Source organism: Ranitomeya imitator, chromosome 8 (assembly GCF_032444005.1).
Source record: "Ranitomeya imitator isolate aRanImi1 chromosome 8, aRanImi1.pri, whole genome shotgun sequence".
NCBI classification, from domain to species: domain Eukaryota; kingdom Metazoa; phylum Chordata; class Amphibia; order Anura; family Dendrobatidae; genus Ranitomeya; species Ranitomeya imitator.
The window spans coordinates 182,701,704-182,990,061 of record NC_091289.1 but is presented as its reverse complement, the minus strand read 5'-3'; the positions used below and the strand labels follow the sequence as shown (position 1 = coordinate 182,990,061).

Here is a 288,358-nt window from a genome sequence, read left to right as displayed (position 1 = left end):
CAAGTCAATGGGACACAAATATCGGAAGGTATCCTCTATGGTTCCCAGGGTCTGAAGGAGAGGAAACTCTCATTCAGGCCCTGGGATCCATATTCATGTGTAAAATAAAGAATAAAAATAAAAAATATTGATATACTTACCCTCGGACGCGCCCTGGTTGTCACCGCTGCAACCGACATGCTTCCCTTTCTAAGAATGAGCGCGTTAAGGACCTTCGATGACGTCGCGGCTTGTGATTGGTCGCGTGAGCGGTCACATGACCGCTCAGCGACCAATCACAAGCCGCGACGTCATCGAAAGTGCTTAACGCGCTCATTCTTAGGAACGGAAGCATGGCAGTTGCAGCGGTGACAACCAGGGCGCGTCCGAGGGTAAGTATATCAATATTTTTTATTTTTATTCTTTATTTTACACATGAATATGGATCCCAGGGCCTGAATGAGAGTTTCCTCTCCTTCAGACCCTGGGAACCATAGAGGATACCTTCCGATATTTGTGTCCCATTGACTTGTATTGGTATCGGATATTGGTATCGGTGATATCCGATATTTTTCGGATATCGGCCGATACCATCCGATACCGATACTTTCAAATATCGGACGGTATCGCTCAACACTAGTTATTAGTAAAGCATTTTGGTATAAATTTCAGTTTGTGTTTGATGATGACAAACAAATCACTTCAAAGTTACGTTTGATTTCATAACTGTTTCCTGAAATGATGACAGAACAAAACTTGATTATTCTGAACAGCCAGCATGTTCATTTTAATGAAATATGATGATTTTGAGCCTGGGGTCATATAGACCCCATGGTACCAAAGCAGTGATTTTTTTCATGGTTCCACAGCTGGGTTAAACTACCATAGTCTGGCGATCACCTTGTTCCTCCGCGGCAGCTGGACCACGACGGAGCTCACTTCTGCCCTTGTAATTCTCTCTCAGAAGGCAACACTCCCTTGGTAGGCTACCACAGAAGCTCATACTTGTTCCTTCACTGGGGTATTTTGGATTGTCTTTTACATCTTTAGTGATAATACAGGCAGATTTACCTTAGAGGTCCAGCCAGGAAAGAAGAGGCATGGAGTTTTTCACTAGGTTTTCAACCAGGGGAGCTGAGGCATGAAGTTTTGACTCAAATGAAAAGACTAATGCATCAACCCACTCCATATATAAACCAGGGTCTGAAGGTTTACGAGTCAACTGTGGCTACAATGTGGGCTTGGGGCAAAGAGGGTTAGCAAGGGAATCAATATAGATCCATAAAAGTCAATGGAGCCTAAAACAGAAGCTTCCTATTTCCCCTGCTATTATCTCTATATTTGCTCCCTATAAGAATTTACCATGTATTATACAATGTTATACTCTGTATGCCAGCTCATTATGCTCATGTTCACTCCTAATACACAAATAAACTTCTCATTGTTGACCTGTTAATTAAATCTGTGTCAATTGGAGTTGACAATTGCTGTATAAACAGATAACATTAATAAGTTACCGCTTGTACAATGTCATGCATTAAGTTGCAAGGTATGTGACGTTCCCACTCTATTATGCTGCTCCTCCCTAACTTCTAAGCACTCCGGAATATTAAGGACATTCTCCTGAGTCATAATCATCATCATGCTGCATAGATGGATGCTTACATGCCGCAGTCGACTTTCACTCCAATCTTTCTATAAATGGGGGGTCTGCAACCAATGACTCTGAAGCTGTAGTGAAGCTACAACTCTTAGACTACTTTCACACTAGCGTCGGAATCTCCCCGTCGCAATGCGTCGGGGAGAGATTCCGACGCTAGCGTTTAACGTACTGCACAACGGAGGCAGCGGATGCATTTCTCCGGCGCATCCGCTGCCCCATTGTAAGGTGCGGGGAGGTGGGGGCGGAGTTCCGGCCGCGCATGCGCGGTCGGAAAAAGCGGTCCGTCAAGAGCAAAAAACGTTACATGTAGCGTTTTTTGCTCCCGACGGTCCGCAAAAGCACGACGCATCCGTCACTCGACGGATGTGACGTGTGGCAATCCGTCGCAAATGCGTCGTCAATACAAGTCTATGGGGGAAAAACGCATCCTGCAAGCACTTTTGCAGGATGCGTTTTTTCTGCAAAACGACGCATTGTGACGGATTGCAGAAAACGCTAGTGTGAAAGTAGCCTTAGAATGCCTGCTGAGGGCTGACGTTTCCCTACAGCTGGAGGACCACTAGATCCAGACCGCTGCCATAAATCTTCATGAATCTTATAGGCTTTATGGAACGTATGGACCGCTCCAACAATGTTATATACAGTAAATACATTTCAAACATGCGCCTTAAACTGTGTAAAGTAACAGTCTTACCTTGGCCCACCCACCTTCTCCATACAGTCGAAAACTCAAAATCCTGATGGCGAGGTCATGCTCAATATTAGGCTAATTATGCCACAATGCAGTTTAAATTAGTTTCAGGATGAGGCGTATTTTTCTGTTCTTCCTCCTTAAATTCCAGGACCCATCACTCTTTTTTTTGCTGATGGTTTAGGGTGTATTATTTTAGTAGCATTTTTCAGTATGTATAAATTTGAATTAAATATAAACTATTTTATTCTAAGTACAATTCCCCCCCAAAAAACAAAAAAATACATTTTCATTTGATAATTTTTTTTTGCAGTTTTCCAGGCATCATATGTGTATGTACTATACTGGTGTTAACAATTAAAAAAAGCGCGGCAGCTTCGCTCACAGAAAATCATATGTTAAATTGTTGGTTACGCTTGCTAAGGTTACATTGTCGGTTTCACCCTGAAGTTGACATCTTCAGCGTTTAAAATTAGTTTTTTTAACTCTTTTTTGTTAGTTTGGCATTAACAGTTGTTTACTTTTACAAAGCTGTCCTAACACTGATGCGAACAACATCTTCTTTTGGAACAATTTTTTATTAACTATTTAACCCCTTACCGGCATCGGACATACTATACCGTCCGATGCCGGCTCCCCTGCTTTGATGCAGGGCTCCGCGGTGAGCCCGCACCAAAGCCGGGACATGTCAGCTGTTTTGAACAGCTGAGATGTGCCCGTAATAGGCGCGGGCAGAATCGCGATCTGCCCGCACCTATTTACTAGTTAAATGCCGCTGTCAAACGCAGACAGCGGCATTTAACTACCGCTTCCGGCCGGGCGGCTGGAAATGACGTCATCGCCGACCCCCGTCACATGATCGGGGGTCGGCGATGCTTGTGAATGGTAACCATAGAGGTCCTTGAGACCTCTATGGTTACTGATTGCCCGTCGCTGTGAGCGCCACCCTGTGGTCGGCGCTCACAGCACACGTGCAATTCTGCTACATAGCAGCGATCAGCAGATCGCTGCTATGTAGCAGAGCCGATGGGGTTGTGCCTGCTTCTAGCCTCTCATGGAGGCTATTGAAGCATGGCAAAAGTTAAAAAAAAAAGTTTAAAAAAATGTGAAAAAAATAAAAAAAACATAAAAGTTTAAATCACCCCCCTTTCGCCCCAATCAAAATAAATCAATAAAAAAAATATCAAATCTACGCATATTTGGTATCGCCGCGCTCAGAATCGCCCGATCTATCAATTAAAAAAAAGTATTAACCTGATCGCTAAACAGCGTAGCGGGAAAAAAACTCGAAACGCCAGAATTACGTTTTTTTGGTCGCCGCGACATTGCATTAAAATGCAATAACGGGCGATCAAAAGAACGTATCTGCACCGAAATGCTATCATTAAAAACGTCATCTCGGCACGCAAAAAATAAGCCCTCAACCGACCCCAGATGATGAAAAATGGAGACGCTACGAGTATCGGAAAATGGCGCAATTTTTTTTTTTTTTTTTTTTAGCAAAGTTTGGAATTTTTTTTCACCACTTAGATAAAAAATAACCTAGTCATGTTTGGTGTCTATGAACTCGTAATGACCTGGAGAATCATAATGGCAGGTCAGTTTTAGCATTTAGTGAACCTAGCAAAAAAGCCAAACAAAAAACCAATGTGGGATTGCACTTTTTTTGCAATTTCACCGCACTTGGAATTTTTTTCCCGTTTTCTAGTACAAGACATGCTAAAACCAATGATGTCGTTCAAAAGTACAACTCGTCCCGCAAAAAATAAGCCCTCACATGGCCAAATTGACGGAAAAATAAAAAAGTTATGGCTCTGGGAAGGAGGGGAGTGAAAAACGAACACGGAAAAACGAAAAATCCCCCGGTCATGAAGGGGTTAAATTTACTCACCTTTCCAAAACACATAAAACATTAAGAGGGGGCACCATAGTGCAACAATTCATCCCTCTCCCCTTTGTGTAACCTATCAGTGGTTAATGGGCAAAGGGGTAAGATTGATTTACAGATACACGGGTGTATATTGTAGTGCTTTTTGGTAAACAACGCTTTTAGTTTTACCTTAGGTGTATATATTTAAAGATTTTGAGGGTTGCCCACCATAGAGCTAGCAACATAGAGTTGTTCATGTGAAAAACACGGACTCTCCAAATGAATGCGGACTCTCCAAATTAATGCGGACTACTTTAAGTGATTGACCTTGTGCTTTGTTTATAGTCATAGGAAATGCAAGCCGCATTGGAAACTGCAGACGCATAATGCAGACTGTATCATCCGTTACCCCTGAAGATGTCATTCCCGATGTTCAGATGTTTCAGCTTCCTTTGATTCAGCCTGTCTCATCCGTTTTTGCTGAAGACAATGTTCCCGATGTTCAGCTGTTTCAGCTTCCTTTGATTCAGCCTGTCTCATCCGTTTCTCCTGAAGATGCCATTCCCAGTGTTCAGACGTTTCAGCTTCCTTTGATTCAGCCTGTCTCCTCTGTTTTTCCTGAAGACTACGTTCCCGGTGTTCAGATGTTTCAGCTTCCCTTGAATCAGCCTGTCTCATCCATTTCTCCTGAAGATGACATTCCCGGTGTTCAGATGTTTCAGCTGCCTTTGATTCAGCCTGTCTCATCCATTTCTCCTGAAGATGACATTCCCGGTGTTCAGATGTTTCAGCTGCCTTTGATTCAGCCTGTCTCATCCATTTCTCCTGAAGATGACATTCCCAGTGTTCAGACGTTTCAGCTGCCTTTGATTCAGCCTGTCTCCTCTGTTTTTCCTGAAGACTACGTTCCCGGTGTTCAGATGTTTCAACTTCCCTTGAATCAGCCTGTCTCATCCATATCTCCTGAAGATGACATTCCCAGTGTTCAGACGTTTCAGCTTCCTTTGATTCAGCCTGTCTCATCAGTTTTTCCTGAAGACAACGTTCCCGGTGTTCAGATGTTTCAGCTTCCCTTAAATCCTCCTTTCTCCTCTGTTTTCCCTGAAGACAACATTCCCGGTGTTCAGATGTTACAGCTTCCCTTGAATCAGCCTGTCTCATCCATTTCTCCTGAAGATGACATTCCCAGTGTTCAGACGTTTCAGCTTCCTTTGATTCATCCTGTCTCCTCTGTTTTTCCTGAAGACAACGTTCCCGGTGTTCAGATATGTCAGCTTCCCTTGAATCAGCCTGTCTCATCCATTTCTCCTGAAGATGGCATTCCCGGTGTTCAGACGTTTCAGCTTCCTTTGATTCAGCCTGTCTCCTCTGTTTTTCCTGAAGACAACGTTCCCGGTGTTCAGATATGTCAGCTTCCTTTGAATCAGCCTGTCTCATCCATTTCTCCTGAAGATGACATTCCCGGTGTTCAGACGTTTCAGCTGCCTTTGATTCAGCCTGTCTCATCCGCTTTTCCTGAAGATGTTTTAATTATTTATTAAAGACACGTTTTACTAAAGCTGGATTCATTTTTTATCTGTAAAAATTGAAAAGGGGAGCAATCTGCAGGGAAAATGCATTTCAGAAATTTACAAAGCAGGGATGATTTATTTATATTTCATCCACAATATTGCCACTGTATTGATCTGTAGATTTCCTGCCAAAAATATTGGACAGAAAATTCTCCGAAATGCTGAAACTTGTGCATTTCCCTATAGATGTTGGTTGCCCTTGTATGGTATTAATGCTGAAGTACATTGCACCTATTAAAATCAAAAGGAGTCGGTTCTTTAGAGCAACGTTCTATATTCTGCTTGATAGAGAAACTGAAATATATTAAGTGTCCTCCCTGAGACTGGTAAGCAAACTAATCAATATTCTCATACAGAAATGTATGCAAATGTCGCTAATGAATTACCCATGACCCAATGTGGAGACAATGTACCCAGCCTCTAATTACAAGCTTACAGCAGGGAGCATAATTGGAAGCTGTAGATGTGGATACAGTCATAGAAAATAAGCTTCATGCAACTTATCAGAGTACTAACTACAAGCTAATATTATTGGGAGAATTTATAGGCGTAGAAAACACGAGTTCTTACATGTGTGACATGGCTTGAGTTCATAGAAGCTCGAGGCTCAATATCATCTACAAATCAATAGGATACATAACACTGGAAGCTCCTGGGTCTCAGTGCAATATCAGGGTCCCTGATTTACCATTTGACATCTATAATATAACGCTGGGAGCGTCACTCTGTCCGAAGCCTTTATAGACTGCGCAAGCGCAAGCGCCGGCGCAGTCTGGACCCCACAGAGTGATGCTCCCAGGAGATCGCGGTATGCGTAAGCACTGAATGCACACCGCGATCTCCAATGGAGAAGCAGGGACGCGCCAGGAGGGCGAGTATCCTATATTCACCTTTCCCGTTCCAGCGCTGCGCGTCGCTCCGTCTTCTGGGTCCTCTGCCTGTGACGTTCAGTTCAGAGGGCGCGATGACGCCCTTAATGCGCGCCGCCCTCTGACTGACCAGTCACAGCCAGAGGAGCCGGAACACGGAGCGGCACGCAGCGCTGGATCATGGCCAGGTGAATATAGCAAGTGCTGGGGGGCCTGAGCTAGCGGCGATACCGGCACCTGACCCCCACAGCGCGCCGGTGTCCCCGCCTGCTCAGGCCCCCAGCACTTGGCGCCCAGCGACGATAGGTGAGTATGTTATTTTTTTTTTTATATATATCGCAGCACCATACGGGGCATATAATACTATGGAGCATCTTATGGGGGCCATCAACATTTATGGAGCAGTGTACGGGGGCACATACTATGGAGCATCTTATGGGGGCCATCAACCATAATGAAGCAGCATATGAGGCATATACTATGGAGCATCTTATGGGGCCCATCAACCATAATGGAGCAGCATACGGGGCATATACTATGGAGCATCTTATGGGGGCCATCAACCATAATGGAGCAGCATACGGGGCATATACTATGGAGCATCTTATGGGGGCCATCAACCATAATGGAGAAGCATACGGGGCATATACTATGGAGCATCTTATGGGGGTCATCAACATTTATGGAGCAGCATATGAGGCATATACTATGGAGCATCTTATGGGGGCCATCAACCATAAAGGTGCAGCATACGGGGCATATACTATGGAGCATCTTATGGGGGCCATCAACCATAATGCAGCAGCATACGGGGCATATACTATGGAGCATCTTATGGGGGCCATAAACATTTATGGAACAGTATACGGGGCATATACTATGGAGCATCTTATGGGGGCCATCAACCATAATGCAGCAGCATACGGGGCATATAATATGGAGCATCTTATGGGGGCCATCAACCATAATGGTGCAGCATACGAGGCATATACTATGGAGCATCTTATGGGGGCCATCAACCATAATGCAGCAGCATACGGGGCATATACTATGGAGCATCTTATGGGGGCCATCAACCATAATGCAGCAGCATATGAGGTATATACTATGGAGCATCTTATGGGGGCCATCAACCTTTATGGAGTAGCGTATGGGGCATATGGATGGGAGCAGCAAATTACAGAACGGTGGCGCAGGATGGGAGCAGCACATGACAAGATTAGGGCGCAGGATGGAAGCAACATATACCAATATAAATGCTCGCCACCCAGGCATAGAACGGGTTCAATAGCTAGTTTATAATATTCTGGTCTTCCTATCTCGACTTTTGAGCCCCAGAGGCTTGGGAGTGGCTGCTAAATGTGCATTTGCTATAGCCATATCTGGGATTATAAGTTTAAAAGAGTTTATCTATGTATCTCATATCTATTAGCCATCTAACTATTATCTATCTATGTATCTCATATCTACAGTGCTGTGCAAATTAATTGGGACAAAGCAAAAAAATAAAATGTTATAATGCACTGTTCCATACTAATTCTGAAAATTACCTTTTTCCACTGGCTAGTTGATCAAGATTTATTTATTATATATTAAAACTGGTTTGAATCACTGACTGGTAACCAACTTACTTAAAAAATGCTTTGTCTCAATTAATTTGCACAGCACTGTATCTATCTATCTGTCTACTGTATCTCATATAGTATCTAGCCAAACCATTTAGCATCCAACCATCCATCTATATATGTCATGTCTATTTATGTATCTGTCAAACAATCCATCATTGAGGAGTAGAGTGGCTAGAGACACCCTTGGATCCACAGATCACTGTGCCAATGCATGGATTTCCATACATAAGTGGCGGACAATAAGGGATTAACTGTAGTTTTCATGTCCACTATATGATGACTGAATTTAATAAAGCTCCTAATATACCTATTTAGATACTTCTATATTTAGCGATTAGTCAGACTACAGTTATCAAATGTAACAAACAAGTTCATCCGTTGTGTTCAGCAAAGTTTACCGGGAACTTTATTTCACAACTGACCATGAACATCTTTGTTCTTATCTGAGAATATTTAAATCAACTCTGACACCTCTGTTCAACCCAATTGGCCAATGGAGATTTTGCGAAAATAAACTCAGTTTTCACAGCTGCTTAAACCAAATATAAAGTGACATTGACAAATAGGTTCTTGCGAAACCTGTGGTTTAGCAAGTCAGTCTCCAGTGAGGTGTCAGTTGGATTAATCATGTGGCTTTCCAATGTCTTCCTGACATTGAGACTTCAAAAATTGTAGTACGCATGTAAGGGGGTTGACTATGATGTGCTGTGTACCTTTAAAGCGTAATCCCCACAGAAAAACAAGTTATCCCCTATACCAGTGGTTGGATCTCAGCGATCCCGAGAATGGTGCTCTGAAGGCCTCTCCTGAACAGAGCAGAGGTGTACATGCACTGCCTCCATTCATTGTTTAGGATACTGCCATATGGAGCCCTAGGCCTTTATCTGCAGATAGCTACAATTTTGACAGGCAAGCTACATACTAACAGTATTTTCATCCCAGACCAGTAAGTAGAGGTTAGTAGACATTTTTAAAATTACTTTATATGAAATGACAAGTGCCGAAAAGTGCGTTGGGGAGGACGGTATCCAGGTGCCAGGGATCTACATTGCTACTGTGAGTTATCCTCCACTTGGGATTTATTTTTTACACTCTATCCTCTTTTTCTACACAAGACACATGTTGTATTTTGTTACTTGATGCCCTGATATCCAAATGGCACACACTTGTTTATTAACCATGAATCCATGGTAATACTTACTCAGGTTATATTGCATAAGCACTTTATTCATTTGTTAATAATTTGCACAATTGTTTATTATACTCTCGATCCATTTTTTTGTGCAGTGCAAATCATTCTGCCACTTCTTCCACCCAGTCTTACTGCTTTTACTCTCCCTGGGTGTGTGTCCTTGTTTTTATGTAATTTTAACTTACTCTAATCATTGATGTATCTTCTGTTATTTTACATGTTTAACTTAATAAATAGTATTTTCTCACCATAATACTTTGGACTTTAGGGTCAACTTCTTTTTGCTCTTTTACTTTAGTGATTTGAACAGAAATAAGTGTCTAAATGACAGTGCAAATAATTTAGACCTCTGTAAGTAAAATTTAGGTAAGAGAGAGGAAAATGAATTCTCCACCTACTGCAATACTTAATAATAACCATATTATTTGAGTTTTAGAATGGCTAAGTTAAAGGTCTGACCTTAACCCCCCCCTTCACGACCTATGACGTATAGGTACATCATTGGTCATGTATTCCCCTTTGATGCGGGCTCTGCCGATCACTGGAGATGAAGCAGAATAAGTGTGCTGAAGTCAAGGGGGATTACACTGTAAAGTAGTAAGTCAAATTTTCTCAGAAAATTTCATTTTCGGATTTAGATAGATACATTATTGAACACTCCTTATATTCAGAATAATGTTTGCTATGGGACCCATTGGACACTAGTTCATCATCGCTTCTGTTCCTACATATTAGCGATCAATAGGAGTCTCAACATGTGAAAAGTTTTCTGAAATTGCAGTTATGTCTAAAGCAATTAGAGCAAACAACATTTGTTAGGGCTCACACACGCGTATAACATGGCTGATCGCTATCTGATGTTTTATCAGGTAGCACTTGGACAAATGTTATATTATGGGTCAATGCCGATTTGCATTTTTTTAATGTAGATTCAGCAGTAGAATAAAAATCAAAGCATGCTGAGAGGCTCTGTGCAAGTTGGACCATGGGCACTCATTCAAGTCTATGGGTGCAAACAAAATATCGGACTGCATTTGGATGTCATCCTAGTGCAGTCCGATTTATGCGGACATGGACAATGGAGAAATTAATTTCTCCTTCTTCTCTGCGCCATTGATAAGATTTTCTTATGTGAGAGAATCTGATCACAGTAAACTGACACAAATCTGATGAGATTTTGAGCCAAGTGTCAGAATCGATCAGATTCTCTTGGAAGAGAGAATCATTGCTTGTGTGAGCAAAAACTTACCCAAATTTTTTCGTGACACAGGTAACATCTAGTCTAGATTAATTTCGATCTATATATAGCTATAGACATTATGGATCAGGGTGAAGATTTAAGATTTCTAGATAAACCATTAGTCACAAATTAATACAGCCAAATCAATTAACAAAGGGAGGAAATTATCACATACCGCATTGCATTCTTATGAAGAACAGTGTAGCATTCATCATTACATTACATTAATATATTCTGCAATCTACTTATAATCTATATTCCCAGTTCAAATTAAAATCAGCTTTTCGGCAGGATCAATGCACTTTAACATTGCCAAATATGTGGAGAATTTACAAATGATGGACAGGTACAACCCCAGTATGACCAGGGCACAGCATCATCCTCTCAGTCTATCAGAACTACAAATGTATTGTGCTGCTGTTCCCATCGTGTTTTGTTCTTACCTTGCCGGATGTTTAGATTCTTTTCCTCCTCCAAGGAGGAAAAGGTCAGAAATTATTATATAATGATTCTCCCTCACTAGCTATTATTTGGAACTTTGTATCAGGAAAATGGTCTTCAAGGCTCAGTCTGTGGTGCTGTAGGTTTTGTTGTCCTCTAGCTTCAGAGCTTTTCTACATATGAGGCTAAAGGCCCCTTCACATTAAGCGACGCTGCAGCGATACCGACAACGATCTGGATCGCTGCAGCGTCGCTGTTTGGTCGCTGGAGAGCTGTCACACAGACCGCTCTCCAGCGACCAACGATGCCGGTAACAAGGGTAAATATCGGGTAACTAAGCGCAGGGCCGCGCTTAGTAACCCGATGTTTACCCTGGTTACCATGCTAAAAGTAAAAAAAAACAAACACTAGATACTTACCTATCGCTGTCTGTCCTCCAGCGCTGCGCTCTGCTTCTCTGCTCTCCTCCTGTACTGGCTGTGAGCCGGAAAGCAGAGCGGTGACGTCACCGCTCTGCTTTCCGGCTCACAGCCAGTACAGGAGGAGTGCAGAGCACAGCGCTGGAGGACAGACAGCGTTAGGTAAGTATCTAGTGTTTGTTTTTTTTTACTTTTAGCATGGTAACCAGGGTAAACATCGGGTTACTAAGTGCGGCCCTGCGCTTAGTTACCCGATTTTTACCCTGGTTACCAGTGAAGACATCGCTGGATCGGTGTCACACACGCCGATCCAGCGATGTCAGCAGGAGTCCAGCGACGAAATAAAGTTCTGGACTTTATTCAGCGACCAACGATCTCCCAGCAGGGGCCTGATCGTTGGTCGCTGTCACACATAACGATTTCATTAACGATATCGTTGCTACGTCACAAATAGCAACGATATCGTTAACAATATCGTTATGTGTGAAGGTACCTTAAGCTAAAATTACAGTGAAAGATAATCGGGAACGAATGTGCTTAAAAACACTTATTTCACAATTATCTTGCAGTGTAAACAGGCTGCCTATCACAGCGCTGTGCAAAAGATCATTATTCTGTAGCAGCTTAAGTGATCTGTAATAGATCCCTCAGTGCGCATCGTTTACTTTGGTCTACTTGTGTAAATAAGCTATTAAACGACCATTAATCGGTAGAGGTTTACCAATCAGTGGTCGTATCATGCGTCTGGTTGGTCCATATAAAGAGATCCTTAGTATGTACTTTGCTGTGGTCTTTAGTATATTGTTAGCTTCTATGATATTCTCATTCTGGGCCATTTTTATAAACTTTACAACTTTATCCCTGACCTGTCTGGTGTGTTCCTTGGTTTTCATGAATCGTTTTGATCCCTAATGTTCTTAAACAAACCTCTGAGGCCTTCACAGAACAGCTATAGTTATACTAAGAATAAATTATACCGGTGGTTTCCATTTACTATTTAATTATGTGACTTAAGGAGGCAATTGGTCACTCGGGATTTTATTTAGTGGTATCAGACTACAGGGGACTGAATACAAACGCACATCACAATTTTCAGATTTATATTTAAAAAATATTTAGAAGACTAGGTATCATTACAGTTGCAATTCATAAATACTTGCCACTTTGTGTTCCTATATTGCATAAAATCATAATAATCTACATTCGAGATTGGGGGTATAACGTGAAAAAAAGGGCATGATATATTTTGTGAGGAGGCAGTTAGAACTTTTGCTATGATTTCTATGTATGCCCCTGCTTTTGATTATCTTAAGTTTATCCCATTTTAGAACCAAAAACTGGTGTATGCATTAATAAATGGAGTACATGGCAAGGCATCAGAAATATGGAACCTTTTACTTCTATTGCGATATTCATATCTTCTTCAGCAGGTGCAAATATTTCACCTGTTTGTTGTGCAGATTAATTTTCCCTAGATAGTGGCATAGCTGCCATCAAAAGTTTACTATGTATAGAAAACTTAGCATATGGGGGGGTGGAGTGGCAGATGAAGTTATAACAGACTTTTGTGTTTCCTCAAGTCTAGATGATATTCAGGAAACATCTTGATGTTCCCGATGCTTTTCCCATTTATTTAACAATAGTAATTGTCCTTGCTAATCTTTACCTGAACACGTAGCCTCTATAACGGTGTGTAAATGGTTTAACCCCTTTCTGTCCTCGGACGGGTCACATCCCCTGCTTTGATGCGGGCTCCGGCGGTGAGCCCGCATAAAAGCCTGGACATGTCAGATGTTTTGTACAGCTGACATGTGCCCGCAATAGCGGCGGGTGGAATTGTGATTTACCCGCCGCTATTAACTAGTTAAATGCCGCTGTTAAACGCTGACAGCGGCATTTAAATAGCGCTTCCGGCCATCGTCACATGATCGGGGGTCAACGATGCGTCGTCATAACAACCAGAGGTCTCCTGGAGACCTCTATGGTTGTTGATGCCGGATTGCTATGAGGTCGGCGCTCATAGCAATGCAACAATTCTACTACATAGGAGCGATCTGAGCTTGACTCCTATGTAGCAGAGCCGATCCAGTTGTGCCTGCTTCTAGCCTCCCATGGAGGCTATTGAAGCATGGCAAAAGTAAAAAAAAAAGGTTTTAAAAAATATGAAAAAAATAAAAAAAATATAAAAGTTTAAATCACCCCCCTTTCGCCCCATTCAAAATAAAACAATTAAAAAAAAAAATCAAATATACACATGTTAGGTATCGTCGCGTTCAGAATCGCCCAATCTATCAACAAAAAAAGGATTAACCTGATTGCTAAAAGGCATAGCAACAAAAAAATTTGAAACGTCAGAATTATGTTTTTTTGGTCGCTGCGACATTGCATTAAAATGTAATAACGGGCGATCAAAAGAACGTATCTGCACCAAAATGGTATCATTAAAAATGCCAGCTCGGCACACAAAAAATAAGCCCTCACCTGACCCCAGATCACGAAAAATGGAGACGCTACAGGTATTGGAAATTTGCGCAATGTTTTTTTTTTTTTTTTTGTAAAGTTTGCAATTTTTTTTCACCACCTAGATAAAAAAAATAACCTAGACATGTTTGGTGTCTATGAACTCATAATGACCTGGAGAATCATAATGGTAGGTCAGTTTTAGCATTTAGTAAATCTAGCAAAAAAGGCAAACAAAAAACAAGTGTGGTATTGCACATTTTTTGCAATTTCACTGCACTTGGATTTTTTTTCCCATTTTCTAGTACACGACATGCTAAAACCAAAGATGTCGTTCAAAAGTACAACTCGTCTCGCAAAAAATAAGCCCTCACATGGCCACATTGACGGAAAAATAAAAAAGTTATGGCTCTGGGAAGGAGAGGAGTGAAAAACTTAAATGCAAAACCGAAAAAAGCTGGGGTCATGAAGGGATTAAGTGAACTTTAGAAAAACTCCCTATTTCTCTCATTATTTATCATCAGGATATTTCTAACTAATAAATATTAATGGTGTTACCATAATGTTACATTATTGCAATGCTTAATCACACAAGTTTGTAAGTTATCTTTCTAATGGAGCTAAAACTACACACAGCAGAGTGAGGTGTAATGCTCTGTAAGGCACCAATTCTAGTTTTTGGCACAAATTAGTGTTAGGATTAGTATTTGTCACTCCATTTGTCATTCTAAGGGTGAAGAAAGAGCGATGGCTGTTTCACACTCCCAAGCGATTCATTCAGGGTCCATCTTATCTGTTGTCTCTGTGCACGTATATCGGACTGCACACAGATGACATCCGAGTGCAATCCGATGTTTTACACGCACCCATAGACTTGTATGGGTGCAAGTGATACGAATATCAGCATGCGGTGATTGCTTCCTTATCCCGAATTGGTATGAGAAATTAATTGCAGATCTGCACTGCCCCATAGTATAACATTGGTCCGAGTGTTATCCGATAAAACATCGGATAGAACTCGGTCATGTTATACAGCAGTGTGAGTGAAACCTTTTATTGACATACTGCCCAAAAATGTACCCAGCCAGCAGTGGCACTAATCTAAATTGAGTTCCCTTCCTAATTTGATCCAAAACCAAATTTGGTCCACAACCAATAGGGTATCACAAATACACAGACTTTTGTAGAAATGCTACCGGAGGGACACTTACCAACTCATGTGTTTGCCTCCTCAGGTGTTTGCAACATTTTACCTTTGAGACTCTAACCACAAACCTGTTAGTGCAATTTCTGACCCACTAAACCAAGTAACAATTAAAGAAATTGTCCACTACTTGGACAATTTCTCCTCATACCCCTCGCTTTCCCCCACAAAATAATAAAGCTTAAACCCACCTCCCGTGCTGGTGACATTCCTGTGGAGTCGGCACTCACTCTTCCTGGGGTTTTGTGCGGTGTTGTGACATGTGACGCTGATGCCCAATCAGTGCTGGCATCACTGTCCCCGCTGCAGCCTGGAATTCCTCTTCATGTGCCATTTGTCCGAAGGCGGGTATCACTCGAGTATCTGGATGCTCGGATGTGCTTTGCACTTGGTGAGCATTGGCTGCTGCACAGATTTAAAGCTTGAATCCCTGCCCCGCATGTTTGGCGCCTGCCTGTTATACAGCCAATAAACATGCAGGGATTGCCTACTAGTCACTGTAATGCCATAGCCATCTTGGTAGTGGCATTACTGTGATTGGCTGGCCGCGTTCCCTCATTAGAGGTTATAAAAGGACAGGCAATGCCACTCTCTGCACATTGACACCCTTGCACAACTCAGGGGCATTTGTGATTGGAGGGAGAGAGTGGTTGTCCAGGCCTGTGAGTGCACTGTTTAACTAATCATAGTCCTCTAGTGGTGAATCTGATGCTGAACCATCATACTAACAAGTCCCCCTAAGGGCTAATCCTGTGCTTTGCTGTTTGTATCAGATACATTGTGCATTTAGCCTAGGGACAGTTGCAGGAACATGGAGAGTGGCAGAATACAGCCTCTAGGCAGGGCTTAGTGTAGTGCTTTGCAGTCCGTTGCTATATATATGTACCATATATACAGGTCCTTCTCAAAAAATTAGCATATAGTGTTAAATTTCATTATTTACATTATTATGTAATGATTACAATTAAACTTTCATATATTATAGATTCATTATCCACCAACTGAAATTTGTCAGGTCTTTTATTGTTTTAATACTGATGATTTTGGCATACAACTCCTGATAACCCAAAAAACCTGTCTCAATAAATTAGCATATCAAGAAAAGGTTCTCTAAACGACCTATTACCCTAATCTTCTGAATCAACTAATTAACTCTAAACACATGCAAAAGAAACCTGAGGCTTTTATAAACTCCCTGCCTGGTTCATTACTCAAAACCCCCATCATGGGTAAGACTAGCGACCTGACAGATGTCAAGAAGGCCATCATTGACACCCTCAAGCAAGAGGGTAAGACCCAGAAAGAAATTTCTCAACAAATAGGCTGTTCCCAGAGTGCTGTATCAAGGCACCTCAATGGTAAGTCTGTTGGAAGGAAACAATGTGGCAGAAAACGCTGTACAACGAAAAGAGGAGACCGGACCCTGAGGAAGATTGTGGAGAAGGACCGATTCCAGACCTTGGGGAACCTGAGGAAGCAGTGGACTGAGTCTGGTGTGGAAACATCCAGAGCCACCGTGCACAGGCGTGTGCAGGAAATGGGCTACAGGTGCCGCATTCCCCAGGTAAAGCCACTTTTGAACCATAAACAGCAGCAGAGGCGCCTGACCTGGGCTACAGAGAAGCAGCACTGGACTGTTGCTAAGTGGTCCCAAGTACTTTTTTCTGATGAAAGCAAATTTTGCATGTCGTTCGGAAATCAAGGTGCCAGAGTCTGGAGGAAGACTGGGGAGAAGGAAATGCCAAAATGCCTGAAGTACAGTGTCAAGTACCCACAGTCAGTGATGGTGTTTCATCAAGGGCAGGGTCAATGCAGCTAGCTATCAGGAGATTTTGGAGCACTTCATGCTTCCATCGGCTGAAATGCTTTATGGAGATGAAGATTTCATTTTTCAGCACGACCTGGCACCTGCTCACAGTGCCAAAACCACTGGTAAATGGTTTACTGACCATGGTATTACTGTGCTCAATTGGCCTGCCAACTCTCCTGACCTGAACCCCATAGAGAATCTGTGGGATATTGTGAAGAGAAAGTTGAGAGACGCAAGACCCAACACTCTGGATGAGCTTAAGGCCGCTATTGAAGCATCCTGGGCCTCCATAACATCTCAGCAGTGTCACAGGCTGATTGCCTCCATGCCACGCCGCATTGAAGCAGTCATTTCTGCAAAAGGATTCCCGACCAAGTATTGAGTGCATAACTGAACATTATTATTTGATGGTTTTTTTGTTTGTTATTAAAAAACACTTTTATTTGATTGGATGGGTGAAATATGCTAATTTATTGAGACAGGTTTTTTGGGTTATCAGGAGTTGTATGCCAAAATCATCAGTATTAAAACAATAAAAGACCTGACAAATTTCAGTTGGTGGATAATGAATCTATAATATATGAAAGTTTAATTGTAATCATTACATTATGGTAAATAATGAAATTTAACACTATATGCTAATTTTTTGAGAAAGACCTGTATCTGCTGCACGTTACCAAATTCTTTTTATTGTCATCCCTAGTTTAAAGTGCTTACTGTTACATTACGGTAGTATATAAAACTCAGAAAAATCTTCAAAATTTTTTTGTATTAAATTAGTCATCCATACAGTTTATCGTGGTCAGTATTTTATTACAGTAATATATGAAAGTCCAAAAAAATTATTTTTTTTCTGGATTGAATTAGTTATCCATACAGTTTAACATGGTTAGTATTACATTACAGTGATATACAAAACTTCAAAGAAAAAGTTTTAAAAAAATTTCTGGATTGAATTAGTCATCCATACAGTTTAACATGGTTAGTATTACATTACAGAAATATTCAAAACTTCAAAATAGTTTCAAAATTTTTTCTGGATTGAATTAGTCATCCATACAGTTTAACATGGTTAGTATTACATTACAGTGATATACAAAACTCCATTAAAAGTTCAAAATTGTTTCTTGGACTCAGTCATCCATAGAGTTTAACGTGGTTAGTGTTAAATTACGGTGATATATAAAACTAAAAAAAGGATGACTTTTTTTTCTGAATTTAATTAGTCATCTTTACAGTTTAACATGCTTTGTGTAAAATTCCGGTGATTTAAAATTTGTAAAAACCACTTGAGCTGCTACACTTGACCACATTTTTGGTTCATTAAAAAAATAGTTTCAATTAATAAAGCAAGTTTTGTTCCCAGAGACCTAGCAATTAGAAAATGCGTAAGGCGGCAGTAAGGCATAGGGAAGTGGAAGTGTTCATGATGGTGCACGCAGACGTTGAGGATGCCGGGCAGGTGCGACTATGCCTGTTGCCGGAGCACAAGAAACATGCCCATGCATGACACATAGCTTCCTGTCCCACTTTGCGGGGAGGCACAAGAAACCACCTCTGAAGTCACACCAGTGCGAATAGGTAGTCGATTGGATAGCAGATGTTTCCAGCATGCTTTCCAGCACCACCCAGTCTTCCACACGGTCCAGTCTCACTAGCTAACAGTGTGGATTACTTAATTCTCACGGGTCATTCCATGTCAAGTGAACCAATGATTTTAACCTCTATATTTTTAATTCTTTTGAGATTTTGTTATTTGGTAATAGTGTGTCAGAGAATGCAAAATGTGAAGAAAAAAAAATTCTAGATTTTTTTTTATAATTGATTATCGAAGTTCGGAAAAAGTGCGAATTTGAGTGTTGCCTGCCTTTACATTTCTCCTCATAACTCAGGCTAGAAAAAAGATAGAGTAACAAAATAAACACCATTCTACTCAGAACTATACTGGCTTTCACCAGATATGTCACAAGAGTATCTTTACTAATATTTTACCCATGCGAACGGAAACGCAAACTTTTAAAATGCAATTCCGAAAAAAATGTTTAATTTCAAAATGTCAAAAACTGCACATGTGCCTGCTATGCTCCTAGCCACATCTGTCCCAAAATACAAGTTGGGATCGTGATGGGATCATATTTTAAAAAATAAAACTATTACAGTGTCAATTCGAAAATCTGGAATTCAGATCTGTTCAGCCTGTGGTCTAAAATTGTGGAGTCTATATTTATCAAACAATCCATGATTTTTAGATATTACTGTATTATGTTACAGCTTAGAAACAGGAGAGGACAGAGGAGAAAGCTTTGTTAGGGCTCAACCTGAGAATGAGCAGGGGTAGACAGTGACAGCAGAGCAGATGACAGGCCAGCAGCACGGGCCGCCAGAGGCCGTATTCACACCAAATCTTAACACCCAGGCAACTCCTTAAATGGAGGGAGAAAAATATTCTTAACATCCAGTTCATGTATTGTACAAACCAGGACTACGAAGAAGAGGAGAGTTTGTTAAAACATTGGTTACAGGAAGCAGAACCCATCACAGGGACCCGGCAATACCACTGTCATTCCATGTAGTGACACAGAAATAAAAACAAGGATTTTTTCATTCAACAAAGACAGCTAAGTCCATGAAGTGGTAGAAGGCGGCACAAGATTGGCAATGGATGACAAAACTGGTGATGTGACCTGTGAATATGATTGGCGCTGGTGGCAGCTACTGTACTCTCCAAAGATTGTGAAAATGAAGAAGTAGAATTGACTTTTTTGCACCTTCTGGTTCAGTGCCGTCCTTTTCGTATCCAAGAAAACCAGACATTGTAAAAGTTACAAAAATCAGCTATTAACTAAGGTGGAGCCGAACACCATGACAGGCCGTACATACTCTGACACAAGGAAACCACCATTGCTAGTAAGCACTTATGGACTGATTACATTTCACCCCCTAGAAAGGGACACATTGACGATAAAAGGCCCGTTTAAAAACGTAATATTAATTGTTTGATTAGTTCATATTTTATAGAACAAGGATTTAACTACTGTACTATTCTTCTTAAACACTTCATAAATGACATGTTTAGTGATATAATAGAAAAAAATTGTTCCATGTATAAATAGGTTGTAAAAATATTGGTTCTTTTAATCTGGTTTTTAACATATAATTAGGATGAGATGGGATCTGAATCAGAGCATGCGCCGCCCCCAGCGGCCATTTTCCCGGAGGCCACCACATCGCAGGAATGGAGCTGCTGGTGCCTCTGGGCTTTGAGGAAATGCCGGCGGAGCCCCGATGCTGCACAGAGATACGCCGACACCGCCCCCAGCACAGAGCACCCACACTGCACAAAAGGAGCCGCCGCCGCCCCCAGCACAGAGTCCCCACGCTGCACACAGAGGAGCAGCCAACGCCGCCCCCCCAGCACAGAGATCATCGCTGCTACAATGAGGTAATGGGGCATACTCCACTTACACCTTCCCTGTGAGATGCCCCTCTCTTCGTCATCGGGACCACTCCACCCCACCATATGCACATTGGTCACCCGCCCTATAAGACGACACACGGCGTATAAGAAGACCCCTGACTTTTAAGAAGATTTTATATTTTAACTAGAAAAGTTGGGGGGTCATCTTATATGCCCAGTCATCTTATACGCCGGAAAATATGGTATTTATTCTGGCACTTCGGTATTTGTTTTTTTGTGTTTCTTTATTGTTGCATATACAGTAAATGTTGAATTCAATGAGTTGTAATTTGAAAAGAAAAAAGGAAGAAACTCACACAAACATAAAATCAGATGATTCAAGGCTTAAAAAAAAAATAAAAATTTGATAGGTCCCAAGTTGAATCCCTGTACACAAGAGCACAAGTAACGCACATGCATGTTTTCACAATTTTAAAACATAAGTTTTTTTCACAATTGCGCATCAAAAATTTAGAATTTGATTTCTCCAAAACAAAATATAAAGAAACATAGTCTTGTGATATATCAAACGAAAGCCGGTACCGTTCTGAGAAAAATGTTGCCTCTCCCACTTCTTTATCTTAATTCTAGCCTGAGATATGCTAAAAAATGTAAAGCCATACCAAGCTAAAATCTGCGCTCTTTCAAAACTTTAGAAATCAGTAAAAAATTAACTATTGAAGAAAAAAAATCCAAACTTTTAATTTGTACTTAACTAAAGTTGTACTTCATAAAAACAAAAAATAAAAAAAATCTTAAGACGTCAGGGAAAAAAAATATTCAAATTTGGATCACTTGATATGGAATGACCCTCACCCTGATCCTCCTTCCTCCCGCCATGTTGAGTCCCAGGAGACTAGTGATCCCACACTAGGACACTACGAGGAGATCTTCACAACATCATTTCTTGATTGTGGCCTCTCAACCTGCATGTCCCAAGAGAGACAGGAGTAGATGCTGTTTAGTGATGCACAAAACTTAAAGTAGCCACGGTCACAAGAAGATGACGGTGAGGAACGGCAAATTTTATCTAAAGAGGTAAGTGACGATGAGACACAGTTGCCAATAAGTCATGTTGTTGTTAAGTCACCAAGTCAGGAGGAACAGGGTGCAGGGGAGGAAGATGAGGTGGTGGATTACAAAGTCACCAACCTGGGAAGCTGGCATGCAGAGCAAGGCCAGAAGTGCTAAAGAGGAGGGATCGGCAGTACTGAGACTGGCAGGAAGAGGCAGTGGGGCGACCAGAGAGAGAAGACAGGCAACTGTTCAGCAGAGCACCAATATTTGTGAATTTCGCCGTGAAAGAGTTAGGAATTCCCCAGTCTGGGCCTTTTTATAGAAAAAAAAAAAAGGTAATTTAAAACCTGTGCCATGCCTCCTGCCCTGCACCTGTTCTTCCACATTTTGATACACCATCATCAGGCACTTCCAAAAACGAATCCAAGCACAGCATTTAGCTGGACCTACCCCATACCTTGGAATTTGTCATGATTCACACCGTGAACGTCACCCCTATGTCACGGATCGGGGTGATTTTAGGTCAACAGACGGCTGTCACATGTGCAGGGGGCTTATCTTAGTTATCCCTCCACTGCTACAAGGTGATGAAAAAACACACACAAGGGTATGTTTTAGAACAGGAGAATGAATCTAGTATTTTAAATATTTTACTCAATTAAAGATTAAGGCAGTGTTTATAAAAAGGTATAAAAGATGTTACAATATGAGACAATTGAAAATATGTACAAGGTAATTATAAAAACAACAGGGGTTAAATGAGAAATTAACACTTACATGTGTTCAGGTCATTTCAGGCAACCAGGCTAGTGGGCAAGCTCCAAATATCCCAGTTCATCAGGGCTAGCAGTAAGAGCTCCTCAAGTCACTCAGACAGACTCTCTCAAGGCTGGGTGTTATGAAAGGCAATTCAGTACTACAATGGACATAGCGGTCAGAGCACATACAGTGATCTGACAATAACCCAAAATCATAGAACGAGCTCTGAGACGTGGGAACTCTGCAGACCGCAATCCCTAATCCTCTCCAAACAACACTAGAGGCAGCCGTGGATTGCGCCTAACTCTGCCTATGCAACTCGGCACAGCCTGAGAAACTAACTAGCCTGAAGATAGAAAATAAGCCTACCTTGCCTCAGAGAAATACCCCAAAGGAAAAGGCAGCCCCCCACATATAATGACTGTGAGTTAAGATGAAAAGACAAACGTAGAGATGAAATAGATTCAGCAAAGTGAGGCCTGACTTTCTTAACAGATCGAGGATAGAAAAGGTAACTTTGCGGTCTACACAAAACCCTAAAGAAAACCATGCAAAGGGGGCAAAAAGACCCTCCGTACCGAACTAACGGCACGGAGGTACACCCTTTGCGTCCCAGAGCTTCCAGCAACAAATTAGACAAGCTGGACAGAAAAAATAGCAAACAAATAGCAAAGAAGAACTTAGCTATGCAAAGCAGCAGGCCACAGGAATAATCCAGGGAAAAGCAAGTCCAACACTGGAACATTGACAGGAAGCCAGGATCAAAGCATTAGGTGGAGTTAAGTAGAGAAGCACCTAACGACCTCACCAGATCACCTGAGGAAGGAAACTCAGAAGCCGCAGTACCACTTCCCTCCACCAACAGAAGCTCACAGAGAGAACCAGCCGAAGTACCACTTGTGACCACAGGAGGGAGCTCTGCCACAGAATTCACAACAGCTGGGTAAAGTGGAGTCACTTAAAGAACCACAGCCTCGTGACATCACTAACCGGGCTGGTTTCCTCAGACCCTCCTATCTCTTCAGTCTTACTAAATTTCACACAAGTTTGTCTAATGCCTGTATCTCCGCTACAGAACATGTCAGAATCATAACACACCCAGCATTCATCTTGTATTGCCATTGGCGTTCCAATGAGACCAAATTTGGGCTTGATGGGATGCATAGTTCCAGAGAAATCCATACTCTGTCCCTGTTGGAACTAGAAGCCCGCGCTTACCGAGGCTGATAGATCCGTCGATGGAGATTCACAAACTGGACTTATTATTTTCCTAGCCTAAACCGTTGGCCCAATATCTCACTATAATAGAACAAAGGACTTCTTGTCAATAAAGAAGGAGATCAGACCAGTTTCTGATGGAGGAAGGTTTGAGCCGACACAAGCAATCGTAAAAATTCTTTTGGGAGGGGCATGATGGGTTTGGGAGCTGCACATACACATCTCAGAACAGGAACACAGAGAAGGGGGGTTTTAGCCCACAGCATGGGCTAGCAAGAGAAACTAAATCTTATATTACATTTCATACAATATCGTGACAGAATTAGAAAGAAATTTCACAGCCAACCACCTAAAACCAGGGATTCAAGCTTGAGGAGGATAATTTGCATATTCTAGGTGCCTTCTGGGAAAAGCGAAGAGTCTCCCTCAGCAAGAAGATCGTTGGGTACAGCCGGGACCAGCTGCTTGGAAAGCATCACCAAACCAGGGATTCAAGCTTGAGGAGGATAATTTGCATATTCCAGGTGCCTTCTGGGAAAAGCGAAGAGTCTCCCTCAGCAAGAAGATCGTTGGGTACAGCCGGGACCAACTGCTTGGAAAGCATCACCAAACCAGGGATTCAAGCTTGAGGAGGATAATTTGCATATTCCAGGTGCCTTCTGGGAAAAGCGAAGAGTCTCCCTCAGCAATAAGATCGTTGGGTACAGCCGGGACCAGCTGCTTGGAAAGCATCACCAAACCGCGCGCCTTACGACGCGTGAATTTTTGCCTGTAGGACATTATTGCAAGAAAACTTGGCTGAGTAGATTATACAAGAAGGAAAACACACAGCAAGTCAGCAGGATCTAGGAGCAACATGGCAGACGTAACAACCTACATGGTGAGCTGCAGCATGTGCTACATGTTCACAGATCGACCAGAAGAAGAATCCAATTTCACCTGTCAGAAGTGTAGACTAGTGGCCCTTTTAGAAGAAAAGGTGCGGGGTCTGGAAGAAAGAATAGCAACTTTGAAACTCATCAAAGAGAATGAAGACTTCCTAGACAGAACAGAAGCATCTCTACTGGTCACAGAAGGTGAAAAAAGTGTCAGAGAACCTCCAAAAGCAGATGAGTGGAAGCATGTGACCAAAAGAAGCAAGAAGACCATGGAGAAATCACCAACCACACAACTGAAGAACCGATATCAAATCTTTGCAGAGGATGAAGATGGCACACCTAAGGATGAAGCAATACCAGCAAGCAAAAAAGAAAAGGGCACACAGCAACAAGTGACAGCAAAAAGTACAGCCAAGAAGCAACGAAGAGTAATGGTGGTGGGAGACTCACTACTGAGAGGCACAGAAGCAGCCATCTGCAGACCGGACATAACCGCAAGAGAAGCATGCTGCCTTCCAGGTGCGATGATCATGGATGTGACCGATAGGATACCAAAGCTTTTCAGCTCCAAGGACGTCCACCCATTTCTTCTGATACATGTTGGCACCAATGACACGGCAAGGAAGGACCTACCGACAATCTGCAAGGTCTTTGAAAAGTTGGGGAAGAAAGTAAAGGAACTGGATGCACAGGTAGTTTTTTCTTCTATCCTTCCAGTAGACGGGCATGGCACCAGGAGATAGAACAGGATCCTTGATGCGAACAACTGGCTAAGACGATGGTGCAGACAACAAGGATTTGGATTCCCGGACCACGGTGTGAATTACTTGTACCATGGACTCCTCGCCAGAGACGGACTACACCTCAACAAACCTGGGAAACACACATTCGCCAGAAGACTCGCTACACTCATCAGGAGGGCGTTAAACTAGAAGAAGAGGGGACGGGAAGAAAAACATTAGACTCGAACAAAGAAGACCCAAGAAAACATACTCAGAAGGGAGGTAAGAACATTTCTAAAACAATCCACAGCGAGGAGATTGGAACAAAACAAAATCCTCTACACTGCATGCTCGCAAATGCCAGAAGCCTGATAAACAAGATGGAAGAACTAGAAGCAGGTAACTTTGACATAGTGGGAATAACCGAGACATGGTTAGATGAAAGCTATGACTGGGCAGTTAACTTACAGGGTTACAGTCTGTTTAGAAAGGATCGTAAAAATCGGAGAGGAGGAGGGGTTTGTCTCTATGTAAAGTCTTGTCTAAAGTCCACTTTAAGGGAGGATATTAGCGAAGGGAATGAGGATGTCGAGTCCATATGGGTCGAAATTCATGGAGGGAAAAATGGTAACAAAATTCTCAGTGGGGTCTGTTACAAACCCCCAAATATAACAGAAACCATGGAAAGTCTACTTCTAAAGCAGATAGATGAAGCTGCAACCCATAATGAGGTCCTGGTTATGGGGGACTTTAACTACCCGGATATTAACTGGGAAACAGAAACCTGTGAAACCCATAAAGGCAACAGGTTTCTGCTAATAACCAAGAAAAATTATCTTTCACAATTGGTGCAGAATCCAACCAGAGGAGCAGCACTTTTAGACCTAATACTATCTAATAGACCTGACAGAATAACAAATCTGCAGGTGGTCGGACATCTAGGAAATAGCGACCACAATATTGTACAGTTTCACCTGTCTTTCACTAGGGGGACTTGTCAGGGAGTCACAAAAACACTGAACTTTAGGAAGGCAAAGTTTGACCAGCTTAGAGATGCCCTTAATCTGGTAAACTGGGACAATATCCTCAGAAATAAGAATACAGATAATAAATGGAAAATGTTTAAGAACATCCTAAATAGGCACTGTAAGCGGTTTATACCTTGTGGGAATAAAAGGACTAGAAATAGGAAAAACCCAATGTGGCTAAACAAAGAAGTAAGACAGGCAATTAACAGTAAAAAGAAAGCACTTGCACTACTAAAGCAGGATGGCACCATTGAAGCTCTAAAAAACTATAGGGAGAAAAATACTTTATCTAAAAAACTAATTAAAGCTGCCAAAAAGGAAACAGAGAAGCACATTGCTAAGGAGAGTAAAACTAATCCCAAACTGTTCTTCAACTATATCAATAGTAAAAGAATAAAAACTGAAAATGTAGGCCCCTTAAAAAATAGTGAGGAAAGAATGGTTGTAGATGACGAGGAAAAAGCTAACATATTAAACACCTTCTTCTCCACGGTATTCACGGTGGAAAATGAAATGTTAGGTGAAATCCCAAGAAACAAAGAAAACCCTATATCAAGGGTCACCAATCTAACCCAAGAAGAGGTGTGAAACCGGCTAAATAAGATTAAAATAGATAAATCTCCAGGTCTGGATGGCATACACCCACGAGTAGTAAGAGAACTAAGTAATGTAATAGATAAACCATTATTTCTTATTTTTAGGGACTCTATAGCGACGGGGTCTGTTCCGCAGGACTGGCGCATAACAAATGTGGTGCCAATATTCAAAAAGGGCTCTAAAAGTGAACCTGGAAATTATAGGCCAGTAAGTCTAACCTCTATTGTTGGTAAAATGTTTGAAGGGTTTCTGAGGGATGTTATTCTGGATTATCTCAATGAGAATAACTGTTTAACTCCATATCAGCATGGGTTTATGAGAAATCGCTCCTGTCAAACCAATCTAATCAGTTTTTATGAAGAGGTAAGCTATAGGCTGGACCACGGTGAGTCATTGGACGTGGTATATCTCGATTTTTCCAAAGCGTTTGATACCGTGCCGCACAAGAGGTTGGTACACAAAATGAGAATGCTTGGTCTGGGGGAAAATGTGTGTAAATGGGTTAGTAACTGGCATAGTGATAGAAAGCAGAGGGTGGTTATAAATGGTATAGTCTCTAACTGGGTCGCTGTGACCAGTGGGGTACCGCAGGGGTCGGTATTGGGACCTGTTCTCTTCAGCATATTCATTAATGATCTGGTAGAAGGTTTACACAGTAAAATATCGATATTTGCAGATGATACAAAACTATGTAAAGCAGTTAATACAAGAGAAGATAGTATTCTGCTACAGATGGATCTGGGTAAGTTGGAAACTTGGGCTGAAAGGTGGCAGATGAGGTGTAACAATGATAAATGTAAGGTTATACACATGGGAAGAAGGAATCAATATCACCATTACACACTGAATGGGAAACCATTGGGTAAATCTGACAGGGAGAAGGACTTGGGGATCCTAGTTAATGATAAACTTACCTGGAGCAGCCAGTGCCAGGCAGCAGCTGCCAAGGCAAACAGGATCATGGGGTGCATTAAAAGAGGTCTGGATACACATGATGAGAGCATTATACTGCCTCTGTACAAATCCCTAGTTAGACCGCACATGGAGTACTGTGTCCAGTTTTGGGCACCGGTGCTCAGGAAGGATATACTGGAACTAGAGAGAGTACAAAGGAGGGCAACAAAATTAATAAATGGGATGGGAGAACTACAATACCCAGATAAATTAGCGAAATTAGGATTATTTAGTCTAGAAAAAAGACGACTGAGGGGCGATCTAATAACCATGTATAAGTATATAAGGGGACAATACAAATATCTCGCTGAGGATCTGTTTATACCAAGGAAGGTGACGGGCACAAGGGGGCATTCTTTGCGTCTGGAGGAGAGAAGGTTTTTCCACCAACATAGAAGAGGATTCTTTACTGTTAGGGCAGTGAAAATCTGGAATTGCTTGCCTGAGGAGGTGGTGATGGCGAACTCAGTCGAGGGGTTCAAGAGAGGCCTGGATGTCTTCCTGGAGCAGAACAATATTGTATCATACAATTATTAGGTTCTGTAGAAGGACGTAGATCTGGGGATTTATTATGATGGAATATAGGCTGAACTGGATGGGCAAATGTCTTTTTTCGGCCTTACTAACTATGTTACTATGTTACTATGTTACCTACAGGCCCAAACACTAAACAGGCATAATTCCAGACTGCTTGTCTTGGAAATGTTGCCATTTCGGCTGGTAGACACTCATGGCAGCAGCCATCCCTCGGTACTCAGTCTCCAGCTGCCACTATTTTTCCCATTGTGGCATCCCTGCCTTGTACCAACACGTGTCTGGGAACATTACCTGTGCCCTTACCAACTCACTTACTAGGACTGTACACTTAACGACCAACATGTGGACAGCATTTGAGGCCAGGGACGCTATAGTTCCCTGGCGGCACACTGCGTGAACATTGTGGAGGCTTGGACCAAAACCCACCCTGCATGGAACATGTGCTATCGACACTGAGGATTGCTGGCCCTACTTCTATCAGGGTTCCCTCTAACTCCTACACCAGTTCCTGCACTCCCTCCTGCTCTTCCTCATTCTCCAGCTCTGATTTGGTATCTCTGAGCACGTCGTCCACATCAGCCGGAAGCTGGAGGCACCGTAGCACTGCCTCAGCAAAGTGACAGCAATATCTGTTGAAGCTAATTTGTCTAGGAGAAAAAGCGCACACCGCGGTTATTGAAAAGAATAACCGAGAGAAATCATAGTGGAGACCCTCGGGTTACATTCATCTTGGCCCAAAAAGAGTACTAGTTGTTCACCCTAATAGACCCACTGTCGAAGACCTGGACCAATTTCATGACAACCTCCAGCATTCAAGCCCTGATGACCGGGTAGTTTTGACAAGGAGTGAAAAGTTTTTAAAGATGGTCTAGCAATACCTGACCTACCAAAGCAGCATATTCTCTAATTCCTTTGCAACCTTCAACTATTGGGTCTCAAAGCTGGACACATGTCCTTCTATGCCTTGGAGGTGTTGTGCTGCCCTGCCGTTAGCATTAGGAAATGCTTGGTTTGCGTAGCGAGCATCCGAGAATTTTACTGCTCGCTCATCCCTATTTGTAAGCAAAACCAATAGTGGCTAAAAAAATGCATAAGAAAAAAATGCATAAGTCGTGCACGTGTTTCTATAAAAATATCATCGTTTCACTCCCAGTTTTGACTTACAAATACTGATGTAAAATAGTGATCAAACACTGAATGTGTGAATGTGGCCTTATTCATATATCAGTCATCTTCCCAATTAGATACTTTAAACATAAACATTTATAGTATAGGATATATAATATATGTGCACAGCTCATAAATATTCAAGTTCAACACATTGGTTTCATTATGGTCATTACACAGTTCATTTGTCCTATCTATGTGAGTACATAGATAAAAGCACCCCTCACTAGAGGGGGTTTCCACTTTAAGAACAGTGGACAGCAAATGCTGAATAATAACATCATGTACTTGCCCTCAGCAGGCCCAGTGCCAGCACCCAGCTGCTGCTCAGGTCTCATGAGGGGTCACTTCTGTAGCCAATGACTGAGCTCTGTGACTGTGCCGAAAGAATTTACAGAAAAAGGCAGCCTTTGAGTTAACAAAAGGTGAATATTTTGATTATTAGCAGACCGTGTATGCAACATATTTATGTACCCAAAAATTTCCAAGTGCACTGAGCTGGAACACTGCATACACCAGCTAAAAAATTAATTTCTATAAAAAAATCTATTTCTCTTTTTTTTATATCCTGATAGTCTCAATTAGATGTATAGCAAGAATCCAAAGTCAGGAATAACCCAACATCTTCATAATTGAGTTGCACTAATGCAAATATTATAACTCTTATGACTGATTGATGGCCCCTCTTTTGCACCAGGGCAGTCAACATCTCTCATAAGTCCTAATTATAATGTAACATGGAACTTTCTCTGTTACATACGTTGTCCCATTGATCTCCAGCCCTGGTCTCCCAATAACCTTAGTGATCTAGCTCCAATCACAGGGCTGCTTTCTCACTTCTTGCAGGTTGCAACCAGATAACTGTAACATTTGCAGGTTCTAGGGTTGTGACACGAGCTGTGGCCCCGCCTGGGGTTGTCTCCGTTTCTTCTCTCATTCCTCACATACTTGTATTCCATTTCATAATGGTGATGATGACTGTGTTAATTGAGATGTTCTGCTATTCCTGCATCCCAGTGTCAGGTGTGAGCAGGGAAAGGGATGCTATTTTGTACAGGTACCTGACTCATGTAACTAGTTGGCACTGCCCCCTTTATTTAAGCCATTGTCACCTTCCAGGCCTCACAGTTCCCTATATCAGCCAGGAGGATTATACAGAGGGTACAAGCACTCAGGTGAGGATGGAAAATCTTATTTTTTTGTCATTTATTCCTGGAAAATGATTTGTTTATTCCAAGTTATTTTATGTAAAGCTCCCGCAACAGTAGCTGAGAAAAGATAGCAGATATTATTTACAAGTCCAAAGTCAATGGTCCACTGTGCTTTGTAAATAGGATTTGGGGTAAATACTTTGGACTATTTGGAGGCTATGTGATATTAATATATGTGAGAGACAATGAAGATATACTATCCAGATAAAGTAGTAGTTAAGTATGTTACCAACTTCAATCAGCAAGTGTATGGATAGATATCCTAAGTGCTTGGCAGATCTGACGTAATGCAAGGGGAGCGATCTTTACTATATGTGACACTGAACTAGCAGCAAATGCCGAAAGATTTGATCTTTGAAACTTGAATTGTGAGGAATAAAATGCTGGATATAACTCAGGATCAGTAATGTAATGTATGTACACAATAACTCCATCAGCAGAATAGTGAGTGCAGCTCTGGAGTATGATACAGGATGTAACTCAGGATCAGTAATGTAATGTATGTACATAGTGACTGCACCAGCAGAATAGTGAGTGCAGCTCTGGGGTATAATACAGGATGTAACTCAGGATCAGTAATGTAATGTCTGTACACAGTGACTGCACCAGCAGAATAATGAGTGCAGCTCTGGGGTATAATACAGGATGTAACTCAGGATCAGTAATGTAATGTCTGTACACAGTGACTGCACCAGCAGAATAATGAGTGCAGCTCTGGAGTATAATACAGGATGTAACTCAGGATCAGTACAGGATCAGTAATGTAATGTATGTACACAGTGACTGCACCAGCAGAATAGTGAGTGCAGCTCTGGGGTATAATACAGAATGTAACTCAGGATCAGTAATGTATGTACACAGTGACTCCACCAGCAGAATAGTGAGTGCAGCTCTGGGGTATAATACAGGATGTATCTCAGGATCAGTAATGTAATGTATGTACACAGTGACTGCACCAGCAGAATAGTGAGTGCAGCTCTGGAGTATAATACAGGATGTAACTCAGGATCAGTACAGGATCAGTAATGTAATGTATGTGCACAGTGTCTCCACCAGCAGAATAGTGAGTGCAGCTCTGGAGTATAATACAAGATGTAACTCAGTACACAATAAGCAATGCTTTGTAGTCACCAAGTTACTAAATTTTCCTAATCCCCTTTTTCTGTAAATCTGTTTATGTAATAGATATCCATTCTTCGATTTCTAAATGTAGGAGTGGGTCAAGTTTCCACCTTTAGATAAACAGGTTCATCCACTATAATGAGTGGAGCTACTTGGAAAACTATTTCACAATAGTGAATCAACAACTTTGTCATTGTACATGAATATCTATTATCAATCTAGCCATATATTTACCTGCCCATAATTGTATCTAACTATCTATCTATCTATCTATCTATCTATCTATCTATCTATCTATCTATCTATCTATCTATCTATCGATCTATCAACAAATTTGTTAGAAGATGTCATAACTGCTATTTTTAGGAGAAAATAAAAAGAATAAGAAACAGAAAAAGTTAATTTTATGAGATAGATTGTAATTCTACACTACAGATACCTCAATGTGCATACATTTAGCATCATATTAATGAATGATCAGTCACTTAAAGTCAATGATGTCAGAACTGTTTTCTGAACATTTTTAAAGATTAGAAAAAAAAAACGTTCTATTTATTTAGGTGATCTTTGGCAGGAAAAAGTGCAATAAAATGTGAAAACCATGGGTCACAAGGAACTTTTTTTCATAAGGATACATTTAAGTTGTGACCATGTGAGTGTTGATACTAAACTTACCTTACTTCTCAATGATGCATCCACAGATACTGGGGACACAGAAGGAAACGGTCTGAGACTCTGATCTCAGAATGAACTGGAAGGCCCTCACCAAGCTCGGGCTGCTCCTAGCAGGTAAGTGGATAAATCTTTGCACTGGACATAGACCCTGAAAGAGAAATTTTCATGAATTTCAACCACCTGCATCCTTTAAAAATTTTGAGAAGTTATGCAACCTGCAACCATTGCTAGGTCACGCCTTCATCATTTTAAAATATTAAGCCCTCTACCATTCAAGGAAAGTATAATTAGAAACAGCCTATTGTTTTTTTATGATTCCTCACTAACACTTCTATTATAAAATTAGGTCCAGACCGAGGAATCACACTATTTTCACTAGCTGGTAATGGACACCTGTCCTATATACATATCATTGCATGTCTTCTACACTATAAATATATTTTACTGAATAAAATTCCTATTTTGCTGCGGTAAAGCAAATTTCTGGAACTGTTCCTTCAAATGGAACCAGTCACCTCCAGAAACATTATATACCTGCACATATGGGCTAATATACAGGTAAATACCATTTATATATTGTTTAGCCAACTTACTGGAGCAAGGAGAAAATGAAGTTTTATACTTCCTGCATGCGCATGCTTTCTGTTATTGGGACTGTGCCGGAAGCCATTATAGTCACCGTACACTATAAAGTGAGTGTGGCTGTAATCAGTCCCCTGCATATTGATTGACAACCAATTCTGCAGCGTCTGTGTGGAGAGCAGGTTGTCAATCAAAGCAGCAGATGGGAACGTATTGGTACAAGGACAATACATTAGATGGTCATTTTAATGGTTGATCTATCAGCTTAATATGCTGCCATTAAAAAATACACAGGACATATAATTCAAGAGTGGTGGTATTTATGAGAATTGCGTCCCTCCTGCCTCCCCCAGCCCCTTTTTGCAATGGCTTACAGGCTGCTGTACATATTTGCATACACAGCAGTACAACAGTCCCTTTTCTGAACAGTGGGGGATGCTGTAGAGGGGCAGTGCTTTTCTCATAAATAACATCGGACTCAAATTATGTTTTCAATGTTATTTTTCAGCATTGCTAGTAGCCAAATGGCAGATGCAATATAATGTTTTAAATAAGGCAGCATATTAGGCTGATTAATTTAAAATGTGATATTTTCTTTGGTGCAAAATATTGGCATAAGAAAGCCAACAAATAGGTGGAGCAAAGTTGGCACCAAAGTACAAAAATGCATCATCCAGAGTGAGCCATGTGATAAATTTGGTCATCTTCCTCCTGACTAGCTGACTCCTACCTGTTGTAGCACAGGGGCTAAACTTCTCACTATCCGGCCCTTAGAATGGTGACATAAAAAGGCTGATATAAATGTACATGACATGTAGGTAACATTTCACATCATACAGCTAATAGATAATTCTGTATTTTTCTGTATACAGCTTTGAGCCTGGGAGCTGAAACACAATCGACTACTGGTAAGTTGAGAAATTTTAAGTAAAAAAAAAAAATCAAAATTTCTGAACCATGCTTCAAATACCACACAACCCCCACCAGTCCTGAGACTACAACTACCACACAGCCTCTCACCAGCACTGAGCCTACAACAAGCACACAGCCCCCCACCAGCACTGAGACTACAACTGCCACACAGCCTCTCACCAGCACTGAGCCTACAACAACCACACAGCCCCCCACCAGCACTGAGACTACAACTAAAACACAGCCCCCCACCAGCACTGAGACTACAACTACCACACAGCCCCCCACCAGCACTGAGACTACAACTACCACACAGCCTCTCACCAGCACTGAGCCTACAACTACCACACAGCCCCCCAACAGCACTGAAACTACAACTACCACACAGCCTCCCACCAGCACTGAGACTACATCTACCACACAACCTCCACCAGCACTGAGCCTACAACTACCACACAGCCCCCTACCAGCACTGATCCTACAACTACCACACAGCTCCCCACCAACACAGACTACAACTACTACACAGCCCCCCACCAGCACTGAGCCTACAACTACCACACAACCTCCACCAGCACTGAGCCTACAACTACCACACAGCCCCCCACCAGCACTGAGCCTACAACTACCACACAGCCTCCCACCAGCACTGAGACTACAACTACCACACAACCTCCCTCCAACACTGAAACTACAACTACCACACAGCCTCCCACCAGCACTGAGACTACAACTACCACACAACCTCCCACCAGCACTGAGCCTACAACTACCACACAGCCTCCCACCAGCACTGAGACTACAACTACCACACAGCCTCCCACCAGCACTGAGACTACAACTACCACACAGCCTCCCACCAGCACTGAGCCTACAACTACCACACAGCCTCCCACCAGCACTGAGCCTACAACTACCACACAACCCCCACCAGCACTGAGCCTACAACTACCACACAGCCTCCCACCAGCACTGAGACTACAACTACCACACAACCTCCACCAGCACTGAGACTACAACTACCACACAGCCCCTCACCAGCACTGAGACTACAACTACCACACAACCTCCACCAGCACTGAGACTACAACTACCACACAGCCTCCCACCAGCACTGAGACTACAACTACCACACAACCTCCACCAGCACTGAGACTACAACTACCACACAGCCTCCCACCAGCACTGAGACTACAACTACCACACAACCTCCACCAGCACTGAGACTACAACTACCACACACCCTCTCACCAGCACTGAGACTACAACTACCACACAACCTCCACCAGCACTGAGACTACAACTACCACACAACCCCCACCAGCACTGAGCCTACAACTACCACACAACCTCCACCAGCACTGAGCCTACAACTACCACAAAGCCCCCCACCAGCACTGAGACTACAACTACCACACAACCTCCACCAGCACTGAGCCTACAACTACCACACAGCCTCCCACCAGCACTGAGACTACTACTACCACACAACCTCCACCAGCACTGAGCCTACCACTAACACACAGCCCCCCACCAGCACTGAGCCTACCGCTACCACACAACCTCTACCAGCACTGAGCCTACAACTACCACACAGCCTCCCACCAGCACTGAGACTACAACTACCACCCAACCCCCACCAGTACTGAGACTACAACTACCACACCACCCCCACCAGCACTGAGACTACAACTACCACACAGCCTCCCACCAGCACTGAGACTACAACTACCACACAGCCTCCCACCAGTACTGAGACTACAACTACCACACAGCCTCCCACCAGCACTGAGCCTACAACTACCACATAGCCCCTCACCAGCACTGAGCCTACAACTACCACACAACCTCCACCAACACTGAGCCTACAACTATCACACAGCCTCCCACCAGCACTGAGACTACAACTACCACACAACCTCCACCAGTACTGAGACTACAACTACCACACAACCTCCCACTAGCACTGAGACTACAACTATCACACAACCCCCACCAGCACTGAGACTACAACTACCACACAGCCTCCCACCAGCACTGAGCCCATAACTACCACACAGCCTCCTACCAGTACTGAGACTACAACTACCACACAGCCTCCTACTAGCACTGAGACTACAACTACCACACAGCCTCCCACCAGTACTGAGACTACAACTACCACAAAACCCCCACCAGCAATGAGCCTCCAACTACCACACAACCCCCACCAGAACTGAGGCTACAACTACCACACAGCCTCAGACCAGCACTGATCCTTCAACTACCACACAGCCCCCCCCCACCAGTACTGAGCCTCCAACTACCACACAGCCACCCAACATCACTGAGACTACAACTACCACACAGCCTCCCACCAGTACTGAGACTACAACTACCACACAGCCTCCCACCAGCACTGAGCCCATAACTACCACACAACCTCCCACCAGCCCTGAGACTACAACTACCACACAGCCTCCCACCAGCACTGAGACTACAACTACCACACAGCCTCCCACCAGTACTGAGACTACAACTACCACACAACCGCCACCAGCAATGAGCTTCCAACTACCACACAGCCTTCCACCAGCACTGAGCCTACAACTACCACACAGCCTCCCACCAGCACTGAGACTACAACTACCACATAGCCTCCCACCAGCACTGAGCCTCCAACTACCACACAACCCCCACCAGCACTGAGGCTACAACTACCACACAGCCTCCCACCAGCACTGATCCTTCAACTACCACACAGCCCCCCACCAGTACTGACCCTCCAACTACCACACAGCCTCCCAACAGCACTGAGACTACAACTACCACACAACCTTTCACCAAATTTTCTAGAGGATTTTCTAGAAGTTACAATATTTTACTTGCTATTGGTGCCGTTGCTCTAGAGGAGTGAGTCCTGCACAAGTTATCACCGCCCAACAGTAAAGTAAATAGGACCTACCAGGATGGGGCCCAACCTATTTCAGCAGGGTCCCATATAGCAGCAACATGGTCTGCTTTTATCTCTTGGTGATCTATTCAGTTCTTTCATTTTTGTTGAGGTTTACTGTTATATTTTTTCCAAGATGAGGATCAATAACAGAATCGAAAACGAATTGAATTCAGAACTGCAAAAATTACAGCAGAACCGCCCATTGTAGATACCACCGCACAGAGCTAAAATAATACTATAATCGTGCTATACAATATCTATATTAATGACACCCCTTCAGCAGAATTGCTAATGTCAACAATTTAACTGCTCAGAATGTAACGCGGTGTTGGGGCGGTATCTGTGGGTTATGCACTCGTCCTCAGCGCTTCTGCGCGTTACATGAAAGTGTGGCTCCTAGCTGGGTGTGTGGACTTGTTCAGGCTGCATGTAACCAATGCTGAAAGAAAAAAGAGAGTGGAGCGCTGACTTCATAAAATAAACAAGATTTTATTAATACAATAATACATAGTGTAATAAATCATGTTTCATGAACAGTGATGCATGTGCAATGCGAGGATGCGATTTCTTCACATCAAAGTATCCATGTGACATCCGTGTGCCATCCGTATGGCATCCGTATGGCGAGATTTTCTCGCTGGCTTGCAAAATGGACATATAATGGATTTATGGGCTCAAATATTCGTGAAAACATATATATATATGTATATAGTCTATATATATATATATATATATATATATAGTCTATATATATATATATATATATATATATATATATATATATACTGCTCAAAAAAATAGAGGGAACACTCGAATAACACATCCTGGATTTGAATGAATGAAATATTCTCATTGAATACTTTGCTCTGTACAAAGTTGAATGTGCTGACAACAAAATCACACAAAAATCATCAATGTTAATCAAATTTATTAACCAATGGAGGTATGGATTTGGAACGATACTCAAAATCAAAGTGGAAAATCAAATTACAGGCTGATCCAACTTCAGTGGAAATGCCTCAAAACAAGGAAATTATGCTCAGTAGTGTGTGTGTGTGGCCTCCACGTGCCTGTATGACCTCCCTACAACGCCTGGGCATGCTCCTGATGAGGTGGCGGATGGTCTCCTGAGGGATCTTCTCCCAGACCTGGACTATAGCATCCGCCAACTCCTGGACAGTCTGTGGTGCAACGTGACGTTGGTGGATGGAGCGAGACATGATGTCCCAGATGTGTTCAATCGGATTCAGGTCTGGGGAACGGGCGGGACAGTCCATAGCTTCAATGCCTTCATCTTGCAGGAACTGCAGACACACTCCAGCCACATGAGGTCTGGCATTGTCCTGCATTAGGAGGAACCCAGGGCTAACCGCACCAGCATATGGTCTCATAAGAGGTCTGAGGATCTCATCTCGGTAACTAATGGCAGTCAGGCTACCTCTGCCGAGCACATGGAGGGCTGTGCGGCCCTTCAAAGAAATGCCACCCCACACCATTACTGATCCATTGCCAAACCGGTTTCCTGCACGGTGTTGGGCTGTGAGCACAACCCCCATCTGTGGACGTATGGCATTCAGACCATTCTCATGGAGTCGGTTTCTAATCGTTTGTGCAGACACATGCACATTTGTTGCCTGCTGGAGGTCATTTTGCAGGGCTCTGGCAGTGCTCCTCCTGTTCCTCCTTTCACAAAGGCAGAGGTAGCGGTCCTGCTGCTGGGTTGTTGCCCTCCTACAGCCCCTCCACATCTCCTGGGGTACTGGCCTGTCTCCTGATAGCGCCTCCTGTCTCTGGACACTACGCTGACAGACACAGCAAACCTTCTTGCCACAGCTCGCATTGATGTGCCATCCTGGAAAAGCTGCACTACCTGAGCCACTTGTGTGGGTTGTAGAGTACGTCTCATGCTACCACTCATGCTAGTACTTGTGTGAAAGCACAACCAACATTCAAAAGTGACCAAAACATCAGCCAGAAAGCATTGGTACTGAGATGTGGTCTGTGGTCCCCACCTGCAGAACCTCTCCTTTATTGAGGGTGTCTTGATAATTGCCAGTAATTTCCATCTATTGTCTATTCCATTTGCACAACAGCGTGTGAAATTGATTGTCAACCAGTGTTGCTTCCTAAGTGGACAGTTTGATTTACTTGGAGTTAGATTCTGTTGTTTAAGCGTTTTCTTAATTTTTTTGAGCAGTGTATATATATTTATATTTCATACAGAGCTAGAAAGCAGAAAAGCCTGTAATTCATTAGTCGCCTTTTGCTAAATCATTACCGAACCCGACAGGATATGAGACAAGGTTTACACACAGTAAACCATTACATATCCGTTATATTTTTATATGTTCCTCCCTAATAATGTTGGTAGTGTGTGTTAAATTTTGGCGCTGTAGGTGTTAAAGGATTAATTCACAGAAAAAAAAAAACTGGCATGGGCTCCCGTGCAATTTTCTCCACTAGAGAGGGAAAGCCAGTGACTGAGGGCAGATATTGATAGCCTAGAGAGGGATCATGGTTATTGCCCCCAACCCCCCCCCTCCCCACTGGCTAAAAAAATCTGTCCCCAGCCACCCCAGAAAAGGCGCATCTGTAAGATGCGCCTATAATGGCACTTAGCCTCTCTCTTCCCACTGCCCTGTGGCATTGGCACATGGGGTAATAAGGGGTTAATGTCACCTTGCTATTGTAAGGGGACATTAAGCCTGGTTAACAATGGAGAGGTGTCAATAAGACACCTATCCATTATTAATCCAATAGTCCAAAAGGGTTAAAAATACACACACATAGTGAGAATAAAGTATTTTAATGAAATAATTATACACACAGGTTTTACATCTTAATTGCACGCTCAATCCAAGCGAATCCATAGTTCTCCTCTAAAAAATTCCAAAATAAAAAAGCAACAATATCCCATACCTGTCCGCCATACAGTCAAGTCCCACGCTGTAAATCCATCTCAAGATGGGGTTAATTGGTTACAACCCGAAGCGGTGCTAAGGTGACTAGCCGGGCTGTAAACCAAGGAGGAATGAATGAAAAGCTGCCTGTACAGCCTCTCCGCCTGACCGAACATGAACTCTGTAGCGTGGGAATGTTTCTGAACATTTTCCAACACTGAAGTTCACCGCACCAGGCGGGTAGTCAGCGTAGCCTAAGTGACTTCAGTGGTAGTCACTGAGAATGTGCTGACCCCCCCGCCTGACGCGGTGAACTGACAGCGTGGGAAAATGTTCAGAAACTTTCCCATGCTAATCAGTTCATGTCCGGTCAGGCAGGGAGGCTGTGCAGGCTGTGGCTGGCTGCTGGACTGGTAGGCTGTAGCTTGCTGTGGCTGGCTGCTGGCCTAGTAGGCTGTAGCGGCCTGCTGGCCTGGCTGGCCTGGTAGGCTGTGGCAGGCTGCTTGCCTGGTAGGCTGTGGCGTGCTGCAGCTGGCTGCTGGCGGGATGTGGCAGGTTTCAGCTCTCGTTGCAGGTCTGTGTCTTCATTGCTTACTTGCTGGCTGGTAAATGGATGAGCCCTATTAGCAGACTTTATATACACCTTGGGGGCTGGCTTATTGTATCTGAGCATGGCAAGTTAAAAAAAAACCAGAATCCCAAGCCGGATTCCGTCATGTGACGGATCCGGCACCATAGGCTTCCATTGTAGCAAAAGCCGGACGGCGCCGGATCTGGCGCTGTCCGTTTTTTTGCCGCAGACAAAGAACGTTACTGTGTTCGATTTTTCCAGACACCAGATAAATTTGGCGGATGAAACGTGATGCCATCTGGTGCAATTTGGAGCTAATACAAGTCTATGAGAAAAAAAACGATCCGGCGGCATCATGCGTCAGATCTGTTTTTTTCAAAAAATCACCGGATTAAGCCTGACGGCAAAAACCTGATGTGTGAAAGCAGTCTTACTCTGCTGCTTTTTTTCCATTTTGAGCTAGTCCCTGTTCCCAAGTTACTGCCACTACTCTTCTGTGTGTTGCTGTTCACTTGCAGTTAATCTGTCTCACAATCGTTTTTCTATTCATATGGTTGGGGATTGCATGGAATGGCATTGTGGGTTGCATGTTGTGCACCCCTGCCCTAAACCAAATATTTACATACACACAAATAAGACAGAATCATAAAACATATTCTGTACTGATACTGTGCTATATCCTAAATTATAGCCCAGAGCAGCACTCACTGTTCAGCTACATTCAAATTACTATTTCTGGTAGGGCCGGACTGGCCATTTGGCAATTCTGGCAAATGCCAGAAGGGCCTGTCTGGCTGTGGGCTGCCTTGTCTGCTACATTGTTAACAGATTCGATGTTCTCAGCACACCCATACTGTTAAAAGTTGTGATGGAGCACAAAGTTGCTGACTCCGTCACTTACTCCAGCAGCCACGGGTATCATTAGAAATATTGGTCTTGTAGTAAATCTTTCTTTCCTCCATCCAGGGTAATATTAGTAATATATCCCATCTGGTTCTAGGGGACGGGGACAACATGGACCTGTATGATTTCAAATGCCAGGGAATTCAGCCCCAGTCCGTACCTGATTTCCGGTCCGAGTGCTGTCTGTGGAAAAGATTTACATCACACAGGCAGCACTAGGAGTAGGACTAATGTTACCCAATTGGGCAGATCAGATGATCATTTTTTTGCACATGGACCAAATGCCGGCATGAAAAACAATTGCAGCATGCACCAAGTCTCTTACATATTTCGGACGAGACTCCCCTATTCAATGTGGCTGTAGTACAGTGTTTCGGTATCTCTTAACCTAGAATGCTCCATCAGGGCCTGGAATAGATCTCTGGCAGATTTGCACCAATAAAGAGGCATAAATTGTAACAAACTAGCAGAGCCCCATTACGCTCATTGTCCGACCATTTTAGTGAATCTGGAAGGGACTGACGTGCAAATGTTAAATGTTATAACATTTTTACGCAATTTCCAAGATGTGCAAACAGTTTTCAAGAAGCTGTTTTATGCCATAAAATGACACAAACACTTCATGAATCGGGGCCACAGTGTCCATTATATCTCACAGACATCACATAGGGAATACTGAGCCGGAGATTTATACTACCACCAATAATGTGTGTTTTCTACAGGTGTCTCCAAATGAGGAATTTGTACTGAAATAATCTAACACCTAAAAATTTTTCTACAACAGGTGAAACGACCTCAGCACTGACAACTGAGACTACACAAACTAGTAGTACCAAACCTCCAACTACCACACGGCCTCCCACTACCACAGAGCCTCCAACTACCACACAGCCTCCCACTACCACACAGCCTCCCACTACCACACAGCCTCCCACTACCACAGAGGCTCCAACTACCACACAGCCTCCAACTACCACAGAGGCTCCAACTACCACACAGCCTCCAACTACCACACAGCCTCCAACTACCACAGAGGCTCCAACTACCACAGAGCCTCCCACTACCACACAGCCTCCCACTACCACACAGCCTCCCACTACCACAGAGGCTCCAACTACCACACAGCCTCCCACTACCACAGAGCCTCCAAATACCACACAGCCTCCAACTACCACACAGCCTCCCACAACCACAGAGCCTCCAACTACCACACAGCCTCCTACTACCACAGAGGCTCCAACTACCACAGAGCCTCCCACTACCACACAGTATCCTACTACCATAGAGCCTCCAACTACCACAGAGGCTCCCACTACCACACAGCCTCCTAGTACCACACAGCCTCCCACTACCACAGAGCCTCCAACTACCACAGAGCCTCCAACTACCACACAGCCTCCAACTACCACAGAGGCTCCAACTACCACAGAGCCTCCCACTACCACACAGTCTCCTACTACCACAGAGCCTCCAACTACCACAGAGGCTCCCACTACCACAGAGGCTCCAACTACCACACAGCCTCCCACTACTACAGAGGCTCCAACTACCACACAGCCTCCCACTACCACAGAGGCTCCAACTACCACAGAGCCTCCAACTACCACAGAGGCTCCCACTACCACACAGCCTCCCACTACCACAGAGCCTCCAACTACCACACAGCCTCCCACTACCACAGAGGCTCCAACTACCACACAGCCTCCCACTACCACACAGCCTCCCACTACCACAGAGGCTCCAACTACCACACAGCCTCCCACTACCACAGAGCCTCCCACTACCACAGAGCCTCCCACTACCACAGAGCCTCCCACTACCACACAGTCTCCTACTACCACAGAGCCTCCCACTACCACAGAGGCTCCCACTACCACACAGCCACTCACTACCACTCAGCCTCCAACTACCACAGAGGCTCCCACTACCACACAGCCACTCACTACCACTCAGCCTCCCACTACCACACAGCCTCCCACTACCACACAGCCTCCCACTACCACAGAGGCTCCAACTACCACACAGCCTCCCACTACCACAGAGCCTCCCACTACCACAGAGCCTCCCACTACCACAGAGCCTCCCACTACCACACAGTCTCCTACTACCACAGAGCCTCCCACTACCACAGAGGCTCCCACTACCACACAGCCACTCACTACCACTCAGCCTCCCACTACCACTCAGCCTCCAACTACCACAGAGGCACCCACTACCACACAGCCTCCCACTACCACAGAGCCTCCCACTACCACAGAGGCTCCCACTACCACACAGCCTCCCACTACCACAGAGGCTCCCACTACCACACAGCCTCCCACTACCACAGAGGCTCCCACTACCACACAGCCTCCAACTACCACACAGCCTCCCAGTACCACAGAGGCTCCCACTACCACACAGCGTCCTACTACCACAGAGCCTCCCACTACCACAGAGGCTCCCACTACCACAGAGGCTCCCACTACCACACAGCCTCCAACTACCACAGAGGCTCCCACTACCACAGAGCCTCCAACTACCACACAGCCTCCCAGTACCACAGAGGCTCCCACTACCACACAGCCTCCCACTACCACACAGCCTCCTACTACCACAGAGCCTCCCACTACCACAGAGGCTCCCACTACCACAGAGCCTCCAACTACCACACAGCCTCCCAGTACCACAGAGGCTCCCACTACCACACAGCCTCCCACTACCACACAGCCTCCTACTACCACAGAGCCTCCCACTACCACACAGCCTCCCACTACCACAGAGCCTCCAACTACCACAGAGCCTCCCACTGCCACACAGCCTCCAACTACCTCACAGCCTCCAACTACCACAGAGCCTCCAACTACCTCACAACCTCCCACTACCACAAAGCCTCCAACTACCACACAGCCTCCCACTACCACAGAGGCTCCCACAACCACACAGCCTCCCAATTCCACAGAGGCTCCAACTACCACAGAGGCTCCCACTACCACAGAGGCTCCAACTACCACAGAGCCTCCCACTACCACACAGTCTCCTACTACCACAGAGCCTCCCACTACCACAGAGGCTCCCACTACCACAGAGCCTCCCACTACCACACAGCCTCCAACTACCACACAGCCTCCCACTACCACACAGCCTCCCACTACCACACAGCCTCCCACTACCTCACAACCTCCCACTACCACAAAGCCTCCAACTACCACACAGCATCCCACTACCACACAGCCTCCCACTACCACAGAGGCTCCAACTACCTCACAACCTCCCACTACCACAGAGCCTCCAACTACCACACAGCCTCCCACTACCACAGAGCCTCCCACTACCACAGAGGCTCCCACTACCACACAGCCTTCATCTACCACAGAGCCTCCTACTACCACAGAGCCTCCCACTACCACACAGCCTCCCACTACCACACTGCCTCCTACTACCACAGAGCCTCCAACTACCACACAGCCTCCCACTACCACAGAGCCTCCCACTACCACAGAGCCTCCCACTACCACACAGCCTCCTACTACCACAGAGCCTCCCACTACCACAGAGCCTCCCACTACCACAGAGCCTCCCACTACCACAGAGGCTCCCACTACCACAGAGCCTCCCACTACCACACAGCCTCCAACTACCACACAGCCTCCCACTACCACAGAGGCTCCCACTACCACAGAGCCTCCCACTACCACACAGCCTCCAACTACCACACAGCCTCCCACTACCACAGAGCCTCCAACTACCACACAGCCTCCCACTACCACAGAGCCTCCCACTACCACAGAGCCTCCCACTACCACACAGCCTCCTACTACCACAGAGCCTCCTACTACCACAGAGCCTCCCACTACCACAGAGGCTCCCACTACCACAGAGCCTCCCACTACCACACAGCCTCCAACTACCACACAGCCTCCCACTACCACAGAGGCTCCCACTACCACAGAGCCTCCAACTACCACACAGCCTCCCACTACCACAGAGCCTCCCACTACCACAGAGCCTCCCACTACCATACAGCCTCCTACCACAGAGCCTCCTACTACCACAGAGCCTCCCACTACCACACAGCCTCCTACTACCACAGAGCCTCCCACTACCACAGAGCCTCCCACTACCACACAGCCTCCTACTACCACAGAGCCTCCTACTACCACAGAGCCTCCCACTACCACACAGCCTCCCACTACCACACAGCCTCCAACTACCACACAGCCTCCAACTACCACACAGCCTCCAACTACCACAGAGCCTTCAACTACCTCACAACCTTCCACTACCACAAAGCCTCCAACTACCACACAGCCTCCCACTACCACAGAGGCTCCCACAACCACACAGCCTCCCACTACCACAGAGGCTCCAACTACCTCACAACCTCCCACTACCACAGAGCCTCCAATTACCACACAGCCTCCCACTACCACAGAGGCTCCCACTACCACACAGCCTCCCACTACCACAGATGCTCCCATTACCACAGAGCCTCCAACTACCACACAGCCTCCCACTACCACAGAGGCTCCCACTACCACACAGCCTCCCACTACCACAGAGCCTACAACTACCTCACAGCCTCCCACTACCACAGAGGCTCCAACTACTTCACAACATCCCACTACCACAGAGCCTCCAATTACCACACAGCCTCCCACTACCACAGAGGCTCCCACTACCACACAGCCTCCCACTACCACAGAGGCTCCCACTACCACAGAGCCTACAACTACCACACAGCCTCCAACTACCTCACAACCTCCCACTACCACAGAGCCTCCAACTACCACACAGCCTCCCACTACCACAGAGCCTTCAACTACCACACAGCCTCCAACTACCTCACAACCTCCCACTACCACAGAGCCTCCAACTACCACACAGCCTCCCACTACCACAGAGGCTCCCACTACCACAGAGCCTCCCACTACCACACAGCCTCCAACTACCACACAGCCTCCCACTACCACAGAGGCTCCAACTACCTCACAACCTCCCACTACCACAGAGCCTCCAACTACCACACAGCCTCCCACTACCACAGAGGCTCCAACTACCTCACAACCTCCCACTACCACAGAGCCTCCAACTACCACACAGCCTCCCACTACCACAGAGCCTCCAACTACCACACAGCCTCCAACTACCACACAGCCTCCCACTACCACAGAGCCTCCTACTACCACACAGCCTCCAACTACCACACAGCCTCCAACTACCACAGAACCTCCAACTACCACACAGCCTTCAACTACCACACGGCCTCCAAGTACCACACGGCCTCCAAGTACCACACGGCCTCCAACTACCACACGGCCTCCAACTACCACACCGCCTTCAACTACCACATGGCCTTCAACTACCACACGGCCTCCATCTACCACACGGCCTCCTACTACCACACGGCCTCCTACTACCACACAGCCTCCAACTACCACACGGCCTCCAACTACCACACGGCCTCCTACTACCACAGAGCCTCCAACTACCACAGAGCCTCCCAGTACCACAGAGCCTCCAACTACCACACAGCCTCCCACTACCACACAGCCTCCAACTACCACAGAGCCTCCCACTACCACAGGGCCTCCAACTACCACAATTCTTGCAACTACTACACAGCCTCCAACTACCACAGAGCCTCCAACTACCACACAGCCTCCAACTACCACACAGCCTCCAACTACCACACAGCCTCCAACTACCACAGAGCCTCCTACTACCACAGAGCCTCCTACTACCACACAGCCTCCAACAATAACACGGCTTCCCATTACTACAGATTCGTCGACAGCAACACAGCCTTCCGTTACCACTGAACCTCCCACTACAACTCAGCATCTTACTACTATGAGCCATCCAACAACTACTCAAACCACAACTCCACCTGCTAATTTGGTTTGTCCATTAAAAGTCAGAATCATCAATATAGAATTCACAGTCACTCTCCTGGACACGTCGTCTGCAGATTATAAAGCACGGTCCAAAGAAATAGGAGACAAAGTAAGTAACAATTAATGCATCTCCACATCTATATTTATGCAAGTCAAAGAGAGAAAGAAACATGCCAATAGTCATGGACTACCGTAGAAATAACAGTTATTTTTACTGAAGTGTATAAAAAACAAATAGTGAAAACATTTCAAAAGGATCTAGAAAAATGCACCCATTACAGGGAATTAGCACAAAAGACAAATATGCACCACAAAATATATATGCAAAAAATACATCTTAGGCAAGAATTATATAACTGATCCTGAAGACACTGGCCTTTCTAGATTAATTAAAACTTTGGCATCCAGTATGTAGCCTCATGCTGTATAACAGTGATCCCCAACCTGTAGTTCGGAAGCCACATGTGGCTCTCAGGCCCATGATGCGTGGCTCGCGGCTGTCTGCCAGCTTGGTGCATTAGCACCAGTTGTAGCAAACAGCTATTAAGTGTACATCTCTATGTGGTGACTTTTGTGTGTAGCCCCCCTGCACAGAAGAGCAGATCTGTATGAGGTAAGATAGGAAACCCTGGAGCTTGGCATACTGCCTTGGTGTGATTTCAGTGGAAAAGCTTTGGCTGTCATTATACCGGTAATAGGGGGATCTGGGTGTCACTCTTGTGAGTGGGGCAGGTGCTTTAGCACCAAGTCTAGCAAACAGCTGGGAAGGACAGGTCTTCAGATGGTGACTTTTATGAGTAGAAGAGCAGATCTGGATGGGCATATACTGGCCTTGTGGTCGCAGAGGTACATTAAGTACTAAACTGGACATAGGATGATACTTCCAGATAGAAGGGCTGTTTGAAACTGGATGGGTTAGCATGGTGGGAGTGCTTGATGTAAGAATATCGAATGACGATAAGGTGGGAGTCCATGGATGTATGTATTCTGTCTTGGTGTGACGTATTATACCGGTAATATGGGCCCTGGGTGTAATTACTGTGGGAGGAGGGGGATCTTCGGATGTGGCTCGCGACCCTCTTTCAGAACTGAATGTGGCTCTCAAGATGAGTGTGGTTGGGAACACTGCTCTATGAGTATGCATGTATTTGCAGTTGCCACTATTATTATTATTATTATTATAGCGCCATTTATTTCATGGCGCTTTACATGTGAGGAGGGGTGTACATAATAAAAACAAGTACAATAATCTTAAACAATACAGGTCACAACTGGTACAGGAGGAGAGAGGACCCTGCCCGCGAGGGCTCACAATCTACAAGGGATGGGTGAGGATACAGTAGGTGAGGGTGGAGCTGGTCGTGCAGCGGTTTGGTGGATCAGTGGTTACTGCAGGTTGTAGGCTTGTTGGAAGAGGTGGGTCTTCAGGTTCTTTTTGAAGGTTTCGATGGTAGGCGAAAGTCTGATATGTTGTGGTAGAGGGTTCCAGAGTAGGGGTGATGCGCGAGAGAAATCTTGTGTGCGATTGTGGGAAGAGGAGATAAGAGGGGAGTAGACTATAGACTATAAGGTCATGTACTTAGTAACACTGGCTGGAAATGGCATGTAAAAATAACTTCTATCTATAAATGTCAATATACGGCAACCCAACCTGTGAATACATGAGTCACAAGTGTGATAAAGAAAAGGCAAGATGACGTAAGATATGACCGCACATACAGGCAGTCAAAGAGTATGGGCAGAGGCAAATATACATCTAAGAAGAAAAAGAAGATAGCTTTCAAAATAACCTCAAAAACATATAGAGCCTAAAGAGGACCCCAGAGCTGGTTTGCCAAAGTCAAACAACGGGAGCAATAACTTACCCGCGGATCTGCGGTTGCAGTGCCACAAGATAAGTCCACAAGAGAATGCTCATAGACAGGACCAGATTGTCCGTGCATATGTCAGAAGGAACGCGGGTTTCTTTCTCTCTTTGTCTTGCATTGTACTATTTGACATGCTTTAGGTTGACCCTGTTTAATCCTTTGATGGTGCCCTCCTGTTTGTTTGTATACACATCTATATTTATATTATTAGGGAGCAGTACGTACATGTTCACAGTATGATTATTTTTTGTCATGTACTACCAAGCAGAAATATGACAGATTATATTCTCACATCAGATCCTCCCTATAAGGACATTGTCACACATTCAGTATTTGGTCAGTATTTTACATAAGTATTTGTGAGCCAAAATCAGGAGTGGGTGAAAAATGCTGAAGTGGTGACTTGTTTCTCTCATACTTTTCATCTGATTGTCCCACTCCTAATTTTGCCTGGCAAATATTGATGTAAAAAATTGACCGACTACTGAACGTGTGAACTTGGCCTTATGGGGATGATATTCCTATATACAAGATGTAATAACAATAGTGTATTCTTACACTGTTCTTAGTGAAACAAATGTATCCTCTACTGATATGAGCAGATGTAATATTTGTGCCGTTTCTTCCATCACCTGTCCCCTCATTAATATCTATAGAGTATAACCTGCATCAGATTACTCTGGATGCTATAACACAGGATGATGGGGGTGATGCTACAATCACATTACTGGAGATCTCACTCTTTTTTCCTCTGATTTTATTCTACAGATGCTGGCATTTTTACGGATCCCTTTCCCTCACATTGTGTATATAATCAACATAAGATTTTCGTAAGTACTTATTGTATATGAGTGTGATAACAGTGACACAGTGATATGAGTGTGACACAGTGATAATTAATATTGAGCTGCGGATGAGCGTCTGAGCTTTATGCAACGGTCACAGTCACACATTCAGTATTTCGTCAGTATATTACATCAGTATTTGTGAGCCAAAACCAGGAGTGGGTGAAAAATGCAGAAGTGGTGACGTGGTTCTATTATGCTTTTCCTCTGATTGTTCGACTCCTAGTTTTGGCTTACAAATACTGATGTAAAATACTGACCACATACTGATAGTGTGAATGTGGTCTAAAAGGTCAGAAGACTTGATTCAAAAGAGGGATTTCATTCCTATATGGTGAAAATTCAAAATATACATAAAGAATGTAAAAATGTTCACTCCCCATAGTTACCAATACATATCACCTCTAACAGCTTGATGCGTTTCCCGTTTTAGATAGCCGTTCATCAGGAGTGAAGTAAAATGTCACAAAATATTAATGACGCCACTATATCTTTTTTCTATTAGCCAATCAGCACGTATTATCTGGCTAAGGCCGGGGTAACACTAGAGAGGAATACGGACGTATGAGAGGCGCAAAAACAACGCATTGCACAAGGACCAATGTTTCTCTATGGGACAGCTTCCATCAGCCGTATATTTCTCGGCCGTATTTTATGGGCTGAGAAAATCGCAGCATGCTGCATTTGTCAGCGTATTCCGAGAAATATACGCCAATGAAAATCTATGGGTGCGAGAAAAATATGGATTACACACAGACCACGCGTGTGACTTGCGAGAAATATGCACTGGTGTTCTATAGAAAAGCCGGCAATTCAGTGCGGTGTACAGTAAAATCACACTGACAGGTTAGGATAGAATAGATAAAATAAATGTCTACACATAGAATATATATATATATATACACACAGTAAACCATTTAATATTTGTTATATTTTTACATATCCCTCACTAATAATGTTAGCAGTGCGTGTGTGCAAAATTTTGGAGCTCTAGGTGTTAAAATAAAGGGTTAAATCCCAGAAAAAATTGGCGTGGGCTCCCACGCAATTTTCTCCGCCAGAGTGGAAAAGCCAGTGACTGCGGGCAGATATTAATAGCCTAGAGAGGGACCATGGTTATTGCCCCCACCCGGCTAAGAACATCTGCCCCCAGCCACCCCAGAAAAGGCGCACTGACACTTAGCCACTCTCTTCCCTCTCCCCTGTAGCGGTGGGATATGGGGTAATAAGGGGTTAATGTCACCTTGCTATTGTAAGGTGACATTAAGCCTGGCTAATAATTGAAAGATGTCAATGAAACACCTATCCATTATTAATCCAATATTACTACAGGGTTAAAAATACACACACACATTAAGAATAAAGTATTTTAATGAAATAAATAAACACATGGGGTTTTATTATCTTTATACGCTCAATCCAACTGACGACCCTTGATCTCCTGTAAAAAAAGGAAAATAAAAAAGCAACAATATCCCATACCTGTCCACCGTACAGTCATGTCCCACGATGTAAATCCATCTGAAGGGGTTAAATTCATTTACAACCAGGATCGCTGCTGATGCGACCACTCCTGGCTGTTAAAGAATGGGGACTGAATGGCATGCAGGGAACCTAGCTTCGTAGACTTGCGGAACCGTCATCGAAGCTGTGCCTCCTGGTGGCAGAAACTCATTTGAACTGTAGCATGGGAATTTTTCTGCATATTTTCTCACGCTACAGTTCATATAAGTTTATGCCACCAGGGGGCGCAGCTTTGGTGACGGTACCGCAAGTCGCCGAAGCTCCGCCCCCTGCATTTCATTCATTGCCCAGTGTTTTACAGCTGGGAGCGGCAGCATCAGCACCGCTCCAGGTTGTAAATGAATTTAACCCCTTGCGATGGATTACTGCGCGGGACATGACTGTATGGAAGACAGGTATGGGATATTGTTGGGGTTTTTTGTTTGATTTTTTTTCAGGTGAAAGAGGGTCTTCAAGTGGATTGAGCGTACAATAAAGATAATAAAACCCTGTGTGTTTCTTTCTTTTATTAAAATACTTTACTCTTAATGTATGTGTATTTTTATCCCTTTCCTATTATTGGATTAATAATGAATAGGTGTCTTATTGACTCCTCTCTATTATTAACTTGGCTTAATGTCACCTTACAATAGCAAGGTGACATTAACCCCTTATTACCCCATATCCCACCACTACACGGGAGTGGGAAGACAGTGGCTAAGTGCCAGAATAGGTGCATCTTCCAGATGTGCCTTTTCTGGGGTGGCTGGGGGCAGATGTTTTTAGCCAGGGGGGCAATAACCATGGTCCCTCTCTAGGCTATTAATATCTGCCCTCAGTCACTGGCTTTCCCACTCTGGCGGAAAAAATTGCGCGGGAGCCCACGCCAGTTTATTCCGTGATTTAACCTTTTATTTTAACACCTACAGCTCCCAAATTTTGCACACACACACTACTAACATTATTAGTGAGGAATATGTAAAAATATAATGGATATGAAATGGTTTACTGTAAGTAAATCATGTCTCATATCCTGTCGGGTTCGGTAAGGACTTCGCAAAAGCCAGCAATTGAATTTCCCACTTTTCTGCTATCTCTGTATTAAATATAAAAATATATATATATATGTGTCTCACTGATATATGTATGTATATATATAATTCCACATGTGTTAATTCATAGTTTTGATGCCTTCAGTGTGAATGTACAGTTTTCATAGTCATGAAAATACAGAAAAATCTTTAAATGAGAAGGTGTGTCCAAACTTTTGGTCTGCACTGTATGTATGTAAGTATGTATGTATGTTTATATATATATATATATATATATATATATATATATATATATATATATATATACACATTGTATATATATATATATATATATATATATATAGACTGTATATATGTTTTGAAGAATATTTGAGCCCATAGATCCATTATACAGTATGTCCAATTTGCAAGCCGGCGAGAAAATCTCGCTGTACGGATGCCATATGGAGGTTTACAAAATAGGCAGCCACACCTTGCCAACGGATGACATACAGATCAGTGTTCAGGTAACATTTCTGCGTATTTGGTCCGTAAAAAACGGACCGTATTTTTATACGTTGCCTTACTCTGTGGCAAAAACTTGTCTCAAGATTGTGAGCATATTTTTGAAGCACAGAGCTGCACTAAGAACACATCCCCTTTCCAGCCAGACCAGGCTTCCTTATCGATCAAGGAGATCAACGTATTTACAACTCAATAAATCTGATTCAAATAAAAAAATAAGGTTTTCTTAGTGCAAAAAGCGCCAGAATTCAGCTGCATTTTAATAATAAATCTTTCCTACAGATTTCAGTACAGAAGAGACTTCCCCATGAAATTATTCTCACCATCAACATCCCAAATTCTGCTGTCAGACACAATATACTGAATATTGCAGAAGTTTTAACCTGATTTTTTGGCTCCTTCCTGCAGGAGAGGTTCTTTAATCACCTCCATGGATACAGTTTCTGAGAGTGCTGACGATACTCCTACCTCCGAGCAGATGGTTGCGGCAGTGAGTAAAGGACTGAACGACTCGTCAACGCCGAATAATTTTGAAGGTTTAGAGTTTGATCCTCAGAGCATTCAATCTAGAGGTAAATGTACAGTGAGATTATTCTGGACTATATAATAGTCACACAACCCTCCATAAGTAACAATATTATTCACAAACAGACCAATATTATTTAAAAGTAAATTATTGATGGCAGGAAAAAAAACATTCTCCAGCACTTTTACTATAGTAAAAGAACATAAATTTTTATTGTTTATAACTATTATTTGTTTTGGAGACTACTCCTAGATTCCCCCTCCTGTCTATCACTGACTCTCTGGCGTTTGGACAGGGAATTTGTTTGGTGAGCGTCTACACTTAGATCAGGACGTGATCTTCATAAGATTTAGGAGATGTAGAGGTGCAGGGCTCACGGACCTCTCCCTCTATCACAAAACGTCTTTATGTATTTACATGTTGGGTTTAATTCATAATAAACAATGAGCCCCGTTCCCTAAAAAAAAAAAACATTTAGGTGACCTCTATCCAAAAATGAACCTTGTTGAAATACTGTGAAAAACTAAGGAATAAGTTCCGTCTTTCAATTTATCTTGAACCCCTCACACCAGGCTCCATCTGGATTAGATAGGAGCTTCATCCCATGTATTACCAATATATTAAACGAGTTCCGTTTTGGAGAAACCTTTTCCTCCCGGGCACGATACCTATACAATAGCTCTAAGTATTCACCATTATCTTCAAGGTGATTCCTTAACCCGCTTCCAACACATTGACGTAACTGTACATCTAGATTGAAAGTAGTTTACCGCAATGATGTAAAGAGTTATGTCTCTGGGATGGCGCAGGCACTGGAGTTGTGCTTGTGCTATCTGCAGCAGAGACCGCCTGTATACAGAGCTGAGCTCCTGCTGCATGTGCCGAGACCGGACTTAGCTCTGATCCCAGCACTTTAACAATTCAGATGCCGCTCTCAATAGTGCTACTGTGCAGTGACTCGCCGGCGCCAGCGCAGAAAAGGGATAAAGACAGGGCGGTTAATGTACCGATAACCGTGCGAGTGCATGACGCATGCATGGGATTACGGCAACGTCACAAGGCAGTGTGACATGTATGGGAGTGATGTGGTTTTGTAATGAAGAGAGGAGGTAGGGATTTCTTCTAGGCACCGCACGCCCTGGAGCCTGGAAAAAATCATTAGCATAAAAGTGCATTTCTTAATATCTACACCACGGCTATGAGGCATACAGGTAAGACTAGTTTAACCATTGTTTTACATGTATGATGGTAGTAATAGCTTAAAAGCGTCCAGGGGGTGACAGAGTCCCTTTAACCACTTAACATCCAATCAGGGACACAGTCCATCGTTGGATGCCTCCCCCTGTTTAGTGCGGGCTCCGACGATGAGCCAGCACCTTTTCTGGCACATGACAGCGGATCTGATCAGTTGACGTGTGCCCGGAACAGCTGTGGGTGGAATCGCGATTCACCCGCAGCTGTTGACAAGTTAAATGCCGCTGTCAAACTCTGACACCACCATTTAACATGCGCGCTCAGGAAGCGCCTCATTACCTCCTGCCATCGGCGCCCGTGTCACATGATCGCGGATCGCCGATTGGTTGGCATGACGATCCGGCATCAGCAGGAGACCCCTGTGGTTGTCATTGCTTTATCGCTATATATATTTATATATATACTAGATGGAGGTCCGATGCCATCGCATCGGGAAGGCGGTAATGTCACGATGGGGGCAGGCTTTGCAGCGTTGAGAGTCTCTCCCCCCATGTGGTCACCCACCTATCAAATCTCTTTCCCTTTTGTGGGGTAAAATATTGTTTAAAAACAGTCAGTGAAATATTTTACCTCACAAAATAAATCCACTGTGATCCCCTGCTGTAATGTCAGTACTGTCTTTTGCTTTCTCCCCTGCCCAGGAAATGTGGTATGCTCCGTACACGGTCAGACACAGACAATTTTTAAAATGAACTATCATTCGTGGGAAAACCCCTGTAATGTGACCGGCTACCTGTGCCTGTAGATACGTTGCACATCTGCCGCCGGGATCAGCCGAATGATTCACTGCGCCTGCGTGGAATTCGCGCAGGCGCAGTAAATCAGACCATCGCCATCTTTGTGCAGACAGATAGCGGCGGTCACATTAAAACTGTGCATGCACTCCTCCTGTACAAAGATGGCGGCTGTCAGTGAATAATTCGGCTGATCCCAAAGGTGGCGTGTTCCCGATGGTGTTCTGCTGATGGCACCGCGCAAACGGTATACAGTGGTACAGCGTATACAGTGTGTGTGTGGTGCGTACGGCGTATACAGTGTGTGTGTGTGTTGCGTACAGCGTATACAGTGTGTGTGTGTGGTGCATGCGGCGTATACAGTGTGTGTGTTTGTGTGTGTGGTGCGTACGGCGTATACAGTGTGTGTGTGTGTGGTGCGTGCATCGTATACAGTGTGTGTGTGTGTGGTTGGTGCATACGGCATATACAGTGTGTGTGTGTGTGTGTGTGTGGTGCATACGGCGTATACAGTGTGTGTGTGTGGTGCGTACGGCGTATACAGTGAGTGTGTGTGTGTGGGGGTGTGTGTGTGTGGCGCGTATGGCGTATACAGTGTGTGTGTGTGTGGCGTGTACGGCGTATACAGTGTGTGTGTGGTTGATGCGTACGGCATATACAGTGTGTGTGTGTGTGTGGTGTGTACGGCGTATACAGTGTGTGTGTTTGTGTGTGGTGCGACGGTGTTGCGTTGGTGGTACCACACAAGAGGCTGGTACCATCAGCAGTTTCCATATTGAGACACCCATCACTTGGGTGTCCCAATATGGAGGTCGCTGAACTTCTGCCGCTTGGAATTCTGGGATTCGGACACATCTGGATGGAACAGGATGTGAAGACATTAAAAGATAAGTATATATTAAGATATATATTACATATACACTTTTACAAACAGATAATAGTAAGTCTGTACACATTTTATTACTTACACGTCATCCGTCTGGCAGGTGCATTCTTCCATCTCCAGCAGCTCCATCCTGGGGGTCTTCAGTCCATCCACCAGCACTTACTGGCCAGATCTCCAGCTGTAGCCAGTCCTTCTGCCTCTTCACTACCTCTGATAGCTGCAGTGAACAGCTTCCATGCAGTCAGTGAATCTGACACTCCTCCTTCCTTCTGAGAAGTTTTGGCAGGTGCCTAACCCATTTGAACAGCAGCCATCATATCCCCTCCCCTCCTCCATACCTCCCACTGTTTGAAGAAGGGAAAGAGGGAGAAATGTTGTGGCCTCTGACAACACCCATTTCACAACTAGTCACACCCATATCCACACCACAACCACACCCATTTAACACTGCTGATCACACTGTTTCATAAACAATAATTATAAACACCAAAAAATATGGCACACAGTGCTCCATACTGTATAATGGCCCCACATGATGCTGCATTCAGTATAATGACCACACATGATGCTCCATACTATATAATGGCCCCACATGATGCTGCATTCAGAATAATGGCCACACATGATGCTCCATACTGTATAATGGCCCCACATGATGCTGCATTCAGAATAATGGCCACACATGATGCTCCATACTGTATAATGGCCCCACATGATGCTGCATTCAGTATAATGGCCACACATGATGCTCCATACTGTATAATGGCCCCACATGATGCTGCATTCAGTATAATGGCCACACATGATGCTTCATACTGTTACACCGATGCCTCTACCTTGTGCCAGTCATTACACTGGCTACCCATCCACTCCAGAATCCAGTACAAAACTACTACCCTCATCCACAAAGCACTCCATGGCTCTGCACCATCCTACATCTCCTCTCTGGTCTCAGTCTACCACCCTACCCGTGCCCTCCGCTCCGCTAATGACCTCAGGTTAGCATCCTCAATAATCAGAACCTCCCACTCCTGTCTCCAAGACTTTACATGTGCTGCGCCGATTCTTTGGAATGCACTACCTAGGTTAATACGATTAATCCCCAATCCCCACAGTTTTAAGCGTACCCTAAAAACTCACTTGTTCAGACTGGCCTACCGCCTCAATGCATTAACCTAACGATCCCTGTGTGGCCTATTTATACAAAAAAAAAAAAACAGGTTCCTCGCATCATGTTCTCATTCACTTTATGCAGTTAATAGCCCTCTGTGTCTGTACTGCTACATACTTAGGCAGTTAATTGGTTCATGCAGCTTTACATGAACACCCGAGCCTTACACTATGGCCGGTCCGAATAACTAAAGAAATTGTTACCATCCACCTCTCATGTCTCCCCTTTTCCTCATAGTCTGTAAGCTTGCGAGCAGGGCCCTTATTCCTCCTGGTATCTGTTTTGAACTGTATTTCTGTTATGCTGTAATGTCTATTGTCTGTACAAGTCCCCTCTATAATTTGTAAAGCGCTGCGGAATATGTTGGCGCTATATAAATAAAAATTATTATTATTATTATTATGATGGCCACACAGTGCTCCATACTGTATAATGCCCCCACATGATGCTGCATACAGTATAATGGCCTCACATAATGCTCCATACAGTATAATGGGCCCACATGATGCTGCATACAGTATAATGGCCACACATGATGCTCCATAGTGTATAATGGCCACACAGTGCTCCATACTGTATAATGGCTCCACATGATGCTCCATACAGTATAATGGCCTCACATAATGCTCCATACAGTATAATGGGCCCACATGATGCTGCATACTGTATCATGGCCTCTCATGATGGTTTGTACAGTATAATGGCCCCACATGATGCTGTGTACAGTATAATGGCCCTACATGATGCTGTGCACAGTATAATGGCCCAAAATGATGCTGCATACAGTATAATGGCCCGAAATGATGCTGAGTACAGTATAATGGCCACACATGATGCTGCGTACAGTATAATGGCCACATATAGTTACCCCATCCCCATCATTGTTCTCACACCCCCATCCTTGCCTTCTCCTCCACCCCCATCATTGTCTTCTCCATCACCACACACACACACCTTCAGACACACACATGCACCTCTCACCGCGCTCCCTCGCAACAGCCGGCAGCTTCCTCTCCCGCAGCGCTGAATGATGTCTTCCAGCCCCGCCGAGCCGCTGACTGCTCACGTTGCTGCAGCTCCGATATGCCACTGATAAAGACCGCTCCGTGTCTCCTGTGCCAGTCAGTGTCAGAGCGAGGAGCAATATCTGCTCTGATCCGACAAAGCTAGCGATCGCGCTAGCAGTTTAAAGTGGTGGTACATTTGGTCTGAGGCGATGCTGGAAAAGTAAGATCCCGAGCGGGACAGAGTCTCAAAATCGAGACTCTCCCGCTGGATCTGGGACATTTGGGAGTTATGCCTCCCCTCTCCTGCTCCCCCTCACCTCTGTAGTCACTTACCACCCCCTGTAGTAAGGGGGCTTTATATACACACCCAAGCAAGTACAGACAATGTGAATGTCAGCTGTATACTACAGCCTACACCGTACTGCAGCAGGCACGATTGGAGCCCCACTGATCAGCTGAACACAGGTCCGGACAGTCCGGTGGTCGCTGGATGTAAACTCATTAAACGTAGATGCTGAGCCCAGCGCCATTCAGTGTGTAGCAGCTGCTGCCAGGTGTTGTAGAACAGCTCCTAACCTTTTGATCAGGAGTTGTGCTGCAGAGGCCACTACACATTGGAGATGCACATTTTCTTGTATAACACAGTAATGTAGCAGCTACACAGAGCAAACTTTAGACAAACGACCGCTGTAACATACCTAACAAGATTTAACAATGCCCAGTGCCATAATGGAATTTTTATAAGTAGACCCAGACCTCACTTTAGTTTTAGACCCCTGATATAAGTAATACCTTTATTAGCTAATCAGAAATATATATATTTCAACCATTCAGAGCACAGAGGCCCCAATATAATGGCCCTACATGATGCTGCGTACAGTATAATGGCCCCACATGATGCTGCATACAGTATAATGGCCCGAAATGATGCTGGGTACAGTATAATGGCCCCACATGATGCCGTGTACAGTATAATGGCCCCACATGATGCTGTGTACAGTATAATGGCCCTACATGATGCTGCGTACAGTATAATGGCCCCACATGATGCTGCATACAGTATAATGGCCCGAAATGATGCTGGGTACAGTATAATGACCCCACATGATGCTGGGTACAGTATAATGGCCACATATAGTTACCCCATCCCCATCATTGTTCTCACACCCCCATCCTTGCCTTCTCCTCCACCCCATCATTGTCTTCTCCATCACCACACACACACCTACAGACACACACATGCACCTCTCACCGCGCTCCCTCGCAACAGCCGGCAGCTTCCTCTCCTGCAGCGCTGAATGATGTCATCCAGCCCCGCCGAGCCGCTGACTGCTCACGTTGCTGCAGCTCCGGTGCACCACTGATAAAGACCGCTCCGTGTCTCCTGTGCCAGTCAGTGTCAGAGCGAGGAGCAATATCTGCTCCAATCCGACACAGCTAGAGATCGCACTAGCAGTTTAAAGTGGTGGTACATTTGGTCTGAGGCGATGCTGGAAAAGTAAGATCCCGAGCGGGACAGAGTCTCAAAATCGAGACTCTCCCGCTGGATCTGGGACATTTGGGAGTTATGCCTCCCCTCTCCTGCTCCCCCTCACCCCTGTAGTCACTTTCCACCCCCTGTAGTAAGGGGGCTTTATTGGGGGCTTTCTATACACCCCCAAGCAAGTACAGACAATGTGAATGTCAGCTGTATACTACAGCCTACTGTACTGCTACTGTTCTGTACTGCTGTTCTGCAGCAGACACGATTGGAGCCCCACTGATCAGCTGAAAACAGGTCCGATGGTCGCTGGATGTTAACTCATTAAATGTAGATGCTGAGCCCAGCGCCATTTAATGTGTAGCAGCTGCTGCCAGGTATTGCAGAACAGCTCCTAACCTTTTGATCAGGAGTTGTGCTGCAGAGGCCACTACACATTGGAGATGCACATTTTCTTGTATAACACAGTAATGTAGCAGCTACACAGAGCAAACTTTAGACAAACGACCGCTGTAACATACCTAACAAGATTTAACAATGCCCAGTGCCATAATGGAATTTTTATAAGTAGACCCAGACCTCACTTTAGTTTTAGACCCCTGATATAAGTAATACCTTTATTAGCTAATCAGAAATATATATATATATATATTTCAACCGTTCAGAGCACAAAGGCCCCTATGTCAGGTAAGTATGGAATAAGCACGAGGAATCTATGAAACAAAATGAAATGCAAGAACAATCTGATATTCACCTTGATGCTAATGAAAAATATGTAGATGACATAATTCAGACAAGACTTATTATTATTCGAAGTTATAGGCCTGAGGCTGCGGAATTAGACTGATCATATTACAATCATTCATGATTTACATTATAACTGCATTGTCGGCTGCATACAGCTGAAAATGACTACTACAAGGCCAATTGCCATTTCTACTTTTTGCGCCAACAGCTCCAGCAATCAGAATAGTGATCATGTCAGTAACTGGTAACTCTAGGAATCATCTGTATAATTCTCTCTATAATCCAGGATGAGATTCATGGAGATATTACAGTGAGATCCACAAATAACAAAAGGAGTAAAACAGTTTGTAAATGTCAATATTTCTATTTTTGCAGATTCAACAATACCCACGATGGAACCGAGCACAGAACAAACTACCACAGGACCAGCAACCTTTACTACTCAGCCTCCCACTACCACACAGCCGCCCACTACCACACAGCCGCCCACTAGCACACAGCCTCCCACTACCACACAGCCTCCCACTACCACACAGCCTCCAACTACCACACAGCCTCCCACTACCACACAGCCTCCCACTACCACACAGCCTCCAACTACCACTCAGCCTCCCACTACCACAGAGGCTCCAACTACCACACAGCCACCCACTACCACACAGCCTCCAACTACCACACAGCCACCCACTACCACACAGCCTCCCACTACCACAGAGGCTCCCACTACCACACAGCCACCCACTACCACACAGCCTCCCACTACCACAGAGCCTCCAACTACCACTCAGCCTCCCACTACCACGCAGCCACCCACTACCACACAGCCTCCCACTACCACAGAGCCTCCAACTACCACTCAGCCTCCCACTACCACTCAGCCTCCCACTACCACTGAGCCTCCCACTTCCACTGAGCCTCCAACTACCACACAGCCTCCCACTACCACAGAGCCTCCAACTACCACTCAGCCTCCCACTACCACTCAGCCTCCCACTACCACTCAGCCTCCCACTACCACTGAGCCTCCCACTACCACTCAGCCTCCCACTACCACTGAGCCTCCCACTACCACTGAGCCTCCATCTACCACACAGCCTCCCACTACCACTGAGCCTCCCACTACCACACAACCTCCAACTACCACACAACCTCCAACTACCACACAGCCTCCCACTACCACGCAGCCTCCCACTACCACAGAGCCTCCCACTACCACACAGCCTCCCACTACCACACAGCCTCCAACTACCACTCAGCCTCCCACTACCACAGAGGCTCCAACTACCACACAGCCACCCACTACCACACAGCCTCCAAGTACCACACAGCCACCCACTACCACACAGCCTCCAACTACCACACAGCCACCCACTACCACACAGCCTCCCACTACCACAGAGGCTCCCACTACCACACAGCCACCCACTACCACACAGCCTCCCACTACCACAGAGCCTCCAACTATCACTCAGCCTCCCACTACCACGCAGCCACCCACTACCACACAGCCTCCCACTACCACAGAGCCTCCAACTACCACTCAGCCTCCCACTACCACTCAGCCTCCCACTACCACTGAGCCTCCCACTACCACAGAGCCTCCAACTACCACTCAGCCTCCCACTACCACACAGCCTCCCACTACCACAGAGCCTCCCACTACCACACAGCCTCCAACTACCACCCAGCCTCCAACTACCACACAGGCTCTAACTACCACACAGCCTCCAACTACCACACAGGCTCCAACTACTACACAGCCTCCCACTACCACAGAGCCTCCCACTACTACACAGCCTCCAACGACCACGCAGCGTCCAACTACCACACAGCCTCCCACTACCACAGAGCCTCCCACTACCACACAGCCTCCAACTACCACACAGGCTCCAACTACTACACAGCCTACCACTACCACAGAGCCTCCCACTACCACACAGCCTCCCACTACCACACAGGCTCCAACTACTACACAGCCTCCCAATACCACAGAGCCTCCCACTACCACGCAGCCTCCAACGACCACGCAGCGTCCAACTACCACACAGCCTCTGACTACAACACAGCCTCCCACTACCACACAGCCTCCAACTACCACACAGGCTCCAACTACTACACAGCCTCCCACTACCACAGAGCCTCCAACTACCACACAGCCTCCCACTACCACACAGCCTCCCACTACCACACAGGCTCCAACGACTACACAGCCTCCCACTACCACAGAGCCTCCCACTACCACACAGCTTCCCACTACCACACAGCCTCCCACTACCACACAGCCTGCAACTACCACACAGCCTCCAACTATCACACAGCCTCCCACTACCATGCAGCCTTCCACTACCACGCAGCCTCCAACTACCACACAGCCTCCCACTACCACACAGCCTCCCACTACCTCAGAGCCTCCCACTACCACACAGCCTCCAACTACCACCCAGCCTCCAACTACCACACAGCCTCCCACTACCACAGAGCCTCCCACTACCACACAGCCTCTAACTACCACCCAGCCTCCAACTACCACACAGGCTCTAACTACCACACAGCCTCCCACTACCACAGAGCCTTCCACTACCACACAGCCTCTAACTACCACCCAGCCTCCAACTACCACACAGCCTCCAACTACCACACAGCCTCCCACTACCACAGAGCCTCCCACTACCACACAGCCTCCAACTACCACCCAGCCTCCAAGTACCACACAGGCTCTAACTACCACACAGCCTCCATCTACCACACAGGCTCCAACTACCACAGAGCCTCCCACTACCACAGAGCCTCCCACTAGCACACAGGCTCCAACTACCACAGAGCCTCCCACTACCACGCAGCCTCCCACTACCACGCAGCCTCCAACTACCACACAGGCTCTAACTACCACACAGCCTCCAACTACCACACAGCCTCCAACTTCCACACAGGGTCCAACTACCACACAGGCTCTAACTACCACACAGCCTCCAACTACCACACAGGCTCCAACTACTACACAGCCTCCCACTACCACAGAGCCTCCCACTACCACACAGCCTCCAACTACCACCCAGCCTCCAACTACCACACAGGCTCCCACTACCACACAGCCTCCCACTACCACACAGGCTCTAACTACCACACAGCCTCCAACTACCACGCAGCCTCCCACTACCATGCAGCCTCCCACTACCACACAGCCTCCAACTACCCCACAGCCTCCAACTACCACACAGGCTCCAACTACTACACAGCCTCCTACTACCACAGAGCCTCCAACTACTACACAGCCTCCCACTACCACAGGGCCTTCCACTACCACACAGCCTCCAACTACCACCCAGCCTCCAACTACCACACAGGCTCTAACTACCACACAGCCTCCAACTACCACACAGGCTCCAACTACCACACAGGCTCCAACTACCACAGAGCCTCCCACTACCACAGAGCCTCCCACTACCACGCAACCTCCCACTACCACGCAGCCTCCCACTACCACGCAGCGTCCAACTACCACACAGGCTCCAACTACCACACAGGCTCCAACAATAACACGGCCTCCCACTACCACAGAGTCGTCGACAGCAACACAGCCTTCCGTTACCACTGAACCTCCCACTACAACTCAGCATCTTACTACTATGAACCATCCAACAACTACTCAAACCACAACTCCACCTGCTAATTTGGTTTGTCCATTAAAATTCAGAATCATCAATATAGAATTCACGGACACTCTCCTGGACACGTCGTCTGCAGATTATAAAGCACGGTCCAAAGAAATAGGAGACAAAGTAAGTAACAATTAATGCATCTCCACATCTATATTTATGCAAGTCAAAGAGAGAAAGAAACATGCCAATAGTCAGGGACTACCGTAGAAATAACAATTATTTTTATTGCAGTGTATAAAAAACAAATAGTGAAAACATTTCAAAAGGATCTAGAAAAATGCACCCATTACAGGGAATTAGCACAAAAGACAAATATGCACCACAAAATATATATGCAAAAAATACATCTTAGGCAAGAATTATATAACTGATCCTGAAGACACTGGCCTTTCTAGATTAATTAAAACTTTGACATCCAGTATGTAGCCTCATGCTGTATAACAGTGATCCCCAACCTGTAGTTGTGGAGCCACATGTGGCTCTCAGGCCCATGATGCGTGGCTCGCGGCTGTCTGCCAGCTTGGTGCATTAGCACCAGTTGTAGCAAACAGCTATTAAGTATACATCTCTATGTGGTGACTTTTGTGTGTAGCCCCCCTGCACAGAAGAGCAGATCTGTATGAGGTAAGATAGGAAACCCTGGAGCTTGGCATACTGCCTTGGTGTGATTTCAGTGGAAAAGCTTTGGCTGTCATTATACCGGTAATAGGGGGATCTGGGTGTCACTCTTGTGAGTGGGGCAGGTGCTTTAGCACCAAGTCTAGCAAACAGCTGGGAAGGACAGGTCTTCAGATGGTGACTTTTATGAGTAGAAGAGCAGATCTGGATGGGCATATACTGGCCTTGTGGTCGCAGAGGTACATTAAGTACTAAACTGGACATAGGATGATACTTCCAGATAGAAGGGCTGTTTGAAACTGGATGGGTTAGCATGGTGGGAGTGCTTGATGTAAGAATATCGAATGAAGATAAGGTGGGAGTCCATGGATGTATGTATTCTGTCTTGGTGTGACGTATTATACCGGTAATAGGGGCCCTGGGTGTAACTACTGTGGGAGGAGGGGGATCTTCGGATGTGGCTCGCGACCCTCTTTCAGAACTGAATGTGGCTCTCAAGATGAGTGTGGTTGGGAACACTGCTCTATGAGTATGCATGTATTTGCAGTTGCCATTATTATTATTATTATTATTATTATAACACCATTTATTCCATAGCGCTTTACATGTGAGGAGGGGTGTACATAATAGAAACAGGTACAATAATCTTAAACAATACAGGTCATAACTGGTACAGGAGGAGAGAGGACCCTGCCCGCGAGGGCTCACAATCTACAAGGGATGGGTGTGGATACAGTAGGTGAGGGTGGAGCTGGTCGTGCAGCAGTTTGGTGGATCAGTGGTTACTGCAGGTTGTAGGCTTGTCGGAAGAGGTAGGTCTTCAGGTTCTTTTTGAAGGTTTCGATGGTAGGCGAAAGTCTGATATGTTGTGGTAGAGGGTTCCAGAGTAGGGGTGATACGCGAGAGAAATCGTGTGCGATTGTGGGAAAAGGAGATAAGAGGGGAGTAGACTATAGACTATAAGGTCATGTACTTAGTAACACTGGCTGGAAATGGCATGTAAAAATAACTTCTATCTATAAATGTCAATATACGGCAACCCAACCTGTGAATACATGAGTCACAAGTGTGATAAAGAAAAGGCAAGATGATGTAAGATATGACCGCACATACAGGCAGTCAAAGAGTATGGGCAGAGGCAAATATACTTATATACATCTAAGAAGAAAAAGAAGATAGCTTTCAAAATAACCTGAAAAACATATAGAGCCTAAAGAGGACCCCAGAGCTGGTTTGCCAAAGTCAAACAACGGGAGCAATAACTTACCCGCGGATCTGCGGTTGAAGTGCCACAAGATAAGTCCACAAGAGAATGCTCATAGACAGGACCAGATTGTCGGTTCATATGTCAGAAGGAACGCGGGTTTATTTCTCTCTTTGTCTTGCATTGTACTATTTGACATGCTTTAGGTTGACCATGTTTAATCCTTTGATGGTGCCCTCCTGTTTGTTTGTATACACATCTATATTTATATTATTAGGGAGCAGTACGTACATGTTCACAGTATGATTATTTTTTGTCATGTACTACCAAGCAGAAATATGGCAGATTATATTCTCACATCAGATCCTCCCTATAAGGACATTGTCACACATTCAGTATTTGGTCAGTATTTTACATCAGTATTTGTGAGCCAAAACCAATAGTGGGTGATAAATGCTGAAGTGGTGACTTGTTTCTATCATACTTTTCATCTGATTGTCCCACTCCTAATTTTGCTGGCAAAAATTGATGTAAAAAATTGACCGAATACTGAACGTGTGAACTTGGCCTTAGGAAGATGATATTCCTATATACAAGATGTAATAACAATAGTGTTCTCTTAAAGTACTTTCACACTAGCGTCGCACTCGGCCCGTCGCAGTGCATCGGGCCGACGTACCGACGATAGTAGTGAATGCGCCGCACAACGGGGGCAGCGGATGCTGTTTTTCAATGCATCCGCTGCCCCATTGTGAGGTGCGGGGAGGTGGGCGTGGAGTTCCGGCCGCGCACGCGCGGTCGGAAATGGCGGACACAACACTGCAAAAAAAGTTACATGTAACGTTTTTTGCAGCCGACGGTCCGCTGCAACACAACGCAACCGTCGCACGACGGTTGCGACGTGTGGCAATGCGTCGCTAATGCAAGTCAATGGAGAAAAAACGCATCCTGCATCAGATTACTCTGGATGCTATAACACAGGATGATGGGGGTGATGCAACAATCACATTACTGGAGATCTCACTCTTTTTTCCTCTGATCTTATTCTACAGATGCTGGTATTTTTACAGATCCCTTTCCCTCACATTGTGTATATAATCAACATAAGATTTTCGTAAGTACTTATTGTATATGAGTGTGATAACAGTGACACAGTGATATGAGTGTGACACAGTGATAATTAATATTGAGCTGCGGATGAGCGTCTGAGCTTTATACAACGGTCACAGTCACACATTCAGTATTTGGTCAGTATTTTACATCAGTATTTGTAAGCCAAAACCAGGAGTGGGTGAAAAATGCAGAAGTGGTGACGTGGTTCTATTATGCTTTTCCTTTGATTGTTCGACTCCTAGTTTTGGCTTACAAATACTGATGTAAAATACTGACCACATACTGATAGTGTGAATGTGGTCTAAAAGGTCAGAAGACTTGCTTCAAAAGAGGGATGTCATTCCTATATGGTGAAAATTCAAAATATACATAAAGAATGTAAAAATGTCCACTCCCCATAGTTACCAATACATATCACCTCTAACAGCTTTGCACAAAGACCAATGTTTCTCTATGGGGCAGCTTCCATCAGCCGTATATTTCTCGGCCGTATTTTATGGGCTGAGAAAATCGCAGCATGCTGCGCTTGTCAGCGTATTCCGAGAAATATAGGCCAATGAAAATCTATGGGTGCGAGAAAAATACGGATTACACACGGACCACGCGTGTGACTTGCGAGAAATACGCAGCGGTGTTCTATAGAAAAGCCGGTAATTCAGAGCGGTGTACAGTAAAATCACACTGACAGGTTAGGATAGAATAGATAAAATAAATATCTACACATAGAATAGATATATATATATATATATACACACAGTAAACCATTTAATATTTGTTATATTTTTACATATCCCTCACTAATAATGTTAGTAGTGCGTGTGTGCAAAATTTTGGAGCTCTAGGTGTTAAAATAAAGGGTTAAATCCCAGAAAATATTGGAAAAGCCAGTGACTGCGGGCAGATATTAATAGCCTAGAGAGGGACCATGGTTATTGCCCCCCCCCCCTTGGCTAAAAACATTTGCCCCCAGCCACCCCAGAAAAGGCGCACTGACACTTAGCCACTCTCTTCCCTCTCCCCTGTAGCGGTGGGATATGGGGTAATAAGGGATTAATGTCACCTTGCTATTGTAAGGTGACATTAAGCCTGGCTAATAATTGAAAGATTTCAATGAAACACCTATCCATTATTAATCCAATATTAGTAAAGGGTTAAAAATACACACACACATTAAGAATAAAGTATTTTAATGAAATAAATAAACACATGGGGTTTTATTATCTTTATACGCTCAATCCAACTGACGACCCTTGATCTCCTGTAAAAAAAGGAAAATAAAAAAGCAACAATATCCCATACCTGTCCGCCGTACAGTCATGTCCCACGATGAAAATCCATCTGAAGGGGTTAAATTCATTTACAACCAGGATCGCTGCTGATGCGACCACTCCTGGCTGTAAAAGACTGGGGAATTAATGGAATGCAGGGAACCTAGCTTCATAGACTTGCGGTACCGCCATCGAAGCTGTGCCCCCTGGTGGCAGAAACTCATTTGAACTGTAGCATGGGAATTTTTCTGAATATTTTCTCACGCTACAGTTCATATAAGTTTATGCCACCAGGGGGCGCAGCTTCGGTGACGGTACCGCAAGTCGCCGAAGCTCCGCCCCCTGCATTTAATTAATTCCCCAGTGTTTTACAGCTGGGAGCGACAGCATCAGCACCGCTCCAGGTTGTAAATGAATTTAACCCCTTGCGATGGATTACTGCGCGGGACATGACTGTACGGAAGACAGGTATGGGATATTGTTGGGGGGTTTTTTGGATTTTTTTTCAGGTGAACGAGGGTCTTCAGGTGGATTGAGCGTACAATAAAGATAATAAAACCCTGTGTGTTTCTTTCTTTCATTAAAATACTTTACTCTTAATGTGTGTATTTTTATCCCTTTCCTATTATTGGATTAGTAATGAATAGGTGTCTTATTGACTCCTCTCTATTAACTTGGCTTAATGTCACCTTACAATAGCAAGGTGACATTAACCCCTTATTACCCCATATCCCACCACTACAGGGGAGTGGGAAGACAGTGGCTAAGTGCCAGAATAGGCGCATCTTACAGATGTGCCTTTTCTGGGGTGGCTGGGGGCAGATGTTTTTAGCCAGGGGGGCAATAACCATGGTCCCTCTCTAGGCTATTAATATCTGCCCTCAGTCACTGGCTTTCCCACTCTGGCGGAAAAAATTGCGCGGGAGCCCACGCCAGTTTATTCCGTGATTTAACCTTTTATTTTAACACCTACAGCTCCCAAATTTTGCACACACACACTACTAACATTATTAGTGAGGAATATGTAAAAATATAATGGATATGAAATGGTTTACTGTAAGTCAATTCCAGCAATTGAATTTCCCGCTTTTCTGCTATCTTTGTATTAAATATAAATATATATATATATATATATATATATATATATATATACACAGTACAGACCAAAAGTTTGGACACACCTTCTCATTTAAAGATTTTTTTGTATTTTCATGACTATGAAAATTGTACATTCACAAACAAAAAAGTGTGATTTATATTCTAGGTTCTTCAAAGTAGCCACCTTTTGCTTTGATGACTGCTTTGCACACTCTTGGCATTCTCTTATTGAGCTTCAAGAGGTAGTCACCGGGAATGGTTTTCACTTCTCAGGTGTGCCCTGTCAGGTTTAATAAGTGGGATTTCTTGCCTCATAAATAGGGTTGGGACCATCAGTTGTGTTGTGCAGAAGTCTGCTGGATACACAGCTGATAGTCCTACTGAATAGACTGTTAGAATTTGTATTATGGCAAGAAAAAAGCAGCTAAGTAAAGAAAAACGAGTGGCCATCATTACTTTAAGAAATGAAGGTCAGTCAGTCCGAAAAATTGGGCAACCTTTGAAAGTATCCCAAAGTGCAGTGGCAAAAACCATCAAGCGCTACAAGAAACTGGCTCACATGAGGACCGCCCCAGGAAAGGAAGACCAAGAGTCACCTCTGCTTCTGAGGATAAGTTTATCCGAGTCACCAGCCTCAGAAATCGCAGGTGCACAGCAGCTCAGATTAGAGACCAGGTCAAAGCCACACAGAGTTCTAGAAGCAGACACATCTCTACAACAACTGTTAAGAGGAGACTTTGTGCAGCAGGCCTTCATGGTAAAATAGCTGCTAGGAAACCACTGCTAAGGACAGGCAACAAGCAGAAGAGACTTGCTTAAGCTAAAGAACACAAGGAATGGACATTAGACCAGTGGAAATCTGTGCTTTGGTCTGATGAGTCCAAATTTGAGATCTTTGGTTCCAACCACCGTGTCTTTGTGCGACACAGAAAAGGTGAACGGATGGACTCTACATGCCTGGTTCCCACCGTGAAGCATGGAGGAGAAGGTGTGATGGTGTGGGGGTGCTTTGCTGCTAACACTGTTGGGGATTTATTCAAAATTGAAGGCATACTGAACCAGCATGGCTACCACAGCATCTTGCAGCGGCATGCTATTCCATCCGGTTTGCGTTTAGTTGGACCGTCATTTATTTTTCAACAGGACAATGACCCGAAACACACCTCCAGGCTGTGTAAGGGCTATTTGACCAAGAAGGAAAGTGATGGGGTGCTACGCCAGATGACCTGGCCTCCACAGTCACCAGACCTGGACCCAATCGAGATGGTTTGGTGTGAGCTGGACAGCAGAGTGAAGGCAAAAGGGCCAACAAGTGCTAAGCATCTCTGGGAACTCCTTCAAGATTGTTGGAAGACCATTCCCAGTGACTACCTCTTGAAGCTTATCAAGAGAATGCCAAGAGTGTGCAAAGCAGTCATCAAAGCAAAAGGTGGCTACATTGAAGAACCTAGAATATAAGACATAATATCAGTTGTTTCACACTTTTTTTGTTAAGTATATAATTCCACATGAGTTAATTCATAGTTTTGATGCCTTCAGTGTGAATGTACAATCTTCATAGTCATGAAAATACAGAAAAATCTTTAAATGAGGTGTGTCCAAACTTTAGGTCTGCACTGTATGTATATATATATATATATATATATATATACATATATATATATATATATATATATATATATATATATATATATATATATATATATACACTGTATATACAGTGGGGCAAAAAAGTATTTAGTCAGTCAGCAATAGTGCAAGTTCCACCACTTAAAAAGATGAGAGGCGTCTGTAATTTACATCATAGGTAGACCTCAACTATGGGAGACAAACTGAGAAAAAAAAATCCAGAAAATCTCATTGTCTGTTTTTTTTATCATTTTTTTGCATTTTATGGTGGAAAATAAGTATTTGGTCAGAAACAAACAATCAAGATATCTGGCTCTCACAGACCTGTAACTTCTTCTTTAAGAGTCTCCTCTTTCCTCCACTCATTACCTGTAGTAATGGCACCTGTTTAAACTTGTTATCAGTATAAACAGACACCTGTGCACACCCTCAAACAGTCTGACTCCAAACTCCACTATGGTGAAGACCAAAGAGCTGTCAAAGGACACCAGAAACAAAATTGTAGCCCTGCACCAGGCTGGGAAGACTCAATCTGCAATAGCCAACCAGCTTGGAGTGAAGAAATCAACAGTGGGAGCAATAATTAGAAAATGGAAGACATACAAGACCACTGATAATCTCCCTCGATCTGGGGCTCCACGCAAAATCCCACCCCGTGGGGTCAGAATGATCACAAGAACGGTGAGCAAAAATCCCAGAACCACGCGGGGGGACCTAGTGAATGAACTGCAGAGAGCTGGGACCAATGTAACAAGGCCTACCATAAGTAACACACTACGCCACCATGGACTCAGATCCTGCAGTGCCAGACGTGTCCCACTGCTTAAGCCAGTACATGTCCGGGCCCGTCTGAAGTTTGCTAGAGAGCATTTGGATGATCCAGAGGAGTTTTGGGAGAATGTCCTATGGTCTGATGAAACCAAACTGGAACTGTTTGGTAGAAACACAACTTGTTGTGTTTGGAGGAAAAAGAATACTGAGTTGCATCCATCAAACACCATACCTACTGTAAAGCATGGTGGTGGAAACATCATGCTTTGGGTCTGTTTCTCTGCAAAGGGGCCAGGACGACTGATCCGGGTACATGAAAGAATGAATGGGGCCATGTATCGTCAGATTTTGAGTGCAAACCTCCTTCCATCAGCAAGGGCATTGAAGATGAAACGTGGCTGGGTCTTTCAACATGACAATGATCCAAAGCACACCGCCAGGGCAACGAAGGAGTGGCTTCGTAAGAAGCATTTCAAGGTCCTGGAGTGGCCTAGCTAGTCTCCAGATCTCAACCCTATAGAAAACCTTTGGAGGGAGTTGAAAGTCCGTGTTGCCAAGCGAAAAGCCAAAAACATCACTGCTCTAGAGGAGATCTGCATGGAGGAATGGGCCAACATACCAACAACAGTGTGTGGCAACCTTGTGAAGACTTACAGAAAACGTTTGACCTCTGTCATTGCCAACAAAGGATATATTACAAAGTATTGAGATGAAATTTTGTTTCTGACCAAATACTTATTTTCCACCATAATATGCAAATAAAATGTTAAAAAAACAGACAATGTGATTTTCTGGATTTTTTTTTCTCAGTTTGTCTCCCATAGTTGAGGTCTACCTATGATGTAAATTACAGACGCCTCTCATCTTTTTAAGTGGTGGAACTTGCACTATTGCTGACTGACTAAATACTTTTTTGCCCCACTGTATGTTTTGAAGAATATTTGAGCCTATGGATCCATTATACAGTATGTCCATTTTGCAAGCCGGCGAGAAAATCTCGCCGTACAGATGCCATACGGAGGTTTACATGCACAAAATAAGCAGCCACATCTTGCCAACAGATGACATACGGATCACTGTTCAGGGAACATTTCTGCGTATTTGGTCCGTAAAAAACGCATCGTATTTTTATACGTTGTGTGTGACTCCAGCCTTAGTCTATGGCAAAAACTTGTCTCATGATTGTGTGTATATTTTTTGAAGCACAGAGCTGCACTAAAAACACATCCCCTTTCCAGCCAGGCCATGCTTCCTTATCGATCAAGGAGATAAACGTATTTACAACTGAATAAATCTGATTCAAATAAAAAAAATAAGGTTTTCTTAAGCCCCCGTCACACATAGCGAGATCGCTAGCGAGATCGCTGCTGAGTCACAAGTTTTGTGACGCAACAGCGACCTCAGTAGCGATCTCGCTATGTGTGACACGTAGCAGCGACCAGGCCCCTGCTGTGAGATCGCTGGTCGTGTCGGAATGGACTGGACCTTTTTTTGATCGTTGAGGTCCCGCTGGGTAGCACACATCGCTGTGTTTGACACCTTAACAACGACCTCGTTGACAGGACGTCCCATTGAATCGTCATGAAATAGCATCGTTGTACAGGTCGCTACAGGTCGCCGCATAGCTGCTGCGTCGTTGGGGAGATCTCACTGTTTGACATCTCACCAGTGACCACATAGCGACGCAGCAACAATCCCTGACAGGTCGTATCGTTGTCGGGATCGCTTAAGCGTCGCTATGTGTGACGGGGCCTTTAGTGCAAAAAGCGCCAGAATTCAGCTGTATTTTAATAATAAATCTTTCCTACAGATTTCAGTACAGAAGAGACTTTCCCATGAAATTATTCTCACCATCAACATCCCCAATTCTGCTGTCAGACACAATATACTGAATATTGCAGAAGTTTTAACCTGATTTTTTGGCTCCTTCCTGCAGGAGAGGTTCTGTAATAACCTCCATGGATACAGTTTCTGAAAGTGCTGCAGATACTCCTACCTCCGAACAGATGGTTGCGGCAGTGAGTAAAGGATTGAAAGACTCGTCAACACCGAATAATGTTCAAGGTTTACAGTTTGATCCTCAGAGCATTCAATCTAGAGGTAAATGTACAGTGAGATTATTCTGGACTATATAATAGTCACACAACCCTCCATAAGTAACAATATTATTCACAAACAGAGCAATATTATTTAAAAGTAAATTATTGATAGCAGGAAAAAAACATTCTCCAGCACTTTTACTATAGTAAAAGAACATAAATTTTATCTATATATATAATTGTCTAAGGGTTTTTCCGTCTGTCTGTCTTTCTGTCTGTCTGTCCTGGAAATCCCCCGTCTCTGATTGGTCGAGGCCGCCAGGCCTTGATCAATCAGCGACGGGCACAGAGACGATGGTGTCATGAAGGACGTAGATCAGCGACGGGCACAGTATCGACGTAGATGTCATAATGGCTGCCATGACGATAGTAAAAGAACATAAATTTTATTGTTTATAACTATTATGTGTTTCGGAGACTACTCCTAGATTCCTCCTCCTGTCTATCACTGACTCTCTGGCGTTTGGCCAGGGAATTTGTTTGGTGAGCGTCTACACTTAGATCAGGACGTGATCTTCATAAGATTTAGGAGATGTATAGGTGCAGGGCTCACGCCCCTCTCCCTCTCACAAAACGCCCGAAATGATGGTGTGTACAGTATAATGGCCCCACATGATGCTGCGTACAGTATAATGGCCCTACATGATGCTACGTACAGTATAATGGCCCCACATGATGCTGCATACAGTATAATGGCCCGAAATGATGTTGGGTACAGTATAATGGCCTCACATGATGCTGGGTACAGTATAATGGCCACATATAGTTACCCCATCCCCATCATTGTTCTCACACCCCCATCCTTGCCTTCTCCTCCACCCCATCATTGTCTTCTCCATCACCACACACACACCTACAGACACACACATGCACCTCTCACCGCGCTCCCTCGCAACAGCCGGCAGCTTCCTCTCCTGCAGCGCTGAATGATGTCATCCAGCCCCGCCGAGCCGCTGACTGCTCATGTTGCTGCAGCTCCGGTGCAACACTGATAAAGACCGCTCCGTGTCTCCTGTGCCAGTCAGTGTCAGAGCGAGGAGCAATATCTGCTCCGATCCGACACAGCTAGCGATCGCGCAAGCAGTTTAAAGTGGTGGTACATTTGGTCTGAGGCGATGCTGGAAAAGTAAGATCCCGAGCGGGACAGAGTCTCAAAATCGAGACTCTCCCGCTGGATCTGGGACATTTGGGAGTTATGCCTCCCCTCTCCTGCTCCCCCTCACCCCTGTAGTCACTTTCCACCCCCTGTAGTAAGGGGGCTTTATTGGGGGCTTTCTATACACCCCCAAGCAAGTACAGACAATGTGAATGTCAGCTGTATACTACAGCCTACTGTACTGCTACTGTACTGTACTGCTGTTCTGCAGCAGACACGATTGGAGCCCCACTGATCAGCTGAAAACAGGTCCGATGGTCGCTGGATGTTAACTCATTAAACGTAGATGCTGAGCCTAGCGCCATTTAATGTGTAGCAGCTGCTGCCAGGTATTGCAGAACAGCTCCTAACCTTTTGATCAGGAGTTGTGCTGCAGAGGCCACTACACATTGGAGATGCACATTTTCTTGTATAACACAGTAATGTAGCAGCTACACAGAGCAAACTTTAGACAAACGACCGCTGTAACATACCTAACAAGATTTAACAATGCCCAGTGCCATAATGGAATTTTTATAAGTAGACCCAGACCTCACTTTAGTTTTAGACCCCTGATATAAGTAATACCTTTATTAGCTAATCAGAAATATATATATATATTTCAACCATTCAGAGCACAGAGGCCCCTCAGGTAAGTATGGAATAAGCACGAGGAATCTATGAAACAAAATGAAATGCAAGAACAATCTGATATTCACCTTGATGCTAATGAAAAATATGTAGATGACACAATTCAGACAAGACTTATTATTATTCGAAGTTATAGGCCTGAGGCTGCGGAATTAGACTGATCATATTACAATCATTCATGATTTACATTATAACTGCATTGTCGGCTGCATACAGCTGAAAATGACTACTACAAGGCCAATTGCCATTTCTACATATTGCGCCAACAACTCCAGCAATCACAATAGTGATCATGTCAGTAACTGGTAACTCTAGGAATAATCTGTATAATTCTCTCTATAATCCAGGATGAGATTCATGGAGATTTTATAGTGAGATCCACAAATAAATAAAAGGAGCAAAACAGTTTGTAAATGTCAATTTTTTTCTAATTCTGCAGATGTAACAATACCCACGATGGAACCGAGCACAGAACAAACTACTACACTATCAACCACCACAGGACCAACAACTACCACACAGCCTCCGACCACCACTCAGCCTCCAACTACCACACAACCTCCCACTACCACACAGCCTCCCACTACCACTCAGCCTCCCACTACCACTCAGCCTCCCACTACCACCCAGCCTCCCACTTCCACTCAGCCTCCCACTACGACCCAGCCTCCCACTACCACTCAGCCTCCAACTACCACACAACCTCCCACTACCACACAGCCTCCCACTACCACTCAGCCTCCCACTACCACCCAGCCTCCCACTACCACCCAGCCTCCCACTACCACACAGCCTCCCACTACCACACAGGCTCCAACTACCACACAGGCTCCAACTACCACGCAGCCTCCAACTACCACACAGCCTCCCACTACCACACAGCCTCCCACTACCACACAACCTCCCAGTACCACTCAGCCTCTGACTACCACACAACCTCCCACTACCACACAGCCTCCCACTACCACTCAGCCTCCCACTACCACACAGCCTCCCACAACCACAACGCCTCCCACTACCACGCAGGCTCCAACTACCACGCAGGCTCCAACTACCACGCAGCCTCCCACTACCACACAGCCTCCAACTACCACACAACCTTCAACTACCACGCAGCCTCCAACTACCACGCAGCCTCCGACTACCACGCAGGCTCCAACTACCACACAGCCTCCAACTACCACACAGCCTCCAACTACCACACAGCCTCCAACTACCACACAGCCTCCAACTACCACACAGCCTCCAACTACCACACTGCCTCCAACTACCACACTGCCTCCTACTACCACACAGCCTCCAACTACCACGCAGCCTCCCACTACCACACAACCTCCCACTACCACACAACCTCCCACTACCACTCAGCCTCCGACTACCACACAACCTCCCACTACCACAGAGCCTCCCACTACCACTCAGCCTCCCACTACCACTCAGCCTCCCACTACCACGCAGGCTCCAACTACCACGCAGCCTCCAACTACCACGCAGCCTCCCACTACCACGCAGCCTCCCACTACCACACAGCCTCCCACTACCACACAGCCTCCCACTACCACACAGCCTCCCACTACCACACAGCCTCCAACTACCACACAACCTTCAACTACCACGCAGCCTCCAACTACCACGCAGCCTCCGACTACCACGCGGCCTCCCACTACCACACAGCCTCCAACTACCACACAGGCTCCAACTACCACACAACCTCCCACTACCACGCAGCCTCCCACTACCACGCAGCCTCCAAATACCACGCAGCCTCCCACTACCACACCACTTCCCACTACCACGCAGCCTCCAACTTCCACGCAGCCTCCCACTACCACACAACCTCCCACTACCACGCAGCCTCCAACTACCACACAGCCTCCCACTACCACACAGCCCCCCACTACCACACAGGCTCTAACTACCACACAGCCTCCCACTACCACACAGCCTCCCACTACCACACAGCCACCAAGTACCACACAGCCTCCCACTACAACACAGGCTCCAACTACCACACAACCTCAAACTACCACGCAGCCTCCAACTACCACACAAACTCCCACAACCACACAGCCTCCCACTACCACACAGCCTCCCACTACCACACAGCCTCCCATTACCACAGAGCCTCCAACTACCACGCAGCCTCCAACTACCACGCAGCCTCCAACTACCACACAGCCTCCCACTACCACGCAGCCTCCCACTACCACGCAACCTCCAACTACCACGCAGCCTCCAACTACCACACAGCCTCCCACTACCACACAGCCTCCCACTACCACACAGCCTCCCACTACCACACAGCCTCCCACTACCACACAGCCTCCAACTACCACACAGCCTCCAACTACCACACAGCCTCCAACTACCACGCAGCCTCCAACTACCACGCAGCCTCCGACTACCACGCGGCCTCCCACTACCACACAGCCTCCAACTACCACACAGGCTCCAACTACCACACAACCTCCCACTACCACACAGCCTCCAACTACCACACAGCCTCCAACTACCACACAGCCTCCAACTACCACACAGCCTCCAACTACCACACAACCTCCCACTACCACACAGCCTCCAAATACCACGCAGCCTCCCACTACCACACCACTTCCCACTACCACGCAGCCTCCAACTACCACACAGCCTCCCACTACCACACAGACCCCCACTACCACAAAGGCTCTAACTACCACACAGCCTCCCACTACCACACAGCCACCAACTACCACACAGCCTCCCACTACAACACAGGCTCCAACTACCACACAACCTCAAACTACCACGCAGCCTCCAACTACCACACAGACTCCCACTACCACACAGGCTCCAACTACCACACAGCCTCCAACTACCACACAGGCTCCTACTACCATACAGCCTCCCATTACCACAGAGCCTCCCACTACCACACAGTCTTCCACTACCACACAGGCTCCAACTACCACAAAGCCTCCCACTACCACACAGCCTCCAACTACCACAGAGCCTCCAACTACCACAGAGCCTCCAACTACCACAGAGCCTCCAACTACCACAGAGCCTCCCACTACCACACAGCTTCCCACTACCACAGAGCCTCCAACTACCACAGAGCCTCTGACTAGCACAGAGCCTCCAATTACCACAGAGCCTCCAACTACCACACAGCTTCCCACTACCACAGAGAATCCAACTACCACACAGTCTCCCACTACCACAGAGCCTCCAACTACCACAGAGCCTCCCACTACCACACAGCCTCCAACTACCACAAAGCCTCCCACTACCACAGAGCCTCCCACTACCACACAGCTTTCCACTACCACAGAGCCTCCAACTACCACAGAGCCTCCAACTACCAGACAATCTCCCACCAGTACTAAGCCTACAACAACTATTCTGCCAAAGACAACTACAACTGCTATAAACGTATGTCCGTTACAATTCAGGATTATAAACAGAACATATACAGACAGTCTCGGGGACAGATCGTCTGCAGACTATAACAGAGAATCCACTGAAATAAGAGACAAAGTAAGTAACAATGAATTCATTTCCATACTCTTTGCTATAATCACATTGTTAGGATGTTGTCCATATATATTTCATAGGGCGTTGTTATACCGTGTACTACCAGGCAGATGTATGGCAGATTATAATCTTACATCTTACCCTGTCCTCTGTTGGGATTTTCATCTAATTTAATGGATTCCTATAAATCACATGCATTAAGCCCTCATAAAGACGTACACGAATCTCGTACATGCTCCATCAGTGATTTTCAAAGATACCGTAAAACACTCAGTTATTAAAGTCTATGGAGCTTTACACACGTCTGTGTTTTTTTGTGCTCTTTGTGTCCTCACAATAATCCCTGGGACATGTCTATTGTTGATTGAGTTATAGATCAAAATTACCCAATCAATCTTTGATCAGTGAAAATTACGGACAGCACTTAGATGTCCTCAGTGTGAGCTGTCCATGTACTGCCCACGATTAACATAGTTATAGATAGGAGAAGCTTTGTAATCTATGTTTTTTCATATGTGACCATAACTGATGAACCTTGATGGTAAAAACTCTGACACACTGAGCAAACACTGATAAAATCAGATGCAAAACACTGATGATGCTGGGACTGTTTATACAGACGTCTGAATCAGGCCTAATAGTGATATTTTTTAAACCAGTCTAAGAAGTGAGGCGAAATAAATTCAATAAAAGGTGCTACGATATTACTAATGTTTTGTATTTTTACCTTCTTGATAGTTATAATAATGAAATCTATGACTGATATGAGCAGATGTAGTAGACTTGCAACAAATTTTGTGCCCTCTCCTCTTCCTGTAGTTACATGTTCATTATCTGCTGCATCAGTCATATATAGGAGTATAGACTAGAGGCTGCAATACAGGATGATGAGAGTATTCCCACTGTCATTACTGGAGCTCTCACCCTTCTCTCCTTTCATCTCTCTACAGGTGCTGGTATTTTTAAAGGAAATTTTCCTTGCCATAAGGATATTTAACATAGTATTCACGTAAGTGTTTATTATATTTATTATATACAGTATAAGTCAAGAATTTGTTACAATTTTGCCGCAAATTTAACAAAATGAACTCACAAAATTTGATAAATTAATGGAAATTCAAAGATGCTTCTTTTTTTGTGCTTTTTTTTTTTTAGAGTAAAATGTTACACAAGCTCCAATGAGTTTTAAAATGTCACACGTTAGTCTCCAGCTATGCAAAATTATTTGATAGATTTTGTAGGTTACTGGGGTACAATTGCGCAAAAAATGTGACATTTTGAAAAGTAAAAAATGATGACTAAGGCTAAAACATCTAGACCAAAACCACCTCCATAATGCTGAAACAAAAAAAAAAATCAAGGACACAACCAAGTAAACAAAAAAAGGTGCAAATTACAGAATGAATACAGTGCAAATAAAGAGTCACTCTTAGAACAATTTTTAATATTATCACAAAGGTGTAAAAGCCACGTGTATCGGCCCATAAGACATTTTTTTTTTTAGATAAGTCAGATTACTGGTGATCAGGGTCGGCGTCAGCACCCGGCGTACTTGGGCAAGTGTCGGGGCCCTGGCAAGACAGGGGGGCCCATTTAGGGCCAGCGTTAGGGGCAGGCAGCTGCCTAGGGCCCCCGCTCCCCCAGGGGCCCTCAGCTAGCGGCACATCACACAGCCGCTATGGGACCTCTGTGAGGCAGGGGGGCCCGCCTGTCGCCAGCTCCAACTCCCCCGCCTGGCGTCTGCCGGTAAAGTTCAAAGCAAATGATGGAGGAGAGAGCGTCACCTGACACTCCCTCTCCTATCATTCCCCACTCTGCCTCTGACACTGCCGCTGCGGGTGCGCGATGAAGTCATCGCGCACTCGCTGTGTGTCAGGCAGTGCAGCGGCAGCCGTCTAGACCGGAGCAGTGAGCAGTGCGGGCACGTTGAGAGGTGAGGTGTGTTTTTTTTTGTAACTATAACAGTGAGTACTGGACTATGGGGCCATTCTTGGGGCGGGAGGGGGGTTGTGCTGTATACTACATGTCTGTGCTATATACTACATGGCTGTGTTATATACTACGTGGGCTGTGCTATATACTGTATGGGCTATTATATGCTACGTGGGCTGGGCTATATACTACATGGCTGTTCTATATACTACGTGGGCCTTGTTATATACTATGTGGCTGTGCTATATACTATATGGGCTGTAATATGCTACGTGGGCTGTGCTATATACTACATGGCTGTTCCATGTACTACGTGGGCCTTGTTATATACTACGTGGCTGTGCTATATACTACATGGCTGTTCTACATACTATGTGGGCTTTGTTATATACTATGTGGCTGTGCTATATACTACATAGCTGTTCTATATACTATGTGGGCCGTGTTATAAACTATGTGGCTGTGGTATATACTATATGGGCTGTTATATGCGACGTGGGCTGTGTATATACTACATGGCTGTTCTATATACTTTGTGGGCCGTGTTATATACTATGTGGGCTGTGTTATATAATATGTGGCTGTGCTATATACTATATGGGCTGTGTATATACTACGTGGCTGTGTTATATGCTACGTGGGCTGTGTTATATACTATGTGGCTATGCAATATACTATATGAGCTGTTATATGCTACGTGGGCTGTGCTATATACTACATGGCTGTTCTATATACTACGCGGGACTTGTTATATACTATGTGGCTGTGCTATATACTATTTGAGCTGTTATACGCTACATGGGCTGTGCTATATACTACGTGGCTGTGTTACATACTACGTGGGCTGTTATATACTACATGGCTGTGTTATATGCGATCATGAATCGTATGTGTTAAAGGGGGGGCCCACGGAGACTCTTTCGCCCGGGGCACTCAAAAACCTGGAAGCGGCCATGCTGGTGATTAATATTAAAATGTAGTGACCCCCATAATGAATAATGTAGGGTCCTTTGTCCCCTCTTCTTAATCAACAGCACAACGTGCAGATTTTATAATGAGCTGTGGGTTAATCATGTGCTGCGGCTTCATATATCTGCAGACTATAAAAGCACTACTCCAGCATTTTTATTATTTCATCACTGGAGTGGCACTTTAAATGTAAGCCCCCTGCCCCTGATATTATACATACCTTTTTTTGGCTTCACCTTTTATCAATGACACTCCCGTTTCGCGGTGCCATCTTGCCCATAGAATATAATGTAGCCCCTCATATAGTATAATGCAGCCACCTCATAGAACATAATGTAGCCCCTTTCATAGAATATAATGTAGTCCCCTCATATATATAGTATAATCCAGCCCCCTAATATAGTATAATGCAGCCCCCAGAATATAATGTAGCCCCCTCAGAGTATAATGCAACCCCTCATAAGGTATAATGCAGCCCCTCCATTGAATATAATGTAGCCCCCCCATAGGGTATAATGCAGCCCCCTCATATAGTGTAATGTAGCCCCCCACAGAATATAATGCAGCCCCCTCATAGAGTGTAATGCAGACCCGCCTCGTAGGGTATAATGCAGCCTCCCTCGTAGGACATAATGCAGCCCCCTCATAGGGTATAATGCAGCCCCATCATTGCGTATTACGCAGCCAGCGTCAGACTTGAGCACCTTGGTCCCACCAGAGAAAATCATTCTTGAGGCCCACTATGTAGCTACATAGAAATAGATACAAGACCACCAATTGTGCGGTAAAAAGCGCTAATATCAGGGTATAATTTAAGGTAGTTGACGTCTTAATTATGTAGCAAGGGTTGGGGTAGTCCCCTCACAGAATATAATGTAGCCCCCTCAAAAAATATAATGCAGTCCCCTTTCATAGAATATAATATAGCACCCCACAAAATCTATTGCTACCCCCTCAGGTATAACGCAGTCCCCACCATAGAATATAATGTTGCCCCTTCATATAGTATAATGCAGCCCACCACAGAATATAATGTAGTCCCCTGAGAGAATGCAGCCCCACCACAGAATATAATGCAACCCCCCAAAGATTATACTGTAGCCCCCTCATATAGTATGATGTAGCCCCCATAATATAATGTAGTACCCTGAGAATAATGCAGTCCCCCCATAGAATATAATGTAGCCCCCTCATAAAGTATAATGCAGCCCCTCTCCACCCCCATCATTGTCCTCATCACCACCTCCATCACCACCTCCATCCCTGTCATTCTCCCCCACCACCTCCATCACTGCCCATTCCATGCATCATTGCCTCCTCCCCCACCATCATTGTCCATTTCATCACCTCCTTCATCACCTCCACCATCACCTCCATCATTGCCTCCCCCCACCACCATTACCCATCACCTCCATCATTGCCTCCCCCACCAGCATCATTGCCCATCACCTCCATCATTGCCTCCCGACCATAATTGCCTATTCACCTCCATCATTGCCCAGCACCTCCATCATTGCCCGTCACCTCCATCATTGTCTCCCCCCACCACCATCATTGCCCATCACCTCCATCATTGTCTCCCCCACCAATATCATTGTCCTTCACCACCACACACCTCACCACAGCAGCAGCTCATCACACCCATAGGGGCATGGGGAAGCGTGAATATTAATTTTGCATTAGCAGCGGGGACAGGATCCTGTCTACAGCTGCTGCTACTGGCACAGGGCGGGCCCCCTTGACTCAGGGGCCCCATAGCCACTGGCTGAGGGCCCCTGGAGCAGTGGGGGCCCTAGGCAGCTGCTGGCCAGTATGCCAGCAGGTGTCAGTGCCTGGGCCCACCGGAGAATCCTCCGGTTCTCCAGTGGGCCAGTCCGAGCCTGAACACAGCCCCCCACAGAATATAATGCAGCTCTCCCTCCACAGAGATATATACATATATATATATATATATATATATATATATATATATATATATATATATATATATATATATATAAAACACAATACTCACACCTCTCCTCCTCATTCTCACGCTGATTCCGGATCTGCTCTGGTATCAGGAACTGCACTGTCGTCTGCCTGAGACACAGAGAGTACGCAATGAAGTGACGTCATCGCGCATTTTTTGTGTCAGAGGCAGAGGGGAATGAAGGGAGAGGGAGCATCATCTGACGCTCTCTCCTCCATTATTGCTTTCAACTGTATTGGCCGTGTGGGCTGCGGGCCCCTGGGTAGTGTTGGCTCTGATAGCTGTCAGTGTTAGCCTGTGGCTGCAGCTAACACTACCCACTATTAAAGTGAAATGAATACTCACCCCTCTCCACGCCCATGTGGGCGTGGGGAAGAGTGAATATTAATTTCTCTTTAGCAGCAGGGACAGGCTTTAGTCTCAAGCAGCTGGCTTCTACCTCCTGTCACCCGCTGCTGCTCCGCTGGCACCGGATGGGCTCCCCTGACTCAACCCCTGGAGCAGCGGGGGTTCTATGCAGCTGCCAGCTCTCTATGACAGCAGGTGTCAGAGCCTGGGCCTACCAGACAATCTTCCGGCTCTCCGGTGGGTCAGTCCGACCCTAAATTTTATCATACAGCAATTCCAAGTAGAAGAAAGGGGGATTTTCCCCATAGACTTGCATTAGACTAGTAAAATCTGAAGGTAAAAAAACACATGTAATCCGCACCTTTATATCAATAAAGTTTTGTCAAAACCAAATACCAGAAAGCATCAAAAAAGCTTTACTTAAAGCATCACACTTCAAAAAGAGACAACAAAAAGCAGCGTAAAAAAAACGTGATAAAAATGCAATGAAAAGCCACAAGTAACCTAATTTAAATAATAGATGCAGAAATGGTTCAGAAATTCTGCAGCGTCAAAAACTCACCAAAAGCCCATCGTGGGGGGGGCGTGGCTATGTAGCAGAGGAGAGAGACCGCACCCTGAGAGAGCTCCAGAAATCCTGATTTTATCCTGCCATTAAGACCCCCTTTTTAGTAAATATACTTATCAGTACTGGAACCCTTGGACCTTGGGATTCTTGCAGTCTCTGCGGAGGGGCGCTGCGAGGATCCGGGACGCCAAGAGCTGAGGAGGCCTAGACGGACGGCGGAATCCACGTGTGGTGGCGGCCATTCTCTAAAGCGTCCCGTCAGAGCGCGGCGCCAACTCTTACCAATAGCGGGACTCCCCCCCTTGGACTCCAGGAGTCTCCCTGAACTTGCGGGTGAGTGTTGTGGGCTCCGGTGCGGCGGGAGCTGAAAGACCTGGGCGAGCGGTGGTGCCTGTGTGAGGTGGCGGCCATTTCCAAAGCGTGCGCTCCAACAGAAGGACAAGCGACGCTGCTCACAATCCTTGCGGTGCTGCTCAGGAGGTGAACATTTATCCTGAGATACTAAATGGACGTGCAGTGTGCTCTGGAAGATTGGGCCCTGCGCTTCCCTATAAGACAGGCTCTTAACCTGCCAGTGCCATCACTTTGGTGGGCTAATCCCCCCTCCTTGCTGCTACCTTGCGCAGGCTGTGGGCCGGCTCTGGTGCACGGAGCCCGGGTGAAGATTTTAAGCTGCGGCACGTATAATTCTAAGCGCCCCATCTGTTCAGAACCATTTTAGGATACAGACTCTGCATTTAACTTTACCATATCTGTGACTTGAAACATGGATCTTTTATGAACTACAATTGCAATTATCTTGCTATGCCTTGTTGCTGGTAGCCATGCATCACTCCAAAGGAATAGGAGCTGCTGACAAGTTAAAAAAGTTCGCCAGGAACGATCCCTCTGATAGTGTACAAAATCTTAGTAATAACTCCTCACAGGCTCAAAGGAAAAAACGCCTTTCTGATAGTATTGAGGAGGGTGAACAGGAAGAATTGACTCTTAAACAGGTATCTGAGTAATTAATGCAGGCTATATCCTTGACCAGATCATCCCTTACTGAAAAAATAGAGGATGTACACACTGAGGTGGGGCGCAGGATATGCAAGCCATGGGAGGGCGCATTGGAGGTGGAATCAAGAGTGTCCCATACAGAGGACACGGTCACCCCCATGGAGGCTAAACTGACAAAAGTGGCTGGCTCTATAAACGCCTGGAAACAAAAGGCAGACGATCTGGAGAACAGACTACGCCGAAATAATATCCGACTTATTGGTCTGCCGGAACGCTCGGAGGGTCAGCAACCTAAGCACTTCTTGGAAGGCTGGCTTATGGCCTCTCTGGGGGATGAATTCTCCTCCACATTCTCTGTGGAGAGGGCCCATAGGGTCCCCACATGACCTCTTCCCCCCGGAACTCCACCTCGACCTTTCCTGGCACGTCTCCTCAACTGCAGGGATAGAGATGCTATTCTACGTTTGGCACGGCAAAAGGGCCCCATCAAATTTAATAATGCCACAATTTCGATTTTTCCAGACTTTTCAATGGAGCTACAAAAACAGCGGGCGCGTTTCATGGAAATCAAGAATCAACTCAGAGACAAAAATATCATCTACTCTATGATTTATCCAGCTCCACTCCGTATTGTCCATGAAGGTTCTTCCATATTCTTTACAGATCCAACGGAAGTAGCTGAATGGTTACGATCCCATAAGGGGTCGAATGCAAAGGAATCCTAATGTACTCATAATCCAGCTCTCTCTATGGGCGCTCAGTTTATCAACAATTCCGGACGCTGAATTCAGTGAGGGTATCCCCTTTTCTATTTGACTATAGGAGCATAGGATTTTACTCCTACACTGTTTGGTTCTTACTTTGTTTTTTTCTTTACACTAGTTTTTTTGGTTATTTATGTAAAAGTCGCCGCCAACAACATCTTTGTTTTTTGTGTGATGTCTGTGGACTTTGCCCGAGCAATAATGCACATTATATTTTGAAGTATAAGTATGGGGTCGGATATCATATGTATGACCTGGAATGTGTGGGGCATTAAATCTCCCCGGAACAAAATTAAGGTATTTTCACAGATTAAACGCCATCATCCTCATGTTGTAGCTTTGGTAGAGACACACTTGACCAGAGTTACGGCCCGGTATTTGCAAAAGCCATGGGTACAATGGTACGTCCACTCATTCCACACTAGTTACTCGAGAGGGATTTCATTGCTAAAACATAGGGATGTTAGGTGGGAAGCCAGGAAGGTTCAGAGGGACCCTGAAGGTCGCTTTGTTTTTGTGCACACACTAATTAACTCCCGTGAGTATGTGATATTGTGTATTTATAATCCTCCACCGGCTAATGCATCGGTTCTCCGGATGGCAATGAGTTTCACCCTGGACTATCCAGATGCAAACGTTATCTGTATGGGAGATTTTAATTTAGTAATGGATAACCATCTGGATAGACTGAGATTGGATGATGAGATATCTGGGGAACCCCCATCTCAGACTCCGTCACAATTGGCATTATTCATGGGAGGTACCGGATGGTTGGACCTATGGAAAATATGTCACCCTGCGATTAAGGGATATACTTGCCACTCATCCACCAGGTGTTCTCTGTCCCGTATAGATTATATATTGGGATCCAGCAGATTAGCAATGTGGGTGGATAGTGTTGAACATGGTAATAGGGGGATCTCAGATCATAGCCCAGTTATACTTAAACTTAGATATGGGCAGTCAAATAATGGTATGGCATGGAAGCTAAATCTTTTCTGGTTGAAACTAATAGATTCCAATGATAGAATGGTTGACCAGTTGAACTGTTTCATTTCTACCCACCCGGAGCCTCAGAACACTAATCTGTTTTGGGACACTCTCAAGGCATACTTAAGGGGATGTTTGTCCTCCACAATCTCTTATATCAAAAAAGTGACCTCAAGGGAGTATTGTGAGGTAGAGCAACGGCTGAAAGACTCGGAGGCTGCATATATATCTAACCAGACTAATGGCAATAGAATTGAGTGGCTAGCTTCTCAGAGGTTATATACTCAGCATGCAGATACTAAATCTAAACGCAAATTATTCTTTACTCGTCAATCCTATTTTGAACTGGGAAACCAAGCAAGTAAATTTTTGGCTTACTTGGTGTTTTCATGATTACTATAAGTCGCTATATAAATCCAGGAACGGCCTTGATATTTTTGAATGTTCAGATTATTTATCAGATGTAACATTTCCCACATTGAGTTCAGCCCAGCGGGCCTTTATGGATGCTGAGTTTACCTTGGAGGAGATAGAATATGCTATTGCCGACATGGCCTCTGGGAAGGCCCAGGGACAGGATGGGTTATATAGAAATATCGAGATATACTAGAACCATTCCTATTAAGGGTATATCGGGTGATTTAGGAGGGAGGCTCTATGCCTGAAACATTTTATGAGGCACATATTATTATGCTCAGGAAGGAGGGGAAGGACCCTTTGGAATGTGGATATTACCACCCTATATCGTTGGTAAATGTAGACTATAAAATTTTCACTAAAATCTTGGCCACCAGACTGAACTTGATTATATTAGATCTCATACACCCAGACCAAACTGGTTTTATGCCTGGCAATAGTACTTAGATCAACATTAGGCGAGTTCAGTTGGTGATTCAATATAGTTCTTTAGTACCAGATAACAACTGGGCACTAGCATAGTTAGACGCGGCCAAAGCTTTTGACTCCCTTGAGTGGCCCTTTCTGTCTGCATGTTTGCAAAAATATGGTTTTGGAGACAAAATTCTTAAAATGGGTTGACACACTGTATATGAAACCTAAGGCCCGCATAATTGTAAATAATTCCATTTTTGAGCCCTTTTCACTGCACAGGGGAACCCGTCAGGGATGTCCCCTCTCCCCGGCCCTTTTTGCTCTAGCGATAGACTACGAATAGAATACGCATAAGGTCTTCCCCTGATATTAGGGGTATAGATATAGCAGGTCGCGTAGATACTATTGGTTTGTACGCTGATGACATGGTGATATTTATGGATAAGGCGGAGGAAACATTACCACAAGTCATAGTCACTATAGATAAATTTAGTAAATTCTTGGGCCTATATATCAATTGGGATAAATCAGTTTTATTGCCTCTCTCATACCCCAATGTCCCATCTTGAAACCCTCTCCTCGCTACCTATTGTCTCCGATTTCAAATATATAGACATTCACATGTCTCAACATAGTAAATTTGATTTACAACTCAATATCTGTCCACTGTTAGATCTGGTTAAATCTAAATTTGCAATATGGAACAAACTCGCACTATCTGTAGCCGGCCGTATTATACCGTCACACTATCAGTATTTGGTCAGTATTTTACATCAGTATTTGTAAGCCAAAACCAGGAGTGGAATAATTAGAGGAAAAGTATAACAGAAACATATGCACCACTTCTGCATTTATCACCCACTCCTGGTTTTGGCTTACAAATACTGATGTAAAATACTGACCAAATACTGCTAATGTAACGACAGCCTTAATCTAATTAAAATGATACTGCTTCCTAAACCCAACTACTGTCTTCAACACAATGCTGTGCCAATACCTAAATCCTTTTTTGCGAATCTTAACTCCCAAATCACATCCGTTATATGGGGGAAAGCTAGGCCCAAACTTAAGCTATCTGCTCTACAGAGACCAAAGCAGGTGGGTGGGGCGGCACTATCAGATTTTTACCTATATTATCTGGCTGGACAGACTAAGGCAATAAATAAATGGATGCCTAATAATTCTCTTCCTAATTCTGAGAGCCACCTACTTCACTCTGTCCGAATTGATTGTCCGCTCAGTTTCCTGGAACTGGAAAAAATTAGTGCCCCTCGTTTGCTGCCTCTACTTCGACTGGCACGATTAATTTGGAGGCAAATTAAAAAGGTTATCAGATTCGTAAATATCGTAGCTGCAATGCCCCTGTGGAAAAATAATTATTTCCCAGCTCTGTTGAATCACCCATCCACCGACTTTTGGATCTCACAGGGGGTCTTTTCGATAGGCGATCTACACGACCAGAGGACCTTCATGTCCTTTGAACAATTACAAGTTAAATACGATATCCCGAGATCTCAATTCTTTCGTAACTTACAATTAAGATCCGCCCTTCAATCACATATGAGAAGTAAAGATGCAGGTTGAGCTATTTCGTCTTTACCTTTGATAGGGATTCTTAATTCGCAAGGTACTCAGGGCCTTATCTTCTCTTTATATACCTATCTACTGTCAGTGGGAGTCGAATCTACTATAAGATCTATTAAAGGAAAATGGGAGGGACTTCTCTCTGATGCGCAAGGAGAAGAATGGGAAGATATTTTGGAATCTCCAACTAGGGTATCCCCATCAATCAATAATAGGAAGACCCAGCTATATAAAATATATCAATCTTATCTGACACCGACATGACTTTTCAAAATGGGTCGATTCCAATCATCGGAATGTCTGAGATGTCACTCATTAGATGCAGATTTTATTCATATGATATGGAAGTGCCCAATCATTCTTCATTATTGGAGATAGGTGACGTCCCTATTAACATCCCTGCTGTCAATTTTTGTCCCCCTTGAACCACTGACGTGCTTGTTTGGAGTATGGGATGATGAGATTTGGGATCATTACACTGGGAATTTTCTATGTGAGACTCTCTTTCTGGCACGCAAGGTATTGGCATTATGGTGAATGGGTGGCTCATGCCCAACTCTCAGGGCTTGGATCGAATTGGTAAATTCGGTCATTCCATATGAACGCACATTGTACCAAAATAGAGGGTGTCCGGGCAAGTTTGAAAAAATCTGGGGCAGATGGAACTCTTCCCACCTCACTTTATAGAACCATACTGATTGGATATCGGTGCAGGGTGTTGGGTTTCTTGTCTTGGGACATCGCATGAAGGAAGGTATACTGCAAAATTTTCTTTTAAGCGGCGAACTAATAGTTGTTGTAATCGTTGTTGTTATAATTTAAGATTTATGGTTCCATGTTTCTATCTATATAATTTAATCATATTGATAATTCGATATACACAATTTGCTATCCTTTTAACGTTTAAATAATATTTTGGTTAAGAATAAAGTACGCATTTTATTAGAAATTTAATAATGCATATCATTATCTGTACTTTATGTTGTACTTGACCATGACGAAGGCAAATGTGTATGTTGTATGGTTTATCCTACGGTTAACAAACAAATTTAAAAAAAAAAAAGCTCATCGTGGGAATGTAGTCTAAGACCACAATCACACATTCAGTATTTGGTCAGTATATTACATCAGTATTTGTAAGCCAAAATCAGGAGTGGATGAAAAATGCAGACATGGTGACGAGTTTCTATTATACTTTTCCTCTGATTGTTCCACTCCTGGTTTTGGCGCAGTCAGACGGCCGTATAACACGGAGATGATCGCAGTGCAATGCCCGGCCAGGAAGGCGCTCTCCTGATTCTAGTGTGAGACCGGCATAGAAATACAAGCTGTCACGTTTGGGTCAGGATAGCGGCTGGATTATAATGTGCGGTGGCTGAGCGTGTGCAGCGGCTTCATATAACTGCAGACCATTAAATAAACCACTGGACACTTTTCCTTGGCTTTTCCTGTAACTTCCTCTGTATCATACAGTCATACCATAAAGAGGACAGTAAGACTGAATATACACTTGTATATCAGTGAGCAGGTGTCAGAATTACCATCAATAGCCACCAAAAAAGGACAAATATGGCTGCAACTTCTTGTCCTCAGGTAAAACAGACTGCAGCTCTGCAATAGGAATAGTTACAGGAAAATGTCTAGTTCATGGAAGGTTGATGGGTGTGAGAACGACTGGTGGAGGAGGGATACAAAGAAACTATTTTAGTCCTAAATAAGTGACATAAATGAGCAGGTGCAAATCTGCAATGTAGAATATGTAGGTTTTGGTGTAGGAGAGACTTTCTCATGGAATAATCGTCACCTACATCCCCCATTCTGCTGTCATGTACAATACACTGGATGCTCCACATTTCTAACCTGACTCTTCCGGATCCTTTCTGCAGGAGTGGTTCCTTAGTTCCCTCCATGGATGTAGAATTTGAAAATGCCACAGTAACCCCGACCCACAGAGAAATGGTGGATAAAGTCGCTGCAGAACTGGCACAGACGACCCCACCGAACACCATTGATGATTTACTGATTGATCCTCAGAGCATTCGGTCTAGAGGTAAGTCTACACTGGGATTATTCAGAACCATGTCACAGTCACAGCTGAACTCCAAAAGCAAAAACAGACCCCACACCAGACCCTCAATAAATATAGACCTAGTTCTGTGAGTGGGAGCTGAGTGTCAGTGCTTTGTGCTCCGATCCTCTCGCAAGAGAGAATACTATCACAGCTACGGAGTAGATGGAGAAATCAATTTCTCCATCTCCTATGCTGCCATGCCATTTCCTCCGTCTCTACCGCAGCCATGCTCTGATCCTGTCATGCCAGAGGATTGGAGCACACAGCACTGACACTCGGCTCACGCTCGCAGCAGAGTTGGAGCTGAGTGTTATTAGTATATTGTATCCGATGCTCTCACATCGGATGTGATACGATCGTGTGTCTCCCGCCTCAATCTTCAATCATAACGCTAGGTTTTTTAATTCCTTGTAGCTTTTGGAGAGTTACTGCTGCAAAAACTCAGCCAAAAAGCTACGTTCCCACGATGAGCGTATGGTGCGTTTTCAAGCTGATGTTTTTGCTAAGTAAAAAATGCTGCATTTTACAGTTCTAGCAAAGTGGATATGATTTATAGAAATCTCTTGCCCACTGTTGTTCTTTTTAATGCTGCGTAAACTTCCCTGTGGTGTATTTTTCAAATCTGCAGAATATCAATTTCCCATGCGGGTACGCTGAGCTTTCTGTGCGGATTTTTCCCATAGACTTACATTAGATGCAGAAAATCTGCAGCAGAAAAATGCTCATGCGTTTTTAGTGAGTTTCTGCGACGGAAACTCATCAACAACTCATGTTATCTGCATCTAAGTATAGCAATAAAGTTTTCCCAAAGCAAAAAAACAAGTAGCATCAAAAACAAAGCAGCTTCATTTAACCCATTCACCCTGAAGCCTATTTTCACCTTCCTGACCAGGCCAATTTTTACAATTCTGACCACTGTCACTTTATGAGGTCATAAATCTTCAATGGATCCCGGTGATTCTGAGATTGACATATTGTACTTCATGTTAGTTGTAAAATTTCTTTGATATGACTTACGTTTATTTGTGAAAAAAACAAAACGGAAATTTGACAAAAGTTTTGAAAATTTCACAATTTTCATTTTTATGCCCTTAAATCAAAGAGTCATATCTCACAAAATAGTTATTAAATAACATTCCCCACATGTCTACATTACATCAGCACAATGTTTTTGTTAGGAAGTTATAAGGGCTAAAAGTTGACCAGCGACTTCTCATTTTTACAACAAAATTTGCAAAACTATTTTTTTTAGGGCCCACTTAACATTTTAAGTGACTCTGAGGGGCCTATATGCGGGATAAGATGTTTTCAGTGGTACTATTTTTATTTACATCCGTCTTTTTTATCGCATTTTATTGCACTTTTTGTTCGGCGGTATGATGATAAAGCATTGTTTTTTGTCTCGTTTTTATTTATTTTTTTACAATTTTCACTGAAGGGGTTACCTTGTGGGACAGGTTTATAGAGCGAGTCGTTACGAACGCTGCGATACCACTTGAGAGGAAAAAAACGGTCCGATTTACGGACCGATAAAACGGAGATAAAACATGCGATTTCCATGCGTTTTTTTATCGCAGCATCCGTATTACATCCGTATTGCTGTCCGATTTTTACGCACCGGTGTCCTTTGAAAAGCCGGCAAATCAGTGCTGTGTACAGTAAAATCACACTGACAGATTAGAATAGAAAAGATAGAATAGATATATACACATAGAATAGGTATATATATACATATATATGTCAGTGAGACACCTATATATATATATATATATTTATATTTAATACAGCGCTAGATAGCAGAAAATCCGGTAAATCAATTGCCGGCTTTTGCTATCTCCTTCACAAACCCAACAGGATATGAGACATGCACAATGGAAGTAATGCCATAGCAGAAGATTAAAATGTCATTTTATTACACATATACGTACAGTACACAGATAAAAGTGGAAACAATACAAAATAGCTGCCAAACACAGTGTATTGCACTCCAAAATACTATAAAATACCCATACAGGAATTATATGCAATCAAAGCTTATTCAGCCCTCTCAAAAAATCAAAATACAGAATATTAATACATCACCGTGTATAGCTCCAGGGCTGGGTAGAACAATAATAAATACTGCACGTTAGTAAAAATAGTGCATCCAGACCAAAAAAGCAAAGCACAAGGCTGCCCCACAACCATACAGGGCAAGGATACTGCACATTAATCTAATTAAGTAAAAAATATGTAGTCATATAAAAAATCCATAATTCTTAAATTAATAGCAAAATGCCCTACAATTTAGTAATTGAGCTCAGTAATATAAGAGTGCACAGTTCATAAATAGAAAATAAAGTGCCAAGTGACAATTTTGTCCGATTTCAGCTGAGAAAAAAATCGCAGATGAGATGTCACCCATTGAATAACATTGGTCCGAGTGCAATCCGATTTTTTATCGGATTGCACTCGTCCGTTTTTCTCACAAGTGGAAAAGAGCCCTAAATCCCATTTTAGGAAGATTCAGATGCAACCCCCAAATGCAGTGCAGAAAACTCAGTGTGAACAGGGCCTGAGGCTGCTGCACATCACTGATCTTATGACAGCAATTCCTGGTCTAATCTTTAAAGCAAAACAAACTGAATCCAAATCAACTCAATGTTCACATGAATAAAGAAAATTACAATGTGATTATTAATGTGGTTGGTGATGTGGATCACTCCAAGATCTATAAGGCCGGGTTCACATTACGTTTGGGCCACACATTAAAGCCCTGAAATATGAGGTTTGGGCAGAATCCCCGACAAAGCCATTCACAATAATATGACAGATGGAATTTCTCTGGCATCTGACATCAGTGTCCAGCAAAGACAGAGAACAACGTGACTCCATCTTATTAGTCAATGGCTTCATCATGATTCTGCCCAAATTCCGAATTTCAAGCTTTAGGTCAGAAGCCACAACAAAGCCAGGAACGTGTTGTCCAAACAATGTGAAAATAACCTAAGACAATACAAAGTCTTCTCATAGCTCCAGCAATCCGATAAATAGTGTCCATGTCAGTAACTGGTGAGTAACTCTAGGAATCATCTGTATAATTCTCTCTATAATCCAGGATGAGATTCATGGAGATTTTATAGTGAGATCCACAAATAACAAAAAGAGGAAAACAGTTTGTAAATGTCAATATTTCTATTTTTGCAGAAGCAACAATACCCACGATGGAACCGAGCACAGAACAAACTACCACAGGACCAGTAACCTCTACGACTCAGCCTCCCACTACCACACAGCCTCCTACTACCACAGAGCCTCCCACTACCACACAGCCTCCAACTACCACAGAGGCTCCAACTACCACAGAGCCTCCCACTACCACAGAGCCTCCCACTACCACAGAGCCTCCAACTACCACAGAGCCTCCAACTACCACAGAGCCTCCAACTACCACAGAGCCTCCTACTACCACAGAGCCTCCCACTACCACACAGCCTCCAACTACCACAGAGGCTCCAACTACCACAGAGCCTCCCACTACCACACAGCCTCCAACTACCACAGAGGCTCCAACTACCACAGAGCCTCCCACTACCACACAGCCTCCAACTACCACAGAGGCTCCAACTACCACAGAGCCTCCCACTACCACAGAGCCTCCCACTACCACAGAGCCTCCAACTACCACAGAGCCTCCAACTACCACAGAGCCTCCAACTACCACAGAGCCTCCTACTACCACAGAGCCTCCCACTACCACACAGCCTCCAACTACCACAGAGCCTCCAACTACCACAGAGCCTCCAACTACCACAGAGCCTCCAACTACCACAGAGCCTCCAACTACCACAGAGCCTCCTACTACCACAGAGCCTCCAACTACCACAGAGCCTCCAACTACCACACGGCCTCCCACTACCACACAGCCTCCCACTACCACTGAGCCTCTAACTATCACTGAGCCTCCTACTACCACTGAGCCTCTAACTACCACTGAGCCTCCTACTACCACTGAGCCTCCAACTACCACTGAGCCTTCTACTACCACTGAGCCTCCTACTACCACACAGCCTCCTACTACCACTGAGCCTCCAACTACCACTGAGCCTCCAACTACCACTGAGCCTCCTACTACCACTGAGCCTCTAACTACCACTGAGCCTCCTACTACCACTGAGCCTCCTACTACCACACAGCCTCCTACTACCACTGAGCCTCCAACTACCACTGAGCCTCCAACTACCACTGAGCCTCCTACTACCACTGAGCCTCTAACTACCACTGAGCCTCCTACTACCACTGAGCCTCCTACTACCACAGAGCCTCCTACTACCACAGAGCCTCCTACTACCACAGAGCCTCCTACTACCACACGGCCTCCCACTACCACAGAGCCTCCCACTACCACAGAGCCTCCAACTACCACAGAGCCTCCAACTACCACAGAGCCTCCAACTACCACACGGCCTCCCACTACCACACGGCCTCCCACTACCACACAGCCTCCCACTACCACTGAGCCTCCTACTACCACTGAGCCTCTAACTACCACTGAGCCTCCTACTACCACTGAGCCTCTAACTACCACTAAGCCTCCTACTACCACTGAGCCTCCAACTACCACACAGCCTCCTACTACCACTGAGCCTCCAACTACCACACAGCCTCCTACTACCACTGAGCCTCCAACTACCACTAAGCCTCCAACTACCACACAGCCTCCAACTACCACACAGCCTCCAACTACCACAAAGCTTCCCACTACCACAAACCCTCTGACTACCACAGAGCCTCCAACTACCACTGAACCTCCAACTACCACAAAGCCTCCCATTACCACAGAGCTTCCCACTACCACAGAGCCTCCGACTACCACAGAGCCTCCGACTACCACAGAGCCTCCGACTACCACAGAGCCTCCGACTACCACAGAGCCTCCAACTACCACAGAGCCTCTCACTACCATACAGCCTTCAACTACCACACAGCCTCCCACCAGAACAGTGCCTCCAACTACCACACCAAGTGCAACAACAACCCCAGGTCCTGCAACAACAACCCGAGGACCCGCATCAACCACCCCACGACTCGCATCAACAACCCCAGGATCTGCAACAACAACCCCAGGGCCCGCATCATCAACCCCAGGGCCTGCATCAACAACCCCAGTGCCTGCATCAACAACCCCAGGGCCCTCAACAACCTCAGGGCCCGCAACAACTCCAGGGCCCACATCAACAACCCCAGGGCCCGCATCAACAACCCCAGGGTCCGCATCAACAACCCCAGTGCCCGCATCAACAACCTCAGGGCCCTCAACAACTCCAGGGCCCACATCAACAACCACAGTACCCGCATCAACAACCCCAGGGCCTGCAACAACAACCCCAGGACCCACATCAACAACCCCAGGGCCCGCATCAACAACCCCAGGGCCCGCATCAACAACCCCAGGGCCCTCAACAACCCCAGGGCCCAGATCAACAACCCCAGGGCCCGCATCAACAACCCCAGGGCCCGCATCAACAACCCCAGGGTCAGTATCAACAACCCCAGGACCCGCATCAACAACCCCAGGGCCTGCATCAACAACCCCAGGACCCAAATCAACAACCCCAGAGCTCACATCAACAACCCCAGGGCCCGCATCAACAACCCCAGGGCCCGCATCAACAACCCCAGGACCCACATCAACAACCCCAGGATCCAAATCAACAACCCCAGGGCCTGCATCAACAACCCCAGAGCTCGCATCAACAACCCCAGGGCCCGCATCAACAACCCCAGGGCCCGCATCAACAACCCCAGGGCCCGCATCAACAACCCCAGGGCCCGCATCAACAACCCCAGGGCCCGCATCAACAACCCCAGGACCCGCATCAACAACCCCAGGGCCGGCATCAACAACCCCAGGACCCACATCAACAACCCCAGGATCCAAATCAACAACCCCAGGGCCCGCATCAACAACCCCAGTGTTCGCATCAACAACCCCAGGGCCCGCATCAACAACCCCAGGGCCCGCAACAACAACCCCAGGACCCACATCAACAACCCCAGGATCCAAATCAACAACCCCAGGGCCCGCATCAACAACCCCAGTGCTCGCATCAACAACCCCAGGGCCAGCAACAACAACCCCAGGATCCAAATCAACAACCCCAGGGCCCGCATCAACAACCCCAGAGCTCGCATCAACAACCCCAGGGCCCGCATCAACAACCCAAGGGCCCGCATCAACAACCCCAGGACCCGCATCAACAACCCCAGGGCCTGCATCAACAACCCCAGGACCCACATCAACAACCCCAGGATCCAAATCAACAACCCCAGGGCCCACATCAACAACCCCAAGACCCAAATCAACAACCCCAGGAGAGGCATCAACTACTCCAGGGCCCGCATCAACAACCCCGGTGCCTGCAACAACAACAACCTCAGGCCTTGCAACACAAACTACAACAATGCAAAGTTTAGCTCAAGGTAAAGAGACCAGTAACACAGATACATAGCACTGCTAATTTTGAATTGATCTTTGGTATTTTGGCTTAACAAAATTTTATTAAATTCCCAAATGCTAACAGCTAGGTTATGTTAGCCGTCAACAAAAAAAAAGAGATTCTAGCTTAGGTAAAAGATACAATTAAACATGGAAATGGTAAAGTAATTAACTATAGGCAGTATGAATAATGAAAGGAAGCACGAATGCTAAATATTTGTAAACCTGCCAATGGTTAAATTACATATAGCATAAGTACTAGTAGCAGGCAAACATTTAAAGATAACTGCTAAAGGTAGGAACATCACCTGAGTAAAAGGACAATGGAATCCAAGAATAGACTTAGTACAGTCGCACCTTCCCAACCCCTACACCGTTTCGCATTAAAGCTTCAGGGAGTGTATATTATGTACGGTATATAATTTTGCTCCATTTTGTTTTTCTACAGGAATTACTGCCTCTATCCCTGCCTTTGGAATTGCCCTCATTGTTCTGGTCATTGTCGTTATCGTTATTGTACCTGTATGCTTTATTGTGGTATGTAGACAAATATTACTGGGACTCCTATCAATATAATGACAATTATCCCCTGCTTACCGTAGTTTGGAGAACATTTTATACCGTACTCATTCCCTTGTCCATATTTCCTAAACTGGAGAGCCTCTCAAAGACCTCTCCATTTTAGGAAAGCTCAGATCTGCTGAATTTAAAAAAAAATTGTTATTATGGCAAGATTGTTCCTTAAAATGTATTTCATGTCTAGGGAAAGTATTTCTAGTATTTCATACGCCTGATAAAACTGATACAATGTATCCAGTCTAAACAATTCTCTAAGCTACTGTAAGTGAAGCAGCAGTATAAATCCTTTCCCTGTCCTAGACCAGGCGGTTAGCTTTTACCTAGACTGATACATTGTAGAAGCTCGACACTCAAAGGGCTTGTTTCCATTTGCGAGAAACACGTCCGTGTCTCGCATGTGGAAACTAAGCTCTGGTGCCGGCACTCCAGAGCGGAGCGTGCGGCTGCATGTGTTGCTACACGGCCGCACGCCCCGCTCCGGAGTGCCGGCACCAGAGCTTCGTTTCCACATGCGAGACATGGACGTGTTTCTCGCAAATGGAAACAAGCCCAAAAAGTCAGGAAAAATATTCACATAGCACCACGCGATTTTTTCGCAACACATAGCATGAATACTATATGGAACTTGCGCTTTTCTCTGCAACCTGAGTTTGATAAAGGCCTTTGTTGTAGGGTCGAAACATTACTACTATTTTGGGGATTGCCTTATAAATAAAATCATATTTTCCTGATTTTTTGAGTGCCGAGTATTTATATAATAATTATTGGTTCAGAGTTGACGCCTTACTTGAGCACCAAATCCTGAGTGCCGTACATTCATCCACATTGTAGAAGCCCATCAGCTGTGTGAGCAGGACTAGATCAGGAAAGAAGCTACTGAATGTTGACAATGAGCAATGGTCCTAAAGACATAGAAGTTATGATTAATGATGAGCGAGTGTACTCGTTGCTCGGGTGACCTCCGAGTATTTGTTAGTGCTCGGAGATTTAGTTTTTATGGCAGCTGAATGATTTACAGCTACTAGCCAGCTTGATTACATGTGCGGATTCCCAAGCAACCAGGCAGCCCCCACATGTACTCAGCCTGGCTAGTAGCTGTAAATCATTCAGCTGCCAGGATGAAAACTAAATCTCCGAGCAGTCACAAATACTCGGAGATCACCCGTGCGTGCAAGGAGTACACTCGCTCATCACTAGTTATGATTAGTACTGCCCTCTTCATTTAATACTGGTATTACCTGCCACGACTCATTTTGTGGAAGTCGTGACAGCTTTGGTTCTGCTTTAATTTAAACAAGGTTTTTCCTTTTGGGCCAGCAAGGGTTAATGTCAGTTTCCTTGCTGGCAGCTGCTGTGTTTGTTGGTCAGTTGATATGGGTGGTGACCACTCCCACAATCCCTTAAATAGTCACCTAACGCATCATCAGACTGTTGGTGATAGAGTTTTTCTATGGAGATCAGCCAAGGAGTTGGGAGCTCTCTGGTGCCAGCGGGTATCAGCTTATTGAGGTCCTGGTTCCATATCCTGTGTTGTGTGGAGCTTACAGAAGATGCTTGAAAGCTAAGTTTTCTTGTTCCCAGTCTTGTGCTTGTCACTACAACCCCCGTATTTATCAAAATACTAACTAGCCGTAAGGTTTAAAGAGTGCGGGACTCGGGGTCATGCACAAAAGTGAGGTATGATCACATAATGAAAAAGGTGCAAATATAGAAAATAGCAGAAAAAAAAAAAATAAAAAAAAAAATATATATATATATATATATATATATATATTGAATTAAATATTAATACAAGATAAAAAAAAAAAACTGAACCGAATTGGGAATGATAATAGTAATAATAACTTCAAAAAGGATGTTAAGGGTAATAAACTCAATTTGCATAACAGAACATCATAATTATATAAAGAATGTTAAAGGTCAAGCACCTGATAGCATAAAAAGCTAATATATAGTATAGATGTGGTAGAAACACCAAAGCAGATATACATATATTGTAAAGGTGCAAGACACCGAGTATATAGAGTTACTAGACCACAATTGAAAGAATAAAGTGCAAATGCTATGAGGTAGATAAATGACACTAATCAGTCAAGTAGACACGAGATGCATGCATATTGACCAGAAACATGATATTAAGTAAAGTGCTTATGCAAAGAGGAGTTAGTAAAGGTATAAAGTTTGTTTACCTAAAGTGAGAGCGTGCTGCCGGGTCCCCTATGTATATTTATATCTGTTTTGGTGTTCCTACCACATCTATACCATATATTAGCTTTTTAAGCTATCAGGTGTTTGTTCTTCAACATTCTTTGTATAATTGTGTACTGTTATGCAGATTGACTTTATTACCCTTAACATCTTTTTTGGAGTTATTATTACTATTACCATTCCCAATTTGTGACGTGCTCCATCATTTTGGTTCAGCTGTTTGCAGCTTGTTTTAATATTTAATTCAATTAAATTTGTAATTTTATAGTTATATAAATATATATATGTGTGTCTATATATATATATATATATATATATATATATATATATATATACACCGTATATAATCTTTCTGCTATGGTCTATAGTTGCACTTTTTCCATTATATGACCATACTACCCCTTGTGTCTACATCATCTGCGGTGACGAGGCAAGTGTCCTTGCTGACCAGTGCACAAGCCAGTGTATAGGGACTTGAGGTGACAGCTAGGGACCAGGCACGTGACGGCGGTGGGAGGAATGACCCACATAGGGTGTTAGGGGAGCTTAGGGATAGGCACAGGCTGTGTTAGGAGGTGCCCCATCCGTCGTTTCCTATTGTTACAGCCTTCCTTTCCTTTTTTCATCCCCATTGTTATTGCCTGTTGTGCCGTACGCTGGACTGACCCTTGTGGCATTACCTCATTAATGTGAAATACAGAGCGCACAAGGTCCAAAATAGTTGCACATATCATTCTTGCCTGTTCTTCAGGTTTTCTTTTCCATACCAGTGTGATACATCTCATTTTTTTATTTTCAGGCTGCCAGATTCACTACGGTGTCCTTTACCTTGCCTACTGTTGGGATCCGGACCTAAAGTTTTGACATTTGCAAAGGTAAAATAATTTCTGTTGGTTTCTTCCCACATGTCCTAAGTGACTGTGTTAGAATCCAGTTGGATTATTGTCACTTTGCACTAACCTCATCCACATTGACAAATGTTATGTTGCTATATCTCAAAAATACAGAACAGATGTGAGTTATACTTATGCACAAATCTACAGACAATGGCGAGTATATCAGTCCTGTATCCATCATATTTAATGATGTAATTTTTTTTTCGTGCAGAGATGTTGATGCCCGATTCAGTGATCAACCAATAAACCACAAAAAAAAGACAAACTGCAAAGAGAGATGTCCAATATTTCTCAAAGAACATTGCAACAGTAGTTAAAGAACGACTTCTGATTCAGAAATCCTGATAAATCTAAAAACCTGGAAACTAGCAATACAACAGAAAAGAGAAACCATCTCCATACAGTCTACGACTATTGGGCCATTCTAAGAGTTACTGTTTCCACAGCTGGAAAGATGCCGAATGAAGACCATTATTATATGTCCTCTGCTCTGTAATCTCCTAGCATGACCCTGCGTCACGATTCTGCCATTTCCCAGATTCACTTCCAGTATTGGTGACCACATTTTGAAAACATGTAATATGCATATAGCTGCGGTCACTGGTAGATGTCTGGGATGAAAGGAGGGTCAGACAAATGTGGATTTGAATTAATGTCTACAATGATTTTGGCCTTATCAATGGATGGTCAGATATAACACATATGGCATCATATGACAAACAGGACAATGGTTCACTTCTACATACAGTATCATGCCTGTCTGCTGCACATGATGAATAACACCAAGCACACACATGAGCGCTTAATTTATTTACTTTATATGTCTATTTATTGAATGATTTCTCTTTTTTAAAGGTATTATTGAGAGCAACTTGATATTTGTATATATAAATATATGTAATAACTTTCATCATTTTGATATATCATCTGTGGCCTTATAAATAAAAAATATGACAATCAAAGTCAGAAGCGTCATAAATTTTGATAATCTGGCATCAAATTTTGGATTACCATCTGAACTACCGGATGTATATACACATACACGCATGCAGAAATCATAACATTTAACTAACCTGTTATTTATTAGAAATTGAATTTGTTACACCTTGTCAGAGCATCAGGTGAGCTCACAATAATTCCCCTATTAATGGTGACATTAATGCTCAATGAGGACTTTTGTTATGTTGACCTAGACATAGAATGCAGTAGTGGTAGCACAAAGGAAAAAGCATCAAAGCCTTTTGAAACCATCAACTGTTCCAACTGTGACCAGCTCCTGAAGTTGCCTGTTTAAGGCTGGTTTCACATTTGCATTTAAAAACGCAGCGTTTTAAACGCAAACGCATGTGGTGAAAAACGCGTTTAAACGCTGCGTTTTTGCATGTTTTAACACAAACGCGGCGTTTTGACGCGTTTTCATGCCTTTTTTCCTGCGTTTGCGTTTTTGAATCGGATGATGAGAAGTGTGTGACAGCTGCCAATCATAAAAATCAACTAGAAAACCCACTATATACAGAATTACCTAGGGTTAGGATCCCTAGTAACCATAGGGATCCTAACCCTAACCTAACCCTAACCCTAACCCTAGGGATCCTAACCCTAACCCTAGGGATCCTAACCCTAACTCTAACCCTAACCCAAACTCTAACCCTAACCCCAAACCCTAACCCTAGGGATCCTAACCCTAACCCCAAACCCTAACCCTAACCCCAAACCCTAACCCTAACCCCAAACCCTAAACCCTAACCCCAAACCCTAACCCTAGGGATCCTAACCCTAACCCTTAGGATTAGAATCCCTTAGGATTAGGGTTTGAGGGTGGCTTATCAGTGTGTATTGTGTTTTTCTATAAAAACGCATGCAAACGCATGCGTTTACATAGACATCAATACGTTTTTTTGCGGCAAAAAAACGCCGCTAGAAATTACTACATGTTGCATTTCTGCAACACAACGCATGCAGAGAAAAAACGCATGCGTCGTCAAAACGCATGCAAAAAAAACGCATGCACTTTTAATGTTAAGTATAGGGGGAAAAAACGCATGCTTTTTTTGCGCAAAAACGCAAAAAAAAAACGCAAATGTGAAACCAGCCTTAGAGACTAAGGCCACGCTCAAACGTTCAGCATTTGGTCAGTATTTTATATCAGTATTTTTAAGCCAAAACCAGGAGTGAATGAAAAATATTGAAGTAGTGACGTGTTTCTATTATACTTTTCCTGTGATTGTTCCAATCCCAATCCTGATTTTATCTTACAAATACTGAACAAATACTGAAGGTGTGAATCTGACCTCATACCTGTAGTTCTCATGGTAAATAATCCTTTTCTCATCTGGAGATTGAACCTTTCATTCTCCAGGGGAAGGAAGTACCCTTTCATCTTTTAAAGGGATTTTACATGAAACAGCTTTTGACCATACTTTTTGTATGGGCCATTTTTGTGCTTGTTCAAGATAATCATAGCCCCGCTTATTCTTCTCTTCTGAAGATTAAAAAAAATTGTAATTCTTGTAATCCTTCCTCGTAATTAAGATCCTCCATGTCTCTTGTCAGTTTTGTGGCTCCTCTATTTATGCATCCTTTATATGAGCTGGTGCCCAGAACTGAATTTCATATTCCAGATAAGGCTGCACTAAGGTTTTATAAATTGGTAGTATTATACCCATGTTTCATGAGTTCATGCCTCTCTTCATATATGATAATATCCTGCTGGCATTAGAAGCTGGTGTAGTGCAGCGGTATCCACACTGTGCAGTGATGACCCAGCAAAGTTCAAAGCAAAAGGTGTTTTAATATCCCACTCACAGAAAATACACAGCACATGATATCCTCCAGATCACAGTCGGAAAACAAGACAGTCCACATCCGAGAACTGGTTGCCGTGGGCGACTGCAACACCGTGTACGCTGTGGGTGCCAGACCTTTTGGCTTTGCTTGGCTGTGATACCTCACACAGGTGGAGCTCTGCAGAGCCTTCTGCTCTGTATACTTGCAAAACCAAACTGACACCTCCAACCCTCTGCTTCAGGGGCTTTTACAAGGAACCTGTGGCCGTAGGCCACATGGAACACCTGGCCGGGAAGGAAATGGACTGCCCCCCTACCATCCTGTAGTCCATTTCAAAAATAAAATCCCAGAGCAGCTTTTCTTAAATCTGTCTTGGACAAATAGTTTGCCCAAGACCAACGCTTACTTTTATTTTGCATTGCAATCACAGCTATGCCTATGACTGCAATGACCTCCCACGGCCTCTATACGCCTACGTGCGCATCCTGGGAGGGACACATAGCAATTATCGAATGTGACACCGGTCACTGCCTCACATACCTCCCCTCTGCTCAATCCTATAGGGTTGAACACTTGTTACCACACAGGGGGCACGTGACAGGGCATCTGCATGTCCCTGTGACTTCCCCGCTTGATGCTCTACTGAGAAACCAAAGTTTTGTAGAGACTGGAACCATCGGTTGACGCAAGCATTCCTCCCCTTTGCTTTTCTCATCCACACTTTGATACGTGATCAACCACTTCCCTGTTCTCCGTTGCAGAAGACACGCCCACTTTCCTGACTGACAGTAGATTTGGGTCAGTTTTGGGTGGCCTCAACCTTATTTTTTGGGGGTTTGATAACCCCACAGCTCATCCCATAACCTAAGTACCTGGCTTCTGGAACTTGGTACTGTTTTCTCCGTACCCTTACCCTTGCCTGCGTGACTGTCACGCTGGATCACCGAGGTCCGCCTCGGCACCTCCATGCATACATCCATGTTATGTCGCACCCAAACCCGAGCCTCCCGTCACTGCTGATTAGCGAGAGCTCTATTCATTTTAACCTGACCACTGGCTGTGTCCTTGGCCGGTGCCAGAGGGTTCCCCGTTAGTATGACTGGAGTCGCCTCCATGACCAAACATTCCTTGTTCCTCCAGGCTTTTTTTTATATGTGCGTCTCTGCGTGGGACCCTGGAGCTGAGCTGTCCTGAACTTACCAGGGGACATTTCCATCTCGGGGATCATTAGGGTCTCCTCGACCTCTCCTGCCAATACCTCTAGGGGAAACACTCTGTCCCTAGGTTGGCGACCCCAACGGCAGGTATCCCTGACTTGGGATCTTCAAATTCTGCACCCGAAACAACATTTACCTTGGGAGGCTTAACTCTGATCACCCACAGGGACCAGAACAGGGGCAAGTCTCTTCCCAACACACTCCCATATGGAAGGGTCTTCACTACTCCCACCACATGTTTGATGTGTCCACATGGTGTGGAAAAAGTAACCTCCACGGTCAGGCACTCCCGGAGTTCCCCATGTATACCCATCACCTCCACTTTCCATCCTTTGTGGTTATCTCCGGCAACAAGGGACCCATGGTCCAAAGTCATTAAGTTCCCCGAGTCCAGGAGAACCTCTGTTTGGTACCACTTCACAAGTACCTGGCACAGCTGGGGCTCGCTGTCAGTAGTGCCTGTAGTTGCAGTACAGACTGGCTGGACATACATAGACACACGGCGAGTATACTCGCAGTTCATGGGTTCAGATATCAGGGGGCAGTTGGCATACACATGTCCAGACCCTTGGCACCGCCAACACTTAATCGTTGTGGCACGACTATACCTTGGGGCTGCTTTAGGGGAAACGGGGCCGGTGTCACCATCACTTTGGGTTACCCCCTCATCACGGGCTTGGTCCAGGTTAGCCCCAACAGAGGTTTGTGGACTTTTCCCATGCTCCTGGGCTGGCGAGGCCGACGTGACAGCCGAAGTGGAGCAGTGTCCCGTACAAAGTCCTGAGTGGCTGTATACCGCTCAACCAATCCTACCAGCTGGACCAGAGTGCCTGGGTCCCCTTGCCCCACCCATCGAGCGCCCTGCAGCAGTATGTCATATGCCTGAGACCTGGCAGGACTAGACTCTGCAAAGGACCACTGGTACACCCGCTGAGCCCACACATAGGTATTAACCCCCAGTCGAGCAAGGATCTCACCTCTCAGCTTCTCATAGTCCAGGGCATCCTCCCGACTGAGGTCCAGGTAGGCCTTCTGGGCATCTCCCGTCAGGAAGGGGGCCACCACTTCAGCTAACATCGAGAAACTAAAAAAAAAACACATCATAAAAAGCAGACTCACCAAAACCTTGCCATATGACAAATGCACTAGCAGGGTGCAGCAGGCCCCCCACTGATAAAGGCTGGAGCAGCTCAGGTGCAAGCTACTGATGAGAACAACCAACCACTCACCTAAATAATGGAGGGGTGGCTGCCTAGTAGCAAAAATGAACACAAATAAGGCTTGCATAAGGTCCTGTTCACACAGGCAGGTGTGATGCACAGTCAGGGCCGGCGTCAGCACCCAGGGCCGGCTCCAGGTTTTTGAGGGCCCCGGGTGAAAGAGTCTAAGTGGGCCCCTCCTTTAACACATACCACGATTCATGATCGCATATAAACACAGCCATGTAGTATATAACACAGCCCACGTAGTATATAGCACAGCCACATAGCATATAACACAGCCATGTAGTATATAACAGCCCACGTAGCATAACACAGCCACGTAGTATATAGCACAGCACACGTAGTATATAACAGCCCATATAGTATATAGCACAGACACATAGTATATAACACGGCCCACGTAGTTTATAGAACAGCCATGTAGTATATAGCACAGCCCATGTAGCATATAACAGCCCATATAGTGTATAGCACAGCCACATAGTATATAACACGGCCCACGTAGTATATAGAACAGCCATGTAGTATATAGCACAGCCCAGGTAGCATATAACAGCCCATATAGTATATAGCACAGACACATTATATAACACAGCCCACGTAGTATATAGAACAGCCATGTAGTATACAGCACAGCCCACGTAGCATATAACAGCCCATATAGTATATAGCACAGACACATAGTATATAACACGGCCCACGTAGTTTATAGAACAGCCATGTAGTATATAGCACAGCCCACGTAGCATATAACAGCCCACGTAGTATATAACACGGCCCACGTAGTATATAGAACAGCCATGTAGTATATAGCACAGCCCATATAGCATATAACAGTCCATATAGTATATAGCACAGCCACATATATAACACACAACAAAAGAAAAAAATGAAGTGCACTTACCCGTATATGCTGGTCACAATACTTTATTCGGACATGATACAAAAAGTGCAGGGAGGGATGTGAAAAAAGCGGACAACGGCCGTTTCGTGCCTCGGCACTTCAACGGGTCCAAAACCTTTTGGACCCGTTGAGGTGCTGAGGCACAAAACGGCCGTTGTCCGCTTTTTTCACATCCCTCCCTGCACTTTTTGTATCATGTCCGAATAAAGTATTGTGACCAGCATATACGGGTAAGTGCACTTCATTTTTTTCTTTTGTTGGACTATTATGTTGCACTTTGGAAGCTACACCCCGTAAGGTATTTGGCTCTCTGATCAGTTTGGGTTGTTGCATTTTTAGAATCCAACTAGATAGCAGCGGTGCGGGGGTTTCTTTTCTTTGTATTGCACATATATAACACAGCCCATATAGTATATAGAACAGCCATATAGTATAAAGCACAGCCCACATAGCATATAACAGCCCATATAGTATATATCACAGCCACATATATAACACAGCCCACGTAGTATATAGAACAGCCATGTAGTATAAAGCACAGCCCACGTAGCATATAACAGCCCACGTAGTATATAACACGGCCCACGTAGTATATAGAACAGCCATGTAGTATATAGCACAGCCCACGTAGCATATAACAGCCCATATAGTATATATCACAGCCACATATATAACACAGCCCACGTAGTATATAGAACAGCCATGTAGTATAAAGCACAGCCCACGTAGCATATAACAGCCCACGTAGTATATAACACGGCCCACGTAGTCTATAGAACAGCCATGTAGTATATAGAACAGCCATGTAGTATACAGCACAGCCCCCCTCCCCCCAAGAATGGCCCCATAGTCCAGTACGCACTGTTAGTTACAAAAAAAAAAAACACTCCTCACCTCTCAACGTTCACGCGGCTCGCTGCTCCCTCCCTGCTCCGGTCTCGGCAACTGCCGCTGCACTGCCTGACACACAGCGAGTGCGCGATGACGTCATCGCGCACCCGCAGTGGCAGTGTCAGAGGCAGAGTGGGGAATGATGGGAGAGGGAGCGTCAGGTGACGTTCTCTCCTCCATAATTCGCTTTGAACTTTACCGGCAGACACCGGAAAAGTTCAAAGCGGCGGCGGGGGAGTTGGCGCTTGCGACAGGCGGACCCCTGCCTCACAGGGGCCCCATAGCAGCTGCGTGATGTGCCGCTAGCTGAGGGCCCCTGGGGGAGGGGGGGCCCTAGGCATTGGCAGCTGCCTGCCCCTTACGCTGGCCCTGAATGGGCCCCCGTCTCGCCAGGGCCCCGGCACTTGCCGGGGTATGCCAGGTGCTGACGCCGGCCCTGCCCAGCGCACCCTGGCAAGTGCCGGGGCCCTGAGCAGACAGGGGGCGCACTCACCGTCAGGGACACTGGCACGCTATAGTGCCGGCCCCCGCAAGTGGACCCCCGCCTGCTTCGGGCCTCGGCACTTGCGGTACTTACCTCCAGGGCCGGCTCCAGGTTTTCATGGGCCCAGTGGGCCCCTTTAACACATACCACAATTCATAATGCACGGATACAGCAGAGAAATATAGGTATAGTACAATGCCAAAGATTTCACTTACTTCTTACATTACATGAGTGATATCTGTTGTACATTCTACATTAGCTCAGAAACCAGACAGTATAGTCCTCTGTACAGAATAATGAGCCCCATATATTGCTCCGAACATAATAATGAGCCCCATATTTTGCCCCATACAGTATAATGGCCCCATATAGTGCTCCATACAGTATAATTGGCACCATATAGTCCTCTATACAGAATAATGAGCCCTATATATTGCTCCAAACAGAATAATGAGCCTTATATAATGCTCCATACATTACAATGGGCACCACAGAGTGCTCCATACAGAATGAGCTGCATATATTGCTCAATACGGAATTGACCCCATATAATGCTCCATACAGTATAGTGAGCCACATATAATTCTCCATACAGTATATGATGGGCCCCATCTATTGCTCCATATATTATGGGCCTCATATAATTAGTATTAGTATGCTTTCTTACCTATCAGCTTGTTTCCATGTATCTCATTGTGTGATCCTGGCATCTCTTTGAGTGGTCAGTCTTACCCCTCCCTCACTTTATGACCTTTGCTTAACTCTCTACATCTGGTCTCCCATACCCAGCCACCCCCTCATTCACACCTGATTGCCCTTAACTGGGGATATATTCACATGCAGGAGTCTGCTATAGACTCAGTCTGCTGCAAATCATCTTTTAACTTCCATCTTTTAAATTACATCTTTTTAATTATGATTCTGAATTAGACTGAATTACATCTTTTTAATTATGATTCTGAATTAGACTGAATTACATCTTTTTAATTATGATTCTGAATTAGACTGAATTGGACTGGAATTGACTGGAAGGTAACAGAATACCAACCACTACAATGTTTCGGTTTCTTTTCTCTTTCACCCCCATACTACTTTCCTTCTTACAATCTCCTGCAATCCCTCCTCCTGGTAAGGAACTAGTCATTTCTTCCTCCATACTCCCCAGCCATCTCACCTTCTCCTCAGAACTGTTCCTCCACATACAATCCTTTTTCTCCAGGTTTCTTTTCTCTTTCACCCCCATACTACTTTCCTTCTTACAATCTCCTGCAATCCCTCCTCCTGGTAAGGAACTAGTCATTTCTTCCTCCATACTCCCCAGCCATCTCACCTTCTCCTCAGAACTGTTCCTCCACATACAATCCTTTTTCTCCAGGTTTCTTTTCTCTTTCACCCCCATACTACTTTCCTTCTTACAATCTCCTGCAATCCCTCCTCCTGGTAAGGAACTAGTCATTTCTTCCTCCATACTCCCCAGCCATCTCACCTTCTCCTCAGAACTGTTCCTCCACATACAATCCTTTTTCTCCAGACACACACGGCCGCATCATGTCCTATCCTGCTCCCACCTTCTAATGATCTGTCTGTTACTCCTCATTGCTGGTGACATATCCCCAAATCCCGGCCCTCCCCAATTCATCCCCACACTCGTTTCTAACCCCCTGCCACGATCCTCCGCACGTTTTACCAACCACGACAACCTCATACCCATTCATCCAGCCCCCACTCCCCAGCTCCCCCCACTTGGAGCACTATGGAACGCACGCTTCATCTGCAACAAATTGCAATTTATCCATGACCTCTTCATCACCAACAAACTCTCCTTCCTCGGCCTCACCGAAACCAGGCTCACCCCCTCTGACTCGGCCTCTCCAGCTGCGCTCTCCTATGGCGGATTCCACCTCTCTCACACCCCTCGCCCCAGCAACAAACGCGGTGGAGGAGTTGGCTTGCTCCTGTCCGACACCTGCTCCTTCACTCCAATGCCGCTACCACCCTCCACTACTCTTCCCTCGTTTGAGGTGCACTCTGTCCGCATCTATTCCCCCTCCAACCTCCAGCTGGCTGTCATCTACCGCCCCCCAGAACTAGCCATCTCCACCTTTCTCGACCACTTCACCACCTGGCTACTTCATTTCCTCTCTGTTGACATCCCCACTATCATCATGGGTGATTTCAATGTCCCCATTGACACTTTCACCTCAGCTACCTCTAAACTTTTATCACTGACTGCCTCCTTTGGCCTCACTCAATGGTCCTCTGAGGCCACTCACAAAGATGGCCACACGCTGGACCTCATCTTCACCCGCCTCTGCTCCCTTACTAACCTCACTAACACACCCCTCCCCCTGTCTGACCACAACCTACTGACATTCTCGTCCCTCTCCTCTCCTAGTGTGCAACCCCCACTCCACAAACTCACTCACCCTCGCAGAAATCTCAAACATCTCAACTTACAATCACTCTCGGAGTCCCTTCTCCCTCTCACAGACATAGCTTCCCTTCATGACACAGATGCTGCTGCCACTTTTTATAACACCACAATAACAGCAACACTCGATTCGGCCGCCCCACTCATGCATAGTAAAACTCGTACAATTAACAGGCAGCCCTGGCTGACCAGCCTGACCAAAGAATTGAGGCGGGCTTCCAGGATCGCTGAGCGGAGATGGAAGCGATCCCACTCTGCCGACCACTTCAGTGCATACAAGCAGTCCCTCGCCAGCTTCAAGTCTGCGCTCTCTGCCGCAAAACAAACTTACTTCTCATCCCTCATATCCTCCCTGTCCCACAACCCTAAACAGCTTTTCAACACTTTCAATTCTCTACTCCGTCCCCCCGCACCTCCTCCTTCCCCCCTCATTTCTGCTGATGACTTCGCCTCTTTCTTTAAACAGAAGATCGATACAATCAGAGAAAGCTTTGGCCCACAGCGCCCACTGCCCCTCTTAGCTGCTCAACCCTGCTCCTCCAAAACCAGCTTCTCCACCATGACAGAAGATCAGCTCTCCACCCTCCTGTCAAGATCACACCTCACCACCTGCACGCTTGACCCGCTCCCATCCCATCTCATCCCTAACCTTTCCACGGTCTTCATCCCAACCCTAACGCACCTTTTCAACCTCTCACTCACAACAGGTGTCTTTCCCTCATCCTTCAAGCATGCCAAGATCACACCCATCCTCAAAAAGCCCTCCCTCGACCCATCCTCTGTGTCTAGCTATCGCCCAATATCTCTTCTCCCTTATGCCTCCAAATTGCTGGAGCAACACGTCCATCTTGAACTGTCCTCCCACTTCTCCTCCTGCTCCCTCTTTGATCGGTTACAATCAGGCTTCCGTTCCCATCACTCAACTGAAACTGCCCTAACTAAAGTCACCAATGACCTACTAACTGCCAGGAGCAAGCGACACTACTCTGTCCTCCTTCTCCTGGACTTGTCTTCTGCCTTTGACACTGTAGACCACTCCCTTTTGCTACAAATCCTCTCATCCCTTGGCATCACAGACTTGGCCCTTTCCTGGATCTCGTCATATCTGACAGACCGTACATTCAGTGTCTCCCTCCCCCACACCACCTCCTCACTTCGCCCCTTGTCAGTCGGTGTTCCTCAAGGCTCTGTTCTAGGACCCCTACTCTTCTCCATCTACACTTTTGGCCTGGGACAGCTCATAGAATCCCACGGTATGCAGTACCATCTCTACGCTGACGACACGCAGATCTACCTCTCCGGACCTGACCTCTCCTCCTTGCTTACCAAAATCCCGCACTGTCTGTCTGCCATTTCAGCCTTCTTTTCTGCTCGCTTTCTACAACTGAACATGGACAAAACAGAATTCATCATCTTTCCCCCATCTCACTCTACCCCTCCACCAGACCTATCCATCAATGTCAATGGCTGCTCACTATCCCCAGTCCCACACGCCCGGTGCCTCGGGGTGATCCTCGACTCTGCCCTCTCTTTCAAGCCACATATCCAAGCCCTTGCCTCCTCCTGTCGTCTCAAACTCAAAAATATTTCCCGGATCCGTGCTTTCCTTGACCGCAACACTGCAAAAACGCTAGTGCATGCCCTTATCATCTCCCGCCTCGACTACTGCAACCTCCTACTCTCTGGACTCACCTCTAGCACTCTGGCACCACTCCAATCCATCCTACACTCTGCTGCCCGACTAATCCACCTGTCCCCCCGCTATTCCCCAGCCTCTCCCCTGTGTCAAGCCCTTCACTGGCTTCCTATCGCCCAGAGACTCCAGTTCAAAACCCTCACACTGACATACAAAGCCATCCACAACCTGTCTCCTCCATACATCTGTGACATGGTCTCCCGGTACCTACCTACACGCGACCTCCGATCCTCCCAAGACCTCCTTCTCTACTCCCCTCTCATCTCTTCTTCCCATAACCGCATCCAAGACTTCTCCCGTGCTTCCCCCATACTCTGGAACTCTCTACCCCAACACATCAGACTCGCGCCTACCATAGAAACCTTCAAAAAGAACCTGAAGACTCATCTCTTCCGACAAGCCTACAGCCTGCAGTGATCCTCAACCTACTGAACAGCCGCACAGCCAGCTCTTCCCTCTCCTAGTGTATCCTCACCCACCCCCTGCAGACTGTGAGCCCTCGCGGGCAGGGTCCTCCCTCCTTATGTACTCGTGTGCCTTGTTATCTGCTCATGTTTAATGTATTTGTCTATATTTGCCCCGTATTCACATGTAAAGCGCCATGGAATAAATGGCGCTATAAAAATGTATAATAATAATAATAATATAATGCTCCATACAGTATATGATCGGCCCCATACAGTATACTGAGTCCCATATATTGCTCCATACAGAATGGGCCCCATATGATGCTCCATACAGTATGGGCCCATATAATGCTCCAAAAATAATTGGCCCCATAAGATGTTCCATGTATAATGGGCCCCATATAATGCTCCATATATAATTTGCCATATAAAATGCTCCATATATAATTAGTCCCATAAGATGCTTCATATATTATTGGCCCCATATACTGCTCCATATGTAATTGGCCCCATATACTGCTCCATATGGAACTGGCCCCATAAGATGCTCCATATTAAATTGACTCCATATTAAATTGGCCCCATATAATGCTCCCTATAGAATTGGCTTCATAAGATGCTCCCTATATAATTGGCCCCATAAGATACTCCATATAGCATTAGCCCCATATAATGCTCCATATATGGGCCCCTTCTGATGGTCCCCATATATTCCTCCAGATATAAAAAAAAGACAAAAAAAAAATACTCACCTCTCGATGCTTGTTGCTGCTCTGCTCTGGACCCCTCACCGTCGGCGTCTTCCTGCTCTCTGTGCTGCGACTGCTCAGGCAGAGGGCGCGCACTGGTGAAGTCATCGCACCCTCTGACCTGAACGTCACAGTCAGAGCATGGAAGATGCTGCAGCACTGGAACCGAGAGAGGTAAGTATCGCAAGTGCCGGGGCCCGGCGCAGGCAGGGGTCCACTCTCGGGGGTCGGCACTATAGTGTGCCAGTGTCCCCGACGGCGAGTGGGCCCCCTGCCTGCTCAGGGCCCCGGCACATGATGGAGTAGAGGGTAAGTGGGGCTGCACATGATGAAAGGGGAGTGGGGCTGCACATGATGGAGTTTGGGGGTTAAAGGAGACTGCACATGATGGAGTGTGGGGGGGTAAGTGGGGCTGCACGTGATGGAATTTGGGGGCTAAAGGAGACTGCACTTGATGGAGTGGGGGGTAAGTGGGGCTACACATGATGAAGGGGGAGTGAGGCTGCAAAATAATGAGTCTAGGGGTTAAAGGAGACTGCACATGATGGAGTTGGGGTGTAAGTGGGGCTGCACATGCTGGAGTGGGTGGGTAAGTGAGGCTGCACATAATGAAAGGGGAGTGAGGCTGCACATGATGGAGTTTGGGGTTTAAAGGAGACTGCACATGATGGAGTGGGGGGGTAAGTGGGGCTGCACATGATGAAGTGGAGGAAGTGGAGCTGTACATGATGGAGTGGGGCCACACATGATGACGTGGGGGATAAGGGGGACTGCACATGATGAAGGGGGACTGGTGATGCACATGATGAAGAAGGGGGAGTGGGGCTGCACATGATGAAGTGGGGGAGTGGGGCTGCACATGATGAAGTGGGGAGTGGGGCTGCACATAATGAAGTGGGGGGTAAGATGGACTGCACATGAAGTGAGGGATAAGGGGGACTGCACATGATGAAGTGGGGGGAAGGGGACTGCACATGATGAAGTGTGTCAGAGGGTGGACTGCACATGATGAAATAAAGGGGATAATGGGCTGCAAATGATGAAGGGGCACTGCAAATGAAGTGAGGGGGTGATAGGGCACTGAAATGGATGAAGGGGACTTCAAATTAATTTGGGGTGACATCAAATGAAGTGAGGACGGGGGACTGCAAATGATGAATTCAGTGTGAGGGACGGGACAGCAATTTAATTGAAGGTGAGGGTGGGGAGAGCAAATGATGAATTGAAGGGGGGTGGGGAGAGCAAATGATGATCTAGGGGATAACAAATAATGAATTTTGAGGGTGGGGGAGTAAATGATGTATTGAATGTGGGGTAGAGCAGTTGATAATGAATAGAAGGTGGGAGAGAAAGACATGAAAATGAATTGGGGAGGGAGGGGCATGTAAATATAATGAATCGGGGTTAGGGTTAGAGCGGGAGGTACATAGTGGGGGCATTGAGGATGAAGTGGCTGGTAATGAATTGGGGGAAAGAGTACAGGTGCTAATTAATTTATATATTAAATGGGGAAAGTGGCTATTTATAGTTAGTGGGTGCACAGTGGTGGATTATCATTTATATTTGGAATGGTGGGTTAATAATAATAATAATAATAATAATAATTTTATGTGTCATCATATTCCACAACACTTTACATTTTAGAGTGGACTTGCACAGGCAATGAACATTAAGCATAACAATAAACAGATAGATCAACAGATACCAAAAGGAATGAGGGCCCTGCTCGCAAGCTTACAATCTATGAGGTTGCATAATAACCAATTATATATTGATTGTGGGTGCACCTCTCCACCTGCAGATCTTCATGAAGCATCCAGCAGTAATCCTCCATCATGTTCACGTTTGATCTACCTTGGTATTGAGGTTCCATCTCCTTGACATCCCGATTAAGGGAGGAGAGGGACCCGTGGAAGTTTGGATTCTGGTAACAGACCCGAACGTTGTGCAAGGTTCGGTTCGGGTACCAAAACTGTTCCCGAACTTGAACCAGAACCCGAAGACTCCATTGAAAACAATGGAGACACGAACATCGGATCTCGAAAAATCTCTCTCTCCCTAATTGGATGAATCAATAAAGAGTCTCCACTCTCTCACATTGTACTCAATGTAAAAATTTTCCATCAGCCCAGGAACATCATTGCAATTACACTAGAGCACCGTCTTGAGAAAAGTATGGAAAAGTATGGAAGGAATTCCTTTTCTCTGCTTCTGTACCATGAAAAACAGGTACCAGGAGCTAGAAGGTATTTTTCCTTTAGTCCAGAGCCTAAAAGTGCTGCAGAATCTTTAGGAAGGTCCAAGTCCCTGACTAAATCATTTCATTCAAGCTGTGAAAATAGCTGTGGCTCATTGGGGCTAGCGTTAAAGTCATTGTCAGAATCCTGCTCTCTTTATTCAGAATACTTTGAATCAGGTGCATCTTCAGGTGTCTCTGGAGGTGAAGGGACAGGTATTGAGTCCGGGTACATAAGTTCCTTCTTATTTTTAAGGTTGAATCCCTCCATGTTGCACGTACAAAAGTAGCAGTCACCACCAGGGCCGAACTGGCCATTTGGCAGTTCTGGCAAATGCCAGAAGGGCCTGTCTGGTCATGGGCTGCCTTTTCTACTACATTGTTAACAGAATCGGTGTTCTCAAGACATCCATACCGTTAGGGGTTTTGATGGATTACAAAGTCGCTGACTCCGTCACTTACCCCAGCAGGCCACGGGTATCATTACAAATATTGATCTTGTAGAAAATCTTCCTTTCCTCCATCCATGGTAATATTAGTAATATATTCCATCTGGTTCTTGGAGACACGGGCCATGGGCCTGTGTGATTTCAATTGCCAGGGCTGAATTTCAGCCCCAGTCCATACCTGGTCACCACTATGATTTTTTGGTTCCCTCCAGATCATAAGAATGCCAAAATGAAAACTCTCTTTCTTCCCTTTAGACCATTGTTCTAGTTCTTCTACACAAACAAAACACATTACATGTGGAGCCCATGGCTTCTCCTGATCGGCTAGTTTTACACCAAAGGACACATAAAACACTTTTCTAACGAAGTCGGTGGCGAATTTGCCAATCCTGGGGTTCTGTGGCAAATGCCAAGCGTCCTGCACCGTGTTGGGCTGTGAGCACAACCCCCATCTGTGGACGTCGAGCACTCAGACCATCCTCATGGAGTTGGCTTCTAACCATTTGTGCAGACACATGAACATTTGTGGCCTGCTGGAGGTCATTTTGCAGGGCTCTGGCAGTGCTCCTCCTGTTCCTCCTTGCACAAAGGCTGAGGTAGCGGTCCTGCTGTTGGGTTGTTGCCCTCCTACAGCCCCCTCCACGTCTCTTGGTGTACTGGCATGTCTCCCGGTAGTGCCTCCAGCCTCTGGACACTACGCTGACAGACACAGCAAACCTTCTTGCCACAGGTCGCATTGATGTTCCATCCTGGATGAGCTGCACTACCTGAGCCACTTGTGTGGGCTGTTGAGTCCGTCTCATGCTACCACGAGTGTCATGCCCTCAGCCACAGGTCCGGTCTCCGCTGCACAGGGAGATCGGCACCTATCACACAGTCTTACTCACCCTGTCTGTGGATCCAGATGATCAGCGACTCCTTTCTCTGCTAAGAACCTGCATCCTCTTGGCAGGTCTCCTGGAAATGCTCTAAGGAGCCGCGCCCCGCTTCCTGCACATACTTGAAACAGTAGGGCACCTGTTCCCCATTAGGGCTGTTTGTGCTATGATGCTCTGTGCATAAAAAGCATCCTCCCCTTAAGGGAGGTGAATGGGTAACGATCATTCTCTGGGATTGTTGCCTCAGCTTCAGGCAACGCTCTGCTGTGCTCTGCACTATACTTACGTTTCTATTTTCACAGAGTCCTCTTCTGGAGATTCCTATCCTGATCCTTCTGGTCTCTCCAGTTCCCACTCCAAGTTGACTTGCCTTTCTTCATGGAACCCTCTAGATCCTGCTACCAGTGAGATCAACCTTTCTGGATTTCATGGAGATTCCGGGATTCTCTCCACCAGCAGAGCCAAGTATTCCACAGTGTTTCTCGTCTGTCAATACGGGTTGTTCTCTGGTCCTGGATTCGCGGCATTCAGGACACCTGGTGTGTGACGGGAATCCCTGTATAGGGGTACACCTTGCCCAGTGCTCCACTAAATGGTACAGTGTTGTGATCCAGAGGTTCTTTCCCTCTGACTCCTTTTCCATTTTTGTTTAACCTTGTTAATAAATATCTTTTGGTTTATGAGATCCACTCTCCTGTCTTTTGAGTATCGGGTATACAGCCGCCATTGCACCATAGGTGGTCTAGTGAGTCCACTCTACTTTGTCTCGCCATGTGGGCGTAACAGTTTGTCCAGGCCATGGACACCGCTGATACCCGATTCTCAGTCCAGAGAGACCTAGCTGCACTCTGTCAGAGCCAAGATCAGCTAGTCACCTTTATGCAAACTCTGGATACCCACTTGTCTATTCTACAGGCTGCCGAGCCCATCAACTTGAACCAGCTAGCAGAGCTCTGTCTAGAATTCATCCGCTAACATGAGACGCAGACCCGATTGTTTGACTACATGACTTCCGTGGATGACCGGTTAACTAATGTACAGAATCCGACGGTTGTGCCCACTATGGCAACCTGTCCTTGTCTCTGCAAGCCTCCTCGTTACTATGGTGACCTCAAGTTGTGCAGAGGATTTCTCAACCAATGCTTGCTGCATTTTCATTTTTAGCCTCAGCATTTTCTGACTGACATGGCCAAGGTGGGTTTCCTTTCCTCTCATCTGGGGGGAGAAGCTTTAGCTTGGTTCAACCCCCTAATGGAGCGGAATGATCCCATCGTGTCTGATCTGCAGGTTTTTATGGACACATTCAGTAAGATATTTGATGACCCTGGTCTTGCCACATCTGCCATGGAGTCTCTCTTCAATTTGCAACAGAGCTCTCTCTCTGTAGGTCATTATGCCATCCGTTTCCGCACCCTGGCTTCGGAGCTCCAGTGGACCAATGAGCCCCTGGTCGGAGCCTTCCGAAGACAGTTATCTGGAAGAATCAAGGAGGAATTGGCAGGCAGGGACCTACCTGAGACCCTGGATGATCTCATATCCCTCGCCATTCGGATTGACCTGCGTCTTCAGCAGCGCTCCAGAGAGAGGCTTCTCGAGAAGCAATTTCCTCATCCAGCGTCTTCTTCACCAAAACCTCGGTTTCCGCCTTGTCCCGCTCCAGTCGTTGAGGATGAACCCATAGAGCTTAACCATGTAAAGGTGAAGAGGAATCAGCAGGAGGAAATTCCCACTAGGAATCCATATCGTTATGGTGGACGCTCTGCTTCCGGTCAATGCAGTGGAACTGAGAGGCCGGAAGAACTCTTCCGCCTAGGACAGGAAAGGGAGGCCTCCCTAGGTGAGAATGATTCCTCTCTCTCGCTAACCATATCCATACGGGTGATCTTCGGGAAGGTGCAGTTCTCCGAGACGGCCTATTTGGACTCTGGGTCTGGTGGAAATTTCATCCAGCAAGCTGTGGCCAGGCGGTTCGGGATTCCAATCGTTCCACTGCAGCGTTCCCGGCGCATTGTCTCCGTAGATGGTAGACCCCTGAAGGATGCCATTCTCGGTATCACCAAAGAGGTGGAGCTTCTAGTCGGAGCACTCCACAGGGAGAAAATTACCTTCTATGTGTTACCGAATCTTTCTCTGCCATTCCTACTAGGTCTTCCATGGCTGCGCCTTCATGAACCTGTCCTGGATTGGCGATCTGGAGATGTCCTTCGTTGGGATCAGTCTTGTAACGAACACTGCCTCAAACCAGTATGGCCTGGTTCTACCCCGCAGCCTCCTGCAGCTTTACCTGGGTTACCTACTGCCTACTGGTCCTTTGCAGATGTATTCAACAAGAGGGAAGCCGAGACACTTCCGCCTCGAGGTAGGATCTACCCTTTTCCTCCCACTGAGACTCAAGCCATGTCCGATTACATCAAGGAGAATTTAGCTAGAGGGTTTATCCAGAAGTCCTCCTCCCCAGCTGGAGCTGGGTTCTTCTTCGTCAAGAAGAAGCATGGGTCTCTTTGCCCGTTCATCGACTTCCGTGGTCTCAACCTAATAACAGTAAGGAAAAGATACCTTTTTCCCTTAATTTCAGAGCTCTTTGATTGGCTTCGAGGTTCCAGGATTTTCACCAAGTTGGATCTCCATAGGGCTTACAACCTCGTCAAGATATGATCTGGAGATAAATAAATAATAATCTTTATTTTTATATAGGGCTAACATATTCCGCAGTGCTTTACACACATTATCATCGCTGTCCCTGATGGGGCTCACAATCTAAATTCCCTATCAGTATGTCTTTGGAATGTGGGAGGAAACCGGAGTACCCAGAGGAAACCCACGCAAACACGGAGAGAACATACAAACTCTTTGCAGATGTTGTCCTTGGTGGGGTTTGAACCCAGGACTCCAGCGCTGCAAAGCTGCTGTGCTAACCACTGCGCCACCGTGCTGCCCATGATTGGAAAACCGCCTTCAACACGCGAGATGGTCACTACAAATATTTGGGCCATGCCTTTCGGGTTAAGCAATGCACCCGCCATCTTTCAGCAGTTTGTCAATGACGTATTCTGTGACCTGCTCTATGTTTGTGTGGTGGTGTATCTGGATGACATCCTGATGTTTTCTCCCGATTTACCTACTCACAGGAGGAATGTTCGTCTCGTTCTTCAAAGATTGAGGGAGAATCATCTCTACGCAAAGTTTGAGAAATGTCTTTACCCTTTCTTGGCTATATTATTATTATTATACTGGTCTCGAGATGGATCCAGAGAAGGTCTCTGTCGTGCTTAAGTGGCCCCAACCTGAGGGAATCAAGGCCATTCAGCGGTTCCTAGGATTCGCCAACTACAATCGGCAATTCATCCCTCACTTCTCCTCTCTGGTAAGACCACTCACCGCCCTGACTTGTAAAGGTGCCAAACCTAAGGATTGGACTCCTGAGGCCGAATCAGCTTTCGTCTCCCTCAAAGAAGCATTCTCAACTGCCTCAGCTCTTCATAGGCCTATGATCAATAAACAGTTTTTCCTTGAAGTGGACACTTCGTCATCCGGAGCCGGAGCAGTCCTCACACAAAAACTGGCTACCGGTAAGATGATGACTTGTGGTTTCTTCTCCAAGGCATTTTCATCCTGTGAACGTAACTACTCAATTGGTGATAGAGAGTTACTGGCAATTAAGCTAGCCTTAGAAGAATGACGATATCTGCTTGAAGGCACAGTTCATCCAGTCATCATTTACACTGATCATAAGAATCTGTCCTATCTTCAGTCTGCTCAAAGACTCAATCCTCGCCAAGCTCGTTGGTCATTATTCTTTGCTCGGTTCAATTTCTCTCTCCATTTCCATTCAGCAGAGAAGAATATCAAAGCCGATGCGCTTTCCAGGTCCTTCTTGTCAGACGACATTGAAGAAGACCAAAAAAAACAGAAAAGAACCGACCACAATCCACACCGCAAAGTAGTATGATGTAATATATAAAGTTTATTTAGAAAATAACGTAGACCATAATAGAGAACGAACAAAGCAAATATTAAAATCATTAAAAATGAAACAAAATGCAACAAGGGGGCGAGATAATCAAGGAATATAACCTTGACACATATTTTATCAACAAGACATCAAATGCATACTAGTAAAGTGCATGTGCTAAAGGACACCGCTAGGTGTCAGTATAACCACATAATGAGCTAGTAAGCCGAGAAAACTAAACTGCAGTGTATCCAAATGTAAAAAAATATATAAGGCCATAATAAGGCTAATACTTACAAAATGAAGCCATCTTGGTTTCCTGGATGGCGCCCTCCCCAATGCACGTTTCACATGATGCTCAATACTGTATAATGGCCACACAGTGCTCCATACTGTATAACAGCCACACATAATACTCAATACTGCATAATGGACACACAGTGCTCCATACTGTATAATGGCCACACAGTGCTCCATACTGTATAATGGCCCCACATGATGCTCAATACTGTATAATGGCCACACAGTGCTCCATACTGTATAGTGGCCACACAGTGCTCCATACTGTATAATGGCCACACAGGATGCTCAATACTGTATAATGGCCACACAGTGCTCCATACTGTATAATGGCCACACATGATGCTCAATACTGTATAATGGCCACACAGTGCTCCATACTGTATAATGGCCACACATGATGCTCAATACCGTATAATGGTCACATACTGCTCCATACTGTATAATGGCCCCACATCATGCTCCATACTGTATAATGGCCCCACATGATGCTCCATACTGTATAATGGCCACATATGATGCTCAATACTGTATAATGGCCACACAGAGCTCCATACTATATAAAGGCCACACATAATGCTCAATACTATATAATGGACAAACAGTACTCCATACTGTATAATGGCCACACATGATGCTCAATACTGTATAATGGCCACACAGTGCTCAACACTATATAATGGCCACACATGATGCTCAATACTGTATAATGACCATACAGTATTCCATACTGTATAATGGCGACACATGATGCTCAATACTGTATAATGGCCATACATGATGCTCAATACGGTATAATGGCCCCACATGATTCTCCATACTGTATAATGGCCACACATGATTCTCAATACTGTATGATGGCTACACAGTGCTGCATACTGTATAATGGCCACACATGATGCTCCATACTGTATAATGGCCACACAGTGCTCCATACTGTATAATGACCACACATGATACTCAATACTGTTTTTAAGACCACACAGTGCTCCACACTATATAATGACCACACAGTGCTCCATAGTGTATAATGGCCACACATGATGCTCAATACTGTATAATGGCCACACAGTGCTCCATACTGTATAATGGCCCCACATTAGTCTCCATACTGTATAATGGCCCCACATGATGCTCTATACTGTATAATGGCCACACATGATGCTCAATACCGTATAATGGCCACACAGTGCTCCATACTGTATAACGGCCACACATAATGCTCAATACTGTATAATGGCTACACAGTGCTCCATACTGTATAATGGCCACACATGATGCTCAGTACTGTATAATGGACACACAGTGCTCCATACTGTGTAATGGCCCCACATGAGTCTCCATACTGTATAATGGCCACACATGATGCTCAATACCGTATAATGGCCATACAGTGCTCCATACTGTATAACGGCCACACATAATGATCAATACTGTATAATGGCTGTTGTGAATTCTGTGGCAGAGCTCCCTCCTGTGGCCACAAGTGGTACTTCAGCTGGTTCTCTCTGTAAGCTTCCGTTGGTGGAGGAAAGTGGTACTGCGGCTTCTGAGTCTCCTTCCTCAGGTGATGTGGGGAGGTCGTTAGACGTTTTCTATTTAACTCCACCTAGTGCTTTGATCCTGGCTTCCAGTCAATGTTCTAGTGTGGGTCTAGTTTCCTCCTGGATCGTTCCTGTGGCCTGCTGCTCTGCATAAGCTAAGTTGTGCTTGTGTTATTTTTTTGTTTGCTGTTTTTTCTGTCCAGCGTGCTCTTTTTGTTTTTGTTGCTTGCTGAAAGCTCTGGGATGCAGAGGGTGTACCTCCGTGCCGTTAGTTCGGTACGGAGGGTCTTTTTGCCCCCTCTGCGTGGTTGTTTGCAGGGTTTTGGGTTGACCGCAAAGTTACCTTTTCTATCCTCGGTCTATTCAGAAAGGCGGGCCTCACTTTGCTAAATCTGTTTCATCTCTACTTTTGTATTTTCATCTCACTCACAGTCATTATATGTGGGGGGCTGCCTTTTCCTTTGGGGAATTTCTCTGAGGCAAGTTAGGCTTGTTTTCTTCTTAGGCCTAGCTAGTTTCTCAGGCTGTGCCGAGTTGCATAGGTAGCGTTAGGCGCAATCCACGGCTGCCTTTAGTTGTGGTACGATAGTATAGGGTTTGCGGTCAGCAGAGTTCCCACGTCTCAGAGCTCGTCCTATGTTTTTGGGTTATTGTCAGGTCACTATTTGTGCTCTGAACTTCAACATCCATTGTGGTTCTGAATTACCATTTCATGACAAATGGCTACACAGTGCTCCATACTGTATGATGGCCACACATGATGCTCAATACTGTATAATGGCCACACAGTGCTCCATACTGTATAATGGCAACAAATGATTCTCAATACTGTATAATGGCCACACAGTGCTCCATACTGTATAATGGCCCCACATGATGCTGCATACAGTATAATGGCCACACATGATGCTGCATACTGTATAATGGCCTCACATGATGCTTTGTACAGTATAATGGCCCCACATGATGCTGCATACTGTATAATGGTCCCACATGATGCTGCGTACAGTATAATGGCCTCACATTATGCTCCATGCAGTATAATGGCTCCACATGATGCTGGGTACAGTATAATGGCCCCACATGATGCTGCATACAGTATAATGGCCCCATGTGATGCTGGGTACAGTACAATGGCCCCACATGATACGGCCTACAGTATAATGGCCACATATAGTTACCCCACCCCCATCATTGCCCTCACACCATCATTGCCTTCTCCCCAACCCCTATCATTGCCTTCTCCATCACTACACACACACACACCTTTCACCACGCTCCCTGCAGCAGTCGGCAGCTTCCTCTCCCGCGGCGCTGAATGATGTCATCCAGCCGCGCCGCGTCTCTGACTGCTCACGTCGCTGCAGCTCCGGTACACCATTGATAAAGACCTCTCTGTGTCTCCTGTGCCAGTCTGTCAGAGTGAGGAGCAATATCTGCTCTGATGCGACACAGCTAGCGATTGCACTAGCAGTTTAAAGCGGCGGTACATTTGGTTTGAGGCCAAGCGGGAAAAGGAGGATCCTGGCCGGGACAGAGTCTTAAAATTGGGACTGTCCCGCTGGATCCGGGACAGTTGGGAGTTATGCACATGTGACTCCACTCCATACACACACAAGGCTCCGCTCCGTACATCTCGTACGCACCCGCGTCCGCTCCGTACATCTCATACGCACCCAGCTCCGCTCCGTACACCTCGTATGCACCCGGCTCCGCTCCGCACACCTCGTACACACTCGGCTCCACTCCGCACACCTCGTACACACTCGGCTCCACTTCGTACACCTCGTACACACGCGGCTCCGCTCCATACACCTCGTACACATGCGGCTCCGCTAAGTACACCTCATACACACGCGGCTCCGCTCCGTGCACCTCGTACACACATGGCTCTGCTCCACACACCTAGTACACATGCGGCTTCGCTCTTTACACCTCATAGACACCCGGCTCTGTTCTGTACACCTCGTACACACCCTGCTTTGCTCCGTACACCTCGTACACACGTGACTCCACTCCATACACCTCGTACACATGCGGCTCCGCTAAGTACACCTCATACACACCCGGCTCCGCTCCGTACACACACGGCTCCGCTCCACACACCTCATACACATGCGGCTTCGCTCTTTACACCTCGTAGACACCCGGCTCTGTTCTGTACACCTCGTACACACCCTGCTTTGCTCCGTACACCTCGTACACATGCGGCTCCCCTCCGTACACCTTGTACACACGCGGCTGCGCTCCACACACCTCATACACACGTGGCTCCGCTCCATACACCTCATACACACACGGCTCCGCTCCGTACACCTCGTACACACCGCTTCGCTCTGTACACCTCGTACACACACGGCTCCGCTACATCCACACTGTAAACCCCTCCTGACCTCACATATAAACTTACCCTCATCCACACCATGACAACCAACACAGCAGAGTCCTGCATACACTGAGGCCCCGATCATGTGACCCCTGACTCCTCCCCTCCTGTGACCTCATCACAGGTCCTGTGCACACAGGGCAGCCATATATGTAGTGTGCGGCTCTGCGATTAGAGGGATGAGGCTGAGGCTCACATTGCAGTGCAGGAAAAGTAAGGTCCGGCTGTGAGAGTGGGGCAGACTCTCAAAATCGGGGCTGCAACGCTGGATCCAGGACAGTTGGGAGGTATGTACAGTATGGTGCAACCTCCATGGATCAGAAATTGTTTTCCCAGAGCTTCTTATGGAGCCCTATACACAGCGAGTTGTGATACTCTGTGTGTCCTGACATTTTTCTATCATAGTTGCATTGCTGTGCGCAGCCTTCAATCATAGACAGCGGTAACAAACTGCAGGACTCTGTCTTCGGTTCACACAACTACTTTTGGAAGGCACTGAACACTGTATACTGCATAATGTAGGCCTGCCGTTATGAAAATGCACTGATCCAGTCGGATCAAGTGCCATTGTGTAAACAATGCTGTGCCCTTCACCTGGTTTTAATGTTATGTCTGATAGAGGTTCATATACAGGCATATTTATCTGCACAGCTATATATACACTTGATGTTTTGCATTTGACCAGCAGGGGGCAGAACCTGTATTTAGCATATGACATTACACCTTAGGATAAGTGGCTGAGTCATCTATTGCTGGATGTGATTTCTGCCCTGCAGCTCGAATTCTTTTGCATCTTTATTAGCAGCAATCATAATATAATGAGCCAATAAATCTTCCTGTTACATAAAAGCAAAACGTACAATCAAAGGGTGAACGTCCTGTTATAATAGATCATGTAAGAAATCACAAGAATGTTGCTACTACACCACACCTCCCAGTTGTCCACTGGTGTGGACCCACTAAATGTTTATCAGGTCTTCACTAGAACCACTGATGGTGAAGATATGCTGGGCTGCTGGTAAACAACAGGTACCGCTCCAGGGCAGTCCCCAGGACTGCAGCAGCTAACCAGAGGGTCAGAGGCACGGGTACATGGTACAGGAGGGCAAAGACAAAGATATGGTCAGACAATCCGAGGGCGGGGCAGGCAGCACAAGCTTGATTCACATAGTACCAGGGCCGCCATCAGGATATTTCTGCCCTTACCTGCGTATGGGGCCCTGTCCAGTTCCTTTTCCTTGCTGGGCTCCAGGGCCAGATTTCGGCCGTTCGCTCAGTAACTGAACGTGTGTCCTTGAAAGCACATTCAGTTGCAATCTATTGCTGTGGAGGACTCGCTTCCTGCACTGCAATTGGAGCCTCTAGCCAATCAGAGGTCGACAGCTGATGTCAACGGCGTATAACATCACCGTCATGTGCCTGCGCTTTTTAGCTTCAGCAAGAGGACGCCAGTTGACCGCGGCCAGGTAAGGAGGACCTTTTGTGTTACTGAAATCCGCAGTATGGGGAGACATATGGGCGGTTGAACAGGATGGAGACATGATGGGGCTGGATGGAGACATATGGGGTGGCAAGATGGAGACATATGGGGGGCAGGATGGAAACATATGGGGGGTAGAATGGAGACATAAGAGGAACAAAAAGGAAACATGGGGCCAGGATGAGAGGACCTCTGATTGCGGTCTGGTTCTGTTGTGATGACCCCACATGGTCTGCGGGGCAAGTTCCATAGTTGATGTAAAAAGACATAAATCCATGCAACACATTCATTCCTGCACTAAGTCTGTCAAAAGTCGTCATCAGTTTATGAAAGGTCCATAGACAATCCACCACACAAAGGATAAGATAGTCCAGAACTTGAATGCAGTTCAGTAAGAGGATAAAAGCCCTGGGAGATGAGTCCAACAATCCAGCAGACAAAGGATACGCTTCTTTCTCTCTGAGGTGCTGTGTTGACATCATATTTCCACACACAATCTGAGATTGTGTCTCACCTCACTGATATTTTACAAGTATCCCGCCTCATTCACAGGTCAGGGGGAAGGTTGCAGGGGCTCATTGTTTCAACAAGCTAGGTCAATATGTTATTAGCATATTAGCAAACAATACAGTACTGTGGGGGCCAGGGGTGGATTAAGGGTAGCCAGGGCCCCGGGCTGTTCAGACACTGTGCCCCCCCCCCCCCCCCCGGTCATGTGACGGGGGTCATGTGACGGGGGTCATGTGACGGGGGTCATGTGACGGGGGTCATGTGACGGGGGTCATGTGACGGGGGTCATGTGACGGGGGTCATGTGACGGGGGTCATGTGACGGGGGTCATGATATACCTGAACCAGATTATTCCAGAAAAATGGCCGGGCCCTACTCTACTGTAACTTATTAAATATTTGTTAGAATCTGCACTGTTATGACCTGGTGGTTAGGACAAAAACCGACCTAATGGTCAAGAGCACCCGGAAAGACCTGATAGCTACCAAAACACAGGACAAGCTCTGGGAAATGGGAACTCTGCTGACCGCAATCCCTAATCCTATCACACACACTAAAAATAGCCGTGGATTGCTCCTAACGCTCCCTAGGCAACTCTTCACAGCCTAAGAACTAGCTAGCCCTAAAGATAGGAAAAATAAAGCCTACCTTGCCTCAGAGAAATTCCCCAAAGGAAAAGGCAGCCCCCCACATACATTGACTGAGTAAAGATGAAATTACAAACTCAGAGATTAAATAGATTTAGCAAAGAGAGACCCGACTTACTGAACAGACAGAGGATAGGAAAGATAACTTTGCGGTCAACACAAAAACCTACAAAAAGCCACGCAGAGAGTGCAGGGAAAAAAAACCTTCCGCACCGACTCACGGTGCGGAGGTGCCCCTCTGCGTCCCAGAGCTTCCAGCAAGCAAGGTAATATTCACAATAGCAAGCTGGACAGAAAAAACAAAAAACAAGAAAATAGCAAGAGGAACTTAGCTTCTGCTGGAGTAAACAGGTAACCAGAACGATCCAGGAGCGAACTAGACCATAGTACAACATTGACAGCTGGCATCTAGCAATGATCCAAGTGGAGTTAAATAGAGTAGCCAGCCAACGAATTAAGCTCGTCACCTGTGGAAGGAAACTCAGAAACACCCACAGCCACCAGAGGAAGTCCATGGACAGAACCAGCCGAAGTACCACCCATGACCACCGGAGGGAGCTCGACGACAGAATTCACAACACTGCAATACAATTTAGGTATATTTTGACCAATAATATCACATACGAGGAACAAATACCACCGCACCATGACCAGACCACAAATTACAACCACAGTGATCGAATAATATCACATACAAGGAACAAATACCACCGCGCCATGACCAGACCACAAATTACAACAACAGTGATTGAATAATATCACATACAAGGAACAAATACCACCGCACCATGTCAAGACCACATATTACCACCACTTGGTGACCAAATATCACATACAAGGGACAAATACCACAACACCATTTCCAGACCACATATTACCACCACATAGTGACTGAATACTACAATACTGATCAGTAAAAAAACAACAACACAATACTATCACCATAAGTGCCAGTATTCACAGGAGATCTGTACTTATTATGCAGTATCTGTGTAGAGGTAATACAGAGATCACTGGTGGTATTATACACAGGACCTCTATATAGTATACAGTGTATAGTGTCAGTGTATAGGTAACACTGACTCACCAGTGACGTCTCTAGGTGAAGTCCTTCATCTTTCATCCAGCACAGACCGCCATCATTTCTTCCAGCCAGGACTCGTTTCTGCAGGAAATAACACAGTTATCTCAAGCTCCGCTTGCAGAACACATTACTTAATTTTTCACAACTTCTACATTACACCACATGAAGAAAAAAAGGCGATATAGTGTCACTCTGCACAGTAACAGGACCGACCCCCATTTAAAACAGTATACTCAAAAAATAAAATAAATGCATCACTGCAGTAATAATATCCCTTAATTAGCCCCTATGGTAATAATATTCAACATCCGGGCCCCGTGTGTCTCATTCCTGGCTCCAGCCATATGTTCTCGCATCCTGCCCTCATGAGTATCCATTCTACCCCATATGATCTCCACATCCTGCCCCATATGTCTCCATCGTATCCATCCTGCCCCATGATCCAATTCTGCCCCATGTCTTTCATTCTGCCCCGTGTCTCCAATCATGCCCCGTGTCTACATTCTGCCCATGCCTCCAGTCCTGCCCCCAGTGTGTCCAGCAATCTGCCCCAGTATGTCCAGCATATTGCCCCAGTGTCCAGCAATCTGCCCCAGTGTGTCCAGCATATTACCCCCAGTGTGTCCAGCAATCTGCCCCAGTATGTCCAGCATATTGCCCCAGTGTGTCCAGCATATTGCCCCCAGACAGTGTGTCCAGCAATCTGCCCCAGAGCGTCCAGCATTGCCCCCAGACAGTGTGTCCAGAATATTACCACCAGTGTGTCCAGCAATCTGCCCCAGTATGTCCAGCATTTCCCCCAGTGTCTCCAGCATTGCCCCAGTGTCTCCAGCAATCTGCCCCAGTGTCTCCAGCAATCTGCCCCAGTGTCCTCCAGCAATCTGCCCCAGTGTCCTCCAGCATTGACCCAGTGTCCTCCAGCAATCTGCCCCAGTGTCCTCCAGCATTGCCCCAGTGTCCTCCAGCATTGCCCCAGTGTCCTCCAGCAATCTGCCCCAGTGTCCTCCAGCAATCTGCCCCAGTGTCCTCCAGCAATCTGCCCCAGTGTCCTCCAGCAATCTGCCCCAGTGTCCTCCAGCAATCTGCCCCAGTGTCCTCCAGCAATCTGCCCCAGTGTCCTCCAGCAATCTGCCCCAGTGTCCTCCAGCAATCTGCCCCAGTGTCCTCCAGCAATCTGCCCCAGTGTCCTCCAGCAATCTGCCCCAGTGACGGGGGTCATGTGACGGGGGTCATGATATACCCGAACCAGATTATTCCAGAAAAATGGCCGGGCCCTACTCTACTGTAACTTATTAAATATTTGTTAGAATCTGCACTGTAATGACCTGCAATGTTCAGGCAAGGTGCAGTCACCTGATATATCGATAGGCCAGGGATGCAAATCTCTGCATCTCTGGATACAAATTCCTGTATAGTTCAGCTGCACCCCCTATGACTCACAACCAGCACAAGGCAACACAAGTCAGGTATTGGATGGAGAAGAGCGAAACACATGGTGAGTACTAGGGTGGCGCTTAGAAGGTGTGCGAGTGACTGGCATAAAAGGTACAAATGATACAGTATGCTATGTGCAAATTTTGACCACGGCCAGAGCCACATCTTTACCATTTCTTTTTACCATAGCAGGAGGAGATGTTAGGGGTGGTGGCAGTGAGAGACATTCAACAGATGCTCGGGACTACAGCGCGCAGACCCAAATCTAGGACTGTCCACTGTATCCAGGATGTCTGGGACTAGAGATGAGTGGATCGAGATGGGTGGACTACATCCAGGTGAGTGCTACCTGGCGGCTGGATGGGAGGCTTGCAAAGCTCTTTCCTCCCAGCATCCCTGACACACCTTTTAATTAGCCCAGGCTGGTGCAATGTCATTCATGCGTCATGCTCATCTCTAGTTGGAACCTATGGATTTATTTTTTGTTCACTCATTCACAATCGTAGCAGCCAGGACTTTTTTATTCTATGTAAGCTTCACTATATGACAGCTCACTTTGTGTATGTAAGACCGCTTTCACACATTGCATAAATACTGTTTTTGCAGATGTTGAAACCAAACTACAGAATAACAATCTTCTCTGATTATTACATTTTGTTGCATTTTTTATTCTTTTCCCCCCTTATTTGATGTGTTTTTCTTGCAGGTGTTAATCAATCTTTTTAATGTGGTTTTTATAATACAGAAAAGCTTTGATTCTGCACTTAAAAAGTATCTGCAGTTTTTTATGTGCGTTTTTTTTAGGTGCTACATAGAAGTTATAGAGATAAAAAGCACCAAAACTTCACAGTTCAGCAGCATCTGTAGACGCACACTGGGCACAGATTTCATGAAATCATATCAACTGTGCTAAACACAGCAGAAAAACAGAAGCATTTACACAAAATACGTGTAAATGTAAATACGGCCTAAGGGTATGTGCACACGTTCAGGATTTTTTGCGATAAAAACGCATAAAAAACGCATACATATGCATCCTATCATTTAGAATGCATTCCGCAATTTTTGTGCACATGATGTGTTTTTTTCCGCGAAAAAAAACGCATCGCGGTAAAAAAAGCAGCATGTTCATTAATTTTGCGGATTTTTCGCATTTTTCCTGCTATTAAATGCATTGGGATAAAACGCGAGAAAAACGCATGCGGATTTCTGGCAGAAATGTCCGGTTTTTGTCAGGAAATTTCTGCAAGAAATCCTGAACATGTGCACATACCCTAATGTCCAAGCAAATTGGATGTGAGTTCATGAAAAAAAGTTTTAGTTTTTCAGTACATTATATGGTAAGATTAAAGGTGTCACTGAAAATTGAAGCTCGTCACACAAATAACAAGCTCTCAAACATCTATGAAGATGGCAAAATAAAAAAACCTGATGGGTTGTCTTGACAGCCAGGAGTCTGCTGAAGTCAGCCCTGTCAACCAAAAATGTAAAACATATGGGTCTTGGAAAATCGAACAAAGGCAAAAAATTTTTTTTTGAATTTTCAAATTTTTTTTACCACTTAGAGCGAACCTTTCACCAGGATTTTGCTAAGTGAACTACCAGCATTGCCAGGTTGGGGCTGTTACACTGATTAAAATTATATCATGGTTGAAGAAATCCGTCTTGTAGTTGTTGTTTTAATCTTTGTTTGCAGTTTGCAGTTAATGAGATTCTCGTGCTTTGGGGCAGTAAGCGCAATATTTAAAATAGGAGGCAGGTAAATAAAGGTTTCATTTAAGCCACAAGGATTAAGATGAGGCCAGAGCACCAAATAAAGCCCAGCCCACAGGCCCACCCCGTGGATCTCATTAACTGAAAACTGCAAACAAAGATAATCTTTATTTTTTTATTTTTATATAGCGCTAACATATTCCGCAGCGCTTTACAGTTTAAAGATTAAACAACAACCAGATGATGGATTTCTTCAACCCACGTATTATTTTGATCAGTATAACAACGCCAACCTGACAATGCCTATAGTTTACTTAGCAAAATCCTGATGACAGGTTTGCTTTAAGTAAAAAAAAACCTATGCATGTTTGGTATCACCAAAACTGTGTTAACATGAAGAATAATATTGCCAGGTCATTTGTACCACGTAATGAATGCTGTAAAAGCAAGAGACCTCAAAAAAACAATTGAATTGTGGAACTGGGCTTTTTTATAATTTTGCTTCTCTTGGAATTTTTTTCCCCACTTTCCAGAACATCACATAATAAAATGAATGTTGTTATTTAAATGTACAACTCATCCTGGAAAAAATAAGCCCTCAGAGGACTACATCTACAGAAATAATAGAAAAGTTATGGCTCTTGGAAGAAGGGAAGAAAAAAACAAAAACACAAATTGGTCGGGAAGGAGTTAGGCTACTTTCACACTTGCGTCGGTACCGGCCCGTCGCAGTGCGTCGGGCCGACGTACCGACGCACATTGTGAAAGAAATGAACAACAGGGGCAGTGGATGCAGTTTTTCAACGCATTTGCTGCACCATTGTAATGTCTGGGGAGGAGGGGGCAGAGTTCCGGCCATGCATGTGCGGTCGGAAATGGCGGACATGATGCACAAAAAAACGTTACATGTAACTTTTTTGTGCCGACGGTCTGCCAAAACACGACGCATCCGTCGCACGACGGATGTGACGTGTGGCCATACGTCGCAATGCGTTGGCTAATGCAAGTCTATGGAGAAAAAACGCATCCTGCGGGCAAATTTGCAGGATGCGTTTTTTCTCCAAACGATGCATTGCGACGTACGTCACACAACGCAAGTGTGAAAGTAACCTAAGAGGGTTAAAAAGTCTGTACCTTTCCTATACTGTAAATAAAAAGTTATACTGATGTATAAAATCAAAGTTACACTCTTTAGGCACACACTGGGTCTATGTAAGTCACCGCACACATTAAGCGTATTCAGTCACAGTATCCAAGAAATCGTCAGCCGTAGGCTGGGCTTCATGGGGGTACAAAGATGGTAGCGATGGGGCTGGCTGTCAAGGCAATACATTGACATCGACAATCGTGTCATTCATGGGGGAGGAGAGGTAGGGTGATGGGTGCCATATGGACGCCTGAAAGGGACTGCACCAGTTACACACCATTGTCAGTGGTTATAGCCAGCGCCAATCACTGCCGCTAGATATTGATGCTGGTGTCATGTGTAGCTCCCATGGCACCCGCCATGTATATAAGATATATAAATGACAATATAGTAGTAACTTCCTGACCTTCTACAGTATGGCTCGGACTTTATGAAGGGCTGTATATATCAATTATAGCATATTATTACAGAAGCCATACTTGTGCAGAAACTGGCGAGGTTTTCCACTTTTTCATCCATCCTTGGCCTGATAAATTTACTATAATTTACCATGAAATTGTACTAAATGATAATGGAGTCTGCGCCTCCTCATGGCCGGTGTTATTGTGTCCCGCAGACTGCACAAGATGGGGATGGTTACCAGTCTCCTCTTATCGGGTCTAATTTATAGTTTTGTGTTTTTTGATACACAAAAATTTACCTCAGCACCACTGGCTCCTAATCAGAAATATTTATAATCGCATACATTTTATTAGTAGCAAAATTAAATTAAATACAATGAACAATGTGACAGGAAAGACTCACCGTGCAGCGGAGGCCTCACTGACAAAAACTGACTGGTTCCCCATAGCAACCACACATCAGCTTCCAGGTCTGCTGAGGGAAAGTGAAAGCTGTGCTGTGATTGGTTGCTATGGACAACGAGGCCTGGTTCTTTTATAGCCTGAAAGCAAGCCTGTTCTCTCTGACTTCTCTTTCTGCGAGTCCACAACACAGCAGAGCATTGTGAACATACAGAGGAGCATAATGTATAATGTGCACTGGCCCCACCACTAAGCATAAATCATTACACCCTCTTTGAAAAGTAAGATCTTAATCAATATCTCACTGAATACAAGAACAATTTCCAAAATTTTGACAAGACTGGGTTTCATAGAATATTTTTTTGACCCATAACATAAATGTAAGGTTATTAATATAACTTTCATCACAAAATCTTCAGTTTTAGGCCGGGATCACACATACACGAGATACGGCCGAGTCTCGCAGGTGAAAACCCAGCTCTGGAGCCGACACTCCGGAGCGGAGCGTGCGGCTCCATGTATTGCTGTGCGGCTGCACGCTCCGCTCCGGTTTTCACCTGCGAGACTCGGCCATATCTCGCGTATGTGTGATCCTGGCATAACTCAAATTAGTTGAGGCAGAAATGAATACACCCTAAACAGGGCCGTGACGAGGGGTAGGCAAGGTAGGCGCCTGCCTAGGGTGCCACCTCCTGTCTACCTGAGGGGGACACACTTTTAAATAAAATTGCTGAATGTCTGTGGTCGTCCGACTTCTTGCTGTGGCCGCAGACATCCAGCACAGTGACAGACAGGGAGCAAGCACGGAGGTGAGCGATGTCAGTCACTTACACCACGCACTCCTCTCTCTGCCTACGCCCCGGCCGTCACTCCCTTCCTGCACTCAATTGCATTTGCGTCTGCTGTGCATTTGCTGTTTGCACCGCCCGCGACATGAGCTATACAATGATGAAACAAGAACGCACTGGCTTCCTGTTGTCAATATTCAGCCTGTGACTTTTTGTGCTCAGAGGAAGTGATGTCATCAGATCAGTCGGCAGCAATCTGCACATTATTATGCTTGCTTGCATTGCACACCAGATGAGAACGTAATTTTTCATGCTGTCTATATCAATTTAAACAAAATCACACACGTTAGTCTGTGATTTTCTTTCTTATTATTTCTGTTCTGTCTCCGCCATCTAATTTGTTACCTCTGATTATCTGTTTGCATAATTTGCAGGTTTCTCAGCCAGTATACAGCAACTGATATATTCATACCTTTATTTGTAGCGTTTTGGCTCCCTCTAGCGGTCAGCGTCATGTTCACACTTCTATTTCAGTTTTTTCCATGTCTGATTCTCCTCCCCCTTTGCAAAGCATTATGGTAGCTCAGCCTACATCTCCCTCCATTTTCTCTTCACTTCCTTTAGTCTGCTTTCAAGGAAAGAAACTTGCACTTCATCCCCCTTGCGATTCCATTGCCGGTATGTCTTTATGCTTTCTGTAGATATTTCTGCTCTATATTAGCCTAGCTTAGCCAGTTGTACTCCTAGTTCAGTTACTAGCTTTCTAAATGTATTTGCATAATGTACATCATGTGTAGTATGTATTTCTTCTATACCATGCATTGATTGTACGTATATTATTGTTTACAGTTTTACCGCATTAATATACCACTACGTTTAATAAAGCACAAACTCAACCACAGTCTCCTTATTGGACTCGGATATAGCGGTTTAGCTGCCTGTATAGCTACATATGAGCCTGCCTCATTTAGTGAGGACAGAACAATTTCTACAGTGAATCATGCCAGGGCCTTTGTTATATCTGGAGTGACATATGGCAGTGGCTCGAAGATATCTACAATGAAGCATGGTGGTGGCTCACTGATGCCTGAAGTGAAGCATTGTGGTGGCTCAGTGACATCTACTGTACAAAGACAAAGGTCTCTATGGTGCCTCGGATATTTTTGGCTTTCCTGCTGATTTTGGACCTAGTGGGAAGCCCTGCTGAGTAGCACATACTCATCAATGGTGCATGGGAAATCTACACTAGTCTGGCTTCTACTGCTTAGATGGAATATGAAGGGTCCAGATAATCGTCTACTGCTTATTATCTCCAGCAGTCACAATCCTGATGTTGGTGGACCATGACTGGCATGGGACAAAGTAGCAAGTGCGTGACTTATGGGGAGCTGAAAAAACATGGTAAAAAAAAAACAACAATAACTGTGTAGTTGCAGTTTTTTTTGCAATTTCACTGCACTTGGAATTTTTTTCCCGTTTTCCAGTACACAATATTTATTTATTTATTTAACCCATTTATATAGCGCCATTTAATTGCACAGAACTTTAGAGACATTATTGGCACTGTCCCCGAAACCCACGCAAACACGGGGAGAACATACAAACTCCATGCAGATGTTGTCCTTGGTGGGATTTGAACCCAGGACCCCAGCACTGCAAGGCTGCAGTGCTAACTACTGAGCCACTGTGCCACCCTAAATATGTTAAACCAATGGTGTCGTTCAAAAGTACAACTTGTCCCGCAAAAAACAAACCCTCACATGGCCATATTCACCAAAATAAAAAAGTTTTGGCCCTGGGAAGAATGGGAGTAAAAAACGAAACCGCAACAACAGAAAATGGCCAGGGGGGTTAAGGGTTTAACCCCTTCCAGACCTCTGATGCAGCGTATGCGTCATGAAAGTCGGTGCCAATCTGACCTGTGATGCAGCGTATGCATCATGGCGGGATCGCGTTCCTGCGGGTCAGGTGAATGGGTTAACTGAAATTTCACCCAACCCGCAGGAACAGGGGGAATTGTACTTGAGCCCAGGAGGGGTGGCTTTGTCCCCCGTAGCTATGATCACTCTGGTGACCACTTTGTCACCACCCCCAAGATCTGATTGGAGCTAGCGTCCATGTGACGCTATCGCTCTATTCAGATGGGAAGGTGTGGAGTAAACCATGCCTCGCTGTCCAGCTTCATGTCGTCCGTGCAGCTGAACAGCGAGGTGCCTGCATGCTGCCCTGTGACCTACTCACCACAATCGCTGTCGCCATCGCCAGGTACTCCCCCCTGATGCCCTCCGCTCCCCCTGCCGTCCGCTCCCTTTCCCTTGCCCCGGAGATCACCCCCTGATCACCCTCCTTGCTGCTGCTGCCAGCTCAATCTGCTACTGCATCTCCTCAGCCCCCCGTGCCTGACAGCCCCCTCCTGCCCCTGGTGATCACCCCCCGCACCAGTGATCACCCCGATCACCCCCTGCCTCCCTGATTGCCCGCTGCCACCCTTATCTCCCCCCTGCCCCGCGGATCTCCCCCCTGCCCCGCTGATCTCCCCCCTGCCCTGTGGATCGCTCTCTGTCCCATGGATCGCCCCCTGCCCCGCTGATCTCCCCCCTGCCCTACTGATCTCCCCCCTAGCCCCGCGGATCTGCCCCATCCCGCTGATCTGCCCCCTGCCCTGCTGATCTGCCCCGCTGATCTCCCCCCTGCCCCGGTGATCACCCCCTCTTACCCCAGTTTTCCCGTTAGGGTTAGAGTTGGGCTAAAGTGAGTTGGACTACAGTTAGGGTTGGGGCTAAAGTTAGGCTTGGGATTAGGGGTAAGGTTAGGGTTAGGTTTGTGGTTAGGATTGGGATTAGGGGTAAGGTTAGGGTTAGGTTTGTGGTTAGGATTGGGATTAGGGTTAGGGGTGTGTTGGGGTTAGAGTTGGAGTTAGAATTGGGAGTTTCCACTGTTTAGGCACATCAGGGGCTCTCCAAATGTGATGTGAGCACGCAGACCATTCCATCAAAGTCTGCATTCCAAAACATCACTACTTCCCTTCCGAGCCCCAACATGTGCCCAAACAGTGGTTCCCCCGACATATGGGGTACCAGCATACTCAGGACAAACTGGACAACAACTTTTGGGGTCCAATTTCTCCTGTTACCCTTGTGAAGATTAAAAAATTGTGGGCTAAAAAATTATTTTTAAGGAAAAAAAATTATTTTTTATTTTCACGGCTCTGCGTTATAAACTTCTGTGAAGCACTTGAGGTAAAAAGTACTCACCACACATCTAGATAAGTTCCTTGGGGGGTCTAGTTTCCAAAATGCGGTCACTTGTGGGTGGTTTCTACTGTTAGGCACATATGGGGCTCTGCAAACGTAACATGACGCTCGCAGACCATTCCATGAAAGTCTGCATTTCAAAACGTCACTACTGGAAACAAACTGGACAACAACAATCTGTAGTATTCTGCTACAGATGGATCTGGATAAGTTGGAAACTTGGGCTGAAAGGTGGCAGATGAGGTTTAACAATGATAAATGTAAGGTTATACACATGGGAAGAAGGAATCAATGTCACCATTACACACTGAATGGGAAACCACTGGGTAAATCTGATAGGGAGAAGGACTTGGGGATCCTAGTTAATGATAAACTTACCTGGAGCAGCCAGTGCCAGGCAGCAGCTGCCAAGGCAAACAGGATCATGGGGTGCATTAAAAGAGGTCTGGATACACATGATGAGAGCATTATACTGCCTCTGTACAAATCCCTAGTTAGACCGCACATGGAGTACTGTGTCCAGTTTTGGGCACCGGTGCTCAGGAAGGATATAATGGAACTAGAGAGAGTACAAAGGAGGGCAACAAAATTAATAAAGGGGATGGGAGAACTACAATACCCAGATAGATTAGCGAAATTAGGATTATTTAGTCTAGAAAAAAGACGACTGAGGGGCGACCTAATAACCATGTATAAGCATATAAGGGGACAATACAAATATCTCGCTGAGGATCTGTTTATACCAAGGAAGGTGACGGGCACAAGGGGGCATTCTTTGCGTCTGGAGGAGAGAAGGTTTTTCCACCAACATAGAAGAGGATTCTTTACTGTTAGGGCAGTGAGAATCTGGAATTGCTTGCCTGAGGAGGTGGTGATGGCGAACTCAGTCGAGGGGTTCAAGAGAGGCCTGGATGTCTTCCTGGAGCAGAACAATATTGTATCATACAATTAGGTTCTGTAGAAGGACGTAGATCTGGGGATTTATTATGATGGAATATAGGCTGAACTGGATGGACAAATGTCTTTTTTCGGCCTTACTAACCATGTTACTATGTAACTGTTGGGGTCCAATTTCTCCTGTCACCCTTGTGAAAATAAAAAATTGCGGGCTAAAAAATCATTTTGACGAACAAAAATGATTTTTCATTTTCACGGCTCTGCGTTATAAACTTCTGTTAAGCACTTAGGAGTAAAAAGTGCTTACCACACATCTACATAAGATCCTTGCGAGGTCTAGTGGAGTCGCTTGTGGGGGAGCTCCAATGTTTAGGCACACAGGGGCTCTCCAAACGCGACATGGTGTCCGCTAACGATTGCAGTTAATTTTCCATTCAAAAAGTCAAATGGTGCTCCTTCCCTTCCGGGTCCTGCCGTGCGCCCAAACAGTGGTTTAACCCCACATATGAGATATCGGTGTACTTAGGATAAAATGGATCCTAAAATTTGTTGGGCAATTTCTCCTGTTACCCATGTGAAAATGAAAAAAATTGAGGATAAAAAATTTTTTGTGAAAAACAAAACAAAACTACTTTTTCATTTTTTATTTTACGGATCAATTTTTGAAGCATCCGGGGGTTCAAAGTGCTCATTACGCATCCAGATAAGTTTCTTGGGGGGGGGTCTAGTTTCCAAAATTGGAGCTCCCCCACAAGTGACCCTATGTTTAGGCACACAGGGGCTCTCCAAACGCAACATGGTGTCCGCTAACGATTGGAGCAAATTTTTTATTCAAAAAGTCAAATGGTGCTGCATCCCTTCCTGCAGTGCACCCAAACAGTGATTTTTCCCCCCCACATATGGGGTATCGGCGTACTTAGGACAAATTGGACAACGACTTTTGGGGTCCACTTTCTCCTTTTACCCTTGGGAAAATAAAAAAATTGTTGCTAAAAGATCATTTTTGTGACTAAAAAGTTAAATGTTCATTTTTTCCTTCCATGTTGCTTCTGCTGCTGTGAAGCACTTGAAGGGTTAATAAACTTCTTGAATGTGGTTTTGAGCACCTTGAGGGGTGCAGTTTTTAGAATGGTGTCATGTTTGGGCATTTTCACCCATATAGAACCCTTAAACTGACTTCAAATGTGAGGTGGTCCCTAACAAAAAAATGGTTTTGTAAATTAATTAATAAAAATTTGTAAATTTTCAAAATTTTTGCCAAATTTTCAATTTTTTCACAAACGCAAAAATTATCGATCTAAACTTACCACTAACATGAAATCCAATATGTCACGAAAAAACTGTCTCAGAATCGCTAGGGTCCGTTGAAGCGTTACGGAGTTATTACCTCATAAAGGGACACTGGTCAGAATTGTCATTAAGGTCAAAATAGGCTAGGTAATGAAGGGGATAAAGGGGTTGTCTAATATTTAAAAAAAAATAGTCCGCCTTCTTCCAGAAGTGAACCACACCTATCAATAGGTTGTGCCTTGAAAGAAAGTAATAGTGTGTTATTTTTTTTAATAATCCTGAATATCAGGATTAATCCTTCTGGATTAATATTCTAGAGCTCAGGCACAGTACTCATGTGTGATGACAAGAAATTTATCGGAAACCTGAAGGAGAAGTTTCAGTTGACCTTAAGCAGTCTGGTTATAGTAAACTATGTTCACAATTAAATCCTCCTTATTACGTTGTAATTGAGTTTTATAGACATGTTTAAGTGATTTCATTTAAGTGATTTGCATTTTATTAAAGGCTCTAATAATTCAAGGCATTGCTTAGATGTTTTTGTAATGGGCGTTTTCATTAATTGATTACATTAACTTCTTGTTGGATCAATGAAAGTAAGAAAAGTGTCCTGAACGTAGAGCCTGTCACAACCCAGCTGTATTATATTGTATAGCACAACAAATATCACAGAGGTCATTCATCAAGAGCACATATTGCAGCCATCTACACTACAGTATTCCAAAACCATACAAAAGACAGGTACCATAAGATGTCAATGACAGGCATTATATGTTAGGGGTTTAATAACAAGTCATAAATATAATGTCATAAAGACAGTGCAATGCTGTACATAGATCCACAGGTCCTAACATATAAATTGGACAGAGTGGAGACTAATTGTCAACATAATCATAATAAAGAGGGGAGAAGGCAAAAACCAAAAAAGGGCAATTAGAAAGTTCATATTAATGAATACAAAACTTTATTAAATATTAATAACAGGCCTCTGTGGGTGAATTCATCCAGGTAATGAATGACTATGATATTATCTTATATTACTATCTATTGCCTTTCCACCCTAATGATTTGTTGTGGATTACCTATCTATATCTATAAGTCTTTGTGGATAATATGACTATAAACAATATTAATTACCCATATGGTCCTGTACGCCCCCTGCATGTACAGATGTGTATGTATGTTATATTTTAACCCTCACGAATCCATGCCTGTTATTAATATTTAATAAAGTTTTGTATCAATAATATGGTCTTTCTAATTGTACTTTTTTGGCTTTTGCCTTCTCCCCTCTTTAAAAAGACAGGTAGTGTGTCCTGGTTTTGGCGCAATCTTTTTATTTATTTTTTTTTAGAATGCAGACAGGTTGAGGAACTACAACTTCATAAGCAAATTACTTCCTTTGTAAATTCACTGCAGTTTTCTTTAGTGGACCCACTGTGTGTATATATCACGTATCCTGTACAGATCCTGAGTTGATCCTGTATTATACTCTAGAGCTGCACTCACTATTCTGCTGGTGCAGTCACTGTGTACATACAGTACAGACCAAAAGTTTGGACACATCTTATCATTTAAAGATTTTTCTGTATTTTCAGGACTATGAAAATTGTACATTTACACTGAAGGCATCAAAACTATGAATTAACACATGTGGAATTATATACTTAATTTCATTTGTTTCACACTTTTTTGTTATGTCTTATATTCTAGGTTCTTCAAAGTAGCCACCTTTTGCTTTGATGACTGCTTTGCACACTCTTGGCATTGTCTTGATGAGCTTCAAGAGGTAGTCACCGGGAATGGTCTCCCAACAATCTTGAAGGAGTTCCCACAGATGCTTAGCACTTGTTGGCCCTTTTGCCTTCACTCTGCGGTCCAGCTCACCCCAAACCATCTCGATTGGGTTCAGGTCTGGTGACTGTGGAGGCCAGGTCATCTGGCGTAGCACCCATCACTCTCCTTCTTGGTCAAATAGCCCTTACACAGCCTGGAGGTGTGTTTGGGGTCATTGTCCTGTTGAAAAATAAATGATGGGCCAACTAAACGCAAACCGGATGGAATAGCATGCCGCTGCAAGATGCTGTGGTAGCCATGCTGGTTCAGTATGCCTTCAATTTTGATTAAATCCCCAACAGTGTCACCAGCAAAGCACCCCCACACCATCACACCTCCTCCATGCTTCACGGTGGGAACCAGGCATGTAGAGTCCATCCGTTCACCTTTTCTGCATCGCACAAAGACACTGTGGTTGAAACCAAATATCTCAAATTTTGACTCATCAGACCAAAGCACAGATTTCCACTGATCTAATGTCCACTCCTTGTGTTCTTTAGCCCAAACAAGTCTCTTCTGCTTGTTGCCTGTCCTTAGCAATGGTTTCATAGCAGCTATTTTACCATGAAGGCCTGCTGCACAAAGTCTCTTCTTAACAGTTGTTGTAGAGATGTGTCTGCTGCTAGAACTCTATGTGGCATTGACCTGGTTTCTAATCTGAGCTGCTGTTAACCTGCGATTTCTGAAACTGGTGACTCGGATAAACTTATCCTCAGAAGCAGAGGTGATTCTTGGTCTTCCTTTCCTGGGGCGGTCCTCATGTGAGCCAGTTTCTTTGTAGCGCTTGATGGTTTTTGCCACTGCACTTTGGGACACTTTCAAAGTTTTCCCAATTTTTCGGACTGACTGACCTTCATTTCTTAAAGTAATGACGACCACTTGTTTTTCTTTACTTAGCTGCTTTTTTCTTGCCATAATACAAATTCAAACAGTCTATTCAGTAGGACTATCAGCTGTGTATCTTCCAGACTTCTGCACAACACAACTGACTACTGAGGTGACTACCTCTTGAAGCTCATCAAGAGAATGCCAAGAGTGTGCAAAGCAGTCATCAAAGCAAAAGGTGGCTACTTTGAAATTATGTCTTATATTCTAGGTTCTTCAGTTATTTCACACTTTTTTGTTAAGTATATAATTCCACATGTGTTAATTCATAGTTTTGATGAATTTCATAGAGAAAATAGAACGTCACTAGGTTACACCTGCAGTTTTCTGTGGCTGCAGCAGCAAAAGTTCCCTCTACAATATCAGGTGGTATCTTGCACTGGCTTTGTGGTGCTCAACATTGATTAGCAGTCCAAGAGGAACACATACAAAGAAAGAAGAAAATGTGACACCAGCTTGTGCTGCGATAAAAAAGTCCTTTATTGCACCATAGCGTGGACTGAGGACATCATAATAACAGCTGCAGGTATATGCGAGGGTGCAAGGTGACCGACGATGACGGCCGTTTCGCGCGGACTGCTCTTCAACCAAAGCGCAGTCCGCGCGAAACGGCCATCGTCCTCGGTCACCTTGCACCCTCGCAGATACCTGCAGCTGTTATTATGATGTCCTCAGTCCACGCTATGGTGCAATAAAGGACATTTTTTTATCGCAGCACAAGCAAGGTGAGTGCCACATTTTCTTCTTTCTTTGTATAATTCATAGTTTTGATGCCTTCAGTGTGAATGTACAATTTTCATAGTCATGAAAATACAGAAAAACCTTTAAATGAGAAAGTGTGTCCAAACTTTTGGCCTGTACTGTACATTACTGATCCTGTACTGATACTGAGTTACATCCTGCATTTTACTTCAGAGCTGCACTGGGTTTATTGATGGATGTTGTGAGAAACTGTAAACAAATTTGTGGATATTGATCCAATAAATCTTTCTTGGAGCCCTTTCTCTCTGATACATTTTCTGCTATATAACCTTCTTGTTACCAGGGTTGCATCTCAAACTGAATATTTTTGTATACATAATATTAAACACCAATGAAAGTTTTATAAGTACGGGTTATTCACTTAGATGCTGGCTACACAAATGGTCATTAAAGTTACACCATTAATTACAGCCTACTTGTGTTACTTTCTTGTCACATTCTGATGCAACGTATAATTAGATCCATTGTGAGCTTTTTCTGTTATTCTGATGCACAACTCATGATCATCAACATGTATTCTCTAGAATTAAATCTGGTAAGAAAGGTCAATAGAGAGACAGTATACATAAAATAAGGGGGATTGTGCCTGAGAGAAGTATTATGCCTAGAGTTTATGACTAACCATCACTTTATACAATTACCTAATAGAAAGCTTAGGTTGATACAACACCCCACCTGAAAAGGAAGATGTACAGCAGGGAAAACAGAGAAACCTGTGCCCCAGAACAGACTAGAGAGTGTCACGACACCGCTGTCGGGTGACCCTGGACCAGGGGCTCCCTCTCTGTCCATAACACTAGGTGGCGCCCTAGCTGGGCCTGCTCCCTGGGATACTTGAGATGGCGAAGCTGCCGGGGCCTCTGCCCTTGCCTTATCTCCTAAGTTAGCCCTCCGTCTGTTCTCTTCCCCCACCCAAGTAAGAAGGGGGTGCTACTGTGTAAGAGGGTTACCTTCTCTGCTCCGTGCCTGGAACCACTTAGCTGTGCAGCTGGTTTCCCTGGGAGCAGACTTAGAGGCCAGGACAGGAAGGAAGCCGGGCTGAGCGAGAAAAGAGGTGCGCTTTCCAGGGCTAGAGCAGCGTGCACAGCAGGGAGAGCAGAGTGTGCAGCAGAGAGAGCAGCGGATACAGCGGACAGAACAGCACGCAGCAGCGTTCCGGGGAGGAGAGAGAGAGCTCTCAGTCGTTAACGGCGATAAAGGGGCAGGACGGCGTACTGGGACCCGCACCTGTCCCTGCCACTATAATGGGGCCCTGGCTTTCCCTTATCTGAGGTGTACCTATAATGGTTAGAAGGCCTGAGCCACCAGCGTATCCCTGTCTCCTGTGCAGGCCCTATCAGTGGCGCCCTCTCCCCCCAAGGGAGGTGGACTGCACTAGTGTATAAATACGACAACGGTATACAGACAAGGTAACAAAGTCTCATACTCACCAAATGCTCACACAACCACAAAGGAAACACAGAGAAGGGAAAAGAAGGAAAAAACTAGGTAGGAAAACAGGTTTAACATGCAACCAAAACAGCAGACACCAATCTCTGTAAATAAACCTCCAAGCTACTAATACCACGCTCCTTCTCACTCCAAGCAAGGCAGCAGAACTGATCACTGACAACATTTGTAGACAAAGCTGAGTCTATAGCAGAGGATGGGTCACAAGGGCCCAGAAAAAACAACCTTCAAGTCCATATGAAACAGTATATAAATAATCTTTATTAGTCATTAAAAATACAGAAAATACAAAAAACAGGTGTGGTATAGTGCCACATGGTGTATACAGACACCACACAGACGTGTAAGCATATCAGGGGCACACGGAGCCAGGGAAAGAAAATACCCGCATCTATCAATTTATCACCAAAGGACTAGAACTCCCTATATATAGGAAAAATGTATAAGTGGCAAGAAAAATATATAAATACGCCTTCTATAATAGGGACATAAAGTGCACCATGCTAGATCTGATACAGGGTCTTGGTCCAGCATATAGTATAACAAGACAGGATAGTCCCAAGATTTACAAAAAGATATAAGATGTATATTACCTCTTAGTAGAGAGTGCAGGGTATAGAGTTCCCCCGGGTCCGTGCTCACACAACCACAGAGGAAACACAGAGAAGGGAAGAGAAGGAAAAAACTAAGAAGGAAAACAGGTTTAACATGCAACCAAAACAGCAGACACCAATCTTTCTAAATAAACCTTCAAGCTCCTAATACCACGCTCCTTCTCACTCCAAGCCAGGCAGCAGAACTGATCACTGACAACAGTTGTAGACAAAGCTGAGTCTATATAGGAGCGGAGATTACCAAAACCAAATCAGCTGAGAGACATAGCTCTCAGTAACTTCAGTAACAAGGTTTAACTCCTGCCCTGCTGGCACAAGACAGCCAGGTCAGAATTCAAGAGAAGAGCTTCTGTTCATCGTGTGTGAACGAGGCCCAGAGCACTGCGGTTCTCTGGAACCTCTCTGTCGCGGTAGCCCCATGACAGGAAGATTGTCCAGAAAGACTGCATCTTGTGAGTACGTGAAAGCGGACTCTGCTGTGACTGGAGAGGTGAGCCCTGACGCTTGTGCAAAGACATTGACCAGTGCAAACACAGTGACCCGTGCAGAGACAGTGTCCCCTAGCACCCACGGCATTAGTGCAGAGCTCCTGATTCCTGTTGGGAGACCAAATAATAGACTGAGCATCGGTTTCCCGAGAGACTGCACTGTTGAGGCAGAAGACTCAGAGCACAGGGGACCCCGTTTGCCTAGCATCCCCTCTACTCACCACAGTGACCCCTCAAACCCCAAGTTGCGGGTTCCCAGAGACTGCACAGCTCATGGAAAACAGGGACGACAAGTGCCGCTGTTTCCCAGCACCTACGTTGGAGAAGACGACCCTACAAGCAAGTCCTCATCAGACTGATAAGTGTTTTTCCCAAGAACTTTCGTTTACTTCTGTTATACTGCTTCCCATATATTTTGCACCGTTATTTCTGCAGTTTATATTCTACTGTTTTCTCCCTGCGAGGAGAATATCGCCCCTGTTAATAAACCCCACTCAACAGTTGGTCTATCTGTTCCGTGGTGACATAGTCTACCCTGCACTCTATTATAACTGTCCACCATCGTACACCACCCCGACAAACAAGGCAACGCAGACAAGGGTTAACACAAAACTCCAGGCATACAAAATATTCACTCACATGTAATACAGGAATGCACCGGAGTGTGAAGGTAGGGGAATAAACCAAAACAGAGAAGGATAAGGAATTACCACGCATACAAACCAAACAGCAGTCGCTAATAACTCCTTCAACTCTCCTCTTATGTACTCCTCTCCCATCATTAGCCATGCAGCGAATGCTAGCTCTGTCAAGGATTAGTAACAGAGCCCAGATTATAAAGGGAAAATGAGTTGCTAACCGAGCACAGCTGTGAGCACAGGGATTTCCAACATCGCCAATTAACCCCTGTTATGCCAGAAGAAATAAACACATTTAAAATGAAGAAGTGCTTCTTTTCAGCGCCGGAGTAGGAGGAATCAGACGCTGCGGTCTTCTGACTCCACACTGTCGCGGTAACCCCGCGACAGTACTCCCTCTTCTACGAGGGACCTCTGGAACCAATGACCAGGCTTATCAGGGTGTGCCATGTGAAAAGCCTGGACCATTCTAGCATGAACATCAGATGCTAGTACCCACATCCTCTCCTCAGGACCATACCCCCTCCAATGTACCAGATACTGAAGCAACCGGGAAACAAAATAGGAATCCAACATCTTCTGAAACAATCTGAAACTCATCGACAATGACAGGAGATGGTGATAGAGGTGATGGTACAGAAGAAGCAACGCATTTTTTGAGGAGAGAATGATGAAATACATTACGGATCCTAAAGGTAGGTGGGAAGGCAAGGGGAAAAGCTAAGGGATTAATGATGGCTAGGATCTTATAAGGACTGAGAAACTTGGGACCCAGTTTCCAAGACGGAACCTTTAGCCTAATGTTCCTAGAGGTCAGATACACCAAGTCACCAACACACAGGTCCAGACCCACCAAATGTCTCCAATCAGCCAACCCTCCCATCTTCCTCAAATTATTCGCTATTCCCTGCCATATGGTAGAAATGGAAGATGAAAACCATTCTTCCTCTGGTAATCTAGAAGGGCGATTACCATTAAAAGAACTAAACTGAGGATTGAACCCATATGCCCTGAAAAACGGGGACTTATCGGACGATTCCTGACAACGATTATTTACAACTAATACAGCTAACTGTAAATATGTAACCCAGTCATCCTGATTTTCAGAAACAAAACACCTGAGATACGTCTCTAGATTCTGGTTAACCTGTTCAGTCTGCCCATTAAACTATGAGTGAAAAGCGGAAGAAAATGACAAATGGATTCCCGGACGGGTCCACTGGGTGTGCTCTGTACTTGAACCGCCGGACCTTAAAGGTATAGGCCTTTTTATTGCCCCTGCACCACTGTTAGGCTACTTTCACACATCAGGTTTTCTGTTTCAGGCAGAATCAGGCTAATGTTGTAAAAAACGAATCCGTTTCACATAGTGAAAAAACTGATGCAACGGATCCGTTTTTCTGCCGGATCCGTTTTTATTTTTAACATGGAGTTTACAGTGAGTTCCTTCCTGGAGAGAGAGAGCGTTCCATCACTGTGCGCTTTTTTTGCCGCACAAAAAAAGTTCCTCTGGATGCTTTCTCCATCCGCTGGAAACAACTATTTGGACGGATCCGGAAAAAAACGGATGAAACGTCTGGCTATCAGGCGCAATCCGGCGCTAGTATAACTATGAGAAAAAAACGTATCCAGCGTAAAAAAAAGTATCCGTTTTTTACAAAACTTGCCGGATTGTGCCTGAAACTAAAAACCTGATGTGTGAAAGTAGCCTTATTTCACATAAGCACTTTATTCACAAATGCAACCTATGGTGCGTTAGCACGGTTAGTTGTACTTACCATTGTTCCCTTGTTTATGCACTACTGCAGGGTTACTTTTTTGGCACATGCCCACTATACTTATTCATTTATATTCCTTTGTACCTGTTTATAGTGCATAAGAATACAGTTTATTGCTCTCCAACATTTGTTTTTTTATAGTTATATGTATATAATTTTTTTTATATCTTTTTGTGCAAATATCATTGGCAATATTGATATCCGATAACTATAATAATCTTGGCACTTCATATCCCATTTTATTAATACATTCCCTTATGTTTTTTTCTGACAACAATTTATGACACTGTCCTCTTCCTCCTCCTATATATGTCATTCAATATATATATATATATATATATATATATATATATATATAGACTGTATTGACTGACCGGTTACTCTATGGCATATAGGTATTGCTACGCTTGGTTTGTGTTAATCCTTGTGAGGTATAAGCAATTACTGTAGATGACTTTATGGGCACATTACATTTTTTGATCATTTTCTATTCCAATTTTTGAGAGGGAGAATGAACAAAAAACAGCATTTCAGGAATTTTTATTATTTTTTTTATGCCGTTCCATGTGTGGTAAAATTGATAAGGCAGCTTTATTCTTCGGGTCAGTAAGATTACAGCGATACCACATTTAAATAAATATTTTTTTTTATGTTTTGGCACTTTTACACAATACAAAAATGTTATTGCAAAAATAATTATTTTTGCATCGTTTTATTCTGAGAGATATAACTTATTTTTCCGCTGATGCAGCTGTATGGTGGTTTTAGGGACAAAATTACATTTTCAGAGATACCATGTTTATTTAGATTGGTCCGTTTGATCCAGTTTTATTCTACTTTTTGTTCGGCGGTATGATGATTCAGTATATTTTTTTGCCTCATTTTTTATTTATTTTTTAATGATGTTCACTGAAGGGGTAAACTAGTGGGACAGTTTTATAGGTTAGGTCGTTTCGGACTCGGCGATACCAAATATGTGTACTTTTTTATTTGTGTTCTTTTTTTTTTTTGTTTATTATGTGATTTAAAAAAAAAAAAAAACATTTTTACAATTTTTATTTACTTTTTTTTTATATTGTCCCAGGATGGGACATCAACTTCACTCTGACAGATTCCTGATCTAATACTTTGCAAGGGTATTAGAGCAGCATCGGACATGCAAGGAAGAGGCAAGTCAGCTCGTGCTCTGAGAATGACCTGACAGGCCACTGTCCCTGGGTTATCTAGCGGCCATCTTTGGGCCTGGGGTCACCATGGAGACCATTGACATAACACGATTGCATCACATTGTGCAGATGGGAGCACAGAGGGAGCTCCCTCTATGATACCCCGCGATGTCGCTGTCACTATTGAAAGAGGCATCATAGGGGTAAATGACTGCGATCGGTGCTAGCACCGATCGTGGGCATCGCTGCAGGGTGTCACCTTTCACTTAGAGCTGACATCCGGACTCGATCACAGTGGCGCGCAGTGTTAACCCGCACGATCACATTGCCACATAAATAAAGTGGTTTGCGGGAAAGCAGCTGCAGTGGCACCGTATATATATATATATATATATATATATATATATATATATATATATATATATATATATATATATATATATATACACACACACACACACACACACGGCGCATGTCGGGAAGGGGTTAAGTTCTCAGAGAAGATAACTTTCCTGCAAATCGAATTTCCCAGTAATATTTGCGTGAATAGACAATGTCACATCTTGTCTGATCTGATCATCTCTAAAAGAAATCAACAGAGATCCATAAAAGCGAAAGGAGCCTAAGACAGAATCTGCCTATTTCTCAAACTTCATTACCTGCTATTATCTCTATATTTCCTCCCTATAAGAAATTTCTACATAATATACATAGTAACACTCTATTTTCTATCTCATTATGCTCATATTTCACTCCTGATTCACAAATAAGCTTAATTGCTGACGTCTATATTTAATTTGTGTCAATGGGAGCCAACAAATGTTGTATAATGAAATAAAGAATATTAATAAGTTACCTCTTGTATAATGTCACGTATAAAGGCTCTGTGGAGCTGAAGCCTTGCAGTTGCACATATGGCTTATGAAAAGTTTCACTTGATTTATGATAGTTTCCAATATTTGAATGCTTCCTGCTTTCTTTATTTTTTTTATCTAATTTACGGTACCTATCCACAAACAAAAGAATTTACCATCCTCTACAAGCACAGAGATGTATGTAAATATTGAATATATTAAATTTAAACTGCAGACTGACATACAGAATATACGTAAGAGCTCCTACATCACTGACTGAACTTATGATGAGCTCAGAGGCCTAGAGATGAGGCAGAAACACTTGCTCATGTGATAAATGAAATGTGATAAATAGGGAAATGTGTTACCTCACAGAAAGAAGCAGCTGCGAGCCCCCGCTGTGTAGTCTGTATACTCTCTTAGGGTATGTGCACACGATGCATTTCCGCAGCTGCGGGTCCGCAGCAGTTTCCCATGAGTTTACATTACAATGTAAACCTATGGGAAACAAAAAACGCTGTGCACTTGAGGCGGAAAAAAACGCAGGGGTTTACATTCCGCAGCATGTCACTTCTTTCTGCGGATTCTGCAGCGGTTTTACACCTGCTCCAATAGAAAACCGCAGTTGTAAAACCGCAGTGAAATCCGCAGAAAGACCGCGGTAAATCTGCGATAAATCTGCAGCAAAAACGCAGCGTTTTTGCCCTGCAGATTTATCAAATCCACTGTGGAAAAATCCGCAGTGGACAATTCTACGTGTGCACATGCCCTCATTTTTCCTCCCCTGACCAGGAGCTGAGGTAAGCACTGACCATGAACTGGACCATCTCTGCATGATTGTTCACAGAAGATAAGACAGTACATGGCTGGGGCACATTTACAAAATTATCTCGGCACATGAAAATAATTTTTAACACATCTAATTGCGGAACTTATTATACCAGATATATTCATTAAAATACACTTTGTTCATAGGACAACCCCTTTTTGTTGCTTTACAGTGTTCACCTGACATTTAGGTAGCAGAAACAATAATTTTCATATCCACTATATCACAGCTGACCTCAATGGAAATGTCTAGATATGTATATTAGTCAGATTACAGTTGTCAAACTTCACAAACAAGTGAATCCATTGTGCTCAGTAAAGGTACCTTCACACTAAACGATATCGCTAGCGATCCGTGACGTTGCAGCGTCCTGGCTAGCGATATCGTTCAGTGTGACACGCAGCAGCGATCAGAATCCTGCTGTGATGTCGTTGGTCGGGGCTAGAGGGCCAGCACTTTCTTTGGTCGCTGGCTCTCCCGCTGACATCGCTGAATCGGCGTGTGTGACACCGATTCAGCGATGTCTTCGCTGGTAACCAGGGTAAACATCGGGTTACTAAGCGCAGGGCCGCGCTTAGTAACCCGATGTTTACCCTGGATACCATCCTAAAAGTAAAAAAAACAAACGCTTCATACTTCCCTTCGGCTGTCTGTCCCCGGCGCTGTGCTTTCCTGCACTGACTGTGAGCTGTTATGACCTGGTGGTTAGGAGCACCCGACCTGATAGTTAAACTCATACAGGACGAGCTCTGGGATGTGGGAGCTCTGCTGACCACAAGCCCTAATCCTATCGCACACACTAGAAATAGCCGTGGAGCGCTCCTGACGCTCCCTAGGCGCCTCGTCACAGCCTAAGAGCTAGCTAGCCCTAGAGAAGAAAATAAAGCCTATCTTGCCTCAGAGAAATTCCCCAAAGGAATAGGCAGCCCCCCACATGTAATGACTGTGAGTAAAGATGAAAGTCACAAACGCAGAAATGAGATAGGTTTCAGCAAAGGGAGGCACGACTTACTAAATAGACAGAGGATAGGAAAGGAATCTTTGCGGTCAGCACAAAAACCTACAAAAGACCACTCAGAGTGTGCAAAAGGGTCCTCCGCACCGACTCACGGTGCGGGGGTGCCACCCTGCATCCCAGAGCTTCCAGCTAGCAAGACAAAAACAAGATAACCAGCTGGACAAAGAAACAAGAACAATAATAACAATCAGGAACTTAGCTTCTGCAGGAGAAAACAGGACACCAGACAGATCCAGGAGCGAACTGAACCAATGCTAAAACATTGACCGCTGGCATGGAAAAACGATCTGAGTGGAGTTAAATAGAGAAGCCAACCAAAGGATAAACCACGTCACCTGTGTAAGGAACCTCAGAAGCAGCAGCTCCACTCACAGCCACCAGAGGGAGCCCACGGACCGAACTCACCGAAGTACCATTCATGACCACAGGAGGGAGCTCGACAACAGAATTCACAACAGTGAGCACAGCGGCCGGAAAGCACAGCGGTGACGTCACCGCTCTGCTTTCCGGCCGCTGTGCTCACAGCCAGTACAGAGAAGCAGAGCGCCGGGGACAGACAGCGGAAGGTAAGTATGAAGCGTTTGTTTTTTTTACTTTTAGGATGGTATCCAGGGTAAACATCGGGTTACTAAGCGCGGCCCTGCGCTTAGTAACCCGATGTTTACCCTGGTTACCGGCATCGTTGGTCGCTGGAGAGCGGTCTGTGTGACAGCTCTCCAGCGACCAAACAGCGACGCTGCAGTGATCCGGATCGTTGTCTGGATCGCTGCAGCGTCGTTTAGTGTGAAGGTACCTTAAGTTTACCAGGAACTTTAGTTCACAATTAACAACTTTGCTCTTATCTCTGAATATTTAATCAACTCTGACACTTTTGTTCAACTCAATAGGCAAATGGAGATTTTTTTCTTAAATAAACTCAATTTTCACAGTTACATAAACCAAATAAAAAAGGACATTGCCAGGTAACTGCTTGCGAGTCAATGTCCAGTGCTGAGTCAGTGGCATTAATCATGGTGAGTGGTGCCAGGTGTATGAGCGGGGTGCATGGCCTGTGCTGGTGTGTGATTTATGCTCCCATTACAGCATAGGAGAGAGGTTGAATGCTGGACTGAGTGAGAGGAGATAGGTTAACCCTTACAGGCGCAACCCCAAGTCACATGCTAAGAAGCGAGTATGTGACATTAATATTTGCGAAATGCCAGAATAATGAGAGATAATTTTTAAGGCATTTTTATTACTTACTGCAAAGTCAAAAGTTTACATACACTAAGTGTCACGGTCCCACCAGGGGGTTGATCAGCGGACGGCACAACACACACACACAACAGGATGGAAATGGGGAGAGGAAAGCCTTACTGATAGGGAAATGAGGGCTGGTCACCTCCTGCTCAAGCCTGAGCCTGACCCTGCATTCCCTAACGCCCTAAGTGGGTCCTTCCCCCCACCGCCGTCAGGAACCTCGTCGCTCGCTGTCACCTCACACTGCCCTGGCTAGTGCGCTGACCGTCAAGGGTGCTAGCCGCACCGCTGCGGATGGAACAACACAGGGGACAATGACAAACATGAAACAGACGTGGTAAAAACACAAAACTTAGCTTTACAACTTTCTCTGCTGCAAACCACCACACAGCAGAAGAAAGGCACCAGGATCACAAACTCACAAAACCAGCAGAGGCACCACTGAAACCAGAGAGCTACTTACTCCAGGCTTGGTCAATACAGAATGCTCTATTGCCGACAGTCAGCTAATGCATCAGGTGACTATATAAAGGATGGTGGGAGTGGTCACCACCCACATCAGCAGACCTACAGTAGCAACTCTGCAGTTGCAGCAAGGGAAAATACATTAACCCCTGCTGGCCTGAAAGCGAAAAAGCTACATTTAAAACATAGTGGAACCAGAGCTACCACGAATCCATGTGTATGTGTAGGTGGAGGAGAGGACAATGATGGGGGTGATGGGGCAGAAGGCAATGATTGGGTTGACAGAGAGGGCAATGATTGGGTTGACGGAGAGGGCAATGATAGGGGTGGTGGGGGAGAAAGCAATGATGGGGTGGTGGAAAGAGCAATAATGGGGAGGAAATGATGGAGGTGGTAAATTGGTAATAATGGGTGTGATGGAGAAGAGGAAATGATGGAAGCAGTGTAATGGGCAATGATGTAGGTGTGGGGGAAAAGACAATGATGGTGGTGGTGGAAAGGGCAATAATGGGGATGGTGGGGGAGGAGGAAATGATGGAGGTCATGGAATGGGTAATTATGGTGGAGAAGACAATGATGATGGCAGTGGAAAGGACAATGATGGGGTGGTGGGGAGGAAGCAGTGATAGAGGTGGTGGAATCGGTAATGATGGGATGATGGGGAGGAGGAAATGATGGAGGTGGTGGAATGGGTAATGATGGGGTGGTGGGGGAGAAGGCAATAATGGTGGCAGTGGAATGGACAATGATGGGGGTGGTGGGGAGGAGGCAATGATGGCGGTGGTGGAATGGGCAATGGGGGAGAGGGCAATAATGGGATGTGGGGGGAGGAGGACAATGAGGGGTGTGGGGGATTGGGATGGGAGGAAGGGGGATTTATAATGGATTTAGTTACAGGGGGAGGTGGAGGAAGAAGCTATTATTGATTATTATGTCTAACACAGTCCCTTAGTATAAAGTGTACTCACTTATTATGTATAGCACAGTCCCTTAGTGTATAGTGCACTCACGTAATATGTATAACACCATCCTTAGTTACATAGTTTCCTCTTTTGTTATGTATAACACCATCCCTTATTACGTACCATCCTTTCTAGTTATACAGTCATGGTCAAAGGTATTGACACCCCTGCAATTCTGCCAGATAATACTCAGTTTCTTCCTGAAAATGATTGCAAACACAAATTATTTGGTATTATTATTTTCATTTAATTTGTCTTAAATGAAAAAACACAAAAGAGAATGAAGCAAAAACCAAAACATTGATCATTTCACACAAAACTCCAAAAATGGGCCAGACAAAAGTATTGGCACCCTCAGCCTAATACTTGGTTGCACAACCTTTAACCAAAATAACTGCAACCAACCACTTCCGGTAACCATCAATGAGTTTCTTACAATGCTCTGCTGGAATTTTAGACCATTCTTCTTTGGCAAACTGCTCCAGGTCCCTGATATTTGAAGGGTGCCTTCTCCAAACTGCAATTTTTAGATCTCTCCACAGGTGTTCTATGGGATTCAGGTCTGGACTCATTGCTGGCCACCTTAGAAGTCCCCAGTGCTTTCTCTCAAACCATTTTCTAGTGCTTTTTGAAGTGTGTTTTGGGTCATTGTCCTGCTGGAAGACCCATGACCTCTGAGGGAGACCCAGCTTTCTCACACTGGGCCCTACATTATGCTGCAAAATTTGTTGGTAGTCTTCAGACTTCATAATGCCATGCACACGGTCAAGCAGTCCAGTGCCAGAGGCAACAAAGCAACCACAAAACATCAGGGAACCTCCACCATGTTTTACTGTAGGGACCGTGTTCTTTTCTTTGAATGCCTCTTTTTTTCTCCTGTAAACTCTATGTTGATGCCTTTGCCCAAAAAGCTCTACTTTTGTCTCATCTGACCAGAGAACATTCTTCCAAAACGTTTTAGGCTTTTTCAGGTAAGTTTTGGCAAACTCCAGCCTGGCATTTTTATGTCTCGGGGTAAGAAGTGGGGTCTTCCTGGGTCTCCTACCATACAGTCCCTTTTCATTCAGACGCCGATGGATAGTACGGGTTGACACTGTTGTACCCTCGGACTGCAGGGTAGCTTGAACTTGTTTGGATGTTAGACGAGGTTCTTTATCCAACATCCGCACAATCTTGCGTTGAAATCTCTTGTCAATTTTTCTTTTCCGTCCACATCTAGGGAGGTTAGCCACAGTGCCATGGGCTTTACACTTCTTGATGACACTGCGCACAGTAGACACAGGAACATACAGGTCTTTGGAGATGGATTTGTAGTCTTGAGATTGCTCATGCTTCCTCACAATTTGGTTTCTCAAGTCCTCAGACAGTTCTTTGGTCTTCTTTCTTTTCTCCATGCTCAATGTGGTACACAAGGACACAGGACAGAGGTTGAGTCAACTTTAATCCATGTCAACTGGCTGCAAGTGTGATTTAGTTATTGCCATCACCTGTTAGGTGCCACAGGTAAGTTACAGGTGCTGTTAATTACACAAATTAGAGAAGCATCACATGATTTTTCGAACAGTGCCAATACTTTTGTCCACCTCCTTTTTTATGTTTGGTGTGGAATTATATCCAATTTGGCTTTAGGACAATTCTTTTTGTGTTTTTTCATTTAAGACAAATTAAATGAAGATAATAATAACAAAGAATTTGTGTTTGCAATCATTTTCAGGAAGAAAATGAGTATTATCTGACAGAATTGCAGGGGTGTCAATACTTTTGGCCATGACTGTATATGATGCCCTCCCTTATTATATAGCTTCCTCTACTGTTATGTACAGTGCTGTCTCTTTCAGAGTGTATTCTTGTTATTTTGTTTTTCACAGCGCCCTCTTTTATTACATAGTCCCCTCTCTTGTTAGATATAAAATGACTACTGATGGAGGAGCCATGACCAGACGACCAGTCCATCAGCTCCTCCTTTAGAAAAGAAGCTTTCCCATGCTCCATCAGCCATCACTGCATTATACAGCAAAGGATACTTTCACACTTCCGTCAGTACGGGCCCGTCGCAATGCGTTGGGCCGTCGTACCGACGGACGTTGTGAAATAACTGCATGACGTGGGCAGCGGATGCAGTTTTTCAATGCATCCGCTGCCCATTCTTCAGTCTGGGGAGGAGGGGGCGGAGCTTTGGCCACGCATGCGCGGTCGAAAATGGCGGATGCGACACACAAAAAAAGTTACATGGAACTTTTTTTGTGCCGACGGTCCGCCAAAACACGACGCATCCGTCGCACGACGGATGTGACGTGTGCAGGGTCGGCGTCAGCACCCGGCGTACCTGGGCAAGTGCTGGGGCCCTGGCGAGACAGAGGGGCCCATTCAAGGCCAGCGTTAGGGGCAGGCAGCTGCCAGTGCCTAGGACCACCGCTCCCCCAGGGGCCCTCAGCTAGCGGCACATCACGCAGCTGACTCAGCAGGGGAGAGGGAGCGGCCGGGGGCTGTCTAATTATACTCACCTACCTACTCCTGGCGGCTGGCGCGGTCCCTGCAGGTCCCCGGCTCCCCAGCTTCTTCCTGTACTGAGCGGTCACATGGTACCGCTCATTACAGTAATGAATATGCGGCTCCACCTCCCATAAGGGTGGAGCTGCATATTCATTACTGTAATGAGCGGTAACGGTGACCGCTCAATACAGGAAGAAGCTGCCAGCGCCGGGAAGCAGGGACTGCACAGCGCCAGGAGCAGGTGAGTATAACGGGGAGGGGAGGGGAGCGCAGCGCTGTGCAATATTCACCTGTTCCTCGTTCCAGCCGCCGCTCCGCCTCCGTCTTCAGCATCTTGTGCAGTGACGCTGAGGTCAGAGGGCACGGTGACGTGGTTAGTGCGCGCCCTCTGCCTGAGCGTCAGTGCAGAAGACGCTGAAGAAGATGGAGCGGCAGCTGGAACGAGGACAGGTGAATATTGAAAGTGCCAGGGCCTGAGCGACGGAGAGGTGAGTATGTGATTTTTTTTATCGCAGCAACAGCAAATGGGGCAAGTGTCTGTATGGAGCATCTTATGGGGCAATAACGTTTGTGCAGCACTATATGGGGCAAGTGTCTCTATATACTACATGACTGTTCTATATACTACATGGCTGTGCTATATACTACGTGGGCCGTGTTATATACTACGTGGGCTCTTATATGCTACGTGGGCTGTGCTATATACTATATGGCTGTTCTATAAACTACGTGGGCCGTGTTATATACTATGTGGCTGTGCCATATACTATATGGGCTGTTATATGCTACGTGGGCTGTGCTATATACTACGTGGCTGTGTTATATGCTACGTGGGCTGTTATATACTACATGGCTGTGTTATATGCTACGTGGCTGTGCTATATACTACGTGGGCTGTGTTATATACTACATGGCTGTGTTTATATGCGATCATGAATCGTGGTATGTGTTAAAGGGGGGGCCCACTGAGACTCTTTCGCCCGGGGTCCTCAAAAACCTGGAGCCAGCCCTGAACGTGTGGCCATATATCGCAATGTGTCGCTAATGCAAGTCTATGGAGAAAAAACGCATCCTGCGGGCAACTTTGCAGGATGCGTTTTTTCTCCAAAACGGCGCATTTCGACGTTGGCCAAACAACGGAAGTGTGAAAGTAGCTTAACAAGACGGTATGTAATAAAAAACAGGGCTTTATAAAATCCAATATGTAAGGGACGGTGCTGTACATAACAAGAGAGGGCACTGTATAATAAGGGACGGCAATATACATAATGAAGGAGTCTATGTAAAATATACATGTATGTGTGAGTGGCTATATATATATATATATATATATATATAGCCACACACACACATACATGTATATTTTACATAGTCTCCTTTATTATGTATGTAGCTTCTTTGTCGCCTTGAAAGGAGGGGGGCCAAGACACATTTCCTGCACAGGGGCCCCAAGCTGTCTGTGTCCACCCCTGCAATAACCTTTGTTACCAGAATCTTGTCCTGACACACGTAACATCTTGTCTACATTAACTTTAACCTATATATAGCTATGGGCAGGATGGATCAGGGTGAATGCTGAAGACTCCTAGAAAAACCATTAGTCACAAGTTAATGCAACCAAATCAATTAACAAAGGGAGGAAATTATCACATACCGCACTGCATTCTTATGAAGAACAGTGTAGCATTCATAATTACATTAGACTAATATATACTGCAATCTACTTATAATCTATAATCCCAGTTTAAATTAAAATGAGCTTTTTGGCAGAACAAATGTACTTTAGCATTACCAAAGTATGTGATACATCTACAAATGAGGGACAGGTACAAACGCAGTAAGAGCATAGCACAGCATCTTGTTCTCAGTCTATGACAAGCATAAATGTATTGTGCTGCTATGTCCACTGTGTTTTCTCCTCAGGGTATGTGCACATGATACCTTAATTCCAAACACAAAGCCTCTGAGGTTTTCGTAGGGAAAGCCAATTCAGGAAAAAGTCGTCACTATTTTATCTTAAGTGACTTTGCCGGCGAGTTTGCCAACTTTTTTTCAATGCCATCTTTTTCCTGTGATTTAAATTAGAGAGAGCAGGCAGCTTCTGTCATGTATCTGTTGTCGGGTATCCCTGGACCAACCGGGTCCTTTCCTGTCCCCAACGCTAGGTGCGCCCTAGCTCACCCTGCTCCCCGGATTACTTCTGATGTTGAAGATGCTGGGGCGACGTACCTAACCTTAGCTCCTGGATCCGTCCTCAGTCTGTACCCTTCCCCCAACCAGCCAAGAAGGAGTAGTAGTGTACAATAGTACACCCACCAAACGAACAAGGTAATACGAACAGGGGTAATGAAAAATACCAAACATATAAATGTACTCACACATACAACAGTGGACTGCACCTGGGAGTGGAAGATGGGGTTAAACAAAAATTGAGAAGAAAGGGAATTATCACACACTCAAAACCTAGCAACAGTCTCAGATAAATCCACCAAATGCCTTCTCCAATGATAACCAACAACAACCTCCAGCCATGCAGCATAAGCTAGCTCTGACAATGAGTGCTAGCCAGGACCCAGATGATATAGAAGATGGGAGTGGCTAACAGTGCACAGCTGAGAGCCTTAATGCTCCAGGAGCTCTCAACTGAGCAGATTAGCCCCTGCACTGCTAAAATAAATTTAAACCATTTAATATGAAAGTGAAGTGCATTTATAAGTACAGGAGTAGGAGAAATCAGACGCTGTGGTCTTCTGGCTCCTATCTGCCACAGTAAACCCATGACAGCTTCGTTAGGAAGAATGAACTGATTACATCTTTATTGTTAAAGTTCAAGGAAAAGACGCTGAAATGGTTAAAAGACGTAACAAAAGACTGATCATGTGCACAACAATGTCGTTTTTACATTCCTGTCCATTATGTTCACTTTTTCGGCGGATCTGTGGTGCTTTTTCATGTGGAATGTGCCTTAAAAAGACGTTGTGTGCACATAACTTTACTTAGCTGGATGTATAGTTTCTCTTTCTCCTCCAAGGAGGAAGAAGTCAGAGATTCTTATAAAATTATTGTCCCTCACTAGTGAGAATATATGGAGCAACATTCTATCAGGATAATGGCCTCATCTTAAAAAGTCTCCTGGTCACAGTGTTGGTCTAGTTTGCTCTCCCCGCTTTGACTGTGCTGCTTTATTTGCCTTTGTGCCGGCTAGCAAGTACTTCCCTTGAAACCCAACCATTGTGTAACATTGATAAAATAAAATCCAGCTCACTGTGATTGCATATTGAGCATTAAGGGTATGCAGACACCTGAAACGCGTTGCTGCGGGTCATGTGAATTTGTATAGTTGCCTGTGTATGTCCTCCTAATTGCTTATGTGAATAAAGAATTACATTTTGTAGAGCTGAAGTCCCTTCATTTTGCGTTGTGTAACATCCTATCTTTTTTTTTACAACAGTTTGTAGTCGTCTGAGAAGTGAGGAGAACAATTGCTGGAGTTTTAGGAGCAGAATGTCAGGGCCTTCATCAGGGCAGTACCCTTAGGGTATGTGCACACGTATTCTGGGTCCACTGCGGATTTTTCTGCAGCGGATTCCAGCAGATTTGATAAATCCACAGTGGAAAACCGCTGCGGATTTATCGCAGATTTACCGCGGTTTTTGTGCGGTTTTCACTGCGGTTTTCCATAAGGGCAGTTGTAAAACCACTGCGGAAAACGCAGAAAGAAGTGACATGCTGCAGAATGTAAACCGCTGCATTTCCACGCGTTTTTTTCCGCAGCATGTGCACAGCGTTTTTGGTTTCCCATAGGTTTACATTAAACTGTAAACGCATGGGAAACTGCTGCGGACCCGCAAAATCCGCATCGTGTGCACATAGCCTTACTGTTGCATGGGACAAGGTGAGCAGGAATAAAGAGTGGGGGCCCGGACCCAGTCTGAGCTCCCGCCCTCTTGTGTTTCTGCTCACTGGCCCCAGGATATAATGAAGTATTGCATGCCTGCGCTGCTGGCTGCGCACATCTCGGAACGAGATGTCTTCCTGGAGCTTCACGGGACAGCTGTGCAGCTCTGAGGTGACATCAGAGGAGAGGTGAGTGATTATTTAATTTTTAATTTATGTAACAATATATAGGGCCCATGATACTGTATGGAACAATATATGGGACCCATAATAGTGTATGAATGACTATGTGGTTCCCATAATACTGTATGGAGGACTATGCGGTGCTCATAATACAGTATGGAGGACTATGTGGTGCCCGTAATACTGTAAGGAGGACTATGTGGTGCCCATAATACTATATGGAGGACTATACTGTCCAGTCTAAAATGATAAGTCTGCAGTCACTCTGTGTGACTCCACACATTGAATCCCCCCCAGTGCACGCACCGTGCACTGCGAGGATTCACCGGTTTCTGAGCTATTGTAGAATTTTCAACAGATATCACTCATGTAAGGTAAGAAGTAAGTGAAATCTTTTGAATTGTACTATACCTATATTTCTTAACCGTGCATCTTGAATCGCAGTATGTGTTAAAGGGGCCCATTGAGACTCTTTTGCCCAGGGCCCATGAAAACCTTGAACCAGTCCTGCACTCATATGACGCGATCTGGTCTGATGGGCGTCGCTAGCCTTGCTCGTATTTTTGTGAGCACATTGCCACTTTTAATTTTGTTGTATATTTTTTATATATTGACACAATCATTATTATAATGAGACAACAAATTAAAATGATCATATTCTGGCTATTCAAATGCCAGTAGACCTGCGACTGTGCATCGTGGTCTATGCATTGTGGTCCATACTCAGACAGTGATACATAGACATCTAAATGAGGCTTTAAATTAATTAGGAAATGTGAAAATATTCCTGCTCCACGAGGATAAAAATACTTTATTTAGATAATTATCTAAAATTATCATAGGAGAAAAAGGCAACATGTTTCAAATGGAAGAATGTGATCTTAATCATGATCTAAAAAAATGGCAAAAAACGGTGAGTAAGAAAGGGTAGAAGGTTTCCGTTAAAATTATGTCAAACAGGTGGGAAACACGTAACTCCAAGCAGATAAGCAGAATAATCCATCTATTTTAAAAGAGAAATTACATATTGAACAGTTAACAATTGTGCAAATAACATTAATTACAATAATAAAGACCCAAAAAAGGGAGAAAAGCAGACAATATTATATTCTAATTAAAAATAAATTGTTTTCATAGGTTTAAACATTTAGGAGATGTAATGTCAAGTGTGAACATCCACAAAGCTTCTCGATCCAGTAGGCGCCTCCTGATATTCCCACTTCTGGGTAAATAATGAATTCTTTCTATTCCATAGACTCTGAATGTTGATATGTTCCTATGATAATCAACAGATACTTATTAACTTTTATTATCCGCCTTTTATGACATTTTATTTTATACCACTGCTAAGAATTGAATGATTGCACTTGAAACGCGTTGGATTTTTTCATCTATGATACTTTTGGATTATGAAGCTTTAATATCACAATAGAGATTCAATATTTTTATCCATGAGGAGCTGGAATATTTTCAGATTTGTATCTATCGGTGTTCCAGAAAGCGGACACATTAGGTAATGTTGATCTTCTAAGCCCAAGGTCCAGGTGGGCACGCGGGTCACGGGCATCGGTGCAGCAGGCAAGTGCTGCACACGAAAAATAGCCGAGTTACTGGAGGCAAACAAAGTCACAAAGGTATCCTGGAAGATTCAAGTGGACAGGAGATGCCATTGATGCCGCAAGCGGACGCATAGAGGCAAAATGAAAGTCATAAAGGGGTCCTGGAAGCCACAAGTGGACAGGAAACATCCAGATACATAGAAGCAAACAAAGTTTTAAAGGGGTTATGGACGCTGCAAGCGCACAGGAGACGTCCTTGAATCAGCAGGCAGACACAAAGGGAAACTAAGTCATAAAGGGGTTCTGAAAGCTAAAAGTAGACAGGAAACATCTAGGAAGCCACCAGCAGACATGTAGAGGCAAACGGAAAGTGTTAAAAAGGTAATGTAAGCCACAAGCAGACAGGTAATGTCCTCTAAGCCACAAGCGGACACATACTGGCAAAATGAGAGTCTTAAAGGGGTCCTAAAAGCCGCAGACAAACGGATGAAGTCCTAAAGACCACTGACAGGTTTCAGTGTTACTTAAAGCTGAAAACAAACAGGTGAAGTCGTGAAGGCCACTGACAGGTAGTAAGGTTACAGGAAGCCGCAGACAAATAGGTGAAGTACAGAAGGCCACTGACAGGTATCAGGGTTACTAAAAGCCGCAGAAAAACAGGAGGGATTATGGTGACTGCAGACAGGTAGAAGACAAATCTTTGGAGTAAGAAAGTATAAATACCATGGAAGATGAAGGCAGCTGAGAGACATCATGGAAATCACTGAACACTCAGCAGATATCCTAGAATACCGGGAACAGATAGCCGACAGAACTCTGGAGTAACTAGAAAGTGTGGAAACCATGGAAGCTGCAGGCAAACACCTGAAGCCCTAAAGACCGCTGACAGGAAGCAGGGTTACTGGAGGCTGTAGGCAAGCAAGTGCATTTATGATGACCATTGACAGGCAGCATAGTTATTGGAAGCCGCATACAAACAGGCGACCTTATGAAGACCACTGACAAGCAGCAGGGTTACTGGAAGCAGCCGACAAGGTTTTAGCTGCAGTAATGATGTCAGGCTGACATCACGAGTCACTGCTATAGTTAATCACTGAGCTCAATGGCTGTGCAGAGACAATTTTTTAGAAAAAAAAACAGCCTTCTAGTTCAGAAAAGGTGAAGAATACAGCTTTTATCAGCCTGTGTATGCAAGTGATTAAAGTACTAAAAAATGACAAAGCATACTGGGCTGAAACATTTTGTACACCGGCTAAAAAAAATGTGTATTAAAGAAAACCTATTTCTCTGTTTTCACATCCTGACAGCCACAATTATATATAGCAAGAATAACTAACATTTGCAGGTTCAAGGATTGTGACACGTCACACGAGCTGTGGCCCCGACTGGGGTTGTCTCAGCTTCTTTCTCTCATTCCTCACATAATTGTATTCCATTGTATAATGTGATGACTGTACCTAATTGAGATGTTCTGCTATTCCTGCATCCCAGTGTCAGGTGTGAACAGTGAAAGGGATGCTATTTTGTACAGGTACCTGACTCATGTAACTAGTTGGCACTGCCCCCTTTATTTAAGCCATTGTCACCTTCCAGGCCTCACACTTGCCCTTATCAGCCAGGAGGATTACACAGAGGGTACAAGCACTCAGGTGAGGATGGAAAATCTCATTTTTTTGTCATTTATTCCTGGAAAATGATTTGTTTATTCCAAGTTATTTTACTTGAAGCTTGAAATAAAATACTCAGGATCAGTCATTCACCAAATGACTACATTTTCCTAATCCTCTTTTTCTGTAAATCTATTTATCCAATAGATATTTCATACATATGTATTTTTCTATTTCTAAATTTAGGAGTGGGTCTATTTTCCACCTTCAGATAAATAGGTTCATCCACTATAATGAATTTCTTGGAAAACTATTTCACAAGTCAATCAACAGCTTTGTCATTCTACATGAATATGTACTATCAATCTAGCCATATATTTATCTGTCCATTCTTTTATATCTCTGTCCGTCTATCTATCTATCTAGAAAAATCAAAGAAGCAGCACACCATCATTTTAGTCCAAAAAAGCTATTTTAAGAGCCCATTTGTGCGTGACGTTTCGGCTCTGTGTGTGAGACTTTTTCCAGTCTCACACACGGAGCCAAAACATTGCGCACAAATGGACTATTAAAATAGCTTTTTTTGGACTAAAATGATGGTGTGCTGCTTCTTTGATTTTTCTAATATAAGGACTGGTATTTACCTGTGAAGCCTTGCACCCAACTATTGCCATTGTTCAGGTGCTGCTCTCTGCTCATTTTTTTTTCTATCTATCTATCTATTATTATTATTATTATTATTATTGCTATCTATCTCTAAGCAAATTTGTTACAAAACATCATAACTGCTATTTTTAGGAGAAAATAAAAGAATAAGAATCAGAAAAAGCTAATTTTATGAGATTGTAATTTTACAGATACCTCAATGTGTATAAATTCAGGATCATATTAATGAATGAACAGTTCTTATTAATCTCACTGATGTCATAACTGTTTTCTAATCATTTTTAAAGATCAGAAAAAAAATGTTCTATTTATTTAGGCAAGCTTTGTAAGGAAAAGGGTGCAATAAAATGTGAAAACCATGGGTCAAAAGGAATTTGTTTTTAATTTTTGTTATAAGGAAACATTTAAGTTGTGACTGTGTGAGTGTTAATATGCAAATTGTCTCTTCAGAGAGGAAGAGGACTAGAATTATAGTGCCACTTAGGATAAGTCATGTGACAAGGCTCGTTAAAGGGTCGACATTGACTGCTAGGATTGCTACTTCCAATAGGTGGCACTAGAGTTCTAGTCCTCTTCCTCTCTGATGAGACAATTTGCATATTTCCCAGAGGAGCATTGCGGCTTTAAGTCTCCTCATCTCGACATGCTTAACATGTCACTCTCCGCAAGGAGAAACGATACTTCTTGAGTGTTAATACTAAACTGGATTTCTCAATGATGCATCCACAGACACTGGGGACACAGAAGGAAAAGGTCTGAGACTCTGATCTCAGAATGAACTGGAAGGCGCTCACCAAGCTCGGGCTGCTCCTAGCAGGTAAGTGGATAAATCTTTTCACTAGACATAGGTCTTGAAAGAGAATTTTTCACAAATTTGCACCACCTCCATCCTTTCAAAAATTCCAAAAGTTTAGTAACCTGCAAGCATTGTGTAGGGCCCTCTTTCAGTATTTTTGAAACATTAAGCCCTCTAGCTTTCAAGGAAAGTATCATCACCAGAAACAGCCTATTGGTTTTTATGATCCCTCACTACAGGATGAGTTATAATAAAAACTAATAAAGAAATACAAGAGCACAATAGGGTCTTATCCAGGTTAAAAGTTTGATGAATAAATGCAAAACCGCTCACCTTGTAAGGTTGTGTGAGACACAACACTTAAAGAGCCTAAAGGCCAGATGCAGCAGCTTCCATAAAATATCAATAAAACTAACTGGACTGGAAGTGTTTCAGCGCTCTCTGGAAATATCCGCAGCATCTGAGTGCAGAGCAGGTTGTCAATCAAACAGCCGCACTCACCGTATAGTGAGCAGTCACTGTTATCATCCCCTGCCCTGCACAGGGAGGATATAAGTTTATTTTCTGCTTGTAGCTGCTCCTCCAGTAAGATATCAAAACATGCTTTTAATGCTATTTAACTGCAAAGTAACCCTATAACTGCAGGTAAATAGCATTTTTGGACATATCATGTTCCCTTTAAAACAAGACTGAGATTTTATATTTTCTGTTAAAGTAATTCTAATCTATAGTTGAATTTTGTTCAAGAAAGGTAGGTTAGTCACAAGGTTTGAGAAAGTGTTTTCTGACTGTAATCTATGGTGAACAATAGTCATGTGACAAAGCCCCATTTTTATATCTCACCTATTTAACAAGAAAATGAACCTGTCACATTGAACATGCAGAGGCGGTCGTAGTTTCACCAGGGCTATGGCTGCCATGAGGACTACAGACCCTTCTGCTGTAAAAGGAGTCACCTGTATTATAAATGACACATGGTAGGTGAGGGCCTATTACAGATTTTACATTGGGAAGTTGCACCTATAGCTACTAAGTCTTCTTCAGACAAGTCTCCACTACTAACACTGATCACATGCCACAGGTTCCTTGGTTGCTGTTTTTAGGACACCCGTCTCTGTTCTCTTTTAAATGCTACCACTAATGACCGCCAATACGTCTTTTAACTGACCTGAGATATAAGAGAATAGCCTCCCCATACAGGTGATATTCCAGCAGCTGTCGGCTGTACACTATAGCTGATAACTTCCTGCATCAGCCATGATCAGTGTTTGCACCGTCCAAATCTGTTTAACCCCTTAGATGCTGCTGTCAATAGTGACTACATCATATAAATGGTTAACAGAGTGTGGGGGCTTCCTCTTTATCCCAATTGGTGTCCTCAGATCATCATTTTGTGGTCCTGATGTTTGCCATGGCAATTCATGACCAAATAGCGGGCTTAGAGTCTGGCGGCTATAGTAACCTGTTCAGAAGATAGCGACATTTAGGAGGTAAAAATCAACTTTTTCATTCCTGTCATATTTTGCATTAATTCTTGAAAAGCACCTGAAGGGTTAATAAACTACCCGACAGCAGTTTTCAATATGTTAGGGGGTGCTGTATTTAAAATGGTATCACTTATGCGGGTTTTCCAATATATATAGGACCCCTAAAGGAACATCAAACATGGATAGGTCCCATAAAAAAATATTTTTTTATAAATTTCCTTGAAAAAATGAAAAGTGACTGCTACATTTTAAAACCTCCTAAAATGCTTGCAAAATAAAATAACATTTTAAAAATGGTGCTGATGTAAAGCAGGCATGTAGAAAATGTTATTTATTGACGTTTTGCTGTGGTGTGATTATCTGGATTAAATGGATAATCATTCAAAGTTTGAAAATAGCTAATTTATTAACATTTTTTCTCAAATTTCTGATATTTTTTATAAATAAACAAAACATATCAACCTAAATTTACCATTATCGTAAAGTCTAATGTGTCACGAAAAAACAATCTCAAAATCACAGGGGTTTGTTGAAGCGTTCCAGAGTTATTACCACATTAAGTGACACTGGTCAGATTTTAAAAATTTGACTCCGTCACTAAGGGGTTAAATGTACTGTAAATGAGAAGTTAAAATTGCATCTTTTTGTGTGCTTGTTACGGTAATTTGAAATGTACTGTAATTTAATAATATGCACCTTTTTGGGTTTCTCACCCTCTTTTGATCTCCTTACAATGGTGGCATTATGTTTGCTCTGGGGTTGCCATGGAGTTAACAGACTTCTGTGTGTCCTCCCTGTTGTATAACCTCCATCTACTGATAATAGTATAGGTGACGTGACATGAAGCCCTTGTCCACAGATGTTTGTCTGTAGATTGTACTATGCTGACAGCCAGCGCAATATAGAAATGACTGAAGTAGTGACAAACAGGAGAAGGAGTTTGTCAGCTTAAAGCAGTTGATTAGTTACCGGTAATTATTTTACCTTTAACAAATCTGATAGAAATGTGATTTGGGGGTATTACAGGTTGTGCACTATTTTCTGCATTTGTAAATCACTGCCTGTGTACAACCTCTCTCATTGCTCTAAAAATGACAGCTGATGGAGAAACACATGACCACATCTGTCCATAAGCCACATTATTATGATCCGATGTGAACAAAAATCTGCCTCCTAATTAGAGAGGAGCGAACCTTTCAAGGTTCGGTTCAGGGAATGTCCCGATGTTTGACAAACATACCAAACCACATTGACTTTAACGGTAGGCAAAACCAAAACACATGGACAACATGTTCAGGTGGCCAAAATAGATAAAATTAGGGGAAAACACCAGGAAAAGTGGCATCAAGTGACCCATCAATTGCGCTATAAATAAATCCTTTTTAAAAAGATTGACACGAGTTCCCATATATTTTGGATAACCAGCCAGGCAAAACTGACAGCAGCGGGCTGCAACCCTCAGCTGTCAGTGTTAGCAAGGCTGGTTATCAAGAATAGAGGCGTCCCTACGCTGTTTTTTTAATTATTTAAATAAATAATTAAAAAAAAAAAGGTGTGGGGTCCCCCCATTTTTGACAACCAACCAAGCTAAAGTTGACAGTTGGGGGTTTGTATTCTCACCAGACAATGCAAAGGTGACATCAACCCCATAAATAGGAACCCCACTTGCCACTGCCACAGGGCAAGTGGGAAGAGTCGGGCAAAGCACCAGAATTGGCGCATCTAATAGATGCGCCTTTACTGGGGTGCCTGCAGTCTGCTATTTTTAGGCTGGGGGGCCAATATCCATGGCCTCTTACCAGCCTGAGAATACCAGCTGTCAGGAATCCCCTGACCGCTGCCACAAATTCGTCACGATTCACACCGTGACCGTCACCCCTACGTCACGGGTTGGGGTGACTTTAGGCCAACAGACGGCTATCACATGTGCAGGGGGGCTTATCTTAGTTATCCCTCCACTGCTAACAATGTGATGAGAAAACACACACAAGGCTATTGACCTCTTAGTTTACAGCAGGGGCTTATTCTAGGTATCCCACTGCTTTCAATATACCACAAACTGCAGGGATTTACCGTATATACTCGAGTATAAGCCGACCCGAGTATAAGCCGACCCCCCTAATTTTGCCACAAAAAACTGGGAAAACTTATTGACTCGAGTATAAGCCTAGGGTGGAAATGCAGCATATACCGGTGAATTTAAAAAATAAAAATAGATCATTATTTCCCCATAGCTGTGCCATATAGTGCTCTGCACCGTTCATATTTCCCCATAGCTGTGCCCCATATACAGTGCTCTGCACCGTTCATTGTGCCCCATAGCTGTGCCATATACGGTGCTCTGCACCGTTCATTGTGCCCCATAGATGTGCCATATACGGTGCTCTGCACCGTTCACTGTGCCCCATAGATGTGCCATATACGGTGCTCTGCACCGTTCATTGTGCCCCATAGATGTGCCATATACGGTGCTCTGCACCGTTCACTGTGCCCCATAGATGTGCCATATACGGTGCTCTGCACCGTTCACTGTGCCCCATAGATGTGCCATATACGGTGCTCTGCACCGTTCATTGTGCCCCATAGATGTGCCATATACGGTGCTCTGCACCGTTCACTGTGCCCCATAGATGTGCCATATACGGTGCTCTGCACCGTTCACTGTGCCCCATAGATGTGCCATATACGGTGCTCTGCACCGTTCATTGTGCCCCATAGATGTGCCATATACGGTGCTCTTCACCGTTCACTGTGCCCCATAGATGTGCCATATACGGTGCTCTGCACCGTTCACTGTGCCCCATAGATGTGCCATATACGGTGCTCTGCACCGTTCATTGTGCCCCATAGATGTGCCATATACGGTGCTCTGCACCGTTCACTGTGCCCCATAGATGTGCCATATACGGTGCTCTGCACCGTTCACTGTGCCCCATAGATGTGCCATATACGGTGCTCTGCACCGTTCATTGTGCCCCATAGATGTGCCATATACGGTGCTCTGCACCGTTCACTGTGCCCCATAGATGTGCCATATACGGTGCTCTGCACCGTTCACTGTGCCCCATAGATGTGCCATATACGGTGCTCTGCACCGTTCACTGTGCCCCATAGATGTGCCATATACGGTGCTCTGCACCGTTCACTGTGCCCCATAGATGTGCCATATACGGTGCTCTGCACCGTTCATTGTGCCCCATAGCTGTGCCCATATACGGTGCTCTGCACCGTTCACTGTGCCCCATAGACACTGTGCCCCATAGATGCTCCACATAAATCTCTGCCGCCGCTGCTGCTGCTGCAATAAAAAAAAAAAAACACATACTCACCTCCCTTGATTGCAGCTCCCAGCGTCTCGTTCCGGCGCCTCCATCTTCCCGGCGTCTCTGCTCTGACTGATCAGGCAGAGGGCGCCGCGCACACTGTATGCGTCATCGCGCCCTCTGCCTGAACAGTCAGAGCGCAGACACCGGGAAGATGGAGGCGCCGGCCGGGAAGATGGAGCGACGCCCGGCGGCTGGAACGAGGACAGGTGAATATGCTATACTTACCTAGTCCTGGCGATCCTCGCGCTGTCCCTCTGCCTGGTCTTCGGTGCCGCAGCTTCTTTCTCTATCAGCGGTCACCGGCACCGCTGATTAGAGGAATGAATAGGCGGCTCCGCCCCTATGGGAGGTGGAGCCACTTATTCATTTCTGTAATGAGCGGTCCCACGTGACCGCTGAAGAGGGGAAGACACTGCAGCACAGAAGCCCGTGGGACGGCAGGGACAGCGCGAGGATCGCTGGGACTAGGTAAGTATACCTCAGCGCCCTCACCCGCCGACCCTGCCACCCACCTTGACTCGAGTATAAGCCGAGAGGGGCACTTTCAGCCCAAAATTTTGGGCTGAAAATCTCGGCTTATACTCGAGTATATACGGTATGTAAATCCCGCTTACAGTTCCACTTAACACTTGCAGCTCTCTGGCACCCCCTTACTCTCAGGTCAGATTAGGTACTGCACCCTGGGTAATTAGTCGCCAGAAAGGCTGCCTGCTATGTACTGGCTATTGGGCACGCTGCAGCGACGCGATAAACTACTCCCACTCAGGCAGGAACAATAATTATCAACACCGCAGTCGCTACAACATCACCCCAAAAGCCTGCACGGTATCACTGCCACCAGCTTCGATTAAACGGGTCTGAAGCTAACCCAACACAGTAGCGTAATTCTCTTCCAGAGACTTAGGATACGGTTGTTAGAGCATGGAGAATGAACTAACATATAATAGTATATCCCATAAAAAATTAGGCAGTGCTTTATCAAAAATATTTTATGAAGATGTTACAAATGAGACAATTGCAAATATGTACAAGGGTAATTATGAAATAAACAGGGATTAAATAAGAAAAGGTAACACTCACATGTTCAAAGCGTGGCAGGCAACCAGGCTAGTGGAGTTTTTTCCATACGTCCCAGCTCATTGGACGTGCTGCTGGCTTCAGGAGAAGACAAGAAGTCAAGAAGAAGTCTGAGCTGGGGAAGCCTGCCACAAACTTAAAATCTTAAGGCTGTGACATCACAGAAAGGCTGGCTTATCCAGACCCTCCTCTCTCTACATTCTGACTAAACTTTAAACTATTTTCTCTGATTTCTATAACTTCACTACAAAACATGTCAGCTGTTGTGAATTCTGTGGCAGAGCTCCCTCCTGTGGTCACAAGTGGTACTTCGGCTGGTTCTCTCTGTGAGCTTCCGTTGGTGGAGGAAAGTGGTACTGCGGCTTCTGAGTTTCCTTCCTCAGGTGATGTGGTGAAGTCGTTAGGTGCTGCTCTATTTAACTCCACCTAGTGCTTTGATCCTGGCCTCCAGTCAATGTTCTAGTATTGGACCTGTTTCCTCCTGGATCGTTCCTGTGGCCTGCTGCTCTGCATAGCTAAGTTCCTCTTTGCTATTTGTTTGCTGTTTTTTTCTGTCCAGCTTGTCAATTTGTTTTTTACTGCTTGCTGGAAGCTCTGGGACGCAGAGGGTGTACCTCCGTGCCGTTAGTTCGGTACGGAGGGTCTTTTTGCCCCCTTTGCGTGGTTTTTGTAGGGTTTTGTGTTGACCGCAAAGTTACCTTTCCTATCCTCGCTCTGTTCAGAAAGTTGGGCCTCACTTTGCTAAATCTATTTCATCTCTACGTTTGTCTTTTCATCTTAACTCACAGTCATTATATGTGGGGGCTGCCTTTTCCTTTCCGTGCCGAGTTGCATAGGGAGCGTTAGGCGCAATCCACGGCTGCCTTTAGTGTGGTTGGAGAGGATTAGGGATTGCGGTCAACAGAGTTCCCATGTCTCAGAGCTCGTTCTTGTTTTTTTGGGTTATTGCCAGGTCACTGTATGTGCGCTGACCTCTATGTCCATTGTGGTACTGAATTACCTTTCATAACAGTACTGGAGGCGCAAAGTACTAATGATTCTCAATAGAGGGAAAAAAGAAGTTCTGAGACCATTTTTTTTTCTCTGCACTGTGTTTTGCCTTTTTTTTCCCCTAGACATTTGGGTGGTTCAGGACACAGGTGTAGCAATGGACATTAAAGGTCTGTCTTCATGTGTGGATCAGCTCACGGCAAGAGTACAAAGTATTCAAGACTTTGTGGTTCAGAATTCTATGTTAGAACCGAGAATTCCTATTCCTGATTTGTTTTTTGGAGATAGAACTACATTTCTGAGTTTCAAAAATAATTGTAAACTATTTCTGGCTTTGAAACCTCACTCCTCTGGTGACCCAGTTCAACAAGTTAGGATCGTTATTTCTTTTTTGCGTGGCGACCCTCAGGACTGGGCATTTTCTCTTGCGTCAGGAGATCCTGCATTAAGTAATATCGATGCATTTTTCCTGGCGCTCGGATTGCTGTACGATGAGCCTAATTCTGTGGATCAGGCAGAGAAGAATTTGCTGGCTCTGTGTCAGGGTCAGGATGAAATAGAGGTATATTGTCAGAAATTTAGAAAGTGGTCCGTACTCACTCAGTGGAATGAAGGTGCGCTCGCAGCTATTTTCAGAAAAGGTCTCTCTGAAGCCCTTAAGGATGTCACGGTGGGATTTCCTATGCCTGCTGGTCTGAATGAGTCTATGTCTTTGGCCATTCAGATCGGTCGACGCTTGCGCGAGCGTAAATCTGTGCACCATTTGGCGGTATTACCTGAGCTTAAACCTGAGCCTATGCAGTGCGATAGGACTTTGACCAGAGTTGAATGGCAAGAACACAGACGTCTGAATGGGCTGTGTTTCTACTGTGGTGATTCCACTCATTCTATCTCTGATTGTCCTAAGCGCACTAAGCGGTTCGCTAGGTCTGCCACCATTGGTATGGCACAGTCAAAATTTCTTCTGTCTGTTACCTTGATCTGCTCTTTGTCATCGTATTCTGTCATGGCATTTGTGGACTCAGGCGCTGCTCTGAATTTGATGGACTTGGAGTATGCTAGGCGTTGTGGGTTTTTCTTGGAGCCCTTGCAGTGTCCTATTCCATTGAGAGGAATTGATGCTACGCCTTTGGCCAAGAATAAGCCTCAGTACTGGACCCAGCTGACCATGTGCATGGCTCCTGCACATCAGGAGGTTATTCGCTTTCTGGTGTTGCATAATCTGCATGATGTGGTCGTGTTGGGGTTGCCATGGCTACAAGTCCATAATCCAGTATTAGATTGGAAATCCATGTCGGTGTCCAGCTGGGGTTGTCAGGGGGTACATGGTGATGTCCCATTTCTGACTATTTCGTCATCCACCCCTTCTGAGGTTCCTGAGTTCTCGTCTGATTACCGGGATTTATTTGATGAGCCCAAGTCCGATACCCTACCTCCGCATAGGGATTGTGATTGTGCTATCGATTTGATTCCTGGTAGTAAATTCCCAAAAGGTCGACTGTTTAATTTATCTGTGCCTGAGCACGCCGCTATGCGGAGTTATGTGAAGGAGTTTTTGGAGAAGGGGCATATTCGCCCGTCATCGTCGCCATTAGGAGCAGGGTTCTTTTTTGTAGCCAAGAAGGATGGTTCACTGAGACCTTGTATAGATTACCGCCTTCTAAATAAGATCACGGTTAAATTTCAGTACCCCTTGCCATTGTTATCTGATTTGTTTGCTCGGATTAAGGGGGCTAGTTGGTTCACCAAGATAGATCTTCGTGGTGCGTATAATCTTGTGCGTATTAAGCGAGGCGATGAGTGGAAAACTGCATTTAATACGCCCGAGGGCCATTTTGAGTATCTAGTAATGCCATTCGGACTTGCCAATGCTCCATCAGTGTTTCAGTCCTTTATGCATGACATCTTCCGAGAGTACCTGGATAAATTCCTGATTGTGTACTTAGATGACATTTTGATCTTCTCGGATGATTGGGAGTCTCATGTGAAGCAGGTCAGAACGGTGTTTCAGGTCCTGCGTGCTAATTCTTTGTTTGTGAAGGGATCAAAGTGTCTCTTTGGTGTTCAGAAGGTTTCATTTTTGGGGTTCATCTTTTCCCCTTCTACTATCGAGATGGACCCTGTTAAGGTCCAAGCCATCCATAATTGGACTCAGCCGACATCTCTGAAAAGTCTGCAAAAGTTTCTGGGCTTTGCTAATTTTTATCGTCGCTTCATCTGCAATTTTTCTAGTATTGCTAAACCATTGACCGATTTGACCAAGAAAGGTGCTGATTTGGTCAATTGGTCTTCTGCTGCGGTGGAAGCTTTTCAAGAGTTGAAGCGTCGTTTTTCTTCTGCCCCTGTGTTGTGTCAACCAGATGTTTCGCTTCCGTTCCAGGTCGAGGTTGATGCTTCTGAGATTGGAGCAGGGGCTGTTTTGTCGCAGAGAAGTTCTGATTGCTCGGTGACGAAACCATGCGCCTTCTTTTCCAGGAAGTTTTCGCCTGCTGAGCGAAATTATGATGTGGGCAATCGAGAGTTGCTGGCCATGAAGTGGGCATTCGAGGAGTGGCGTCATTGGCTTGAAGGAGCTAAGCATCGCGTGGTGGTCTTGACTGATCATAAGAACTTGACTTATCTCGAGTCCGCCAAGTGGTTGAATCCTAGACAAGCTCGTTGGTCGTTGTTTTTTGCCCGTTTTGACTTTGTGATTTCATACCTTCCGGGCTCTAAAAATGTGAAGGCGGATGCTCTGTCTAGGAGTTTTGTGCCCGACTCTCCGGGTGTATCTGAGCCGGCGGGTATCCTCAAAGAGGGAGTAATTGTGTCTGCCATCTCCCCTGATTTGCGGCGGGTGCTGCAAAAATTTCAGGCTAATAAACCTGATCGTTGCCCAGCGGAGAATCTGTTTGTCCCTGATAGGTGGACGAATAAAGTTACCTCTGAGGTTCATTGTTCGGTGTTGGCTGGTCATCCTGGAATCTTTGGTACCAGAGAATTAGTGGCTAGATCCTTTTGGTGGCCATCTCTGTCGCGGGATGTGCGTACTTTTGTGCAGTCCTGTGGGATTTGTGCTCGGGCTAAGCCCTGCTGTTCTCGTGCCAGTGGGTTGCTTTTGCCCTTGCCGGTCCCGAAGAGGCCTTGGACACATATCTCTATGGATTTTATTTCAGATCTTCCCGTCTCTCAAAAGATGTCAGTCATTTGGGTGGTCTGTGATCGCTTCTCTAAGATGGTCCATTTGGTACCCTTGTCTAAATTGCCTTCCTCCTCTGATTTGGTGCCATTGTTTTTCCAGCATGTGGTTCGTTTGCATGGCATTCCAGAGAATATCGTTTCTGACAGAGGTTCCCAGTTTGTTTCGAGGTTTTGGCGAGCCTTTTGTGGTAGGATGGGCATTGACTTCTCTTTTTCCTCGGCTTTCCATCCTCAGACTAATGGCCAGACCGAACGAACCAATCAGACCTTGGAAACATATCTGAGATGCTTTGTTTCTGCTGATCAGGATGACTGGGTGTCCTTTTTGCCTTTGGCTGAGTTCGCCCTTAATAATCGGGCCAGCTCGGCTACCTTGGTTTCACCGTTTTTCTGCAACTCTGGGTTCCATCCTCGTTTCACTTCAGGGCAGGTTGAGTCTTCGGACTGTCCTGGTGTGGATACTGTGGTGGACAGGTTGCAGCAGATTTGGACTCATGTAGTGGACAATTTGACTTTGTCCCAGGAGAAGGCTCAACGTTTCGCTAATCGCAGACGCTGTGTGGGTCCCCGACTTAGGGTTGGGGACTTGGTTTGGTTATCTTCTCGTCATATTCCTATGAAGGTTTCCTCTCCTAAGTTTAAACCTCGTTTTATTGGTCCGTATAGGATTTCTGAGGTTCTTAATCCTGTGTCTTTTCGTCTGACCCTTCCAGATTCTTTTTCCATACATAACGTATTCCATAGGTCATTGTTGCGGAGATACGTGGCACCTATGGTTCCATCTGTTGATCCTCCTGCCCCGGTTTTGGTGGAGGGGGAGTTGGAGTATATTGTGGAGAAGATTTTGGATTCTCGTGTTTCAAGGCGGAAACTCCAGTATCTGGTTAAGTGGAAGGGTTATGCTCAGGAAGATAATTCCTGGGTGTTTGCCTCTGATGTCCATGCTCCCGATCTTGTTCGTGCCTTTCATATGGCTCATCCTGGTCGTCCTGGGAGCTCTGGTGAGGGTTCGGTGACCCCTCCTCAAGGGGGGGTACTGTTGTGAATTCTGTGGCAGAGCTCCCTCCTGTGGTCACAAGTGGTACTTCGGCTGGTTCTCTCTGTGAGCTTCCGTTGGTGGAGGAAAGTGGTACTGCGGCTTCTGAGTTTCCTTCCTCAGGTGATGTGGTGAAGTCGTTAGGTGCTGCTCTATTTAACTCCACCTAGTGCTTTGATCCTGGCCTCCAGTCAATGTTCTAGTATTGGACCTGTTTCCTCCTGGATCGTTCCTGTGGCCTGCTGCTCTGCATAGCTAAGTTCCTCTTTGCTATTTGTTTGCTGTTTTTTTCTGTTCAGCTTGTCAATTTGTTTTTTACTGCTTGCTGGAAGCTCTGGGACGCAGAGGGTGTACCTCCGTGCCGTTAGTTCGGTACGGAGGGTCTTTTTGCCCCCTTTGCGTGGTTTTTGTAGGGTTTTGTGTTGACCGCAAAGTTACCTTTCCTATCCTCGCTCTGTTCAGAAAGTTGGGCCTCACTTTGCTAAATCTATTTCATCTCTACGTTTGTCTTTTCATCTTAACTCACAGTCATTATATGTGGGGGCTGCCTTTTCCTTTGGGGTATTTCTCTGAGGCAAGGTAGGCTTATTTTCTATCTTCAGGCTAGCTAGTTTCTCAGGCCGTGCCGAGTTGCATAGGGAGCGTTAGGCGCAATCCACGGCTGCCTTTAGTGTGGTTGGAGAGGATTAGGGATTGCGGTCAACAGAGTTCCCACGTCTCAGAGCTCGTTCTTGTTTTTTTGGGTTATTGCCAGGTCACTGTATGTGCGCTGACCTCTATGTCCATTGTGGTACTGAATTACCTTTCATAACAGTCAGCGTCATACCAAACCCAGAATTCATCTCGGATTAATGTGAGCATTCTAATGAGATCAAATATGTCCTATCTGGGATACATATTTACAGAGAAAACCCTACTTCTTTACCAGACGGAGTTAGAAGCCCGTGTTTCGGGGAATTGGTGGGTCCACCGAGTGAGAATACGAATATATATTTTCGTGTTCTTAACGTAAACATGGTGCATAATATCGTGCAAAAACCAAACAAAGAATCTTTCATGGATCCTAGAAACTTCTAGACACTTCTAAACAGTTCTCTGCTAGAGGAAAATTTGAGCCTAGTCGTAAATACCTCTCGGCCATAAAACTCCCCAGTACATTGGCAAAGCAGCTCTTGGCTGAATGAAAGGGAAGGGGGGCTTGGGAGTTGAAAGTCAGGAATTTGAAGCTACAAACTTTTGCAGCATCACTCCAAGAAGGGGGGCTTAGCCCACGCAGGCTAGCAAGAGAACTACTTATGATATTTCATACCATATCGTGACACCTCCCCCTTTTGGTGTGCGCTAGGGAGGCAGTACCCCACGGTATGCCTCCATGGGCACCTCAGTAGGTTCACCCTGGCGGGAGAGTCCATCTGCATTCCCATGCTCTTTGCCAGTTTTGTGTTCAATGGTGAAGTCAAACTGCTGAAGGGCAAGGCTCCAGCGTAGCAACCTGCCGTTGGTTCCACACATGGCGTTTAGCCAGCGCAGAGGATGTGGTCGGTCACCACAGTGAAGGGGCGACCGTACAAGTAGGGCTGCAAGCACTGCAGGGCCCAGACTATGGCCAGGCACTCCTTCTCGATGGTGGAGTAGGCCACTTCCCTCGGCAAAAGCTTCCGGCTCAGGTATAACACGGGGTGCTCTTGGTCCTCCGAGTCAACCTGGCTGAGCACAGCACCAAGGCCAAACTCACTGGCGTCGGTCTGCACCAAGAACGGTCGACTACTGTCGACTGCTTTCAACACAGGGGCGTTGCACAGTGCGGTTTTCAACGCCTGGAAGGCCCCCTCACAGCCATCTGTCCAGTTGACGATGTGGGGTAGCTTCTTCCTGGTGAGGTCCGTCAAAGGTTTTGCCAGGCTACTATAGTGCTGTACGAAGCACCTATAGTACCCTGCAGTGCCCAAGAAGGACATCACCTGTTTCTTGGTCACGGGAGTGGGCCAGTTCACGATCACTCCCACTTTGTCAGGCTCTGGCTTTAGGGTGTTCCCGCCTACCCGGTGCCCCAGGTAGTGAACCTCCCTCATGCCCATCTGACACTTTCCCGGCTTGATAGTCAGTCTTGCTTGGTGAATTCGCCTGAACACCTCCTTGAGATGTTGCAGGTGTTCCTTCCAGGAGGGACTGAAGATGGCAATGTCATCCAAGTACGTCACGGCGTACTTCTCCAGTCCCTGAAGCAGGAGGTTGACCATCCGCTGGAAAGTGGCAGGGGCATTCTTCATGCCGAAGGGCATGACCGTGGACTCGTACAGTCCAAAAGGTGTGATAAAGGCGGACTTCTCCTGCGCCTCGGGGCTCAGGGGAGTCTGCCAGTATCCTCTACTCAGATCCATTATTGTTAGGTAATCTGCGCCAGCTAACTTATCCAGCAGCTCCTCGATGCGCGGCATTGGGTGCGCGTCGGAGGCTGTGATGGCGTTGAGCCCCCTGTAGTCCACGCAGAACCGGGTGGTCCGGTCCTTCTTTGGCACGAGAACTACAGGTGATGCCCACGCGCTCTTTGACCGTCGAATCACCCCCAGCTGTAACATCTCATCGATCTCTTGGCGCATAATCTGCTGCACCTGGTCAGAGATTCGATAGGGTGTTCGCCGTAGTGGGGCGTGATTCCCGGTGTCCACCTCGTGGACGGCTAACTCAGTCCTCCCAGGTCGGTTGGAGAACACGACCCGGAAGGGTTCCAGTGTGGTTTGCAACTGCAACCGCTGGGGTTCAGTTAACGAGGTGCTTACCTCCACGTCCTCGATGGACCCATTGGCCTTGTCTTGGGCCAGCATGTCCAGGAGGGTGTCTTCCTCCCCGTCTTCGGGCAAGCTGCAGACCGGTAGGACGAAAGGTTCACGTTTGTGATGAGCCTTCATCATGTTGACGTGAAAGGCCTTTCGCCTACCCCGAGCGTGGTCAAGCGTGACCGGGTTGAGCTGTTGGTGGATGACGTACGGGCCCTCCCAGGCTGCCTGAAGCTTATCCGTTGGTACGGGGACCAGCACCCACACCTTTTGACCCACGTGGTAGGTCCGCTCCCGGGCGTTCTGGTTGTACCAGTGCTTCTGATCAGCCTGAGCCTGCGTCATGTTGTCATGCACCAACTGCGTCAAGGTCTGCATCTTGTCACGGAAGCGCATGACATACTCCACTATGGACACTTCAGAAGGGTTCGGCTCCTCTTCCCAGGATTCTCTTACCAACCCAAGGGGTCCCCGGACTCGCCTGCCGTACAGGAGCTCGAAGGGGGAGAACCCCGTCGAGGCCTGCGGAACCTCTCGGTAAGCGAACAGCAGGTGTGGGAGATACCGCTCCCAGTCGCGCCCTTGAGTCTCAACCAGCATGCGTAGCATCTGTTTGAGGGTACCATTGAAGCGTTCACACAAGCCATTGGTCGGTGGGTGATACGCACTCGATACCAGGTGCTTCACCTGCATTCTCTTACAGAGAGCCTCCATTAGGTGAGACATAAATTGGGTCCCTTGATCAGTAAGCATTTCCCTGGGAAACCCTACACGTGAAAAGATGGCCAACAGGGCATCCGCCACCTTATCTGCCCTAGTTGACGACAGAGCTACTGCCTCTGGGTACCGGGTAGCATAGTCTACCACAGTAAGGATGTATTGCTTTCCAGAGCTGCTGGGGACGGCCAGCGGGCCCACAATGTCCACCGCGATCCTCTGGAAAGGCTCTTCTATCACTGGCAAAGGGATCAGGGGAGCCTTAACAGCAGGCCCCGCTTTCCCCACCTTTTGACAGGTGACACAGGAACGGCAGTAGTTTGACACATCTGTCCCCATCTTAGGCCAATAGAAGTGTTGAGACAGCCGGGCCTTAGTTTTGCTGATCCCCAAGTGTCCAGCTAGCGGGATCTCATGGGCAATCCGCAACAACTCACCCCGGAATTAATTACTGCGGGACGACCAGCTGTCTTTCCCTCAACCACTCCTTTTGGGATTCTCCGGGTACTGTCTCCCGGTATAACCTTCCTCATTCCCAGAACACCTTCTCCTTATCAGCCTCGGAGAAGTGCGCCCCGGCAAGTCGTCTCAAACTCTCTAGGCTCACATCTGTGTGCAGAGCGGCCTGAAACTCCTGGCTAGGGGAAGCCAAAAGCGACGTCAGGGTCCCTTCCCCACGGGAACACTCTTGGACCTGCTCTGAGTCCACCTCTGGTTCAGTCACAGTGATGACTGAGGAGGGTCCGGAAGGCAGACAGTTATCTGCGTTCCGGGCACTCTGACTGCGGGTGACAGCAGCTACGTAGGCTGTCTCCCCAGGGGTTTCTTCAGACCCATCAGCCGGCGCTGCTATGGGCTCTACCTCCCCATCCACCCCCAACACTCCAGGGGCAGTGCTACTTATGGGCCAGTTACCTTCCTCGGTGGCACTGGTCACTTTCATGGCATCAACTTCCTCACGGTTCCTATGCATCTCCCCATTTCCTGTAGCACCGACACTTGCCCCTGATAGGGGTTCCTTAGCCGTCTCACTCCGCAGAGCGACGCGGCTGGGCACGCCTGTACCTTTGGACACATTAACCTTCACAGAAAAATCATTATCAGGGTCAGCTGGCACAGGTACAACATTTTCACCATCAATCCTAGGAAAAAAATGGTTATTAGATGCATCATTACAAGATAAAGCATGGTCAGGTAACACATGCGATTTCCCATCATCATCATCAGGGTTAACTTTACCCTCATTAGTAGATTGGGGAGGGGTGTCAGGGACGTAGTATGCAACCATCCTCCCCAAATCAGTCCCCAACAAAACATCAGTGGGCAAATTATCAGACAGCCCCACTTCCTTCACCCCGCTCCCGGCACCCCAATCAATAAAAACTTGGACCATCGGTAAGGGACAGCTGATTCCCCCAATCCCAGTGACAGTTAGGGTTTTCCCCGGAATGATTTCTTCAGGGGCCGCCAGTTCGGGTCGGATGAGGGTTCGTTCAGCCCCGGTGTTCTTGAGGCCTGTAGCAACATGGCCTCCCACAGTAACGTGCTGTACGTTGTCACACACCCTCCCAACCACACCACCCACCAAAAGAACTGCTGCATTAGGCCCTGGGGCCTTGGCTGGGGTGTTCTTCTGCTTGGTTGGGCAGGAGGAATGATATGACCAGTCTGATGGCAGGTGAAACACTTGCGAGGTTCGGTGGTAGGTCTGGTGCTGTTGGCCACGGGGCCAGGACCTTTGGTGTGTTGGCTGGCAGGGATACTGGCGTTGGTTGCAGGCTTACCCCCTCTCCAGCTGGTGGTGACTGGCTTCCGCACTTCCGATCTACGGTTGGCCTCATAGGCATCGGCAATCTACGCTGCTTTCGTCACGTCTTTGGGTTCTCTGTCCATCACGAACTGTCGCACCTCAGCTGGGCAAAGATGAAAGAACTGGTCTTTGATCATCAGGTCTCGCAGCTGTGCAAAGGTGGTCACTGACAGTCCTTGGGTCCACTGGTCAAAGTGGGTCCCCAGTCCATGCACCACATCACTGTAACTGTCGTGTGGGCCACGTTGGAGGGTCCGGAACTTTCTACGGTACACCTCGGGTGTAAGCTGGTACTTGGCTATCAGAGCCTGCTTGATGGCCTCATAGTCACCATCTTGTTTTTGAGGGAGGGCAGCAAATGCCTCCAGACCTTTGCCTCTCAGCCCTGGTGTCAGGTATCGTGCCCATTCATCTGTAGGCAGCCGGTACTGTCTGCAGGCTTTCTCAAAGGCCCGCAGAAACATGTCCAAGTCCCCGTCCTTCTCCATAACAGGAAAGTGATCGGGCCAGGGCTTAGGTATCTGAGCGCTGCTGGGCTCACTGTTGGTCTGGGACAACCCCTGCATTTGCAGTCGGGCCATCTGCAGCTGGTACTCCCGCTCCGCTTGCCGCTCGGCTCGCTGGGCCTGAGCCTCTCGCTCGGCTTGCCGCTCGGCTCGGGCCTCTCTCTCAGCTCGCTGGGCCTCCTGCCGGTATTGCTGAATCAGCTGCCGACGTCCCTCATGGTCGTCAGTGGGGAATTCTTTCAGGGCCGCCTGCAGGTGGGGGTCCAATTCGCCCGAATCGCTAACAGGGCCAGCATTCAGTGGTTGGACCTCTGCTGCAGCACCATGTTCGCTGGTGCTGGCTTCTGCGGCCTCTGGGCTCTGTGACCTGGCTTGGTCGGCTTCAAATTGCACCAGGTCAGCGACCATTTGAGCCTTGGACTTGTCCTGGGGGTTCAGGCCGTGGTACATGCATATCCCAGCAAGAATGTCCTTCTTCTGCTGGTTGTTCCAGGCTTCCCCTTTCGCAGCCATGGTTGCCAAATAAAAGATAGGATAGAAAAACGAAGAGAAGGGAGGGGATAATTCCCAGTACGCAATTGTCTCAAGACTAATAAAACACTGAGTTCGTTCTCCAAACTTGTTTGCGCAGAGTCCTCGCAAGAACTTTCTGCAAGTTTTTAGTGAGAGGAATGATTACTCAAACCAAATCACTAATGCTCTAAGATATCCCACCGCCTTTCCACCAATTGTCAGGAATCCCCTGACCGCTGCCACCAATTCGTCACGATTCACACCGTGACCGTCACCCCTACGTCACGGGTTGGGGTGACTTTAGGCCAACAGACGGCTATCACATGTGCAGGGGGGCTTATCTTAGTTATCCCTCCACTGCTAACAATGTGATGAGAAAACACACACAAGGCTATTGACCTCTTAGTTTATAGCAGGGGCTTATTCTAGGTATCCCACTGCTTTCAATATACCACAAACTGCAGGGATTTATGTATATCCCGCTTACAGTTCCACTTAACACTTGCAGCTCTCTGGCGCCCCCTTACTCTCAGGTCAGATTAGGTACTGCACCCTGGGTAATTAGTCGCCAGAAAGGCTGCCTGCTATGTACTGGCTATTGGGCACGCTGCAGCGACACGATAAACTACTCCCACTCAGGCAGGAACAATAATTATCAACGCCGCAGTCGCTACAACATCACCCCAAAAGCCTGCACGGTATCACTGCCACCAGCTTCGATTAAACGGGTCCGAAGCTAACCCAACACAGTAGCGTAATTCTCTTCCAGAGACTTAGGATACGGTTGTTAGAGCATGGAGAATGAACTAACATATAATAGTATATCCCATAAAAAATTAGGCAGTGCATTATAAAAAATATTTTATGAAGATGTTACAAATGAGACAATTGCAAATATGTACAAGGGTAATTATGAAATAAACAGGGATTAAATGAGAAAAGGTAACACTCACATGTTCAAAGCGTGGCAGGCAACCAGGCTAGTGGAGTTTTTTCCATACGTCCCAGCTCATTGGACGTGCTGCTGGCTTCAGGAGAAGACTAGAAGTCAAGAAGAAGTCTGAGCTGGGGAAGCATGCCACAAACTTAAAACCTTAAGGCTGTGACATCACAGAAAGGCTGGCTTATCCAGACCCTCCTCTCTCTACATTCTGACTAAACTTTAAACTATTTTCTCTGATTTCTATAACTTCACTACAAAACATGTCAGCGTCATACCAAACCCAGCATTCATCTCGGATTAACGTGAGCATTCTAATGAGATCAAATATGTCCTGTCTGGGATACATATTTACAGAGAAAACCCTACTTCTTTACCAGACGGAGTTAGAAGCCCGTGTTTCGGGGAATGGGTAGGTCCACCGAGTGAGAATACGAATATATATTTTCGTGTTCTTAACGTAAACATGGTGCATAATATCGTACAAAAACCAAACAAAGAATCTTTCATGGATCCTAGAAACTTCTAGACACTTCTAAACAGTTCTCTGCTAGAGGAAAATTTGAGCCTAGTTGTAAATACCTCTCGGCCATAAAACTCCCCAGTACATTGGCAAAGCAGCTCTTGGCTGAATGAAAGGGAAGGGAGGCTTGGGAGTTGAAAGTCAGGAATTTGAAGCTACAAACTGTTGCAGCATCACTCCAAGAAGGGGGGCTTAGCCCACGCAGGCTAGCAAGAGAACTACTTATGATATTTCATACCATATCGTGACACCAGCCCCCAGATGTCAGCTTTAGTTTGGCTGATTGTCAAAAATGGGGGGGGGACAATGCCATTTTTAAAAATTATGTATTTAAATAATTAAAGAGTACGTCGTGGAGATTCCTTTAGTCTTGTTAACCAGCCTTGCTGAAGCTAACATCTGAGGGTTGCAGCCCGCAGCTTTCAGTGTTGCCTGGCTGGTTATCAACAATACATTTTTTGGGGGAGGGTTCCCCATTTTAATAACCAGGAAAGGTTAAATATACAGCTGTGAGCTAATATTAATAGCCTGGGTACCTTTAAGAATATTGTCACTTTCCCAGAATATTAACATCAGCCCCCAGCCGTTGGTGTTCCATCTGCTGATTATGAAAATTACTGGGGACCCACACGCGTATCTTTTTTCAATTACCTTTTTAATTGTCAACAAGAACAGTAAGGTCACATGAGTTCATAGCAGCTGTTTCTCTTGCTTTGTAATTGACAGTTCCGGACTGATGAACGGCCACAAGTTGGCACTTGGCACTCCCTAGCACTAAACAGTCTGGCACTGGAGCTACCGTGAGACACGGTGGCTTGAACGCAGTTTACCAGAGCAGCTGCGAGGCCTGGAAACCTCATATGAAACTTTGAGGGACAATTTATGGTTACTGAAGTTTCGAGCTGCTGGAATACCTGAAGGGTGTAAACTAAAGGTACCTTCACACATAACGATATCGTTAACGATATCGTTGCAACGTCACTTTTTTTGTGACATAGCAACGATCTCGCTAACGATCTCGTTATGTTTGACAGCGACCAACGATCAGGCCCCTGCTGGGAGATCGTTGGTCGTGGGGAATGATCAGGACGTTTTTTTGGTGGCTGATCACCCGCTGTCATCGCTGGATCGGCGTGTGTGATGCCAATCCAGCGATGTGTTCACTTGTAACCAGGGTAAATATCAGGGTTACTAAGCGCAGGGCCGCACTTAGTAACCTGATATTTACCCTGGTTACCATTGTAAAAGTTAAAAAAAAAAAACAGTACATACTCACATTCCGATGTGTCACGTCCCCCGCCGTCAGCTTCCCTGCACTGACTGTCAGCGCCGGCCGGAAAGCAGAGCACAGCGGTGATGTCACAGTCAGTGCGGGAAGCTGACGGCGGGGGACGTGACAGACATCAGAATGTGAGTATGTAGTGTTTTTTTTTTTTTAAACTTTTACAATGGTAACCAGGGTAAATATCAGGTTACTAAGCGCGGCCCTGCACTTAGTAGCCCGATGTTTACCCTGGTTACCCGGGGACTTCGGCATCGTTGAAGACAGTTAAAACGATGCCGAAGTCTTTCCCCTGATCGTTGGTCGCTGGAGAGAGCTGTCTGTGTGACAGCTCCCCAGCGACCACACAACAACTTAACAACGATCACGGCCAGGTCGTATCGCTGGTCGTGATCGTTGGTAAGTCGTTTAGTGTAACGGTACCTTTAGGTTACCTTGGGTGTGTATTTTACTGTACTTGTTAGGCTACGATCACATTTGCGTTGTGCGCCACTGCATCGGCGACGCAACGCACAACGCAAATAAAAACGCACCAAAACGCATGCTAAAACGCTGCGTTTTGCGACGCATGTGTCCTTTTTTGCCGAAATTTGGAAGCAAAAAAAATGCAACTTGTTGCGTTTTCTGCGCCCAACGCTTGCGGCAAAAAAAACGCATGCGTCGCACAACGCAGCACAACGCATGTCCATGCGCCCCCCATGTTAAATATAGGGGCGCATGACGCATGGGTCGCCGCTGCGGCGCCCGACGCAAACACGCAAAACGCTAATGTGGACATAGCCTTAACAAATAAAAAAATAAACAAAAAAAAACGAGTGAGGTCCCCGCTAATTTTCATAAACAGTTAAAGGAAAGCCGACGGCTGGGGGATGATTTTAATATTCTGGGAAAGAGACAATATTCATAAAGGTTCCTATTAATATCAGCTCACAGCTACAATTGAAACCAGAAGTTTACATTTACTATATAAAAAGACTCATATGTATGTTTTTCTCAGTGTCTGACATGAAATCAGAATAAACCGTTCCTGTTTTAGGTCAATTAAGATTACCATAATTATTAATATTTGTCAAATAAATGCCAGAATAATGAGAGAGAGAGAATGTTTTAAGGACTTTTTTTTTTTTTTACTTACTGCAAAGTCAAAAGTTTACATACATTTCATTAGTATTTGGTACCATTGCCCTTAAACTGAATGACTTGGGTCAAACGTTAGGGATATCCTTCCACAAACTTTTCACAATAGTTGGCTGGAATTTGGGCCCATTCCTCCTCACAAAACTGATCCAGGTTTGTAGGTCGCCTTGCTCGCACCTGCCTTTTCAGCTTTGCCCATAAATATTAGTAGGATTGAGATAAGGGCTTTGTGATGGCCACTCCAAAACATTCTGGTTTCAACATGTATATACTTAGCCTTTCCTGGATATTAAAATGGGGGACCCCCCCAAAAAAAAGTCAGACAGCTGCGGGCTAATATTAATAGTCTAGGAAGGGGCCATGTATCTCAGATGCAACAGGAATGGGGCATCCTTAAAATACGCCAAATCTGACACTTAGCCTCACTTTTTCCACTTGCCCCGGAGCAGTGGCAGGTAGGGGTATAGCTGGGGGGTTGATGTCACCTTTGTATTGTCAGATGACATCAAGCCCAAAATAAAGTCCTGTAATTGAAAGAATGACAAACTCCTTTAAACCCTTTACCCCCGATGGTGGTTTTCACGTTAATGACCAGGCCAGTTTTTACAATTCTGACCACTGTCACTTTATGTGGTTATAACGGATCTCAGTGATTCTGAGAATGTTTTTCGTGACATATTGTACTTCACGATAGTGGTAAAATTTCATTGGTATGACTTGCGTTTATTTGAAAAATAAAACGGAAATTTGGAAAAAAAAATCATAATTTTTTCAATTTTGAATTTTCATGCGCTTAAATCACAGAAATATGTCACACACAATTGTTAATAAGTAACATTTCCCACATGTCAGCTTTACATCAGCAAAATTTTGGAACTAAATTTTTTTTGTTAGAAAGTTATAAGGGTTAAATGTTGACCAGTGATATACCATTTTTACAACAAAAATTTACAAAACCATTTTTTTGAGGGACCACATCACATTTGAAGTCACTTTAAGGGGTCTATATGATACCCAAAAGTGACAACAATCTAAAAACTGCACCCCTCAAGGTGCTTAAAACCACATTCAAGAAGTTTATTAACCCTTCAGGTAATTCACTGGAATTTTTGGAATGTGGAAAAAAAAATGAACATTTAACTTTTTTTCTCAAAAAAATACTTCAGATCCAATTTTTTTTATTTTGACAAGGGTAACAGGAAATAAATGGACCGTAAAATTTGTTGTGTAATTTCTTGTGAGTATGCATATACCCCATATGAGGGAGAAAACCACTGTTTGGGTGCACGGCAGAGCTTGGAAGGGAAGGAGCGCCATTTGACTTTTTCAATGTAAAATTTCCTGGAACAATTGGCGGACGCCATGTTGCAATTGGAGAGCCTCTGATATGCCTAAACAGTGAAAATCGCCCACAAGTGACACCATTTTGGGAACTAGAACCCTCAGGGAACTGATCTAGATGTGTTGTGAGCACAGTGAATCCATCGATGCTTCACACAAGTTTATAATGCTGAGTCGTAAAAATAAAAAATATATAATTTTCTCTACAAATATGAAAATTTAATATTTTGTGCTAAAACAAAAGGGTAACAGGAGAAATTGCACCATGCAATTTGTTGTGCAATTTCTCCTGAGTACACCGATACCAAACATGATGGAGAAAAGTACTGTTTGGGCTCATGGCAGGGCTCGGAAGGGAAGGAGCGTCATTTTAATTTTTGAATGTAAAATTTCCTGGAATCATTAGCAAATGTCATGTCCTACTTGGTGAGCCCCTGATGTGCCTAAACAATGGAAACCCCCCACAAGTGACACCATTTTGGTAACTAGACCGCTCAAGAAATGTATGTAGATGAGTGGTGAGCAACTTCAACCCCCAGGTGCTTCACACAAGTTTACAACTTGTTTGTAATGACTCTATATAATACAGTTAAGTCCATATATATTTGGACAGAGACAACATTTTTCTAATTTTGGTTATAGACATTACCACAATGAATTTTAAACAAAACAATTCAGATGCAGTTGAAGTTCAGACTTTCAGCTTTCATTTGAGGGTATCCACATTAAAATTGGATGAAGGGTTTAGGAGTTTCAGCTCCTTAACATGTGCCACCCTGTTTTTAAAGGGACTAAAAGTAATTGGACAATTGACTCCAAGGCTATTTCATGGACAGGTGTGAACAATCCCTTCATTATGTCATTCTCAATTAAGCAGATAAAAGGCCTTGAGTTGATTTGAGGTGTGGTGCTTGCATTTGGAAGGTTTTGCTGTAAAGTCAACATGCGCTCAAAGGAGCTCTCCATGCAGGTGAAACAAGCCATCCTTAAGCTGCGAAAACAGAAAAAAAATATCTGAGAAATTGCTACAATATTAGGAGTGGCAAAATCTACAGTTTGGTACATCCTGAGAAAGAAAGAAAGCACTGATGAACTCATCAATGCAAAAAGACCTGGGCTCCCACGGAAGACAACAGTGGTGGATGATCGCAGAATAATCTCCATGGTGAAGAGAAACCCCTTCACAACAGCCAACCAAGTGAACAACACTCTCCAGGAGGTCGGCGTATCAATATCCACATCTACCATAAAGAGAAGACTCCATGAAAGTAAATACAGAGGGTTCACTGCACGGTGCAGCCACTCATAAGAATCAAGAATAAAAAGGCTAGACTGGACTTTGCTAAAAACATCTAAAAAAGCCAGCACAGTTCTGGAAGAACATTCTTCGGACAGATGAAACCAAGATCAACCTCCACCAGAATGGTGGAAATAGAAAAGTATGGTGAAGGTGTGGTACAGCTCATGATCCAAAGCATACCACATCATCTGTAAAACACTGTGGAGGCAGTGTGATGGCCTGGGCATGCATGGCTGCCAGTGGCACTGGGTCACTAGTGTTTATTGATGATGTGACACAGGACAGAAGCAGCCAAATGAATTCTGAGGTATTCAGAGCCATACTGTGTGCTCAGATCCAGCCAAATGCAGCAAAACTGATTGGACGTCGTTTCATACTACAGATGGACAATGACCCAAAACATAAAGCCAAAGCAACCCAGGAGTTTATTAAAGCAAAGAAGTGGAATATTCTTGAATGGCCAAGTCAGTCACCTGATCTCAACCCAATTGAGCATGCATTTCACTTGTTAAAGACTAAACTTCAGACAGAGAGGACCACAAACAAACAGCAACTGAAAACCACCGCAGTGAAGGCCTGGCAGAGCATCAAAAAGGAGGAAACACAGCGTCTGCTGAAGTCCATGAGTTCAAGACTTCAGGCAGTCATTGCCAACAAAGGTTTTTCAACCAAGTACTAGAAATGAACATTTTATTTAAAATTATTTAATCTGTCCAATTACTTTTGGTACCTTTAAAAACAGGGTGGCACATGTTAAAGAGCTGAAACTCCTAAACCCTTCATCCAATTTTAATGTGGATACCCTCAAATGAAAGCTGAAAGTCTGAACTTCAAATGCATCTGAATTGTTTTGTTTAAAATTCATTGTGGTAATGTCTATAGCCAAAATTAGAAAAATGTTGTCTCTGTCCAAATATATATGGACTTAACTGTATATGAGATTCACTTTTTGTATTGAAGAACTGAAATAAATTAAATTTTTGATGATATTCTAATTTTGTGAGAAGCACCTGTAAATGTAGATGATATGTAGCTAAAATTTCACAACATACAGCTAATAGATAATTTATATTTTTCTGTACACAGCTTTGAGCCTGGGAGCTGAAACACAATCGCCTACTGGTAAGTTGAGAAATTTTATGTAAAAAATCAAAAGTTCTGAACCATGTTTTAAATATCACACAGCCCCCCTCCAGTACTAAGCCTCCAACTACCACACAGCCTCCCACCAGCACTGAGACTACAACCAACCAGTACTGAGCCTCCGACTACCACACACTACCACACATTACATTACTGATCCTGAGTTACATCCTGTATTATACTCCAGAGCTGCACTCACTATTCTGCTGGTGCAGTCACTGTGTACATGCATTACATTACTGATCCTGAGTTACATCCTGTATTATACTCCAGAGCTGCACTCACTATTCTGCTGGTGCAGTCACTGTGTACATACATTACATTACTCATCCTGAGTTACCTCCTGTATTATACCCCAGAGCTGCACTCACTATTCTGCTGGTGCAGTCACTGTGTACATACATTACTGATCCTGAGTTACATCCTGTATTATACTCCAGAGCTGCACTCATTATTCTGCTGGTGGAGTCACTGTGTACATACTGTACATTAGATTACTTTTCCTAAACTGATCCTGAGCTGAATCCGGCAGATATTTTAATATGAAAATGAAAAATATAACAATAATAACTACAGAAACATAACAAAAATATAAATTAGAAAAGTAACAATCAGTAATCAATCAAATAAAAACTGCTCCGGGAGCTCATTCTATCAGCATACACACATATTAGTTATTATGTTGTGACACTCAATATACCAAACATTACATATATTATCCTTATATAATAATAATACTAAGAATAATAACAATAATAATAATCTTTATTAGTAATTCCTTTGTTATATGATGATATTGAATCTATATTTTTCTTTTCTGTTCATATCCCAGTCTGATGAAGGTCTGAGTTAAAGACTGAAACGTTATTATTCCATTGGGATCGTTTCACTACAAATAAATATCTAATTGATGCCAATTAAGAGTGCCAGATTTTTTTCTATATATTAGTATGTATAGACACGTCATACCCTACAGCAGGGGTGCACAACCCTTTTTTAGTCCAAGGGCCACATTGCCATACTGAACCAATTTGGGGGCAGCCCTAAAGCAAGCTTATTTAAAGCGTACTTGAAGCATTTTTTAAATGTGTATTTGCAGAAAAATTTGTTTCTTAGGCTGGTTTCACACTTGCGTTTTGAAACGCAGCGTTTTTAACGCAAACGCATTTGATGCAAAAACGCGTTTAAACGCGTTTTTCCCTGCGTTTGCGTTTTTGAAACGCATAATGAGAAGTGTGTGACAGCTGCCAATCATCAAAATCAACTGGAAAACCCACTATAAACATAAATACTTAAGGTTAGGGTTAGGGTTAGGATCCCTAGTAACCCTAGTGATACTAACCCTAACACAAACTCTAACCCTAACACAAACCCTAACTCTAGGGATCCTAACCCTAACACAAACCCTAACCCTAACCCTAGGGATCCTGTTGTGAATTCTGTTGTCAGGCTCCCTCCTGTGGTCATGAATGGTACTTCGGCTGGTTCTGTCCATGGACTTCCTCTGGTGGGTGTTTCTGAGTTTCCTTCCACAGGTGACGAGGTTAATTCGTTAGCTGGCTGCTCTATTTAACTCCACTTAGATCTTTGCTCCATGCCACCTGTCAATGTTCCAGTATTGGTCTAGTTCTCTCCTGGATCGTTTTTGTGACCTGTCTTCCCAGCGAAGCTAAGTTCCTGCTTGTATTTTCTTTGGTTTGCTATTTTTCTGTCCAGCTTGCTATTTTTATTGTTGTCTTGCTTGCTGGAAGCTCTGGGACGCAGAGGGAGCGCCTCCGCACCGTGAGTCGGTGCGGAGGGTCTTTTTGCGCCCTCTGCGTGGTCTTTTTGTAGGGTTTTGTGCTGACCACAAAGCAACCTTTCCTATCCTCAGTCTGTTCAGTAAGTCGGGCCTCACTTTGCTAAATCTATTTCATCTCTGTGTTTGTATTTTCATCTTTACTCACAGTCATTATATGTGGGGGGCTGCCTTTTCCTTTGGGGAATTTCTCTGAGGCAAGGTAGGCTTTATTTTTCTATCTTCAGGGCTAGCTAGTTCCATAGGCTGTGCCGAGTTGCATAGGGAGCGTTAGGAGCAATCCACGGCTATTTCTAGTGTGCGTGATAGGATTAGGGATTGCGGTCAGCAGAGTTCCCACGTCCCAGAGTTCGTCCTTATTTATCAGTAACTATCAGGTCATTCCGTGTGCTCTTAACCACCAGGTCCATTATTGTCCTGACCACCAGGTCATAACAGGATCCTAACCCTAACACAAACCCTAACCCTAGGGATCCTAACCCTAACACAAACTCTAACCCTAACACAAACCCTAACCCTAACACAAACCCTGACCCTAGGGATCCTAACCCTAACACAAACCCTAACCCTAACACAAACCCTAACCCTAACACAAACCCTAACCCTAACCCTAGGGATCCTAACCCTAACACAAACCCTAACCCCAGGGATCCTAACCCTAACACAAACCCTAACCCTAGGGATCCTAACCCTAACACAAACTCTAACCCTAACCCTAACACAAACCCTAACACAAACCCTAACCCTAACACATACCCTAACCCTAACCCTAGGGATCCTAACCCTAACACAAACCCTAACACAAACCCTAACCCTAACCCTAGGGATCCTAACCCTAACCCTAACACAAACCCTAACCCTAACACAAACCCTAACCCTAGGGATCCTAACCCTAACACAAACCCTAACCCTAACACAAACCCTAACCCTAACCCTAGGGATCCTAACCCTAACCCTAACACAAACTCTAACCCTAACACAAACCCTAACCCTAGGGATCCTAACCCTAACCCTAACACAAACTCTAACCCTAACCCTAACACAAACCCTAACCCTAACACAAACCCTAACCCTAGGGATCCTAACCCTAACACAAACCCTAACCCTAACCCTAACACAAACCCTAGGGATCCTAACCCTAACACAAACCCTAACCCTAACACAAACCCTAACCCTAACCCTAGGGATCCTAACCCTAACCCTAACACAAACTCTAACCCTAACCCTAACACAAACCCTAACCCTAGGGATCCTAACCCTAACACAAACTCTAACCCTAACACAAACCCTAGCCCTAACCCTAGGGATCCTAACCCTAACACAAACTCTAACCCTAACCCTAACACAAACCCTAACCCTAACCCTAGGGATCCTAACCCTAACACAAACTCTAACCCTAACACAAACCCTAACACAAACCCTAACCCTAACCCTAGGGATCCTAACCCTAACACAAACCCTAACCCTAACACAAACCCTAACACTAACCCTAGGGATTTTAACCCTAACCCTAACACAAACCCTAACTCTAACCGTAACCCTAACCCTAAGGGATCCTAACCCTAACCATAAGGGTTAGGGTTAGGATCCCTTAGGGTTAGGGTTAGGGCTAGGGTTAGGATTACAGTTTGGGTTAGGGTTTGTGTTAGAGTTTGTGTGAGAGTTTGTGTTACAGTTTGTGTTAGGGTTTGTGTTAGGGTTTGTGTTAGGGTTTGTGTTAGGGTTTGTGTTAGGGTTTGTGTTAGGGTTTGTGTTAGGGTTTGTGTTAGGGTTTGTGTTAGGGTTTGTGTTACAGCTTGTGTTACAGCTTGTGTTACAGCTTGTGTTTTAGGGTTAGGGTTAGGGTTTGTGTTAGGGCTAGGGTTAGGATCCCTAGGGTTAGGGTTAGAGTTTGTGTTAGGGTTAGGGTTAGAGTTTGTGTTAGAGTTTGTGTTAGAGTTTGTGTTACAGTTTGTGTTACAGTTTGTGTTACAGTTTGTGTTAGAGTTTGTGTTAGAGTTTGTGTTACAGTTTGTGTTAGAGTTTGTGTTAGAGTTTGTGTTACAGTTTTTTTTTGTGTTACAGTTTGTGTTTTAGGGTTAGGGTTTGTGTTAGGGTTAGGATCCCTAGGGTTAGGGTTAGTGTTAGGGTTAGGATCCCTAGGGTTATGGTTAGGGCTAGGGTTAGTGTTAGGGTTAGGATCCCTAGGGTTAGGGCTAGGGTTAGGGCTAGGGTTAGGGTTTGTGTTAGGGTTAGGGCTAGGGTTAGGGCTAGGGTTAGGGTTTGTGTTAGGGCTAGGGTTAGGGTTTGTGTTAGGGTTAGGATCCCTAGGGTTAGGGTTAGGGCTAGGGTTTGTGTTAGGGTTAGGATCCCTAGGGTTAGGGTTAGGGTTTGTGTTAGGGTTAGGGCTAGGGTTAGGGTTTGTGTTAGGGTTAGGATCCCTAGGGTTAGGGTTAGAGTTTGTGTTAGAGTTTGTGTTAGAGTTTGTGTTAGAGTTGGTGTTAGAGTTGGTGTTAGAGTTGGTGTTAGAGTTGGTGTTAGAGTTGGTGTTACAGTTGGTGTTACAGTTGGTGTTACAGTTGGTGTTACAGTTTGGGTTAGAGTTTGTGTTTTAGGGTTAGGGTTAGGGTTGGGGGATGGCTTATAAGTGTGTATTCTTGTGTTTTTCTATAAAAACGCATGCAAACGCATGTGCTTAAAAACGCATGCGTTTACATAGACATCAATGGGGTTTTTACCGCGAAAAAACGCATGCGTTTTTTTCACGGCAAAAAAACGCCGCTAAACGCCGCTAAAATTACTACATGTGGCATTTCTGCAACGAAACGCATGCAGTGAAAAAACGCATGCGTTGCAAAAACGCGTCAAAACGCATGCAAAAAACACATGCGTTTTTAATGTTAAGTATAGGGGAAAAAACCGCATGCTTTTTTTGCGTTTTTTACCGCAAAAACGCAAAAAAAATAACCAAATGTGAAACCACCCTAAATCCTCTAAAAATATTGTGTGAATAGGACTTATAAACGAAGATGTGATGCATGCACATGGCTCTCTACAATAAGTCATCGGATTTGTGTTTACTGCCTAATGTTTCACAATTCCCATAAACTACAGTGGAGAGTGACAGGTAGGCCTCTTTTCCACTTGAGAGAAAAACGGACGAGTGCAATCCGATAAAAAAATCGGATTGCACTCGGACCAATGTTATTCAATAGGTGACATTCCATTTGCGATTTTTTTCTCAGCTGAAATCGGACTGAGAAAAAAATCGCAGCATGCTGCGATTTGCTGCGATTCTCGGACGAGACTCGCCAATGCAAGTCAATGGGTGCGAGAGAAAAAATGCATGGAATCCGGACCATCCGTATTCCATCCGTTTTTTACGGATACCTTACCATTCTGTGGCATAGAACACTGTAAATAGTCCTGTAAATGACTGTATAAAAATAGTTGCAGAGAAAAAAACCGGATTGCATACGGATGTCATACGGATGTAAAACGGATGGTGCGATTAAAAAATCGCATTGAACTCGCATAACAAACGCATGCTTTTCATCCCTTTTTTTTGGTCCAGATTACGGACCGTTTTTTTCTCTCAAGTGGAAAAGAGGCCGTAGAGTGAGTTACTGAGAAATGACTGTTTTCAAAATAGCGTTAAGAAGAACCAAATTGGTGAAGAGACCCCATTCTCCTGATGCATGAGGCATCCAGAGAGCTCTACACTGCACCATTAGTACTCGCTAGTCCCTACTTGTCAGCTGCTCACTTATAGTTAATCTGTCGGACAATCTTTTTTCTATTCATATGGTTGGGGCCGCACAGAATGGCACTGTGGGCTGCAGGTGATCCCCTGCCCTAAACCAAATATTTTCATATGCACAAATAAGGCCTCTTTCACATTTCCGTCGGTACGGGTCTGTCGCTATGCGTCGGGCCGACGTACCGACGGACATTGTGAAAATTATGCACGACGTGGGCAGCGGATGCAGTTTTTCAATGCATTTGCTGAACAGTCTGAAGTCCGGGGAGGAGGGGGCGGAGTTTCGGCCGCGCATGCGCGGTAGAAAATGGCAGACGCGACGGTCAAAAAAGCGTTACATTGAATGTTTTTTTGTCCGTCGCGTCCGCCAAAACACGACGGATCCGTCACACGACGGACGCGACGTGTCGCGATCCGTCGCTAATGCAAGTCTATAGGCAAAAAACGCATCCTGCAAGCACATTTGCAGGATCTGTTTTTTGCCCAAAATGACGGATTGCGACGGATGACAAAAAACGGAAGTGTGAAAGAGGCCTTAGAATCATATTTGTTTTCAGCACCATAAAATTAATTAACTTCAACTGTTTTCTTCTCTGAACCAATGTGGCTGTAGTACAGTGTTATCAGTCACCGTGGTTTCGGTATCTCTTCACTAGAATGCTCCAACAGGGCCTGGAGTCGATATCTGGCGGAATTTGCACCAATAAAGAGGGATAAATTGAAACAAATTAGCAGAGCCCCATTCCGCTCATTGTCCGACCATTTTAGTGAATCTGTGTAACAACCCTGCTGGCATCACTGCATGGCCTCCCATCCCCCACCTGCATTACACTCACACTCACTTACCTTTCTTGGCCTTGTTCTGACTTCTCTCTGCTGCCAGCTCCATGCTCTGTGCCTCACGTCTGCTGCTTGCTCTGTGCATGCTCTGTCTGTGTGCATAGGGGGGCGGCACCGGCAACTCCTGCGTCTTATTGAGTCTGTGTGCACCATGCTAAGGTGTCCCCGGCCAATTGCCATGAGGCTTCCTGTATTTAAGAGATCCCCACCCATTGGTGGGTTCCTGTGCAACTTAGGCTACTTTCACACTAGCGTCGGATTCGGCCCGTCGCAGTGCGTCGGGCCGAGATTCTGACGCTAGCGGTGAATGCGCCGCACAACGGAGGCAGCGGATGCTTTTTTCTGGCGCATCCGCTGCCCCATTGTGAGGTGCGGGGGGTGGGGGCGGAGTTCCGGCTGCGCATGCGCGGTCGGAAAAAGCGGTCCGTCGGCAGCAAAAAACGTTACATGTAACGTTTTTTGCTCCCGGCGGTCCGCCACAACACGGCGCAACCGTCGCACGACGGTTGCGACGTGTGTTAATGCGTCGCAACGCTTCGGTAATGTTACTCTATGGGGCAAAAACGCATCCTGCAAACAACTTTGCAGGATGCGTTTTTTCCCCTAAACGACGCATTGCGACGTATTCAAAAAAACGCTAGTGTGAAAGTAGCCTTACTCCCTCAGTCAGTTCTTAGCTGCTGAGGTGCCATGCCCTGTCTCTGTTACTCTTGTGTCTGCCACCCAGAGGGGCGTTGTACTCTGGCCTGTGTCTTTGTGTAGCTCTGGCCTAGTCCTGTTCCTGTGTCCATTTATATCCCTGGTCTTGGTTTCCTTTCCCTGCTGTGCGTACTCTGTGTTTAGCTTTGCTCTACTTTTGGCTCTGCTCTCTGCGACCTTTGCTCCTTGCTCTGCATTCTGTGACCTTGCTCTGCTCTCTGTGTTTTTGCTCTAGGCTCTGTCCTCTGTGTCTTGCTCTGCACTCTGACTTTGCTTTGCTCTCAGCTCTGCTCACTGTAGCTTTGCTCTGCGGCTCCGCTCAGCTCTTGCTCTTGCTCTGTGGCTCCGCTCCTTGCGGTTCTACCTGGCTACGCTCCTTGCGGTTCTACATCTATTGCTCTTGGCTCCGCCTCCTGCATTTCTGCACATGGCTCCGCCTCCTGTGTTTCTGCACGTGGCTCCACCTCCTGCTCTTGGCTCCGCCTCCTGCATTTCTGCAGGTGGCTCTGCCTCCTGCTCTCGGCTCCGCCTCCTGCACTTGGCTCCTCCTCCTGCATTTCTGTTCTTGGCTCTAGTTCTTGTGCTTTCGCTCTGCATCCGCTCTTGTGGTCTTTCTCTACCTATTCTTAAGTCCTTCTGTCTGAACAGGTTCTTACCTGTTTTACATACCTGCCTGCAGACCGGTCCCTACCGGTTCTTCCAGTGTACCAGCCTTGTCCGCCTGTCCTGCCAGAGAGCCACCCATACCTGCCTGCCAGCTGTGCCCGCCTGCCAGTGTCTGTTATACCTGTCTGCCTGCCTGTGTCCCAGCCATGCCCGCCTGCCTGCCAGTGTTCCGTTCTCCCAGTGGGATCAGCAGCCACAGCCAGACGCCACCCCGGAGTGGTACCTGGTAGCTTCCTGCCGCACAAGCCTGACCTCACCATCAAAGGCTCCAGAGAAGACCAAGGAAGCTACTTAGTCACGCCCCTTCCAGGGAAGTCTGGTCTGTGGCACAGTGGGGCCACCCCCCGCATGCCCACGCCTACCAGTCTGGGTGCGTGCATGACAATCTGGAAGGGACTGACGGGCAAATGTTCAATGTTACAACATTTTTACGCAATTTCCAAGATGTACAAACAGTTTTCAAGAAACTTAGCTGTCATAAAATGACACAAACACTTCATGAATCGGGGCCACAGTGTCCATTATATCTCACATCACATAGGGAATACTGAGCCGGAGATTTAGGGTATGTGCACACGTATCTGTGAGGGCTGCGGATTTTCCCGCAGCGGATTTGATAAATCCGCAGTGCAAAACTGCTGCGGTTTTTACTGCGGATTTATCGCGGTTTCTATTGCGGATTCCGCTGCGGGTTTACACCTGCAGTTTTCTATTGGAGCAGGTGTAAAACTGCTGCGGAATTCCGCACGACGAATTGACATGCTGCGGAATGTAAACCGCTGCGTTTCCGCGCATTTTTTTCCGCAGCATGTGCACTGCGGATTTCGTTTCCCATAGGTTTACATTGTAATGTAAACGCATGGGAAACCGCTGCGGATCCGCAGCAAAATACGCAGCGTGTGCACATACCCTCTTACAAACATCATTAATCTGCTTTTAAATGAGGAATTTGTACTGAAATAATCTAACACCTAATAATTTTCCTACAACAGGTGAAACGACCTCAGCACTGACAACTGAGTCTACGCAAACAAGTAGTAACAAACCTCCAACCACCACACAGCCTCCAACCACCACTGAAACTCCAACCACCACTGAAACTCCAACTTCCACACAGCCTCCAACTTCCACACAGCCTCCAACTTCCACACAGCCTCCAACTTCCACACAGCCTCCAACCTCCACACAGCCTCCAACCTCCACACAGCCTCCAACCTCCACACAGCCTCCAACCACCACACAGCCTCCAACCACCACACAGCCTCCAACCTCCACACAGCCTCCAACCTCCACACAGCCTCCAACCTCCACACAGCCTCCAACCACCACACAGCCTCCAACCACCACACAGCCTCCAACCACCACACAGCCTCCAACCACCACTGAAACTCCAACTTCCACACAGCCTCCAACCACCACACAGCCTCCAACCTCCACACAGCCTCCAACCTCCACACAGCCTCCAACCTCCACACAGCCTCCAACCACCACTGAAACTCCAACTTCCACACAGCCTCCAACTTCCACACAGCCTCCAACCACCACACAGCCTCCAACCTCCACACAGCCTCCAACCTCCACACAGCCTCCAACCTCCACACAGCCTCCATCCACCACTGAAACTCCAACCACCCCTGAAACTTCAACCACCACTGAAACTCCAACTTCCACACAGCCTCCAACTTCCACACAGCCTCCAACTTCCACACAGCCTCCAACCACCACACAGCCTCCAACCACCACACAGCCTCCAACCACCACACAGCCTCCAACCTCCACACAGCCTCCAACCTCCACACAGCCTCCAACCACCACACAGCCTCCAACCACCATACAGCCTCCAACCACCATACAGCCTCCAACAACCACACAGCCTCCAACTTCCACACAGCCTCCAACCTCCACACAGCCTCCAACCTCCACACAGCCTCCAACCACCACACAGCCTCCAACCACCACACAGCCTCCAACCTCCACACAGCCTCCAACAACCACACAGCCTCCAACTTCCACACAGCCACCAACTTCCACACAGCCTCCAACCTCCACACAGCCTCCAACCTCCACACAGCCTCCAACCTCCACACAGCCTCCAACCTCCACACAGCCTCCAACCACCACTGAAACTCCAACTTCCACACAGCCTCCAACTTCCACACAGCCTCCAACCTCCACACAGCCTCCAACCTCCACACAGCCTCCAACCTCCACACAGCCTCCAACCTCCACACAGCCTCCAACCACCACTGAAACTCCAACTTCCACACAGCCTCCAACTTCCACACAGCCTCCAACCTCCACACAGCCTCCAACCTCCACACAGCCTCCAACCTCCACAGAGCCTCCAACCACCACACAACCTCCAACCACCACACAGGCTCCAACCACCACACAGCCTCCAACCACCACTAAAACTCCAACCACCACTGAAACTCCAACCACCACTGAAACTCCAACTTCCACACAGCCTCCAACTTCCACACAGCCTCCAACCTCCACACAGCCTCCAACCTCCACACAGCCTCCAACCTCCACACAGCCTCCAACCAGCACACAGCCTCCAACCACCACACAGCCTCCAACATCCACACAGCCTCCAACCTCCACACAGCCTCCAACCTCCACACAGCCTCCAACCTCCACACAGCCTCCAACCTCCACACAGCCTCCAACCACCACACAGCTTCCAACCACCAAACAGCTTCCAACCACCACACAGCCTCCAACCACCACACAGCCTCCAACCACCACTGAAACTCCAACCACCACTGAAACTCCAACCACCACTGAAACTCCAACTTCCACACAGCCTCCAACTTCCACACAGCCTCCAACCTCCACACAGCCTCCAACCTCCAAACAGCCTCCAATTAACACACAGCCTCCAACTTCCACACAGCCTCCAACTTCCACACAGCCTCCAACCTCCACACAGCTTCCAACCTCCACACAGCATCCAACCTCCACACAGCCTCCAACCACCACTGAAACTCCAACCACCACTGAAACTCCAACCACCACTGAAACTCCAACTTCCACACAGCCTCCAACCTCCACACAGACTCCGACCTCCACACAGCCTCCAACCTCCACACAGCCTCCAACCTCCACACAGCCTCCAACCTCCACACAGCCTCCAACTTCCACACAGCCTCCAACCTCCACACAGCCTCCAACCTCCACACAGCCTCCAACCTCCACACAACTTCCAACCTCCACACAGCCTCCAACCACCACACAGCCTCCAACCACCACACAGCCTCCAACCACCACTGAAACTCCAACCACCACTGAAACTCCAACCTCCACACAGCCTCCAACCTCCACACAGCCTCCAACCACCACACAGCCTCCAACCACCACACAGCCTCCAACCTCCACACAGCCTCCAACTTCAACACAGCCTCCAACTTCAACACAGCCTCCAACTTCAACACAGCCTCCAACCTCCACACAGCCTCCAACCTCCACACAGCCTCCAACCTCCACACAGCCTCCAACCACCACACAGCCTCCAACCACCACTGAAACTCCAACCACCACTGAAACTCCAACCTCCACACAGCCTCCAACCTCCACACAGCCTCCAAACACCACACAGCCTCCAACCTCCACACAGCCTCCAACCTCCACACAGCCTCCAACTTCAACACAGCCTCCAACTTCAACACAGCCTCCAACTTCAACACAGCCACCAACTTCAACACAGCCTCCAACTTCAACACAGCCTCCAACTTCCACACAGCCTCCAATCTCCACACAGCCCCCAACCTCCACACAGCCTCCAACCTCCACACAGTCTCCAACCACCACACAGACTCCAAACACCACACAGACTCCAACCACCACACAGACTCCAACCACCACTGAAACTCCAACCACCACTGAAACTCCAACCACCACTGAAACTCCAACTTCCACACAGCCTCCAACTTCCACACAGCCTCCAACTTCAACACAGCCTCCAACTTCAACACAGCCTCCAACCTCAACACAGCCTCCAACCTCCACACAGCCTCCAACCTCCACACAGCCTCCAACCACCACACAGCCTCCAACCACCACACAGCCTCCAACCTCCACACAGCTTCCAACCTCCACACAGCCTCCAACCTCCACACAGCCTCCAACCTCCACACAGCCTCCAACCTCCACACAGCCTCCAACTTCAACACAGCCTCCAACTTCAACACAGCCTCCAACTTCCACACAGCCTCCAACTTCCACACAGCCTCCAAACTCCACACAGCCTCCAACCTCCACACAGCCTCCAACCTCCACACAGCCTCCAACCACCACACAGACTCCAACCACCACTGAAACTCCAACTTCCACACAGCCTCCAACTTCCACACAGCCTCCAACTTCCACACAGCCTCCAACTTCCACACAGCCTCCAACTTCAACACAGCCTCCAACTTCAACACAGCCTCCAACTACCACTGAAACTCCAACTTCCACACAGCCTCCAACTTCCACACAGCCTCCAACTTCCACACAGCCTCCAACCACCACTGAAACTCCAACTTCCACACAGCCTCCAACTTCCACACAGCCTCCAACCTCGACACAGCCTCCATCCTCCACACAGCCTCCAACCACCACACAGCTTCCAACCACCACAGAGCCTCCAACCACCACACAGCCTCCAACCACCACTGAAACTCCAACTTCCACACAGCCTCCAACCTCCACACAGCCTCCAACCACCACACAGCCTCCAACCACCACTGAAACTCCAACTTCCACACAGCCTCCAACCACCACACAGCCTTCAACCTCCACACAGCCTCCAACCTCCACACAGCCTCCAACCTCCACACAGCCTCCAACCTCCACACAGCCTCCAACCTCCACACAGCCTCCAACTTTCACACAGCCTCCAACTTTCACACAGCCTCCAACTTCCACACAGCCTCCAACTTCAACACAGCCTCCAACTTCAACACAGCCTCCAACTTCAACACAGCCTCCAACTTCAACACAGCCTCCAACCACCACTGAAACTCCAACTTCAACACAGCCTCCAACCTCCACACAGCCTCCAACCACCACACAGCCTCCAACCTCAACACAGCCTCCAACCTCCACACAGCCTCCAACCTCCACACAGCCTCCAACCTCCACACAGCCTCCAACCACCACTGAAACTCCAACTTCCACACAGCCTCCAACCTCCACACAGCCTCCAACCTCCACACAGCCTCCAACCTCCACACAGCCTCCAACCACCACACAGCATCCAACCACCACACAGCCTCCAACCTCCACACAGCCTCCAACCACCACTGAAACTCCAACCTCTACACAGCCTCTAACCTCCACACAGCCTCCAACCTCCACACAGCCTCCAACCTCCACACAGCCTCCAACCACCACACAGCCTCCAACCTCCACACAGCCTCCAACCTCCACACAGCCTCCAACCACCACACAGCCTCCAACCACCACACAGACTCCAACCACCACACAGACTCCAACCACCACTGAAACTCCAACCACCACTGAAACTCCAACTTCCACACAGCCTCCAACTTTAACACAGCCTCCAACTTTCACACAGCCTCCAACTTCCACACAGCCTCCAACTTCAACACAGCCTCCAACTTCAACACAGCCTTCAACTTCAACACAGCCTCCAACCACCACTGAAACTCCAACTTCAACACAGCCTCCAACCTCCACACAGCCTCCAACCACCACACAGCCTCCAACCTCCACACAGCCTCCAACCTCCACACAGCCTCCAACCTCCACACAGCCTCCAACCTCCACACAGCCTCCAACCTCCACACAGCCTCCAACCACCACTGAAACTCCAACTTCCACACAGCCTCCAACTTCCACACAGCCTCCAACCTCCACACAGCCTCCAACCTCCACACAGCCTCCAACCACCACACAGCATCCAACCACCACACAGCCTCCAACCTCCACACAGCCTCCAACCACCACTGAAACTCCAACCTCTACACAGCCTCTAACCTCCACACAGCCTCCAAACTCCACACAGCCTCCAACCTCCACACAGCCTCCAACCTCCACACAGCCTCCAACCACCACACAGCCTCCAACCACCACACAGCCTCCAACCTCCACACAGCCTCCAACCTCCACACAGCCTCCAACCACCACACAGACTCCAACCACCACACAGACTCCAACCACCACACAGACTCCAACCACCACTGAAACTCCAACCACCACTGAAACTCCAACTTCCACACAGCCTCCAACTTTAACACAGCCTCCAACTTCAACAAAGCCTCCAACTTCAACACAGCCTCCAACCTCCACACAGCCTCCAACTTCCACACAGCCTCCAACTTCCACACTGCCTCCAACCTCCACACTGCCTCCAACCTCCACACTGCCTCCAACCTCCACACAGCCTCCAACCACCACTGAAACTCCAACTTCCACACAGCCTCCAACCTCCACACAGCCTCCAACCTCCACACAGCCTCCAACCACCACTGAAACTCCAACTTCCACACAGCCTCCAACTTCCACGCAGCCTCCAACTTCAACACAGCCTCCAACTTCAACACAGCCTCCAACCACCACGCAGCCTCCAACCACCACGCAGCCTCCAACCACCACGCAGCCTCCAACCACCACGCAGCCTCCAACCTCCACGCAGCCTCCAACCTCCACGCAGCCTCCAACCTCCACACAGCCTCCAACTTCCACACAGCCTCCAACTTCAACACAGCCTCCAACTTCAACACAGCCTCCAACCACCACTGAAACTTCAACTTTTACACAGCCTCCAACCACCACGCAGCCTCCAACCACCACGCAGCCTCCAACCTCCACACAGCCTCCAACCTCCACACAGCCTCCAACCTCCACACAGCCTCCAACTTCCACACAGCCTCCAACCTCCACACAGTCTCCAACCTCCACACAGCCTCCAACCACCACTGAAACTCCAACTTCCACACAGCCTCCAACTTCCATACAGCCTCCAACTTCCACACAGCCTCCAACCTCCACACAGCCTCCAACCTCCACACAGCCTCCAACCACCACTGAAACTCCAACTTCCACACAGCCTCCAACCTCCACACAGCCTCCAACCTCCACACAGCCTCCAACCTCCACACAGCCTCCAACCTCCACTGAAACTCCAACTTTTACACAGCCTCCAACTTCCACACAGCCTCCAACCTCCACACAGCCTCCAACTTCCACAAAGCCTCCAACTTCCACAAAGCCTCCAACTTCCACACAGCCTCCAACCACCACTGAAACTCCAACTTCCACACAGCCTCCAACCTCCACACAGCCTCCAACCTCCACACAGCCTCCAACCTCCACTGAAACTCCAACTTTTACACAGCCTCCAACTTCCACACAGCCTCCAACCTCCACACAGCCTCCAACTTCCACAAAGCCTCCAACTTCCACACAGCCTCCAACCTCCACACAGCCTCCAACCTCCACACAGCCTCCAACTTCCACACAGCCTCCAACCTCCACACAGCCTCCAACCACCACACAGCCTCCAACTCCAACACAGCCTCCAACTTCAACACAGCCTCCAACTTCAACACGGCCTCCAACTTCAACACGGCCTCCCACTACCACACGGCCTCCCACTACCACACGGCCTCCCAATACCACACGGCCTCCAACTACCACACGGCCTCCATCTACCACAGAGCCTCCCACTACCACAGAGCCTCCCACTACCACAGGGCCTCTCACTACCACAGAGCCTCTCACTACCACAGAGCCTCTCACTACCACAAAACCTCCCACTACCACACAGCCTCCCACTACCACACAGCCTCCCACTACCACACAGCCTCCCACTACCACACAGCCTCCCACTACCACACAGCCTCCCACTACCACACAGCCTCCCACTACCACAGTGCCTACCACACTGCGTGCAACTACCACACTGCCTGCAACTACCACACTGCCTGCAACTACCACACAGTATCCAACTTCCACAGCGCCTCCCACTACCACTCGGCCTCCAACCACCACAGAGCCTACCACTACCACACAGCCTCCAACTACCACACAGACTCCTACTACCACAGAGTCTCCCACTACCACACAGCCTCCCACTACCACACAGCCTCCCACTACCACACAGCCTCCCACTACCACACAGCCTCCCACTACCACAGTGCCTCCCACTACCACACTGCCTGCAACTACCACACTGCCTGCAACTACCACACAGCATCCAACTTCCACAGCGCCTCCCACTACCACTTGGCCTCCAACCACCACTGAACCTCCCACTACCACAGAGCCTACCACTACCACACAGCCTCCAACTACCACACAGACTCCTACTACCACAGAGTCTCCCACTACCACACAGCCTCCCACTACCACACAGCCTCCCACTACCACACAGCTTCCTACTACCACCCAGCCTCCTACTTCCACAGAGGCTCCCACTACCACGCAGCCTCCAACTACCACTCAGCCTCCCACTACCACACAGCCTCCCACAACCACACAGCCTCCCACAACCACAGAGCCTCCCACTACCACAAGGCCTTCCACTACCACACGGCCTCCCACTACCACACGGCCTCCCACAACCACACGGCTCCCCACTACCACACGGCCCCCCACTACCACACGGCTCCCCACTACCACACGGCCCCCCACTACCACACAGCCTCCAACTACCACAGAGGCTCCCACTACCACACAGCCTCTCACTACCACAGAGGCTCCCACTACCACAGAGCCAATAATTACCGAACAGCCTCCCACTACCACACAGGCTCCCATTACCACACAGCCTCCAACTACTACACAGCCTCCCACTACCACACAGCCTCCCACTACCACAGAGCCTGCAACTACCACACGGCCTCCCACTACCACACGGCCTCCAACTTCCACATGGCCTTCCACTACCACAGAGCCTCCAACTACCACAGAGGCTCCCACTACCACACAGCCTACCACTATCACAGCGGCTCCTACTACCTCACAGCCTCCCACTACCACAGAGGTTCCCACTACCACACAGCCTCCCACTACCACACAGCCTCCTACTACCACAGAGGCTCCAACTGCCACACTGCCTCCCATTACCACACAGCCGCCTACTACCACACAGCCTCCCACTACCCCAGGGCCTCCCACTACCACACAGCCTCCCACTACCACCCCTACCACCCAGCCTCCTACTACCACAGAGGCTCCCATTACCACCCAGCCTCCCACTATCACCCAGCCTCCCACTACCACACGGCCTCCCACTACCACAGAGGCTCCAACTACCACACAGCCTCCCACTACCAGAGAGCTTCCCACTACCACAGAGCGTCCCACTACCACACAGCCTCCAACTACGACAAAGGCTCCAACTACGACAAAGCCTCCCACTACCACAGAGCCTCCCACTACCACAGAACTTCCAACTACCACTCAGCCTCCCAGTACCACAGAACTTCCAACTAGCACACGGAATCCCACTAGCACAGTGCTTCCAACTACCACAGAACTTCCAACTACCACAGAACTTCCAACTACGACACAGCCTCCCACTACCACAGAACCTCCAACTACCACACAGCCTCCCACTACCACAGAGCTTCTCACTACAACTGAACCTCCAGCTACCACGCAGTCTACAACTAGCACACAGCCTCCCACTACCACAGAGCCTCTAACAATAACACAGATTCCCATTACCACAAAGTCGTCGACAGTAACACAGCCTTCCGTTACCACTGAAAGTCCCACTACCACACAGTCTCTTACAACTACTAAGCTTCCAACGACTACTCAGACCAAGACAACTCCACCTGCTAATTTGGTTTGTCCATTAAAAGTCAGAATCGTGAATATAGAATTCACGGACACTCTCCTGGTCACATCGTCTGCAGATTATAAAGCACGGTCCAAAGAAATAAGAGACAAAGTAAGTAACAATTAATTAATCTCCGCATTTATATTTATATTATTAAGGAGCAGTCCGTACATGTTCACAGAATGGTTATGTTTTGTCATGTACTACCAGGCAGACTATATTCTCACATCTGATCCTCCCTATAAGGCCACGGTCACACGTTCAGTATTTGGTCAGTATTTTACATCAGTATTTGTAAGCCAAAACCAGAAGTGAGTGAAAAATGTGGTGACATCTTTCTGTTATAATTTTTATCTAATTGTCCCACTCCTGATTTTACCTTTGCAAATACTGATTAAATACAGAGCGTATGAACTTAGCCTTATGGGGATGATATTCCTATATACAAGATGCAGTAACAATAGTGGGTTTTTGTACACTGTTATTAGTGAAAGAAATGTATCCTCTACTGATATGAGCAGATAACACATCAACAGCTCCACAATAATATCATGAAGTCCGACCCGAGGTACCAGATTCTTAAAGTGTATAGGCCGTATAATAACAGGCACTATATGTCCCAACAGACATTTAATCGCACACAAATGTATAAGACTGATCCTCACCCGTCATGGTCGTAGTGTGGAAGTGGAATTCCATCCCTTACGCACGTTTCGCGTAGGCTTTTTCGGGGGGCCGTACAGAGTGTGTCACTAACAGTGTTTTTATATGCCTACCACACCTGATGCTAATTCCGGGACCAATACCACGTCGCATGCGGAAGCGACGCGAGCGCCGGATCTTACATCACCGCTCAGCTTCCTGAGCATCGCGATGGACCAGGGAGCCATAACCATGGCAACCGTGACCCGCACGCATCACTTGTATTAAGGACAGTGATCCATCTGCATTCACGCTGAAACAGGCGTTTCAAATTACCACCCCTTATTCCACCATGGATCCTGTCAATACCACATACTCTCAGATCATTTGGATTACAGTTATGTTTTTCCCTGAAATACCTAGGTATAGTCTTCAAATTTCCTATGTCACTTTCTTCTCTTGCAGCTATGATATCTCTCACGTGTTCCCGTGTTCTCACACATAATTCACGTGAGGTTAAGGCCTATATATATGAGGTTACAGGTACATTTTGCGTAATATATCACAAAGGTTGTATTGCAAGTGATAAATTCTCTGATTTTAAATTCATGCAACCCATCAGATGACATAAAGGACATGGTTAATCCACCAGGGCGTCCGATTGTCTCTGGCATGGGAGGGCTCAACGAACCAATATGTAAATATGTTAATCATTACCTACGATCACAGGTTGAGACGTTGCCCTCCTATGGCCGGCGTCACACACAGCGTATGAAAATACGGTCCGTATATTACGGCCGTAATACGCTGAAAAGTCCCGAAAATAGTGGTCCGTAGCTCCTCTGTAGGCAGGGTGTTTCAGCGTTTTTTGCGCATGGCATCCTCCGTATGTAATCCGTATGTCATCCGTACTGCGTGTTTTTATCACAGGCTTGCAAAACCGACATACGGCTATACAAGGGATCCATGTGTTAAAAAAAACAAAACATATATACTGTATATATATATATATATATATATATATATATATATATATATATATGTCAGTAGACACATACAGTGGGGCAAAAAAGTATTTAGTCAGTCAGCAATAGTGCAAGTTCCACCACTTAAAAAGATGAGAGGTGTCTGTAATTTACATCATAGGTAGACCTCAACTATGGGAGACAAACTGAGGAAAAAAAATCCAGAAAATTACATTGTCTGTTTTTTTAACAATTTATTTGCATATTATGGTGGAAAATAAGTATTTGGTCAGAAACAAACAATCAAGATTTCTGGCTCTCACAGACCTGTAACTTCTTCTTTAAGAGTCTCCTCTTTCCTCCACTCATTACCTGTAGTAATGGCACCTGTTTAAACTTATTATCAGTATAAAAAGACACCTGTGCACACCCTCAAGCAGTCTGACTCCAAACTCCACTATGGTGAAGACCAAAGAGCTGTCAAAGGACACCAGAAACAAAATTGTAGCCCTGCACCAGGCTGGGAAGACTGAATCTGCAATAGCCAACCAGCTTGGAGTGAAGAAATCAACAGTGGGAGCAATAATTAGAAAATGGAAGACATACAAGACCACTGATAATCTCCCTCGATTTGGGGCTCCACGCAAAATCCCACCCCGTGGGGTCAGAATGATCACAAGAATGGTGAGTAAAAATCCCAGAACCACGCGGGGGGGACCTAGTGAATGAACTGCAGAGAGCTGGGACCAATGTAACAAGGCCTACCATAAGTAACACACTACGCCACCATGGACTCAGATCCTGCAGTGCCAGACGTGTCCCACTGCTTAAGCCAGTACATGTCCGGGCCCATCTGAAGTTTGCTAGAGAGCATTTGGATGATCCAGAGGAGTTTTGGGAGAATGTCCTATGGTCTGATGAAACCAAACTGGAACTGTTTGGTAGAAACACAACTTGTCGTGTTTGGAGGAAAAAGAATACTGAGTTGCATCCATCAAACACCATACCTACTATAAAGCATGGTGGTGGAAACATCATGCTTTGGGGCTGTTTCTCTGCAAAGGGGCCAGGAGGACTGATCCGGGTACATGAAAGAATGAATGGGGCCATGTATCGTGAGATTTTGAGTGCAAACCTCCTTCCATCAGCAAGGGAATTGAAGATGAAACGTGGCTGGGTCTTTCAACATGACAATGATCCAAAGCACACCGCCAGGGCAATGAAGGAGTGGCTTCGTAAGAAGCATTTCAAGGTCCTGGAGTGGCCTAGCCAGTCTCCAGATCTCAACCCTATAGAAAACCTTTGGAGGGAGTTGAAAGTCCGTGTTGCCAAGCGAAAAGCCAAAAACATCACTGCTCTAGAGGAGATCTGCATGGAGGAATGGGCCAACATATCAACAACAGTGTGTGGCAACCTTGTGAAGACTTACAGAAAACGTTTGACCTCTGTCATTGCCAACAAAGGATTTATTACAAAGTATTGAGATGAAATTTTGTTTCTGACCAAATACTTATTTTCCACCATAATATGCAAATAAATTGTTAAAAAAACAGACAATGTGATTTTCTGGATATTTTTTTCTCAGTTTGTCTCCCATAGTTGAGGTCTACCTATGATGTAAATTACAGACGCCTCTCATCTTTTTAAGTGGTGGAACTTGCACTATTGCTGACTGACTAAATACTTTTTTGCCCCACTGTATATGTATATATATTAATATTTAATCCAGCGCGATATAGCAGAAAGCCGGTAATTCAATTACCGGCTTTTGCTTTCTCCTTCCTAAACCCGACATGATATGAGACATGGTTACATACAGTAAACCATCTCATATCCCCATTTTTTTTGCATATTCCACACTACTAATGTTAGTAGTGTGTATGTGCAACATTTGGCCGTTCTATCTTCTAAATTAAAGGGTTAAATGGTGGAAAAAATTGGCGTGGGCTCCCGCACAATTTTCTCCGCCAAAGTAGTAAAGCCAGTGACTGAGGGCAGATATTAATAGCCTGGAGAGGGTCCACGGTTATTGGCCCCCCTGGCTAAAAACACCTGCCCCCAGCCACCCCAGAAAAGGCACACCTGGAAGATGCGCCTATTCTGGCACTTGGCCACTCTCTTCCCATTCCCGTGTAGCGGTGGGATATGGGGTAATGAAGGGTTAATGCCACCTTGCTATTGTAAGGTGACATTAAGCCAAATTAATAATGGAGAGGTGTCAATTATGACACCTATCCATTATTAATCCAATACTAGGAAAGGGTTAAAAAAAATACACAAACACATTATTAAAAATTATTTTAATGAAATAAAAACAAAGGTTGTTGTAATATTTTATTGAACGCCCATTCCAATCACTGAAGACCCTCGTTCTGTAACAAAAAAAAAATTTGCAGCCACGAGCATCAATGCATTAGCACAGCTCGTGGCTGCAAAAAATTTTAACCCCTTCAGATGGATTTACATCGTTGGACTTTACAGATCTGCGGAAGGTAAGGATATTGTTGTTTTTTTTTTTGTTACAGAATGAGGGTCTTCAGTGATTGGAATGGGCGTTCAATAAAATATTACCGGCTTTAAAGCTGTCTAGCGCTGGAAGAAATATTAATATATATATATATGTGTCTCACTGATATATATATATATATACAGTGGGGCAAAAAAGTATTTAGTCAGTCAGCAATAGTGCAAGTTCCACCACTTAAAAAGATGAGAGGCGTCTGTAATTTACATCATAGGTAGACCTCAACTATGGGAGACAAACTGAGAAAAAAAAATCCAGAAAATCACATTGTCTTTTATTTTAACTATTTATTTGCATATTATGGTGGAAAATAAGTATTTGGTCAGAAACAAAATTTCATCTCAATACTTTGTAATATATCCTTTGTTGGCAATGACAGAGGTCAAACGTTTTCTGTAAGTCTTCACAAGGTTGCCACACACTGTTGTTGGTATGTTGGCCCATTCCTCCATGCAGATCTCCTCTAGAGCAGTGATGTTTTTGGCTTTTCTCTTGGCAACACGGACTTTCAACTCCCTCCAAAGGTTTTCTATAGGGTTGAGATCTGGAGACTGGCTAGGCCACTCCAGGACCTTGAAATGCTTCTTACAAAGCCACTCCTTCGTTGCCCTGGCGGTGTGCTTTGGATCATTGTCATGTTGAAAGACCCAGCCACGTTTCATCTTCAATGCCCTTGCTGATGGAAGGAGGTTTGCACTCAAAATCTCACGATACATGGCCCCATTCATTCTTTCATGTACCCGGATCAGTCGTCCTGGCCCCTTTGCAGAGAAACAGCCCCAAAGCATGATGTTTCCACCACCATGCTTTACAGTAGGTATGGTGTTTGATGGATGCAACTCAGTATTCTTTTTCCTCCAAACACGACAAGTTGTGTTTCTACCAAACAGTTCCAGTTTGGTTTCATCAGACCATAGGACATTCTCCCAAAACTCCTCTGGATCATCCAAATGCTCTCTAGCAAACTTCAGACGGGCCCGGACATGTACTGGCTTAAGCAGTGGGACACGTCTGGTACTGCAGGATCTGAGTCCATGGTGGCGTAGTGTGTTACTTATGGTAGGCCTTGTTACATTGGTCCCAGCTCTCTGCAGTTCATTCACTAGGTCCCCCCGCGTGGTTCTGGGATTTTTGCTCACCGTTCTTGTGATCATTCTGACCCCACAGGGTGGGATTTTGCGTGGAGCCCCAGATCGAGGGAGATTATCAGTGGTCTTGTATGTCTTCCATTTTCTAATTATTGCTCCCACTGTTGATTTCTTCACTCCAAGCTGGTTGGCTATTGCAGATTCAGTCTTCCCAGCCTGATGCAGGGCTACAATTTTGTTTCTGGTGTCCTTTGACAGCTCTTTGGTCTTCACTATAGTGGAGTTTTGAGTCAGACTGTTTGAGGGTGTGCACAGGTGTCTTTTTATACTGATAACAGGTTTAAACAGGTGCCATTACTACAGGTAATGAGTGGAGGAAAGAGGAGACTCTTAAAGAAGAAGTTACAGGTCTGTGAGAGCCAGAAATCTTGATTGTTTGTTTCTGACCAAATACTTATTTTCCACCATAATATGCAAATAAATTGTTAAAAAAACAGACAATGTGATTTTCTGGATTTTTTTTTCTCAGTTTGTCTCCCATAGTTGAGGTCTACCTATGATGTAAATTACAGACACCTCTCATCTTTTTAAGTGGTGGAACTTGCACTATTGCTGACTGACTAAATACTTTTTTGCCCCACTGTACACCTATTCTATGTGTATTTATTTATTCTTCTGTAAAGCTGTCAGTGTGATTTTACTGTACACCGCAATGAATTACCGGCTTTTCTCGCTAACACCGCTGCGTATTTCTTGCAAGTCACACTGCTGGTCCGTGTGTGATCCGTATTTTTTGGGCTTCCATAGACTTTCATTGGCGATTTATTTGCGCAATACGGTGACAAACGCAGCATGCTGCGATTTTCTACGGCCGTAGAAAGCCGTATAATACTGATCAGTTTATTACGGCAGATAGGAGCAGGGGCATAGAGAATAATTGTGCCGTATGTTTTGCGAGTTTTACGGACGTAGTTTCTGCGCTCTTACGTCCGTAAAACTCGCAAGTGTGACGCCGGCCTATGTCAGAGACACTACGGACGTCCTGAGACGTCTGGATCGATTGCACCTTGATGGATCACTGTCCTTAATACATTAGTACCCAATGGTTTAAATGAGCAACTCAGCTTTGCCTCTTTCCTGTAGTCTCAGTTTGTGTCTCTGGACTTGTTTTTAATGTTTTTGTGTGTCTTTTTATTGCTTTTACTTATATATGTGTTGCTTATTTCTTTTTATTGTTATTTATGATGGGACTTTAATAACTACTGGTGTGCTACCTCACCTTCATACTATATGAAAAGCTGCTTGATGCAGGAATTTTAAATCATCATTCAACTTTTACTTCTGAAGATTTGGACCATGTCCAGATAACATTGACTCATATTTACGCCAATATGTTTCTATTATGTATGTGGAGGGATCGATCGTTTTATTTGTCCATTTATATTTTTACTTCTCACTGCTAGTTTTTTTTGTATTGAATTAATGATTCATGGATTATTTTGTTCCTTTGTATTGTATATTAGAAATGTGTAATGCACTTATTCTTATTATGCACAGCACTATGCACTTTATATTGTTAAATCTTAATGGTGTGACAACGCCTTCTTATACTTTGTAGTACACTCACTATTTTGATCTGATTCCTCCGCTTTGGACTTGTGCGCATGCCTGTGACACTTGCGGTCCGGAGCATCGCTGCTGGCGCCATACGAGTGACGCGTGCGGGTCACAGTTGCCATGGTTATGGCTCCCTGATCCCTTGTGATGCTCAGGAAGCTGAGCGGTGATGTAAGATCCGGCGCTCGCGTCGCGTGCGCATGCGCCGTGGTATTGGCCCGTCTGTACGGCCCCCCGAAGAAGCCTACGCGAAACGCGCATAGGGGCTGGTATTCCACTTCCACACTACAACCATGAGGGGTGAGGATCAGTCTTATACATTTGTGTGCGATTAAATGTCTGTTGGGACATATAGTGCCTGTTATTATACGGCTTATACACTTTAAGAATCTGGTACCTTGGATCGGACTTTTTGATATTAGTGTGGAGCTGTGGATGTGTTACCTGTGTCCTTCGCTTTTGAAGTTACCCTGAAATGATTATATGCTTTTTACATTTTTGTACATGGTGAATTTAATATTTCATTTCATTTTGTTATTGAATAAATATTACATTTTATCATCAAAAAAGACAGTAGTTTTGACTCCATTGTTCTAATTCTACATGATGTTGGGAGTTTCTGTCATGGTCTATATTGAATAATTTTGTTGCTCTGATCTATATAATTATATGATATGAGCAGATGTAATATTTGTGCCGTTTCCTCCATCACCTGTCACCTCAGTAAGATCTATAGAGTATAACCTGCATCAGAACACACAGGATCTTATAACACAGGATGATGGAGGTGATTCCGCGATCACATTACTGGAGATCTCACTCTTTTTTCCTCTGATCTTATTCTACAGATGCTGGATTTTTTAAGTCAATTTTTCAGTGCAATTGTGGATATAATCAACATAAGATTTTCGTAAGTACTTGTATGATAACAATGACACGGTGATATGAGTGTGACACAGTAATAATTAGTATTAAGCTGCAGCTTTATACAACTTCATAAGGGAAAGGACGTGACACTTGTAGAATGCGGTGAATGACCAGGAAGGTTGACAAAGATTCCTACTCATAGCCATCAGAATGCCTGACCATGGCTGCAACTTCCTATCCGCAGGTAATGTGCGGCTCTGCAGTACAAAACTGTAGGAATATTCATGGGAAAATGTCATAAATATGGCTGCGGTGGTGTTCTGGGGCGTGGCTATGTAACGGAGGAGGGAAGACGTGCCTCGTGAGAGCTCCGGCCATCCTGATAATATCCTGCCATTAAGACCCCCTTATTTGCCAGCGGTATCGGCTGGCACTGGCGCCTGGGACCCCCGGGAGTCAGGTGACCTCCCCAAAAGGCTGCAGTAAGGACCCGGGACTTGGAATCCGTGAGTGGTCTGGGCGGACGGAGGGTACCTGTGCAGCGGCGGCCATCTTGGAACACGCGCTCCGGCGGGACAAGACGCGGCACTGGCCTCTTCTGACACCCGGCTTCTCTTCTGGTGGACTCGGTGGGGCTGCGCTCTTCGGCGGTGAACGCTGTGTGGCATAGGAGTGCAGGGGCTGAGAGCTCCGGGACGGGCGGCAGTGGCTGCAGGGGACGGCGGCCATTACCAGTGCGCACTCCCTGACAGTGAGGGGAGAGGCGCTCTTCATTACTTTAACGGTGCTGCTCAAGAGGTGAACAGATAACCCGGGATATACAGGGGCGACGTGGTGTGTGTGCCCTGAAAGATTGGGCCCCACGCCCCCCCTGCCAGATAGACATCTCTTTTATTGGCGCCATAACTTTGGAGGGATTAACCCCCTCCCTGCTGGTCCTCCTGTGGTGGCTGTGGGCCTGTCCTGATATATAACACCTCAGGCTACATTTAATACTTTTTACAACTCTCCTTACGCCAGCTGCTTGTTTTGTGGCCCTTTTTTCTCCAAAAAAAAAAAAAAAACAGCCCTATATCCTGTGCCCGCTGACTTGTGTGGCTCCTTCTGCTGCCCACCATGTATCACTCCAAAGGGGCAGGGGCTGCTGAGAAATTGAGGAAATACTCCAGGGAGGATCCCCCTGATAATGTACGTACTCTCAGGAATAATTCTACGCCGGCCCAGCGTAAAAATCGCCCCTCCGATGATACTGAGGAGGGAGAGCAAGAAGAGGAACTGACCCTTAAGCAAGCATCTGAGCAATTAATGCAGGCTATATCCCTCACTAGATCGTCCCTTACTGAAAAGATAGAGGACGTGCACACTGAAGTGGGTCGTCTGCGGCATGATATGCAGGCCATGAGAGGACGTATTTCAGAGGTTGAAACACGAGTGTCCCATGTGGAGGATACTATCACCCCTATGGAGACTACTCTGAAAAAGGTCGCCGGTTCCATAAACGCCTGGAAACAAAAGGCAGATGACCTGGAGAATAGGCTGCGCCGCAATAACATTCGAATTATTGGCCTGCCAGAGCGCTCGGAGGGTCAGCAACCTGAACAATTTTTGGAAGACTGGCTTAAAACCTCTCTGGGAAATGGATTCTCCTCAACATTCTCGGTGGAGAGGGCCCATAGGGTCCCAGCGAGACCTCTCCCCCCTGGAACTCCGCCTAGACCTTTTTTGGCGCGCCTCCTCAACTGCAGGGATAGGGATGCTATTCTCCGCTTGGCGCGACAGAAGGGTCCTATTAAATTCAACAATGCTACCATATCAATTTTCCCGGATTTCTCAATGGAGCTTCAGAAGCAGCGGGCGCGATTTATGGAAATTAAGAAACAACTACGGGATAAAAATATTATCTACGCCATGCTTTATCCTGCTCGACTACGTATTGTCCATGATGGCTCCTCCTTATTCTTTACGGACCCGGCGGAGGTCACTGAATGGTTGCGGTCCTACAAGGTGTCCACTGTAAATGACTCCTAATCGGCTTCTTCTGTCCAATGGCAATATGGGGGGAAAAAGGAGCTCTCCGTGTGGGTGCTGAGCTTATTAATAATACCGGACGCTGGAGTCAGTGAGGGTATCCCCTTTTCTATTTGATCACAGGAGTGCAGGATTGTACTTCTCTACTGTTAAAGTTACATTATGTTGGGTTGTTGTTTTTTGTATTAGTTTTGATTGTTCAATGTGTATGGTTGCCGCTAACACTATTTTTAAGCCTTGTTTGGTGCCTCTGAACCGGACCCGAGTACTACTTCACATCTTCCTTTCTTTTAAGTATCAATATGGGATCTGAGATCATATTTATGACCTGGAATATACGAGGTATCAAAACCCCCCGGAAGAAAATTAAAGTATTCTCGCAGATTAGACGGTATCGCCCACACATTGTGGCACTGGTGGAGACACATCTGACTAGAGACACAGCTCGATATACAAAAAAACCGTGGGTGCAGTGGTCTCTTCACGCATTCCACACCAGCTACTCGAGAGGGGTGTCTCTGTTAATACATAGAGATGTTAGATGGGAGGCCAGGGAGGCACGGCGGGATCCGGAGGGTCGCTTTGTCTTTGTGCATGCATTTATCAACTCGCGAGAATATGTGATATTATGTATCTATAATCCCCCTGCCCCCGCTGGTACTTCGATCCTTCGTATGGCATTGGGTTTCTCCTTAAATTATCCTGATGCTAGTGTTATTTGTATGGGAGATTTTAACCTAGTCATGGATGGGTCCCTGGACAGATTGAGATTAGATGACGCGACAATTGGGGATCCCCGGTCTTGGCCCCCCTCCCAACTGGCGTTGTTTATGGATGGTAGTGGATGGCTGGATTTGTGGAGAGTGCATCACCCAGAGACTAAAGGATATACCTGCCACTCATCCACTAGGCAATCTTTATCTCGCATAGATTACATATTCGGTTCTAGTAATTTGGCACTGTGGGTGGATGGTGTTGAGCATGGCAGTAGAGGGATTTCGGACCACAGTCCGGTTATCCTCAAACTTAAATATGGCCAATCATATAATAATATGCCCTGGAAGTTGAACCCCTTTTGGTTAAAATTAATGGACTCTAATGATAGAACGGTTGACCAGCTGAATTGTTTTAATTCAACTCACCCGGAACCCCAAAATCTTGGCTTGTTCTGGGATACTCTAAAAGCCTATTTAAGGGGGTGTTTGTCCTCCACAATTTCCTACATTAAAAGGGTGACGGCGAGGGAAGATGATGAGATAGAGCAGCGGCTGAAAGACTCGGAGGCTGCCTATATATCTAGTCAAACTAGTGGTAACAGGGCTGAGTGGCTTGCTTCTCAGAGGTTATATGTTCAACATGCGGACACCAAGTCAAAACGCAAATTATTCTTTACCCGTCAATCCTACTTCGAGCTAGGGAACCAGGCTAGCACACTCCTTGCCTTCTTAGTACGCCAACATAGTACCTCCAATACTATACTACAAATCCGCACACTCGATGGCACATTGGTGTCCTCCACGGATAAGATACTTCAGTGTTTTCATGATTACTATGAGACGCTGTATAAATCTGGTAGTGGTCTTGATGTCTTTGAGTGTCTGGATTATCTATCAGATATAGTGTTTCCTTTGTTGAGTCCAACCCAGCGGGCCTATATGGACGCTGAATTTACCATGGAGGAAGTAGAACATGCTATGGCGGATATGGCCACTGGGAAGGCCCCTGGGCCGGATGGGTTTCCTATTGAGTTTTACAAGAAATACTGTGATCAACTGGCACCACTCTTATTGAAGGTACTTCGGGAAATATGGGAGGGAGGACCTGTGCCCGAAACATTTTATGATGCAAATATTGTTATGCTCAGGAAAGAGGGGAAGGATCCTCTGGAATGTGGGTCATATCGTCCTATATCGTTGGTAAATGTGGATTATAAAATCTTTACTAAAATTCTGGCTACTAGACTGAACGCAATCATATTAGACCTTATACACCCTGACCAGACTGGCTTCATGCCGGGAAAAAGCACCTCCATCAATATTAGACGGGTTCAATCAGTGATTCAGTATAGCTCCCTAGAAACAGATAATAACTGGGCACTAGCATCGTTAGATACAGCCAAGGCTTTCGACTCTCTCGAATGGCCCTTTCTATCTGCATGTCTGAGGAAATACGGTTTTGGGGACAAATTTCTAAGAGGGATAGATATACTATATAGGAAGCCCAGGGCACGTATAGTTGTGAATAATACCATTTCTGAGCCCTTTTCCCTTTATAGGGGAACTCGCCAGGGATGTCCTTTATCCCCGGCCCTCTTCGCCTTGGCAATAGAGGCCTTGGCAATACGCATAAGAACCTTTGATGGTATTAAGGGAATAAATATTGCGGATCGAGTGGATACCATCGGTCTCTATGCTGACGATATGGTGATATTTATGGACAAAGTAGAGGAAACGTTACCACAGGTGATTGCGACTATAGATAAGTTCAGTAAATTTTCAGGGCTATATATAAACTGGGATAAATCTGCCTTGTTCCCTCTCTCACATACCCAGGCACCCTGCCTCGAAACTCTCTCGCCGCTCCCCATTGTATCCAGTTTCAAATATTTAGGTATTCACATGTCCAAATACAGTCAATTAGATCTACAACTTAATATCTACCCACTATTAGATTTGGTTAGAATTAAATTTACAACCTGGAACAAACTCCCGCTCTCGGTTGCCGGCCGAATTAATCTAATTAAAATGATACTGCTCCCTAAGCTTAACTATTGCCTTCAACATAGTGCCGTGCCCATACCCAAACACTTCTTCGCAAGGTTAAACTCCCTGGTTACATCCTTTATATGGGGGAAAACTAGGCCCAAACTTAAATTGTCGACATTACAGAGGCCGAAGCAGGGGGGTGGGGCGGCTTTGCCAGATTTCTACTTATATTATCTCGCCGGCCAGGCCAAGGCGATAAATAAATGGATGCCTAATAATTCCCTGCCTAACTCGGAGAGTCATTTGCTCCATGGTGCCCGGGCTGATTGTCCACTGGGGTTTCTAGAACTAGAGAAAGTTAATGCCCCCTGTTTGCTACAGTTGCACCGGCTGGCACGATCAATATGGAGACAAATTAAAAAAGTTACTGGATTTGTAGATGTAGTGGCTGAAATGCCTCTATGGAATAATAGTTACTTTCCGGGACTGTTGAACCATCCATCCACTAATTTTTGGATCTCGCATGGTGTTCTCTCGGTGAGAGATGTATATAACCAGGGGGTCTTTGCATCCTTTGTACAATTACAGAATACCCACAGTGTTCCGAGGTCTCAGTTCTTCCGTTATTTACAGCTAAGATCAGCCTTTCAATCACATATGCGGAGTATGGGTGGGGATCGAGCTATTTCATCCTTACCTTTGATAGGTATTCTCAACTCACAGGGCCCTCAAGGACTTATTTCCTCCTTATATACTTATTTGTTGTCCATGGGAGATGGGTCTACTATAAATTCCGTCAAAGGGAAGTGGGAGGGACTTCTTCCTGATGTATCGGGAGAAGAATGGGAGGATATTTTGGAGTCCCCAACTAAAGTCTCTCCCTCAATTAATAATAAAATGACTCAATTATATATTCTGCATCAGTCTTATTTGACCCCGGTACGGCTTTTTAAAATGGGCCGCTTCCACTCGTCGGATTGCTTGAGGTGCCATTCGGGTGATGCGGATTTCATCCACATGATTTGGAAATGCCCTGTTATTCGTCAGTATTGGAGTGAGGTGACGTCTTTTTTAACATCCTTATTACTGATCCCTGTCCCACTTGAACCACTGATCTGCTTATTTGGGGTGTGGGATGCGGAAGCTTGGGATCATTGCACCGGAATATTTCTACGAGAGTCACTTTTTATGGCACGAAAGGTGTTAGCATTACGATGGATGGGTGGTTCTTGCCCGTCTCTCAGAGCCTGGGTTGATCTGGTGAATTCGATTATCCCGTATGAGCGTACACTATATCAAAATAGAGGATGCCCAGGCAAGTTTGAAAAGATTTGGGGTAGATGGAACTCCTCTTATAATACTTTATAATCCTCATTAGCTTGGCTACTATGTGGAGGTTGGGCTCGTGGTTTGGGGGGCATCACTTACGGGGTGAAATCTGTATTAATTTTCCTTTGGCGGCGCATTATTGCTATTGTTAAGTTAATGTAGTTAAATGTTGTATATTAGGTGATTTGTAAGACGTCAGTGATTTAGCATACACAGTTTGTCACTTTTGTAATACTTTTAGATATAATAATGCATGACCCCTATCTGTATTTCATACTGTTACTAATAATGACAAATGCAAACGTGTGTATTGTGCAGTTTATTCTGGAATTAATAAACGAATTTAAAAAAAAAATATGGCTGCGGTGATATCTCATCAGGAGAATGACGGGTGTAGGAGGGACACAAAAAACAAAGTTGGTTCTAGCCTCCCATTATTATATGGTGTGTGCAGGAGCTGCACATGTGTGACTGCAATGTAATAGCAAACAGTCACAAAAGATGTAACAGCAAATGATATTTGCCAAACTGCCACAACAAGACGACCTGTTCCGATAGGACCCTATACTAAACGGACACTTGTCCCGGGGAGGAATCCAAGACAGAGGCAGTCACAAACCCAAAATGTGCAATGTAAGAAAGAAAGTTACTTATCACCTCCTGAGTAAAATAAGTGTCAAATGCAAATCTGCAGAGACTTCATTGCAAAAGATAAAGAGGCAGAATTATCAATATTAATTTTAACATAAATGTAAAGTATTGAGGTGAAACTGTCACACATACACCAAAAAGTATAATTGTCTGTACTCCCAATACAAACCTACCTAACTACAGAGCTGGCATCGCAATAGGAAATGCAAGATAGGCCGCCCCGCTCATTGCCATCTCTCCTTAGGGAAGGTACTCTACATTACTAGTGTCCCTCTTATTGAAGCAGTTACAAAGCAGAGCAATCCAGTGATGGTATAAGTCATCCATCATACCAGACATCATAAAGAGACATCACCTTCTAGCAACAGATATATGGGGACAATCTTGTATAACATTGTGAGATGATCACAGTAAGGTCACGGTCACACGTTCAGTATTTGGTCAGTATTTTACATCAGTATTTGTGAGCCAAAACCAGGAGTGGGTGAAAAATACAGAAGTGGTGACTTGTTTCCATTATACTTTTCCTCTGATTGCTCTACTCCTGGTTTTGGCTTACAAATACTGATGTAAAATACTGACCAAATACTAATAGTGTGAATGTGGTCTAAAAGATCATGAGATTTAGTTCAAAAGAGGGCTGTCATTCTTATATGATGAAAAAATATACATAAAGAATGTAAAATGTTCATTCCCCTTTGCTACCAATACATATCACCTCTAACAGCTTGAGAGCGTTTCCCGTTTTAGATAGCCGATCATCAAGAGTGAAGTAGGATATCACAAAATATTGATGATGCCACTTTATCTTTTTTCTGTTAGCCAATCAGCACCTATTATCCGGCTTACTCTGTGCCAAAAACTTGACTCAAGATTGTGAGCATATTTTTTGAAGCACAGAGCTGCACTAAGAACACATCCCGATTCCAGCCAGACCAGGCTTCCTTATCGATCAAGAAAATAAACGTATTTACAACACAATAAATGTGATGAAAATAAAAAAGAGTGTTTCTTAGTGAAAAGTGATCCAGAATTCAGCTGCATTTTATAATAAATCTTTCCTACAGATTTCAGTACAGAAGAGACTTCCCCATGAAATTATTCTCACCATCAACATCCCCAATTCTGCTGTTAGACACAATATACTGAATATTGCAGAAGTTTTAACCTGATTTTTTTGGCTCCTTCCTGCAGGAGAGGTTCTTTAATCACCTCCATGGATACAGTTTCTAAAAGTCCTGGAGATACTCCTACCTCCGAACAGATGGTTGAAGCAGTGAGTGAAGGACTGAAAAACTCCTCAACGCCGAATAATTTTGAAGGTTTACAGTTTGATCCTCAGAGCATTCAATCTAGAGGTAAATGTACACTGAGATTATTCTGGACTATATAATAGTCACCCAACCTTCCATAAGTAAAAATATTATTCACAAACAGAGCAATATTATTTAAAAGTAAATTATTGATGGCAAGAAAAAAAAAATTCTCCAGCACTTTTATTATAGAATAATAATGTATCTTTTTAATGTCTATAACTATTATGTGTTTCGGAGACTCCTAAATAGTTGTGGGTTCTCACGGCTCAATATGAGAACGTTCCCCCTCCTGTCTATCACTGACTCTCAGGTGTTTGGTCAGGGAATTAGTTTGGTGAGTGTCTACACTTAGATCAGGACGTGATCTTCATAAGATTTAGGAGATGTAGAGGTGCAGGGCTCATGGACCTCTCCCTCTATCACAAAACGTCCTTATGTATTTACATGTTGGGTTTCATTTATAATAAACAATGAGCCCCGTTCCCTAAAAAAACATATAGGTGACCTCTATCAAAAAATGAACCTTGTAATGAGTCGTGTCCAATAAGCTACCTGTCAGTGAAACACTGTCAAGTCACAAAATGCACTGTACTACATAAGTTGTATAGTGAATAATCAATGTGATCAAAGTATTGTATTTCATGCAGTATGTAATGGATGGATGCCCTCAATTACATAAAGATTGGTAAACATTTTTAATCTAGGTTTTATCCCATTTTTCTACTAAAATGTTGTTTTAGCCCCTAATTTTCAATATTTGCAATAAGTAGTAATAACAAATCAATCCCACAATGTAATATAAACTTTTTCCCAAGTGCAATAATAGCATGTTTTATCGCCATACAAAGGTGCACAAGCCAACATTATTCTTCAGGTGAGAACGATCAGAGCAATACCAGATTTAGGCTATGTGCACACGTTGTGGATTAGGCTTAGGAATTTCTGGTGCGGATTCTGCCTCTCCTGGCAAAAAACGCACCTGCGGATTTGTCACTTTTTTTGTGCGGTTGTGCATCGTTTTTTGTGCGTTTTTGCTGCCGTTTTCTTGCGGATTTGCTGCGGTTTTTACCCCTGCAGTTTTTTATAATGGAATGGGTACAAAAACGCTGCAGATTCACAAAAAAGAAGTGACATGCTACTTCTTTTAATCCGCAGCGTTTCCGCAGCAGATTTTCCGCAAAGTGTGCACAAGATTTTTTTTTCTCATTGATTTACATTGTACTGTAAATCAATTGCGGATCTGCAGCGTTTCTGCACCTCAAAAAACGCTGCGGATCCGCAGAGAATCCGCAACGTGTGCACATACCCTTATAAAAGTTTTTGTTTTGCTTCTTTTGCACACTATAATTTTTTTTTTTAAAGAAAGGTTTCAGATTAGCATCCTCATATTTGGAGACCTATACATTTTTTTTTTGCTAATGTGCTTTTTGAAGGTTTGTGTTTTTACTGGATGAGTTGAAGTTTTCAGCGCAGGTTTTTACTTATTCAATCTTCTCTACAGTATTTACCATATGGGTTATATAATGGGGCAGTTTTAAATCAAAACATTCCAAACACAGTGATACTATTTAGTGTTTTTTTGTACATAAAAAAGCATTTTTAAACCCTTAGTTACGGAGTCAATTTGCAGCTTAATGACAGGCCAATTTTTAAAATTCTGACCACTGTCGCTTTATGAGGTTACAACTCTAGGACACTTTAACGGATCCTGCTGATTCTGAGATTTTTTTTGGTGACATATTTTACTTCATGTTAGTGGCAAACTGTATTCGATATTACTTGCGTTTATTTATGAAAAAAACTGAAAATTACAAAATTGTATTTTTTTTGCCATATTTCTAACTTTCAATTTTTATGCCCTTAAATCAGATAGATATGTCACACAAACTAGTTAATAAATAACATTTCCCACATGTCTACTTTACATCATCACAATTTTGGAAACAAATTTTTTTTTGTTAGGCTGGTTTCACACGTCAGTGGCTCCAGTACGTGAGGTGACAGTTTCCTCACGTACCGGAGACACTGACTCACGTAGACACATTAAAATCAATGTGTCTCTGCACATGTCAGCGTGTTTTCAATGACCGTGTGTCCGTTTGAAAAACACGGAGACATGTCAGTGTTTGTGGGAACGCATAGATCACACGGACCCATTAAAGTCAATGGGTCCGTGTAAAACACGTAAAACACGTACCGCACACGGATGCTGTCCGTGTGCAGTCCGTGTGCCGTGCAGGAGACAGCGCTACTGTAAGCGCTGTCCCCCAGCTTGTGGTGCTGAAGCCCCATTAATCTCTTCTCTCCAGCAGCGTTCACTGGAGAGAAGGAATGAAAAATCATTTTTTATTTTTTTTGTTGTTAAAATAAAGTTCCCGGTAATCTCCCCCCTCCCTCCCCCTGTGCACCCGCGCGCTGGCATTAAAATACTTACCCAGCTCCCCCGATGCTTCCTCTCAGCGTCGCAGCTCTTCCTGTATGAGCGGTCACGTGGTGCCGCACATTACAGTGATGAATATGCGGATCCACCTCCCATAGGGGTGGAGCCGCATATTCATCACTGTAATAAGTGGCACCACGTGACCGCTTATACAGGAAGAGCTGCGACGCTGAGAGGAAGCATTGAGGGAGCTGGGTAAGTATTTGAATGCACGGGTGGGCGCACAGGGGGAGGGAGGGGGGAGATTACCGGGAACTTTATTTTAACAACAAAATTTTTTTTTTTTAATTATTTTTCATTCCTTCTCTGCCGCACGTGTGCCACACTGATGTGCCACGTGAGCACACGGACACAAGGATATGGATAACTCCGGTACCGATGTTTCTGGTACCGGAATTATCTGGATGTGTGGGACAGGCCTAATACAGTGATGTAGCAGCTACACAGAGCAAACTTTAGCCGAACTAACTCTGTCACTGTAAAATCCCAACTAAAACTCAATAATGAATAGTGCCATAATGGAATTTTTTAGGGTATGTGCACACGTTGCAGATGCCATTGCGGATTTTTCCTCACGGATTCAAAATCCGCAGGTAAAACGCCCTGTGTTTTACCTGTGGATTCACCGAGGATTTAGTGCAGTTTTTGTGCGGATTTCACCTCCCTTATTTCACCTGCGGATTCCTATTAAGGAATAGGTGTAAAACGCTATGGAATCCGCACAAAGAATTGACATGCTGCAGAAGATAAACCGCAGCAATTCTACGCGGAATTTTCCGCAGCATGTGCACAGGGGATTTGGTTTTCCATAGGTTTTTATGCTACTGTAAAATGATGGAAAACAGCTGCGAATCCGCTGCGGACCAGGTCAGTAACTGGTGAGTAACTCTAGGATTCATCTGTATAAGGCCGGCCTCACACTCAGCGTATAAAAATACGGTCCGTAATTTAAGGCCGTAATACGCAGAAAAGTCCCCAAAATAGTGGTCCATATCTCATCCGTAGGCAGGGTGTGTCAGCGTATTTTGCACATGGAATCCTCCATATGTAATCTGTATGGCATCCGTACTGCACGATTTTCTCGCAGGCTTGCGACATACGGACATACAATGGATCCATGTTCTCAAAAAATCGTAAAAACATATATATATATATATATATATATATATATATACAGTATATATGTCAGTGAGACACACACATATTAATATATATATATACATATATATATATATATATATATATATATATTAATATATCATACAGCGCTAGATAGCTTAAAAGCAGGTAATTCAATTGCCGGCTTTTCCTATCTCCTTCTCAAACCCGACATGATATGAGACATGGTTTACATACAGTAAACCATCTCATATCCCTTTTTTTGGCATATTCCACACTACTAATGTTAGTAGTGTGTATGTGCAAAATTTGGGCGCTCTAGCTATTAATTTAAAGGATTAAATCGCGGAAAAAATTGGCGTGGGCTACCGCGCAATTTTCTCCGCCAGAATGGTAAAGCCAGTGACTGAGGGCAGATATTAATAGCCGGAGAGGGTCTACGGTTATTGCCCCCCCCCTGGCTAAAAACATCAATTTTTTCCGCGATTTATCCCTTTAAATTAATAGAATTACCGGCTTCTAAGCTATCTAGCGCTGTATGAAATCTTAATATATATATATATATATATTCATATATGTGTCTCACTGACATACATACACACATATATATATATATATATATATATATATATATATATATATATATATATATATATATATATATATATACATACCCCTATACTATGTTTAGACATTTATTTTAGCTATTCTATTCTAACCGGTCAGTGTGATTTTACTGTACACCGCACTGAATTGCCGGCTTTTCGCTAGAACACCGCTGCGTATTTCTCGCAAGTCACACTGTTGGTCCGTGTATAATCTGTATTTTTCTGGCCCCCATAGACTTTCATTGGCGTATTTTTTGCGCAATACGGTGACAAACGCAGCATGCTGAGTTTTTCTACGGCCGTAGAACACCGTATAATACGGATCAGTAAAATACGGCTGATAGGAGCAGGGGCATAGAGAAGCATTGTACCGTATGCAATCCGTATTTTCAGCACCTCTCTTACGTCCGTAAAACACGCTAGTGTGAGGCCGGCCTAATTCTCTCTATAATCCAGGATGAGATTCATGGAGATTTTATAGTGAGATCCACAAAAAACAAAAGGAGCAAAACAGTTTGTACATGTCAATATTTCTATTTTTGCAGAAGAAACAATACCCACGATGGAACCGAGCACAGAACAAACTAACACAGGACCAGCAACCACTACCACACAGCCTCCCACTACCACACAGCCTCCCACTACCACTCAACCTCCCACTACCACACAGCCTCCCACTACCACACAACCTCCCACTACCACACAGCCTCCCACTACCACACAGCCTCCCACTACCACACAGCCTCCCACTACCACAGGACCAGAAAACACTACCATACGACCTCCCACTACGACACAGCCTCCCACTACCACACAGGCTCCCACTACCACACAGCCTCCCACTACCACAGGACCAGAAAACACTACCATACGACCACCCACTACCACACAGGCTCCCACTACCACACAGGCTCCCACTACCACACAGCCTCCCACTACCACAGAGCCTGCAACTACCACACAGCCTCCCACTACCACACAGCCTCCCACTACCACAGGACCAGAAAACACTACCATACGACCTCCCACTACCACACAGGCTCCCACTACCACACAGCCTACCACTACAACACAGCCTCCCACTACCACACAGCCTCCAACTACCACACGGCCTCGAACTACCACACGGCCTCCCACTACCACACGGCCTCCCACTACCACATGGCCTCCCACAACCACACGGCTCCCCACTACCACACAGCCTCCCACTACCACACAGCCTCCAACTACCACAGAGGCTCCCACTACCACACAGCCTCTCACTACCACAGAGGCTCCCACTACCACAAAGCCAATAATTACCGAACAGCCTCCCACTACCACACAGGCTCCCATTACCACACAGCCTCTAACTACTACACAGCCTCCCACTACAACAGAGCCTGCAACTACCACACAGCCTCCCACTACCACAGAGACTCCCACAACCACAGAGCCTCCCACAACCACAGAGGCTCCCACTACCACAGAGGCTCCAAATACCACACGACCTCCCACTACCACAGGGGTTCCCACTACCACCCAGCCTCCAACTACCACACAGCCTCCCACTACCACAGAGACTCCCACAACCACAGAGCCTCCCACAACCACAGAGGCTCCCACTACCACAGAGGCTCCCACTACCACAGAGGCTCCAACTACCACAGAGGCTCCAACTACCACACAGCCTCCAACTACCACACAGCCTCCAAATACCACACAGCCTCCCACTACCACAGAGCCTGCAACTACCACACAGCCTCCCACTACCACAGAGACTCCCACAACCACAGAGCCTCCCACAACCACAGAGGCTCCCACTACCACAGAGGCTCCCACTACCAAACAGGCTCCCACTACCACACGACCTCCCACTACCACAGGGGCTCCCACTACCATCCAGCCTCCAACTACCAAACAGCCTCCCACTACCACAGAGCCTCCCACAACCACAGAGCCTCCCACAACCACAGAGGCTCCCACTACCACAGAGGCTCCCACTACCACAGAGGCTCCCACTACCACACAGCCTCCAACTACCACACAGCCTCTAACTACCACACAGCCTCCCACTACCACACAGCCTCCAACTACCACAGAGGCTCCCACAGAGCCAATAATTACCGAACAGCCTCCCACTGCCACACAGGCTCCCATTACCACACAGCCTCCAACTACTACACAGCCTCCCACTACCACACAGCCTCCCACTACCACACAGCCTCCCACTACCACACAGCCTCCCACTACCACAGAGCCTGCAACTACCACACAGCCTCCCACTACCACAGAGCCTGCAACTACCACAGAGACTCCCACAACCACAGAGCCTCCCACAACCACAGAGGCTCCCACTACCACAGAGGCTCCCACTACCACAGAGGCTCCCACTACCACAGAGCCTCCAACTACCACACAGCCTCCAACTACCACACAGCCTCCAACTACCACACAGCCTCCAACTACCACACAGCCTCCCACTACCACAGAGCCTGCAACTACCACACAGCCTCCCACTACCACAGAGACTCCCACAACCACAGAAACTCCCACAACCACAGAGGCTCCCACAACCACAGAGGCTCCAACTACCACACGACCTCCCACTACCACACAGCCTCCCACTACCACAGAGCCTCCAACTACCACACAGCCTCCCACTACCACAGAGGCTCCAACTACCACACAGCCTCCCACTACCACAGAGGCTCCAACTACCACAGAGCCTCCAACTACCACAGAGGCTCCCACTACCACACAGCCTCCCACTACCACAGAGCCTCCAACTACCACACAGCCTCCCACTACCACAGAGGCTCCAACTACCACACAGCCTCCCACTACCACACAGCCTCCCACTACCACAGAGGCTCCAACTACCACACAGCCTCCCACTACCACAGAGCCTCCCACTACCACAGAGCCTCCCACTACCACAGAGCCTCCCACTACCACACAGTCTCCTACTACCACAGAGCCTCCCACTACCACAGAGGCTCCCACTACCACACAGCCACTCACTACCACTCAGCCTCCCACTACCACTCAGCCTCCAACTACCACACAGCCTCCAACTACCACACAGTCACTCACTACCACTCAGCCTCCCACTACCACACAGCCTCCGACTACCACAGAGACTCCCACAACCACAGAGCCTCCCACAACCACAGAGGCTCCCACTACCACAGAGGCTCCCACTACCACACAGGCTCCAATTACCACACAGCCTCCAACTACCACAGAGCCTGCAACTACCACACAGCCTCCCACTACCACAGAGCCTCCAACTACCACAGAGGCTTCCACTACCACACAGCCTCTCACTACCACAGAGGCTCCCACTACCACACAGCCTCCAAGTACCACACAGCCTACCACTACCACACAGCCTCCCACTACCACAGAGCCTGCAACTACCAAACAGGCTCCAACTACCACACAGCCTCCAACTACCACACAGCCTCCAACTACCACACAGCCTCCAACTACCACACAGCCTCCAACTACCACACAGCCTACCACTACAACACAGCCTCCCACTACCACACAGCCTCCAACTACCACACAGCCTCCCACTACCACAGAGACTCCCACAACCACAGAGCCTCCCACAACCACAGAGCCTCCCACAACCACAGAGCCTCCCACTACCACACGGCCTCCCACTACCACAGAGGCTCCCACTACCACACAGCCTCTCACTACCACAGAGGCTCCCACTACCACAGAGCCAATAATTACCGAACAGCCTCCCACTACCACACAGGCTCCCATTACCACACAGCCTCCAACTACTACACAGCCTCCAACTACCACACAACCTCCCACTACTACAGAGCCTCCCACTACCACACAGCCTCTCACTACAACACAGCCTCCAACTACCACACAGCCTCCCACTACCACACAGCCTCCAACTACCATACAGCCTACCACTACCACACAGCCTACCACTACCACACAGCCTCCAACTACCACAGAGGCTCCAACTACCACACAACCTCCAACTACCACACAGCCTCCAACTACCACACAGCCTGCCACTACAACACAGCCTCCCACTACCACACAGCCTCCAACTACCACACGGCCTCCCACTACCACACGGCCTCCCACAACCACATGGCTCCCCACTACCACACGGCCTCCCACTACCACAGAGGGTCCCACTACCACACAGCCTCTCACTACCACAGAGGCTCCCACTACCACAGAGCCAATAATTACCGAACAGCCTCCCACTACCACACAGGCTCCCATTACCACACAGCCTCCAACTACTACACAGCCTCCTACTACCACACAACCTCCCACTACTACAGAGCCTCCCACTACCACACAGCCTCCCACTACAACACAGCCTTCAACTACCACACAGCCTCCATCTACCACACAGCCTCCAACTACCACAGAGCCTACCACTACCACACAGCCTACCACTACCACACCTCCTCCAACTACCACAGAAGCTCCAACAACCACACAGCCTCCAACTACCACACAGCCTCCAACTACCACACAGCCTCCCACTACCACACAGCCTCCCACTACCACACGGCCTCCCACTACCACACGGCCTCCCACTACCACACGGCCTCCAACTACCACACGGCCTCCAACTTCCACACGGCCTCCCACTACCACACAGCCTCCAACTACCACAGAGGCTCCCACTACCACACAGCCTCTCACTACCACAGAGGCTCCCACTACCACAGAGCCAGTAATTACCGAACAGCCTCCCACTACTACACAGGCTCCCATTACCACACAACCTCCAACTACTACACAGCCTCCAACTACCACACAACCTCCCACTACTACAGAGCCTCCCACTACCACACAGCCTCCCACTACAACACAGCCTCCAACTACCACACAGCCTCCAACTACCACACGGCTTCCAACTACCACACGGCTTCCAATTACCACAGGGCCTCCAACTACCACACAGCCTCCCACTACCACACAGCCTCCCACTACCACACAGCCTCCAACTACCACACAGCCTCCCACTACCACACAGCCTCCCACTACCACAGAGGCTCCCACTACCACAGAGGCTTCCACTACCACACAGCCTCCCACTACCACAGAGGCTCCCACTACCACAGAGGCTCCCACTACCACACAGCCTCCCACTATCACACAGCCTCCAACTACCACACAGCCTCCCACTACCACACAGCCTCCAACTACCATACGACCAGCAACCACTACCACACAGCCTCCCACTAAAACACAGCCTCCCACTACCACACAGCCTCCAACTACCACACGGCCTCCAACTACCACACGGCTCCCCACTACCATACTGCCTCCCACTACCACACAGGCTCCCATTACCACACAGCCTCCAACTACCACACAGCCTCCAACTACTACACAGCCTCCAACTACCACACAGCCTCCCACTACCACACAGCCTCCAACTACCACACAGCCTCCCACTACCACACAGCCTCCCACTACCTCACAGCCTCCCACTACCATACAGCCTCCAACTACCACACAGCCTCCAACTACCACACGGCTTCCAACTACCACACGGCTTCCAACTACCACACGGCCTCCAACTACCACAAAGCCTCCCACTACCACACAGCCTCCCACAACCACACAGCCTCCCACAACCACACAGCCTCCAACTACCAAACAGCCTCCAACTACCACACAGCCTCCAACTACCACAGAGGCTCCCACTACCACACAGCCTCCCACTACCACACAGCCTCCCACTACCACACAGCCTACAACTACCATAGGACCAGCAACCACTACCACACAGTCTCCCACTACAACACAGCCTCCAACTACCACACAGCCTCCAACTACCACACAGCCTCCCTCTACCACACAGCTTCCAACTACCACACAGCCTCCCACTACCACAGAGGCTCCAACTACCACACAGCCTCCCACTACCACAGAGGCTCCAACTACCACACAGTTTCCCAGTACCACAGAGCCTCCCACTACCACAGAGCCTCCCACTACCACACAGCATCCCACTACAACACAGCCTCCAACTATCACACAGCCTCCCACTACCACACAGCCTCCCACTACCACACAGCCTCCCACTACCACACAGCCTCCAACTACCACACGGCCTCCCACTACCACACGGCTCCCCACTACCACACGGCCTCCCACTACCACACGGCCTCCAACTTCCATATCGTCTCCCACTACCACACAGCCTCCAACTACCACAGAGCCTCCCACTACCACACACCCTCCAACTACCACACAGCCTCCCTCTTCCACACAGCTTCCAACTACCACACAGCCTCCCACTACCACAGGACCAGCAACCTCTACCACACAACCTCCCACTACCACACAGCCTCCAACTACCACACAGCCTCCCATTACCACTCAGCCTCCCACTACCACAGAGGCTCCCACTACCACAGAGGCTCCCACTACCACACGACCTCCCACTACCACAGGGACTCTCACTACCACACAGCCTCCAACTACCACACAGCCTCCCATTACCACTCAGCCTCCCACTACCACAGAGGCTCCCACTACCACACAGGCTCCCACTACCACAGAGGCTCCCACTACCACACAGCCTTCCACTACCACCCAGACTTCAACTACCACACAGCCTCCCACTACCACAGGACCAGCAACCACTACCACACAACCTCCCACTACCACACAGCCTCCACCTACCACACAGCCTCCCATTACCACTCAGCCTCCCACTACCACACAGGCTCCAACTACCACAGAGGCTCCCACTACCACACAGGCTCCCACTACCACACGACCTCCCACTACCACAGGGGCTCCCACTACCACCCAGCCTCCAACTACCACACAGCCTCCAGCTACCACAGGACCAGCAACCACTACCAAACAGCCTCCCAATACCACAGAGACTCCCACAACCACAGAGCCGCCCACAACCACAGAGGCTCCCACTACCACAGAGGTTCCCACTACCACAGAGGCTCCAACTACCACACAGCCTCCAACTACCACACAGCCTCCAACTACCACACAGCCTCCCACTACCACACAGGCTCCAACTACCACAGAGGCTCCAACTACCACACAGCCTCCCACTACCACAGAGCCTCCCACTGCCACACAGCCTCCCAATACCACAGAGCCTCCCACTACCACACAGCCTCCCACTACCACAGGAGCTCCCACAACCACAGAGCCTCCCACAACCACAGAGCCTCCCACTACCACACAGCCTCCCACTACCACACAGCCTCCCACTACCACACAGCATCCAACTACCACACAGTCTCCCACTACCACAGAGCCACCAACTACCACACAGCCTCCCACTACCACAGACACTCCCACTACCACACATACTCCCACTACCACACAGCCTCCCACTACCACACAGCCTCCCACTACCACAGAGGCTCCCACTACCACACAGTCTCCCACTACCACAGAGGCTCCCACTACCACAGAGGCTCCCACTATCACACAGCCTCCCACTATCACACAGCCTCTCACTACAACACAGTCTCCCACTACCACAGAGCCAACAACTACCGCACAGCCTCAAACTACCACACAGCCTTCCACTACCACAGAGGCTCCAAATACCACACAGCCTCCCACTACCACAGAGCCTCCCACTACCTCAGAGCCTCCAACTACCACACAGCCTCCCACTACCACACAGCCTCCAACTACCACACAGCCTCCCACTACCACACAGCCTCCAACTACCACACAGCCTCCCACTACCACAGAGGCTCCCACTACCACAGAGGCTCCCACTACCACACAGCCTCCCACTACCACACAGCCTCCCACTACCACACAGCCTCCCACTACCACACAGTCTCCCACTACCACAGAGCCAACAACTACCGAACAGCCTCCCACTACCACACAGGCTCCCATTACCACACATCCTCCAACTACCACACAGCCTCCCACTACAACACAGACTCTAACTACCACACGGCCTCCCACTACCACACGGCCTCCCACTACCACACGGCCTCCCACTACCAAACGGCCTCCCACTACCACACTGCCTCCCACTATCACACAGTCTTCAACTTCCACACGGCTTCCCACTACCACAAGGCCTCCAACTACCACACAGCCTCCCACTACCACAGACCTTCCAACTACCACACAGCCTCCCAATACCACAAGTCCTCCAACTACTACACAGCCTCCCACTACCACACAGCCTCTCACTACCACACAGAATCCCACTACCTCACGGCCTCCCACTACCACACGGCCTCCCACTACCACACAGCCTCCAACTTCCACAGAGCCTCTTACTACCACACAGGCTCCAACTACCACACATTCTTCAACTACTACACCGCCTCCAACTACCACTGAACCTTTAACTACCACCCAGCCTTCCACTACCACACAGCCTTCCACTACCACCCAGCCTCCCATTACCACCCAGCCTCACAGTACCACACTGCCTCCAACTACCACTGAACCTCCCACTACCACCCAGCCTCCCACTACCACACAGCCTCCCACTACCACACTGCCTCCAACTACCACACAGCCTCCCACTACCACACAGCCTCCCACTACCACACAGCCTCCCACTACCACAGAGTCTCCCTCTACCACACAGCCTCCCACTACCACACAGCCTCCCACTACCACACAGCCTCCCACTACCACACAGCCTCCCACTACCACAGAGCCTCCCACTACCACAGAGCCTCCCATTACCACCCAGCCTCCCACTACCACACAGCCTCCCACTACCACACTGCCTCCAAGTACCACAGAGCCTCCAACTACCACACAGTCTCCCACTACCACACATCCTCCCATTACCACACAGCCTCCAACTACCACACAGCCTACCACTACCACACAGCCTTCATCTACCACAGAGGCTCCAACTACCACACAGCCTCCCACTACCACAGAGCCTTCCACTACCACACAGCCGCCCACTACCACACAGCCTCCCACTACCACACAGCCTCCCACTACCACAGAGCCTCAAACTACCACAGAGCCTCCAACTACCACACAGCCTACCACTACCACACAGCCTTCATCTACCACAGAGGCTCCAACTACCACACAGCCTCCCACTACCACAGAGCCTTCCAATACCACACAGCCTCCCACTACCACACAGCCTCCCACTACCACACAGCCTCCCACTACCACAGAGCCTCCCACTACCACACAGCTTCCCACTAAAACACAGCCTCCAACTACCACACAGCCTCCCACTACCACAGAGACTCCCACTACCACACAGCCTCCCACTACCACACAGCCTCCCACTACCACACAGCCTCCCACTACCACACAGCCTCCCACTACCACACAGTCTCCCACTACCACACAGCCTCCCACTGCCACACAGCCTCCCACTGCCACACAGACCCCCACTACCACACAGCCTCCAACTACCACACAGCCTCCCACTACAACAGAGGCTCCCACTACCACACAGCCTCCCACTACCACACAGCCTCCCACTACCATCCAGCCTCCCACTACCACACAGCCTCCAACTACCACAGAGCCTCCCACTACCACACAGCCTCCAATTACCACTGAACCTCCCACTACCACCCAGCCTCCCACCACCACACGGCCTCCAACTACCACACGGCTTCCAACTACCACACGGCCTCAAACTACCACACAGCCTCCAACTACCACACGTCCTTCATCTACCACACGGCCTCCAACTACCACTGAACCTTTAACTACCACCCAGCCTCCCACTACCACACAGCCTTCCACTACCACACAGCCTCCCACTACCATCCAGCCTCCCACTACCACACAGCCTCCAACTACCACAGAGCCTCCCACTACCACACAGCCTCCAATTACCACTGAACCTCCCACTACCACCCAGCCTCCCACCACCACACGGCCTCCAACTACCACACGGCTTCCAACTACCACACGGCCTCAAACTACCACACAGCCTCCAACTACCACACGTCCTTCATCTACCACACGGCCTCCAACTACCACTGAACCTTTATCTACCAACCAGCCTTCCACTACCACACAGCCTTCCACTACCACACAGCCTCCCACTACCACACAGCCTCCCACTACCACCCAGCCTCCTTCTACCACACGGCCTCCCACTACCACACAGCCTCCAATTACCACTGAACCTCCCACTACCACCCAGTCTCCCACCACCACACGGCCTCCAACTACCACACGGCTTCCAACTACCACACGGCCTCCAACTACCACACAGCCTCCAACTACCACACGTCCTTCATCTACCACACGGCCTCCAACTACCACTGAACCTTTAACTACCAACCAGCCTTCCACTACCACACAGCCTTCCACTACCACACAGCCTCCCACTACCACACAGCCTCCCACTACCACCCAGCCTCCCACTACCACAGAGCCTCCCACTACCACACAGCCTCCAATTACCACTGAACCTCCCACTACCACCCAGCCTCCCACCACCACACGGCCTCCAACTGCCACACGGCTTCCAACTACCACACAGCCTCCAACTGCCACCCAGCCTCCAACTACTACACGGCCTCCAACTACCACTGAACCTTTAACTACCACCCAGCCTCCCACTACCACACGGCCTCCAACTACACAGCATCCAACTACCACTGAACCTCCCACTACCACTGAACCTCCAACTACCACACAGCCTCCAACTACCACACAGCTTCCCACTACCACACAGCCTCCAAGTACCACACAGCCTCCCACTACTACACAGCCTCCCACTACCACACAGCCTCCAACTACCACACAGCGCCCAACTACGACACAGCCTCTTACGGGTTCTGAGCCGCCAACGACCACACAACCTCCAATTACCAGAGAGCCTCCGACTACCACAGAGCCTCCAATTACCACAGAGCCTCCCACTTCCACAGAACCTCCAACTACCACACCGACTCCCACTACCATACAGACTCCAAATACCACACAATCTCCCACTAGTACTAAGTCTACAACAACTATTCTGCTAAAGACAACCACAACTGCTATAAATGTATGTCCATTACAATTCAAGATTATAAACAGAATATATACAGACAGTCTCAGGGTCACATCGTCTGCAGACTATAACAGAGAATCCACTGAAATAAGAGACAAAGTAAGTAACAATGAATTCATTTCCATACTCTTTTCTATAATCACATTATTAGGATGTTGTCCATATATATTTCATAGGGCGTTGTTATACCTTGTACTACCAGGCATATGTATGGCAGATTATAATCTTACATTTTACCCTGTCCTCTGTTGGGAATTTCATCTAACTGAATGGATTCCTATAAATCACATGCATTAAGCCCTCATTCAGATGTCCATGAATCTCGTACATGCTCCATCAGTGATTTTCAAAGATAAAACACGAAGTTATAAAAGTCTATGGAGCTTTACACACGTCTGTGTTTTTTGTGCACTTTGTGTCCTCACAATAATCCCTGGGACATGTCTATTGTTGATTGAGTTACAAATCAAAATTGCCCATACAATCTTTGGTCAGTGAAAATTACGGACAGCACTTAGATGTCCTCAGTGTGAGCTGTCCATGTGCTGCCCATGATTAACACAGTTAGGCTACGTTCACATTTGCGTTGCGCGCCGGTGCGTCGGCGACACAACGCACGACGCACATAAAACGTGCGCAAAACGCGCGCAAAAACGCGTTTTGCGATGCGTGCGTCGTTTTTTGACGAAAATCGGACGCACGAAAAATGCAACTTGTTGCATTTTCTTGCGTCCGACGCTAGCGTCGGAAACGACGCACGTGTCGAAAAACGCGACCAAAAAAACGCACGCGTCCCCTATGTTAAACATAGGGGCGCGTCGCCGACGCAACAGCGACGCACATTAGCGTAACGGTAATGTGAACGTAGACTTATAGATAGGAGAAGCTTTGTAATCTATGTTTTTTCAAATGTGAACATAACTGATGAACCTTGATGGTAAAAACTCTGACACACTGAGCAAACACTGATAAAATCGGATACAAAACACTGATGATGCTGGGACTGTTTATACAGAGGTGTGAATGAGGCCTTAGGAGGGCTCATACCCATTTGTGAGAAAAAAACGATCCATAATCTGGGCAGAAAAAACAGGGGAAAACAGGTTACAATAGAATAGATAGAATAGAAATAAACACATAGTATAGGTGTGTATATATATATCTTTAGATTCCATAGATAGTTAGATAGCAGAAAAGCTAGTAATTCAATTGTCGGGTTCTGTAAAATCATTGCGGAACCCGACGTATGACATGACACATGGTTTACACACAGTAAACCATTGCATATCCGTTATATTTTTATATGTCGCTCACTAATAATGTTAGTAGTGTGTGTGTGTGTGTAAAATTTGGGAGCTGTAGGGGTTAAATTAAAGGATTACTTCACGGGGAAAACTGGCGTGGGCTCCCCCGCAGTTTTCTCTGCCAGCGAAGGGAAAACCAGTGACTGAGGGCAGATATTAATAGCCTAGAGAGGGACCGTGGTTATTGCCTCCTTGGCTAAAAACATCTGCCCCAGCCACCCCAGAAAAGGCGCATCTGTAAGATGTGCCTATTCTGGCACTTAGCCTCTCTCTTCCCACTGCCCTGTGGCATTGGCATATGGGGTAATAAGGGGTTAATGTCACCTTGCTATTGTAAGGTAAAATTAAGCCTGGTTAATAATGGAAAGGTGTCAATAAGACACCTCTCCATTATTAAGCCACTAGTCTGAAAGGGTTAAAAATATACACACACATTAACAATAAAGTCTTTTAATGAAAAAAAGAAAGACACAGGTTTTAAAATCTTTAGGGTATGCTCAATCCAAATGAAGACCCTCGTTCTACTGATAAAAAAGGAAAATAAAAAAATAACAATATCCCATACCTGTGCGCCGTACAGCCATGTCCAACGCTGTAAATCTATCTGAAGGAGTTAAATACAGTTACAACAAGGAGCGCTGCTAATGCAGCCGCTCCCAACTGTAAAAGACTGGGGAATGAATGAAATGAAGGTAACGTAGCTTCGGTGACTAGCAGTGCCGTCACAGAAGCTGCACCCCCTGGTGGCAGAAACTCAGAACTGTAGCGTGAGAAAATATTCCGAAAAATTTACACGCTACAGTTCATATGAATTTATGCCACCAGGGGGTGCAGTTTCAGTGCCAGAATAGGCGCATCTTACAGATGCGCCTTTTCTGGGGTGGCTGGGGGCAGATGTCTTTAGCTGGGGGGGGGAGGGGCAATAACCATGGCCCCTCTCTAGGCTATTAAAATCTGCCCTTAGTCGCTGGCTTTCCCACTCTGGCGGAGAAAATTGCGCGGGAGCCTACGCCTGTTTTTTCCTTTATTTAACCCTTTATTTTAACACCTAGAGCTCCCAAATTTTGCACACATACACTTCTAACATTATTAGTGAGGAATATGTAAAAAAAAAAAAAAAGGGATATGAAATGGTTTACTGTATGTAAACCATGTCTCATATCCTGTCAGATTTGATGATAAGGAGATAGCAAAAGCCGGCAATTGAATTACCGGCTTTTATGCTATCTAGCTCTGTATGAAATATAAATATATACTAGATGGTGGCCCGATTCTAACGCATCGGGTATTCTAGAATATGCATGTCCATGTAGTATATTGCCCAGACACGTACTATATTGCCCAGACACGTAGTATATTGTCCAGCCACGTAGTATATTGTCCAGCCACGTAGTATATTGCCCAGACATGTAGTACATTGCCCAGCTACGTAGTATATTGCCCAGTGACGTAGTATATTGCCCATCCACGTAGTATATTGCCCAACCACGTAGTATATTGCCCAGTGACGTAGTATATTGCCCAGTGACATAGTATATTGCCCAGTCACGTAGTATATTGCCCAACCACGTAGTATATTGCGCAGCCACGTAGTATATTGCCCAGTGACGTAGTATATTGCCCAGTGACGTAGTATACAGCACAGAGCCACGTAGTATATTGCCCAGTTACGTAGTATATTGCCCAGTGACATAGTATATTGCCCAGTGACGTAGTATACAGCACAGAGCCACATAGTATATTGCACAGCGACGTAGTATACAGCACAGAGGCACTTAGTATATTGGCCAGTCACGTAGTATATTGCACAGCCACGTAGTATATTGCCCAGTGACGCAGTATATTGCCCAGTCACGTAGTATATTGCCCAGTGACGTAGTATACAGCACAGAGCCACGTAGTATATTGGCCAGTCATGTAGTATATTGCACAGCCACGTAGTATATTGCCCAGTGACGTAGTATATTGGTCAGTTACGTAGTATATTGCCCAGTGACGTAGTATATTGCCCAGCCACTTAGTATATTACACAGCAAAGTAGTATACAGCACAGAGCCCCATAGTATATTGGCCAGTCACGTAGTATATTGCCCAGCTACGTAGTATATTGTCCAGCCACGTAGTATATTGCCCAGACATGTAGTATATTGCCCAGCTACGTAGTATATTGCCCAGTGACGTAGTATATTGCCCAGTGACGTAGTATATTGCCCAACCACGTAGTATATTGCGCAGCCACGTAGTATATTGCCCAGTGACGTAGTATATTGCCCAGTGATGTAGTATACAGCACAGAGCCACGTAGTATATTGCCCAGTGACGTAGTATATTGCCCAGTGACGTAGTATACAGCACAGAGCCACATAGTATATTGCACAGCGACATAGTATATAGCACAGAGCCACGTATTATATTGGCCAGTCACGTAGTATATTGCACAGCCACGTAGTATATTGCCTAGTGACGTAGTATATTGGCCAGTCACGTAGTATATTGCCCAGTGACGTAGTATACAGCACAGAGCCACGTAGTACATTGGCCAGTGACGTAGTATATTGCACAGCCACGTTGTATATTGCCCAGTGACGTACTATATTGGCCAGTTATGTAGTATATTGCCCAGTTACGTAGTATATTGCCCAGTGACATAGTATATTGCACAGCGAAGTAGTATACAGCACAGAGCCACATAGTATATTGGCCAGTCACGTAGTATATTGCCCAGCCAGGTTTGTCACAGGTTAAGAAATAAAAAATAAACATATACTCAGCTTTCCGAGGGCCCCTTGTAGTCCACGGCAGCTTCCGGTCCCAGGGTTGGTATTAGCGCAGGACCTGTGATAACGTCGCGGTCACATGACTGTGACTTCATGGCAGGTCTTTCTAGCGCAGGCGCGCAGGGCCTGTGATGATGTCGCGGTCACATGACCGTGACGTCATGGCAGGTCCTTCTACCATACCATCTTTGCCACCGGAACCTGCAACGGAAGATGGCGGCCGGCGGGAGCGACTACGGAGGGTGAGTATAGCAGGGTTTTTTTTATTATTATTTTTAACATTACATTTTTTACTATTGATGCTGCATAGGCAGCGTCAATAGTAAAAAGTTGGGGACACACAGGGTTAATAGCGGCAGTAACGGAGTGCGTTACCCGTGGCATATCGCGGTCCGTTACCGCCGGCATTAACCCTGTGTTAGCGGTGACCGGAGGGGAGTATGCGGGCGACAGGCACTGACTGCGGGGAGTAAGGTGCGGCCATTTTCTTCCGGACTGTGCTCGTAGCTGATTGGTCGCGGCAGCCATGACAGGCAGCTGGTGAGACCAATCAGCGAATGAATAACCGTGACAGAAGGACATACAGACGGAAGTGACCCTTAGACAATTATATATAAGATGTGTCTCACTGACATATATATATATATATATATATATATATATATATATATATATATATATATATATAATGAATATTTGAGCCCATGGATCCATTCTATGTCCATTTTACAAGCCGGCGAGAAAATCTCACCGTACGGATGCCATACGGATGACAGGCGGATAATTTTTTAAGAAAAAAATCGCATTCTTGTGTTGAATACGGATCACTGTTCAGGAACTTTTCTGCGTATTACCCCTGTTAAAAACGGACCGTATTTCCCTACGCTAAGTGTAACGCCGGCCTTATAGTGATCATTTTTAAACCAGTATAAGAAGGGAGGTGAAACTTATTCATTAAAGGCGCAACAATATTATTAATGTTTTGAATTTTTACCTTCTTGACAGTCATAATGAAATCTATGACTGATATGAGCAGATGTAGTAGACTTGCAACAAATTTCTGCCATCTCGTCTTCCTGTAGTTACATGTTCATTATCTGCTGCGTCAGTCATATCTGGGAGTATAGACTAGAGGCTGCAATACAGGATGATGAGAGTATTCCCACTGTCATTACTGGAGCTCTCACCCTTCTCTTCTTTCATCTCTCTACAGGTGCTGGTATTTTTAAAGAAAATTTTCCTTGTTATAAGGATATTTAACATAGTATTCACGTAAGTGTTTATTATATTTATTATATACAGTATAAGTGTCAAGAATTTGTTACAATTTTGCCCAAAGTTTAAGAAAATGGACAAAATTTGATAAATTAGTGGAAATTCAAAGATGCTTCCTTTTTGTGATTTCTTTTTTTAGAGTAAAACGTCACACAAGCTCCAACGATTTTTAATATGTCACACGTTAGTCTCCAATTGTGCAAAAATATTTCATATATTTTGTAGGTTACTGGGGTACAATTGTACAAAAAAAAGTGACATTTTGAAAAGTAAAAAATGATGACTAAGGCCATAATGCTGAAAGAAAAAAAAAAACGAACACAACCAAGTAAACAAAAAAGGTGCAAATTACACAGTGCAAATAAAGAGTCACTCTTAGAACAATTTTTAATATTAGAACAAAGCTGTAAAAGCCACGTGCATCGGCCCATAAGACATTTTTTATCCAAGACCGATTAGTCAGATTACTGGTGATTTAATGTTAAAATGTAGTGACCCCCATAATGAATAATGTAGGGTCCTTTGTCCCCTTTTCTTCATCAACAGCACAACGTGCAGATTTTATAATGAGCTGTGGGTTAATTATGTGCTGCGGCTTCACATATCTGCAGACTGTAAAAGCTCCACTCCAATGTTTTTATTTTTTAAGCACTGGAGTGGCGCTTTAAATCTAAGCCCCCTGCCCCCGTTCTTATACATACGTTCTGGCGGCTTCATCTTTTACCAATGACACTCCCGTTTTGCGGCGCCATCTTGGCTGGATGTCTGAAGTTGTGTCACAAGAGTTCAATGCAAGTCTATGAGAACCAGAAAGAGACCAGAGCAAGGCTGTCATAGAGATGTATTGAAAAGTGACCTCTACGCCGATCTACGAAGCACTGGAGCTACCGGCAGGTCACTTTTTGTCAGAGACCAACGGGTGCGATGCTGGAAAAGAATGAAGGCGGCAGGTGAGTAAGAGACAGGGAGCAGGAGAATTACATTTAAAGCACCATTCCAGCGGTGAAAAAACACCTGTGATTCCAATTGAATCAGTGTCGGACTGGAGTAGCTTGGGCCCACCAGAGAAAATAATTCTTGGGGCCAACTATGTAGCTACATAGAAATAAATACAAGACCACCAATTGTGCTGTAAAACATGCTAATATCAGGGTATAATAAGGTAGTACATGTCTTAATTATTTAACAGGGGTTGGGGTAGCCCCCTTTTAGAATATAAAGTGGCCCCCTCACAGGATATAATGCAGCCCTCATATAGTATAATGCAGCCCCCTCATAGAATGTAATGTAGCCCCCTAATAGAATATAATGCAGCCCACCCATAGAATATAATGTAGTCCCCTCATATAGAATAATGCAGTCTCCTAATATAATATAATGCAGCCCGCCACAGAATATGTATACCCCTCCTCACATGTAAAGCGCCATGGAATAAATGGCGCTATAATAATAAATAATAATAATAATAATATAATGTAGCCCCCTCAGAGTATAATGCAACCCCCTCATAAGGTATAATGCAGCCCCCCACAGAATATTATGTAGCCCCCAATAGGGTATAATGCAGCCCCCCTCATATAGTGTAATGTAGCCCCCCACAGAAAATAATGTTGCCCACTCAGAGTATAATGCAGCCCCCGACAGAGTATAATGTAGCCCACTCATGGGGTATAATGCAGCCCCACTCATAGGGCATAATGCAGCCCCCTCATAGTGTACAATACAATCCCCTTCAAAGGGTATAATGCAACCCCCCTCATATGGTATAATGCAGCCCCCCTCATATAGAATAATGCAGCCTTCCTCATAGGGCATAATGCAGCCCCCTCATAGTGTACAATACAATCCCCTTCAAAGGGTATAATGCAACCCCCCTCATATGGTATAATGCAGCCCCCCTCATATAGAATAATGCAGCCTTCCTCATAGGGTATAATGCAGCCCTCCCCCCCACAGAATATAATGCAGCTCCCCCCAGAATATAATGTAGCCCCGCAAAGGGTATAATGCAGCCCCCCTATAGAATATAATGCAGCCCCCTCATTGGGTATAATGCAGCCCCCCACAGAATATAATACAGCCCTCCCTTAACAGAATATAATGCAGCCCCCCTATAGGATATAATGCTGCCTCCCCCTCGGAATATAATGTAGCCCCCCATGGAATATAATCCAGCCCCGCAGTCCTACAGTCTTATGGCTACAAGAACTGATTGTAATATATATATATATATATATATATATATATATATGTATATATATATATATATATATATATATATATATATATATATGTATAGCATAAAGTGAAATGAATATTCACCCCTCTCCACGCCCATGTGGGCATAGGGAAGAGTGAATATTCATTTCTGTTTAGCAGCAGGGACAGGCTTTAACCGCAGCATCCGGCTTCTGCCTCCTGTCACCCGCTGCTGCCCCGCTGGCACCAGGTGGGCCCCCCTGACTCACGGGCCCTATAACAGCTGTGTGGTGTACTGCCATTAGCAACCTGCCACTAGCTGGTGGCCCTTGGAGCAATGGGGGCCCTAGGCATCTGCCGACTCTGTATGCTGGCAGGTGTTAGTGCCTTGGTCCAATGAACAATTCTCCGGTGGGTCAGTCCAACCCTGAATTGAATCATACAGTAATTCAATGTAGAAGAAAGTAAGGCTATGTTCCCACAATAAGCTTCCGGTGTGTTTTAGATGCTGCATATTTTTGCTGCATCAAAATTACAGCATGGATTTGCACTAGACTAGTAAAATCTGCAGGTAAAAAATGCACGTACGTTTTAATGTGTTATGCTGCAGAAACACATAAAAAACACATGTTATCCGCACCTTTGTGTATCAACAAAGTTTTGCCAAAGCCAAATACAAGGAAGCATCAAAAACAGCTTTACTTAAAGCACCACTCTCCAAAAAGAGACAAAAAAACGCAGCGTCAAACACTCGTCAAAAGCTTATCGTGGAAATGTAGTCTAAGGCCACATTCACACGTTCAGTATTTGGTCAGTATATTACATCAACATTTGTAAGCCAAAATCAGGAGTGGATGAAAAATGCAGAAGTGGTGACGACAAGTTTCTATTATACGTTTCCTCTGATTGTTTCACTCCTGGTTTTGGCGCAGTCAGACGGCCGTATAACACAGAGATGATCGCATTGCAATGCCCGGCCTGGAAGGCGCTCTCATGATTCTAGTGTGAGACCGGCATAGAAATACAAGCTGTCACGTTTGGGTCAGGAGAGCCGCTGGATTATAATGTGCGGTGGTTGAGCGTGTGCAGCGGCTTCATATAACTACAGACCATTAAATAAACCACTGGACACTTTTCCTAGTTTTTTCCTGTAACTCCCCCTGAATCATACAGTCATACCATAAAGAGGACAGTAAGACTTAATATACACTTGTATATCAGTGAGCAGGTGTCAAAATTACCATCAATAGCCACCAAAAAGGACAAATATGGCTGCAACTTCTTGTCCTCAGGTAGAACAGACTGCAGCTCTGCAATAGGAATAGTCACAGGAAAATGTCTAGTTCATGGAAGGTTGACGGGTGTGAGGACCACTGGTGGAGGAGGGATACAAAGAAACTATTTTAGTCCTAAAAAAGTGACATAAATGAGCAGGTGCAAATCTGCAATGTAGAATATGTAGGTTTTGGTGTAGGAGAGACTTTCTCATGGAATAATCGTCACCTACATCCCCCATTCTGCTGTCATGTACAATACACTGGATGCTCCACATTTCTAACCTGACTCTTCCGAATCCTTTCTGCAGGAGCGGTTCCTTAGTTTCCTCCATGGATGCAGAATTTGAAAATGCCACAGTAACCCCAACCCACAGAGAAATGGTGGATAAAGTCGCTGCAGAACTGGCACAGACGACCCCACCGAACACCATTGAAGATTTACTGATTGATCCTCAGAGCATTCAGTCTAGAGGTAAGTCTACACTGGGATTATTCAGAACCATGTCACATAATGAGTTACCTTTTAAAATATAGAAATAACTAAACAAGCCTAAGTACATTATATGGTAAAATGAGTGTGTCATTAAAATCTCATCCAGCAAATAACAAGCCGTCATCCAGTTGTGTCAATGGAATAATAAAAATGTATGGCTCTTGGAAGAAGGGGAGGAAAAATTCAAATAGCAAAAAGGTAGAGCCAGCAGTCAGTCAGGGCTCAGTGCGCGGTTACAGCGGCCGCTCTATACTCAGCGTGGTGACTGAACCAGCGGCTTCTATGACTGAACACCGAATGCTGGCGTGAAGAATAGAGATCTTTTTCTCTCCACCACATTCAGCTGTGTGCAGGCACCGAGCAGTACCAAAATGCTGTTAATCGGGAAAGTTAACAGCATAATTTCTGGTGACAGGGCAGCATGGTGGTTTAGTGGTTAGCACTGCAGCCTTGCAGCGCTGGAGTCCTGGGTTCAAAACCCACTAAGGACAACATCTGCAAAGAGTTTGTATGTTCTCTCCTTGCTTGCGTGGTTTCCTCCGGGTACTCTGGTTTCCTCCCACATTCCGAAGACATACTGATAGGTAATTTAGATTGTGAGCCCCATTGGGGACAGTGATGGTAATGTGTGTAAAGCGCTGCGGAATATGTTAGCGCTATATAAAAATAAAGATTATTTATTATCTGCAGGTTAACAGTGTCATTTCTGGTGACAGGTTCCCTTTAAATCCGAGGACCTATGTGAAACGCCCGCCAGGGCCGTGGGGTACTTGGTACCGGGTCCGGTACTTAAAGGGATGTGGTATTCCGTCAGGGATGACCGATGCTGCTTAAAACGGTCCGCTGGGGTGATGTTATGGCAGCTAAGATGGTATAACTTCCCACAGGTGATGCTGGGTCCCCAGGGTTCTCGGTGTTGTAGATAGAGATGGTTGGTAGTGTAGAAAGAAATGGAGGACACAGGTTTGCAGTCTCTTTACCTGGTTTACTGAAGAATTCAGGCAGCCACAGTCCAGGGTACCAGATCACATGTGCAGGTGTGGTCCGGCAGGCTTGGAAGCGAGTTGGGAGCCCCCTTTACCAGGTGGAGTTAGAAGCCTTCCTTTTAGCGCTGTGGTGTAGTTCATTGCTGCCCTAGGCTTCTCACAAGGTCCTCACATGTTCTCCCTGTCCTCTCTTGTCCCCCCCCCCTCCCGAACCCCGGTTAAATCCAACACTCCCGGACTGGGAAAACAACAGTACAAGTTAAAAGACATACAAAACAAAACTGGGGTGTCACGCATGGATCTGAATTCCCCTACTAACGGGACTCCCTATGGGATATCAGACTACATTAACATAAACGGAGTTCAATTTCTAAAAGTCCCATCGTTTCAGTTGGGCACAAAAACAAAATCTCTACCAATTAAAAACTAAAGAAATTAATGTCTGTTTGTGTCAATGCAGTCTGGTTATGTTGAGTGTCAGTCTAAATCCCAATTTAGGGGGATTCAGGTGGAACCAACCCCAAAGGAAGTGCAAAAAACTCAATGTGAACAGGGCCTGAGGCCGCTGCACATCACTGATCTTATGACAGCAATTCCTGGTCTAATCTCTAAGAAAAAACGAGCTGAATCCAAATGAATTCAATGTTCACATGAATAATGAAAATTACAATGTGGTTATTAATGTGGTTGGTGATGTGGATCACTCCAAGATCTATAAGGCCGGGTTCACATTACGTTTGGGCCACACATTGAAGCCCTGAAATATGAGGTTTGGGCAGAATCCCCGACAAAGCCATTCACAATAATATGACAGATGGAATTTCTCTGGCATCTGACATAAGTGTCCAGTAAAGACAGAGAACAAAGTGACTCCATCTTATTAGTCAATGGCTTCATCATGATTCTGCCCAAATCCTGAATTTCAAGCTTTAGGTCAGAAGCCACAACAAAGCCAGGAACATGTTGTGAAAATAACCTAAGACAATACAAAGTCTTCTCATAGCTCCAGCAATCCGATAAATAGTGTCCATGTCAGTAACTGGTGAGTAACTATAGGAATCATCTGTCTAAGACAAGTTTCACATTTGCGGTTGAGTCCGCAGCGTCTCGTCCACAAACGCAAACACACGGAAAAACGCATGCAAACGTAGCTTTTACCGGCATCAGCTTACGCATGACGGGGAAAAAACACTGCGTCTGCATGCGTTTTTTGCAAGCGTTTGCGCTTTTATGCGCGTACATTCGACATTTCCAGGAGTGCGTGTCTCAATGGGCGTATCTAAATCAGTTCCTGGACATGCGCAGTCCGAAGTACGCAATCGCATCGAACGCATACGCACACAAAGACATATGTACGCATTAGTTCCCATAGACAGTAATGCGCTTTTTTTACGCACTCATCCGCATACGCATGCCTGAGCATATTTGAATAAAATTTGACACCTCAAAAATTGAAACATGTTACGCATGCAAAAGCCAATGGAGGTGAACGCATGCAAACGAATGCACCTGCGTCCACAATGTTAAAGATATGAAATCAAGACGCATGCGGAAGTATGCGTCAGAAACGCTGTGACACAACCGCAAATGTGAAACTGACCTAATTCACTCTATAATCCAGGATGAGATTTATGGAGATTTTATATTATCCTAATAATATCCTAAGTCATATTGTGACTTGTAGGATCGCTACTTCCAACAGGTGGCGATATAGAGTTTAAGTCCTCTTTTTCTCAGAACAGGCAATTTGCATATGGAGATTTTATAGTGAGATCCAAAAATAACAAAAGGAGCAAAACAGCTTGTAAATGTCAATATTACTATTTTTGCAGAAGCAACAATACCAACGATGGAACCGAGCACAGAACAAACTACCACAGGATCAGCAACTTTTACCACTCAGCCTCCCACTACCACACAGCCTCCCACTACCACTCAGCCTCCCACTACCACACAGCCTCCCACTACCACAGAGGCTCCAACTACCACACAGGCTCCAACTACCACACAGCCTCCCACTACCACACAGCCTCCAACTACCACACAGCCTCCCACTACCACACAGCCTCCCACTACCACAGAGGCTCCAACTACCACACAGCCTCCTACTACCACACAGCCTCCAACCTCCACAGAGGCTCCAACTACCACACAGCCTCCCACTACCACACAGCCTCCAACCTCCACAGAGGCTCCAACTACCACACAGCCTCCCACTACCACACAGCCTCCCACTACCACACAGCCTCCCACTACCACAGAGGCTCCAACTACCACACAGCCTCCTACTACCACACAGCCTCCAACCTCCACACAGCCTCCCACTACCACACAGCCTCCCACTACCACAGAGGCTCCAACTACCACACAGCCTCCCACTACCACACAGCCACCCTCTACCACACAGCCTCCTACTACCACACAGCCTCCAACCTCCACACAGCCTCCCACTACCACAGAGGCTCCAACTACCACACAGGCTCCAACTACCACACAGCCACCCACTACCACACAGCCACCCTCTACCACACAGCCTCCTACTACCACACAGCCTCCCACTACTACACAGCCTCCAACCTCCACACAGCCTCCCACTACTACAGAGGCTCCCACTGCCACACAGCCTCCCACTACCACACAGCCTCCCACTACTACAGAGGCTCCCACTGCCACACAGCCTCCCACTACCACAGAGGCTCTCACTACCACACAGACTCCAACTACCACACAGCCTCCTATTACCACTGAGCCTCCAACTACCACACAGCCTCCAACTACCACACAGCCTCCCACTACCACACAGCCTCCCACTACCACACAGCCACCCATTACGACTCAGCCTCCAACTACCACTCAGTCTCCCACTACTACACAGGTTCCAACTACCACACAGCCTCCCACTACAACACTGCCTTCAACTACCACACAGGCTCCCAGTACCACTCAGCCTTCCACTACCACACAGCCTCCAACTAGCAAACAGCCTCCCACTACCACTGAGCTTCCAACTACCACACAGCCTCCCACTACCACACAGCCTCCCACTAGCACACAGCCTCCCACTACCACTGAGCCTCCAACTACCACACGGCCTCCTACTACCACACAGCCTCGCACTACCACACAGCCTTCCACTACCACACAGCCTCCAACTAGCAAACAGCCTCCCACTACCACTGAGCTTCCAACTACCACACAGCCTCCCACTACCACACAGCCTCCCACTACCACTGAGCCTCCAACTATCACACCGCCTTCCACTACAACACAGCCTCCCACTACCACACAGCCTCCCACTACCACACGGCCTCCCACTACCACACAGCCTCCCACTACCACACAGCCTCCCACTACCACTCAGCCTTCCACTACCACACAGCTTCCAACTACCACACAGCCTCCCACTACCACTGAGCTTCCAACTACCACACAGCCTCCAACTACCACACAGCCTCCCACTACCACACAGCCTCCTACTTCCACACAGCCTCCCACTACCACTGAGCCACCAACTACCACACAGCCTCCCACTACCACACAGCCTCCAACTACCACACAGCCTCCAACTACCACCGAGCCCTTAACCACCACCCAGCCTCCAACCACCACACAGCCTCCAACTACCACACTGCCTCCCACTACCACAGAGCCTCCCACTACCACAGAGCCTCCCACTACCACAGAGCCTCCCACTACCACACAGCCTCCAACTACCACAGAGCCTCCAACTACCACAGAGCCTCCCACTACCACACAGCCTCCAACTACCACAGAGCCTCCCATTACCACACAGCCTCCCACTACCACACAACCTCCCACTACCACAGAGCCTCCCACTACCACACAGCCACCAACTACCACACAGACTCCCACTACCACACAGCCTCCCACTACCACACAGCCTCCAACTACTACACAGGCTCCAACTAGCACACAGCCTCCCACTACCACACAGCCTCCCACTACCACACAGCCTTTCACTACCACACAGCCTCCCACTACCACTGAGCCTCCAACTACCACACAGCCTCCTACTACCACCCAGCCTCCAACTACCACACGGCCTCTCACTACCACACGGCCTCCAACTAGCACACAGCCTCCCACTACCACTCGGCCTCCCAGTACCACTCAGCCTTCCACTACCACACAGCCTCCAACTAGCAAACAGCCTCTCACTACCACTGAGCTTCCAACTACCACACAGCCTCCCACTACCACACAGCCTCCCACTACCACACAGCCTCCCACTACCACTACCACACAGCCTCGAACTACCACAGAGCTTCCCACTTCCACACAGCCTCCAACTACCACGCAGCCTCCAACTACCACACAGCCTCCCACTACCACACAGCCTCCAACTATCACACAGCCTCCCACTACCACACAGCCTCCCACTACCACACAGCTTCCCACTACCACACAGCTTCCCACTTCCACACAACCTCCCACTACCACACAGCCTCCCACTACCACTGAGCCTCCAACTACAACACAGCCTCCCACTACAACACAGCCTCCCACTACCACACAGCTTCCAACTACCACACAGCCTCCCACTACCACTGAGCTTCCAACTACCACACAGCCTCCAACTACCACACAGCCTCCCATTACCACACAGCCTCCTACTTCCACACAGCCTCCCACTACCACTGAGCCACCAACTACCACACAGCCTCCCACTACCACAAAGCCTCCAACTACCACACAGCCTCCAACTACCACACTGCCTCCCACTACCACACTGCCTCCCAATACCACAGAGCCTCCCACTACCACACAGCCTCCAACTACCACAGAGCCCTTAACCACCACCCAGCCTCCAACCACAACACAGCCTCCAACCACCACACAGCCTCCAACTACCACACTGCCTCCCACTACCACAGAGCCTCCCACTACCACAGAGCCTCCCACTACCACACAGCCTCCAACTACCACAGAGCCTCCAACTCCCACAGAGCCTCCCACTACCACACAGCCTCCCACTACCACACAGCCTCCAACTACCACAGAGCTTCCCACTTCCACACAGCCTCCCACTACCACAGAGCCTCCCACTACCACACAGCCACCAACTACCACACAGACTCCCACTACCACACAGCCTCCCACTACCACACAGCCTCCAACTACTACACAGGCTCCCACTAGCACACAGCCTCCAACTACCACACAGCCTCCAACTACCACACAGCCTCCAACTACCACACAGCCTCCAACAACCACACAGCCTCCCACTACCACACAGCTTCCCACTTCCACACAACCTCCCACTACCACACAGCATTCCACTACCACACAGCCTCCCACTACCACAGAGCCTCCCACTACCACAGAGCCTCCCACTACCACAGAGCCTCCAACTACCACACAGCCTCCAACTACCACACAGCCTCCAACTACGAAACAGCCTCCAACTACGACACAGCCTCCCACTACTACACAGGCTCCAACTACCACACAGGCTCCAACTACCACACAGCCTCCCACTACCACACAGCCTCCAACTACTACACAGGCTCCAACTAGCACACAGCCTCCAACTAGCACACAGCCTCCCACTACCACACAGCCTCCCACTACCACACAGCTTCCCACTTCCACACAACCTCCCACTACCACACAGCCTCCCACTACCACAGAGCCTCCCACTACCACACAGCCTCCCACTACCACACAGCCTCCAACTACCACAGTGCCTTCAACTACTACAGAGCCTCCCACTACCACACAGCCACCTTCTACCACACAGCCTCCCACTACCACACAGCCTCCCACTACCACACAGCCTCCCTCTACCACAAAGGCTCCTACCACCACACAGGCTCCCACTACCACAGAGGTTCCCACTACTACACAGCCTCCAACTACCACACAGCCTCCCACTACCACACAGTCTCCAACTACCACACAGCCTCCCACTACCACACAGGCTCCAACTACCACACAGCCTCCCACTACCACACAGCCTCCCACTACCACTGAGCCTCCAACTACCATACCGCCTTCCACTACAACACAGCCTCCCACTACAACACAGCCTCCCACTACCACTCAGCCTCCCAGTACCACTCAGCCTTCCACTACCACACAGCTTCCAACTACCACACAGCCTCCCACTACCACTGAGCTTCCAACTACCACACAGTCTCCAACTACCACACAGCCTCCCATTACCACACAGCCTCCTACTTCCACACAGCCTCCCACTACCACTGAGCCTCCAACTACCATACCGCCTTCCACTACAACACAGCCTCCCACTACAACACAGCCTCCCACTACCACACAGCTTCCAACTACCACACAGCCTCCCACTACCACTGAGCTTCCAACTACCACACAGCCTCCAACTACCACACAGCCTCCCATTACCACACAGCCTCCTACTTCCACACAGCCTCCCACTACCACTGAGCCACCAACTACCACACAGCCTCCCACTACCACAAAGCCTCCAACTACCACACAGCCTCCAACTACCACACTGCCTCCCACTACCACACTGCCTCCCAATACCACAGAGCCTCCCACTACCACACAGCCTCCAACTACCACAGAGCCCTTAACCACCACCCAGCCTCCAACCACCACACAGCCTCCAACCACCACACAGCCTCCAACTACCACACTGCCTCCCACTACCACAGAGCCTCCCACTACCACAGAGCCTCCCACTACCACACAGCCTCCAACTACCACAGAGCCTCCAACTCCCACAGAGCCTCCCACTACCACACAGCCTCCCACTACCACACAGCCTCCAACTACCACAGAGCTTCCCACTTCCACACAGCCTCCCACTACCACAGAGCCTCCCACTACCACACAGCCACCAACTACCACACAGACTCCCACTACCACACAGCCTCCCACTACCACACAGCCTCCAACTACTACACAGGCTCCCACTAGCACACAGCCTCCAACTACCACACAGCCTCCAACTACCACACAGCCTCCAACTACCACACAGCCTCCAACAACCACACAGCCTCCCACTACCACACAGCTTCCCACTTCCACACAACCTCCCACTACCACACAGCATTCCACTACCACACAGCCTCCCACTACCACAGAGCCTCCCACTACCACAGAGCCTCCCACTACCACAGAGCCTCCAACTACCACACAGCCTCCAACTACCACACAGCCTCCAACTACGAAACAGCCTCCAACTACGACACAGCCTCCCACTACTACACAGGCTCCAACTACCACACAGGCTCCAACTACCACACAGCCTCCCACTACCACACAGCCTCCAACTACTACACAGGCTCCAACTAGCACACAGCCTCCAACTAGCACACAGCCTCCCACTACCACACAGCCTCCCACTACCACACAGCTTCCCACTACCACACAACCTCCCACTACCACACAGCCTCCCACTACCACAGAGCCTCCCACTACCACACAGCCTCCCACTACCACACAGCCTCCAACTACCACAGTGCCTTCAACTACTACAGAGCCTCCCACTACCACACAGCCACCTTCTACCACACAGCCTCCCACTACCACACAGCCTCCCACTACCACACAGCCTCCCTCTACCACAAAGGCTCCTACCACCACACAGGCTCCCACTACCACAGAGGTTCCCACTACCACACAGCCTCCAACTACCACACAGCCTCCCACTACCACACAGTCTCCAACTACCACACAGCCTCCCACTACCACACAGGCTCCAACTACCACACAGCCTCCCACTACCACACAGCCTCCCACTACCACTGAGCCTCCAACTACCATACCGCCTTCCACTACAACACAGCCTCCCACTACAACACAGCCTCCCACTACCACTCAGCCTCCCAGTACCACTCAGCCTTCCACTACCACACAGCTTCCAACTACCACACAGCCTCCCACTACCACTGAGCTTCCAACTACCACACAGTCTCCAACTACCACACAGCCTCCCATTACCACACAGCCTCCTACTTCCACACAGCCTCCCACTACCACTGAGCCACCAACTACCACACAGCCTCCCACTACCACAAAGCCTCCAACTACCACACAGCCTCCAACTACCACACTGCCTCCCACTACCACAGAGCCTCCCACTACCACACAGCCTCCCACTACCACACAGCTTCCCACTTCCACACAACCTCCCACTACCACACAGCCTCCCACTACCACAGAGCCTCCCACTACCACACAGCCTCCCACTACCACAGAGCCTCCAACTACCACAGTGCCTTCAACTACTACAGAGCCTCCCACTACCACACAGCCTCCCACTACCACACAGCCACCTTCTACCACACAGCCTCCCACTACCACACAGCCTCCCACTACCACACAGTCTCCCACTACCACACAGCCTCCCTCTACCACAAAGGCTCCTACCACCACACAGGCTCCCACTACCACAGAGGTTCCCACTACCACACAGCCTCCAACTACCACACAGCCTCCAACTACCACACAGCCTCCCACTACCACACAGCCTCCCACTACCACACAGCCTCCCACTACCACACATCCTCCCACTACAACACAGCCTCCAACTACCACACAGCCTCCAACTACCACACAGCCTCCATCTACATCACGGCCTCCCACTACCACACGGCCTCCATCTACCACACAGCGTCCAACTTCCACACGGCCTCCATCTACCACACGGCCTCCATCTACCACAGTGTCTCTCACTACCACTGAGCTTCCAACTACCACACAGCCTCCCTCCAGCACTAAGCCTCCAACTACCACACAGCCTCCCTCCAGCACTGAAACTACAACTACCACACAACCTCCCTCCAGCACTGAAACTACAGCACAGCCGCCCACAAGTTCTGAGCCTCCAAGCACTACACAGCCTCCAACTACCACACAATCTCCCACCAGCACTGAGCCTCCAACTACCACACAGCCTTCCATGAGTACTAAGCCTACAACAACTATTCTGCCTATGACAACCACAACTGCTAAAAACGTATGCCCATTACAATTTAAGGTTATAAACAGAACATATACAGACAGTCTTGGGGACACATCGTCTGAAGACTATAACAGAGAATCCACTGAGATACGAGACAAAGTAAGTAACAATGATTTCATTTCCATACTCTTTTCTATAATCACATTGTTAGGATGTTGTCCAGATACAGTTGGTACGGAAAGTATTCAGACCCCTTAACATTTTTCACTCTTTGTTTCATTGCAGCCATTTGGTAAATTCAAAAAAATTCATTTTTTTTTTCTAATTAATGTACACTCTGTAATCCATCTTGACTGAAAAAAAAAATCCAGAAATGTAGAAATTTTTTCAAATTTAGAAAAACTGAAATATCACATGTTCATAAGTATTCAGACCCTTTGCTCACTACTGAGTAGAAGCCCCCTTCTGAGCTAGTACAGCCATGTACTAGCTCAGAATGATGCACGTCCACCAGCGACCACAGGGTTAAAACTGCTTTCGGCAAGAGCGCTGCTAATGCACGCGCTCCGGCCGAGGGCTTCCCTGCACTGACTGTGTCCGCGCCGGCCGTAAAGCAGAGCACACGCTGTTACTGCCGGCGCTGACACAGTCAGTGCAGGGAAGCTCTCGGCAGCAGCGCGTGCATTAGCAGCGCTCTTGCTGAAAGCAGTTTTAACCCTGTGGACGCCGGCAGGGGACGTGACAGACATCAGAATGTGAGTATGTAGTGTTTTTTTTTTTGTTTTTTACTTTTACAATGGTAACCAGGGTAAATATCGGGTTACTAAGCGCGGCCCTGCACTTAGTAACCGGATGTTTACCCTGGTTGCCCGGGTCCTGCAAGGGGACTTCGGCATCGCTGAGGACAGTTTCAACAATGCCGAAGTCGTTCCCCTGATCGTTGGTCGCTGGAGAGAGCTGTCTGTGTGACAGCTCCCCAGCGACCACACAACCACTTACCAACGATCACGGCCAGGTCGTATCGCTGGTCGAGATCGTTGGTAAGTCGTTTAGTGTGACTAAGCTTTTATATAGGCAGGTGTGCGCCTTTCCAAATCAAGTCCTATCAGTTTAATTAAACACATCTGGACTCCAATGAAGGAGTAGAACCATCTCAAGGAGGATCACAAGGAAATGGACAGCGTGTGACTTAAATATGAGTGTCTGAGCAAAGGGTCTGAATACTTATGACCATGTGATATTTCAGTTTTTCTTTTTTAATAAATATGCAAAAAATTCTACATTTCTGTTTCTTTCAGTCAAGATGTGGTCCAGAGTGTACATTAATGTGGGAAAAAAAGATTTTTTTGAATTTACCAAAATGGCTGCAATGAAACAAAGAGTAAAAATGTTAAAGGGGTCTGAAAACTTTCCATACCGACTGTATATTTCATAGGGCGTTGTTATACCGTGTACAACCAGGCAGATATATGGCAGATTATAATCTTACATCTGACCCTGTCCTCTATTGGGATTTTCATCTAATTGAATGGATTCCTATAAATCACATACATTAACCCCTCATTCAGACATCCACGAATCTCGTACATGCTCCATCCGTGATTTTCAAAGATAAAACACTTAGTTATTAAAGTCTATGGTGCTTTTCACACATCTGTGTTTTTTTGTGCACTTTGTGTCCTCACAAAAATCCCTGGAACATGTCTATTGTTGATTGAGTTACAGATCAAAATTACCCAATCAATCTTTGGTCAGTGAAAATTACGGACAGCACTTAGATGTCCTCAGTGTGAGCTGTCCATGTGCTGCCCATGATTAACACAGTTATAGATAGGAGAAGCTTTGTAATCTATGTTTTTTCATATGTGAACATAACTGATGAACCTTGATGGTAAAAACTCTGACACACTGAGCAAACACTGATAAAATCGGATACAAAACACTGATGATGCTGGGACTGTTTATACAGACGTCTGAATCAGGTCTAAGGCCATGTTCACACTATGCGTTTTTAACTGCGGAACCGCCGCGATTTTGCTGCTGCGGGTCCGCAGCTGTTTTCCATGCAGGGTACAGTACAATGTTACCCTATGGAAAACAAGAACCGCTGTGCCCACATTGCGGAAAATCCCGAAAAAAAAACGCGCTGAATTGCTGCGGGAAAAAAGAAGGACCATGTCACTTCTTTGTGCGGAACTGCAGCGGTTCTGCACCCATAGACCTCCATTGTGAGGTCAAACCCGCAGTAAAACCCGCAGACGAAAAAATATCTGCGGGTTTTCTTCGGTTTGTGGTGCAGAAACCGCTGCAGCAGGAAGTGCGTGGGCGGAGTGTGGCTGTCCCCCCGTGCTCCAATCCCACCCCCCCATGCTCCGATGCCACCCCCGTGCCCTCATCTCCCCCCCTTATACTTACCGGGCCTCCCGGTGTCCGTCCGTCCTCTCCCTGGGCGCCGGCAGATTCGTTCCAGGCATATTTTGATCACTGTGATAACCTCACAGTGATCAAAATAAAATAAAAAAGTAAATGACCCCCCCCACCCCCTTTATCACCCCCATAGGTAGTAACAATAATAAAATAAAGATTTTTTTTTTCCCCCACTACAGTTAGAACTAGGGTTAGGGTTAGGGGTAGGGTTAGGGTTAGGGGTAGGGTTAGGGTAAGGGTATTTTCAGCCATTTTAACCCTTACTTCCTAGCAAAAAAACTTCCTAGCAAACACACAGACAATCTGCAGAGAAAACTGCATAAAAAACCGCACTAAAAACCGCATCAAAAAACGCACCAAAAACGCACCAAAAACCGCACCTGCGTTTTCTGCCAAGAGCTGCGGTTTTTAGTGCAGAAAAATCCGCAGGGAAATCTGCAACGTGTGAACGTGGCCTAATAGTGATATTTTGTTTAACAAGTCTAAGAAGTGAGGTGAAATAAATTAAATAAAAGGCGCCGCGATATTACTAATGTTTTGTATTTTTACCTTATTGATAGTTATAATAATGAAATCTATGACTGATATGAGCAGATGTAGTAGACTTGCAACAAATTTCTGCCATCTCCTCTTCCTGTAGTTACATGTTCATTATCTGCTGCGTCAGTCATATCTAGGAGTATAGACTAGAGGCTGCAATACAGGATGATGAGAGTATTCCCACTGTCATTACTGGAGCTCTCACCCTTCTCTCCTTTCATCTCTCTACAGGTGCTGGTATTTTTAAGGAAAATTTTCCTTGCTATAAGGATATTTAACATAGTATTCACGTAAGTGTTTATTCTATGTATTATATACAGTATAAGTGTCAAGAATTTGTTATAATTTTGCCCAAAATTTAACAAAATGGACTCACAAAATTTGATAAGTTAATGGAAATTTAAAGATGCTTCTTTTTTGTGCTTTTTTAGAGTAAAATGTTACACAAGCTCCATTGAGTTTTAAAATGTCACACGTTAGTCTCCAACTGTGCAAAATTATTTGATAGATTTTTTAGGTTACTGTGGTACAATTGCACAAAAAAGTGAAAAGAAAAAATGATGACTAAGGCTAAAACATCTAAACAAAAACCACCTCCATAATGCTGAAAGAAAAAAAAACAGGAACACAACCAAGTAAACAAAAAAGGTGCAAATTACACAATGAATACAGTGCATATAATACAGTGGACATAAAGAAGAGTCACTCTTTAGAACAATTTTTAAATATTAGAACAAAGCTATAAAAACCACGTGCATCGGCCCATAAGACATTTTTTTATCCAAGACGGGTAAGTCAGATCACTGGTGATTAATATTAAAATGTAGTGACCCCCATAATGAATAATGTAGGGTCCTTTGTCCCCTTTTCTTCATCAATAGCACAACGTGCAGATTTTATAATGAGTTGTGGGTTAATCATGTGCTGCGGCTGCATATATCTGCAGACTATAAAAGCACCACTCCAGCGTTTGTTATTTCAGCACTGGAGTGGCGCTTTAAAGGGACTCTGTCACCTGAATTTGGAGGGAACAATCTTCAGCCATGGAGGCGGGGTTTTTGGGTTTTTGATTCACCCTTTCCTTACCCGCTGGCTGCATGCTGGCTGCAGTATTGGATTGAAGTTCATTCTCTGTCCTCCATAGTACACGCCTGCGAAAGGCAAGATTGCCTTGTGCAGGCATGACCATTGTCATTGTCATTAGTGACTGCCTTCACTAATGATCTAATAACAGCTAAATCCGAAGGTAATTGCTCCCTGCTGATTCTCCTGGATCTCTCTGCTGCATTTGACACTGTGGATCACCATCTCCTCCTCGCTATGCTCCGCTCTATATAGGCCACAGCCCTCTCCTGGATCATGCAGCTTTATATGAAAATCCCTATTCATTATAATTGCCAGACCTGAAATAACAAGCACTTGTCACCTATTGTGTCCCCCCATTTCCTTGTAGATTGTAAGCTTGCGAGCAGGGACCTCACCCCTAATGTCACTGTTTAAATTGTCTTAACTTGTATTGAATTTATTGTCTGTACATGTCCCCGCTTAATTGTAAAGTGCTGCGGAATATGTTGGCGCTATATAAATAAAAAATATTATTATAAAAAGGACAAATATGGCTGCAACTTCTTGTCCTCTGGTAAAACAGACTGCAGCTCTGCAATAGGAATAGTCACAGGAAAATGTCTAGTTCATGGAAGGTTGATGGGTGTCATGACAGCTGGTGGAGGAGGAATACAAAACTGTTTTAGTCCTAAATAAATGACATAAATGAGCAGGTGCAAATCTGCAATGTAGAATATGTAGGTTTTGGTGTAGCAGAGACTTTCTTATGGAATAATCGTCACCTACATCCCCCATTCTGCTGTCATGTACAATACACTGGATGCTCCACATTTCTAACCTGACTCTTCCGAATCCTTTCTGCAGGAGCGGTTCCTTAGTTCCCTCCATGGATGTAGAATTTGAAAATGCCACAGTAACCCCGACCCACAGAGAAATGGTGGATAAAGTTGCTGCAGAACTGGCACAGACGACCCCACCGAACACCATTGATGATTTACTGATTGATCCTCAGAGTATTCAGTCTAGAGGTAAGTCTACACTGGGATTATTCAGAACCATGTCACAGTCACAGCTGAACTCCAAAAGCAAAAACAGACCCCACACCAGACCCCCAATAAATATAGATCAGGTTCTTTTCATTATATTCGATGTTCCAGTAGGCAATTTTTGGACGATTTTGGTGAGGTGGAGGTTCTGGCTTCACTGACTTCAGCCTCTACAGAAAATTTCCTTTATATAATATATATTGGATCTGATTTATAATGAAGACTGGGTGCAGCTTTTCCAGGGTATCCAATTATTTTTTGTCTCGAACTGCAAACCCTAATATACAGTTATGTGCCCTCACTTAGAGTATGTTCACATGTAGCTTTTTTGACACTTTTTTTCTGCATGAAAGATTCAGGAAATGGTCAAAAAACTGCAGTGGAAATTACTCAATTTTGATGGCTGTCTAAGGGGTATCGTTTCTCCTTATGGAGAGTGACATACCATCTCTGGCTTGTCAAGGTAAGGAGGCTTATTCGCCATGCAATGCTCCTCTGGGAAATATAATATGCAAATTGCCTCTTCTGAGAAAAAGAGGACTTACAGGTGGCGCTATAGAGTTTAAGTCCTCTTTTTCTCAGAAAAGGCAATTTGCATATCAATTTTGATGCTAAGACATTTTGATCTTGAGGCTGGAGTCACACACAATGTATAAAAAATCAGTCCGTTTTACACGGCCGAGATACGTAGAAATGTTTATGAACAGTGATCCGTATTCAATGTGATGATGCAATTTCATCTCCAAAAAATATCCGTGTGGCCTCCGTACAGCTTACAAAATGGACATATAATGGATCTATGGGCTCAAATATTCGTGAAAACATACATACAGTTATATATATATATATATATATATATATATATATATATATATATATATATATATATATATATATATATGTGATACACATATATATATATTTATATTTAATACAGCCCTAGATAGCATAAAAGCTAGTAATTCAATTGCCGGCTTTTGCTAAGTCCTTACCGAACCCGACAGGATATGAGACATGGTTTACATACAGTAAGCTATTGCATATCCATTATATTTTTACATATCCCTCACTAATAATGTTGGTAGTGTGTGTGTGCAAAATTTGGGAGCTCTAGGTGTTAAAATAATTTGTTAAATCACGGAAAAAACTGATTCCAGAGTGGGAAAGCCAGTGACTGAGGGCAGATATTAACCCCTTCATGACCAGGGGATTTTTCGTTTTTCCGTGTTCGTTTTTCGCTCCCCTCCTTCCCAGAGCCATAACTTTTTTATTTTTCCGTCAATTTGGCCATGTGAGGGCTTATTTTTTGTGGGACGAGTTGTACTTTTGAACGACATCATTGGTTTTAACATGTCGTGTACTAGAAAACGGGAAAAAAATTCCAAGTGCGGTGAAATTGCAAAAAAAGTGCAATCCCACATTGGTTTTTTGTTTGGCTTTTTTGCTAGGTTCACTAAATGCTAAAAATGACCTGCCATTATGATTCTCCAGGTCATTACGAGTTCATAGACACCAAACATGACTAGGTTATTTTTTATCTAAGTGGTGAAAAAAAATTCCAAACTTTGCTAAAAAAAAAAAAAAAAAAATTGCGCCATTTTCCGATACTCGTAGCGTCTCCATTTTTCGTGATCTGGGGTCGGTTGAGGGCTTATTTTTTGCATGCCGAGATGACGTTTTTAATGATAGCATTTCGGTGCAGATACGTTCTTTTGATCGCCCGTTATTGCATTTTAATGCAATGTCGCGGCGACCAAAAAAACGTAATTCTGGCGTTTCGAGTTTTTTTCCCGCTACGCTGTTTAGCGATCAGGTTAATACTTTTTTTTATTTGATAGATCGGGCAATTCTGAGCGCGGCGATACCAAATATGCGTAGATTTGATATTTTTTTTATTGATTTATTTTGATTGGGGCGAAAGGGGGGTGATTTAAACTTTTATGTTTTTTTTATTTTTTTCACATTTTTTTAAACTTTTTTTTTTAACTTTTGCCATGCTTCAATAGCCTCCATGAGAGGCTAGAAGCAGGCACAAGCCGATCGGCTCTGCTACATAGCAGCGATCTGCTGATCGCTGCTATGTAGCAGAATTGCACGTGTGCTGTGAGCGCCGACCACAGGGTGGCGCTCACAGCGACGGGCAATCAGTAACCATAGAGGTCTCAAGGACCTCTATGGCTACAATGGAGACGCATCGCCGACCCCCGGACATGTGACGGGGGTCGGCGATGACGTCATTTCCGGCCGCCCGGCCGGAAGCGGTAGTTAAATGCCACTGTCTGCGTTTGACAGCGGCATTTAACTAGTTAATAGGTGCGGGCAGATCGCGATTCTGCCCGCGCCTATTACGGGCACATGTCAGCTGTTCAAAACAGCTGACATGTCCCGGCTTTGGTGCGGGCTCACCGCGGAGCCCTGCATCAAAGCAGGGGAGCCGGCATCGGACGGTATAGTACGTCCGATGCCGGTAAGGGGTTAAATAGCCTAGAGAGGAACCATGGTTATTGGCCCCCCGGCTTAAAACTTCTGCCCCCAGCCACCCCAGAAAAGGCGCATCTGTAAGATGCGCCTATTCCGGCACTTAGCCTCTCTTTTCCCACTCCCTTGAACTGTAGCGTGAGAAAATATTCTGAAAAATTCACAGAATTTGGGAATTTACCTACAGATGTAGGGAGAATTTTGACTCCATGGGCATCTTCCAGAAACAGGCAGCAGTGGATGTTGCTGAGTGAAAATTGCAAACTGCAGTTGTAGTGACCAGTACGTTGTAGTGACCTGTACACTATGCCCAGCTCATGCTTCAGAAGACACGCACTTGTAAATTAGGTGGGCTCGCATCACTACTACAGAAATGGCAAACATATGGGCGCTAAATGTTGTTTAGGCACATTGGGGCTCAGAAGGGAGTGGGGCATTTGGAGTTAGGAGCTGTCACGATAATGCCAAAAATGCCATATTATATTGTGAGTTTAGAAGGACATGGCTTTCTACACACACACAATGCAGCTGCAACCCCCTTTTCTCCCCCCTCTCCATTCCTCCACCCAAAGGCAAAGCCTAAAGCAGCAACACTGGGTAAATTGAACCTAGTGTGCGAGCAGGGTGTGGCTTTAAACTGCAGGTGACCAATCCTGCAAAGCCACCCTTTGTCCCTCCCCTCTCACTCAGGAATGCCTTTGTCTAAGACTTTGGAAAAGGTAAATATCTATCAGATCAGTGCATATCGTTAACCAGTCCTTTAGTGATGTCACAAGCTCAGAAGTATAAGTCACTGAACTCTTAGCCCAGCCTTCAGTCTTGGCCCAAGAAGCGATCTAACACCAGCTTGGCAAAGCTGTTCCATGAATCTGGAAGTATTTATCCTCCTAAGCCACAGGCCAGCCAAGATGATACCATGACATAACCTGTAAATTCTCTTTTCAACGTTAATCCTATTTTATTTTGTAATCTGTAAAGTATATACGAATTGTCTCCTTTCTAATATCTTTTTATACTTTATAAACACTGCCTAATTTTTCGTGGAGTAAAATATTTAATTGCTAGCTTCTTTCTTCTGCTCTATAACGAACTGTGTCCTCTGACGTGAATTGCGCTACTGATTTGGGTTGGCTTCGGACCTGTGAATCGGAGCTGGTGGCAGCATACTTTGTTCTGTTCGCTTGGGAATATTTGCAGCAACGGCGGCTTTGACAATCATTGTTCCGGCCTGTGTGGGAGTAGTTATATTGCCCTTGCTGCAGAGTGCCCCTTAGCCAGTACATAGCAGGCAGCCTTTCTGGCGACTAATTACCCTAGGTGCAGTACCTAGTCTGACCTGAGGGTATGGGGGGTGCCAGAGAGCTGCAAGTTCCAAACAGGAACTGGGAAGTGGGATATAGATAAATCCCCTTCAGAAGGAACCAGGGGCAACCAAACAACCCAGGGTCATGACAAATTGGTGTGCGTAGTGGGGACGATAAAGATATCCTCCCTGGGATCCCTGACATATTTTTGGGATCCGTGACATATTGTTGGCAGCATGGTGTGAACCGTGACAGGAGCTGAGTTTCTTTTGGTGGGTGAGGAGCCATTTCTCTTTTCCAGAGCCTTTTTTGCTATCAGTAACGTGGAAGCCCTATATTTCCGATAACAGACCTCAGTGGGGATTTGTTTTTTTTTAGATTGAGTGGAAGCCTTTATTGGAAACATTTCACAAAATGTTTGGGATCACATTTATCCAGCGAATGGATCCCAGGTCAAACGGCGTCCACAGTGCCCCATCTGCCTCATTATAGGGATTTTTTTTCACCTGGGGTTCTGTCTGAATCACGTATTTCAGAGATTTTCACGAAAACCCCTGTGTAAGTATTCAGTGCAGAGTGCAGGATAAATGTCAGCAAAGCCTTACTGCGATCTTTGGGAGGCAGAATGAAAAAATCAACAGCATGTGAAGAATTTTTATTTATTATTTACACCATTCTTCGTGCGGTATAAGTGATTAGGTGACTTTATTTTTCGGGTCTGTGCCATTACAGCAACATCAGATTTATATTGGGTTTTTATATGTTTGGCTGGCTGCTGTCACACACTTTTTATTGCGAAAACTTGTTTTTACCTCACCATATTTTGAGAGCTATAATTTTTTCATATTTCAGCCGCCAGAGTCATGTGAGGGCTTATTTTTTGCAGGACGAGCTGATATTTTTATTAGTATCATTGTTGGGCACATGAAATTTTTTGATCGCTTTCTATTCTGATTTTTGGGAGACAGAATGAAGAAAAACTAGCAGTTTAGGAATTGCTTTTTTTTTTAATACCGTTCCGAATGTGGTAAAATTAGTAGGACCGCTTTATTCTTCGAGTCATTACGATTAAAACGATACCTCATTTATATCTTTTTTGATGTTTTGCCACTTTTACACAATAAAAACAATTTTATAGAAAAAATAATTATTTTTGCATCGCTTTATTCTGAGAGCTCTAACTTTTTTTATTTTTCTGCTGATGGAGCTGTATCATGGCTTGTTTTTTTGTGGGACAAGATTACATTTTCAGCAGTATATTTTTTATTTACATCCATCTTTTTGATCGCGTTTTATTGCACTTTTTGTTTGGCAGTTTGATGATAAAGCATTTTTTTTGTTTGTTTTTTATTTATTTTTTACGGTGTTCACTGAAGGGGTTAACTAGTGGGACAGTTTTATAGAGGGGGTCATTACTGATGTAGATATACCAAATATGTGTACTTTTATTGTTGAGTTTTTTTATTTACATAAATATATGCATTTATTGGAAAAATATATATTTTTTATTTAGGAATTTAAAAAATATGTTTTTACACTTAGTAATTTTTTTTTTTAAACTTTTTTACATTGTCCCATGATGGGACAGCACGGTGGCTCAGTGGATAGCACCTTGGACAACATCTGCAAAGAGTTTGTATGTTCTACCCATGTTTGCGTGGGTTTCCTCCGGGCACTCCGGTTTCCTCCCACATTCCAAAGACATACTAATAGGGAATTTAGATTGTGAGCCCCATCGGGGACAGTGATGATAATGTGTGCAAACTGTAAAGCGCTGCGGAATATGTTAGCGCTATATAAAAATAAAGATTATTTATTTATGGGCTGTATTACATTCTATGGGGGCTGTGCTGTATTACATTCTATGGGGGCTGGCTGAATTACATTCTATGGGGCTGTGCTGCATTACATTCTATGGGGCTGTGCTGCATTACATTCTATGGGGGCTGGCAGCATTACATTCTATGGGGGCTGGCTGCATTACATTCTATGGGGCTGTGCTGCATTACATTCTATGGGGCTGTGCTGCATTACATTCTATGGGGCTCTGCTGCATTACATTCTATGGGGCTGTGCTGCATTAAATTCTGTGGGGGCTGGCTGCATTACATTCTATGGGGCTGTGCTGCATTACATTCTATGGGGGCTGGCAGCATTACATTCTATGGGGCTGGCTGCATTACATTCTATGGGGCTGTGCTGCATTACATTCTGTGGGGGCTGGCTGCATTACATTCTATGGGGCTGTGCTGCATTACATTCTATGGGGGCTGGCAGCATTACATTCTATGGGGCTGGCTGCATTACATTCTATAGGGCTGTGCTGTATTACATTCTATGGGGGCTGTGCTGCATTACATTCTATGGGGGCTGGCTGTATTACATTCTATGGGGGCTGGCTGTATTACATTCTATGGGGCTGGCTGTATTACATTCTATGGGGGCTGGCTGCATTACATTCTATGGGGCTGTGCTGTATTACATTCTATGGGAGCTGTGCTGCATTACATTCTATGGGGGCTGTGCTGCATTACATTCTATGGGAGCTGTGCTGTATTACATTCTATGTGGGCTGTGCTGTATTACATTCTATGGGGGCTGGCTGCATTACATTCTATGGGAGCTGTGCTGTATTACATTCTATGGGGGCTGGCTGTATTACATTCTATGGGGGCTGGCTGTATTACATTCTATGGGGGCTGTGCTGTATTACATTCTATGGGGGCTGTGCTGTATTACATTCTATGGGGGCTGTGCTGTATTACATTCTATGGGGGCTGTGCTGTATTACATTCTATGGGAGCTGTGCTGCATTACATTCTATGGGGGCTGTGCTGCATTACATTCTATGGGAGCTGTGCTGTATTATATTCTATGGGGGCTGTGCTGTATTACATTCTATGGGGGCTGGCTGCATTACATTCTATGGGAGCTGTGCTGCATTACATTCTATGGGGGCTGTGCTGCATTACATTCTATGGGGGCTGTGCTGCATTACATTCTATGGGGGGCTGTGCTGTATTACATTCTATGGGGGCTGTGCTGTATTAAATTCTATGGGGGCTGGGCTGTATTACATTCTATGGGGACTGAGCTGTAATGCTGGATACAGCTGTAATTATGTCATATAGTCGTGTTACACTCCCCTCACTTCTTGTAACATACAAGTGTACAAAGATATTATACAGTCACCATGCGACAAGTTGGACTGTGTGACTTCAAATGTCAGGGCTGAATTTTAGTCCCAGTCCGGCCCTGGTCGTCACAAACTAATTTTTGTTTACAAAGTATAACAAAAAATTACCTTTAAAATATAGAACTAACTAAACAAAATTCAGTACATTATATGATAAAATGAGTGGTGTCATTCACATCTCACCCAGCAAATAACAAGCCCTCATCCGGTTGTGTCAATAGAAAAACAAAAATATCATGGGTCTTGGAAGAAGGGGAGGAAAAATTAAAATAGCAAAAAGGTAGAGCCAGCAATCAGTCAGGGCTCAGTACGCGGTTACAGCGGCTGCTCTATTCTCAGCGTGGTGACTGAACCAGCGGCGCCCTCGCCCCTATGGCTGACCACCGAATGATGGTTTGGAGAATTTTCTATCAGCTGCATGCAGGCGCCGGTCAGTACCATAACGCTGTTAATCGGCAGATAAACAGCATATCTGCTGGTTAACAACGTTATTTCTGGTGACAGGTTCCCTTTAAATTCGAGGACCCATGCACCTGAATCCCCCTAATAACGGGACTCCCTATGGGATATCAGACTACAATAACATAAACGGAGTTCAGTTTCTAAAAGTCCCATCATTTCAGTTGGGCACAAAAACTAAATCTCTACCTATTAAAAGCTAAAGGAATTAATTCCTGTTTGTGTCAATGCAGTCTGGTTATGTTGATTGTCAGTCTAAATCCCAATTTAGGGGGATTCAAGTGGAACCAACCCCCAAATGCAGTGCAGAAAACTCAGTGTGAACAGGGCCTGAGGCTGCTGCACATCACTGATCTTATGACAGCAATTCCTGGTCTAATCTCTAAGAAAAAACGAGCTGAGTCGAAATCAATTCAATGTTCACATGAATAAAGAAAATTACAATGTGATTATTAATGTGGTTGGTGATGTGGATCACTCCAAGATCTATAAGGCTGGGTTCACATTACGTTTGGGCCACACATTGAAGCCCTGAAATCTGAGGTTTGGGCAGAATCCACGACAAAGCCATTCACAATAATATGACAGACGGAATTTCTCTGGCATCTGACATCAGTGTCCAGCAAAGACAGAGAACAACGTGACTCCATCTTATTAGTCAATGGCTTCATCATGATTCTGCCCAAATCCTGAATTTCAAGCTTTAGGTCAGAAGCCACAACAAAGCCAGGAACGTGTTGTCCAAACAATGTGAGAATAACCTAAGACAATACAAAGTCTTCTCATAGCTCCAGCAATCCGATAAATAGTGTCCATGTAACTGGTGAGTAACTATAGGAATCATCTGTATAATCATCTCTATAATCCAGGATGAGATTCATGGAGATTTTATAGTGAGATCCACAAATAACAAAAAGAGGAAAACAGTTTGTAAATGTCAATATTTCTATTTTTGCAGAAGCAACAATACCCACGATGGAACCAAGCACAGAACAAACTACCACAGGACCAGCAACCTCTACCACTCAGCCTCCCACTACCACACAGCCTCCCACTACCACTCAGCCTCCCACTACCACACAGCCTCCCACTACCACACAACCTCCCACTACCACAGAGCCTCCCACTACCACTGAGCCTCCCACTACCACAGAGCCTCCCACTACCACTGAGCCTCCCACTACCACTGAGCCTCCCACTACCACTGAGCCTCCCACTACCACTGAGCCTCCCACTACCACTGAGCCTCCCACTACCACTCAGCCTCCCACTACCACAGAGCCTCCCACTACCACACAGCCTCCCACTACCACAGAGCCTCCCACTACCACTGAGCCTCCCACTACCACTGAGCCTCCCACTACCACTCAGCCTCCCACTACTACTCAGCCTCCCACTACCACTCAGCCTCCCACTACCACTGAGCCTCCGACTACCACACAGCCTCCCACTACCACACAGCCTCCCACTACCACTCAGCCTCCCACTACCACTCAGCCTCCCACTACCACTCAGCCTCCCACTACCACTCAGCCTCCCACTACCACTCAGCCTCCCACTACCACTCAGCCTCCCACTACCACTCAGCCTCCAACTACCACACAGCCTTCCAATACCACTGAGCCTCCCACTACCACACAACCTCCAACTACCACTCAGCCTCCCACTACCACTCAGCCTCCCACTACCACTGAGCCTCCAACTAACACACAGCCTCCCATTACCACAGAGCCCCCCACTACCACACAACCTCCAACTACCACACAGCCTCCCACTACCACAAAACCTCCAACTACCACACAACCTCCAATTACCACACAGCCTCCCACTACCACACAGCCTCCAACTACCACACAACCTCCAACTACCACACAGCCTCCAACTACCACACAGCCTCCTACTACCACACAGCCTCCAACTACCACACAGCCTCCCAACACTACACAGCCTCCAACTACCACCCAGCCTCCCACTACCACCCAGCCTCCCACTACCACACAGCCTCCCACTACCACACAGCCTCCCACTACCACACAGCCTCCCACTACCACACAGCCTCCCACTACCACACAGCCTCCCACTACCACACAGCCTCCCACTACCACACAACCTCCCACTACCACACGGCCTCCAACTACCACACGGCCTCCCACTACCACACGGCCTCCCACTACCACACGGCCTCCCACTACCACACGGCCTCCCACTACCACACTGCCTCCCATGAGCACTGAGCCTCCGACTACCACACAGGCTCCCACCAGCACTGAGCCTCCAAATACCACACAACCTCCCACCAGCACTGAGCCTCCAAATACCACACAACCTGCCACCAGCACTGAGCCTCCAACTACCACACAGCCTCCCACGAGCACTGAGCCTCCAACTACCACACAACAACCCACCAGCACTAAACCTCCGACTACCACACAGGCTCCCACCAGCACTGAGCCTACAACTACCACACAGCCTCCAACCAGCACTGAGCCTCCAACCACCACACAACCTCCCACGAGCACTGAACCTCCAACTACTACACTGCCTCCCACGAGCACTGTGCCCCCGACTACCACACTGTCTCCAACGAGCACTGAGCCTCTGACTATCACACAGGCTCCCACAAGCACTGAGCCTCCAACTACTACACAGCCTCCCAAGAGCACTGAGCCTCCAACTACGACACAGCTTCCCACCAGCACTGAGCCTCAAACTACCACTCAATCTCCCACCAGCACTGAGCCTCCAACTACCACACAGCCCCCAACTACCACACAGGCTCCCACGAGCACTGAGCCTCCAACTACCACACAACCTCCCACTACCACCCAACCTCCCACTACCACCCAGCCTCCCACTACCACACAACCTCCAACTACCACACAACCTCCAACTACCACACAGCCTCCAACTACCACACAGCATCCCACTACCACCCAACCTCCAACTACCACACGGCCTCCGACCACCACACAGCATCCCACTACCACCCAACCTCCAACTACCACATGGCCTCCGACCACCACACAGCCTTTCACTACCACACAGCCTCCCACTACTACACAGCCTCCAACTACCACAGCGCCTCCCACTACCACAGCACCTCCCACTACCACAGCGCCTCCCACTACCACACAGCATCCCACTACCACCCAACCTCCCACTACCACACAGCCTCCCACTACCACACAGCCTCCATCTACCACACGGCCTCCGACCACCACACAGCCTTTCACTACCACACAGCCTCCCACTACTACACAGCCTCCAACTACCACACAGCCTCCGACTACCACACAGGCTCCCACAAGCACTGAGCCTCCAACTACTACACAGCCTCCCAAGAGCACTGAGCCTCCAACTACGACACAGCTTCCCACCAGCACTGAGCCTCAAACTACCACTCAATCTCCCACCAGCACTGAGCCTCCAACTACCACACAGCCCCCGACTACCACACAGGCTCCCACGAGCACTGAGCCTCCAACTACCACCCAACCTCCCACTACCACCCAGCCTCCCACTACCACCCAGCCTCCCACTACCACACAACCTCCAACTACCACACAACCTCCAACTACCACACAGCCTCCAACTACCACACAGCATCCCACTACCACACAGAATCCCACTACCACCCAACCTCCAACTACCACACTGCCTCCCACTACCACACAGCCTCCCACTACCACACAGCCTCCCACTACCACACAGCCTCCATCTACCACACGGCCTCCGACCACCACACAGCCTTTCACTACCACACAGCCTCCCACTTCTACACAGCCTCCAACTACCACAGCGCCTCCCACTACCACAGCACCTCCCACTACCACAGCGCCTCCCACTACCACACGGCCTCCCACTACCACACGGCCTCCCACTACCACACTGCCTCCCATGAGCACTGAGCCTCCGACTACCACACAGGCTCCCACCAGCACTGAGCCGCCAACTACCACACAACCTCCCACCAGCACTGAGCCTCCAAATACCACACAACCTGCCACCAGCACTGAGCCTCCAACTACCACACAGCCTCCCACGAGCACTGAGCCTCCAACTACCACACAACAACCCACCAGCACTGAGCCTCAAACTACCACACAGCCTCCCACGAGCACTGAGCCTCAAACTACCACTCAATCTCCCACCAGCACTGAGCCTCCAACTACCACAAAGCCTCCCATGAGCACTGAGCCTCCAACTACCACACAGCCTCCCACCAGCACTGAGCCTCCAACTACCACTCAACCTCCCTCCAGCAGTGAGCCTCCAACTACCACACAGCCTCCCACCAGCACTGAGCCTCCAACTACCACTCAACCTCCCTCCAGCAGTGAGCCTCCAACTACCACACAGCCTCCCACCAGCACTGAGCCTCCAACTACCACTCAACCCCCCACCAGCACTGAACCTCCAACAACTGCCACACAACCTCCCATCAGCACTGAGCCTCCAACTACCACACAGCCTCCAACTTCCACACAGCCTCCCACTAGCACTGAGCCTCCAACTACCACACTGCCTTCCACGAGCACTGAACCTCCAACTACAACACAGCCTCCCACTAGCACTGAGCCCCCAAATACCACACAGCCTCCCACTACCACTGAACCTCCAACTACAACAGAGTCTCCCAATACGACACAGCTTCTGTCTACCACAGAGCCTCCGACTACCTCAGAGCCTCCTACGAGCACTGAACCTCCGACTACCACACAGACTCCCACCAGCACTGAGCCTCCAACTACCACACTGCCTCCCACGAGCACTAAGCCTCCGACTACCACACAGGCTCGAACCAACACTGCGCCTCCAAATACCACACAGCCTCCCACCAACACTGAACCTCCAACTACCACCCAACAACCCACCAGCACTGAGCCTCCGACTACCACACAGGCTCCCACCAGCACTGAGCCTCCGACTACCACACAGGCTTCCACCAGCTCTGAGCCTCCAACTACCACACAGCATCCAACCAGCACTGAGCCTCCAAATACCACACAGCCTCCCACCAACACTGAGCCTCCTACCACCACACAACCTCCCACCAGCACTGAGCCTCCAACCACCACAGAGCCTCCCACCAGCATTGAGCCTTCCATTACTACAGAGCCTCCCACTACCACAGAACCTCCCACCAGCACTGAGCCTCCAACTGCCACACAGCCCCTCACTACCACTGAACCTCCCACTACAACAGAGCCTCCAACTACCACAAACCCTCCCACTACCACAGAGCCTCCCACTACCGCAGAACCTCCCACCAGCACTGAGCCTCCAACTGCCACACAACCTCCCACTACCACTGAACCTCCCACTACAATAGAGCCTCCAACTACCACAAATCCTCCCACTACCACTGAACCTCCAACTACAACAGAGTCTCCCAGTACGACACAGCTTCCCTCTACCACAGAGCCTCCGACTACCACAGAGCCTCCCACCAGCCCTGAACCTCCAACTACCACACAGCCTCCCACCAGCATTGAGCCTTCAAGTTCCACACAGCCTCCCATGAGCACTGAGCCTCCTACTACCACAGAGGCTTCTACCAGCACTGAGCCTCCAACTACCACACAGCCTCCAACTACAACCCAGCCTCCTACCAGCACTGAGCCTCCAACTACCACACAGCCTCCAACTACAACACAGACTCCCACCAGCACTGAGCCTCCAACTGCCACACAGCCTCCCACTACCACTGAACCTCCGACTACAATAGAGCCTCCAACTACCACAAATCCACCCACTACCACTGAACCTCCAACTACAACAGAGTCTCACAGTACGACACAGCTTCCCTCTACCACAGAGCCTCCAACTACCACAGAGCCTCCAACCACCACACAGGCTCTGACCAGCATTGAGCCTCCATCTACCACACAGCCTCCAACCGGCACTGAGCCTCCAACTACAACACAGCCTCCCACCAGCATTGAGCCTTCAAGTTCCACACAGCCTCCCATGAGCACTGAGCCTCCGACTACCACACAGGCTTTTACCAGCACTGAGCCTCCAACTACCACACAGCCTCCAACTACAACACAGCCTCCCACCAGCACTGAGCCTCCAACTACCAAACAACCTCTCACCAGCACTGAGCCACCAACTACCACACAGCATCCCACCAGCACAGGGCCATCAACTACCACACGGCGTGCAACAACTTTCCTAGGACCCACATCAACAACCCAGGCTCCTGCAAAAACAACAACCCTAAGAACAGCAACACCAACTTTGGGAACTGCAACAATGCAAAGTTTAGCTCCAACTGAATCAAATCAGCCACAAGGTAAAGAGATCACTAAGGGTAAGGTGGTTCCACGTTCCGGATAGCCGGCGCTTTGGACGGAGCGGAAAACTCTCTCCGCCCAAAGCGCCGCCCCTTCTATACGCGCGATGATTCCGGATGTGTTCATTGCACACATCTGGAATCTCTGCACCTCATACATAGGGCCCTGTGATTTACCTTGCGGTGACGCAGCGTCGCCGCAAGGTAAACGGACATCCGGCGTTCTAAAAAGACGCGCCGCATGTCCGGAAGCGCAGGGCCGCCGGATTCGTGTTTGCACGCATAGTGGAGACGGGACTTCATAAAATCCCCTCCACTATTCTGTAACATCTGGACGCTGCAGGTTGAACGCTGCGGTTGTACACAGCGTTCAATCCGCAGCTAATCCGGATGTAATCCTGAAAGTGAACACAGTTACATAGCACTGATATTTTTTTATTGATCTTGAGTATTTTGGCTTAACAAAAAAACATGTTGAATACCCATTTGCTAACAGCTAAGTTTTTTGTTCGTCAACCAAAAAAAGAGATTCTATCTTAGGTAAAAGATACAATTCATTTTATTAACATGAATAATTAAAATCAATACAAACAGCAATTAATTAAAAGGTGGGGGAAAAGACCTCCAAGGGAAGGGGGGGGGGGGGGGTGCAGAGAGGATATTTATGAACCCCACAGTAATCCCAAATGAATGGAGCCTAATTTAGACAAGTAAAGAGAGTAGTATCAAAACTAAATAAGTTTTAGTATTGCCAAGATATAAAGTGCTATTGTAAACATTTAATTATTATATATAGAAACATGACTTAGCAGTCCTGTGTATTAAACATGGAAATGACAAGGTGCTTAACCATAGGCCAAAAGAAGCACGAATGCTAAATATTTGTAAAGCTGCCAATGCTTCAATTACGTATAGCATAAGTACCAGTAGTAGGCAAACGATTAAAGATAACTCGTATAGGTAGGTACATCACCTGAGTAAATAGGGCAATGGAGTGCACAAATAGATTTAGTACAGTCGCACCTCCCCAACCTCTACGCTGTTTTGGATTAAAGCTTCAAGGGGTGTATATTATGTATATAATTTTGTTTGTTTTGTTTTTCTACAGGAATTACTGCCTCTATCCCTGCCTTTGGAATTGCCCTCATTGTTCTGGTCATTGTTGTTATCGTTATTGTACCTGTATGCTTTATTGTGGTATGTAGACAAATATTACTGGAGCTCCTATCAATATAATGAGGATTACCCCTGCTTAGTTCGGGAACATTTTATACCTTACTCATTATAATAAACCCTTCTGCATATTTCCTAAATGGGAGAGCCTCTCAGAACCCTCTCCCTTTTAGGAAAGCTCAGATCTGCTGAATTTAAAAAAAATGTTATTATAGCAAGATTGTTTTTTAAAATGTATTTCATGTCTAGGGAAAGTATTTGACATGCCTGATAAAACTGATACAATGTATCCAGTCTAAATAATCCTCTAAGCTACTGTAAGTGAAGCAGCAGTATAAATCCTTTCCCTGTCCTAGACCAGACTGATAGCTTTTACCTAGACTGATACATTGTAGAAGCTTGACACTCAAGTGTATATTGTAACCCTTCCCTATAAAATTAATGAAAAATAATTTGAAGAAAAAGTCAGGAAAAATATATCACATAGCACCACGCGATTTTTTCACAACACATAGCACGAATACTATATGGAACTTGCGCTTTTCTCTGCAACCTGAGTTTGATAAAGGCCCATGTTGTAGGTTCGAAACATTACTACTATTTTTGGGATTGCCTTATAAAATAAAATCCATATTTTCCTTGTTTTTGGAGTGCAGAGTATTTATATAATAATTATTGATACAGAGATGACCCCTTTCTTGGGCACCACATCTTGAGTGCCATACATTCATCCACATTGTAGAAGCCCATCAGCTGTGTGAGCAGGACTAGATCAGGAAAGAAGCTTCTGATTGTCGACCAGGAGCAATGGTCCTAAAGACATCGAAGTTATGATTAGTACTGCCCTCTTCATTTAATATTGGGATTACTTTTCATAACTCATTTTGTGGAAGTTGTGACAGCTCAGGTTCTGCTTTAATTTAAACATGTTTTTTCTTTTTGGGCCAGCAAGGGTTATTGTCCGTTTCCTTGCTGGCAGCTGCTGTGTTTGTTGGTCAGTTGATATGGGTGGTGACCACTCCCACCATCCTTTAAATACTCACCTGATGCATCATCTGACTGTTGGTGATAGAGTTTTTCTATGGAGACCTGCCAAGGAGTTGGGAGCTCTCTGGTGCCAGCGGGTATCAGCTTATTGAGGTCCTGGTTCCATATCCTTTGTTGTGTGGAGTTTACATCAGAAGCTTGAAAGCTAATTTTTCTTGTTCCCTGTCTTTATTTGTCTCAAGCTTGTCGCTACCCCCTGTGTTTACACCATCTGCAGTGGTGAGGCTAGCGTCCTTGCCACTCAGAGCATTAGCCAGGGTATAGTGAGGTGACCGCTAGGGACTAGGCATGTGATGGCGGCAGGGGAATGGTCAACATAGGGCGTTAAGGAAGCTTAACGATAGGCACAGGCTGTGTTAGGAGATGCCCCATCCCTCGTTCCCTATTGTTAGGGACTTCCTCTCCCTTTCTCCATCCCCATTATTGGTGTTTGTTGTGCTGTCCGCTGGACTGACCGTTGTGGGTCATGACAGTACCTGATTAATGTGAAATACAGAGTGCTTAAGGTCCAAAATAGTTGCACATATCATTCTTGGCTGTTTTGCAGGTTTTCTTTTCCATACCAGTGTGATACATCTCATTTTTTTATTTTTAGGCTGCCAGATTCACTACTGTGTCCTTTACCGTGCCTAATGTTCGGATCCCCACCTAAAGTTTTGACCCTTGCAAAGGTAAGATAATTTCTGTTGGCTTCTTCCTACATGTTCTAAGTGACTGTGTCATGATCCAGTTGGATTATTGCCACTTTGCACTAACCTCATCCACATTGACAAATATTATGTGGTTATATCTCAAAAATACAGAACAGATGTGATTTATACTTATGCACAAATCTACAGACAATGGCGAGTATATCAGTCCTGTATCCATCTTATTCAGTGATGTAAGTTTTTTTTCGTGCAGAGATGTGGATGCCCGATTCACTGATCAACCAAAAAACCAGAAAAAAAAGGACAAACTGCAATGAGAGATGTCCAATATTTCTCAAAGAACATTGCAACAGTAGTGAAAGAATGACTTCTGATACAGAGATCCTGATAAATCTAAAACCCTGAAAACTAGCAATACAACAGAAAAGAGAAACCATCTCCATACAGTCTGCGACTATCGGGCCATTCTAAGAGTTACTGTTTGCACAACTGGAAAGATGCCGAATGAAGACCATTATTATATGTCCTCTGCTCTATAACCTCCCTGCGTCACGATTCTGCCATTTTCTAGATTCACTTCCAGTATTGGTGACCACATTTTGCAAACATATAATATGCACATAGCTGTGGTCACTGGTAGATGTCTGGGATGAAAGGAGGGTCAGAAATTGTATGCAGGTCTATGGATTTGCACCAATGTCTACAATGATTTTGGCCTTATCAAAGGATGGTCAGACATCACACACATGGCATCATATGACAAATAGGACAATGGTTCATTTCTACATACAATATCATGCCAGTCTTAAGCACATGATGAATAACACCACGCATACCCATAAGTGCTTCATTTATTTATCTAATATATCTATTTATTGAATGATTTCTCTTTTTTAAAGGTTTTGTTGAGAGCAGCGTGATATTTGTATATATAAATGTAATAATTTTCATCTTTTTGATATATAATCTGTGGCCCTTTAAATAAAAAAAATATGATAAAGCCAGAAGCATAATAAATTTTTATAATCTGGCATCAAATGTTGGATTACCTTCTGAACTACCGGATGTATATACACATACACACGTGCAGAAATCATAACATTTAACTAACATGTGATTTATTAGAAATTGGATTTGTTCCACATCGTCAGAGCATCAGATCAGCTCACAATAATTCCCCTATTAATGGTGACATTGATGCTCAAAGATGACTTTTCATCAAATATGTTATGTTGACCTAGACATACAATGCAATAGTAGCTGCAAAAAAGAATACAACTTTTTAAAACAAAAAAAACAAAAAAAAAAAAAACTTGCCAAAATAAAAAATGTGAATTTCTTCTAAAAAAAAATGCATCTAGGCCTTTTTGAAAACATCGACTGTTCCCACTGTGACTTGCTCCTGAATTTGGCTGTTTAACAGACTAAGACCACGCTCACACATTCAGTAGTTGGTCAGTATTTTATTTTGGTATTTTTAAGCCAAAACCAGGAGTGAATGAAAAATATTGAAGTGGTGACGTGTTTCTATTAGGCCGGGGTCACCCTAGAGAGGAATACGGACGTATGAGAGGCGCAAAAACAACGCATTGCACTCGGACCAATGTTTCTATATGGGGCAGCTTCCATCAGCAGTACATATTTTTCGGCCGTATTTTACGGGCTGAGAAAATCGCAGCATGCTGCGATTCTCAGCGTAATTCATCCAAAAATACGCTAATGCAAGTCTATGGGGGTGAGAAAAATACGGATTACACACGGACCACACGTCTGCCTTGCGAGAAATACCGGTGTCCTATAGAAAAGCCGGTAATTCAGTGCGGTGTACAGTAAAATCATACTGACAGAATAGAATAGATAAAATAAATGTCTACACATAGTATAGGTAGATATGCTCTGTGCTGCTCCTTGATCCTGACCGAGATTACTTATTGTCTGGACTTCTGGTGTGGAGCTACTTGCCTCTGGAACTGCTGTAGCCAGTAAGAAATTCTGACACAATTTAGGGTATGTGTACACGATGCGGAAAACGCTGCGGATCCACAGAAGTTTCCCATGAGTTTACATTACAATGTAAACCTATGGGAAACAAAAAATGCTGTGCACAAAAAAAGTGCGGAAATGCAGTGGTTTACATTCCGCAGCATGTCGCTTCTTTCTGCGGATTCCGCAGCGGTTTTAGAGCTCCTCCTATAGAAAACCGCAGTTGTAAAACCGCAGTGAAATCCCCGGTAAATCCACAATAAATCTGCAGCAAAAACGCAGCGTTTTTGCCCTGCAGATTTATCAAATCCGCTGTGGAAAAATCCGCAGTAGACCATTCTACGTGTGCACATAGCCTTAAGGGTAGGTGCACACGATGCGGAAAACGCTGCGGATCTGTGAAATCCGCAGAAAAACTGCAATAAATCTGCAGCAAAAACGCAGCGTTTTTGCCCTGCAGATTTATCAAATCCGCTGCGGATTTTACGTGTGCACATAACCTTATTCTTCCTGGACTGTGTCTGTTGGGCTGCGGTGCTGGACTTGAGGACTTTTCAGCCCAAAAGGTTCATCTAGAAACCTTCTCCTGCTAACGCTCCACCTGTGTATTGCTGGACTCCCACATTTAAGTGCTGTGTGCCTTCTCACTCATATTATTGCTGGACTTCTATGTTTAAGTCCCGTGTGCACTCCTGCGCCATATTACTGCTGGAGTGGTTCGTATTAGCGGTCGCACCCCGCTACTCAGTTTGTTGAACATGTCTATAGTGTGCTGTGCACTTCGTTACAATTGCAGGAAGATCTGTTAGTTTTGTTTCCACTTCTTACTTTGTTAAATACACTTGTTTGCCTCAGCTTTGGTCTGAGATTCGTTTTATCCCACGCAATCACATTCCATAGTACCCACAGAATTGTTACACCTGTTCAGCTGCCAGGGACCACTGACATGAACTCTGGACCAGAGTCCCGTGAATCAATTCTCTTATCTCTAGTCCCAACTGTCCCGGATATAGCGGACAGTCCTTGATTTTGGGTCTGCGCCCTGCAGTCTCGAGCGTCTGCTGAATGTCTCTCATTGCCACGGCCACTCTGACAACTTCTCTTGCCAGGGGAGAAATAAATGGTAAATGGGTTTGGATTGTGGTGTGGCCAGGGGCTTTGCCAAAATTTGCCGAGGTGCGCATAGCACGCCACATGGTCTGTTTCTCTTTCTGCTCTTCAAAAATAGGGAGGTATAGCTGCATCACTGTGCACATCTGTCCATCATAGCCAGCAGTAACTGAAGCTGCATGACCCTGTCTTCGGTTCACACATCTACTTTTGGAAGGCACTGAACCCTGCATACCATAGGCCTGACATTATTGAGATGCATATATACAGGGCTGCCACTAGAAATTTCAGGGCCTCATACTGGCAAAATTTTCGGGGCCCCCTTGAGACTCCACCCAGGCTACACCCCAGCCCCGCCTCCACCCCTCGAACTGTCCACAGTCCCACCATTCTCTCTTGGAAAAACTCCACTTCTCACCTATCACACATTAACAGTTCCCATCACCAGATCACACATATAGCCGGCAGCTTTTGGTTTGGCCAAAAGATTTTTTAAGCCACCACCATAACACGGTAGACACTTTTGGCCGGGCCCTACTCTACTGTAACCTACTAAATATTTGTTAAAATATGCAATACAATTTAGGTATATTTTCATTTATTTTTCAATTTTTAAAATGACCAATAATATCACATACAAGGAACAAATACAACACCATGACCAGACCACATATAACCACCAGTGACCGAATAATATCACATACAAGGAACAAATACCACAGCACCATGACCAGACCACAAATTACAACCACAAAGTGACCGAATAATATCACATACAAGGAGCAAATACCACCGCACCATGACCAGACCACATATTACCACCACATAGTGACTGAATACAATACTGATCAGTAATAAAAAACAAAACACAATACTAATATCACCATCAGTGCCATTATACACAGGAGATGTGTACTTAGTATGCAGTGTCTGTGTACAGGTTATACAGTGATCACCGGTGACGTTATACACAGGACCTCTGTATATAGTATACAGTGTATAGTGTCATTGTACAGGTAACACTGACTCACCAGTGACGTCTCTAGGTGAAGTCCTTCATCTTTCATCCAGCACAGACCACCATCACTTCATCCAGCCAGGAATCGTCTCTGCAGGAAATAACACAGTTATCTCAAGCTCCGCTTGCAGAACATATTACTTAATTTTTTCCAACTTCTACATTACACCACATGAAGAAAAAAAGGCGACATAGTGTCACTCTACACAGTAACAGGACCACCCCCCCCATTTAAAACAGCGTCCTCAAAAAATAAAATAAATACATCATTGCAGTAATAATATCCCTTAATTAGCCCCTATGGTAATAATAATATCCCCCACCCTGGCCCCGTGTGTCTCATTCCTGGCTTCAGCCATATGTTCACCCATCCTGCCCTCATAAGTATCCATCCTGCCCCATCTGTCTCCATCGTATCCATCCTGTCGCATGATCCTGCACGATCTGTCTCCAGCCCTGCTCCATCTGTCTCCAATCATGCCCCCATGTCTTTCATCCTGCCCCGTGTCTCCAATCATGCCCGTATCTCAATTCTGCCCCCTATGGCTCCAATAATGCCCCCATGTCTCCAATCATGCCCCCTGTGTCTCCATTCTGCCCCATCTGTCTCCAGTCATGCCCCCAGTGTCTCCAGTCATGCCCTGTATCTCCATTCTGCTCTGGTGTCCAGCATTCTATCCCTGTGTCCCACATTCTGCCCCTGTATCCAGCATTCTGCCCGTGTCTCATAGTCTGCCCCTCATGTCCAGCATTCTGCCCCTGTGTCCAGCATTCTGCCCCCGTGTCTCACAGTCTGCCCGTGTCCAGCACTCTGTCCCCGTGTCTCACAGTCTGCTCCTCGTGTCCAGCATTCTGCCCCCGTGTCCAGCATTCTGCCCCTGTGTCCAGCATTCTGACCGTGTCCAGCATTCTGCCCCCGTGTCTCACATTCTGCCCCTCGCGTCCAGCATTCTGCCCCCGTGTCTCACAGTCTGCCCCTCGTGTCCAGCATTCTGCCCCTCATGCCCAGCACTCTGCCCCGTGTCCAGCATACTGCCCCCATGTCTCACAGTCTGCCCCTCGTGTCCAGCATTCTGCCCCTCGTGTCCAGCATTCTGCCCCTGTGTCCAGCATTCTGCCCCCATGTCTCACAGTCTTTCACCGTGTCCAGCATTCTGCCCGTGTCCAGCATTCTGCCCCTGTGTCCAGCATTCTGCCCCATGTCTCAGTCTTTCCCCGTGTCCAGCATTCTGCCCCTGTGTCCAGCATTCAGCCCCATCTCTCACAGTCTTTCCCCGTGTCCAGCATTCTGCCCCCGTGTCCAGCATTCTGCCCCCGTGTCCAGTATTCTGCCCCTGTGTCCAGCATTCTGCCCCATGTCTCAGTCTTTCCCCGTGTCCAGCATTCTGCCCCTGTGTCCAGCATTCTGCCCCCATGTCCAGCATTCTGCCCCCCGCGTCCAGCATTCTGCCCGAGTCTCACAGTCTGCCCC

General features: G+C 45.9%; 7 protein-coding genes and 1 long non-coding RNA gene across 8 annotated transcripts; 7 read left to right on the top strand and 1 right to left on the bottom strand.

Annotated features, from left to right (window-relative positions):
- Positions 1-4,623: 4,623 nt before the first annotated feature.
- On the bottom strand, positions 4,624-5,709 carry LOC138648139 (DNA ligase 1-like). The gene has a single exon (XM_069737644.1). The coding sequence runs from the start codon at positions 5,707-5,709 to the stop codon at positions 4,624-4,626; it is 1,086 nt and encodes a 361-aa protein (XP_069593745.1).
- Positions 5,710-51,652: 45,943 nt separating this feature from the next.
- Positions 51,653-98,887, top strand: LOC138648138 (TRIO and F-actin-binding protein-like). Its single transcript, XM_069737643.1, has 3 exons — positions 51,653-51,690; positions 53,239-53,402; positions 97,227-98,887. The coding sequence occupies exons 1-3, from the start codon at positions 51,653-51,655 to the stop codon at positions 98,885-98,887; spliced, it is 1,863 nt and encodes a 620-aa protein (XP_069593744.1).
- LOC138647444 (uncharacterized) lies at positions 63,238-92,891 on the top strand. Its single transcript, XM_069736444.1, has 7 exons — positions 63,238-64,414; positions 67,169-67,230; positions 73,932-74,095; positions 76,320-77,028; positions 91,824-91,943; positions 92,237-92,400; positions 92,836-92,891. Exons 1-7 carry the CDS (start codon positions 63,794-63,796, stop codon positions 92,889-92,891), a joined length of 1,896 nt encoding a protein of 631 aa, XP_069592545.1. The 5' UTR covers positions 63,238-63,793.
- Positions 98,888-166,882: 67,995 nt separating the features above from the next.
- Positions 166,883-202,289, top strand: LOC138647549 (uncharacterized). The gene is made up of 4 exons (XR_011314997.1): positions 166,883-166,927; positions 168,281-168,368; positions 193,376-193,411; positions 202,167-202,289. It is a non-coding gene; the product is annotated as an uncharacterized lncRNA (long non-coding RNA).
- Positions 202,290-206,104: 3,815 nt separating this feature from the next.
- On the top strand, positions 206,105-276,922 carry LOC138648137 (mucin-2-like; the record flags this gene model as incomplete). Its single annotated transcript, XM_069737642.1, has 7 exons — positions 206,105-206,155; positions 206,738-206,839; positions 209,126-211,084; positions 218,658-218,719; positions 226,584-226,747; positions 274,567-274,690; positions 276,724-276,922. Coding segments are annotated over 7 exons (2,661 nt in total), but the record flags the coding sequence as incomplete, so codon positions are not given.
- Positions 229,929-239,209, top strand: LOC138647443 (mucin-2-like). The gene is made up of 3 exons (XM_069736443.1): positions 229,929-230,012; positions 233,976-235,414; positions 238,705-239,209. The coding sequence occupies exons 1-3, from the start codon at positions 229,929-229,931 to the stop codon at positions 239,207-239,209; spliced, it is 2,028 nt and encodes a 675-aa protein (XP_069592544.1).
- Positions 239,796-274,040, top strand: LOC138647440 (mucin-2-like; the record flags this gene model as incomplete). Its single annotated transcript, XM_069736439.1, has 5 exons — positions 239,796-240,739; positions 251,009-251,172; positions 253,864-253,921; positions 265,990-266,153; positions 273,880-274,040. Coding segments are annotated over 5 exons (1,491 nt in total), but the record flags the coding sequence as incomplete, so codon positions are not given.
- A 583-nt stretch (positions 276,923-277,505) lies between the features above and the next one.
- Positions 277,506-283,824, top strand: LOC138648136 (mucin-2-like). Its single transcript, XM_069737641.1, has 4 exons — positions 277,506-279,906; positions 281,015-281,103; positions 282,722-282,797; positions 283,030-283,824. Exons 1-3 carry the CDS (start codon positions 277,506-277,508, stop codon positions 282,776-282,778), a joined length of 2,547 nt encoding a protein of 848 aa, XP_069593742.1. The 3' UTR covers positions 282,779-282,797; positions 283,030-283,824.
- Positions 283,825-288,358: the final 4,534 nt, after the last annotated feature.

Bases quoted from the DNA above. Each gene is read 5' to 3' on its own strand.
- LOC138648139 (XM_069737644.1), bottom strand. From the start codon at position 5,709: ATGAGACAGGCTGAATCAAAGGCAGCTGAAACGTCTGAACACCGGGAA.
- LOC138648138 (XM_069737643.1), top strand. From the start codon at position 51,653: ATGGATTACTGCGCGGGACATGACTGTATGGAAGACAG. The intron at 51,691-53,238 runs GTATGGGATATT...TCCTTCCTGCAG, and splicing joins CATGACTGTATGGAAGACAG to GAGAGGTTCTTTAATCACCT. The intron at 53,403-97,226 runs GTAAATGTACAG...ACTACCACAAAG, and splicing joins TCAGAGCATTCAATCTAGAG to CCTCCCATTACCACAGAGCT.
- LOC138647444 (XM_069736444.1), top strand. From the start codon at position 63,794: ATGCAGCCTCCCACTACCACACAGCCTCCAACTACCCCACAGCCTCCA. The intron at 74,096-76,319 runs GTAAATGTACAG...CTAATTCTGCAG, and splicing joins TCAGAGCATTCAATCTAGAG to ATGTAACAATACCCACGATG. The intron at 91,944-92,236 runs GTAAAACAGACT...TCCTTTCTGCAG, and splicing joins CTGCAACTTCTTGTCCTCAG to GAGTGGTTCCTTAGTTCCCT.
- LOC138647443 (XM_069736443.1), top strand. From the start codon at position 229,929: ATGTGCACAGGGGATTTGGTTTTCCATAGGTTTTTATGCTACTGTAAA. The intron at 230,013-233,975 runs GTCAGTAACTGG...ACTACCACACAG, and splicing joins GCGAATCCGCTGCGGACCAG to CCTCCGACTACCACAGAGAC. The intron at 235,415-238,704 runs GCCTCCCACTAC...CCACTACCACAG, and splicing joins CAGCCTCCCACTACCACACG to AGCCAACAACTACCGAACAG.
- LOC138648136 (XM_069737641.1), top strand. From the start codon at position 277,506: ATGAGCACTGAGCCTCCGACTACCACACAGGCTCCCACCAGCACTGAG. The intron at 279,907-281,014 runs GTAAAGAGATCA...GTTTTTCTACAG, and splicing joins TGAATCAAATCAGCCACAAG to GAATTACTGCCTCTATCCCT. The intron at 281,104-282,721 runs GTATGTAGACAA...TTTTATTTTTAG, and splicing joins TACCTGTATGCTTTATTGTG to GCTGCCAGATTCACTACTGT.